Below are 288,358 nucleotides of genomic sequence, written 5' to 3' on the forward strand. Positions count from 1 at the left end.
AATAGAGAAAAAAATACCATTTTTCACTTCTGTAACATGTTAAATTTTCTTAGATATACTGAAAAAATTCTCATTTTAAAATTTCACCACTTTTGAGTTCCCCTTCAGTGGAGTTTCCAAAAACAAATCACCTTTGTTTCTTTACATTTACAGGAGATTACAAACACCCACTCTTTACGTCTGTAACATTTTACGTTTCCAAGATATTCTGTAGATATAGTCTTTCAACAAATTCACCCCAATTTGTTACTCCTGTTTAACCGCCATTAATTGGATTTTCCAAAATCTAAAAAATACGTGTTTCTTTATTTTGAAAGATCCCATATACAAATTTTCAGTTCTGTGATATCTTTCGTTTCTGAGATATATGTATTCTCATTAAAGGCATTTAACCCATTTTTCACTCTTTTACACCCCTCCTATTGGGATTTACAGGAAACAAAAATATACGTGTTCCATTATTTTTAGAGGAGATTCTAACTACCAATTTTTACATCTGTAAATTTTAAAGTTTTAAGATATAGACACACTCATTTTAAAAAATTCACCCCCCCCTGTTCACCCCCCAATATTTGGATTTTCCAAAAACGAAAATATACGCGTTTCTTTACTTTTAAAGTAGATCCCAAATACCAATTTTCAGGTCTGTAATATCTTCAGGTTCTGAAATATAAGTAGCATCATTAAAGGCATTCAACCCATTATTCACCCTTTTACACACTTCCTATTGGGATTTTCCGAAAACAAAAGAACACGTGTTTCTTTACTTTTAAAGATATTCTAAATACCAATTTTTACATCTGTAAATTTTAAAGTTTTAAGATGTAGACACACTCAGTTTAAAAAATTCACCCACCCTGTTCACCCCCCAATATTTGGATTTTCCATAAACGAAAAAATACGTGTTTCTTTACTTTTAAAGTAGATCCCAAATACGAATTTTCAGGTCTGTAATATCTTCAGGTTCTGAAATATAAGTATCCTCATTAAAGGCATTTAACCCATTTTTCACTCTTTTACACCCCTCCTATTGGGATTTACAGGAAACAAAAATATACGTGTTCCTTTATTTTTAGAGGAGATGCTAACTACCAAGTTTTACATCTGTAAATTTTAACGTTTTGAGATATAGATACACATTTTAAAAAATCACCCCTTTTCACCCCCCCCCCCATTAATTGAATTTTCCAAAAACAAAAAATACGTGTTTCATTATTTTTAAAGGAGATCGCAAACATCAATTTTCAGGTCTGTAATATCTTCAGGTTCTGAAATAAAAGTAGCCACATTAGAGGCATTCAACCTGTTTTTCACCCTTTTCCACCCTTCGTATTAGGATTTTCCGAAAACAAAAAAATATGTATTTATTTTGACATTCTAAATACCAATTTTTACATCTATAAGCTTTAAAAGTTTTGAGGTATAGATACATTCATATTAAAAAATAACCCCCCTTTTACCCCCCGCCATTAATTGGTTTTCTAAAATCAAAAAATACGTGTTTCTTTAGTTTTAAAGGAGATCCCAAACATTAATTTTCAGGTCTGTAATATCTTCAATTTCTAAGATATATGTATCTCTTTAAAGGCATTCAGCACCCTTTTCACCCCTTTTCACCCCTCCTATTGGTATTTTCAGAAAACAAAAAAATACGTGTTCCTTTATTTTTAATGAAGATTCTACATACCAATTTTTACATCTCTAAACGTTAAAACTTTTGAGATATAGATGCACTCATTTTTAAAATTCACCCCCCTTTTCACCCTCGCATTAATTGGATTTTCCAAAAAACAAAAAAATGTGTGTTTCTTTATTTTTGAAAGCGATCAAAAGTACCAATTTTGAGGTCTGTAATATCTTCAGTTTCTGAGATATAAGTACCGGTATCCTGATTAAAGGCATTCAACCCTTTTTTCACCCTTTTTCACCCCTCCTATTGGGATTGTCTGAAAACAAAAAAATACGTGTTTCCTTATTTTTAAAGAAGATTCTAAATACCAATTTTCACATCTGTAAACTTTTAAAGTTTTGAGATATAGACACACTTATTTTAAAATTTCACCCCCGTTTTCACCCCCTTAGGGACGGAATATCGAAAAATCCTCTCTTAGCGAGCACCTACATCGTAATATGAATATATCCCCAAAATTTCATTTCTTTTTGTCCAGTAGTTTTGGCTCGGCGATGATGAATCAGTCAGTCAGTCAGTCAGTCAGTCAGTCAGTCAGTCAGTCAGGACAAGCTATTTTATATATATAGATTACACTCACTGTAACAACTCTATAATCAAAGCTACACTTCTCCGTACGGTAGCGTGTTGCGTTAGTGTCGATAATATTTTATACAGAGCGATACGCTTATCTGCCAGCAAGTTATGCTCATGCTTAGCCATATTTGAGTAATGTTTAGGAAGACAAATAGCTGACTGGCGTTCGGCGCTCGCACTGACGAATTTCATTGGTTGCGACAAGCAAAGATACTTCTATCTCTATTTTCAAATCAATATTGAAACGTTAAACGATGTCCAGTTAAAAATCGGCTGAACACTGTTTATGCAATGGAAGATCGTGCTTGATTTAGACGTTGTTTAGGTAGACGTTGCCTAAGGTTTAAAACTGGTCATCGTTTCTGCAATCGGCCCAGTATATCTTGCATTAATAGCCTCTGCGTGTGATTGTTGCAGCTGTACCCAGAACTTAAACATTAACCATCCAAAATTGTGTGTCTATCTGAGTGTGCAAAATAACATCACTGGAATTTGATGTCAGCCTGTAGTGTGAATTTTAAAATACTGCATCTCGTTAAATTTAACAATATGAGAGTACCTGTGTTGGCATCGGAGATCCCCAGAATCATATTTCTGGTCCGACCTGAAAAATCTAGGTGATCACCCAAGTGCGTCCATGGAAGCTTTAGATAGTCGTTTAGGTGTGACTCAGAGAGTTGTAATAAGGATGTTAGGTCGTATAACTCTGTTAAGATCCAGAGTATGGTTCCAGTGTATGGGACCCACATTGCTTGATATGAGAAATGAAAAAGCTCCAAAGGAAAGCAGGAGAGTAGTGTTACGAAAATGTTGCAAACTTTGGGCTGGGAAGACTTGGGAGTAAGGAGACGAGCTGCTCAGCTAAGCGGTATGTTCCGAGCTGTTAGTGGAGAGATGAGGTCTAATAACATTAGTAGACGAATAGCTTGAGTGGAGACTTTAAAAGTAGGAAAGATCAAAATATGAACATAAATTTGGAATTCAAGAGGACAAATCGTGTCAGTATTGATTTATAGGAAGATGAAATAGCGATTGGAATAATTCAACAAGGAAAATGTTCGATAGATTTCCAGTTTCTTTGAAATCATTTAAGAAAAGACTAGGTAAGAAATTGATTGGGAATCTACCACCTGGGTGACAGGTCTAAATACATATCAATGATGACTGATTTGATTTGATTTGATTTGATTTGATTTGATTTGATTTGATTTGATTTGATTTGATTTGATTTGATTTGATTTGATTTGATTTGATTTGATTTGATTTGATTTGATTTGATTTGATTTGATTTGATTTGATTTGATTTGATTTGATTTGATTTGATTTGATTTGATTTGATTTGATTTGATTTCCGAGTTGTGGTCAATGTTGAGTTGAATATTTTCCTTCCCACTTTGCAAACTTACGACTGCCGGCAACAATGGTACAAACCCATCTCAAAAGTCCATTCTGAAAATCCTTATGATACGAAAATATGTAGACGTCTTTCATGATTAAATCCTTCCCTTTTGACTTAACACCAAATCCCTTCTGCCATTGGCATATATGTGGAAATTAAAAGCTAGATAAACAGTCACGAAAGTAGTCTATATATCTGCTGCACATCAAATGAGCGTATCCACAAGGTTTTCTAATCGATCTCATAGTGGCGACTCTTATGTAAACGAACAGGGATCAAAAGGGCCACCGGCGTGATAATCCCGAGTGGTGTCACCATTGGCCCACACCAAGACGGGCTTCGCATGATTCTTGAAGTACAAGTCACGTCCTTGTTGTTCGGATTCCATGTAGAAGTGGTGGTCTCGTGGGTAAGATCACGATACCAATATTCACAAAATACTACAGTATTAGTTCGGTTGTTTCCGAAAGACAACTCGTTTGAATGTGAAATAATCAGCCTATATACACTTTGGGAGTGGCGACCCCATCGTACTAATAGCCTATATTTGATTCATTCATCACATTCTTGACCCGGTCAGTGAGTTTCAATAACGTCCAAGCAAGCCTTCATGTGTGTAAACTAATCATTGATTTCTTCTAATTGTAACATTACGTCTACGGGCGTTTCTGTAAAATTGAGGATCCCTGTGGTCACACACAGTATGCATGCTGGTTTTTTTATCAAACAAAATGGTAAAGTATACATACACGATGTACATTTTAGGAAAGGTGCGGTGTTGATGCTAAAATCTAATGTTGGACCGCATACTGATCATGTAACACAGTATCGCTGGACGTAGTTGGGTTTCTTTTTCTGGTCAGCTCCTCATTTGGGTAGCACCTGGACTGTCCCCGTTGGCATTGAGACCGTTTGTTCTAAGTAAAATTCGTTAAGAAATGCTCGTTGTGAAAATCAAGTACCATAATTAAAATGTTTCCTGTATGAGCACTTCATCAAGTCCTACTTCAAAAACGCTTTATCAGCAGCTTTATTTGCTCCTTCGCGTCTGACAGAGAGTGTGGTACAAGCATTCTCCAATAAAGGTGGCTAGCGCGGCTACTAGTCCCAGAACTAGAAGTGTAAAGGCGCCCTGCACGTGGGACATAGACAGAAGAGTGGGTCCAGTATTCTCCGTCACGGCACTGATCTGCACCCCTAGCTGAAGTCTTTGAGACAAAAACTGACGTACCACTTCTCCCTCAAGGTGCAAAGGGATACCGGAATCGACGAGCCGACCCAGCATGTTGTTAAGGGATGGCATGAACGGTGAGCCCTTCCTTGCAATCATCGCCACGCTTCCCCAGTACAAGTCTTCACTCATCAACCTCAGCGTCGCCACAGCTTCCTCTCCTAGGTAAGACCCAAGAGCGAAGTTGCCTGGAAAAGTAGGAAATGGCCATAAGTTTTCAAATGAATTTAATCTGTGTGTGGAAAAATGAAATAAGTACATTTTTCTCTCTTCTCAGAAACAGTAAAAACTATATATCCCGGAAAATGCGGCTTTGTGTCTTTCTTGTACTTTCTCTCGAAACAGTCATCATCGCCACCATTAGTGTTAATAGAGGATGGTTGTCCAGTTGTGTTTCCTCTTAAAGCAGTAATCACGACCATTAGTGTTAATAGACGAGGGTTCTCCAATTGTTCCATTAAAACAAAAATTACCACTTCCTTGGTTTATCCAGGTCAAGATACCTTCTTTTGCCCAGATGGCCAACTGCTTTAAATGAAATATTGTGGTACAAGTTCATAGAAGTGCTCTTTGAAGATCTTGGACTTAATACCGTTCTCTACTCGCATGTCGTTATCAAGCAATAATCCAGGTCCTTTATTTCGTACATATAGTAAATACGTCGTTTCTTTAAGAGGATATTTACTAATCAATCACTAATTAAAACAGTAAATATTTCACAAATTTGTTCTCTTTAAAGGGAGATGTGAAACTTAAGAATTGATTTGAACAAATCTAAAAATTCAATGAATGCTATATCCTAACAACATTAATTGCTTCACACCAGACAATCGAAGGTACATATTTCCCTTTAGTGACAGAAACCGGTAAGAATCACTGTTCTCTGCCAACTTAGTCCCTTACTCTAACGACGGATTCAATAGCTGCAATAGCCAAAATAACTCTCCAAATTATTGATAGCAGTAGTGTCTTTGACTGACATCCAAAACCATTATTTTCATTTGGGTACATAATTTGAGACTAGCTGTAAAATACACAATACTGTTACATGTCAGCCCTGTGTAACCCCCTTTCGGTATTTCCTGGAATGTACTAGTGAGTCAGACAACAGGGAAGCTCCCAGCCATCCTGCAGGACGTGCCCGGTATTTCCGCGTGTTGTTTTCTTCGTCTAGTTTCCCCGTGCGATTCTGGGAAGTAAAACGGGAATATTCTATCTCTAGCTATATCGCGAATATTCCAGTACTCATCAACTGAGCTATAAAAAGGAGGCTAGCCGCGAATAGTCATTCGGAATTGGAGTCAGTATGTTGGGGTGGGTGTTGGAGTTCGGTGCCTGGACTGGGGCGATAGCGATGTTGGCTGCCGTCAGTGTCCCACCGGAGTTTGAACGAGGAGTTGTTGTTGCGTCAGAGTGTCGAGTGAGTAGCTGGACTGAGGGGGGCTGTATTAGTGTTGGCTGCCGTCAGCTTCCTTCTGGAGTCTGAGTATTGTCGCGTTCAGAACGGGATAATGTGCGCACTACCTTGGAGCAGCTGTTGTGAGTGTGATTAGAACAGTGTTAATGGTTATTGTTGTGAGGAGTATTGTCCTACTGGTCAGCACTGTTGAGCTGCTGCTGTTTAGTTGTCAGTGCCAAGTAGTTCACTGTGTTTGGTTTCGTGGATTGCTGGACTCTCTAGAGTCGAACCAGTCATCGTGTGGTGTGTGTCCAGTAGCCTGTGTTCAAACCTAGCTCTCTGCACACAGATGCTGTCTTATTTGTCTTATACAGTCCTCCGAACCAACCTCTTTTCTTATTTCCCTGACTACATTCCTGTCTGCTTCCCTATACGCTTCTATCCTCTCCCTATTAACCACTGACCTTTTTTGTCACTATATATGTCCAGTCCATCACTCTGTTCACCTCGCTGCATTTCCTCCGGGCTCGACGCTTCCAAAACAGCTTCTATGTCCGCACTGGTTCCTGGTCTTCCCTTTTCACCATATCCGTCTTCACCGGTATTGTTTCCCAAGGCTTGACTTTCTTTCACTTTCGCCCCCCTCACTTCTTCTTGTTTTATCCTTTCTTCTAATTCCCGTAAGTTTGTCAATGTCCGTATCTTATCCACCTGCGATTGGTCACTACCAATTGCTATCCCCTAATGTGCGCTTTTAATCCTTGTTGTCTGGCCCTCACTAAATGTTTCTTCCACAGCGTCTTGCTACTGCATTGAACTACAACACGCTGTGGTTCATGCAAGATGGATCAACGCCACATACTGCAAACATTGTGTTGGATTTTTTTTGCTATTTGCTTTACGTCGCACCGACACAGATAGGTCTTATGGCGACAATGGGATAGGAAAGACTTAAGAATGGGAAGGAAGTGGTTGTGGCCTTAATTAAGGTACAGTTCCAGCATGTACCCGTTGTGAAAATGGGAAACCACGGAAAACCATCTTCAGGGCTGCTGACAATGGGATTCAAATCCACTATCTCCCGGATGCAAGCTGCACGGCCCTAACCGCACGGCCAAATCACCCGGCACATTCTTTGCTATATGTTATGTTCTCTATTCTTAAAAATTAATAAAATGATGATAAGTCAATGATGATGGTGATGGTGGAGAGGAGATGTTAACACACAATCTGCAATGAAAACAGGGGATTCATGATACCATACTGACAAAATTCTCTGTGTAACTAAACGAAAGTGGGTAATAACGATGATTCTAAGAATTATTTTAACACAAAAAAGTAAGTTTTAATATACACCATTGGTTCTAGATTTAGGTAGGAAGCTAATAATCTACATGACTTAGTGCATCTTACACAAGTATGAATTTATATTAATACTTACGCACTACGGCATTCATTCTCACGTTTCTCCGTGCATTCGTATAACCTCAGCACTTGGGAATAAATCCCGGCAATATCTTTTGAAAGAGTTTAATGTCGTGCATTTCCTAACTCTAACGGGAAAGAATTCCATAGCCTGGCACCAAACACTTCGAATTAACTGCTATATACCGATGTTGGATTTATGGGTGTAGTAAGAGAGTTCGATCGAGTGTAATGCTGTTGAGTTAAGGAGAGGTAGCTAAGGTCTAAGGTAAGATACTGTGAGGGTCTTCATTTGAAAGTTGGAAAATGAGTGCAGCAATGTGTAAATAACTAATTTGCTTAATCTTTAACCAGCCAAGTGTCCCGTAATAGGGGAGCGACATACGTGGAATACGTTAATATAAGCATAAATGGATGCAAGAGTTCAATGCTTTCTGCAATGTCTTTGTTTGTTATTCGGTAGCGTCAACTAATACAGCATTACAATAGTTGGTATGGATATCACGAGCTTCTGTATTAATCTTATGTGCATAGTGTGTGGAAAACGCGAGTGGTGAATTCTGAGTGTGTGAAGTGAAGCATATACTTTTCTGCAAATATCAGTTATTTGTTCATTCTAGTCTCAGATTTCATTTATAATGGCCCCGAGAATTTCCACAGACTTTTGTAATGGTATTACCATGCCGTTGACTATGAGTGGACGGCAAGGTGTTTCTTTTAGTATATCTATAGTTCTTTACGTTCTATAATCCATAGTCTGTCTTACCTTGTTTAATTGCGATAACATTTTCACTGGCGTAGGTGTCGATTAGGTTTATATTGTTATTCATTTGTCGTATGGTGGTATCGATATCTTGTATTTTGAACTGGATTTAGATATTTTAGGTCATCTGCATAGGGATAATGGGCACAATTATGTAAACGGTTAGCAATACCACTAATGAAATGAATAAATAGCAGAGGTTGAAGTAAAGAACTCTGCTGGTCGCCTGTAATTTTACTCCTTCACTGAGAAAAGCCATTATGGTCTCAGTTTCAATGACGGAGAAAAAATGACATTCACCTCCCCGCGGTAGAGAGGGGGCAACGACTGTTTATGACAATTTTGTTATATGCAAGCGGCTAACGAATTAAGGGACCGATTATCTTCCGGTATAAGAAGTTCCCCTCTACCAAGTGCCAACAGTCTCCTTGAGGGTGGATGAGCGGGTATGGGTAAGGGCACTCTATTATCCTTGGGACAGGAAATGGTCCCAAAGGCCGGAAGAACCTACAAATGGTCAACGGCATTAGGGTGCGGAAGGCAACGGGAAACCACTGCATTAAAGATTATGAAGGATATCCCTTCAAGTTCACATGGCATGGCTCTGTTTAACGTGAAATTATTATCCGGAGTTTCTATTCTCCCTTTCGTATCTCCGGGAGGGATTCTTTCAACGTTGCTATGAAGGACATCCGAAGATGGCACAACTGCACTTCAGAAGATGTTTTCCATGCTGCAACATCACGTTTGGAGCTGGCTATGTGGACCGCCAACCTCCACTAGTAGAAGGCGCCTCAAGAAGAAGCTAACGTTTGTTTGTGAGATCTGCGGAGAACACGCGTACTACAGTGGAAATGAGACGAAGCCCTTGCAAAATAACTAATAAGATGTCAATATTAACAGTGCCAAATGCGCTGTTGAACTCTAGTGGAGTTACTAGTGTCATTTTGCTATCTTCTATGGCTTTTCTGATGTCGTCCGTCGCAGTGGTGTGTCCTTTCCGAAAACCTGATTGAAGGAGATCAAATAGCGAATACTTTTCCACATCTGTCGTATCGCTGATCTGGCACCACCCGCAATTCATAATTCGTGAGCGAGCGGTTAGAAAATCAATTCGAACCGCGACCTCACAATGCAGGAGTGAGGTAGACATAAGAAATTTCGAGTCAGAAAATGAAATAAAACTTAAAGGTGTCAAGATAAAATAATTATATGTGTAAGAAAATGAAATTGAAATATACATTGGGAATTATTAAGGAGATGCAGTTCTGAGCAGTAGAAGCCGTTCAGACAATGGTGAAATGTTTGAAAAAACATAAGATACTTGTAGTTATTTATCACAGTATGTACATGGTCAAAAGGATGTCAGGGCACGGATTAAAGCGCACGTAGCCCAAGGAAATTTCCGATGTTCATCCTTCTAGAACAATTGAGAAGCTTTAGAATTTCCTCAGGGAAGGGATACTGCTAGCCAATGAGAATACGACAAATCAGGAGTACGCAGGGTTCAAAGTTCGGCAGAGCATAGCAACAGCGAAAATCCGAAATTAAGTTAAGGGAGAACACAGTGAGGTGGTTAGTTTTCATAGCTCACAGTCAGAAGAAGTAGTTGGGAAGTTAGACTGGAAGTCTGGTGGGACAATAAACCGGTCAGGTCGCGTTCAGTATTCGAGCAGAGCTTGAGAACAGAGTACCTAATCGCAGAGCGATAGTAAGTATCTTAAATACTCGAGATACCGAAGTGACATTTGATAGCCCGCTAATAAATATCCACCAAATACAGTGGAATGACGCCCCTAATCAAGCAAAAGTGCGCCCGGTACAACAAGTATCGCAGCAAGCACAGCAACCTGAAAATAAGTCTCGTGAACAGAGGCTCATAGAGCAATTACGGGTAGACCACTTAACTCCCAGAGATAGAGAAAAGCTATATGCGATTTGTGCAGAATATAATGACATATTTCATCTCGAAGGATATAAATTAACGTACACGACTATCTTACAGCATAGGATAGATATAAAAGAGAATCAACCCCCTATAAATGTTAGGCCTCATAGAATTCCCGAAGCATTGAAAGACGAAGTACAGAGGCAAGTGGATAAAATGTTAGAAGATGGAATAATCACCCCTAGCACCAGTGCTTGGAATGCCCCTCTCTTAATTATTCCGAAGAAAATGGACGCCTCAGGGAAGCAGAATTATCGAATTTGCTTAGACTACAGGGGTCTCAATAATGTAACGATAGGTGCAGCCTGCCCTATCGCGTTAATAACTGAACTATTGGACGCACTATGGAAAGCACGCTATTTCTCCACCATGGATTTGGCGTCGGGATATCACCAAGTTCTAGTACGAACAGAAGACCGTGCGAGGACGGCATTCTCTGCTTTAGGGCGCCACTATCAGTACGTCAGGATGCCCATGGGACTCCGTAACGCCCCAAGCACCTTCGTCAGATTGATGAATACAGCCATGGCAGGCTTATTAGGGGTTAAAGTTTTGGTTTATTTGGACGATATTCTTGTGCACTCGAGTTCGATGGAAGAGCACCATCAAAAGCTCAGAGAGGTCCTCCAGAGACTCAGGGAACACAACCTAAAGCTACAGCCAGACGAGTGCGAATTTTTACGCACAGAAGTAGCTTTCTTAGGGCATATAGTGACCAAAGACGGGGTAAAACTAGACGAGCGAAAAGTGGAAGCGGTGAGGAACTTTCCTAGGCCCACCACCACTAAACAGCTCAAGGGATTTCTGGGATTAAGCGGCTATTACCGCAGATTCATACCAGAGTATAGTATTTTGTTTTGCTGGTTGCTTTACGTCGCACCGACACAGATAGGTCCTACGGCGACGATGCGACAGGAAAGGGCTAGGAGTGCGAAGAAAGCGGCCGTGGCCTTAATTATGGTACAGCCCCAGAATTTTCCTGGTGTGAAAATGGGAAACTACGGAAAAATCTTCAGGGCTGCCGACAGTGGGATTCGAACCTACTATCTCCCGAATACTGGTTACTGGTCGCAATTAAGTAACTGCAGCTTTCGAGCTCGGTAGAATATAGTAAAATCGCGAAACCGCTGTATGAGCTCTTGACGAGTAACGTCCTTTACGTGTGGACTGATAAACAAGAGACAGCCTTCTGCATTCTGAAACAGAAGCTAACAGAGCAGCCACCGTTACAGTACCCCGATTTCACGAAACCGTTCATCCTAACTACGGATGCAAGCGGAGAAGCACTCGGCGCCATGATTTCGCTGGAGAGTTAGTCAAAGACTTGTCAGTAGCATATGCAAGTCGAACCCTGAAAAAGGCGGAGAAAAATTACTCTGTATCGAGAAGGAGCTCCTAGCCATTGTATGGGGAGTTAAATATTTCAGGCTTTATTTGCTAGCTAGACATTTTACAGTGGTTACGGACCACAAACAGCTGAAGTGGGTGTTCAATGTACAGGACCCACCTTCACGATTGATCAGGTTCAGATTGAAATTAGCAGAATATGATTTTGCAATCTATATAAATTGGGAAAAACTAATAAAAACGCCGATGCGTTAAGAAGAATCCCAGCAGAGTCTGAAGGAATAGAAAAGACGGAACCTGAGACAGCGGTAAGAGTAGTAAGCGCTGAAGGCCAAGAAGCCGTATTAACAGGTGAACAGGAAGGAAATTCTAGTAGGTTTGACCTCAAGGACGCACAAGCAGAGAGGTTAGACAAGAATCAAACCCATGATCCCAACCCCGTAAATGCTGAGACAGAAGGAGCTGAGGACGGAAAGCAGGAAGGTTCACCTGAAGAAGAAGTTCAGAACCTCACTAAGGAAGAGAAGCTGAACATTCTACCGGAAGCGCATTGTTCACTTGTTGGTGGACATCAGGGCATGACTAGAACGTTAGCCCGAATCAAAGATTTTATTCAGTGGCCTGGAATGAAGAAGGGCATGGATAAATTCGTACGCTCTTGTCCTTCCTGTCAAAAGAACAAAATCGTAGGCCCTGCAGTTAAAGCGCCTATGACGGTGACTGGTACTCCAAGCACAGTTTTTGAAAAAGTAGCAATGGACGTGGTAGGCCCACTTCCAGTGACAGAGAATTCCAATCGTTTTATTCTCACCTGCCAAGATCAGTTAGCTAAATATTTAATAGCTATTCCAATTCCTAATCAAGAGGCTGAAACTATAGCCAGGCCATTAGCAATTAACATAGTCAGTATTTTTAGGATTCCTAACATTATATTAACCGACATGGGTAGTAATTTCATGAGCCAAACGTTCACAAAAATGTGCAGAATGTTAAAAATAAAGAAGGTGCACACAACTGCGTTTCACCCACAATCTCATGGTAGTGTAGAAAGAGCTCATCGTACCTTAGTGGATTCCCTGAGACATTATATTTGCTCAGAACAAAATTATTGGGATAAGTATCTCCACACTGCTACATTTGTGTACAATACTACTCCACACACCAGCACAGGTTTCACACACTATGAGTTAATTTTTGGTCGCAAGGCGAATATTCCAGGCATACTACAACGAAAACCAGAAGCTACTTATAATGAGTATCAGAACGTGATTGAAGAGCTAACGCACAGGTTACAGGAAAACCATGAAGTAGCTAGGAAAACCCTCATCAGTAGTAAACAGAGAGAGAAGGAAATTTATGATAAAAAATGACATGAGGTAACTTTTCAGATAGGAGATAAATTACTCCTTAGAGATGAAACTCTACGCCAAGGTCGTAGTTCAAAATTTTCCCAGCCTTATCGGGGCCCCTACGTAGTGGAAAAAGTAGATGGTGTAAACTGCTTGCTAAAAGTTAACAATAGGGGCAAATTCATAAAAGTCCACAAAAATCGACTGAAATTATTTATTATTTAGACCACATATTGAAGGATTTTTGGCCCTTATTTCGGCCACGGTAGACCACACCCCTTCTACCCCAATGGCTTTTTGGACCTATCGAAGCTTGCTGGTATAGTTACACTAAATACTCCGACAAACCTCGTACTAAATTTCCAGGGGAGTATAGAAATTTAACCTACATCTAAAAGGGCCTAGAATATCGGTGCGCAGGATGCAGAGTGCGTAACTGGTCAACATCTTTCATAAAAGAGTCATGAAAGGCGAGGACATGACTCATATGTACTCTCGCAACTTAGGGTATATTCTACTCTACAATATATTATAGGTTCCCGTCCTATGAATGGACAATTAAATTTCATACACACTAAACAAATTACTAAGTCAAAGAAAATATCAACGACCACTCTTTAATGAACACCCTATACAAGGATACGTAACAAATCTGTAACACATACTACGCAATACTTAACACATAATACTAGTGAAAGTACCACACTCGAAGGACGAGTGACCTTTACAGATAAGGACGCACTACAGTTGTGTTAGCAAATGAGTGGTATGAGATAAGACGGCACATGGTCGTCCCAGGATGTTCCCACATGAAGGAAACAAAGCGAAGTATACCCTACATGGCCAGAGCTCAAAGGAAAGGAAACCCTGTTATAATAACGCTCATCTGAGCGTAGACACCACAGAACATGATAGTACTACTCTTGAAATTGAAATCTATGTTCTCTTGCAAACATCGCAGGCAATTCCTAGGTCGAAAGTCACCCTTTATAGGGCTAACCCCCCCTAAGTCCTAATAATAATAATAATAATAATAATAATAATAATAATAATAATAATAATAATAATAATAATAATAGAGAGTAGGCTAACTGAAGAGGAAGCATGATGAATGACTTTGTCACTCAAGGCTAATAGATAGGGGTCCCTCGAAGCCCTCAGCATGAGTCGCTGTTAGTAAACCAGCACGCCTTACCACCGATAAGAGAGTGAGGCGAACAAACTTGACCGCAGCAAGTGAACATACGGAAGCGAAATTACATAATAACCCAACAGGGGTGAACAAGTCAGAGCACATGTATGAATTATGGTGGTGTCTGCACTTAGTAAAACCACGTGCAGAATATGAACGTCGACATGGGAATCATTTATTAGGGCAATACCACATACGTACCACATAATAGGGTGAACGTAACCCATCTTAGAAGTGAGTTACTATTATAGTGTTTGTAGTTCACTACAACAATTGTGATTGCAGAATCTCACATAATACAATAGGCTATATGTGTTCAGTTGAACAATGTGAAGACGAAATGTGGACTGTCAACCTCATAGTGGAGTTTATTCCCACCGTAGGCTAGACAATAAGACAGTGTTAGGTCAGCACTGTAAGACAATAAGAGATGTTGAATTTAACTCTTCTGTTCTTTTTCTAATTCAGATAGAACTGGCAAAAGACGCAAATTTGTACAATAATATCAAAAGGAGTAGTAGTATATAAAGAATAGGTATAAATGCATATCGAGTAACCAGTCTGAAGGTTGGTTGGATCCTCAACAGATCCACCCTGAACCAGTGTAGATGACCTAGGTGTCACTAAAGAGGCATACTAGAGAATAAAAGGTGAGATAGTTTCCCGTTGCCTTCCTCAATATTGAAAATGGGCAACGCGCGGAAAGTGAGGGATAACAGGCATGACAGGCAAGTGAAATGAAAGATAATTAATACACATAGATTAATCAACTTAGTAAGTACCGGAACCAAAGCACTGTCGGTATGTTAATTAAGTTATCAGAAAGAACAAATGTCAATGATTAAGATTGCGAAAGAGCAAATGACTGCCGTCCGTTCGACACCACAATCAATGAACAGTACACTGTATGATGTCACTAACAATGAGCTAAAACTTAGTCAAAATTTGGAGCAAATTAAAATTTTTATAAAATTGAAACCGAACAATTAGAACAAGCTTACAACCAACTTAGCATAGAAGTTAACATTAATCAACATTTAATATAAATTGAGGACTTATTAGTCCAAATACACGAACAATATAATGTAATAACCTCAGCCATTACATATGCTCAACTAGGAATTATTCATGTTCAAATATTAAGTCCCGCAGAAATAGTTAAAGCTTATAAAAAGCAATAGGACAACTGCCTCAGAAGATGACCCTACCATTTGAATTGGGCACAACTCATGAGTACCTAATTTATAAGATAGCCAAGTTACAGGCTGTCATTAACCAAGACGTCTTAGTGTATGTACTCACAACTCCTCTCAGTGACGGAAAGAATATTAAGGTGTACAAAATTCTTCCTTTCTCCACACCAATAACAAATGAAAATCATTAGTTTGTAATAATAAGACCGATGTCAGAGTTCATTATGATAAGTGAAGAACAGCAACTGTATGCTTACTTGTCCAAGGACCAAATGCTCAAATGTAAGGCAATCTCTGAGGATAAAAATGTATGTCCATTAGAATTTCCCTTGAAAATTACACATGGAGAAAAGGATTGCATTTTAACCTTATTAACTGGTTCTAGCTCCATACCATTAAACTGCCCTAAGGATATAGTGCAAGTGCAACAGTCATTTTGGAAGTCTATTAATATATATATATATATGCAGCTCAGAACCAACCAAGTTATCAGTCACCGAGCTCGATAGCTGCAGTCGCTTAAGTGCGGCCAGTATCCAGTATTCGGGAGATAGTAGGTTCGAACCCCACTGTCGGCAGCCCTGAAGATGGTTTTCCGTGGTTTCCCATTTTCACACCAGGCAAATGCTGGGCTGTACCTTAATTAAGGCCACGGTCGTTTCCTTCCTACTCCTAGCCTTTCCCTGTCCCATCGTCGCCATAAGACCTATCTGTGTCGGTGCGACGTAAAGCAACTAGCAAAAAAAAAGTATCAGTAGTTTGTCAGGAAACAAGTGTTATAACATTAAAAAAAGTAGGTATCCTTGCCTTTTATGAAACTTGCACTGCCTACGGGCCAAATATAAAATTAAAATCTTCAAATAAGGTGAATACTACTAATAAAAAGGACATAATTCCTGATAATTTCCTAACATACGATTGCTGTGAACATTTGAATGTAAACCTAAAATTACCAGATTTAGATTTAAAGGAAGCTCCCTTACGTAACATACTAGTACGTGAAAATGATCTCAAATATGCTAGTAGGAAGGATGAAGATGTAGAAAAACTTATTAATAAGAAAGAAAAGGAATTGCAATTTAATCAATTGTATTCACATTTCAATGTCTACAAGATTATACTGTGGACAGTTATAGCAGTAACAATATTAGTAGGAATTTTCACCTGTTGTAATTGTTGCCCCTTTTATTTAGGACCAACATATAAAAAATGTTGGAAAGATACCTCAGGGTGTTGCACCAAAATTTGCCTGACCCAAAAGATTATAAATGAAAATAAAGTTAAGGCTAAGAATTCATACGATGACTTAGTAGTGCACTTTGATAGAAGTAGACCTGTCACAGGTCGTGTCAGCATTCATGAAGTAGAAAGTGAGGATGACACTATTAGTCAGGTGCAAACACCCCTCGGTAAGAAGTCACGCACAAGAGTATACGAGTAAATTAAACATGATTATTAAGAAGGGAGTTTTGGAACCTCTCATGGAAACATGAAAGAGTATACTATAAGCCAGGGCCTCTCAGGGTGCATGCACTGTGCACGGTGCAAGAGACGACTTGGCTTGGTTGACCAGAGTGCAGACCCCCCACTCCTCGATTTGGAGCAATAGCGCTTACTCTCTCTTTCCTCACGCCTGTCTCGCTCGCTCCGCCTGTCTCCCTCTGCCCCACTTGTGCCGTAGCGCTCCAAATCCAAGCTGACTTGAGCCGAGCATAGTCGAGTTGAACCGAGCTTAGCCGAGTAGCCCATAGACGAAGCGTTGATCCGAGCCATGCCGAGCGGCAGCGATGCACAGTGCACGGAGCTCTTGCGCCTCTATCTGCACGCGTGAGATTTTGGGCGTTTGAGAGGCCCTGCTATAAGCAATGTCCACACAAACAGGGAGCGAGGAGAAGTGCCTGCGTCATGTGAACGCACAGACTTCTTTTCCGAAGGGGGAGGTGTCGTATCGCTGATCTGGCACCGCCCGCAATTCATAATTCGTGAGCGAGCAGTTCGAAAATCAATTCGAACCGCGACCTCACAATGCAGGAGTGAAGCAGACATAAGAAATTTCGAGTCAGAAAATGAAATACAACTTAAAGATGTCAAGATAAAATAATTATATGTGTAAGAAAATGAAATTGAAATATACATTGGGAATTATTAAGGATATGCAGTTCTGAGCAGTAGAAGCCGTTCAGGCAATGGTGAAATGTTTGAACAAACACAAGATACTTGTAGTTACTTATCACAGTATGTACATGGTCAAACGGATGACAGGGCACGGCTTAAAGCGCACGTAGCCAAGGAAATTTCCGATGTTCGTCCTTCTAGAACAATTGAGAAGCTTTAGAATTTCCTCAGGGAAGGGATACTGCTAGCCAATGAGAATACGACAAATCAGAAGTACGCAGGGTTCAAAGTTCGGCAGAGCATAACAACCGCGAAAATCCGAAATTAAGTTAAGGGAGAACACAGTGAGGTGGTTAGCTAGTTCATAGCTCACAGTCAGAAGAAGTAGTTGGGAAGTTAGGCTGGAAATCTGGTGGGACAATAAGCCGGTCAGGTCGCGTTCAGTATTCGAGTAGAGCTCGAGAACAGAATTACCAGCAATCGGTAATAAGTATTCTTAGGCATTGTGCCAGGAAGTTTTAGGTACTCAAATAATAGAGTGTTTAGGTAAAAGGGAACGCATTAGCGGACTTGTAAAACCACTAGTATAAACGGGAAGTCCATAAGAAATATTACGCGACCAGGGAAACGTACAAGTATCTAAACAAGCAGTTGGAGTTCATATTCTCGACTGCCGACAAGACTTAAATAAAAGGGAGAGCGGTGAAAGACTTCGACTGCTCAGTTATTACAAGTGAAGGTCTCTGGAGGAGCCCACTTAATAGTCGCTAAACTACACGGAGGAGACTCAAGGGAAGGCATCATTTAAAGGCTTATAGTATCCTACCACAGAGTTCAGCAGGGAATAGAACTGTACGAGATTAAACCGGATAGTTGGGATTTTTAAGTCCACTGTCATATCCTGGGAATATGGCAAATCTTGTACGAGTTGTCTATTGAACCCGACAGGGGCATGATCCAAGGACCTTTGGTTGATATCGATCTCCGTAATTACGCACGCAATGCTATTAAAGGGAAAGAATGCTGAAAATGATTAATATTCATATCATTAATAGAGGTCATACCGAAACTAATTAATATTCATACCATTGAGATAGGTAAATTGTGTCTTTTAAAATTATTCTACGAGATTTCTTTGTCTGCGACTTATTGCGCAGTATTATCCTTTGTGTAGCGGGGGCCCCGCAGATGAAGCCAAGCCAACTTAGACCCGGGAGGGGTTATGAATGGGGATTCCCTGTGACATCACTCGAGAGGAGACATCCCTCCTCAAGATTCACAGAATGAGGGGAAACTAACTTCTTCGAAACGAAATACAGGAGCCATCTTGGACTCGGACTGGCCAACTTAATTACCTACGATCTAGAAAATTAATGAAACTCGAATTAGGGGGTCATCTCCCGATTTAAAAGGGATAAATGTCACTGGGACATTTATTTAGAGTGTTTAATATCCTCTTCCGGGATAACTTTCAGAAGAAGAAAGAATACTGTGTGGTTTCTGCGTGGAAAAGTATTGGGCCATCTGTTTATTCTCACGACACCTCCTCGAGAAAGGGAGTTCACCACGCATGGTGGGGGAAGCAGAACAGATTTTAATTAATTTAAAGAGATTCACCGAAGGATAATTGAGTGGTTATGTCTAAATCGCACCAACTAGATACTGGTCACCGATTACCCGTACTATTTTACCTCGAGTACGCCGGGAATAGGCGCTACACAAATTAGTGGAAGGGGTATTGCTCCCTTGTAAAAACTACTGCAGTAAGGGACAAGCGTCAGTCGGGGTTAGTGGCTTATCGACGGCGAAGCTATGCTCGGTTAAGCCCCGTTAGTTCTTTGTTCAAGTGAAGTTAACTCCTATTTTAAGTGAAATAATACAGTTCGCATAAACAGTGTACAGCTTTGATCTCTGCGACGGCTGTGTTAACTTTTTAGAAAACCGTGATATGTAAAGTAATATTATTATCATTACGATAGTATAATAATTTGACGTAGCAGCAGACTGAATAGGAAAACCGAGAGATAGAATAGCTTACGAGATCGTGACCGGACGTTCACATTGAACGCTGTTAACCGAAGTGTGAATTAAACAGTGACGTTGTGTGTGTACAGGATTATCTGCCAAGGGCTCCACCAGCATCGAACAATGGATCTTCAACTCCAAGACGGAATGGAAAATGAAGTGATCACCGTGGTGCCCATGGAGGAGGAGTAAGCCCAGGATGGACCGCCCGAGTTGACGAAGGTGTCATCATCATGTGATAGAGATGAGTACAAAGTTCTAATATCTGGCATGCATAGAAGGGATGGGAATATTTATTGTAAACTGACGCTATAAGAGATTAAAGATGTAGTCCTGTTGAAATAGAGCGCCGGAATGGGCGCGTAGTTATTAATTCTTAGTTTAGGAAACCGACAACAGGTCTGAGCAATTGAGTGTAAATAATTTAGGGATATAATACTCTAGCTTTGCATGGGATAGAGATTCATTCGATTTTTCTTTCTTGGGAGATTCTGTTTGTTTATTTGCGTCAGAAGACCAGGAATAATTAGTTTATGGGAGTGCAGTGAGAGTAGTTGTTAGAGTATTCATTAATTTGATAAGTGTATGGTATGTAAAACGGTAAGTACTACAGTACGGAAGGCACGCAGCTACGAGACTCAGCGGCCGAACTGACAGCCACAACAAAAACTCCACCCTTTGAAATACTTAGATAGGGAGTGATAAGATTAAATTGATTATGTGATTAAATTTACCAGGAAGTGATCATAATACGTGTGTCAAATATCGATTCGTGTGAATATTAATTAATTAATGAATGTATTGCCGTGTGACGATAAAGTAGCCATCGATTAATTAGCAATCAGTAATCAGATGTTAATTGGCGCTCGAGTGCTTAATTGTGTTGTAATTGCTGCATAGATTCCGCACGATGACCATGTATAAGTAAGGTAGCGGGTAAGCTATGTAGGATGGCAATAATAATAATAATAATAATAATAATAATAATAATAATAATAATAATAATAATAATCGGGCAAAGATTACCATTATGATACGGGAGTCGCGTTGTAAAAATGACATGATACTGTTGGGTAGATATGTGTTTAATTCAAAGTGATTTGCGCGAGTCTTCTAAGACCGGAGCTTATTGGAGATGTACCTCCGAATGATATGTTACTGTTTCCTTTTGAAAGGAAATGTTACGCCTGTATGTGGGTGTGGACCCTTAGGGTGGTCAACCGCCGTCTGGCCTTGGCCCAGTGTGTTTCTTTTTTTGTTTGAATGTCCCGTAAGCGGAGGAAGGAGGGACATGGCTGTTAAAGGGAAGTTGGTTTCCTTCAACGGCAGAAATAATGTGATTTACCTAACACGGCAGAGCAGTGTAATAATTAACAAGCGACCCGGCCGATAATGGTAATGTTTGCCAATGAATCGTTGTTAATTGTACGGGTATAAGTAGATAGGGATTACAGGACCCTGCCTTCATCGCAAGAGGTTGTCAGTTCGATGCTCAACGTAGGCAATGGAGGCCTACAGCGTCAGAAGGAAGATCAAGTGCCTTTTATGTATTTTTCTTGCATATCATGTACCATTTATGTGTTTTTTTATGTCATGTGTGGTTGTACATAAGGTCAGTGGTGGTTCTGTCCATCAGCTTGGCGATGTCCAGGATAGCGAGGGTCGGTTTCGAACCCGGGTGTTGTATCATATGTGTGTATTTTATTTTTACGTCATTTCATTGGGAAATCTAGGTCTTTATTAGAATAGGGATTGCTAAGACGTGTTGTCGGACGCATGTTAGTTTTATGTGTTAGCGATAATATAGCCTCAGTGTTATGATAAAATTACCATTCGCTATATGTCACGATACATCGCTTCGCGATACACGTACTCGTTTCTATCACGTATAACGGACAGACGTCCACTAAACAAACTACAACAAACATTTGTAAATTTTAATGTAATTCATTAGTGTTATTTAGTGCGTCATTTCCCATCATCAGTAAGGTTCAATAAACCGGTTTGTGAGTTAAATATTTTAATTCGAATGTGTTCTCATTTTTAGTTATATGCCCCGCTTCTCCTCCCCTGTACGCCTCTAAGCTTACGTTAGTTCAGCGCCTATTTATTTCATACTTCTTGACCCGTGTGCGACCCTGTAGATTCCATGCCGGTGCCAGTTAGGTAGGGGGCGGGTGCACTATGTATTAGTTTTATTTGGATTTAGAGATTGCCAAAAGTATGAAACAGGACAAAAATCCGATACGGGTTTTGCAGGAGACCCTTTTGGAATGGGAATGATAATGACATCATTCAAATTAGCTGGAAAATAGCCAATGAAGAGACCGACGTTAAATATGTTTGTTATTACTGGAAAAATTATATCGATGATATTGGTGATGTACGAGTTTGGAATTTCATCGGCTCCCACAGCTGAAGACTTAATCGAGAGTATCTCCTTCCTTACTTCGTACTCTGTAACCGTTCGGAATTTAAATTTTGGGCGAACCGGTGGTTTTTGCCTTAGCAAACAATTGATGGTACTTTGCACTTATAGTTGTTCTGTTATCCATTTGGAAACAGAAATGGTTGGAATTGATGTATTACGTATTTTCATTATGTTCGTGACAAAGAAATTAACCCATGGCTCATTGAAGGTATTGGACGACTCTAGACGACTACTGCCCAGTATCAGACAGTGATCGCGAGGACTTCCTCAACAGTGTTCATTGGGTTTGTTGACCGGGTTTGCCTCCTGTCATATCACACAGCTCCTGAATTGACATCACGAGACTGAGTGAACCTCGTTCCAGCTCTCCAGTCCGTGGCCTTCGAGTACGGGCCAAATCACCACGGGGCTAGCTTACTCTTGCGACTGGCTACGAAGGTTGAAGAGGCTTAGAGGGTCAGTATAGAGTATTTCAATACGGGAGGATGCAAAACCTTTAAACGATATTATTTCGCCATGGCAAGTACCGTCAACTAGACTGTGCATATACTGAAAATTATGAAACAAACATAACTGAGTTTTAAAATGGAATCCTATTTTAAATTTATTTGCAGGAAATCATGTATTTTTTCGATAAATCACATTTTACGTAAGAGAGAGTCAGTGTAGAGGACTTCCCCAAACTGTTAATTGCGTGATCAAAACTCGGGGTGATCTAGTGTTATTGAAATTAATTTCTGTGAAGAGGAACTTGGTGTTAATTTCCCAATGATTTTGCCTGTTAATGACCTCAGTGAAAGTGAAGACCTTAGTGTACACCATTAGTATCACGAGGTAATTTTATTATGTTGCAATATCAACGACTGTCTGCTGCAGACAGGATAGTAACAGTTTATAAAACCCTCACAAGAACACGAAATTCGAATGTACACAGCATGCCAATAATCAAAGTGGGAGTTCCAATTTGAACATGAGCTAAAACTAATTGAAATTTATTCGTGTGATCAAGTGCACGGGTGTCATTAGTTTACTCGATACAAACATAAAACACCATTGGATCATTAGATTTCTCTTTCTCAGAAGAGATTATGTAATATGACCATGAATACGACTTTCATCATGAAGAAGTGAGGAACCAATTACTTGCTCTCAGTATTACCTCCATTCAGTCGTTCTACTCCTACGGCCAAATCACCCTGTGTTGCTCGAATTGCAAGATCATCATCTGACAGTACATGAAAGTTGTGAACGATACGCTGCAAGTAAGGCTCTGTAGCCTCCTTGATGGAGAATACCCAGGCCTCGTGATTGGCTGCCCAGGGCATGTCTCTTAAAGCCAGGTCCTCCACTGTGTCAATTGGAGGTTCAAATCTGCAACACCAAACATAAATGTGTAAATTAGAAATTAGATATTACTTAAAATACGAGGTTTGAAATACAAAACTTGAACTTTCGGGCTGAAAAGGGGAACATGTATCATTATCATCATCGTACAGCGAGATAATTTGAATTAAGAACCAGTCGAACTGTGTTTTTCCTGTCGGTCACAAGACACCCACCTGCCGAGGTCAATGCACAGGAGATCCGAACATGCCTGCCCTGGTCTTGGATGGAAGGCAAACTTATTACTGAGTGAGTCCCTGCCGAAAGACATGTTTTTGAGTTGTGTGTTGTTCTGTTTTGTGTAGGACTATTAAATCACGAAATATTTTATTGGTCAGTATATGCTTACTGATGCACAACGTGTATTTATTATGGCCCATGCATTTTAACTCAGTCAGGCCGCCAAGTCCAAATATATTTTCAAGAACGATTCTCAGGTGTAAAAGTTGCATATTGTACAACAGTGCTAGATATTTATAAAAACAATAAGGCTGAAAGTGACGAGTTCAGCCAAACAAACGTCTTACTTTCGAGAGGTGTGCCTTAGCTCTCCCTTCACAAGGGGAGGACGATGAATAGCGATTATGGTAGCTACAGTAAGGGGATCGTTAGGGGCATCTTGTCAAGGAACTGTTGGGTAAGCATAGGGGAGTCCCGCCCCGCGGTGTAGGGGGCAATGCGGCGGCCCCGGGTTCGATTCACGACCAGGTCAGGGGTTTTTAATTGTAAATGATGAATATCCCTGGTGTGGGGACTGGGTGTTTGTGTCGTCCTTAACGTTCCTTTCCTCACATTCAACACCTTACACTTCCGCCATTTACAAAATACACGCAGGTTCCCCACATATTGTGCAAGTAGGAGCAAAAGATCTTTCTAGATCGACGCCCCGAACAAATAGCATTTCTTAAAAAAAGCATAAGGGATGACTATGAGTAAGGCCCTTAGTTTCGCAACAACTACAACTCCGTTCCCAACACCAGAACGATCCATTTCAGACTACACCACTTCTTTCTTTCATCCAGGCAACGTTTCATCATCCTTAAACACCATTTTTTGAAAATATAACAGTTCCAATATTTTATTTTTACTTGGAATCAAACAATAAACTATACGAAATAAACAGGACTTCTTGTATTGTTGCCCTTTTGTTTCTTCATACAAGTAACAAAACGAATGACCCATGTGGTAATGTGTAATAACTTCCAGTACGAACTGAAACGTGACACGAGGACCCGTGACTACTAGGACTTGAGACGTCTTCTTTTCTTCTGGTAGGATCATGTCCGGGACAGTGACATCACGAGGCCAGGAGTATGGATGTCTGGCAATCCAGGAAAGTCCTCGTCACCATGAATCCCTCGAAGCTAGATCTTGGGCGACTGTAAATTCCTCTGGAGAGGCAATCAGCAGGATTGTCGATACCGGGGCAGTGTCTCCACTGACTGGACAGGGTATGCGCCTGAATCTCTGTCACGCGGTTGCAGACAAAAGTCTTCTAGTGGTTGGGATTGTTGCTGATCCGTCCTAATATGATGGTTGAGTCACTCCAAAAGGTGAAGTAAAGAAGACGGGATCCAAGGAAGTCAGCGAGCAATTCAAGTCTGGGAAGTGTTACTTTCTTCACGGGCGACAATCGGTTTTTACTGCAAACCAGCGTGACGGAAGAAGTGTTTTTCGTAGTTATCCGAACGTACTGTACAACAACATACGCCCTTTCGGAAGCATCACAGAGCACGTGCACGGATAAAGCATCCTTAAATTTAGATATACCAATCCATTTTGGAATGCGGATGGAAGACAAATACGGCTGATTAGATGTCCAGGCTTGCCATCTTTGGCTAAGAACAGTTGGGAGAATTTCATCCCATAGCAGTCCCTTGCAACAAGTGTCTTGAAAGAGGATCTTGCCGGTGATCAGGACGGGGGAAAACAGGGTTAGTCGGTCGTAAATTCTAGCAGTAACTTGCAGAAGGTGGCTTACTGGCTGGTAAAGTAGTTCAGCGGTCATATCGTCTGGAGTTGGGAAGATGCAGTCCGATTCTGCATTCCAGTTAACACCAAGGACTCGTGTTTCCGATTTCACCTCTCGAACTTCTGCTCTCAAGATGGCTCCGAATTCGTAAACCATTTCGAAATGGAAGTTTGATGTGTCGACGTAGGCCTGTGAGTTTATAATAGACGACGGCGGCCAAGTTATCATTATCGACGCTACCTGCAAAATTGTCCATAAAATTACAACCATGCAGGAATGCTGCTGCAGTGGGATATTTTTCCTGATATAGTGTAACCAGTTCTCGTAGAGTAGCGGAAAGAAGGAATGGGCTGCAGGTAAGTACAAACGGTAATCGTGTAAAGCGATAGGTTACGACGTCTCTGGTCATCTGGTACGTGCCATCAGTGGTAGTTTGGACCCGGTACCTCATAAATCTTATGAGATGCCTGTCATTTTCATCTACGGCTAGCTGTAGAAACGCTTGACTTCCATCGCAGACAATGGCACTTTAATGCATTCGAAAACGGAGCAACGTCACTAGAATTTCAGCAGCAGATTTGGTCCCAACTCTACGGCATCATTTAATGCTGATTGGCTTAGTTAATGAGAAGAGGCATAGAACACGATCCTCCATTTTATGCCCTCTCTCTTTTGCTTCTTCACAGCGTGATGTGGTAGATAGAAGACGTTTCCGGGAGTCTCATACGTTGGAGCTATTTCCACTTGTTCCTTCGTTATGTAGCCCATCATGTGCGTGTGGTACATAGTTCGGGAGTCCGCATCCCGATACATTCGTTTCACAAGACTCTGAAATCTTTTCTCAGCTGTTGACCGGTTATCAGACAAGACGATATCCTTTTTGCTGGGAAATGATACAACTCTTCTTCCGTCTTTGAACCAGTGGGTCTCATGAAATGTTTGAAGGATAGCGGCATCCGTATCGTCCGGTTTCCTGTCTCGTTTAACACGAATGCCAATTGTTTCTAAATCCCAGAATATTCGTATGGTTTCTCCAGATATCCCATTATTAATGCCTGAGACATAGTGTGTCGTAACCTGATTTACTGAAACTCCAAAATTCCATTAGTATGCAACCGAAGACTGTAGGTAGCAGCACGACGGAAGGCGTGATTATCATCGGTTATTCCAGTTTTACAATTTTCCAATAATTGTCCGCGCCGATTAGTATTTCAATAGGTGGTTCTTCGTTGTCAATTTGCGGATCTCTGAGTGACAGGTTCCGGAAATCATGAGGGACACTTGGATGAGAGGAGAGGTATTCTCACTTTCGAAGGCCATGAGTATTACGGTTGTGTTCGTTGCAAATCCAAACATGTCAAACTGAATAAGTCGGCGTGGCATGGTACTGCTCGATGTCGCTTCGAAGTTTGTCAATGCAAATTCTCGACTACAAGTCACGCGTACTTGAAGAGCATCCACCAAAGACTTGGCTAGAAAACTGGACTGGCTTCCGGCGTCTAGCAGACATCTTGTTAGTTTAGACATGCCCGTGGGTCCTTTTATCCAAATCGAGCAGTTTGAAGAAAGGAAAAATTTGATGTGGTAACTTTTATTTTACTGACAGACGTGGGTTGAGAGTTCGCGTTACAGATTGATATGTGATGAAGTTGCTTACGTTTTGCGCAAGTTGCTTACATTTTGCCATTTCTTGTAGCACTGGCGGACGCTGTGCCCTCTATTTAGGCAGATAAAATATATTTTGCAAAGTTTTAGCTTGTCTATTCTGTCCTGAAGGAGCTGTTTCTTTACATTCTTGCGTCCAGTGGCCTCTCCTTTCACAAAAGGGGGTTATTGTCGCCTTTCTTTTCGTCTTAGATTTTTCTGTTCCGTGGTAACTTGAAGAGTAGCCGCTGTTGGGGTGTAGGGTGATGGAGGTGGCGTGCTATTATCCTCGTATCTTCTAAGATTTTAGTGCTGCTTCTGACTTTTCATTGAGAAATTCCATTAGTGCCATCAAATGACCTTCTGGGATATTATCGCGTTTGGCATGGATCATCCAACGTCTACAAATCTCAGCACGCGACCATACAGTTTTACATCTTTCCCTAAGGCCTTCAAGGCCTGAACTCTTCGGTGGCACTCCACGTATGTCATATTTAGTTCCTCAGGGGTCTCCGAGGAAGCGAGCTTTAAATTCTCCAGGAAGTCCAGGGGGGCCTGAATTAATCTGTTCTTGTCTCCGTAGCGTGCTATCAGTATTTTCTCCGTCTGTTCTACTGCGATGCTATCTGCGAGTCGCTTTGGTTCCCCTTCGAGATACAATTGCAGGAACACGTGCTTGTTTATGTCGGATATAGATGGATTCTTGTCGACTGAGGACTGGAATTGCTCCCAGAACGTGTACCAAGTCTCTATGTCGCCGGAGAACGGTTCGAGCCTGATCGTTGGTAATTCTACTCCTTGAATATTCGTGGGATGAACGTCCGAACAGGGTGTAGAAGACACGCTAGTTTGTTCTTTCTTCTTTCTGTGGAGGCTATTAGCCTTCTGAATAGCGCATCTATATATTCTTCACAAGTACATGCGTCTGCTTCGTATTCTTCCTCTTGTGACAGGTCGTGTATAGAATCACTAGAGCAACTGTTGCAATATGTCTTGAAGACGATTATGCATGTGTTGGATCTTACTGATGTCTGTAGAGTCATTACTGCCTTTTAAGAATGTGGAGAAGGGCGTAGCAATATTAAACTAATTTTGTTCGCTTCCGTTTAAGCCCCTTAAGCACCTGTTCGTTGTCAGTCATTGTGAATGTGAAGTGCCGGTCGGGTAGAAGTGAGGTAATTTATTGCTCTCCGAGGTAGGTATGTGACTGAGGGATGGGGTGGGTCAGTTCTAAGGCGATGTAGTATGGCGAAATCGTAAAGATGGCGCAGTATGCACTCTTCTGACTCCAGTAGGTGCTGACAGATGGCAGCACTAGTCACGCACTTAATCTTGGAGACACATAGAAGGCGACAGATGGCGTTCCTATGGCTATTCAAAATGGCTAGCCGTGCTCACTGAGACAACCATGCGTGCATGCACCAGTAATTTCGACTCAATCCATGCAGTAGTTGCGAATTCCTTTGCTGGCATGCTCCGTTAAACAAACGATTCTTGATATATTTCACAGAATGAATAAATATTGTACTCGTCAAGTGCGTGTCAGATATTACTGGCTGGCGTCTCGTGTCGTGTCGTGAATTCCGTGAATTTAATATAATCTGTACTTCACTTCACTTTCCACTTCGTATCTTCGTCTAAAAATGTTCAAAGTACGTCGTCTCATGATACATTGATACGTAATTTGAACCATGAGCGAGTTTTCAGCACCAATATGTTGAGTTGTAACGTACAAACGGTAACTACGTCATTCTTACAACACTTTATTACTACAACCGTTGCCTACGTTATAATACAAGGCCTGGAAGTAGAGCCCGTAAAACGCTATCGAAGTGGTCACACTGAAGTTCAATGCGGGCCGCTAGGATCGCTTTCTTGCCCCCTGTGTACCAGGTTCGCGCCTTTAAACGTGTTTATTAATTGAGTTGGTTGTGAATGTATTATGTATTCGTCTGATGTTAAGCATTTGCAGTTCCAGTCATGGTTTATTCACGAGAAATTAAAGGTAGTAGAATTTCGTTTCACAAGTTTCCATTGAGTGTTCAATGTTCGAAACATTATACAGAGGAAGTATCCCGCATGAGATATGACTTCAAGCTGATGAAATTAGGCCTCTGTTCCCAAGTTTTGATCCGAGTTACGTCATAAGATTCGGGCGACCCCAACATTTTTCACTAGACTTTTTTGTAAACAATGCTACCGTGACCGGCGATCATTTGAGAGGCCTCTTCAAACTCAGAAATCTTAAATTAGGAAACCAACCAGAAAAATAATTTGCCCAACAAATTTGGAGAAAATGAATGTAGCAAGATCTAAAAATATTGTATTTTCCCCTGAAACAATCTCTGGTTTGAAAAGTATGGAGGTGGTTCGTCCCGAGAGCATTAAATACAGTTTAAAATAAACCATTTGTTTTATGGAGCATTTTATGAAATTGTTCGATGCGCATGACGTCTGCAACACCTCACATGGGACATATTCCAGGAATGAGAACAAACGAGCATCTTTTAGTACTGAAGATGAACGCCTCAGTTGGTTAATTAATGATTTCCTGTCATATATTAAGAAAATTCAAATGCATTCAGAGAAAGTAAAAAAGATTCGTGAGGGAAATGTATTATAGATCTTGACTACCCAATCCACTGTGGCCTGCGTAACATATCTCTTCTTAAGTATACATTTGCATTATGCATTGACGAGGAACTTAACAAGCAATGACATAGAGCTCTTCTTGGTCCTTCGCCATCCAACAGTTTTTCTACACCGTAACTCAGGAACGCAGGGCATTCCCTGTTAAAAAGGTGTTCTGACTAGGTGGACAGAAGAAATTCCTAGAGGTATTACCTCAGGGCGAGCTCATCGTCAGTCGTACTGCACTTCCTCAGACGACCGTAACATCACTCTTCGTTATGCATCGCTATTCACCTTATCGTCCAGCTACCTCAACGACCACGACAGCCACTACCACCACTGCCACTGCCTTCAGTCAAACAGCTGCAGCAGCTTACCACTCAGCCGTAATGTCCAGTTTTGCTGCTCCTGACTACCAGGCCAGATTTCTTCCCACGACAACAGCTTCGCTGGTGGACAACACTACAGTTCACTTCCAGTTTAAGAGGTTTTCTCCACAGTCTGCTCCGGAGGAAGAACAAGCCCCACGACGCCTTGCTCTGGACCCGAACCCTGCATCATCGACAGACAATACAAGTGCGCCTCCGCAGTCCATGGACGCCACCAATCAGCCCATTTCTGCCAATTCTCCACCCACCACCACTACCCCCTCTCCATTCGGACTTTCATCCGTATCCGGCACAAGACGTCCCATCATTTATTCCCGTTTGCTTCAACCTACTCCCTCAGGAACGCATTCATTTCTACTCTCCAATCCTGTCCCCGAGTTCCAGTCTCCCAACGCCATTTTCTCCGCCCTGCTCAAATTTAATATGCGCCGTGAAGATATAGCGGACATCCGACGAACAACAACTGGAGTCATCATTCAAGTTAATGGAGACATCGCGGCCACTCAACTCACTACTGCAATAGGAGCTCATCAACTTGGATCAACTACCCCTTTCCAACTCCTCTCTCCTCAACCGATCAAAACTCCCCCGTCCCCACCACGCTACCGCCTTCTCAGCTGTGTAATACGAGGTGTTGACCCCTCAATTACAGAAGAAACAATACTCTCCGAACTTCACGCGGAAGGCATCCCAGTCAAGAAGGTATTCAGAATCAAGAACTCCACGGGTCCCACCTATATGGTGAGAATTCTTCAGCCGTCGCCCGAAGATGTCGACCGCGTTTCGGCCAGCGGGGTCTCTATACATAGACACCACTATAAAGTGCAACCATCTCGTGCCCCACCACCACAAGCCATCCGGTGTGAGCGCTGTCTCATCTACAATATTCATACCACCATTCAGTGTACCGCCAAGACTCCTAACTGTGGACATTGCAATCAAGATCACTCTACACCCATGTACCCCAACACGCATCAACCCCCGCAATGCCATACCTGTGGAGGTAATCACGCAGTGTATTCTCGCCGCTGTCATCGCCGCCCTGCACCACCTAGAAATCAACCAGAACTCATAGCCCCTATCAGAACCATTGATCCACCTACGTCACCCAGCCGTTCCCTTTTTCAAATACCTACAGTAGAGGATCTAATTCGTTTTGTCACCATTTCGTTACTAAATATCCATCCCTACAACCGTCCCTTAGTCCTCACTCACTTATAAGCCGCAGCAAACCAAACATTCAATCTTCATTTTCTCACCACCCATTCCGGCCTAAATTCGCACTTCAACTTTACTCCCTTAGAAATCCTTGTCTGAATACATCCCCAACCCCCTCAGCTCAAGCACCCACATCATAGCATTGCATCCTCCCCACTATTTTTAATCACTGAATACACTTACATCCTGTTAAATGTCGTCTTGTGAGTGCATCACGAATTTAATGTTACTCTTCACATATTGGCCCCTCTATCTTCAGAAGAGATCATCATGGCGAAGGAATCAACGGAAAATTTCTAATCAGTGCTGTGTTAAACTTTAGAACTACATACATGACTGATATCACAGATATTTTCATGTATTTAAGAAATTGTGTTACGAGAAACTTCTATTACGCTCTCTCAAAAGACTCTTACAGACACTTGAAGTGCGCCTGGGCTATGAGTTGAGTGTATTGTTTCTACATTGGTTGTTCCCCCTCCTGTCCCTTCCCCTTCCCTTCTCAAACGTAGTCTTGGTGGCTGGTTGTATCCAGCGTTAGGTTCTCACTAATTATTTGTCGCTCTCTAGAGCAACTACTGGGAGGTTCCTTTCGAACCCAAGGCTTCTGGGCTGCGAACATCGGAGCGTAAGTCGTGAGTGAATGTTGCATGTGTGTATTGAGTGAGAGGTTAATGCTTGTGGCCGCGAATGGTTAAGTGGATTAGCGTTGTGCTTCTGTGTGTGCTGTGCTGTGTGGATGGGCCGGGTTCGTAGTCCAGGGGCCTATGACCAGTTGAAGGCCGTTTCTTTTCCTTTAATGTTAACGTTTAATATTACTTTCTAGTACTACTTGTTTCCATTATATTTTCTGGGGGTAATAGATCTTCTGTTCTCTGTTGTATGTAAGAGGCCAATAGAAGTTTATTGGTTTACTTTTGAAAGAGTGCTTCAGTTATAATGTTGTACATATGTTGTTGTCAGTGAATAAAAGACGGATGGATTTACAGATGGAGAGCTCCCTAACTTCGGTCCACCTAGCTTCCTCTCTGGGCACGTTCCTATTTTCCTAGGCCCTAATGCTAGCACCTTCTCACTGTAAAGATAAAACTCATTAATTGATGTTAATATCCCAAGTACTGTCAAACTGTGGACCGTATTTATATATCAACGTACATGCAAAAAACAAAAAAGTTAGGCATAGGAAAAATTCCTCTCCCATCTTCTTCTTCACATCCTTTTACCCACCTTCTTCTTCCCTCATATCTCCCCAACCCGCCCGCATCTCTTGGCCAGAGAGAGGGCGTAACCCTCTAGGTGGCCTGCCCCACCACTTCAGGGTGGGGAATGAAAATTTTCTCAGACAGACAGACAGACAGCTCTTCTTCAGCTACCTAAGACGCCAAGCGGAATAAAATGGCATTATGGTTCGTGTGGCAGAGGAACAAACAGACTGTAAAGGCTGTTTAGAACATATCCCTTCTCCAGCTACTCAAAGTCCGATATTGTGTCTTATTCGTTTTCAAGATCGAGGAGCCCTCAAATAATAATAATAATAATAATAATAATAATAATAATAATAATAATAATAATAATAATAATAATAATAATAATAATAATAATAATAATAAAACCTTGCGCTACAATAAAAAATACGGACTTTCTGACTACCGTTAACCGCTTTAGCCGCTAGAACCGACCTACCGTTACTAATGGAGTAGATCCGCGAAAAGTAAATCACCCTGTAGTAGTAGTAGTAGTAGTAGTAGTAGTAGTAGTAGTAGTAGTAGTAGTAGTAGTAGTAGTAGTAGCACGGCGCAGCTGGTTCCTAGTGTAAATCCTCTCACTGTATGTCAGTGGTAGTAACTGTTGATGTAATTAGAATATTGCCTTCACAACACAAAGAGGGGAATAGAAGTGGGGTTGCGCACTCTTCTCCAGAGGTTGCGTTCATACAACATAACTGTGCTAAGTTAACTCTCTCTCTACATATAATGTAATTCCTCAGCAGAGTTAACCCCCTGAGATATTAATTAAATTCGGAGTGAACTCAGAATCAACTCTTCTTACTCCGTGTTATTAGGTGTGTAGATTTAACTCGTCATGCACGCTGTGCCATGTTCAAATTACTTGTAACTAACAATATACCGGTGTTTCTAATCGTACACCCAGGTAGAGTTATCAAGTTGGTTCCCAACAGTAATGGGTCTTGGAGTTGACATTACTCGATTTTGTTTTCGTAAGTTTCTAGCCTTGAATTATAGTAATCTCGTGAACTGATAGTAATCATGGTATACAGGCCCAACTCGATAGGTAGTTCCGGCCTTCTACATTTGACAGTTTCACAGTTTCACAGTTTCACAGTTTTGGTGCTTCGATATGGAGGCATGAGTCTTGTTTGCATGGTGGTTTGGTAAGATAGGGTAAGAGGTAGGGATCACGTGCGGGTCTCCCCACCACGCTTGGCCGTCGGTGACGTCATCGGAACCCTCAGCGCCTTGTCTTCTGTATGAGGTAACACACAACTGTGAGCTGTTCTGTTTTATTCACAAGTTTAGAGGAAAAAGAACTTTATTGATATTTTAAGCTCACCTCAGAAAAGGCGTTTCACTTCACTATTACATTAGAGTAATAACAGGAGATCAAATACGGTGTAAATCAAACAGCGTTTCTGAAATATTTCGGTAAGAAATACTAAGACTGTGATTGCAGTGGAATGGGCATTCCATACGCTCATATTCCCAACGCCTCTGGTAACAATAACAAGGGGCTCTAATTGCTACAGACTCGAGCATTAAAGCTTGATGACTGCAATAAGTATGTCAATTGCTACAAGCAATATTAGGCAACTATGTACACTGTTAACAGCACAAACAGTAAATGTTCTCCTCCAAGCGCCAGGAACAGACAAATTCCACATTAACATTAAATAGGCTATATAAATTAATGAGCCTGTATATTAATATTATTAGCACTGGTTTCATATAGAGTATAATTAACTGCCTCAGGGGTGCTATACAGAAAGAATAGCTGAGAAAAATAGCTTTCAATAATGTCTTGATTACATTTTGCCACCACCGTTTATTTAGGTATGTATCGTTCCTTTTCGTGCCTCTTTAAAAAAAAGTACTATCAAACACTCTTATCTATAGCATCAGTGGAGTGTATTTGCTTCTCTTCTTATTGTATTAACAGAAACTCGGTCTCTTGAATGCTTTACTTTTGTTTAAAGCGTTCATTCGAATAAAAGAAAGGTTTCTCACGTATCAACTTGCATATTAACGAATTTCGGGGAATTTCTTCTTCAGGATATCCGTAAGGTTTGTGATGATGATGTTAGAACCATCGTTTAGTTCTTTGCCGTAGTAAAATTTGAACGTATTTTCCATCTGCACTACCATGGTGTACCATATCTCTGTAGGCTGCAAAAAACTGTCTCTAGATGTTTTTGAAATCCAATTTCCACCCTTGTTGTAGGTTGACCTGTTTTCTCTCCACAATCGCTTTCTCTGCTAAGGTTCTTCTTCCTCACCCTAAAATGTATATAGCCAGTGAAGTCTTCAAGCAGCTCATCACGATCCTTGGTTTCGTGATTGTCATCCGAGCTGTTCCACTAGCTCTTCGAGGGCTTCAACGAACTCGTCTTCATCCTCTGGTAAAGAATAGGATGTTGTGGGCTCAACGCTGGCCTTAGACTGGCACACGATATCCAAGTTTTGATCGACTTCAACAGTAGCATATGATAATAAATTTGCACGCAATGTTTCAGAATCTTCGGAAGAACAGTCGGAATTTCTTATCGCCCCGGAAGCATTGAGGCTGAGAAGCAATGATTTCACCCTTTGCGTCACAGCTGCCGGAAGAGGATGGTCTTAAAATCTTGCGAACCTCGAACGTAAAAAAATAGCTTATAATAATATCTTGATTAAATTTTGCCGCCACCGTTTATTTAGGTCAGTGGCTTTAGGAAATAAAATGTATGTTTCGTTCCTTTACGTACCTCTTATGATTTGTGCAGCCAGCAATGACGCAACAAACCATACTGAAAAATGTACACTATTACTGCTTTTCACGTTTTACACATAAAATAAATACACACGGTATCTGTACACCACAGATATGTTACGATCGTGTATTATTAGCTCCTAACTTCTGCGTGTTGTAACGGTTCAAATCCCGTTACAACTTTATATCTGTATTAATATTATTATTATTATTATATCTGTATTATTATTATTTCTGTACTCTGATTTCGGTATGTAGTAATTGATCATCGCTTGCTTGATTGTAGTTAATTTGTTATATATTATGTGTGTGTAGATTAATATTAAAGATATGTAAAGTTAGGCTTGCTACCTAATATCAGATGTAGATATTTATGTTCCAATACTGCTAGCGTAACTGTCGAGTCATCGCTCTGTCATTGTGTGCATTTAGTGATGAGCTCATATTCAGGGACACTCCTAGCCGCCTTAGGCTTTTTCACAACAACCTGCAATATCATTGTTATTTTGGATATTACGTGTGGGTGTCAGCTAATGCCTATGTAAGCTGACCTCATATTATAGCGTCAGCCATTTGAATGGAGCGGCCTCAGTCGGTCAGTCACTTGGAGAGTTCAGTTAGTTGGAAGCAGTTGAGTGGAAGGAGATGAACTGAGAGACTTGCCATGAACTCAGTTGGATACCGAACCTTGCCATACGGAGTTCTACTGAGATGGTGCTGGTCAGTCCGTGAGATGGAGAAGCAGCAGTCACATGGATACTCAGTCACCAAATGGATTAAATGTTCGGAGTGTTTTTCGTGTATCTGACCGGTCGAGTTTTTGTGTCAGCATGGTGACAGCCGAATATTGAGTCGTCGTTATGCAGACTAACAGTTATCAGTGACTTGTAAAGTTGATTGTGAAGTGTGAATCTAATTTCAATCCATGTTATATCTCGTCAGTAAAACAAATGGAAACACTACCAAATCAGGGTTGAGATACCTACAGGATAACAATTCCAGAGAATACGTTGTAATAACACTCAAAGTGTTGAAGGTACCGTTACATGAACCAGTGAGGGATACATTTCTTGTACAACTTTTAAATGTCCGGTCCAGAGGAATTCAAATTTAATGCCTAGTTTCCTTCGGTTATAATGTCATAATTTTATATTCTCTTCTGCTTTATTGCAGTAAGTCTTACTATTTTAAGACAAAATTGAATGAATATATTTTGTTCAATATGAAATTAATTTATCGTTTTATTTCAATGGTAGAATTAGATAACCTCAAATTTAATGGGGAAACTAAACGACAATCTTCTTTTCCTACAACCTGTATGTTACGCTGCCTAAGTATGCTTATTACCTCACCGTCCAGAGATATTCAATACTTTCATTCTATTATTACTGCATTGAGTTGTAGCTGGCGCCTATCAAATATTGTATGTGTAAGTAATCAAGTAAGAACTAAGTGTGAGTACATAGTCCGACGAATGAGTATTTAATTTCATGCATATTTTAATTATTTTTATTTTTATTCAATTTAATATGTATAAACCAGTGACTGGTAGTCCCAAAGAACTTCTGCGTGTACAGCGATTCTTATTTGAATTACCTCTACCTCATTCAGGGCAGCTTTAGCGCGAGAGTCCTGCGTGACGTCACAGCTCTGCTTAGCTACTGAGCATCTCTCCCGTGATCTCTACCTTATATTCTACGTGCTTTGGGTAAAACGCTGTTGTTAATTCAACGTTCTTAAAGGTGTTCGTTGGTATTTTGTAGGGATAATATTGCTAAAAAGCATCAGTAGAAGTGTGTCTCCTGCAGAAGTTTGTGTTTACTGCTGTAGTATTATAGTCTGAACAGCCTGACGTTAGTAATCAGAATGTTTGCTTATGGGTATGGTCGACGAAATAAGAACGCTGTAGTGGTTTCAATGGTTTATAAATGTCTTCTATGCAATGCTCCTGAACAGGTAAAAAGAGGTGAGCAATATTACCGGATAGAGTCTATTTATTTATTCCTTCAGATAGGATTTTCACCCGAATTGAAGAGGAAATAAAGAGAAACTATGCTTTAGTTGAGCTAAAAAGAATATCTGGAAATATTTTCTAATCGTGGTACTGTAGTCCATTTGGCCTTCAGAAATGTCCAGTGTATGGTTGGAAAAGCTGTAATTCAGATACTCTCTTTCTCCCTGGAAAGTGGCACTTCAAATTTCTCTCCTCTCAGGGGATTATTATAACACGGAGTAAAATCATTTCTCTAAATACCATTGCCAGAGGAGAACAGTACTTTCGCACAGACACTTGTGTTTCAAGACCAGTTAACAGAAAGGGGAAATCTGTCCGAACTATGAACCCCGTGATGCTTCCAGTATGTGCTGTCATAAACTCCCTGAAACTGAGGGACGTGGCTTTTAACGAGACGTTATGTGATGCTCAAGTGACGATAGAAAATGACACACAAGAAAATTATTGTGAAAATCATTGCAAGGAGATTGAGATATAAAAATTTAGATTAGTAACCTTTCTGTATTTCCATTCTACCGAGATTTTTATATTGCTGCATTAGCATTTATACCTATGATTTATGATAAATAAGTTTGATCAATAAATAGTAAAATAATATTGATGAGTTCCAAAACCTTTCTATTCTGCTGTTGTTATTTTCAAAATTGTCTTTACTATCACTGTGTTCCACATGTTTTAAATAAGTTTGAATTCATTGATGATGGGCCTTAGTATCCGAAAACTAGTTATGAAGTGAATACTTGTGTGCTGATACGACTGTTTGATTTTAATAATAATAATAATAATAATAATAATAATAATAATAATAATAATAATAATAATAATAATAATAATAATAATAATATCAGCACTGTTTTTAAGATAATGGCCTTGATATTTTATAATGATTATAATCCGAACGTATGGTTTAAAGGTAAGCATTAATTCAACATTTTATTGTAGATTTTAAACGTTTTTATCACTTCCTGAAAATGTAAAAGCAGAAAGAGGCAGGCTTTGAAACTATAAGACTCAAATATTAAACATCTTGTATTATTGTGAATGGTAATTTAATTTTGACAATCCACAATTATGTTAAGACATTTTTACCCTAAGGTAGAAAAACGTTTGGAATTACATACTGTATCCGTATTTACAAACTCGGCTGCTCTGTTGACAGAAAACACAATACTCACCTCGGGTCACCTGGGTGATAAAATGAGTAACGGGTATATCTTCTTTCCTCGTTGCCCCTGTTATTGGTAGGTCGGGTAAGATACACAAAACTACTTAGAAAATGAGAACCCCTAGTTGGCTTATTTGGAACGATGCTTCTTTTATTCCCTAAAATCACAAAAGTTAAATGGAAAAAATTAACGTGGGTGGTGACTGTGTATAGCAATTAATGGCAAGGGCCCCATAGTCTTTTTAGGTATTGATTGCCCATATCTCCATCAAAAATGATTGATTATGAGTCCTTTCTAAATCGACAATGCTCAACAACAATGGATTCTATTACAATTCCACATCTCAGATTTATTTAATAAATATCCTCATTTAAATTTAAAATTACAAGATTGTTAACCCTTCCAATAAGCATTAAGCCATCTCATCATCCATAAAAGTAATTTACTCCAAAGCAAAAATTCTAGGACATTGATGAATTCATGCTTCTCGTTGCGTCTGCGTGTAGTTTTTAATGGTATTTTTTACTTTCCTTTCGAAATTATTCGTCTTATATTAAAGATAACATTCTTTTAAATTCACTTAGTGAGGCATAATAAAGATAAATAGAATGGAGATTTCTATGAAAACATATTGTACCTTACCAAGGCATCAGTACATGAACCAGTTACCATTGTTCATAAATATGACGTTAGAATGGAGCACCATCGGTGAGCCTCGAACTCAGCCCGGTTGTCGAAGCCTCACCCTCCACAACTAGAATAATTCGCTAGCCGAGTCGGTATCGCATTTTCGGGTCTGTGGACTGTCCGATGGGGCGGTAAGTTCTTTAGTAATAGTCTCTATAGTAGGGGGGAAAGTTAATTATGAGAGGAATACCCTTTCATTACTAATGAGAAGAGAGACAATATCTTGTATAACACATTTTTACTTATACTAGTGAAACACACTTTATTTACATGGGTATGCCATACCACTCTATACATGTAATATTGGAGATTATCTTGACGTTAATATTCGGTAGTCCCTTTTCTACACTTCATCATACGTTCATTTATTCAACTTAAGAGGCGTTCCCTCTCGAACTATTACACTGTCTCAGACTTAGAGAGGCGTTTTCTCTCTAATTATTTCACTGTACACTTACACTGATCACTTTACACACAAATCTATTCAACATAGGCATACCCTGCTCTAATTCTGTTTGTTTGCCGAGAATTAATATATTCAAACTGTATCAGGTTGTGATATAGGCCTACGAACACATATGAACTGAAATATACGATGGTTGCTTGTGTGTACACTCCCAAGCCTTTGAAGGTCGTGTTACAACACTTCCCTATGTTAATCATTGCCGAATAGGCAATATAATAAACACGCTCATTTCATTAGGATTTTTATCAATACACATGACACGACAGTATTCACACAACGTTGCTACCTATGGACAAGCACTTAGCGACTTCAATACCAAAACATTATAAACATAGCATTATAACACTTCCTGCAAGAAAAGGGGCAAGAACAAATACATTTCACATACACACAATGAATCACAGGTGGCCTTAGTCACCTGCCGCTTGTGACAGTAAGCTTTACTGTCTCCTGCAATGAACTCAGGACCTTCTGAGACAGGGTATATCTGACCTGGAATTCCCTACACGCTGTGAGTAATTAAAGAAATAAATAGGAGGGGTCCTTCATTTAATGCTCATCTGGAATCACCGCGACGTTGATAATACTCAAATCGATGCACGCAATCGTTGCACCGAGAGGCACGAAATAGCTACTTGTATCTGTTTACTTTCAGTGTAGAAAACACTTTTCTTCGTCCCTACAGCCAGGCTAGTAAATCTATTCAGCTGATGGCCTTCCAAGACCCATTTCTAAAGGGCGGCCACTGGGCCGCTTTCATACAATGACTTCGCGGTAAACGACCTTGCTTTCTTTTTCTCGACCCACAATGACCTCACATTCAATATCGGCTATGTCCGGCCGTAATTAACATATTCACAACACGAGATCCACTTCGTGTACATTACTAAAGAGTTCCAAGGGAACTTCACATTTTTATCTCACAGTATATATCACGGCTATGGCCTACTCACTCGTTTCGTTTCTCCTCTCGATACCTCGAATACCGTGCTATTTATTGATGAACTCCTGCCACACGGGTCCAAATTAACTTGCGCATTCGCGAACTAATTTATTAACGATGTAATATGCCCACTGTCTCGATGCCTTGTTCCAGGTGCCTTAGTTACTAATTAGGAGGGATCTCTACCAGGTGAAGCGCACCAAATAAAATGAATTGCTGAAAAATCTTGATGACTCGTATAGGCTATGGAAAGATGATAACTGGAGTCATTTTTACAGAATATTTAAGCCTTCTCTACTTGACAGCGCTTCACACTTAATTAAGCCAAGGTCCTTATAATTACGTCATGCATTATCGAACCCCTATACAAGGATGGAAGTAAAATATGGTCGTCCCAAAACCATGATGAAAGTATTTTATAAAAGACCCAAATAAAAATGATATTATAATTATTATCCCTCTGAAATGGCGTACTTGCAGTCTACGTTACATCTAAGTGAAAAATCTACATATTTACAACGGGACACGACCTTCAAAGATATAAATACTTGGAAATGTACTCAGCCTTCTGGATACCACGTTCACAGCTTTGCAGGAGGGCACACCATGGGCTTAAGCTGCTTGCATCACGTCATCGGCGATGTGAAGACCTTTGATGACCTCCCGGCAAATCACGAACATGACGGCTTGATCTGGTATGACGTTCTCGACGTTCTCTGCTACACCAGGCGAAGACAGCTAGGCGTCTGGTTCTCTCTAATATGCAGGCAAAATTCTGGCATTCAGCTGGACGTCGGCGTTCACTCCGGCGTTCTCGTAGACATGTATGTGAGGGGAATTATCTGAAGTGAATGCGTTAGTTTATTACACACCACGATTTAAATATATGGTTGGATATACTCATTAGCACGAGCATTCCAACAGAAGCCCGACATTAATCCCTTCTCATTTATCTATTCTTCTTGTAGGCAGCTATTATAGGCCCAGAAATTTCACTAGTTTCCCCAGAAACGACAGTGGTTAAGCCACTAATGTATTAGCATTCTCGTATTCATGATACTAGTTCAGGCCTGCTCTAATGCACTTAGCCGTGAGTCGAGCTCTCAACTGCACTACGGATTACTTTAACGTGGCACTGTCCTCAATTAGGTCGACAGTGAGCCGTTCACTGACTTTCTTGGTAATTCACATTTATATCGAGCACGTTCGCTCCACATACTTCGCCAAGTACGTCCCTATATATGTTAACTGAGCCGTATTAGCTTAGACACATAGGAGGCGCGATGTACGACCTCTTCTACACATGGACATCGGTTGTTACGGTTTCGTACCGTTTCTATTTTCTTAATTAGCGGCACACTGTACGCGCTGACATCTCACTCAGATTGTGATTATTTCCACATACTCACAGACTTTAATGAATCACTGCATTACACTGCTCAAATTACAAGATTATTTCTTCACAAACGACTCACACACAAACCACGACGAAATACTACCGTACTGGCGTTACACTGAAAATGCACTGGGTGGTGACTGTTCTTCAGCTCGTTCCTATATAGGCGAGCTGTCGCGATGCTGAGAGAGGGGGGGAAAATGCAACCCTTTCTCACACGATCGTCCGTTAATACGCAACGTAGCGTGACGAACAGGGTATCAAAATGTAGCTCCTGTATTCCCATTCCCGCTGAGTGACTGTTTTTGAAATAGCTTCGTAGATTCTCAAGCAATCTCAAAAGCGTACTTTTGTCTCTGGCGGTGAATGATGACGAGCACAGGGGATTCCTTGTGTTCGCTGGTACGGTTAGGGTCCAACATCTGTTAGCCATTAAGACGCACCCTTGTTTACAGCGTAGTTACCGCTCTGTCAGTTAAGTAGAGCACATCTCGGTCTCATAATTATGCGTAAAATTCCCTGATTCACATGAATGTTTGCGCTTAATTATCCATTGGGTATTTTGCGATTTATAAAAATTAACAGAAATAAAACAGCTGAATGCGATAAGTTGGCAGTGGTGAATGAGCGAGGAAAACAGTGTACAATGTTAGTTTTCACGTTGGATATACTCTCTGGGCTCAGCTAGTGACCTAGATTCTCTGTCACGTGATAACGCGTCTCCTTTCATCTCGCTCGTGGTTGGAGTGAGAAAACTTCGAGTACAAGCGCTCTTGCACCGCCTTGCTGCTAATTACCAGCAACTAGAGCTCGGTCGCGCGACTCTGGATACTGCAAATCGAGTCCTGGTGTGGGTGGAAAAATTCTAACTTGGGCAGTTTTTATCGTAGAATGACGCGAAAAACGGCATATTTCATCTCCTGGATATCATGACATACCATAGGTGACGATGTGAACGGTCACATCCCTCCCCTGCTTAACATAGGAAAAATCACAGGTATGGATTTTTCTTACCAATCGCATGGTTCTCATATTTTTAAATGTGAGTGTATCGTAGGATAGCATTTTCTTGTCTTAGTACGTATCTGGACATAAGGATACGCAAGTATTCTTGGGTCATGATATCTCGTCTTTCCGTGCATGCTAGACAATCTTCATCTCCCGACTCGTCAGTACTGTTATCAATCGCATGGTGATCTTCTAGTTCCATGTAGTTTACTCCATCCATTTCTTCTTCAGGATCCTCTTCATCCGCGACGTCCATTCCGTCGTCGTCCTTGTCTTCTTCTGGAGGTTGTCCTTGATCTTCTAGGTCATCTGGATCGTTTGGTTTCTCCTCCGGTAATTGTCTTGGCACATGGTATAGTTTTAGTTTTGAGGCGTTATAGATAGCCTCAGTTGTCCCATCAATGGATTGTACCTTGTACGCGTTATTTTCTAAATTTTGAATTATTCGATAAGGCCCAATATACAGCTCTGCAAATTTGTGGTAAAATCTCCGTGGTGGATCCGAAGTTGCGGGACGTTTGACCAATACAAGTTCTCCCACACGTAGAGGTCTGTGGAATCGTTTGCGTCGCAATCGTCGTAACCGCTTCTCTGCCTGTTTCTTCAAAGATTCCAACGTATCTCTCAACCTCAACTCTACTGATGGTTTTGGATCTTCTGGACATGGCACGACATCTTTCCATGGTCTCTCGAGATGTTCGTTGAAGTGCACGACGCTAGGAATCTGCCCTGTCGATTCGTGTACGGTTGAGTTTATGCATTCCATTATGGTTGGAACAACATCTACCCACCGCCAATGCTGTCTCGGGCAATAGATTCTGCAAAATTTTCCGATCTCCCTCATAATCCTTTCAGACGGGTTCGATTCTGGATGGCGGATCGAACTCATGAGATGTTGAATTTCCATCTGTTCCATGTCTCTACGGAACGCGGCTGACGTGAACTGCGATCCGTGATCGGTTAAGAGTTTATCGGGCTTGCCCATCTTGGGAATGATCTTATTCCTTATCTGGTTGACAACGGTACGCGTATTCGCTTTCTGAACTGGACACAGCATAACATATTTGCTGAAGACGTCCATGCACATCAAAATGAATTGAAGTCCCCTGGTCGCCTTTGGAAGGGGACCATAGAAGTCCATGGAAAACAGTTCACGGGGCTTCTCAGGAATCAACGGCTTTGGTGGTTGTTTGAGTAAGTACGCATTGGGCTTAATACGTTGACAGATGTCACAAGTCAATAAAACTGTACGAGTCGGCCTCCTCATTCGTGGCCATGTAAAGGTCTCTCTAAGCGTTGCCATGACTTTGTCTACACCAGCGTGTCCTATGGAGTGATGCGTCAGCCATATTAAGTCAACCTGGAGAGCGAGTGGAACGACCAATCTAAGACGAGTATGTGCATCGTCCACATATTTGTACAAGATCCTATTTATGTAGTTATAGTTTTGCGCATGTCTCTCAGCGTCTTGATATTCTGGTGTTCCTGGTTGCAACTGTTTTCGCAGAAACTGAATCATTCGATGGGTCTCCGGCCAACTTCCTTGTTCTTCAGGAATTTGTCTGAGTCGATCCAACGTCTCTCGATCTTCCTCAACTAGCTGTAGATGATGTATGGCTTCGCCCTCGGGATCAGGGTTTCTGCTCAGGGCGTCCGCAATGATATTTTCTTTGCCCGCGCAATGTTCTATCTCCAGATCAAATTGTTGAACGAACAAGGTCCAACGATTTACCCTTTCAGAGGCCATGGTGGATTTGAGCAAAAATGTTAAAGCTCGATGATCCGTTCGTAACAAAATGGGAAAACCATAGATGTATTTGCGCCAGTGATTTAATGCAGTTACGATCGCAAGCATCTCCAATTCGGTAACGGTGTAATTTTGCTCATGTCCGCGTAGCATGCGGCTCATGAAGGCCAAGTAATTTATTCGTGGCTCAGTGTCCTTCTTCTCCTAATATAACACTGCGCCGACACCAATCATGGACGCATCCGTCTGTATTATAAACTTTTGGCTATAATCAGGATACCCCAATTTAACGCTGTTACTCATCAGATCCTTAGTCTTACGGAAAGCTTCCTCACAGGCTGTATCCCACTTCAATCGGTTGTTTTTCTTTAACAGCTCTTGTAACGGAGCAACCGTGGTGGTATATGACGGACAGTGATCCGCAAAGAATCCGCATAAGCCTAAGAACTGCCGAACGTGCTTCACTCTGGTTGGCTTCGGGAAGTTCTGAATTGCCTTGATTTTCACAGGATTTGGAGAGATACCCTCGGCATCAATGACATGCCCTAGAAAGAGGATACTACGCTGACAAAAATGGGATTTCTCCAGATTAATTTTGAAATTGTTTCGGCCTAAATCTTCCAAAACGAGGCGCAAATGTTCCATGTGTTCTTCCAAAGTTTGCGTAGCTATCAAGATGTCGTCTACATATTGGACTGTGATTTTCTTCACCTTATCACTTAAGTTGCGATCAATTGCTCGAATGAGGGCTGACCCAGCGTTTTTGAGTCCGAACGGGAGCCGGTTGTAAACGTATGTCTGTTGGTCACACAGAAAACCAGTCAAGACCTTTGACTCGGCTGACAACTCTACATGATGGTAGGATGCTCGCAAGTCTACACTCGATAAGATCTGTATATGTTGAAATTTCTTTAGGAGCTCTTTGATATTCGGCGCACTATCGTATTCCGGCACGAGTCTCTCGTTAATAGCTCGGGCGTCTAAGCAAACCCTCAGAGATCCGTTTGGCTTAGCCACAATGACCAATGGATTTAGAAACGGTGTTGGAGCCTTTGAAATGATGTCATTGTCTTCCATCTCCTTGATTATCTCACGCACCTTAGGGTAGTGCTTCTCTGGTACAGGGTACGGGTTTTTCTTAAATGGTTCCCAACTAGTTACAACAATGTTATATTTGAAATTTAGAATCTTCCCTGGTTGAGATCCAAAAACATCCCGATAAGTTTCCAAAATTTCCTTCAATTTACACTTGTTCTCGTCATCAATCTTCGCCTCGCTCAATTTGACCTGTACAATATCCTCAAACATCGGTTCTGCTTCTTCCACTTTCTCCAGATTAGCAACCATCTCGTCGAATTGTTTTCTAATTTCTTCAACTTTCTGTTCGTCCCAATTCAAGAATTCATGGTAGTCTTCCGCTGTATTTTGTAACACCTGGGTTGTCCATATCCGTTCTCCGTCCATGGTCTCTGGTTTATCATTCAGTTTCACGTTCTCTTGAATCATGTTTATGTAGAATTTAACGTGGTTTTGATCCATGGCGATGACTGCCTTGTATTCACGTAAAAAATCAGATCCCAGAATAACGTTGTATTCCATTCGGTCCATGACCAGAAATGGATGTGCGAGTGTGGCGTTGCCTATTTGTAAATCCAAATACACTTGGTGTGTCACACACTGCCGTGCGATCCGGAATGATGCCTCGCACCTTCACCTTGGAAACAGGTAAAGTTGGAATTTTGAATTTTGGCTGTATTTCACGTACAAACGTTCTTGAAACTACACTGACACTAGCTCCTGTGTCTATTAGACAGCGTACACGTAACTCTTGGATACGAATATAAATTACTGGAAGTTCTCGGATAATCTTTTTACAACATGGACTTGGATCCTCTAACAAATCATCGGGTTGAATTTCCCATGAGTCAATCGTGACAATGACTAAGTCTGAATCTTCTCGATGGTTGCTAATGTGTGGAGAAACTATCTCCTCGCTACCTAGTTCTGCTTTTTTTTATAGCACCGCCAACTGCGAAGTATTCTGACGCATGAGGGTTCAGCCGGTTTCCTCGGTCTTGTTCCCGTTGAGCTTGAAATTCGATACTCTCAGCTCCTGTAACTTCTTCAGATGATGCCATGTCTTGGATAGATCTTTGCCATTTGTCAGTTCTTGCGGGCTCGTTTCGGAAATGCTCGACGTACCTCTTCGATTCCGCTTGTCGATCCCGTATCTGGTTGTCCATATTCCTCGGTCTATCCCATGACCGTCTGCTCTCTCCTCTCCATCTACTGTATGGCCTTCTACAATGGTCGACCTGACTATACCTAAACCTATTTCTCTGTTCTGGTCGTCTTTGGTAGTCATAACTCCTGGAATTCCATTCTTCACGGCGTCTATCTCTCGGCTCACTCCATCTCGGAGAATTTCTATCACCATCCCTCGACGTTGAGTAAGTTTCCCTTCTCTCTTCGGTACTCGTGCCCTGATTTCGACGTTTCGGTGATCCTCCTTCTGATTTCATGTCTATCGTGTGCACCGTCTCATGGTGTCTCTGTCTCACATGTCCTCCACTTGTTGTCTGGTCCAGCTGGCGCAAAATGTGCTCAGCTTCTACTGCGGTCTTAACATTGGGAGAAATGAGAATCTTTTGGACTTCCGGCGGAAGTTGTTTCCCGATCGCAGAGAGCAGCTCTAACTCGGAAGGTGGGTTGTCTAACTCTTTCATGCGAAGAAGCTGATGGACGAAGTACTCGCAAAACCTCGTTTGTCCAGTTGCCGAGTATCGCCGCGAGTACAGCTCGAGGCGTAACCCTTGCTGTGTCTCGATGCCCCAGTATTTCTCTAAAAACCTACGCCGGAATTCTTCGTATCCGTCAAAGCAGTATTTAAATACCTTGAACCATATCAACGGCTGGTCCGCGAGGTATCTTTCAACTATCCGTTGGCACCTCTCTGTGGGGACATTGTGGTCGGAAAAATATTGGTCCATCTCATTTAAGAACCCTTTCGGTGTCATATGGGCATTGGACCCGAATTTCTTAGGTTCATCATGACTGAAACGCAAAAGGTTGTAAAAAGGGATCGAACCAAGATCCTGTGGCGTTGAACCGCGCCCCGACATAAAGCGAGTTTGGTTATTCTCATGGGTTGGAACTGATTTTCCCGTCAAGTCAATTCGTTGTGCGTTCCTGACGGTTCCTGGTCCTTCTTGTCAGACTTGTTCAAAATGGATTTCCACATGTCGTCTCCTCGAGATTCTTGCGTCTTAAGGTTCTCTACTTCTTCTTGGAGTTCCAAGATTAGCCTCTCGTGGACGCCTAATTTAATGGTAGCTTTATGAGCCTTCAGTTCAAATTTATCAATTTTGTCCTTCAACTCCTGGACCTTTCCCTGCGTTTTCCGTTGTTTTCCCTCGGCGGTAACGTTCAATTCATTCTTCGCCCGATCCATGTGCTGATCAATATATTCCTTGCATTTAGTCTCTGTGCCGTCCCGAACCGGCGTTATCTGTCCTTCCATTTCTTCAGTCCTTAAAGACAAGTCTTCAAATCTGGCTTGTAGGTCTATCATGGCTTTCGTGCTGGCGTCAATCTTGGTTTCCATTCCCTCCGTTTTGCTTTCTTGAGCCGTCATTCTTATTTCTATTTCGGCTGTGCGCTCATCCAGACGGCTACTGGTTTGCTCTAGCTTCAACGTAAGAGAATCTATGCGCGCCGTCACGTCATCATTGCGGGAGTTAACATGTTCTTTAAGCTCCGCAGCTTGGGCTTTACATGACGCCTCGTATCCGTCTAACCGTGCAGTGAGCTGACCTACTCGACTATTGTGCTGGTCTAAACGTTCTTCAATTTGTGTGGTTGCCTGTCGTAGTTTATTTAATAGTTCTGCCTGTCATTCACTATCGGCCTTTAACTGCTCCTTTAAAAGTCCTGCCTGTCTTTCACTATTGTCCGCATTTGCCTGTTCCAATTTCGCAAGACGCTCATCAAACTTCGCACTCTGTTCCCTGAAAAGCTCTGCCTGCTTCTCACTTTGTTCGGCCAGTAAGGCGGCCATCAACTGTTTAATACCTTCCACATCCATAATACTCCACTTCTTGAGAAATTTGTGCCCCCCTGAATTAAGCTGCTCGTGGTATTTCAGTTCATACGATTCAGTTTCCTAAAATTAGGAAGGTGTGCTATTTTTTAAAATGACCATGTCGTATTACGCCCAAAATTAGCTTCAAAACAGCTGCGTCACACCTCCTAACAATTACTTGTGTTTCCCTAGTATTTTCCTACGTAATTCATAAGCATTATCCCGACATATTGTTTTTTTAATATTAAATTTATGTAGCCATTTATTAAAATAAATATTACCTAAATCCGCGACCTAAATGGGCTCGGTACTTTACGTGTGCCAGAATTGTGATGCACTTAACAAATATTGGATATTTTCAGCCTCGAGATTTGGAAGGTGCTTTAGCAGACAATTCCACGTCTCGAACTGACAACATTGCACTGTTCATTTTGAGAAAATAAATTAAGAGTTACGAGGCTTCCACTCTTGTCCGCGATACATATTCTGTTTACATTGGATGAATCCCCTAAGCTACCAAGGCCTGCTTTAAATGCATTGCCTTCGGCATGAACCTGTGACCAGAAGAATTTGAAGAACTCAGTCCAGTCATTTTATCCTCAACAATGGGAAGGTCATTTTATTGCTCCCCTGAAGTTACAACTCCATAACTTTTTCCAGGTCCGCCATACTTCTGAGTGACCATCGTGTATATTTCCACTAACCTGGTACACGATCTATTCAATCTTCTCCCTACATCCGTTAAATGTAATTTATTCCAGTCACTCATTCAAATATCCTTGTGCGTGACGTAACTGTCTATGGTAGCGACTTAAGCGTTCCATCCGACACATTATTCATATTAACTATCACGTTCACACGCTCTGATTCTATTTTGTATTCCTCTCTCCTAACAAATTTTGTATACGGGTAAAATTTGATATTTCCATTCGTTCAGTTCTAACCGAATCAATTTGATAATCCTACTACCTTAGGTACTCCTTTTATAGTATTGGTATTCGAACTTGTGCCTTAATATTGGCTATATCAATATTTATGGTGCCGTAGGGCTTTACAAGACTTGCCCCAAAAACGGGACGCTAAATTATGCGTCGCGAGAACAATATGTAGCTCGCCCCAAACAAAAATAAGGCCACACGTTACGGGACGCCAAATATGTACCTTTCCAAGGCATCAGTACATGAACCAGTTACCATTGTTCATAAATATGACGTTAGAATGGAGCACCATCGGTGAGCCTCGAACTCAGCCCGGTTGTCGAAGCCTCACCCTCCACAACTAGAATAATTCGCTAGCCGAGTCGGTATCGCATTTTCGGGTCTGTGGACTGTCCGATGGGGCGGTAAGTTCTTTAGTAATAGTCTCTATAGTAGGGGGGAAAGTTAATTATGAGAGGAATACCCTTTCATTACTAATGAGAAGAGAGACAATATCTTGTATAACACATTTTTACTTATACTAGTGAAACACACTTTATTTACATGGGTATGCCATACCACTCTATACATGTAATATTGGAGATTATCTTGACGTTAATGTTGGGTAGTCCCTTTTCTACACTTCATCATACGTTCATTTATTCAACTTAAGAGGCGTTCCCTCTCGAACTATTACACTATCTCAGACTTAGAGAGGCGTTTTCTCTCTAATTATTTCACTTTACACTTACACTGATCACTTTACACATAAATCTATTCAACATAGGCATACCCTGCTGTAATTCTGTTTGTTTGCCGAGAATTAATATATTCAAACTGTATCAGGTTGTGATATAGGCCTACGAACACATATGAACTGAAATATACGATGGTTGCTTGTGTGTACACTCCCAAGCCTTTCAAAGTCGTGTTACAACACTTCCCTATGTTAATCATTGCCGAATAGGCAATATAATAAACACGCTCATTTCATTAGGATTTTTATCAATACACATGACACGACAGTATTCACACAACGTTGCTACCTATGGACAAGCACTTAGCGACTTCAATACCAAAACATTATAAACATAGCATTATAACACTTCCTGCAAGAAAAGGGGCAAGAACAAATACATTTCACATACACACAATGAATCACAGGTGGCCTTAGTCACCTGCCGCTTGTGACAGTAAGCTTTACTGTCTCCTGCAATGAACTCAGGACCTTCTGAGACAGGGTATATCTGACCTGGAATTCCCTACACGCTGTGAATAATTAAAGAAATAAATAGGAGGGGTCCTTCATTTAATGCTCATCTGGAATCACCGCGACGTTGATAATACTCAAATCGATGCACGTAATCGTTGCACCGTGAGACACGAAATAGCTACTTGTATCTGTTTACTTTCAGTGTAGAAAACACTTTTCTTCGTCCCTACAGCCAGGCTCGTAAATCTATTCAGGTGATGGCATTCCAAGACCCATTTCTAAAGGGCGGCCACTAGGCCGCCTTCATACAATGACTTCGCGGTAAACGACCTTGCTTTCTTTTTCTCGACCCACAATGACCTCACATTCAATATCGGCTATGTCCGGCCGTAATTAACATATTCACAACACGAGATCCACTTCGTGTACATTACTAAAGAGTTCCAAGGGAACTTCACATTTTTATCTCACAGTATATATCACGGCTATGGCCTACTCACTCGTTTCGTTTCTCCTCTCGATACCTCGAATACCGTGCTATTTATTGATGAACTCCTGCCACACGGGTCCAAATTAACTTGCGCATTCGCGAACTAATTTATTAACGATGTAATATACCCACTGTCTCGATGCCTTGTTCCAGGTGCCTTAGTTACTAATTAGGAGGAATCTCTACCAGGTGAAGCGCACCAAAAAAATGAATTACTGAAAAATCTTGATGACTCGTATATGCTATGGAAAGATGATAACTGGAGTCATTTTTGCAGAATATTTAAGCCTTCTCTACTTGACAGCGCTTCACACTTAATTAAGCCAAGGTCCTTATAATTACGTCATGCATTATCGAACCCCTATACAAGGATGGAAGTAAAATATGGTCGTCCCAAAACCATGATGAAAGTATTCTATAAAAGACCCAAATAAAAATGATATTATAATTATTATCCCTCTGAAATGGCGTACTTGCAGTCTACGTTACATCTAAGTGAAAATCTACATATTTACAATGGGACACGACCTTCAAAGATATAAATACTTGGAAATGTACTCAGCCTTCTGGATACCACGTTCACAGCTTTACAGGAGGGCACACCATGGGCTTAAGCTGCTTGCATCACGTCATCGGCGATGTGAAGACCTTTGATGACCTCCCGGCAAATCACGAACATGACGGCTTGATCTGGTATGACGTTCTCGACGTTCTCTGCTACACCAGGCGAAGACAGCTAGGCGTCTGGTTCTCTCTAATATGCAGGCAAAATTCTGGCATTCAGCTGGACGTCGGCGTTCACTCCGGCGTTCTCGTAGACATGTAAATGAGGGGAAATTTATCTGAAGTGAATGCGTTAGTTTATTACACACCACGATTTAAATATATGGTTGGATATACTCATTAGCACGAGCATTCCAACAGAAGCCCGACATTAATCCCTTCTCATTTATCTATTCTTCTTGTAGGCAGCTATTATAGGCCCAGAAATTTCACTAGTTTCCCCAGAAACGACAGTGGTTAGGCCACTAATGTATTAGCATTCTCGTATTCATGATACTAGTTCAGGCCTGCTCTAATGCACTTAGCCGTGAGTCGAGCTCTCAACTGCACTACGGATTACTTTAACATGGCACTGTCCTCAATTAGGTCGACAGTGAGCCGTTCACTGACTTTCTTGGTAATTCACATTTATATCGAGCACGTTCGCTCCACATACTTCGCCAAGTACGTCCCTATATATGTTAACTGAGCCGTATTAGCTTAGACACATAGGAGGCGCGATGTACGACCTCTTCTACACATGGACATCGGTTGTTACGGTTTCGTACCGTTTCTATTTTCTTAATTAGCGGCACACTGTACGCGCTGACATCTCACTCAGATTGTGATTATTTCCACATACTCACAGACTTTAATGAATCACTGCATTACACTGCTCAAATTACAAGATTATTTCTTCACAAACGACTCACACACAAACCACGACGAAATACTACCGTACTGGCGTTACACTGAAAATGCACTGGGTGATGACTGTTCTTCAGCTCGTTCCTATATAGGCGAGCTGTCGCGATGCTGAGAGAGGGGGGGAAAATGCAACCCTTTCTCACACGATCGTCCGTTAATACGCAACGTAGCGTGACGAACAGGGTATCAAAATGTAGCTCCTGTATTCCCATTCCCGCTGAGTGACTGTTTTTGAAATAGCTTCGTAGATTCTCAAGCAATCTCAAAAGCGTACTTTTGTCTCTGGCGGTGAATGATGACGAGCACAGGGGATTCCTTGTGTTCGCTGCTACGGTTAGGGTCCAACATCTGTTAGCCATTAAGACGCACCCTTGTTTACAGCGTAGTTACCGCTCTGTCAGTTAAGTAGAGCACTTCTCGGTCTCATAATTATGCGTAAAATTCCCTGATTCACATGAATGTTTGCGCTTAATAATCCATTGGGTATTTTGCGATTTATAAAAATTAACAGAAATAAAACAGCTGATTGCGATAAGTTGGCAGTGGTGAATGAGCGAGGAAAACAGTGTACAATGTTAGTTTTCACGTTGGATATACTCTCTGGGCTCAGCTAGTGACCTAGATTCTCTGTCACGTGATAACGCGTCTCCTTTCATCTCGCTCGTGGTTGGAGTGAGAAAACTTCGAGTACAAGCGCTCTTGCACCGCCTTGCTGCTAATTACCAGCAACTAGAGCTCGGTCGCGCGACTCTGGATACTGCAAATCGAGTCCTGGTGCGGGTGGAAAAATTCTAACTTGGGCAGTTTTTATCGTAGAATGACGCGGAAAACGGCATATTTCATCTCCTGGATATCATGACATACCATAGGTGACGTTGTGAACGGTCACAATATACAGAGCAAAACTTCTGTTAAACAACAAACAACAATATCAACCGTGGGTAAAGAACACTCATTAGCTCCAACACTGCTTTGACCCCCTAACTCTCGATGCATTGACACTCAGATCATATCCAACACACGCAATAGAGATAAAAACACAACAAATTTAGACCTTAAACCATGAAAAAGGTCTGCAGGTGGAAATATCTGAATATAGTGAGGCTCGGGATACAGAGAAAAATGTCTTTATTCATCGTATCTCTGGTGTCATTTGAAGATTATCATCCCTTCATGTGATAGTAATGATTTCAACTTGAAATAATAGAAATACCAGAATAAATTTAATTAACCTCAAACATACGTGCTTTAAGCTACTATATTACTATTGAATGATTTCCAAACTCTTGTACTCCCAGATATGTGAAAACCAGCAGTAATCCTACTTAGATTAAAGAATATTTCTCTACCTATACAATAAATGCTTCATGAAGATTTCGCTATCCTAACCAACTGCACGACCGTAAGTTGACTGAGGCAGGTTGAATGATCGGAGGTAAGCATTTTTGGTCGCACTTTCGAATACTATAGTCTCTATTCTATTGTTGCATATCGTAGGTCAATAGTTATGACTCATAACACTCGAATATTCGTATTCCATATAACTTCATATCCACTGATTCGTCATCTTAAATATATAAGCTTTCCAACTCGTAGCATATTCATAACTTATTTCGCAGACATTCTACCATTCCAAATCATAGCACTTTCTTATAATCATATCACACCTATCACAATTAATATTACCACATCCGCATGTTATCAAAACATATGCGCCTTACGTTCTGTTCAAACTCGTCCCATTCCTAACTCAAACTTACTATGGTTTTACTGTAAGATATTTGTATAGTAAAGGAGCATCCTTCGCGAATATTATCACTTTATCTTATTATAGAAATACCCCTCACAACATCGTCTATTCAAATGGGTCATGTACAGGTCTATTGAATCTGATCTATAAATGAAGTCCCAATTCAAATAATTTGGGCACATGGTCTTAAGACTCATATCTGGATTTGATTCCAAAAAAAACCTGTTTATTTGATTACTTTCTGAAGAAATATTTTTACCTTAGATAATAATTTTTAAAATTAACATACTACACGGAGTCCGACTCGTTGGCTGAACGGTCAGCGTACTGGCCTTCGGTTCAGAGGGTCCCGGGTTCGATCCCCAGCTGGGTCGGGGATTTTAACCTTAATTGGTTAATTCCAATGGCACGGGGGCTGGGTGTATGTGTTGTCTTCATCATCATTTCATCCTCATCATGACGCGCAGGTCGCCTACGGGAGTCAAATAGAAAGACCTGCACCTGGCGAGCCGAACCCGTCCTGGGATATCCCGGCACTAAAAGCCATACGACATTTCATTTACTACGCGGAAATACAATTCAAGAACTGTACTGACCGTATCTACCCACTGAAGTTCCAAAGACCTTATATGAACTCCTTCAGGGAACTCGTTACGAAACTCTGACCGTTTTAATATCTTAATGCATTCTGGAAAAGAGGAAGCATAAGATAAAACAAATAAGGAAAGGGTACTAAAAGATAGCCACTTATCCTTCGCTGTCATCCTCGTTCTCCAATCCTGGGATGGTATTTAACGACTGATCATTTTCACCTCCGGGTACCTCTTTACATTTACAATTTCACAGGGTTTCATGTTAACATCTTCCAGTCCGATATGTTGAACCTGGAACTCGAAAATGAGCATTAAAAGCACACTCTTCCTTAACAGCACACATGTTTTGCCAATGACACTCGCTTCTTAATAATCTATATTGCCGATGTTCTTGTTTGAGTCATTAGTCCATGAACTGGCTTGAAGCAGCTTTCCATGCCACCCTATCCTGTCCTAATCTTTTCATTTTATGTAACTACTGCGTCCTAAATCTACTCTAATCTGCTTGTCATACTCATATCTCGGTCTACTCGTAACGTTCCTACCTCCTACACTACCCTCAAAAACCAACTGAATTTTTTTTGGGTATCATAAGATATATCCTATCGTTCTATCTCTTCTTCTCGTCGAATTTAACCGAATCGATCTCCCACCAGTCCGATTCAGTTTCTCTTCATTCGTGATCAACCCATTTCACCTTCACCATTTTACTGCAACAGCACATTCAAAAACTTCTATTCTCTTTCTGTCTGAGCTAGTTTTCGTCTATGTTTCACTTCTATACAATGCCAAGCTCTAGACGAAAGTCTTCAAACACAGAAATATTCGAAGTGAGCAAATTTATTTTCTTAAGAAATGTCTCCCTTGCTTGTGCTAGTCTGCACTTTATGTCCTCCTTACTTCTACCATCGTTCGTTATTTTACTACCCAAGTAAAAATATTCACCTACTTCCTTTAACATTTCACTTCCTAATTTAATACATCCTGCATCATCTGACTTAGTTCGACTGTCTTCCATTAGTTTTGTTTCGGATTTACTTATTTTCATCTTGTACTCCTTCCCCAAGACTCTGTCCGTACCATTCATATTTTCTGCATAGTTATGTAGACCAAAGCTGTCGACGAAATGTCACTGTAATATTTGTCCCAAATTGATCATAATAATTGATTTTACACCCAAAAATTGAAAATTCCGCGGTAAATTAAGAAATTAAAGATACCGTCGTTACTAGAGAGATATCTAGAGAAATATGTATAAGTAGTTACGGGCCGTAGACAGGACTCCTTTATGTTGTATTCCGCTGCTCGTGCCGTCATTTGTTTCTTTCTTGAGGTCCAGGGCTTGCACCGACATGATCATCTACTTCTCAATATCTTTCACTCGAATAGTTACTTTCTTACTCACCTTATTTAATTCGTTCTGAATCTCTTTATCCCAGTAGTCTCCCAATGATATTCTATCTAGCCTCCATTTCACCGATGAATGGGAGTGCTTTGTCTGTGAATTGTCATCGTCTTTAGCCATTTCTGCTTGCTTCACACAGAATTCTAACTCCAATCTTATATGTGCATTCTTGTATACCATTTATTATATTGAGAATACAATATAAATTACCTCTAGTTCTTTTAGACTTCTCCATTACCCCATATTTATACCCCGTACAATGTTATGGATTTTACAAGCGAATTTAGGACATATTTATGCAGTTTATATTCCTTATTTGGCAACTTCCTCTCCAAACAATTTGTGCTAGGTAAGGCTGCTAGCCCTTCCATTTTGGCTCGTTTTATTTTTTTCTTTCCACTTACCATTAGACGCTAGTATAATTCCTAAATATTCTATTTTAATGACTCCCTCTAGTTATACACCTTCTATCCACCACATTTTATTTTTCTTTAGTTTATTTCCATTTTCATATGCCGTTACCATTACCCTAAAGTTAATTTCTAAGTTCCATTTTAACAATATTCAGCAGCTTTTGTTATGGTTATTTGCATACAAACTGATGTTGAAGACAGCAGAAATGTTGTCTGCGAAAAGTTGAAGACAGCAGAAATGTTTTCTGTGAAAACTAGGCCAGGATTTTCTTCATTGTTATGGTATGGGTTTGCCATGTTTTCATTTCCATTTTTCAAAATGTCGTTAATAAAAACGCATGAACAATATAGGTGATTTAATTGACACCCTAATCTAGCCATCTTTGCAGTGACCACCGCTCTGCTGACAGAATCTAAAGCTTTCTATAAATATATAGCTGTACTATATAGTTTACCACATATTCTATTTAAATACTTATCTATTATTGTTTTAATTACAAATATATTTTCTAAAATTCCCATTCCTATCCTAAATCCGGACGAGAACACCGAGATTACTGAGTAATCCCCCATGTATTTATGAGATTTTGTACTAATATCCCAGTATTGTATTAGAACTCTCTTCCTTCCGTTTGAATATGACAACATTTTGTGATTTTCCTACCATCAAGCATTGTGTTAAATATTTTAGTTTTTTACTATATTACCAGCATATAACTGTTTTACCTAGCTCATACCAAAATTCGTAACTTATTCCACTAATAAGATCATATTCTTCTCTCTTTCCTTTTATCATTGCCTCTAATATTTCATCCTTAGTTACTGGATCATTGAATAAGGCCAGTGTGTTCTCCATATTGAACCCATGACCTTTGTGCCCTAAGAATATTATGTATTAAATTGTCAATTGGATAAGAATTTCGATTCTTGATAGCATGGAATTGACACGTGGCGAGGGGGTGATTACCTTCGGTCCCACGTTCTGGGATACGTGACGTCATTCGCACGTGTCAACGGCGGAAGAATCTTAAGTCATTTTTGTGAACTATTGCAGAGCGCGTGTGTGTATTGCGTGCCCAAGCCAAGTCGAAAATATAGTGCCTATAAAATGAGGTCATTTATCCAGCTAAATGAACACGTATAAATTTTAAATGTCCATGAACACTACCGCCGGAAATGTAGCGAGTATGTAGTCACCTTCCAAACTCTTGTAATTACAGTTTAGTTAAGTCAGAAAAGTTATAGAAATTTTCTTGGCGGCAAGGGGAGATGCCCGGAGAGAGGGGGGTAGTTTCTATGTATAAGAATTGACGCCATGACGAAGCCCCTGCATTTTGTGTTACGAGGCTGACGACAGACGGTTGAGCTGCTCTGTGAAATCGAACGACAAAAGTAGACTTAAGTCCAACCAACATATTCAGCCGATGTGGCTGGGGTCTTGACTCCATGTGGAGATAGTTTTCTTGAGTGGAAATAATTGTACCAGATAGGACGGTCAAAGTACCGAATAAATTCTTATGTGATAAATAAAGTAATTCGTGTGCGGAAATAATTACAGTCTACGTGTGCGCTCAACAAAAACTAGTGAAGGGTATTTTCTTTTTTTAATGCTTTATTTCCAGGAAACCGGAAGAATATTAAAAAATGATCTGTACAGCCACAAATGTAAAAATGGCTAAATAAAAATGCCAAGGTCGCTGGTGAGCCCAATGATGACCGATGGCGTAACGTAAGGTGTGTGACTTACCATCTTACCACCTATTATATCTTGTTTCATGATCTCTAAATATGTGTATTTGGTGTCTTGACTCAATGTGGAGATAGTTTTAAATGTCCATGAACACGACATGAACATGTCCATGAACATGAACGTCAATACGACGCAATTGGTCACCCCCATGTGGTTTTTGTAAATGTTAGCATACGACGAAAAAAGGGTCATTTGTTTTATTTTCCACTTGAATAACATTTTGAAGTCTTGCGAGTGCCGTATGATGTTGTAAAAAGTTATTGAATAGGGTTTCGAAGTGATATCACGTCCAACGTAGGTCGTCATTTCCGCGTGTTTAGTGCCTATATTTTGTGATGTCAAATTAAGATGTTCATTCGACGTAAAAAAAAATTCTATCTGAAATTTTGACGTAAATAATATAAGAAATCCATGGTTACCCATTTTCAATCAAGTGGAAGCGCGCTGTCGGGTGAGAGTATAGTGTGATGAATTTGGTCACGGAATGAAACGTTTTTCTAGGCCCATTAAACTGTGTCTAACTGACAATATAAAAGGATTTAGTAGAAAATTTTCAGTCATTTGCGTGAAAATCCAGTTATTAAATACTTATGCGAAGTTATTTCATTATTAAAGCACTGTGCGGTATTAGACGTCGTGGATTCTAGTAAGGATTTTATTCCAGTTCTTTGTCGGTGATAGTCGTGAGTTGGGAAACAGAGGTTAGTTTTGTCGTGTGAGTCGAGATGAGATTTGTGAATCAGGTTGGAGACCTGTCAATGAACCCGGGACTTGTGGAAGCCCGAGGAAGATTTTATAATGTTGGAATGGAAAGCAGTAGACAAGGATCCGCGCCGGTATTAATTTGTGACGTGTATAATTATTGTGGGCATTTTGAAGTATAATTTATGTGCATGTTGTTGGTCAGAAATATCGTATTTGTTTAATTATGTCGGCGGAGTTTAAAAGGGAGCATTCTGAGAAGCCAGCCAGGTAGAACGGACCAGATGTTACATGTCACTGCCAAGCGGACTGGGGCGAAATGCCGTCAGCTGATAGGGGTTCACCGCGGGGATAACGGGAAATGCAAAGTGTGTTACGCGTGGAATTGAGATTGTATTTCTCGGCAGGGGATAACGTTAAATGTTGGATTTAGTTGTAATTTTCATCCGGTAATAACCTGAGTGTTATTAGATACTGTAAAATTTGTTTAATTGGGGACGTAATGTGCATTTGATACGACGGACTTAGAGTATAATGAACAAGATTAGCCAAATTCAGGGTTATCCAAAATATAGAGCGATGGTAGTGATGATTGTTTGCCTGTGAGGGGTGCACAAACTTTGTAAAATGTTATGACGAAAATGACATCGTAATTATATGGCGAGTTGCTTTTGGTTTGTACGTAGATTATTAGGGTTATCCAAGGGTTAATAATGGCTAGGGTTAGATTAGATTTAAAGTGTGAGGTCATGAAACAAGATATAACTGGACATGAATGATGTAATAGTTCTTTTCCAGCTATCGGAATCAACAGATAAACAACACAGGATAAAAATTTGACATCACAACTGCGTAGAAGTTGTAAAGAAACCATTAGTCCGCGGAGATAGAATTTATTGTTCTTTAAGATTTCATTAAATCATTTAAATTTATTTAATTATTAAATTCAGTGAAACCGCATTTTGAAATAACTTTAAATCAAGCGAATAACTTGGAGATGCATTCTGGAAATCTTAGTTTGTTTTCTGGGGAATGTGTAAATGTTAACGTAACGTTTAAGGGGACATATCCGAAGGTAATTGATTTTACTGCCACAAAGTATTGTGAGCATTGCTATTGTTGTATTATTTAACTTTGATTGATTGAGCAGTGAATGTGCTGGGGATAGTAAAGTGGAAACTTTGGTCATCAACCGATGTAACTTAATTGTGTTTAGCCTTCAGCTTAGAAACTTGGATGGTCAGGGGGTCATCAACCTCAGTGACTTAGATTAGGGCCATATGCCGCTGTAGCATCATTTTTCTTGCGGTCATCCTCCACAATGACTTTAAAGTAACTTAGAAGTTTAGATGTCGGTCCAGGACAGAGACACAGGTCACATAGATTAAATTAAGGGTCCATGCCGTATAACCACTGTGTGGCACACACTGATTGGACTGCCTTAATTATATCTAGAGTCCAGAGTTCGTGTTACGAGGGCTGGACCATAAAGAATCACTATGATGGTACATGTAGTATCACATGGAAGCCGAATTTAAGGATTTCCAGACTTTCCTTTCTTTAATAAATAATTGAAACAATTGTTTCTAGTAAGAATGCCCATCAGGCAGTTACGTCAAAGGCTCACACCAGTGTTCTGACCCTCTATGTAAAGTAATTGTGGTGTCCAGTGGACACAATTGAGTTAAATGATACCGTGGATATAGCAGAAATGCTACATGAAGAAATTGAATAAATAGGAACAGTTTTTTTAACAAACCTTTCATTTGAGTAGATAGATTATAATTACTGAACCCTAACTTTACCTCAGCAAGTGACGAAGAACCCGATACGACCCAAGAGACAGATCTCATGAACTTTGCTGATAGGTAAGAAATGTAGGTATCCTTCAATATGGACCCAAAGGGTGCAATATGTGTAAGTATACTGGTCTCGTTTAATTAGCCTTCCGTTTATCATGGCCCTCCAGCCCTTCTCCCGTTTTTCTACGGGGTTGTAGATGGTAAAATATATCTTTGTAGTGAGTTTTATGACCGGATGCCCTTCCTGACGTCAGCCTCACCAGACGATTTAATGAGATGAAATGAATGACGTAATAAGGAAGGGAGAGGGTGAAACCCTGTCCTGACACATAGCCTACTCCTATCGATGTGCCATAAGGGGTCTGTTCAAGGGTTAACATCTCCATCCGACCGACTTATCACCATTAACAGCGTCATATGCCCTCATCCAATATGAAATTTTCGGAGAAGTTTAGAATTGAATCCGTTCTTTTGGCACTCAGTCTAATGATTTGAAAACCCCTTATAGGCCTACCCTACCGGCCAACATTCTGATGAAGAAAATTGTTTCTGACAGCGGGACTCGAAGTGGCTAACCACGGTTCCAGACCACGATCCATTTTAACCTTACCAACTGTTTCTGTACATTACTGACCTGTTGTTCTTCCTCTGATTTTCACTTCTCTGCAACTTAATAACCGTAAAATGACGAGATGGTGTCAAGTCATTTACCTTTAGGTCTTAAATAAAATTCAGTGCCTCTCTGAAAGCTATAGCTATATCTATATTACTCCCTCCTGAATCGCTCTGAGAGCTAATTATGTCGTCCTCTATATCCTCGTTTTATTTTTACTTCTCATGCTATATTTTTCCCCAAGTGTTTTTCAAATTGAATGGTACCTTGCGTTTATAGTATTTTTTCCCTTGCTGTGCTGTCATACGTTCAGGAAACAGCTTCCTCATCCTTCCATAGGTCTTAACTGCTGGTGTCGCGAAGTCGACGCTGCACGCATTTCAACGCACCGATTTTCGTGTACCTCAGCTGTTTCTGATCGGTCATCTTAAGCTGGTGTGTCTGTCACAGAGCGTTCATCCATTTCTTAACTGCTTGGCGGACCAAGACCTGCTCCAAGAATATCCTACCACCGTATTACCGTTGATCTATCTCCTGGTATGTCCGACTTGTTGGCTGAGTGGTCAGGGTACTGGCCTTCGGTTCAGTTCGATTACCGGCCGGGTCGGGGATTTTAACCTTAATTGGTTAATTCCAATGGCTCGGGGGTTGGGTGTTTGTGCTGTCCCCAACATCCCTGCAACTCACACACCACACATAACGCTATCCTCCACGACAATAACACGCAGTTATCTACACATGGCAGATGCCGCCCACCCTCATCGGAGGGTCTGCCTGACAAGGGCTGCACTCGGCTAGAAATAGCCACTCGAAATTATTATTATTATTATTATTATTATTATTATTATTATTATTATTATCTCCTGGTATAAAGGCTTTGAGACCTAAATCACGTGATTTACCCAAGTCTCACGTCTTTCATCTCTTCTAAATCCAGTACTTTTCTGATCCATGTGTTAGTCCATTTAAAATTCCTCACATTTTCGAAATTCTGTGCACCTTTGGAATCGACACCATACATACTTATACAGACCTCCCTCCCGTATTCTTCCCCATTGTAAAAAAAACTCGTCAATGTCGACCTCACAACAATCCACTTTAACTTTATCCCTGATCAGCGAGATTACTTCGTCCATCATCTCATTGAAATTCTTCGTATTGGAGTCTTCCAGTCGATATATTACTACGTATAGTTCTCTTCATGTCCTCCTTAACTCTTTTGATTCAAGTCTCTTAACCTTTTCATCTAAGTCCACTACTCAATTCTTAATTTCCTCCAGATCAGAGTTATTTTGAGTCAAGCTCACCTTTATGTCACTTATGTCCGTTACCTTCTTACTCTGGTCTAATATTATTTTCCTAGTTATATCTATTTGGTACTCATCCTTTACCTTTTCCGCGTCCTCCTAAGATAGTCAACGCCACCAAGCACTAACATAATCATCATCACCACTGACGTCACCACTACTTGCGCTAAATTAAAGGATCTGTTGATATCTTGGTTATATTTCACTTTTAACCTGCTAAGCCACTTCCCTTTGGCACCCCCATATTGCTCAATAGATACTCCCATATTCTCACAGTTCACACGCACGCATTCTTAGCCCAAGAACACCACTTCACGTCCGTTCACCTCACCGGTTGGATTACAGCTGGAACACCAATATATGTCCCCTGAAAGTATTTGGCAATTTTTTCATTTGTCTGGAGTAAGTCGGAATCAAAAGATCGAAATTGGGCGAAACATCCTCTACGAGTACGAAGGTCAAATTAACTCACCGCAATGTTTTCTTATGCTTACTGTAATGGTTCATAGCGTGGATTACTCTAGTCACGTCCTAGTTCGTGAACCATGGGCAACGGCTGAGTGGCCCAGTAAGTGGTCCTGAGAGTCGGGTTACTCGTTGCTACGGAATGGGAGTGGGCATCTTGGACATATTCTAAGTCATAGCTATCCTTGTGCTCAGGCGGCTAGGACCATACAATCCACCGGTGGTCCCTAACACGTTAGAGGAGAAATCCTCACTTGAACTATGTGTAAGTAGGGTAACATCCTGCTTCATGAACTTACCGAGCTCAGAACATTTTAAGCAAGCCTCGAACCTATGGGACTAACGAAGTCTAACTCCCATTTGAGAGGCGAGAGACTCCTTGGAAGCAACTTGGCGAACGAAATGGAATTTGATGGGAAGCTATCAATATTAATGGGGCCTATGGAAGAAAGAAAGTGGAACTGACTGAGTCAGCAAAGAGGATTCATCTGGATGCGCTAGGAGTAAATGCTATTCAGTAAGGGGAGATAAGGAGGAAGAGATAAGAGATTATAAAGTGTACTTGGCGGGTGTTAAAAAAAAGGGAAGGACCGAGCGAGTTGGCCGTGCGGTTAGGGTCGCGCAGATGTGAGCTTGCATCCGGGAAATAGTGGGTTCGAAGCCTACTGTCGGCAGCGCTGAAGATGGTTTTCCATAGTTTCCCATTTTCACACCAGGCAAATGCTGGCGCTGTACCTTAGTTAAGGCCACGGCCGCTTCCTTCCCACTCCTAAGCCTTTCCTGTCCCATCGTCGCCATAAGATCTATCTGTGTCGGTGCGACGTAAAGCAAATAGCAAAAACAAAAGGAAGGGCAGAGTGTGGGGTAGGCCTGATCATCAGGAATAATATTGCACGCAACATAGTTTCTGTTAGGCACGTAAATGAGCGAATGATGTGGGTAGATTTGTCAGTTGGAGGAATTAGCATGAGAATTGTCTCAGTGTATTCATCATGTGAGGGTGCAGATAAGGATGAAGTTGGCAAGTTTCAAGAAGCATTGAGTGACATCGTAGTCAGTGTCAACAGCAAGGATAGCATAGTGCTAATGGGCGATGTCAATGTGAGAGTCGGAAATAGAACTGAAGGATACGAACGGGTGTGGTAAATGTGGGGAAGATATGGAAGCTAATAGGAATGGGAAGCGTTTGCTGGACTTCTGTGCTAGTATGGGTTTAGCTGTTACGAATACGTTCTTCAAGCATAAGGCTATTCACCGTTACACATGGTAGGGTAGGGGTACCAGATCCATAATAGACTATATCTTAACCGAATTCGAATTCAGGAAATCTGTTAGGAATGTACGGGTTTTCCGGGGAATTTTCAATGATACTGACCACTATCTCATCTGTAGTGAACTAACTACCTGTAGGACTAGGATATTGAAAGTGAAATCTGTCTGCATACGAATAAGGGTAGAAAATCCCCTGGACCAGGAAATTAGACGGAAGTACATGGATATGATTAGTGAGAAGTTCCGAACAGTGGACGGAAAGCAGGTTCAGGATATAGAAAGAGATTGGGTGACATACAGGGATGCTGTAGTAGAAACAGTAAGGGAATGCCTAGGAACAACTGTGTGTAAAGATGGGAAAAAGCGAACGTCCTGGTGGAATGATGAAGTGAGAGCCAAGGACTGTTGCAGATATGTAATTAATTGTATGTAGATGATAGAGAGCGAAGCAGATAGTTATTAAATCCGAGAAGAAGATTGGGAATATTTTGGTAATAACCTGGAAAGGGTAGGTCAAGAAGCAGGGAAACCTTTCTGGACAATAATAAAGAATCTTAGGAAGGGAGAGAAATAGGAAATGAAGAGTGTTTTGGGTCATTCAGGTGAACTCATAATAGACCCCCGGGAATCACTGGACAGGCGGAGGGAATATTTTGAAAACTTCCCAACATAAACGGAAATCTTCCTGGTGGTGTCGCGAACAACCGAGCTAATGGGGAGGAGGAAAGTGATGATGGTGAAGTAACGCTTGAGTAATTAGAAAAGGTGGTAAATAAACTCCATTGTCATAAATCAGCAGAAACAGATGAAATTAAACCTGAAATTGTGAAGAATAGTGGGAAGGCAGTGATGAAATGGCTTCATAGAGTAGTAAGATTGGCATGGAGTGTTGGTAAAGTACCTTCAGTTTGGACAAAAGCAGGGATTGCACTCATCTATATGCAAAGGGAACAGGAAGGATTGCAACAATTATCGAGGTATCTCATTGATTAGTATACCAGGCAAAGTATTCACTGGCATCTTGGAAGGGAGGGTGCGATCAGTTAGAAGAGGAAGTTGGATGAAAACCAGTGTGGTTTCAGACCACAGAGGGGCTGTCAAGATCAGATTTTCAGCATGCGCCAGGTAACTAAGAAATGCTACGAGAGGAATAGACAGTTATGTTTATGTTTCGTAGATGTAGAAAAATCATATGACAGGGTACAGAGGGTAAAGATGTTCGCCGTACTAGGCGACTGTGGGATTAAGGTTAGATATTTAAAACCAATCAAAGGCGTTTATGTTTACAATTGGGCTGCAGTGAGGATTGATGGTGAATGAGATCTTGGTTCAGGGTACTTACAGGAGTTGGACAAGTCTGTAATCTTTCACCTTTGTTGTTCGTAGTTTACGTAGATCATCTGTTGAAAGGTATAAAGTGGCAGGGAGGGATTCAGTTAGATGGATGTTTAGGAAGCAGTCTGACCTATGCGAACGACTTGGTATTAATGGCAGATTGTGCTCTTCCCTGTTCGCTTGCCGCTACTAAGGGAATCCTTGTTAGTATCTTTTCCTCCGCTTAATAATATGCTCAAATTCAGCGGGCAGTCTCGCCTACTCTACGGTTGTGTTTGGTTTCTGCGTATCGCACAAAATGTTCGTTCGCTGCGCACACAGCACACACTTTCGAGCTTGGTCGCGGGGCAAGGGCGGCGAACCGGCGCCAGCAGACACAACGACGCTGCGCGGACAACCCTCCCGTCTCACACACTCTCAGTGGTGTTGTCGACCGGTCCAGCTCCACCGAGGTGAAGCTCCTTTCAGGAGACGCGGCAGTGGCCGTCGCCGCACGAACCGCAAGTATGTATGTATGTGTGTATGTAAGCTATTTCTCCTAGCAATATTTTACAAGACAAAATCAAAGACGAATTCTGGCGTGAGGGAATACACTCTCAACTGCTCTGTTGATAATCATTTCAAAGTCAGACATTATTCAGACGGAATTGGTCTATCCGTTCCATAATTGGAACATTGTTGCACGACAGACCTAAGAATAAGCTGGTATTCATTCATTTTATTTGGATGAATAAGGTACACACAAACTAGAATTTTGCGTACATATTCACCGTGAATAGTAACAATTTGTGTAAATCTGTCTGGATTTTGTATGGAAAGTCCCACCGGGTTGCACATCGAGACAGTTTTCGTAGGTTAGATTTCGAAGCAAGTATTTCGATTGAAATCGTCTTCATCATTTCACCATGTCATGTCATGTCCTTCAAAACTGCTAAAATTATTCGCTACTTGTTTTTATGCGGAATTCATGTGGTATAGCACGAATATTTGATAGTAACTTCTGGTATGAAGGCTCTTTCCTCTGGCATCGCTGATTCATGCGCCTTTTCAGAAACTGGCGCAAAGGAAGGAATTGGAACACTTCTGATGGTGCACGATCTAACTCATGCTGGATTCTTTGCGATGGACCTGCAAGAAGCTCGCCCTCTGCAGCTCCCTTTATGCTAATACAGCACCATGGGGCTTCCACGTTTTCTTTCAATGGTGGATGTTCATGACCAGCAACGTTGAAAACCTGTACAACTTTCGCATCCAGCGCTGTTTCGTGCAATTCGGTTTTCTACAACATACTCAATACAATTTAAAATCTGTTAGAATTTCTTCAGTGCAAGTTGTGTAGATATCCTCTCCAGACCAAAATCAGTCCATTCCTTTCACTTTGTACGATGTCCGACTCGATGTAGTGCTGTGCCTGTGGTGGTGGTGGTGGTGGTGGTGATTATTGTTTTAAGAGGAAGTACAACTAGGCAACCATCCTCTATATAACACTAATCAGAGAGAAAAATGGAAGGGGTTCGACACTTCGAAAAATGAAGATATCGGCCAAAGGAAGACAAGGGCGACGAAGGGCGTGAAAATGAAAGACTTCCTAGCCCTCACAAACCTAATAGCGTCGGGGTCGGAAAAGAACAACAGTTGACCAAGGGAGGTCGGAAAGGATAGATGAAAGTGAGGAGCCTGGCATAAGTAAGTGGAAGCAATGCCAGGACTCAGCTAAGGGCCCCGTGGTCGCCAACACACGCTCCAAAGTTCAGAGCCCCTGGGGCTGTGCCTGTGGTAGAGGAAGGACGTGTTACTTGTCCGCTTGTGTCTCCACAGTATACACAGCATACGACAGTCATCAGTTAAGTGTAATACACTGTTGTATAGCGACAAGGTTTGAATTTAACTGTAGTGAAAGGAAGAAAATAACAGGAAACATACCAACGGAAAAACACCGTACGCTGTTTGTGGGATGGTCGGAGTCCCCGACCTTCGCCTATGGAAATTCATCGGTGGATTACTAACACACTCAGGTTAACCGTCGACCAAGTGGAAGCTATTCAACTGAACGCCCAGGAGCGAGCCATGTACATTAAGATAATCAGTGATTCCATTTATCAGAAATGCTTACAAATTTTTCAGGATCCTGTACAATTTTGCTATGAATCTGGGGAAAGGTGTTATGTCAAGATCACTCCAGCTGACTTGAATTTGACTACGGTTCGTGTTTTCAATGTTTCCTTGGAAGTTCCCTCTGAAATATTCCGATCAGTGTTCAGTAAATATGGAACCGTCAGTGAAGTGCGTACAGAACAGTGGTCGTCTTCTTATATGTTTCCTGTTTATAATGGCATTCGCGCAGTAACTATGGCTATTAAGAAACCGATTCCCTCAAAAGAACATTTCGGTGGCCACCCCGGGTATATCTCATATAACGGACAGGTACAAACATGTCTCATATGTAATGGAACGACCCATTTACGTAATAACTGTCCGAACCGAATGGTTTCACTCTCAGCCAGTAGTAAACCTTTCACGTCGTGAACTATATTCTGGGGCAGTCACTGGCGCTAACCCCGAACAGGACACACTCCGCCCGAGCATACAGCCTTCAGCTGACCTTGGGGATACACCACTAGCCTCAAGCGAACATATGGAAACGGAGCTCACAGCTGATGTGTCAGCTATACCAACACCGGACGAGGAACAAATTACGGATGCCCCTTCTTTACTTATCACATCTGACGAACACTTTCCAGAACTAGTAAATACACAACAACCCTCACGAACACAGAAGATAGAAATGAATGATGATAGTGAAGCGAACGAGGCTGAAGACTCGCGGCCTGTCATTGCCAATAAGAAAATGAAAATAAATAATTCATCTTCCGCTGCAGTACTTAATAAGGCCTCTGAATTAATACGTGAAACACCTGTAGGTACTAAAAAGCAACAAAATAGTTCAATATCCCACCGAGACCTGAGGACAGCAGCACGTGCCGATATCCAGCTCTCGAACAGTAGCACGAAGAAAGATCCGCTTCATTTCACCCCATGTTAGCTAGGTACTTCTTGACTCACAAGTTAGGACGGAATATAAACTCGGATCAGTGTATTGTGTAACATGGCGTTGCTCCTATTGGTGATGGTTCACTTACTGAGAGTAGCCAGTGTGAACATTAATGTTATACAATGCAACCTCAAGTTTGAATGTTTGGAACGATTTCTCCGTGTTACGGATGTTGACATCGCATTCCTACAAGAAGTTGCCCTTCCGGTGTTACCCTTTTCCTCATATTATAACCAGTATATAAATACAGGCAATGCTAATAGGGGAACCGGGTTCTTAACCCGACATGATCTGGACCTCGAAGGTGTGCAGTGTCACTATTCTGGAAGAATCATATCTGGACATATTAATGATACTACCCCAATAAATATTTATGTAGCCTTAGAGAACCACAACCGTGTTCAAGGCAAGACATTCTTTCGAAGAGACCTACTTCCACACCTGCATAGTATAAAAGAGAAAACAATCCTTGCCGGGGATTTCAATTGTGTTCAGCGTTTAGAGGACTCAACGGGGCACAATTACGTACCGAACCCTGCCTTACACGATCTCCTAACTTCCTTGAACCTGACTGATGTTGTGGATGAGCTGAATGTGCCCCTTTCTCACTATACCTATGTCCAGTACAACTCTTCCTCACGCATTGACCGCATGTATGTCTCACGAGCACTCATTCGACCTAGGAATTATGAGGTGATACCTGTTAGCTTCACTAACCATCACGCAGTCGTATGTCAAATACAGTACCCACATAAAGTATATTATATAGGTAGAGGATACTGGAAGATGAACTGCTCATTACTTAAGGATGACCAGTGTACGCAAACATTTCTGCGCCACTGGAATACATGGATGCTTCAGAAGTGTAAATACAGTGACTGTGCAGAATGGTGGGACCGGCTAGTCAAACCAGGGATAAGACGAATTTTCAAAAACAATGCGTATCACAAGGCCCAAGAGAGACGCGATACAACTGAATTCTATTATACCGTCCTCCGACAGCTACAGGAGAGGAATAATGCTGGTGAACAAAATTAAAGACAAACTGTTGAAAGTGCAGCAGCAGACCCTAACACGAATCAACGTGAGACTGAAGGATCACACGGCCTTACCCGATGAAGTTGCCAGTGTCTACCACATAGCACGTGCACAGCGAGAGCAGCAACGCCGGTACATTCATAAAATACACTCGCCTGATGGATGTGAGATTACGTCACCGGAAAATATACGGAGAGAAATTTCTTCATTCTACCGACAGTTATACGCCAGGGAATCTATTGATATAAACAAAGTCAATACATTGCTGCAATCCTCTAACGCCGAACTTACTCCTGACAGCTAAGAACTGCTTAGCATGGAAATTACTGATGCTGAAATTCAAGCTGTCATAACAAATCTTCCTTCTAATCGCTCTCTGGAATCGACAGGGTCTCCTATGAATTTTACAAACAATACTGGCATATTATTGGCAAGGAATTCTGTAATGTTATCCGCACTATCTTGAACCGTCGTGCCCTATGCAAATCTCAACATGAAGGTATTATAGTTCTCATCCCGAAAAATACATTTCCTCTTCAGGTGGAGGACTTCCGGCCGGTTACATTGTTATGCAGTGATTATAAAATATTAGCCAGAGTGTTATCCCGTCGTCTGAAGACTGTCCTGCCAGATGTAATTGGAAATGAACAGTGTTGCAGTGTTCACGGGCGTACCATTCTGAGAAATCTGCGAACTCTACGTGATATCCATTTGAAAATCCAATCCCAGCCAAGTGAACAACTAAGCTTATTGAACATAGATCTTGATAAAGCATTTGACGGTGTTAGCCATCAATATCTATGCATAGTTTTAAAGCATTTTCAATTCCCTGATATAGTGATTGATTACATTCGAATGATCAATTTCAATTCTTTATCCCGCGTACTTGTCAACGGATACTTTTCAACGTCGATACCGATAGAAAGACCAGTACGACAGAGGTGCCCACTATCCATGCTATTCTTTGTCATAGGACTGGAGCCATTCATTCGGACACTTCAACCACAGCTACAAGGATACAGAATAAATAACTATAAATTTTCATTGTGTGTTTACGCTGATGACATATCGATGTTAATCTGATGTGCCAATGACATTGATCATCTTGCTAAAGTTCTCAGCACCTACAGCGCCACTTCAGGAGCGAAATCCAATCCCAAATATACTACCTTACTTCACTTCAATGGAGGGTCAGGAATGATTCCAAGGAACTGGTTTCATATGGTTGATGAGGTGAAGATCCTTGGTATTAAATGGAAGAAATGTGTGCTCGATACTTTAGAAACCAACTGGGCTACAGTTATTGCCAACGTTAGGGCTGTGATGATGAAATTTCGTCAAAGGAATTTGATTTTAACTCAGCGGGTTGTGGTGAAAAACATTTATGTGCTCTCAAAGGTTTGGTATTTAGCTCAAGTGTTCCCGCTACCTACAAAATTTGAAGGCCAACTCTCAAAATATATTGGTTGGTTCATATGGCAAGGCCAGCTATTTCGAGTACAACGAGACCAATTGTATCTTCCATATAGGCTCGGTGGGTTAGGACTAATAGCACATGGAACGAAATGCCAAGCCCTACTTTTAAAAAAATGACATATCTGTATTGTTACAGTCGGACACCTTCTCGAACGCACTGCACAAGGATATCTGGAGATTAGCTGACGGTAACACCAGACCTCTGCCAAAAATATTCCGAGATCATCATCTGAAACTCCAACAAGTTGTAAATGATCTACCTCCAGGAACGAATGCTACCACCAAGACCATTTACAATATCATACGTCGGGCTGTGAACTTCACCCCACGGATTGAATCCACAGAACTATACACCCACTGGCCTACGTCTGGGCAAACTTCAGTCGTATGAAACTTTCGTCTCACGCACGTTCTCAAATCTTCCTATTTCTAAACAATCTGGTACCAACAGCACAACATCGACACAAAATACATCTGGAACACTCGCCATGGTGTACGGTGTGTGGTCAAACGGATACAGCGATACACCGACTAACAACATGCACAAATGCAGTGCACTCATGGAGATGGTGTAAACGGCTGGTGTGTCGCCTCATGAACATGGCCCTGGGAGACATCGACGACAGAAAGCTTATTCGCCTGTCCGTGACGGCCTTCCCCCAGATCAAACAGCAAGCGATTGTGCGGATAATAGGACAATACATTACTTACATGTTCGACAGTGTTGATGGTGTTATACTCCCGGCTCTCTTGTACCACATGAAGAAAGAGCGGTGGAAACTCAGTGAAAGTGGACAGCTGGAAGATAGGTATGGTCCCTATTTGAACTGTATTGAATTACAACAATGTTTTCTTGTGTGTCCTTTTTGTTATTGTGATCCTCCCAGTTATTAGGTTCAATTGTTTCCTTCGCAGGTATAAGAATACTTCATTTTTATTTTTATCTGACATTATGTGAGAGGATATGTGAAACTGCTTAGAACTGTCATATGTTTCGGTTCTTTTGTTCACATTTATTACGTGTGCGCAATGTAAATGTCGAAACATACAATAAATGACTCCAAAAATATCTCGGTATAAAGAAAAACTCGTTGGCTGAATTGCAGCGTACTGGCCTTCGGTTCAGAGGATTCCTGGCTCGATTCCCGGCCAGGTCATAGATTTTAATTTTCATTGGTTAATTCCAATGGCTTGGGTCCTGGGTGTTTGTGCTGTCCCCAACTTTCCTGCAACTCACACACCATACATAACACTACCCTCCACCACAAAAACACGCAGTTAATTACACATGACAGATGCCACCCACACCCATCAGAGGGCCTGCCTTACAAGGGCTGCACTCGGATAGAGAAAACCACACGAAATTATTATTATACTTTCTACGATTTCTTCTTCTCGTTCACATAATCTGAATTATGCATACTTAGTTAATAAATTTAGTTTTGGACCATACTGTATTATGTGATAGGGCCCGTATTTAACGCGGAATTAATATTATTTACCAACAACAAGGTATGAAAGCTGGAAAATCCCGCGAACGCTCAGGGTAGCAGTATAGTTGGCCATCCACGGCGCGCAAGGGTGTGGTTTTCGTATGAGAGACAAACGAGGATTGTGGCAGAGACAGAAGTTAGGGGAATTACATAACTCAATCCCGCCAGTAGAATAGCGGGTTATATTATGACTGTTTGGATGTGCAAATTACGCCAGCCAACTGTTGTTTGCGAGTGTAAAACAGAGAAGTGTTATGTAATTTTCCAAACGTATTTAGCTGAAAATATCTCATAATGCTGTTCTGACTAATTAATATTCACATTTTTATGGAGCGTGAGAACTGAAGCTTACTTGCCACAAAGGAGAAGGGAATGTTTGCTCGTGATCTCCCTCGTAGCGCGTTCCGCATGGATTTTTTAAAAGGGGTATGAGATGTGAAGAGGGACACTGTTGAACTCTGAACGTATTGCTATGCGTGTAGTCGGAACTTATGGGAGAAGTGCCTGTAGACAATAGAGGGAGAATTTATTAAGCTCGTCTTGCTTCAAACTAAGAATACAAGTGTATGTAGCCGAATAATGTGAAGTAGACTATTTTGATCGTAAAAATAAAAAAGCGAGTGAACGAAATCGATCAGGAAGCTGCAAGCAACAGTAACTTGTAAACAGGCCTCGGAGTGATTAAGTGTTTATATAGATGCACTGAGCTTCAACTAGCTTCACTGAAACATAACAGAATTTTCAACTCATGTGTTTCATTCAATATTCATTAAATTATCGAACTGCACTGATTCTAGTAATCGGTAACTCGACTTCAAGAGGAATAGATCGCCATATTCAAGTTGATCCTCCTACAGTAAATGATCCTCCCACGGAACGAGTCCAGCAAGCAGCAGGCAACAATAATGGACCCCGCCGAGAGTCCACCCGAGGACCTGTGACGATGGACCTCACTAGTATGGCAAAGGCCTGTTAAGCATGTCAGGTGGCCCGTAAGGATGAGCGATGGTTCCATCATGACAGATAAGTTTTGAACACTATGTCTAGCATGAATTAGGATAACCTAGGATTCACATTTTTGTAAATATTAGTTTAATCATGCCTTCAGGAAAATCATTCTATAAATGTAAATAGGTTTAGGGCCATGCATGCATTACTTCAGGGATATTAGCTTTGCACTACTGTAGGTAGGGTAACAAGTTTAGCGACTTGGATGTCTTGTTTGATAAAGTTATTCCTGTCTGTTTTATTTGAGTCTGTGGTGATTTTGTCATCCAGAAAGTAAGGTCAGTTGTGCCTGATATGGTATCGAACTGGAAGATCAGTACGGTGAGAGACAAACAACCTAAGAATAGGAGTGGATGTCGCTATAGATTAAGGCATGCAATTTCTCAGTTGTGCAGAGTAAACTGTGGACGTTCAGTCCCAACCGTTTAGAAAAGTTCTTCCGGAAAATCTCGGCAGTTAACGCACGGCAAAGCACAGGAATCGAACTTGGGTCTGCAAGATAAGAAATGTGATTTATTGAGTAATAATTCCGGATAGCCCGAAGCGAAGATGCTGCAGATAGGCAGTCTGGGGAGAAACTGAACCAGAACAAAGAGAGATTTTGTTAAGAGATATATGAGTGTCATGGCCACTCACACTATTGAGATGATTTCCCGAGCGCGGAGATAAGAATGTAGCCAGCTGAGGGGAGTGTTCCCATGTGACCGCTTGGGCGAAGACGCATATAAACCATGTGTTGCGTTACAGCTATGCGGCGACCTTCCGCGAGTAAATAAGAGTCTGCAACGAAAAGGAATGTTTTGTTTTCAATGTAGAAAGACGGACGACCTTGTTAACCGCCCATCTCGGCAGGAGGTAATGAACATCAGGTAAGCAGCCAACTGGAAAGACGAGCATGTATTTTATCTCGATAAGACAAACGTTTATTTATGTTTTTATTTCAGGTAATAGAGTGTGTCATATTTTGTTGCCCATGTGTCATACATTGTTATTGATCGTTTGTTGTCATTTGTATAAGGGGGGAGCTCGTAGGCTTGTTTTGGGATCTGAGAATTCAGTTCTGATTATTGATTATGGGAGCGGGCTCATATTTAACTTCAGTGAATATTTGGGGGGTACTATAGTGGTCCGAAGCCAGTGTATTTTTTTTGCTCCCTAACCATTTGGAGTCATATTAGCAGTATAATGTGCGAATCATACATTCCTAATCTCATGTAGTTGGACGTTTGAAATGAAGGTATCTACAGTGTTCAAACTTACTTGTTAAATAAAATCACGCCATGTTAATTACTCACGGTTCCAAGAACGTTAAAGACTTTCAGATGATTCGGGCAGAGACCCGCAACTCTCAAGACTATTTGGTTAAAAATTTGTGTTTCTTGTTTCTATGATGTATTTGATATATTGGGGTGCAATTTTGCCCTCATTTTATGTTTTCAAACATTAAACTTTTCCATCCCTTATCTCTGGATTTTGATTCACGTATAGTTGTTAGTACCCGTCCTATTTCAATTTTAGTTATTTTTAGACTCATTTTACGGACAGACCATCGCTCTACCGACTGACCAGCCAGACGAATTAAGACGTCAGGTAAGGTACAGTATCAGTTCTGATTTATGAGCAATTTGAAATTTAAAACTCTATACGAAACATTATCACGACAATGGGAATTTTCCTAGAGTGAGAGTAAGAATGGGATGTATTGCGTAAATTTTAAATGGGCTAATATCATTGTATGACATTTCCTGGAAAAATTACACTGGGTGAATATTCCCTTGTGTGAAAAATTCGTGGATTAAAATTCCTGACCCATACTTTTGTAGTTATTCTCCAAATAATCAAAATAAATAAAACTCGAGCTCCATTTATTCTCAAGATAAATTGTGGAAATCACTTTATGTTATTACAGGTAAAGTCATATTTCATTATTTATTGGCTATAATTTTGAGTTTTCATCGATAAATCGATGCATACTTCCTACTTAGGTAATAGCAATCTGCCCCTGATTCATGACAGTCGGTATAAAATATACACTTTAATATTTTGTTTGTAAAATATTTATTAAAACAAAAGAAAAAGTTTAAACTGAATTACACAGTCACAAATACTTTTTCCATCATGTCACATGTCTTTGTGTACGACGGCGGTGACTTCCACACAGCGCGTCCCAGGTTTCTCCATGGAGCGTAGCAGCCAGGGGTTGGCGAGGGCGAACCGACCAGACCGAAGTACCCCGCGGAGACCTTGGGACTGGCGCAGGGACACAGTGGGACCCGTGTATGACACTGCCGTACTGACAGCGCCTTGCTGCTCGGTGCGACGTAAGACACGTATTGTACAGTGGGATGTCACTTCCAACTCACTGAGCCATGCTACTAGGGAGGTACTGGGCTCGTGAGGGCTCGTCTTGTCAATCATAGTGGCTACCATCAGTATGAATGGGCCTGCGCTGAAACATACAGTACTATTGCTACAAACTCTGTCTCAATGCGGCATGGCTCGTGCAGGCCACATGATGTCACAAGTTCAGCCTTCGAATCTGAAGAAAATGGCGCGTGTGGTCGTGGAGATAACACGCCGTGTAGTTGTGTCGTAGCTTGTACACTGTTGCTTCACTACCTACTGCTAGCTATTTCTTTTTATTTGTATCATGTGAAATTTTTTATTATAAAAGAAGAAGAAATGACAGTGGATACTGTGGTGGAAGAATTCTCCTTTCAAAGGTAGGCCAAGGTACGTATTCGAATATATTAGCCCCTTCTCTCCCCACCGCCAGTCCTCATGGACTGTCATACTGTATGTGATATGTCCTAAATGCTGAGGTCAAAGCATCTTTTAATTTTCCCCTTAATTCAAAACAGAAAACTCATTACCATTTTCTTCAAGTCGTGTTCTATCCACTTCCACACGTCGTAATGTTGATTATGATCATCGTGCGACAGATGCTTGAGGTCACAAAACACATTTCAATTAATTTAAAATATCCTCGTTTGACCACTTCATTAAAAGCAGTGAATGCATTATCCACTTATAACTACTCCCTCACACCAACAACAGACAATAATTGCTTGATCTGAGCATGCAGACACTTGGAAATGGCGCGTATACTGCAACAAACAATAGCCTCGTCTAGCTGAAACCATAAACCGTGCTGATGCTTTGGGAGTCGTCTAAAAATTACTTCCAGAGCGGTCGAATGCTATCCGCAACGCGCCAGGACAACTAAACGGCTAGTTTTAATACGAGACTTTCCTAATGACCTCATGTCAGTTATGGCGTAACACGCTCCGAGCCACTTGCTATATTATATTGCCGCTTTTAGAGAGCTTGAAATTTAACATTAACACAACCTAACGATATGTGTATAGTGCTACTGATATTTGCTCATTATAGAGCCCAGGCTTTTTTGTAAAATGAGAAGTGCGAATTACGTAAATGTAGTATATATGTAATTCAATATGTAATTATCATGGAATATTCACAAAATATGTGATAGTGTCAGTGCACTAAATTTACAAGAGTGTCCGTATATTACTTTTATTATGACCTATGGTTATGATATGAGACAATAGAATTGTATTAAATACCTTCATATTTTATGATAAAGTCATCGTTGTTGCTTTAGATAATTTATATAGTCTAATATTGAAAGCATTAAAAATTAAATTAAAGGTACTATCAACATACTTCAAATATTTAAAAATAAAGTTATGCACTGTAAATCCTGGGGTATATACCCAATGCATTGTTGTAGCTAATTTCCTGTTGCCCTCAAGCCCTGAAAATGAAACAAATAAATATTACTAAATGATCTATGTATATAAAATAACATGTCCTGACTGGCTGACTAATTCATCATCGCTGAGCCAAAACTACTGGACATACAGAAATGAAATTTTGAGGATACATTTATATTACAATATATGTGCTCATTAAGGGAGGATTTTTGGATATTCCGTCGCTAAGGGGGTGACAATGGTGGTTAATTTCTAAAATGGGTGTATCTATATCTCAAAAACTCAACAGTTTAAAGATCTGAACATTGGTGTTTGGAAACTCCTTCAAAAATAAGGAAACGCTTATTTTTTCTGAGAAATTCTCTTAAGTGGGGTGAATAAAGGTGAAAAAAGATTGAATACCTTTTATGAATAAACTTTAAAAACTTAAGATGTTACAGTCATGAAGAATGGTATTTGTAATCTCCTTTAAAAGTAAAGGAACACGCATTTTCTCGTTTGTGGAAAATCTACGTAAGAGGGGAGAAACAGGAGTGACAAAAGGGGTGAATTTTTAAATTGAGTATATCTACAATTTATCTTAAATAAACGTAACATGTTACAGACGCGAACATTGGTATTTGGAATCTCCTGTAAAAATAAAGGAACACGCATCATTTATTTTCCGAAAATCCACTTAAGGGAAAGTGTTAAAGGGGGTGAATTTTTAAAATGAGCGTATCTACAGTATATCTCAAAAATTAAAATATTACAGACGAGTAGTATAATAGGACAGTTCGGCCGCCTCCTCCCGCGGGAAATTTGAATTCTGGCGGGAAATTTGAATTTTTGGCGGGAAATTTGAATTTTGGCGGAAGATTTGAATTTGTAAACAAAGCCACGTGCTTTTTGACAGCTGTCATCGACAACAACGCATCGCTAACCTCACTGCTGCCATCGTGACGGGCCTAAACCTCAGTGGTACCAACTTAACCTAACTAGCGCGAGGTAAACAAAGCCACGTGTTTTTTGACAGCCACGTGCTTTTTGACAGACAACAACGCATCGCTAACCTCAGTACTGCCATCTTGACGGGCCTAAACCTCAGTGGTACCAACTTAACCTAACTAGCGCGAGATAAACAAAGCCACGTGTTTTTTGACAGCCACGTGCTTTTTGACAGACAACAACGCATCGCTAACCTCAGTGCTGCCATCTTGACGGGCTTAAACCTCAGTGGTACCAACTTAACCTAACTAGCGCGAGATAAACAAAGCCACGTGCTTTTTGATAGCCACGAGCTTTTTTGACAGCTGTCATCCGCCATCTTTAAACTACAGAGCACCGTGCTGCCCTCTTTATCGCAGTAGCTGCAAATTCGTCACCTGTCATCGGCAGTGCTGCCATCTTGGCGGGCCTAAACCTTAGTGCTACCAAATTAACCTCACTAGCGCGAGATAAACAAATCCACGTGCTTTTTTGACAGCTGTCGAATTTGTAAAAAAATCCACGTGCTTTTTTGACAGCTGTCATCCGCCATCTTTAAACTACAGAGCACCGTGCTGCCCTCTTTATCGCAGTAGCTGTAAATTCGCCACCTGTCATCCGCAGTGCTGCCATCTTGGCGGACCTAAACCTTAGTGCTACCAACTTAACCTCACTAGCGCGAGATAAACAAATCCACGTGCCTTTTTGACAGCTGTCATCCGCCATCTTTAATCTATAGAACACAGTGCTGCCCTCTTTAGCTACTTACCTTTGAAATGTGGTGGCGGATAATTTGAAAAATGCTTTTTGACAGCAGCCATCTTTGAGCACCGTGCTGCCCTCTTTAGCTAGATACCTGTGGTGGCAGACAATTCTACGTGACAGCAGCCATCTTTGAGCACAGTGCTGCCCTCTTCGTGATGGCGGGAAATTCCACGTGCTCTTGTTTGGAAACAAACTCTCGTGCTTTTTTCTGACAGCTGTCATCCGCCATCTTGCGTCACAAACCTCAGTGCTGCACTCTTTAGCTAGATACCTTTGAAATGTGGTGGCGGCAATTTGAAAAATTCTATGTGCTCTTGTTTGGAAACAAAGCCACGTGCTTTTTGGACAGCTGTCATCCGCCATCTTTAATCAATAGAGCACTGTGCTGCTATCATGCGGGCAATTTCGTCAGCTGTCATCCGCCATCTTTAATCCACAGAGCACCGTGCTGCCCTCTTTATGACATGTAGCAGCGGGCAATTTGAAAAGTTCTGTTAGCTGTCATTCGCCATCTTTAATTAAGAGAGCACCGTGCTGCCATCTTTAGCTAGATACCTTTGAAATGTGGTGGCGGCAAATTGAAAAATTCCACGTGCTCTTGTTTAGTAAACAAACTCACGCGCTTTTTGTCAGCTGTCATCCGCCATCTTACATCGCAAACCTCAGTGCTACACTCTTTAGGTACATACCTTTGAAATATGGTGGCGGATAATTTAAAAAGAAAAATACTACGGCAGCCATCTCCCAACGCTAATTGCACAAGATGGTGGCTATACATGACTCCTTAAGGGTGCTTACGTAAGATGGCCGCTATACATAGGTTCTTATGAGACGCCCTTGGGATGGTTGCGCAAGATGGCGGTTGCTCTTATGAGGTAGCTTAAGGGTCCTTGCACAAGAAGACTACAGACGCCCTAAGGATGCTTGCGCAAGATGGCGGACGCAAGATGGCGGCTATACACGACTCCTTATGAGACACCTTAAGGGTGCTTGCGCAAGATGGCTGCTGCTCTTATGAAGAAAGCTAGCTTAGAGGCTAACGTGTCATGCTAGTTCGATTCATTAAATTTGGGGGCTTAAATGCAAAATGTTAAATATCTCGAAAACGGTGCATCGTAGAGCAAAACGGATAAAACTTTTTCTGCCCAATATCTTGGTTCGCAGTACGAGGAACAAGAAAAACATAGTCTAATGATGAGATCAACGGTTCGGTTCCTACTTAGGCCCTTTGGCATTCGCTCTGTTTTAGTTTGTATTGAAGCAAGTCTTCGTAACATGATCAGGTCTAGCTATGGTAGAGAGTATAACGTGCCGTGCAGGTTCGATTCATTAAATTTGGGGCTTAAATGCAAAATGTTAAATATCTCGAAAACGGTGCATCGTAGAGCAAAACGGATAAATTTTTTCCACCTGATACCTAGGTTTGCAGTATCAGAAACATGATAGCATAATAAAAACATAGTCTAATGATGAGATCGACGGTTCGATCCCTACTTAGGCCCTTTGGCATTGGCAGCTATCTAATTCTACAAGATGGCGGCTATACATAGCTTCTTATGAGGCAGCTTAAGAGCGCTTGCACAAGATGGCTGCTGCTCTTATGAGACGCCCTAAGGGTGCTTGCGCAAGGTAGCAGCGACAAGACGGCGACTATACACAGCTCCTTATGATACGGCCTAGAGGTGCTCACACAAGATGGTGGCTGCTCTGATGAAGAAAGCTAGCTTTGCATCGTGCAGGTATCTTTACAGCACTAAACCTCATACCTTTGAAATGTGGTGGCGGGTAATTTGAAAACTTCTACGTGCTTTTTCTTAACAGCAGCTATCTTTAAACAATAGCGGCTATACATAAGCTGTTAAGGCCTCCTCTTATGTCAAGGCATAGCTCTATCGAACAAGTTTAAACCTGCATCGGGATAGCTAGAGTAAGCACGTGCTGCAGTGATGACGTCATTATGCATGTTCAGACTTGCAAATCACTAAAGAAACATAACAAGACTAGAATCGAACACTGCACTCTATGCCGTTAACTTTATCATGTGATCGGAACATTGATTGAAGTGTTTAGAACACTAAATAAGTGATCAAGACTAAAATAGAACACTGTACTCGATACAACATGTGTTTAGAACATGTCAGGGGATACCTTTGTTCTAAGAAGATTAGATTACCGCACATTCCTTGTAGGGCTAATAGGCTAAAGGGCTAATGGGCAAAAGGGCTAATGGGCTAATGGGCAAAAAGGGCTAATGGGCTAATGGGCTAAAGGGCTAAAGGGCTAGGGTGCCTCTCCTCTCTTTATCCGGGCTTGAGACCGGCTCTACAACTAGAGGCGGAGTTAACACCCTAAGGAAGGGAGAATGTTGGGAAATAATCTATACGAATATAGCTACTCGATCGACTATATACTACAGATGGATGACTTAGGTGAGGGTAAGCGCTTACTTAATAATACCTACACGACGTAATTCATGCTCTATTTCAAAAATATCTTCTTTGTACTGTGTGTAACCAGCATCATGATAGGCTCTTAGCAGCTGTAAACGTTTTACCAGTACGTTGGGGTCTTTACAGTAGCTTATATCTACATAGGGTAACAGAGGCTCGTTGTGAACTTTGAGTCTATATGCAGACAGTTGATGTGTAGGGACTTGTTTTGATGTAATACGTGCTTCAGCAGTAGCGTTTCTAGGTACAAACTTAACTTGTTTCGATAGCGATGAAGCGTTGAAATTTCCTTCTTCTTTACCTTGCATCTCTTCTTGAGATGTTTGCACTGCGACAGAACGTGTAGTAGGCTTAGGAAATGAAGTAAAATCATCAAGCTGTAATGGCAATGAAACATTAAGATTTTCTTCTTCTTCTACCTTCCCTTTACTACTGTTTTGATCAACATCATTATCCTTATTATCATAATCATGATCTTGCCTCTCTTTATCTTGAAGTTTGTGCTTAGTAACAGAACTTGCAGCAGGCCTAGACAACAAGGGAGAATTAAAAATCTCTCGCAGAGGTGTACTTTTTAAACATAAATCAGTGTTCGCTGGAATATGGTTGAGCTCTTTGTATTTTGTTCCCGATGAAGCTACATTACACGCGGCTTCATGACGTTGAGCGTTGTATGCGTTTTTGAACTCTCTTCTACAATGTTTGCATTGAAAAATTATCCTACATGATATCTCATGACGTCTCCTGTGATAGCTTCGGGAAAATGCTTTTCCACACTCTTCGCAAATATACCTAGAAATAGGTTTTTCCATGACGGACTTTTATCTTCTGCTAACAGATTCTTCTTTGAATCTACTTGACATTTGTTACTCTCTACTTCGGTGATGCGAACAGCTTAGCGATTAACAGTAAACTAACACAAAAGCGTATAACCAAGGTAGCAACAGTAAGGTTTAAGCCCATCAAGATGGCAAGAGTGAGGTTAGCGACGTTCTGTTGTTGGATTTTAAATTCCGCGCTATAACATGCATAAGGTGGCAGCCTTGAGGTTTACCGCCGTAAAGATGGCAGCAGTGAGGTTAGCGACGCTCTATTGTCCTTCAATGTGAGGTTAGGGTCCGTCAAGAAGACAGCTGTCAAAAAAGCACGTGGCTTGGTTTACTAAACAAGAGCACGTGGCTGTGACGTCACGGTCACTTAGTATGCTGCTTCAGCGTGCAAAGTTCAATGTCTACACCTACGTAGTTAACACTCTGCTATGTTCACAAGATTTTTACACATAACTATTCTTCATGTTTTAAGTTCGTGCACATAGGTTATGTTAAGATAGCAGCACACGTACAAGCGATGGTCGCACGCTCGCGTAGAAGTTGTTTAGTACGATTATTGATGTATACATTATCAAAAGGTGATACGTACACGCTTTTAAACCTTGCTATTCTTACTGCTACTATGTTCGCAAGATTTTTAAACATCGCTATTCTTGGTGCTTTAAGTTCGTGCGCATAGGTCATGCTAAAGTAGCAGCGCAAACACATGTGAACGTTGTACATTCTAGCGGGATGTGTTAATATAGTTGATGCATGCAAAATCGATAGGTGTTGTGTACACGCTTTGAAACTTAACTATTCTTCGTGCTTCAAATCCATGCTCATAGGTTATGCTAAGATAGCAGCACACTCTAGCGGGAGAAGTTTAGTACTCTAGTTGATGCATGTATAATCGATAGGCAATGCGTACACGCTTTTAAATCATTGCTATTCTTACTGCTGCTGCTATGTTCACAAGATTTTTATACATCGCAATTCTTTATGCTTTAAGTTCATGCGTATAAGTTATACTAAGTTAGCAGCATACCTTTAAGGTTGTCGCACGCTCTAGTGGAAGAAGTTTAATACGAAAGTCGATGCATGTAAAATCGATAGGTGATGTGTACACGCTTTGAACTTGGGTATTCTTTGTGCTTTAAGTTCGTGCACATACGTTATGTTAGGATTGCAGCACACACAAGCGATGATTGCACGCTGTTGTAGAAGAAGTTTAGTACGATATTCGATGCATACATCATCGATAGGTGATGTGTACACGCTTTGAAACATAGCTCTTCCTTGTGCTTAAGTTCGTGCACATGGGTTAGGGATACACAAAAGCGATTGCTACATGCTCTAGCGGAAGAAGCCTAGTACGATAGTCGACGCATGCATCATCGATACGTGATGTGTACACGTTATTCTTTATGCTTTAAATTTACGCACATAGGTAGCAGCACACAATTGCGATCGTTGTACACTCTAGCGGGAGAATTTTATTACGATAGTCGATGTATGCAAAATCGATAGGTGATGTGTACGCGCTTTGGAATATAGCTATTCTTTGTGCTTTAGCTTTATACACATACGTTAGCAATACACATATGCGATCGTTGTACACTCTGGCGGTAAAAAATAGTCGATGCATGCAATATCAATAGGTGATGTGTACACGCTGTTAAACATCGTTATTTGTTGTGCTTTACGTTCGCCGGTATAGGTTATGCTACGATAGCAGTACAATCTAGCGGAAGAAGTTCAGGGTGATGTGTACACGCTTTGAAACATAGTTATTCTTTGCATTTTAAGTTCATGCACATAGGGTATGCTAAGATAGCAGCATAATCTAGCGGAAGAAGTTTTAGTACGAGAGTCGATGCATGCGAAATCGATAGGTGATTTGTACACGCTTTGAAACATGGCTATTCTTTGCACTTTAAATTTATGGGTACAGGTTATGCTAAGATAGCAGCACAATCTAGCGGAAGAAGTTTAGTACGAGGTTCGATGCATGCAAAATCAATAAGTAATGTGTACACGCTTAGAAACATGGCTATTCTTTGTACTTTAAGTTCATGCGTATAAGTTATGCTAAGATAGCAGCAGAATCTAGTGGATGAAGTTTAGTGCGATATTTGATGCATGTGAAATCGATAGGTAATGTGTACATGCTTTGAAACATGGCTATTCTTTGCACTGTAAGTTCATGTGTATAAAATTATGCAAAGATAGCAGCACAATCAAGCGGAAGAAGTTTAGTACGAAGGTCGATGCATGTAAAATCGATAGGTGATGTGTACACGCTTTGAAACATGGCTATTCATACTGCTGCCCTGTTCCCAAGATTTTTAAACATAGCTAATCCTAATGCTGCCCTTAACGACGTAGAGCTAAGGATTGATTACATGACAGTGACATCACTGCCACGTGCTCTTGTTTGAAACCAAGCCACGTGCTTTTTGACAGCTGTCTTCTTGACGGATCCTAACCTCACATTGAAGGACAATAGAGCGTCGCTAACCTCACTGCTGCCATCTTTACGGCGGTAAACCTCAAGGCTGCCACCTTATGCATGTTATAGCGCGGAATTTAAAATCCAACAACAGAACGTCGCTAACCTCACTCTTGCCATCTTGATGGGCTTAAACCTTACTGTTGCTACCTTGGTTATACGCTTTTGTGTTAGTTTACTGTTAATCGCTAAGCTGTTCGCATCATCGAAGTAGAGAGTAACAAATGTCAAGTAGATTCAAAGAAGAATCTGTTAGCAGAAGATAAAAGTCCGTCATGGAAAAACCTATTTCTAGGTATATTTGCGAAGAGTGTGGAAAAGCATTTTCCCGAAGCTATCACAGGAGACGTCATGAGATATCATGTAGGACAATTTTTCAATGCAAACATTGTAGAAGAGAGTTAAAGGACGCATACAACGCTCAACGTCATGAAGCCGCGTGTAATGTAGCTTCATCGGGAACAAAATACAAAGAGCTCAACCATATTCCAGCGAACACTGATTTATGTTTAAAAAGTACACCTCTGCGAGAGATTTTTAATTCTCCCTTGTTGTCTAGGCCTGCTGCAAGTTCTGTTACTAAGCACAAACTTCAAGATAAAGAGAGGCAAGATCATGATTATGATAATAAGGATAATGATGTTGATCAAAACAGTAGTAAAGGGAAGGTAGAAGAAGAAGAAAATCTTAATGTTTCATTGCCATTACAGCTTGATGATTTTACTTCATTTCCTAAGCCTACTACACGTTCTGTCGCAGTGCAAACATCTCAAGAAGAGATGCAAGGTAAAGAAGAAGGAAATTTCAACGCTTCATCGCTATCGAAACAAGTTAAGTTTGTACCTAGAAACGCTACTGCTGAAGCACGTATTACATCAAAACAAGTCCCTACACATCAACTGTCTGCATATAGACTCAAAGTTCACAACGAGCCTCTGTTACCCTATGTAGATATAAGCTACTGTAAAGACCCCAACGTACTGGTAAAACGTTTACAGCTGCTAAGAGCCTATCATGATGCTGGTTACACACAGTACAAAGAAGATATTTTTGAAATAGAGCATGAATTACGTCGTGTAGGTATTATTAAGTAAGCGCTTACCCTCACCTAAGTCATCCATCTGTAGTATATAGTCGATCGAGTAGCTATATTCGTATAGATTATTTCCCAACATTCTCCCTTCCTTAGGGTGTTAACTCCGCCTCTAGTTGTAGAGCCGGTCTCAAGCCCGGATAAAGAGAGGAGAGGCACCCTAGCCCTTTAGCCCTTTAGCCCATTAGCCCATTAGCCCTTTTTGCCCATTAGCCCATTAGCCCTTTTGCCCATTAGCCCTTTAGCCTATTAGCCCTACAAGGAATGTGCGGTAATCTAATCTTCTTAGAACAAAGGTATCCCCTGACATGTTCTAAACACATGTTGTATCGAGTACAGTGTTCTATTTTAGTCTTGATCACTTATTTAGTGTTCTAAACACTTCAATCAATGTTCCGATCACATGATAAAGTTAACGGCATAGAGTGCAGTGTTCGATTCTAGTCTTGTTATGTTTCTTTAGTGATTTGCAAGTCTGAACATGCATAATGACGTCATCACTGCAGCACGTGCTTACTCTAGCTATCCCGATGCAGGTTTAAACTTGTTCGATAGAGCTATGCCTTGACATAAGAGGAGGCCTTAACAGCTTATGTATAGCCGCTATTGTTTAAAGATAGCTGCTGTTAAGAAAAAGCACGTAGAAGTTTTCAAATTACCCGCCACCACATTTCAAAGGTATGAGGTTTAGTGCTGTAAAGATACCTGCACGATGCAAAGCTAGCTTTCTTCATCAGAGCAGCCACCATCTTGTGTGAGCACCTCTAGGCCGTATCATAAGGAGCTGTGTATAGTCGCCGTCTTGTCGCTGCTACCTTGCGCAAGCACCCTTAGGGCGTCTCATAAGAGCAGCAGCCATCTTGTGCAAGCGCTCTTAAGCTGCCTCATAAGAAGCTATGTATAGCCGCCATCTTGTAGAATTAGATAGCTGCCAATGCCAAAGGGCCTAAGTAGGGATCGAACCGTCGATCTCATCATTAGACTATGTTTTTATTATGCTATCATGTTTCTGATACTGCAAACCTAGGTATCAGGTGGAAAAAATTTATCCGTTTTGCTCTACGATGCACCGTTTTCGAGATATTTAACATTTTGCATTTAAGCCCCAAATTTAATGAATCGAACCTGCACGGCACGTTATACTCTCTACCATAGCTAGACCTGATCATGTTACGAAGACTTGCTTCAATACAAACTAAAACAGAGCGAATGCCAAAGGGCCTAAGTAGGAACCGAACCGTTGATCTCATCATTAGACTATGTTTTTCTTGTTCCTCGTACTGCGAACCAAGATATTGGGCAGAAAAAGTTTTATCCGTTTTGCTCTACGATGCACCGTTTTCGAGATATTTAACATTTTGCATTTAAGCCCCCAAATTTAATGAATCGAACTAGCATGACACGTTAGCCTCTAAGCTAGCTTTCTTCATAAGAGCAGCAGCCATCTTGCGCAAGCACCCTTAAGGTGTCTCATAAGGAGTCGTGTATAGCCGCCATCTTGCGTCCGCCATCTTGCGCAAGCATCCTTAGGGCGTCTGTAGTCTTCTTGTGCAAGGACCCTTAAGCTACCTCATAAGAGCAACCGCCATCTTGCGCAACCATCCCAAGGGCGTCTCATAAGAACCTATGTATAGCGGCCATCTTACGTAAGCACCCTTAAGGAGTCATGTATAGCCACCATCTTGTGCAATTAGCGTTGGGAGATGGCTGCCGTAGTATTTTTCTTTTTAAATTATCCGCCACCATATTTCAAAGGTATGTACCTAAAGAGTGTAGCACTGAGGTTTGCGATGTAAGATGGCGGATGACAGCTGACAAAAAGCGCGTGAGTTTGTTTACTAAACAAGAGCACGTGGAATTTTTCAATTTGCCGCCACCACATTTCAAAGGTATCTAGCTAAAGATGGCAGCACGGTGCTCTCTTGATTAAAGATGGCGAATGACAGCTAACAGAACTTTTCAAATTGCCCGCTGCTACATGTCATAAAGAGGGCAGCACGGTGCTCTGTGGATTAAAGATGGCGGATGACAGCTGACGAAATTGCCCGCATGATAGCAGCACAGTGCTCTATTGATTAAAGATGGCGGATGACAGCTGTCCAAAAAGCACGTGGCTTTGTTTCCAAACAAGAGCACATAGAATTTTTCAAATTGCCGCCACCACATTTCAAAGGTATCTAGCTAAAGAGTGCAGCACTGAGGTTTGTGACGCAAGATGACGGATGACAGCTGTCAGAAAAAAGCACGAGAGTTTGTTTCCAAACAAGAGCACGTGGAATTTCCTGCCACCACGAAGAGGGCAGCACTGTGCTCAAAGATGGCTGCTGTCACGTAGAATTGTCTGCCACCACAGGTATCTAGCTAAAAAGGGCAGCACGGTGCTCAAAGATGGCTGCTGTCAAAAAGCATTTTTCAAATTATCCGCCACCACATTTCAAAGGTAAGTAGCTAAAGAGGGCAGCACTGTGTTCTATAGATTAAAGATGGCGGATGACAGCTGTCAAAAAAGCACGTGGATTTGTTTATCTCGCGCTAGTGAGGTTAAGTTGGTAGCACTAAGGTTTAGGTCCGCCAAGATGGCAGCACTGCGGATGACAGGTGGCGAATTTACAGCTACTGCGATAAAGAGGGCAGCACGGTGCTCTGTAGTTTAAAGATGGCGGATGACAGCTGTCAAAAAAGCACGCGGATTTGTTTACAAATTCGACAGCTGTCAAAAATGCACGTGGATTTGTTTATCTCGCGCTAGTGAGGTTAAGTTGGTAGCACTAAGGTTTAGGCCCGCCAAGATGGCAGCACTGCCGATGACAGGTGACGAATTTGCAGCTACTGCGATAAAGAGGGCAGCACGGTGCTCTGTAGTTTAAAGATGGCGGATGACAGCTGTTAAAAAGCACGTGGCTGTCAAAAAGCACATGGCTTTGTTTATCTCGCGCTAGTTAGGTTGAGTTGGTACCACTGAGGTTTAAGCCCGTCAAGATGGCAGTACTGAGGTTAGCGCTGCGTTGTTGTCTGTCAAAAAGCACGTGGCTGTCAAAAAACACGTGGCTTTGTTTACCTCGCGCTAGTTAGGTTAAGTTGGTACCACTGAGGTTTAGGCCCGTCAAGATGGCAGCAGTGAGGTTAGCGATGCGTTGTTGTCGATGACAGCTGTCAAAAAGCACGTGGCTTTGTTTACAAATTCAAATCTCCCGCCAAAAATCAAATTTCCCGTCAAAAATTCAAATTTCCCGCCAGAATTCAAATTTCCCGCGGGAGGAGGCGGCCGAACTGTCCTATTATACTACTCAGACGAGAAAATTGGCATTTTTAATCTATTTTAGAAATAAAGTAACGCGTAATTTTTGTTTCCAGAAAAATAATTAAGGGGGTGAAATGTCTGAAATGTTTATTAATTATTTTTACTAGGATACTGGTATCTCCAAAACTGATTATATTACAGATGTGAAAATTAGTAATTGGAATATCCTTTAAAAATTAAGGAACACGTATTTTTTCGTTTTTGAAAAATTCATCTAAGGGGGTTTTATAAAGGACTGCAAAAGGGGTTGAATTCTTTTTGTGAGGATACTTATGTCTCAAGAACTGAAGATGTTACAGACATGAAATTTTTTTATATGGAATCGTTTTTAAAAGTAAATAAACGTATGTTTTTGTTTTCGTAAAATCCACTTAAGGGGGGCGGGTGGGTGAAAAGAAGTGAAGAAAGTGTTGAATTTTTTTTTACGAGGATACTTATATATCAAATACTGAAGATGTTACAGACGTGAAAACTGGTATTTAGAATATCCTGTAAAAGTTAAGGAACACGCATAATTTGTTTTCTGAAAATCCACTTAAGGGGAAGTGTTAAAGGGGATGATTTTTAAAATAAGCTTATCTGCAGTATATCTCAAAAGCTTAACATATTACATCCGTAAAAATCTGTATTTTTAACATTTTAAAAGATGTGATCTTACGCAAATTTTCGGTTGAAGTCGTTATGAAATTGTTCCATGCAAAAATATCTCCGATAATGACGTATGCACTAGAATTGATATGGGAACATCTCACTAAAGGGAATATTCGAGACATTAAAAGTGTAAAAGCAATCTACATGAAAAAGGTATTATGTTTGTCCAAATTCACTCCTTCGGTACTATGTTACGAGCTGACAAAATAACTCTTCTATACAGAAGAACTACGTCAGAAACTAATATTGCCGTCTACAGGTGCATTCAACCAGTTACAAACAGAGCTGCAAACCAAGAAGGGAGATACATGGGAAACATTTTACACCACAGAGGCTATGACCAGTACGGATTGGATGAAGGCAAACTATGAACTCAGGCACATAGTGACTAGATTAGCAACACACGGTTTACATAATCGTGTGTGTGCTAACAAAACTTTTCACACCCCGAGAGAGGAATGTACATGTGTACTGTGCGAGAATACTTGCGACTTATATCATGTGGTGACGTGTACTAAAAGACAGATGGGACTAACCAAATTCTGTTTGATGTAATTAGTCATGTAAACATATTTTAATGGCCATTGGCTGCAGTAAAATCTTTATAAAATCTTTATTATTATCATCTTTTAAAAATGAAGTAACTCGTACTTTTGGTTTCGAAGAAAGACCTACGGGGTGGATGTTGTAGCAAGGATTGAAAAAGGAGATGAATTATTTTTATGAGGATACTTATATCTCAAAAAACTGAAGATGTTACACACATAAATTTGTATTTGGAATCTCCTTTAAATATAAACATGTATTCTTTTGTTTTCGAAACATGCAATTAAGGGGAGGGGATAAATGAATTAAAAAATGAGTTGAATTCTTTGTTTGAGGAGACTTATATATGGAAAATAAAGGACGTTACGGGCGAGAAAATTGGTATTTGGAATCTCCTTAAAAGTAAAGACACTTGTATTTTGTGGTAGGGGAGGGAGGTAGGGAGAATCAACTTAAGGGGCAGTAAAAGGAGTTGAATTATTTTTATGAGGATACAAATAAGAATCCTGAAGATGTTTTGACTGGGGGATTAAAATACAAATTTAAGTGAAACCATTTGAATTATGAAGTTAAAATTTCAAATGATATCCTAGGTGTTAAACAACAGAAGGTTTGAAACAAATTTAACCGCTCAGAGAGTTAAATGGGGGTTAATATCCGTAAACAAATATATTCAATCCTTCCTCCGAAACGGTTTAACACATGAAGACAAAATTCCAAATAGTGGTTTATATTTTAAATCCTAGGGGTGAAATAGGAAATATTTTTTAACGTTCCACCCCCTAAAGTGTTGAATGAGGTTAGCTCCGTAAACGAAATTATTCATCCCTCCAAAACCGTTTGACGAACAAAATTTTAATTTTACAAAAAGGGTCTTCTTTCATGTGCTAGGTGTAAAATATCGTATGCTTCAAAATATTTCTCCCCTAAGTGTTTTAGATGGTGACTGAATCTCAAAAACACAATATCCATTCTTCCGTAACCATTTCAGGCACGAACTTATTATTTTTATGAAGGGTGGTCTTCTATGTCATAGATATTAATAAATATTTTAAAACATTCACCCCTCAAAAACTCAAAAAAGTATTCAATCCTCCATTACTGTTCGACGTATAAAACCAAAATTTCACAGGTGGGTCGCTTTTACATCCTAGAAGTTTAAAACATTCAAATTCTTCCGTATGGGGTTCAAATGAGTGTTATATCAGAAAATAAATAATCATTCCCCCAAAACCGTTTGACGTACGAACTGAGGGCGTATTTTACAGGCTCAGATGACAGTGCACTCTCAAAAATGTAAAACTTTGAATAATAAATTTCAGTTTAAAACCGTAGCACGGGTATCTTGCTAGTGTTAATAATATAACCTGTCTTTAATCCCCTATCAAGTAACAAATAGTATGGTAACATTTTCATCGTGACGCGTAGTTTGTCACGATGTACTGCTCCATATTTTCCATTGTAATGTTTTGGCGCTGATCCGATAAAATTCTCTTGTAGGTTAAGAAAGACCATTCATAATCGCAGGATGTCACCGGTACATATTTTTAAAGGTAAAACTACCTGGGGGTCTTCTTGATCACCACTGATGATCTTACAACCAGACAGAGAGCTTGAAAAACTTACATTTCGTTTCAAGACTGCATAGATTATTTTAGAAACTTTGACAAATGAAAGGCACCTAGCCATCTCAGATTCTAAGAAACGATTAGTGCTGTTGTATGCAGTTCAGGCACTCGGACCTACGGTATTTCACAGACAGAGGGTTAGCAATCCCGGTTTTAAATGAATTTTAGAGCCAATCTTTAGCAATTGAAATATATTCTATATGCAATGAAAATCACCAATTATTTTAATAGGCCTGTAGTCTGAAACTCTTTTTTTGCAAGTTGCTTTACGTCGCACCGACACAGATAGGTCTTATGGCGACGATGGGACAGGAAAGGGCTAGGAGTGGGAAGGAAGCGGCCGTGGCCTTAATTAAGGTACACCCCCAGCATTTGCCTGATGTGAAAATGGGAAACCACGGGAAACCATCATCAGGGTTGCCGACAGTGGGATTCGAACCCACTATCTCCCGGATGCAAGCTCACAGCCACACGCCTTTAACCGCATGGCCAACTCGCCCGGTAAGCGGAAGGTTCAAAGCGGAGGCTCCCGACTTCGTTGTCGTTTATACATGGATGAAAAGTATTGTACTTGTCGCAAAACCTTGAACCAACTGAAGAAATAAAATCTGAAAAGACATTATATCATTTATCATAGTACCGAGCTCGGTAGCTGCAGTCGCTTAAGTATAGTCAGTATCCACTATTCGGGAGATAGTAGGTTCGAACCCCACTTTCGGCAGCCCTGAAGATGGTTTTCGGTGCTTTCCCATTTTCACACCAGGCAAATGCTGGGGCTGTACCGTAATTACGGCCACGGCCGCTTCCTTCCCACTCCTAGCCCTTTCCTCTCCCATCGTCGCCATAAGACCTGTCTGTGTCGGTGCGACGTAAAGCAATTTGCAAAAAAAAAAAAAATTATCATAATAAGGATTACTGTCAATATAAATATGAAAATCGTCTAGCACTAATAAAGCGACTAAAATATATCCTCATAAAAGGAATTCAGCCCATTTGTCAGTCCGTTCCACCCCCACCCCTAAGGTGGATATTCAGAAAACAAGATATTCAACGGAGATAAAAAATACACATTTTCACGTCTGTAACAACTTTAGTTTTCGAGATATAAGTATCCTCATATAAAGAATTCAAATATTATTTCAATTTCCACCCCCGCCCCCTTAAGTGGATTTTCCGAAAACAAAAGAATACGCGTTTTTTTTTATTTTTAAAGAAGATTCCAAATACAAATGTTCATGTCTATAACATCTTCAGTTTTTGAGATATAAGTATCCTTACAAAGATAATTCAATCCCTTCTTCAGTCCTTTTTACATCCTCCTTAAGCAGATTTTCCGAAAACAAAAAAAAATACGTGTTTGTTTATTTTAAAGGATATTCCAAATACAAGCTTCCACATCTCTATCATCTTCAGTTTTTGAGATGTCAGTATCCTAATAAAAGGAATTCAACCCATTTTTCAGTCTTTTTTACCCCCTTACGTTTTTAAACAAAGAATATGTGTTCCTTTATTTTTAAAGGAGATTAAAAATACCAATTTCTACGTCTGTAACAGGTTTTTTTGAGATACACCGTACATATGCTCATTTTAAAAATTGACTACCCCCTCTTTTCAGTTCCTCTTAAATAGATTTTCCGAAAACAAATTATCCGTGTTTCTTTACTTTTGAAGTAGATTCGAAATACCAATTTTCACGTCTATAACGTGTTACGTTTTCTGAGATATACTGTAGATATACTCATTTTAAAAATTCACCCCTATCCTTGTCACTCCTGTTAACCCCTTTAAGTGAAATTACAAAAAATACCTATTTCTTTGTGTACCGGGTGGTACACCTCCGCTCCGCTAATTCAAACATTGCGCCAGTTGAAACTCCTCTACTGGAGGAAGCCTGAACTTTAACTACAGTGTTAATTCTCAAGTTTCTCAGAAGATGTCCCTACTTGTAAATTTTGAAGTGTTCTGAACTGTGTCGTTTTCGATGTATTTTTGTTTTTCCTGTAGTAAGAAGTGTGAACATTCTCTTCTAGATGGCACTACTGAAGGACTACAATTATGCACCCTAGTGAGAAGTGAAAGAACTGTGTTTTTGGAGATATTTAGTATTTATAAGTTTGTTCCTTATTAAATTTCTTTCAGCTTGTGTTTAAGTTGGCAATGTTAACCCTTTCTTTCTGCCAGTTTTGAAATTTCTGTAATTAATTTTCCACCAATCCTGGTTTTCTTCTTCAATCCCGACATGTAATCTTTTGGTCGTCCAATAAAAAGCTTGTGGGCGGGTGTTATCATTCATGAAAGGTCTTGAATGTTCCGCGAGGGTATATCAACTGCTGATTTTCGGGTCTCTGCGCCACTTCAGTAACATCTATCAGTGTGCAAATTATGTAGCAGGGGGCGGGTAGCGCCTCTTTCTTCGGGCAGCGGTTCATCAATAAGGTAATGGCCTTTTAATAACTTCTTTCTTGCTAGCTCAGCAGTTTAACCCTCGGGGCGGGTTCGAAACTTTTATCATGTAACTTTCCTTTAAAATGTAAAAGACTCTTGGTATAAATTCTATCTCTTTAAACTACAAAATGGGATAGAGAGTGCCTACCCTCTCGAGCTCCCTTTCATATTGTTCTTGAGGTGACTACGTTTTCTCAACCATTTTTCTTCGTTTCGAAATGTAATTTCCTATCGTGTCACCTCTTTAGTATAGGATTAGCCCTTGCATATGCGGCCTAGTGCCAAATAGGTTTTAAATGAAATGTATTAGGAATGCAGTTTCGCCTCCTCTCAACTTGGTATTTTTGGAGGACATGTAATTGTCCTGTTTCTTCACTGAATAGGCCTCAGTAGGTTGGGTATTTTTACCCCTGTGTTATTGTAATTGGAGGACAGCTTAAAGTTGGAGTTCGGTGTGGCCTTTGATAGGCTTGAATTTTGCGAGCGGGTTTGCTCTTTCTTAAAAGTTGATTTTGTGTGCCTCGAGGAGGCTTTATTAGGTAATTGGGAGCAAGTGCTCCTGGGCATGATTGGGGTTTTCTGCCCCTTTGTCGAATCTTGTATTTGGGTAAAGTTGGGCTTACTGCTCAAGAATTGTGTGTCTGGCTCTCGGAGCCCAAATCCTGTAACACTGTAATTGAACATTCTCGATTTGTTGTTAGGCTACTGAGTACCTGTTATATTTGTTATTTCTTGATCTTGAAAAGAAAAATATAACCTTGTTAAATTTTAAAATTAACTTTAATTTCGTAGATTGAGTCCTATTCATCCCAGCACCTTCTTTCACCTCTAATTACCACGGATAACTCCGTAACACTTTGTTTTTAAAGGAAATTCCAAATAGCAGTTTTCATGCCTGTAACATCTTCAGTTTTTGAGATATAACTATCCTCATGAAAGTTATTCAACCCATTTTTCACCTTTTCTGTTGATGATGACGATGCTTGTTGTTTTAAGGGGCGAAGGTCATCGGCCCCTCACCTTTTCTTATCTCCCTTGAGGGATATTTCGAAAAACGAAAAAATACGTATTTCTTTATTTTTAAAGAAGATCAAAATACCAAATTTTACGTCTGTAAACTCTTAAGTTTTTGAGATACAGATATATTCATTTAAACAATTCATCCCCCTTTTCACCCCCTTAACGGCGGGATATCGAAAAATTCTCCCTTAATGGGCACCCACACTATAATATAAATGTATTCCCAAAATTCCCTTTTTTTATGTCCGGTAGTTTTGGCTCGGCGATGATGAATTTGTCTGTCAGTCAGTCAGGACATGTTTAATATTAACTTGTACAGTATTGTATTAATCCAATACTATATCTGTAAGATATGCTTCAAAAATATATATTTTTTGGTAGTTGACTTTTCGACCAAGAAAATTTTGGTCTTTTCATTGATATATTGCGTTGTTTAAACTACAAATAGCCGGCCCAAGAGTCCATGTGTAACTATTTTTCCTGTTATCTGGCCTAATCCCATCCCACCTCCCGATGCCCCAATGCCCAGCTCCCACCGAAATGCAATACCTGCGGTGAACCCTACCCCACCTACTCCCTCAAATGTAAATCCCGTCCCAAGCCGGCAGAAAACCGCCCCGAACTAGTTGCTCATGTCCAAACCATAGACTCCCACACCCAACCCACTCAATCCATCTCCCTCCCCCATTCCTTGAAGACATAATCCGATTTGTTAAAATCTCCCTCCTGAACATCCACCCATATCATCGACCACTCGTCCTAGCCCAACTCCAGGCAGCGGCTAACCAGACACTCAACGCCCACTTCCAAACCTCCCACTCCGGCCAAAACACCCACTTCCACTTCACCCGCCTATAAACTTTAGTGTAACCATTGATCATAACACAACACGTCGTTCCCGGCCTCCTATCCCATCTCCATCTTCTTTCTCAATATACAATCCTTTCAATCCAAACGACTCCACCTCAAAGCTCTTATCATACAGCACTCCACCCACGCCATCCTCCTTAACGAAACAATTCTCCTTCCCCACCAGCCCGCACACCTCCCAGGGTTCACCATCCACTGCGCCGATCGCCCCGACAACATTGGCTACTGGAGCTCTGCTATAGCCATCTCTTCCTCTCTCTCCACCCGCTCCACACCCCACTCCCTCACCTTCCCAGAAGCCGTAGTCATCACAGTATATACTTCCACTCCCGGATCCTCCACCTAGCAACCATATACACCGGTCCAACATCCTTCTCCCTCTGCACTTCATCACCAAACTCAGTGACACCTTCCTCCCTTCATACTCATAGCCGACCTCATCCTCACCCACACATCCCGCCGAGCAATTAACGAACTCCAAAACCTTCTGAGCGATCGAACTGATCCCTGATACCCTTCCCCGACCCCAGCCGCCCCGACTCCAAAACCACACCAGATGCCCTAATAGCCGACAACTCCCTAACCCACATCATCACGGTACAACTACTCCCCAGCATTGGAAGCGACCACCTCCCAGTCCTACTCCAAATCCCGTCCACCAACCCACGCTCCTCTCCGCCTCGCCCTATGCGAATCCTTATCATCTCCAAAGCTGACTGGTCCTCCTACCAAACCACAAACTCTCCTCTGACCAAACGTCCGTAGACACCCTAAACACATTTATACAGCCTCAGAATCCAATAACCCCACCACGCTCCATTCCCCGTCCCAACCCCGCCTACCCTCCCGCTTCGTCCACCTCAAAAAGCTATCCCACTCCTACCACCGTGAATTTATGCCCTTCCGAGATCCCTACTTCGGGCGCCTGCACTGCGAGAAATTCTCCGAACCATCCAAAACTACCTAGCAGTCCACTTCCGTCGTTCCTGGTCTCAAACCTGCTCCAAACTCAGTGCTCTGCAAACCTATCCAGCCAAGTTCTGGGCCAAACTCAACACCCTCCTCGGCACAAAACCCTCTCCCCGTTACCCCATTATCCACAGGGACATAGCTCCAGCAAGTAGCCCTTACTTCCGCCACCGTTTTAACACCCGCGGAGATCCCTACTTTTATACATCCGACACACAACCGTACCTAAACCACGCCTCCTCCCCTCCACTCATCCCTTCAAACACCCGTATCCTCTAGAACCATCCCCTCGACGTGCCCATCACCCCAACCGAAATCCAGTCCTTACTCTCCAATAGAGCCCGTGGCCAAGACAAAACTCGCTACCTCCATATCCGTCATGCTCCTCTCCCCCTATTATCCCTAATATCCGTCATGCTCCTCCCACCCTATTATCCCTATTGGCAGACGTATACACCTTCATCCTCCGCACAGGACTCTATCCCTCCTCCTGGAAACACACCACAATGTTCTTATTTCCCAGATCAGGCAAGCCTCCTTCCGAACTAAGCTCCTATCACCCCACAATCCTCATTACAGTCCTTGCAAAAATCCTGGACAAAATTCTAGTCCACCGCATCCCCCCGCCCCCGCACCTACAATCCCATCATTTACAACCTCCATCCCAGTTCGGCTTACGCCCAAAGCTATCCACTGAAGATCAACTCCTCCAACTCATTCAAACAACCTCCAACAATTTCGATCACGCCGTCCCACCCTCCTAATCACCTTCGACTTCCAGCTCGCATTCGACTCCGTCTGGCATCCTACCCTAATATTAATTTTTTTCTAGTGGCTTTACGTCGCGCCGACACAGATAGGTATTATGGCGACGATGGGATTGCAAAGGCCTAGGAGTCGGAAGGAAGCGGCCGTGGCCTTAATTAAGGTACAGCCCCAGCATTTGTCTGGTGTGAAAATGAGAAATCACGGAAAACCATCTTTCCTTTCCTTGTGCGACCTGTGTCACCTAAAACTGAATCCAGACAAGACCCAGTCCTTCCCCTTCCGACGCAAACGTGGAAATATCATCATAAATCGCAATCTAGACCACCCCAACTCCAGATCCGCAACTCTTCTATCCGAGCACAACCCACCTAACCTTCCGTCCCCACTTCCAATACCTTAAAACCAAGCCTGCCGCCCGAGCCCGACTAGTACGTAGCCTAGCCAGGACCAGCTGCGGACTTAAACCCACATTCCTCCTTTACACTTATAAATCCTTCGTCCGGGCCCCTTTCACCTACGGCCTCACAACCTGGGCAGCCGTTGCCAACTCCAACCCGAACCTGTATCGCCTCTACTCTCCATCGAACCCTGCACAGTCCGCCACGCCCTACGACTCCCATTTCGCTACCCGACGACCGACCTACTCGACATCTTTCCCTCCCCTCCCCCCCCCCCCCAATAACTCGACTCCTACGTCCTCAACCAATTCCAACGCGCCTTCCACCGTGCCCTAGACCGCGATAACCCTACCCTTAACCCACTCCTCCGCGGACCCCCCCCCTCTCATTTCTCCCAAACGCCCTACCACCTTTTCCGGTCCCTCCCTCCATCCGAAGGTGGTGCCATCTAGGAAAATTATGAAAACTGTGACTCCAAACCCATCACTCCAACTTCCATAATTCCCTGAATATCTCCAACCCCCACCCAACACTCAATAAGACAACCGTGAAAAATCACGAAACCAATTGAGCCCTCGTCGACCTCCTCCCTACCTTCAAAACAACCAATAGTTATACAAAGAGCAAATGTATTAATATAATTTACTCTATTTCAGAAGCCAGTACTCTCCAGCCCAAGGTACTCAATGAGCTAACAAATCATAATTATATCAATCTGCCATAAGTACCGAATAATATAAATCTCTATACTATAAATATTGTAAATATGTTTTGGTAACATTTAGTCAATGTTGCAAATATTGTATCCTGAAGACTGTAAATATCTAACCGTGAAATTTTGTAAATATTGTAAAAATTGTAAAAATTTCACACCACTATAAATCATGTAGATAGCTATACATATTGTAAAAACTCCATTATTCATGAATATAGCTATACGTATTTTAAAAACTCCATTATATAGTACATATTGTGAAACTCCGTTATTCATGTATTCAATTCAATAAAAAAAGAGGGGAAACAGGGTAAATTATAAAATATAACTTGTAAAACAACATTGTAACAACTATGTACAAACTCAAATTTTGTTGTAGACATGTAATTGTAAAATCAAAATGTAACTCAGAAAATCATGATAAATTGTAAAACAAAACCACAAAAAATTACCACATTGTAAAAATGGAAATCAAAATGTAAACAAAGCAATGTCAAATCAAGTAAAATCGAATTGTACAATATCAAGCACTCTATAAAGCGTTTAGCCAAGAGGCCGAAACCCCCACCCAACTCCTTCACTGATTCAAACCTCCCCCCTACCACAACCTCCCAACTCCATCAAATCGCCAAAACCCGCCAAATCTCCTGGCTAGAGAAAAGGCGGTACCTTCTTGTTGGCCTGCCCCGCCCCTTCGGGAAGGGGAATGAAAACCCTTCCTATGTCCTAGGTCCTAGGCCCCAGCTTTGATTTCCGGCCAGGTGAAGGATTTCTACCTGGGACTAAGGACTGGTTCGAGGTCCATTCACCTTACGTGAGAACAATTGAGGAGCCATGTGACGGTGAGAGAGCGGTCCCAGTCTAAAAAGCCAAGAATTACGGCATAGAGTATTCGTAACGCCGACCACGCTTCATATCATAATCTGCACGTATTCAAGCTGAGCAGCGGTCACTCCCATCAGAGCTTAGGTACCATTGAGTTTTATTTTGTTTGCAATCTGCAAATCGTTTTTAAACTGGCAAGAAAAGCATTACGGAGTTTAAATTATCCTCTTTTGCTGATAAACATATAGGCCTATATATTGTTTTGTTTCTTTTTTTTACAATTGGCTTTACGTCGCACCGACACAAATGGGATGGCGAAGATGGGACGAGAAAGGGCTAGGAGTGGGAAGGAAGCGGCCGTGGCCTTAAATCAGGTGCAGCCCTAGCATTTGCCTGGTGTGAAAATGGAAAACCACAGAACACCATCTTCATGGCTGCCGACAGTGATACGTAGTATATGTTTTGGTTTCTGGCTGCGAGAGCCACTGGAAGTTACCCCTTTTAGTCGCCTCTTACGACAGGTAAAGAATATCGTGGAAATATTCTACAATCGTCTTTCTCCGTAGCGTAATGGTTAGCACAATAAGCTGCTGTCCTTGGAGGCTCGGGTTCGATTTCCGGTGCTGCCAGATATTTAAGAATGGCAGGAAGTCTAGTACGTGGTTAAAATGGTACATGGAGCTCACCTCCTTTGAGGGTGTTCGCAAAAACAGCTGCACCACATCGGTAAGAGGACACGTATTTACTTCTTTTACCTACCCCCCCATCCCCCTCCCCCATCCCAAAGGATGTACGAGGAGTAAGCTGTCTGAGTACTGGAAGCACAGGCCTTCTTCCTTGCAATTGATATTGCGAAGTTGTCAGAATGCTTCTCTTTTTCACTTTTCTCTCGATGGAATCGAGTCTTATCAGGACGTCGATACAGAATTCGAGGAAACTGAAGTAGACTACCAAATTTTACCCACCAGTTTCGTGCTTACTTAAATCGATAGGCGAGTGAAATAGAGGAATATCACTATTTTAATCGCAAGGAATAGGAACTGCACTTACAAGGACGTAGTGTCAGAACCCAGAAACAGGTAACAACTCGAATCTCATATCATTTCTCCACAATTTGGCACAGCGTAGTCAGTGTTCTAGTCGCGATATGCAATAAGAACTGATGAGCAATTAAGGATAACTACCGCTTTGATGAAACGGCGCTGTGGTTGATTCTGTGAATGTAATAGTACGGTATGGCACAAGACTGGAATGTCATCAGACCTTGTAATGGCCGTGTGAGTATCAGCTGAGCAAAGATTGAGTAAGACACAAAATCTCGCTCCAGAAACATTACCTGACGAATGGGTTTTGAAGCCATCGTTCCACTAGGATACATATGCTCACAAGGTACAAGGAGTCAGGTAGGTAAAAGGAACGTCACAATAGGACTCTCAAAGCATGGAGAAACATCGCCTGGACAGTTGTGATGAGGCACCAGATGGTACACGCCGATGGCAAGGCACGAGTGCATCGCCGAGCACGGGTCACGGGTCACCGTATACCGTGAGTACGTAGATACAAGCAAAATAACCGCCGCCAGGGTCAACTGCCATGGTGTATAACATATTGATGACAGGAGAGTGCTATCGACTAGCTCGGATTATAAGGGTGGAAAGGCGGGCCACAGTGCAGCAGATCACTTGCGAATTCAATGCTGTACAACAAAAAAATATAAATATCCCTACTATGTAGAAATATCTCGCGAATGGGTTTCGAAGTCACCATCTCATTATGGCATCTCTGCTTATCGCACAACACAAGGCACGTGGATAAAAGAAACACCGCCACTGGGCGGGTGGAACGAGGTACCAGTACACACCATTCCAAGCACATGATGTACTGGATCCCTCTTGCCATAAGAGAACAGTTCAGGCCCGTGCTGGTAGTAATTGTTCAAGAGCGATTATATGGGACTTCTGGGGCACCTGACAACGTCCCTCACCGGCGACAATACAGCATCACCTGCTGTTAGATTATGTCCACCCATTTTCTCACCTCCAACACCGTGCTGGGGACCTGCACATACAGCAAGACATCGCTATCGAATTGTAGCCAATTGGTTCGATGAATACTCTACGGAAACAAGGATGCTTGATAAGTATCCCAGGGTCCCTCGATCTCATTCCCATTGAGCATATCTGGAATGCTGTTGAGAGAGATGCTCGAGCCCTGAACCCTGCTCCGACCAGTGTGCATGCATTAGGGGTTAAAAGTTCCGGACAATAAAATTTTCCGGCATGCTATATTTTTAAATTACCTGCTTTACTGATAAACTAGCATGATACCAGAAAGCCTCTAATAAGATGGAAATAATAATCTTTCTAACAGTGAAAGAAGAGTTGAAATCGGTTGAGTGGTGTCCTAGACACAAACTTTCCCACTTTATAACATTTGCGTTGTTTACCTTTCCAACATCCAACATTTATTTTTCACTTTTGAACAGTCAGAATTAATCTCGATAATCCAAACGCCGGGCTGAGTGGCTCAGGCGGTTAAGAATCTGGCCTTCTGACCCCAACTTGGCAGGATCGGTGGTATATGAAGGTGCTCAAATACGTCAGCCTCGTGTCGGTAGATTTACTGGCACGTAAAAGAACTCCTGCGGGACTAAATTCCGGTACCTCGGCGTCTCCTAAAACTGTAAAAGAGTAGTTAGTGGGACGTAAAACAAATAACATTATTATTATTATTATTTTTATTATTATTATTTTTATTATTATTATTATTATTATTATTATTATTATTATTATTATTATTATCCGAACAATGGGTATACAAAGAATGTATACTGTATGTTAGAATTTGCTTGACGTCGCACCGAGACTGCGACGGTGTAACTTTTTGATGATAATAATAAATAAATTCATGAATAAAAATATATAAATAAAATTACTCAAAAACTTAATAAAATTAATAAGCATAATTAACCGAAATGTCCGTAGTATGGGCGCCAGAGTTCACCAGAATGGATCCCTCGAATTTAGATAAGAGCATGATAAACTTTATATCCCAGGGCGTGTACATAATGCTGCGTACTGGTACATCTGCTGCAGGCCTTACCTAACCTCCTGAAAACGACTAATTAGGTAGGAACTGCACCTAGGTTTATCAATAACACTGATTCTAAAATAGCTAACTATATTCTGAACAAATTCCGTGCATGAGCACCTCATCAACATACAACATTATACATATAATACACACATAAAATATTGCTGGAAGACTCCATATTTACAACAACAACAATAATGAAAACCGTGGGAAAACGAAAGTGAGAACTAAGTTACCATTTGTAAATAGTCCGATGAACAATGTACATGTATGAAGATAAATACCCTTCACTGTCTCTATGAATTCGACTTACCGATTCTCATAATCGGCAGTTATCACATCACACAGATACTGTACCTTGTACTACTGTGTTCACATATTTTAACACTTGTTGTAAAGATATATACACACGTCTGTCGATCCTCAACATAAATTTATGGAAAGTCTGAGATAGCTTTCACCAACGTATAATGCTAGGCCGCCACAAGTGCTACAATACTTAATGCGCAAGCACTCTCCACAATCAGCCACTTTCTACGAACATAACACGACTACACTCCACAAACGTTTGAAGTCCAGTCCATTGCAGCCATGTCAATCCAGTACCGTGTATCAGCACCACTTCCTTCCCGTACAGTGTGTCAGTTGTAGTTGTAGTTATCTTCCTTCTCGTTCCTTTACAATCACCTCTACAATCACCCTTACAATGTCTCATACAATCTCTCTTAATGTCACTTACAATGTCCTAATACAATCATCTGGTTGCCGCCGTATCATCAACCTTTATAGACATCAACATCCCCCTCCTCTCAGATGAGACGTCTGGATTGGTGCTTGCCAGCCAATCATGAGTGATCTCAAATCAAGACCAAGCCCTGAACTACTTCTTCCTCCCAAGATAATAACAAACTCTGGGGAGTTTTCATGAATCACCAAACTTTCCCTGGTACAACAACAAGCTCATCTCATCAGGCTGGGATATATACATGACAAATGGAATTCCCTGACACAAGTACATCACAACACACACTGGGGTAGCCAGATGACTCATTCAAATTACCAGAGTTATTACAGCCATGTTTTCCCACTGGTGCAAAACAAATTACTCATACCTACATATGTGGATATCTTCCAGCTTACCAATATAAATGGCAAAATATACAAATGAAATACTGATAATAATAATAATAATAATAATAATAATAATAATAATAATAATAATAATAAATCGAATACTGACAATAATATCTCTAACTTCTACATATAATTCGGGGGTGTGATATATGTACTATCACATAACGCCCCCTTGGTGAATCGATGATATCACATATTATGATTCACCATAAAACAGAACTTCATACATAACCTTATAATGGCATAACTGAACACATAATTTACTGTAATAATGATATATACATTGCGTCTACTGCATTGTATTTGCACACACGAAATACAATTTGTCCAAACAATAATAATAATAATAATATGGCTATATACACACAACTCTGATTGTTTCATATAGCATTGAACACAATCCCTTCTTGCTACTGTACACATACATTAATATTGATAATATATACATCCAAGGTGCAGATCCTATCTCTTATATCTGCGAAGGCTATAGATATTAAATGTCCCAAGAACCTTATTTTCAGCGGTTAGGAGCCTATAAGCACACTTGCCTATTCTACTGTCCACAGTATATGGACCCTGATACAATTGAAAAAACTTATGCATAGTTTTCTGATCGGCATTCGACAAATGAGGAACTCTGAGAAGCACCTCGTCTCCCACCTCAAACTCGTCCTGTACTTTCCCCTTTTGCTGGCGAATTCTCCTATTACCTGCCTTAATTAAATTATCCCTAGCCAGCTGGATACAGATATCCCTGGGTACCGCCTCTCCTGTAGCTAAACCTAATATTCTAGCGAGTTCGTTGGTAGGCTTCCTACCTAATTGAACCTCTATCGGAGAATGTCCAGTACTGTCGTGCTTAGTGACGTTAAACCACCGCTCAATATCGTCCAGGCGATTAAACCATGAGCTGTGTTTCTCGCTCACATACGACCTGAACATCCTGCCGAGTTCTCTCATGACTCTTTCAGACATATTCCCTTGCGGATATCGTATCGACGAATAAATATGCTGGATCCCAATTTCCGCCAATTTGGTTCTCCAGACTTTTGAGGAAAATTGTGATCCATGGTCTGATAGTATCCTGAGTGGCTTACCAAACTCAGGCACATACTTGTCAATGATCTGATTGACACACCCTCTCCCTGTGGCTTTCCTCAGGGGATACAACTTGACGTATTTGCTGAAGGCATCTAATACGACAAATATAAACTGGTATCCATACCGAGAAGACACTAACGGTCCATACAGATCCACGCATACAAGCTCTCCAGGCGCCTGCGTCAAAACTACCTGTCTAGGACCCTCTAAATGCCTGTTGGGGTGCTTGCAGCGCTGACACAAGTCACATGTCGCTAGAATTTTCCTAACGTCCCTTCCCATGTTCTTCCAAATGAAATTGTACTGAAGAGCACATAAAACCTTGTCCGGACCGAAATGGCCCAACTCCTTGTGATAAAACCAAACAATGTCTTCTGTCAAAGACTTGGGGACTATCACACACCACACATCGTTATAACACTTCTTAGCCAGTAAATCACCTTGTAGTCGGTACCACGTGTTACCTTTCTGAATCTGAGTATCAGGCTCACTAGCCTCCAATTCACCAATTATCTGAATGAGGTCAACCTCCTTCCTCTGTTCCAGATTAATCTTACGCAAACGTAACTTCTCCTCCTTACGATCATAAAATTTAGCAGTACATACTAAAATTCCTCCTGACTGTTCGGCGACAATGTCTTCACGAGATACCTGAGGGTTTCTACTCAAGAAATCTGCTAAGACATTGTCTGCCCCTTTGACATGAGATATGTCAAAGTCGTACTCTTGTAAGGCAAGAATCCAACGGGACATACGATTAGATGTTAACTTACACGTCTGCATAAAAATCAGAGCATTGTGATCAGTCATAATCTTAAATTTAGTTCCTAACACGTACGTTCTAAATTTACCCAAGGAGTACACAATGGCAAGCAACTCTAATTCGGTAACAGTATACCTCTTCTCAGCTAAACTAAGTCCCCTACTAGCTAGAGACACAATCCCAAGGTTACCCTCATCATCCTCTTGAAATAACACCCCCGCAATCCCCTTATCGCTAGCATCAGTCATAACTAAGTATGCACGGTCTGATCTAGGATATTTTAGCATGACAGCTTCTCGAAAACCTAACTTAAGTTGTGTGAAAGCTGTATCATGCTCCGGACCCCAGTTCCACCTAGCATTACTCTTAAGGAGTTCCCTAAATGGCTCTACAAGAAATGAATATCTAATTACAAACCTCCTAAAATAATTGCAAACTCCCAAAAAGGACCGAAGTTGTTTGACGTTACGTGGTGTCCTGGTGTTGAAAATGTGTTCTAATTTCATCTGTTCTGGAGTTACACCCTGCTGCGTGATAGTGTGACCTAGAAATGTTATGTGTTGTGCACAAAATGTAGATTTATTCAATTTCAAGGTGAAACCTCCATCCCTCAACTTACGAAAAACAATCTCTAAGTGTCTCATGTGTTCCTCGAATGTATGTGACGCAACGACCAGATCATCAACATAACTGGTGGTGAAATCCTCCGTTTCATGTCCCAACACAATGTCTAAAGCCCTGATAAGTGCGGCAGATGATGTTTTTGTGCCAAAAGGGACGCGTGTGAACTGAAATAACTTATTCTTATAAAGAAATGCGGTGAACTGCCGATCTTCCTTCCTTAAGGGAACTTGCCAGAAACTAGAGCTTAAATCAACCGCCGTGAGCCATTTCCTACCATCGAAACGTTGGATCAGGTCTTCGGTAGTCTCAGGTCGTTGTTGATCGGGTGCAATGCGTCTGTTCATCTGTCTGGCATCCAAGCACACACGAACACTCCCATCCTTCTTGGCTACAACCACTAAAGGGTTCACATATTGACTACTTGAAGGTTCAATGATCCCATCCTCCAACATTTTCGATATAACCTCATCTACAGCTCTGGCATGAACATGTGGAATAGGATACCGCGGTCCCACAAAACTCGAGCGATCAGTGATGTCAAACTTATGTTCATAAAGGTGAGTTTTTCCAGGCTTACCACTAAAAACGTCGCTATACTCTACTAACAAAGAAAATAAGCAATCCTTCTGCTCCTGTACTAAATTCGTTCTGTCCACAGCCTCGAGGAACTGGTCTTCCTGACCAGTCTCCACAGACATGTGACACAGATTTACCTGTGACTCTCTATCACAAACTTCATTTACTTCAACATCGTAAGCCACCTGGATACAACTCAACTCATGAACAAAAATTCCCTCATCGATCTTGTACTCCAATTTCATCAAATCACGAGAACTACCCCAAAAAAATCGAACCGTCGCACTATCATAATCCAACTTAACACCTTGACTACCCAACCAATCAGCCCCAAAAATCACCGGATATACTAAATTAGGCACTAATAAACATACCTGAAAAACAGTCTCATTGCCTATCTTAACTGGAATAGCCACTTGACTCTTAATTCTATGTGATTTGCTGCCTACCGCAGACAAGATGAAAGTGTTACTAACAGGAATTTCCTCTATGACATGTCCTTTCCTCTTAGCATCATCATAAAACTTAAGATTAATACAAGACTTCTCACTACCTGAATCTAATAAAGCCTTGACCTTATTCTCCCAAATCTCAACTTCAATCACAGGCGTAATCATAATAGCTTCAGATTCCTCCTGATCACAAAACACTTGGTCATTCAATAATTCCTCTTTCACGTCTAAATCATAACTTACCTGTTTCATCACGTGAATAGGAATTTCGGTATCGGACTGCCTATCTGACCCAACTAAGAAGTCCGATTCCGGTTTAAATTACTTGACGTGGACTGTTCACTATTATCATGTCTCTGCACTTGATCTGGAGGTCTTTGATCCGTACGCCCCCTACTTTCTGATTCCCCTTGATTAGGTCTTCTGCCATAATATTCCTGGTGATTACCTCCTTGGTTAGAGTGTCTGTTTCCCCTTCCGGAATTACCACCCTGATTCCCGTGCCTAGAATGACTGAAATTCTGATTATTCCTATCTCCCGCTACCTGATTACCTTGTCTCCCATTATCCCCGTAATTTCTACCTTCACTTTGCCTAGTCCTCCCCTGCCCTTCCAAAGCATCAAACCTCTCTAACAGCTGCTCTAGTTCATTGATCGTAACAATATTCTGCATACATGCAGCTAATCCGACCTTCTCAGGAAAATGCCTCAACATCTGGCGGACTGTATCTCTCTCCGATGCTAGACCTTCAATATTCTGGCTGATCAGAACATGCGCCAAGAAATATTCCGTCATAGATACACCTTCCTGAGGTTTATACTTGCCAAATAGCACGCGATCTCTTTCCCTTCCCTGAATAGCTTCACTCCAAAATTTAGAACTAAATTTCTCCCTAAATTCCTCTAAACTCGAAATACCCTGTCTATAAACTTGAAACCAGGATCTCGCTTCTCCAACAAATGCAATATGCAACATCTCATCAACCATACTCCACTCGATCAAACCATCGTCAAGATTCTTGGAAAACCGTTTCTCCACCGTTTTCAAGAATTCCATCGGATTAAACTGCCGACCATTAAACTTGGGTAATTCAGAGTCCTTCGTACAAGATACGTACCTATTACATATGCTGCTACCTAATTGGATTTGACTGATCTCCTGCCTTAATTTCACATGACATGATTTAATTCCTTCTTCCACTACCATTCTGGCATTTCCTTCTACTGACTTGAGGTCATCTTTTACCGACTTAAGGTCTTTCTCCAATTTCTCATTCTTCTCATCTATACGCTTCGCTAAAACGTTCTGATTGGATTTAATTCTATCTATTTCTTCTACTTTATCTTCCACTATTTTTATTCTCTTATCACATTCCTTGCTGTTTTCAACAAATTCTTTCCTAACTACATTAAATCGGCATTCAATTTTCTCAGTCAATTCCAAGCATTGAGCTTCTACCTTATTATTGACTTCCTGAATTTCCCTGCTTTGATGGTCAAATTTCTGGTTTAATTCATCTATTCTACCATTCACAGCACTGCTTAAACTATCAATTTTACTAGACAATTCAACACTCACTAAATTTAACTCCTTACTTTGATTCTCAATCTTACTGGACAATTCCGTACTAACTGAATTTAATTCACTATTAATACTGTATATTTCATTACTTAAAAAACTCAATTCACTCTTCAACTCTTTACTCTGACTATCAATCTTGCTAGACAATTCAACATTATTATTATCGATTTTACCGGACAATTCAACATTATTATTATCGATTTTACTGGTAACAGCATTTAATTCAACACTCACTGAATTTAACTCTTTACTCTGGCTATCAATCTTACTGGACAATTCATTAAATAGTGATTTAATCATACTAAAAGTTAAAGCCTCCCCTTGATCCCCTACATTCTGAATTTGAGACGGGTTACTCGGTTCCTCACCCATCGTTGCAAATTGATCTTTCCTACTATCAGCCATTTTGCTACTCTCACTTAAATTAGATAAACTCAATGTGGTGGAATTCTTTTGCCTTCTCTTCTCCTGATTCTTAGTACCAGCAACTTTCAAAACCTCTCTACTTCTCAACTTTATAATACTCGACTCGCTACAACATTTCTTCATACTCCAACATACATATCACGTACATATAAAACACTTCACTGACATAGTTTGCAGAATTCCAACCACACCTGACAAGTGCACCTACGCTTATAAGCCTAACAGATGTACCAATCATTCAGCCCCACGTTGGGCGCCAATTGTAACTTTTTGATGATAATAATAAATAAATTCATGAATAAAAATATATAAATAAAATTACTCAAAAACTTAATAAAATTAATAAGCATAATTAACCGAAATGTCCGTAGTATGGGCGCCAGAGTTCACCAGAATGGATCCCTCGAATTTAGATAAGAGCATGATAAACTTTATATCCCAGGGCGTGTACATAATGCTGCGTACTGGTACATCTGCTGCAGGCCTTACCTAACCTCCTGAAAACGACTAATTAGGTAGGAACTGCACCTAGGTTTATCAATAACACTGATTCTAAAATAGCTAACTATATTCTGAACAAATTCCGTGCATGAGCACCTCATCAACATACAACATTATACATATAATACACACATAAAATATTGCTGGAAGACTCCATATTTACAACAACAACAATAATGAAAACCGTGGGAAAACGAAAGTGAGAACTAAGTTACCATTTGTAAATAGTCCGATGAACAATGTACATGTATGAAGATAAATACCCTTCACTGTCTCTATGAATTCGACTTACCGATTCTCATAATCGGCAGTTATCACATCACACAGATACTGTACCTTGTACTACTGTGTTCACATATTTTAACACTTGTTGTAAAGATATATACACACGTCTGTCGATCCTCAACATAAATTTATGGAAAGTCTGAGATAGCTTTCACCAACGTATAATGCTAGGCCGCCACAAGTGCTACAATACTTAATGCGCAAGCACTCTCCACAATCAGCCACTTTCTACGAACATAACACGACTACACTCCACAAACGTTTGAAGTCCAGTCCATTGCAGCCATGTCAATCCAGTACCGTGTATCAGCACCACTTCCTTCCCGTACAGTGTGTCAGTTGTAGTTGTAGTTATCTTCCTTCTCGTTCCTTTACAATCACCTCTACAATCACCCTTACAATGTCTCATACAATCTCTCTTAATGTCACTTACAATGTCCTAATACAATCATCTGGTTGCCGCCGTATCATCAACCTTTATAGACATCAACATCCCCCTCCTCTCAGATGAGACGTCTGGATTGGTGCTTGCCAGCCAATCATGAGTGATCTCAAATCAAGACCAAGCCCTGAACTACTTCTTCCTCCCAAGATAATAACAAACTCTGGGGAGTTTTCATGAATCACCAAACTTTCCCTGGTACAACAACAAGCTCATCTCATCAGGCTGGGATATATACATGACAAATGGAATTCCCTGACACAAGTACATCACAACACACACTGGGGTAGCCAGATGACTCATTCAAATTACCAGAGTTATTACAGCCATGTTTTCCCACTGGTGCAAAACAAATTACTCATACCTACATATGTGGATATCTTCCAGCTTACCAATATAAATGGCAAAATATACAAATGAAATACTGATAATAATAATAATAATAATAATAATAATAATAATAATAATAAATCGAATACTGACAATAATATCTCTAACTTCTACATATAATTCGGGGGTGTGATATATGTACTATCACAACGGGATTGGAAAGGGCTAGGAGTGCGAAGGAATAATAGTGGTCAGAATTAAGGTATAGTCCCAGCATTTTCCTAGTGTGGAAACTACTGTAAACCTTCTTAGGGCTCTCGACAGCGGTGTTCGAACCCGCTAACATCCGAATGCAAGCTAACAACTACATTAAACAAACCACGCGGCTATTCGCTTATTATGACAAATCTTGTCGAGAAACTCAGTCACTGAGCATTTGATTTATCTTCCACTTTGTATGGGATTAACTGCTTTGAAGGTCAACTCTGCTTGGGCATATTCAGTGTTTTTGTAAGTTATTTTCACGAAGGGTAGTACGTAAAACATAGCAGAATGGATCAGCTTAAAATGTTGGGTATGTTATATGAGCTCGCACCACCTACAAATTTATATTCCTGGAATCCCTTGTTTAATTAAGCAAAAATGTTTCAAGGTGCATCATATAATTATTCATCGCAATACAACCAAAAGTCGGTACAGCCGAGTTGTAACCATGTTCAAATTGTACTGTTTTATTTTAACCTCACTGAACAGTTCTTAACAACATCATTGAATTACAAACACTAAGTTTAAAATTACAGTACCATAAATTATAAAATAATAATAAAATTGGCTTTACTTCGCAATAACCGCATTGCAGATTTTCGTAGACCCCAAGGTAATGGAAATATGTTTCGTAGGAATACTTTTACGTTGTGGCAAATAGCTCGACACCAAGCTCGCGTATCTGGGTAACTTCTACTACCACTACCAACCTGGGCTCAGAAAGTCAGCACTCTACCGTCTGAGTAACTCAAATAGGCTTTCTGACTACTACGAATTATTTTTATTATTATTATTATTATTTCTTGCGAACCGGCCAAATTTAGGACCACGCCTATACCACTTCACTTCCTTCTTATCATCCCTTCTTCCTTCCTCTTTCTCCACAGTGCCTTCATACTTTCAGAATGTTGCGCTCTTCTCTCTTCAGTCCATCTTCCCCCTATGCGCTTTCTTTTCTTTCACAAGAACTCTTATGTTGGGAAGTTTTTTCCTGAATTGTTCTCTATCACGACATTCTTCATTTGCAATTCCTAACCTCTTGAGTTCTTCCTTCATCTGCTTGGCACATCCCCCCTGGCTCTTCAAGTAGTATATTTCACTAAAAATTTGTTTATTTAACCTTGCTGGATGCATTCTGACCATGTGTCTGTTCCTTATTGTTGTTTCAAGGTCTTCTGTTCTTTTTGCATATCTCCTTATTTGATGGTAACCTGTAGTTTCCCTCTACCACCCTTGGGTCGTAAATCCTCCCTAATATTCTCCTTTCAATGTTTGGGAGTTTTTTTCAGGTTCGTTAGTGTTGATGTTTCCACCCCATACAGAATCACTGGTTTTACCACAGCGTCATAATGTCTTATTTTGGCATTAATGGAAATATTAATTTGTTGTAAATGGATTTGGTGGCAGTGCTTAGCCTTTCCAACTTAAATCTCCTATTTTCCATGGCCTTTTTTATGCATCCCGTTGCTACTGATAATCTCTCCGAGGTATTTAAACTGCTTTCTGACCTTCACTTCGCCATATTTCGTCTTCATTGTTCTCTTCACACAATTGCTGTCCGTGCCCATCATCTCTGCTTTTGTGAAGGAGATTTTTAAACCTATTTTCTCGGCTATCTCCTGTAGTTCATTTATCTGTGTTATTTCTTCCTGTTCTGTCTCATCGAAGAGTGCCAAATCATCAGCAAAGGCCAAATACTTGGGTTTGACATGTTTTAAGTTTACTACCTATTAAAACACCTGAGTCACTATGTTTCCACAGTATTTTCATGACCTTAACTAGAACAACGCTGAACAGTGTTGGTGATAAGCTGTCGCCCTGTCTCAGACCTGCTTCTATCTGGAAGGGTTTACTGATCTCTCCTCGAAATTTCACTTTGGATATGGTGTTTGTTGGTGTTAACCTAAGTAAGTTAAGTGTTTTTTGACCGATGCCATATTCTCTCAAAATGTCCATCAATGTGACTCTACCTATTGAATCGTATGCTTTTTGAAAGTCAACGAAAGAGATTAAGATGTTCTTTGGTCGCGCACTGTAATAGATGATTATCATTTTTAGAGTCAAGATTTGATCCTGACAAGAGCGCCCTCTCCCGAAGCCACCCTGATACTCTCCCAACTTATAGTCAATTTGCGGTGTCAGTCTGTTCAATAGGAGTTTAGAAAAAAATCTTATACGTGACAGATAAAAGTGATATTCCCCGGTAGTTGTTGACGTCTGTTTTCGGCCCCTTTTTTATGTAGCGGGTGTATTAATGCCAGTAGCCAGTCTTCTGGTATTTTTTCATCTCTCCAAATATTCCGGAACAGTTCTTCCACAGTTCTGCTATTACTCCATCTTCACCAGATGATTTGTTGTTCCTTAGGGAGTTTATTACTTCCCTTACCTCTTCCTCGTCTGGTGGTTCGGAATCTGGGTTCTGGATTGTGTCCTTCTCAATCTCCAATTTTTCCCGTGACGATTCACAGTTAAGGAGGTCTTCAAAGTACTTTGCAGGGATAGTTATCTTTATTGTTCAGGGCAAGAGTTCCGTCCGTTTTCTTGAAATGTAGGCTCGGTGCTATATATCCTTTGATTCTATTTTAAATGCCCTATGGAATAATCTGGTATTGTTTTCCTTGAAGTTCTCATCCATTTCTGTGATTTCTACCCTAAGGTGTTCTCTTCCCTTATTACATTCGAATCAATCATTTTCGAGATGTGGCTGTGAAGACTGGTCTACATATATCTTCTGAGGAAACAAAATTTTTACGAACTTCAAATCAGCTCCAAGATTCATGAAGACAGGAGAAGGAAATATTGGTAAACTGAAAACCTTCAAATAGTTTGGTGGGATGATCCAACACAATGCTGCAGAAAATAAAACAGTGAAGGCAGCTAAGTGTACACGAGGAAATCTGTAGCTATGAGAACAAAACTCGCATATTATAACGTGGTTATCAAGTCGGAAATTGTTGATGGACGACGCGGAATCGATGAGAAAGAGATAATACCAATTTTATGGACATATCCTCAGGATAAGTAGAAGAAAGGTTCACGAAATAAATCCTAATTATCTTTGAGAGAAGAAACGTTGTTCATATATGGTTCTTTTTTTTACAATTGGTTTTAGGTCGCACCGACATGGATAGGTCTTATAGCGATGAAGGGAGAGGAAAGATCTAGAAGTAGGAAGGAAGCGGCCGTAGCCTTAATTAAGGTACATCCCCAGCATTTGCCTGGTGTGAAAATGGGAAACCACGGAAACCATCTTGAGGCCTGCCGATAGTGGGGCTCGAACCCAGTATCTCCCAGATGCAAGCTCAGAGCCGCGCGCCCCTAACCGCACGGCCAACTCTCCTAGTCACGTATGGTTCACCGAAATCCTTACGGACATGGAGAAAATGGGCATTAGACAGGAATATGTTCACATTCAAAGCAATTCCAGAGAAATTATATCATATTTAAAGGAATTTTAAGAGGAAGGTGAAGGGGCAAATGTGGTGTTTTTCAAAATAAGGAAGAAATACATTAATAATAATAATAATAATAATAATAATAATAATAATAATAATAATAATAATAATAATAATAATAATAATAATAATAATAATAATAATAATAATATCATTAGATCCCACAAACTACTTTCACAGTTTTCGAAGACGCCGAGGTGCCGGAATTAAGTCTCGAAGGAGTTCCTTTACGTGGCAGTAAATCTACCGACACGAGGCTGGCGTACAGTATTTGAACACTTGCAAATACCACGAGGATCGAACGTGCCAATTTGGGGCAGAAGGCCAGCCCGTCAACCGTCTGAGCCACTCAGCCCGACAGGAGAAGAGAAAGAAATGAGCAACCGAGAGAAGGAATATTGGCGGAACATCAAAGTCAATGAAAGAAGCAGGTAAATGAGTAACCAATGCTCTGAAGTTGTTATTCCATGGTCCGCAATGACCAAAATCGAAATTAATAATAATAATAAAAGTGGTGCAGCTATTTTCAGGCACACCTCCAATAGCGGTGAGCTGCATGTACCATTTCAACCACATACCAGCCCTTAAATTTCTGACAGTACCGGGAATCGAATCCGGGCACCCGAGGACGGCAGCTAATAACACTAGCCGTTACGCTACAGAGGTGGGCATAACAAGAATAATTACTAAATTTGACATTTTTATACCGGAATTTGATTGTACTCGTACTAACTGTTACACATTTTGCATGACGTACTCACCTCATTTTCTCGATGACGTGGAAGAAGGCGAAGATTTTGGGCGAGTACGGTGGCATGTCGCCCAAGTTGATGGAGATGCTGATATTCCGGGCCGCATGTACCAGCACAAAGGGCACCTGGGCATGCTCCTTGTTGAAGTGTGGCAGCATAGTTAGACTGGAGAGCATTAGGCCGCACCGCGAGTCCGGGCACGTGATTGGAGGGCTACAAAACAACTTTGTAATGCAGCCATATTCAATTAGTGGTCCGCGGAACTTAAATTACTGACCCTAGCTTGGAAACTAATTACTGAGTATTTAAAATAGCATTAATAAATAAGAAGATGATGTAAATTGCATTCAAGAAACCTGTTAGGTATTTAAATTGACTCCTGTTTACTAGAGATGAAATGAAAACCACAGCCTGTTACTGGTCATTCGACCGGGTCAGGAATGGAATGAATGAAGTCCCCATTTAGCGGCGAGTATAGGAATTGTGCTGGCTGCCGAAGCCTGCCGCTCTTCTTTTACTAGAGATGAAACCTTTAGTGACACTTCGTTTTACGGGGTTGAGGGGCAAGTAGGGAACCCAACACTTCCAGTAGAATTGCCAGTTGAATGGAATTTAAATGTGAATTTCATCGATAGTGTAATTTTCCAAACATTTATTATCCAAAGGCCACAATTGCGTCACACACGCATCATGTCTTGTGACACTTTTCTTTATTATCCGTAATAATATCAATCATAATGAAATAGAGTGACCTACCTCTCTTTTACTAGGGGGGCGTGGAGTGGCAGGAAATGTTTTAATTCTCTTGAATGTGGAAACAAATTTCCCTCTATATGCGGCAGATCGTTCAATCGACTAACTGAAGGGGATGATAAACTGTTTATTTTCCTTTATCTATATCACAGTGCCGTTCTACGTCTGCTATTATTTTCCAGCCCTCATTGTGTATAGACCGTCATGTTATTTTCCAAGTAGGAGTTCTAATGTACCATCTTAATGTGATGTACTTGGATTTTCCTCAGCCATTGCGATAGATATCAAAAGTGCATTTTTCACCTATATTCCTTTGCTTTATTGTAAAAATAACAATAGTGTTCCAAGTCTTGTGATTACACCGCCAGATGTCTTAATGTGATGCAAAATTGATTCACTTTTGGTGTCATGGAAGATTACCGAGGTCTACCGATTCAGCACTGGGGAGCTGAAGTGTCACTAAAAGTTTTGCGGATAGTATGTTAATTACCCCCATTTGCCTAGAACGTTGAATCTTCAAACTCGCCGAAGAAATAATAGAATTTGTGAGCTACATTTTGGACACGTACGTTTTATCAGAAGTCACCAGCTTCCCTTTCGTGATGTAGCTAGGGTTACCTCACTGAGTACAGACCGTGATGTACTTTTCCAAGTAGGAGTTCTAAGGTATTCATGTGATGTACTTAGATTTTTCTCAGCCATTGCAATAGGTTTCAAAAGTTCATTTTTCACCTACATTTCTTTGCTTTATTGTTTCGATGTTTAATGTAACGTCTTACGATTTCTGCTAATGTCCGCATTTTTTTTTATCTTTGGGAAGTAACATCTTTTGATTTGTGTTTTCATCTCGTATCGTCAACAAGTTACAAAAATATCGATTATTGAATTGCAACGTCCGTTATTCGATTACAATCGCTTAAAACCGGAAATATCAATTTATATTGCTTACAATCGATGTTTAGATCCTTTGAGCTAGCTTAGAGATAGCTGCGGTAGTTCTCCTCTTCCCGTTTTCACATACCAGTTTAAGTTTGTGCGATACACGTGTAGACTCGAGCGGGCTAGTGTATTTATCCAGCTGCATCTTCATTAAGTTAAACATTCCTCACCTAATAAATCGCCTTATTAAGTACGTTTAACAACAGTTTCTTGATTTTTAAAGAGTGCGGCACACAAATCAATCACTACTGATCTGCATTTACGGCAGTTGCCCAGGTGGCAGATTCCCTATCTGTTGTTTTCCTAGCCTTTTCTTAAATGATTGCAAAGAAATTGGAAATTTATTGAACATCTCCCTTGGTACGTTATTCGCATCCTTAACTTCCCTTCCTATAAACGAATATTTACCCCAATTTGTACTCTTGAATTCCAACTATATCTTCATATTGTGATCTTTCCCACTTTTAAAGACACCATCCAAACGTATTCGTCTACTGATGTCCTCCCACGCCATCTCTCCACTGGCAGCTCAGAACATACCACTTAGTCGAGCAGCTCGTCTCCTTTCTCCCAAGTCTTCCCAGCCCAAACATTGCAACATTTGTGTAACGCTACTCTTTTGTCAGAAATCGCTCAGAACAAATCGAGCTGCTTTTCCTTGGATTTCTTCCAATTCCTGAATCAAGTAATCCTGGTAAAGGTCCCATACACTGGAACCATACTCTAGTTGGGGTCTCACCAGAGACAAATATGCTCTCTCCTTTACATCCTTACTACAACCCCTAAATACTCTCATAACCATGTGCAGAGATCTGTACCCTTTATTTACAATTCCATTTATGTGATTACCCCATTGAAGATCTTTCCTCATATTTATACGTAGGTATTTACAATGATCCCCAAAGGGAACTTTCACCCCCCTCAACGCAGTGATTAAAACTGAGAGGACTTTTCCTATACGGTATGTGAAACTCACAACCTGACTTTTATCCCCGTTTATCATCATACCATTGCCTACTGTCCATCTCACAACATTAGCGAGGTCATTTTGCAGTTGCTCACAATCTTGTAACTTATTTATTACTCTGTACAGAATAACATCATCTGCGAAAAGCCTTATCTCTGATTCCACTTCTTTGCACATATCATTGATATATATAAGAAAACATAAAGGTCCAATAATACTGCCTTAAGGAATTCCCCTCTTAATTTTTACAGGGACAGATAAAGCTTCACCTATTCTAATTCTCTGAGTTCTATTTTCTAGAAACAGAGCCACCCATTCAGTCACTCCTTCGTCTAGTCCAATTGCACTCATTTTTGCCAGTAGTCTCCCATGATCTACCCTATCAAATGCCTTAAACAGGTCAATCGCGATACAGTCCAATTGACCTCCTGAATCCAGGATACCTGCTATATCTCGCTGGAATCCTACAAGTTGGGCTTCAGTGGAATAACCCTTCCTAAACCCAAACTGCCTTCTATCAAACCAGTTATTAATTTTGCAAACGTGTCTAATATAATCAGAAAGAATGCTTTCCCAAAGCTTACATACAATGCATGTCAAACTGACTGGCCTGTAATTTTCAGCTTTATGTATATCACCCTTTCCTTTATATACAGGGCTTACTATAGCAACTCTCCATTCATTTGCTAAAGTTCCTTCATGCAAATAATAATCAAATAAGTACTTCAGATATGGTACTATATCCCAACCCATTGCCTTTAGTATATCCCCCGAAACCTTGTCAATTCCAGCTGCTTTTCTAGTTTTCAAAATTGTATCTTACTGTAAATGTCACTGCTGTCATAGGTAAATTTTAATACTTCTTTAGTATTAGTCACCTCCTCTATCTGACCATTATCCTTGTAACCAAAAACCTTTGCATACTGCTGGATGAATACTTCTGCCTTTTGATGATCCTCACATACACACTCCCCTTGTCCATTAATGATTCCTGGAATGTCCTTCCTGGAACCTGTTTCTGCCTTAAAGTACCTATACATACTCTTCCTTTTCACTAAAATTAGTATGGCCACCAATTATGCTTGCCATCATGTTATCCCTAGCTGACTTATTTTCTAGATTCAATTTCCTAGTAATTTCCTTCAATTTCTCCTTACTTCCATAGCCATTTGTAACTCTATTTCCTTCCAACCTGCACCTCCCTCTTAGTCTCTTTACTTCCCTGTTATAATATAGTGCATCTTTACCATTCCTTACCACCTTTAAAGGTACAAACTTATTTTCACATTCCTCAACAATTGCTTTAAACCCATCCCAGAGTCTGTTTACATTTTTATATTGTCGTTTTCCACCGATCATAGTTACTTATTAAAAACTCCCTTACGCCTGTTTTATCAGCCATATGGTACGGCCTAACAGTCCTAATTTTGATCTCTTCCTTTCTTTCATATTTATTTTTAATTACCACAAAAACAGCTTCCTGATCACTAATACCATCTATTACTTCGGTTTCCCTATAGAGCTCATCTGGTTTTACCAGCACCACATCCAGAACATTCTTCCCTCTAGTTGGTTCCATCACTTTCTGAATCAGGTGCCCTTCCCATATTAACTTATTTTCCATTTGTTGCTCATGCTTCCTGTCGTTCGCATTACCTTCCCAATTGACATTTGGTAAATTGAAATCACCCACTACAATCACGTTCCTTTCCTTATCGTTTCCCACATAGCTGATTATCTTATCAAATAATTCTGAATCAGCATCTGCGCTACCCTTTCCTGGTCTGTACACTCCAAAGACATCAAGTTGCGTATTATCTTTAGAGATGAGCCTTACCCCTAGAATTTCGTGTTTGTCATCTTTAAATTTATCGTAGCTTACAAATTCTTCTTTCACGAGAATGAATACTCCCCCTCCTACCATTTCTATTTTGTCTCTACGATACACCCCCCAGTTCCGTGAGAAAATGTCTGCATCCCTTATATCATTTCTCAGCCATGATTCAACTCCTATTACAATATCTGGTAAGTATATATCTATTAAATTAATTCTATTCCTTTCTTTACAATACTTCTACAGTTGAGCACTAACAGTTTTATGTCATCCCTACTTGATTTACAGTTCCCTGTTCCCTTAACACCGCTCCCTAGGCCACCCTGTTTCCCTGAATGTACCTCCCTATAACCTTTCTAAACAAATTTCCTATCTTATATGTACCACTGCGGTTTATGTGAAGGCCATCTGAGTGCAGATCCCTACCTCCTACCCACCCATTAGGATCTAGAAATTTCACTCCCATTTTCCCACATACCCACTCCATAGTCTCATTTAAATCCCCAATCACCTTCCTGTCAGTATCCTCCTGCACAGAATTCTACTGATAACAATCTCCACTTCCTTAAACTTCAGCATTTACCAGATCCCACACATCCCCAACTATGTTGGTACTTATACCTGCTCGTGGTACGTTGTTAGTAACAACGTGAAACACTACCACCTTCTCCTTTCCCTCCTCCTTCTCCTCTACTTTCCTCAACGTCTGCCTCAACCTAATTCCTGGATAACAATCTACCCTGGTACCCTTTCCTCCACACACTTTACCGACATGTCTAACGATAGAATCCCCCATGACCAGAGCCTCAACCCTACCCACCTCATTTGATACCCTCCCCTCCTGGTCAGTCCTATCTTTCCTGACAGCTGCAGAAGCTACTTCCTCCTCCCTTTTCTCCATCCCATGACCCTGTTCCACCTATCTTTTCCTATTCACTACGCCACATTTCCCTTTCCTACCTCTTCCCTTTCCCCTACCTCCACACTTCTCGGCAACAGTTCCCTGTTCCCCATCTTCCCTCGGTTGTTCTACCTGCAGTGACTCGTACCGATTTCTCACCGACACCTGTCCTGAATTCTGATCCTGAATGGAACCCTTAGCCTTCAATCTCCTTCCCCTTAAAACATTAGTCCACCTGTCTTCCACAATTCCCCCCATTCCTTCCCATCCCTCTATTACACCTACTGTATCCTGTACATTGTTTGGAGGCCTACTTTCCTTCCTGTCCTCTGAGAGAATCCTAATTACCTCTCTCAAGCTCTACAACTCCTTCCTCATACTCCTTAATGGCTGGCCACACCCACAGTTCCTACACTCGCACTGCTTAGCCATTTTTGCTAAATAGTGAAAAGAAAAGGAAAAATAAGATAACTTATTCTGTGCAAAATAAAAAGAAAAGGAAAGAAATATTGTCTAGGTTAGTTCACAAAAATCACACGACAGTAAGTTAATTAACATAGGCTACTACTCCATTACAATACTGCTTAATTGTACTATTTTTAATTCCTACAACACGCTAACAAGATGGAAATTGCTGTTAATTACTGGAAACAGAGAATAATACACAATAATTACACAATTCTTAACTGCAGTTAAGTCTACCCTAATTACAACAATAGAATTTTAGTAAGAGAGTTACTAAAGATACCACAGAAACGGTACTATACTACACAAATATTTCACAGTAATAGAATAAACACACTCATAAACACACTATTGTTTATGCAATAAAACATTGTTAGAGCTGAACAATGCGTTTTGATAATGCTTTGTTTCGTTTCTCTTTAAGATGATTTATCATCACGCCGAAGATGAAACGTCCATTTACTGTTAATCTCGGAGAAAAATATTGAAGCTTTCGTCCAGGAAGAGTACAATTAGTAAGCGGAATGTACAATTTGCTGCCCAGGGACCTATGTTTCAGTCGAAAATCATGGCACCAGCGACCTATTTCACATATAAATATAGCTATTTGACAACATAAAATTGAACTAATAATGTTTCATTTGGGATTCGGCAGTCCTAAGAGCGTGGTGATCAATCACGTTGAAGGTGTCCTAATTTTGGAGATTAAGAATATGGTAACCCTAGATGTAGGAGAATAATCATCACAAATTAGACACGCCACAAACAACTCCCAATCATTGCAGAGAAAACTTTCAAAATTTTCAAAGCCAACCATCCACATGTTTATCAGTTCTGTAACAAATACAGAGCGACGCATCGCTTGTTTTGCACAAAGAACTATTTTTACAAAATTGCATACTAGCACGTCGACAAGTACAGATTGCTCGAATTGAGTCTGTAAAGGTTGATTGATTTAAACTCCTTTATTTGAAGAACTTAAGGTTTATAAGAAAGTATATCTACCTGGATCTGACCTACGTTTTAACCACATTTCAACCATACCGGCAATTTGAGCGAATTACGTAAGTATTACTGGCAGTCCTAAATCTGCAAACGAAGAGGAAAGTTTGGTTGTAGATTTATAAACGAAGAGCACGTTTGCTATTTAGAGGAAATAGAAAGCAAGTCACGTACCGTACCAGTATTAGGGCAACGCCGATTCTAAAATAATGGGTGATGTGTCAGCGCTGAGTCAGCATTTCCCCACGAGGACATTCATCCCTAGTTGAGTAGGTAGGCTAGGAGGGCTTTGACCCGAGGTCATTGATCCCTAGTTGAGTAGTATGGCTATGGTAGTTCGCGAATTTTGGGTACGGGAGCAAGCCTAACCTCACAGATGTCATTTGGAGGGGCCTAAACTCACAGACGGCATTGGAGGAGTATTTTTATAACCGGATGCCCTTCCCGACGTCAGGGAAGATATCCGTTTCTATACGGTGTTGGGTTTGTGGTGAGGTGAAACTGATAAGAAGGATATTTTGTAACCGGTTTCCCTTCCTGACGTTAACCTCATCACAGAAGGGTAATAAGGTCAATATCGATATTATAACCGGATGCCCTTCCTGACGTCAGGGATGATATCCGTTTCTCTACGGTGTTGGGTTTGTGGTAAGATGAATCTGTTAAGATGGATATTCTATAACCGGATTCCCTTCCTGACGTCAACATCATCAGGGAAGATGAAATAAATGAGATGATATATGATAGTAGGTAAATCTTTGCAGGTTTATCTCACCTCATACATGACGTCCTGACGTCAGGGAAAATGAAGTGAATGACATGATATGTGGTAGTAAGATTGGAGAGGGGAAAACCCTCCTCTTGTCGAATAGCATTGAGAGGTCTGCTCAAGGCTTTACGTCTCCATCCGACAGACAAATAACCATCAACGGCGTTATATGCCCCTCACTGCGGAGAGGGTTGGAATTTAATCCAGGCTTTCCTAGCAAACACAATCTAAAAATTAGAAATTGTATACCACCACCTACCTTACCCTGTCAGGCTGAATAGATCGGACGGTTGAGACGCTGGCCTTCCTGTCGCAAACTGTGGTACAGGTTAAATCCTGTTTCAGCTGTGTGCGGGGTGGGAGGGGAGAGGACCAGAAATGCATAGTACATGGAGGGGAACGGACGGCATGCATCCTCTACCAAGAGCAGGATGGCTGCACGCCTGACAACTTTTAATTTGGGATTAGAACATACGTTGTCTGTTGTTAAATTACCTTGTTTATATCTTTCAAATAGACATGTATTTTGAAATGAACAGAAGAGATTTGAACAGTCAGCATACAATCGTTTGTGCTCTGAACGGAAAGGAACATCTACATGCTTATTTTTTGGTGAATGAACCAGCCACTCACCTATACTAAAAAAAAAAAAAAAACTTACGTGTTCAACTCCTTCAAAGGGGAGTCATTCACAAAAGATCGTATGTGAGGTTAGGTTAGCGTTTCTAGTAAACAAAAGCTAGTTATATAATGCCATATTAACAGTTCTATCGCCAACTACATGATACAAATCTCTACCAAGCGGGAAGAAGCAAAGATGTCGGCATAGAACATACATTGACTCGTGTTATCTTACCTTGATCATAAATTACAAATATACATGCATTTTGTAATGAACAGAAAAGATTTGAACAAACAGCAGTAATCTCTTGTGTTCTGAACAGAAAAAGAACATCTACATGTTTATTTTTTGGTGAATGAGCCTCGACCATTTTAACGCTTCTAAAAAAGAGACGGCAATTGGGGAGCATTGAAAGGGAGAGTAAACCTCACCTACATGAAACCTTACGTGTTGAACACCTTCAAGGGGAGATAAAAAGATCGTGTGTGAAATTAGATTAGCGTTGGACAGTTATCAATTTTTGCACTTTTTTAAAACGTAATTGAATGTGATTTAACTATAACGTATGAATAATGGATGAATACGGTAGAGGAATAAGAAGAATCCGTTTCTTGCTTTATATCGCACCGACACAGATAGGTCTTATGGCGTGAATGGGATAGGAGAGGCCTACGAGTGGAATGAAAGTGGCTGTAACCTTAATTAACGTACAGTCCCAGCATTTGCCTTATGTGAAAATGCGAATCTACGCAAAACCATCATAGGGTTGATGACAATGGGGAGGCTCGAAACCACCAACTCCCGGATGCAAGCTGACAGTTGCGTGCCCCTAAAAGCAGGGCCAACTTGCTCGCTAATTCGAAATAGCCAATATCACTCGATGTACAGTCTAATTAATATAACGACATAACGTCGACGGTGAAAAAGAGGTAAACAATATCGATGTATTACATTGCAATGAACACAATTCTGGAAGTTCAGAAAATTCGACTGCGTTCCAAAAGTTTCCCTTCTCACCGTGTGATAAAATATTAAGACACATTTCACTTCATTGTTATGCTTACTTGTAATTCATGTCTCAGAATAAAGTGTAAGGCAGATTTCTGCGTATGCGACAGCAGACTAACTGTAGAGGAATTCGTTGTGGTGTACGATTGGAATAAGACGGAGCTGAGGGTAAGAATGTAGCGATTGTGGTCATAATTATACGACACGAGCCTAACATTTGCCTAATTTCAAAACAAGGAAATAATGGGAAATCATTCAAGAGGCAACGAATGATGTGATTCAAACCTACTATCTCCAGGGGGCCACCATATCTCTGTCATGCTGCTAACCCATGCTTCTAAGTTGTGAATTCCTGGAGACCCTTTCAGTCACCTCTTATGACAGGCAGGGCGTACCGTGCCTGTTATTCTACCGCAACAGCTCCCGAAGGGCCATGGCCTACTGAGCGTTAACTGCTCATCCCCGAAAGTCTGCAGTTAACTAGGATTCAGCTAAGTGCTCCGTGGTCGCAACCCATCGCCCCCAAGTTGAGAACCCCCGCGAGCCCCTTTAAGACATCCCCTTCTGCAGGCAGGGGATACCGTAAGTGATATTCTACCGCTTCCTAGCCCCGAAGTGCTATAGCCTACCAAGCGACCCGCTGCTCAACCAGGAAGGTCTGCAGATAGCCAGGACTCAGCTAAGTGCTCCGTGGCAGCCAACCAGCGCTCCCAAGTTTAGAGGCCTTTTAGTCACCTCTTCCGGCTGACAGGGGATACCGTGAGTGATATTCTTCCGCTCCCTACAAATGCAACAGCCCCGAAGGGCTTTAACCTACCAAGCGACCCGATGTTCAGTCCCGAAGATCTACAGAAAACGAGGTGTCGTGCAGTCAGCACAACGGATCCTCTCGGTCGTTATTCTTCGCTTTCTAGTCTGGAGTCGCTATCTCACTATCAGAGGTTATGTAAACTTCGAACCAGCTCTCAGTTGCAGGTACAAATCCCTGACCTGGTCAGGAATCGAAGCCGGGGCCACACGGCCCACACTGCGCGGCCGGCCCAACATTTTAAATAGTATCTGTTATTTAAATATGTTTCTGTTCTATCAGTACTGTATGTGAGTTTGTAACAGTGAACAGCAGTGGTACTCTAAGACTTTGTGCGAGTACACCGTATCATTGAAATTTAACATCCGTTTCCGGTATTGCCGTCAGCGAGTATGTTCTGCTGCAGACACATTCATTTCTTATGACAGTCCGCATTCATTATTATAATAATGTTTAATATCTTTATTTTTCACATGTAAGTATAATCTAAGGTAAGCAATTAAATACTAACAAGTGATTGAATTGTATGCAGCATTAAACACGTTAATGTAAGCTGTTTTGTGTGATTTGTTTCTCTAGATACACCGTTTTTCGTCGCTTTATTCACAAGGCTAGAAGTTAGGGTTACATATTCACATGTGTGATCTATGCCTATATGGTCAGTAGTAAAATAAGTCGTAAGGTAGTTTTCCGTTGGGTATTTTGTACTGCACTCAGTGTTCATATATCAGATATGTGCGTGTGGGCTATACCTCTTATAATCATTACAGAAAAGACGTATTAATCCATTTATTTTGTTCTAAGTTTATATTACGTTAACTGAGGTAAGTGTAGCGTGTACAATTTCATTATTATGATCAACGTTTAGGTACTATTAAACGGGTTCAAGTATATTTAAGCAGTGTTATGTGTTACACATCAGTAAATACAGCGTTTAATGTCAATTTTTATCTATAGCCACAGTTACCGTTGCTTTCTTCACACGGCCAGAAGTTGCTATTACATATGTGTGTGTGGAATATACTTCTTAAATTCATCATAGGAAAAGAGTAATAAACCCTCCTTTTTGTATTAATATGTCTATATCATGGTAAGTAAGGTAATTATAACATGTATAACAGTATGATCGATATATTGTGACCGTTCACAACGTCACCTATGGTATGTCATGATATCCAGGAGATGAAATATGCCGTTTTCCGCGTCGTTCTATGATAAAAACTGCCCAAGTTAGAATTTTTCTGCCCGCACCAGGACTCGATTTGCAGTATCCAGAGTCGCGCGACCGAGCTCTAGTTGCTGGTAATTAGCAGCAAGGCGGTGCAAGAGCGCTTGTACTCGAAGTTTTCTCACTCCAACCACGAGCGAGATGAAAGGAGACGCGTTGTCACGTGACAGAGAATCTAGGTCACTAGCTGAGCCCAGAGAGTATATCCAACGTGAAAACTAACATTATACCCTGTTTTCCTCGCTTATTCACCACTGCCAACTTAACGCATTCAGCTGTTAATTTTTATAAATCGCAAAATACCCAATGGATAATTAAGCGCAAACACTCATTTGAATCAGGGAATTTTACGCATAATTATGAGACCGAGAAGTGCTCTACTTAACTGACAGAGCGGTAACTACGCTGTAAACAAGGGCGCGTCTTAATGACTAACAGATGTTGGACCCTAACCGTGACAGCGAACACAAGGAATCCCCTGTGCTCGTCATCATACACCGCCAGAGACAAAAGGACGCTTTTAAGATTGCTTGAGAATCTACGAAGTTATTTTAATAACATTCATTCAGTGGAAATGGGAATACCAGAGCTACAATTTGATATCCTGTTCGTCACGCTACGTTGCGTATTAACGGACCATCGTGTCAGAAAGGGTTGCATTTTTCCCCCTCTCTCAGCATCCCGACAGCTCGCCTATATAGGAACGCGCTGAAGAACAGTCACCATCCAGTGCATTTTCAGTGTAACGCCAGTACGGTAGTATTTCGTCGTGGTTTGCGTGTGAGTCGTTTGTGAAGAAATAATCTTGTAATTTGAGCAGTGTAATGCAGTGATTCATTGAAGTCTGTGAATATATGTGGAAATAATCACCCTCTGAGTGAGATGTTAGCGTGTACAGTGTGCCGCAAATTAATAAAATAGGAACGGTACGAAACCGCAATAACCAATGTCCGTGTGTAGAAAAGGTCGCACATCGAGCCTCCTATGTGTCAAAGTTAATACGGCTCAGTTAACATACACTGACTGACAGAGCAAATGCAACACCAAGAAGGAGTGGTCAGAACTTTATGCCAATTGCAGGGTAGACTGACGTCACTGAGGTATGCTCATGATGTGAAATGCGCTGCTGTGCTGCGCACGTAGCGAACGATAAATGGGACACGGCGTTGGCGAATGGCCCACTTCGTACCGTGATTTCTCAACCGACAGTCATTGTAGAACGTGTTGTCGTGTGCCACAGGACACGTGTATAGCTAAGAATGCCAGGCCGCCGTCAACGGAGGCATTTCCAGCAGACAGACGACTTTACGAGGGGTATGGTGATCGGGCTGAGAAGGGCAGGTTGGTCGCTTCGTCAAATCGCAGCCGATACCCATAGGGATGTGTCCACGGTGCAGCGCCTGTGGCGAAGATGGTTAGCGCAGGGACATGTGGCACGTGCGAGGGGTCCAGACGCAGCCCGAGTGACGTCAGCACGCGAGGATCGGCGCATCCGCCGCCAAGCGGTGGCAGCCCCGCACGCCACGTCAACCGCCATTCTTCAGCATGTGCAAGACACCCTGGCTGTTCGAATATCGACCAGAACAATTTCCCGTCGATTGGTTGAAGGAGGCCTGCACTCCCGGCGTCCGCTCAGAAGACTACCATTGACTCCACAGCATAGACGTGCACGCCTGGCATGGTGCCGGGCTAGAGCGACTTGGATGAGGGAATGGCGGAACGTCGTGTTCTCCGATGAGTCACGCTTCTGTTCTGTCAGTGATAGTCACCGCAGACGAGTGTGGCGTCGGCGTGGAGAAAGGTCAAATCCGGCAGTAACTGTGGAGCGCCCTACCGCTAGACAACGCGGCATCATGGTTTGGGGCGCTATTGCGTATGATTCCACGTCACCTCTAGTGCGTATTCAAGGCACGTTAAATGCCCACCGCTACGTGCAGCATGTGCTGCGGCCGGTGGCATTCCCGTACCTTCAGGGGCTGCCCAATGCTCTGTTTCTGCAGGATAATGCCCGCCCACATACTGCTCGCATCTCCCAACAGGCTCTACGAGGTGTACAGTTGCTTCCGTGGCCAGCGTACTCTCCGGATCTCTCACCAATCGAACAGGTGTGGGATCTCATTGGACGCCGTTTGCAAACTCTGCCCCAGCCTCGTACGGACGACCAACTGTGGCAAATGGTTGACAGAGAATGGAGAACCATCCCTCAGGACACCATCCGCACTCTTGTTGACTCTGTACCTCGACGTGTTTCTGCGTGCATCGCCGCTCGCGGTGGTCCTACATCCTACTGAGTCGATGCCGTGCGCATTGTGTAACCTGCATATCGGTTTGAAATAAACATCAATTATTCGTCCGTGCCGTCTCTGTTTTTTCCCCAACTTTCATCCCTTTCGAACCACTCCTTCTTGGTGTTGCATTTGCTCTGTCAGTCAGTGTATGTAGATTTTTCACTTAGATGTAACGTAGACTGCAAGCACGCCATTTCAGAGGGATAATAATTATAATTTCATTTTTATTTGGGTCTTTTATAGAATACTTTCATCATGGTTTTGGGACGACCATATTTTACTTCCATCCTTGTATAGGTGTTCGATAATGCATGACGTAATTATAAGGACCTTGGCTTAATTAAGTGTGAAGCGCTGTCAAGTAGAGAAGGCTTAAATATTCTGTAAAAATTACTCCAGTTATCATCTTTCCATAGCATATACGAGTCATCAAGATTTTTCAGTAATTCATTGTTTCTTTGGTGCGCTTCACCTGGTAGAGATCCCTCCTAATTAGTAACTAAGGCACCTGGAACAAGGCATCGAGACAGTGGGTATATTACATCGTTAATTAATTAGTTCGCGAATGCGCAAGTTAATTTTGACCCTGGTGGCAGGAAATCATCAATAAATCTGCATCGTAGTCAATGTACTGAGAGGAGAAATGAAATGGGTGAACAGGCTGTAGCCATAATATATAGTGTGAAATGAAAATGTGAAGTTCCCTTGGAACTCTTTAGTAATGTACACGAAGTGGATCTCGTGTTGTGAATATGTTAATTACGGCCGGACATAGCCGATATTGAATGTGAGGCCATTGTGGCTCGAGAAAAAGAAAACAAGGTTTTACCGCGAAGTCATTGTATGAAGGCGGCCCAGTGGCCGCCCTTTAGAAATGGGTCTTGGAAGGCCATCAGCTGAATAGATTTACGAGCCTGGCTGTAGGGACGAAGAAAATTGTTTTCTACACTGAAAGTAAACAGATACAAGTAGCTATTTCGTGCCTCTCGGTTCGACGATTACGTGCATTGATTTAAGCATTATCAACGTCGCGGTGATTCCAGATGAGCATTAAATGAAGGACCCCTCCAATTTATTTCTTTAATTATTCACAGCGTGTAGGGAATTCCAGGTCAGATATACCCTGTCTCAGAAGGTTCTGAGTTCATTGCAGGAGACAGTAAAGCTTACTGTCACAGGCGGCAGGTGACTAAGGCCACCTGTGATTCATTGTGTGTATGTGAAATGTATTTATTCTTGCCCTTTTTTCTTGCAGGAAGTGTTATAATGCTATGTTTATAATGTTTTGGTATTGAAGTCGCTAAGTGCTTGTCCATAGGTAGCAACGTTGTGTGAATACTGTCGTGTCATGTGTATTGACAAAAATCCTAATGAAATGAGCGTGTTTATTATATTGCCTATTCGGCAATGATTAACATAGGGAAGTGTTGTAACACGACTTTCAAAGGCTTGGGAATGTACACACAAGCAACCATCGTACATTTCAGTTCATATGTGTTCGTAGGAATATATCACAACCTGATATAGTTTGAATATATTAATTCTCGACAAACAAACAGAATTACAGCAGGGTATGCCTATGTTGAATAGATTTGTGTGTAAAGTGATTAGTGTAAGTGTAAAGTGAAATAATTAGAGAGAAAACTCCACTCTAAGTCTGAGATAGTGTAATAGTTCGAGAGGGAACGCCCCTTAAGTTGAATAAATGAACGTATGATGAAGTGTAGAAAAGGGGACTACCGAACATTAACGTCAAGATAATCTCCAATATTACATGTATAGAGTGGTATGGCATACCCATGTAAATAAAGTGTGTTTCACTAGTATAAGTAAAAATTTGTTATACAAGATATTGTCTCTCCTCTCATTAGTAATGAAATGGTATTCCTCTCATAATTAACTTTTCCCCCTACTATAGAGGCTATTACTAAAGAACTTACCGCCCCATCGGACAGTCCACAGACCCGAAAATGCGATATCGACTCGGCTAGCGAATTATTCTAGTAGAGGAGGGTGAGGCTTCGACAAACCGGGCTGAGTTCGAGGCTCACCGATGGTGCACCATTCTAACGTCATATTTATGAACAATGGTAACTGGTTCATGTACTGATGCCTTGGAAAGGTACAGTATATATTCCTTCTTATCTGTGTTCATAGTAAATTTATGCAATGTTATGCAGCGAATAATACCTATATAATGTCTATAGTGAGAACTATCGTCGCTTTCTTCACTGAGCCAGAAGATGCTATTTCATATCAGTGTTTTATAGCAAATGTGTCGTTTCCAATTGTTGTGCGATAACCTAGTAAAGTCCAGATTATTCTGGCATACTGAAATTCGTGTGTGGCTACAGCTACTGTAGCTTTCCTCACTAAGCTCAGCATTACAGTCAGCTGTCTTTCCTATCGATGCCTTGGTAGTAGCGATAGGATATCACTCACGGTATCCCCCACCTGCCGAAGGGGCTCTCAACTTGGGACCGCTGGTTGGCGTCCACGGAGCACTTAGCTGACTCATATCTAACTGCAGACCTTCGGGGGCTGTTGCGGTAGAATAACGCACACGGTACCCCCTACCTGTCGTAAGAGGTGACTAAAAGGGACCCCAGGGGTTCACAAATTAGAAGCGTGGGTTAGCAGCATGATGGTGAGATAGTGGCCGCCGGGAGATAGTAGATTCGAATCTCATGATTCGCTGCCTTATGAATGGTTTACCATTATTTCCTTATTTTGAAATCAGGCAAAAGTTAGGCTCGTGTCGTATAATTATGGCCACAATCGCTACATTCTTACCCTCAGCTCGGTCCTATTCCAATCATACACCACAACGAATTTCTCTACAGTTAGTCTGCTGTCGCATACGCAGAAATCTGCCTTACACTTTATTCTGAAACATGAATTGCAAGTAAGCATAAAAATGAAGTGAAATATGTTTAGTATTTTATCACACGGTGAGAAGGGAAACTTTTGGAACGCAGTCGAATTTTCTGAACTTCCAGAATTGTGTTCATTGCATTGTAATACATCGATATTGTTTATCTCTTCTTCTTCGTCGTCGTTATCTCGTTATATTCATTAGACTATTAGACTATTATACTATTCGAAAAGAGAAGGGTTTTACCCTCTCCATTCCTACTATCATATATCATGTAATTCATCGAGTGATATAGGCTATTTCGAATTAGCGAGCGAGTTGGCCGTGCGGTTAGGGGCAGACAGCTGTCAGATTGCATTCGGGAGATGACGGGTTCGAGCCTCCTCACTGTCGTCAGCCCTGATGATGGTTTTCCGTAGATTCGCATTTTCACACCAGGCAATGCTGGGACTGTACCTTAATTAAAGTCACAGCCACTTCCTTCCCACTCCTATGCCTTTCCTATCCCAATCACGTCATAAGACCTATCTGTGTCGGTGCTATATAAAGTAATAAAAACGGATTATTTTTACATCTCTACCATATTCAGCCATTCTTCATACGTTATAGTTAAAATGGACTCAATTACGTTTTAAATGTCCAATATTTGATAACTGTCCAACGCTAATCTAATCTCACACACGATCTTTATTGTCTCCCCTTGAAGGCTATTTTTTTGCTAGGGGCTTTACGTCGCACCGACACAGACAGGTCTTATGGCGACGATGGGATAGGAAAGGCCTAGAAGTTGGAAGGAATCGGCCTTGGGCTTAATTAAGGTACAGCCCCAGCATTTGCCTGGTGTGAAAATGGGAAACCACGGAAAACCATCTTCAGGGCTGCCGATAGTGGGATTCGAACCTACTATCTCTCGGATGCAAGCTCACAGCCGCGCGCCTCTACGCGCACGGCCAACTCGCCTGGTCCCCCTTGAAGGAGTTGAACACATAAGGTTTCATATAGGTGCGGTTTACTCTCCCTTTCAATGCCCCTCTTTTTAGAAGTGTTAAAATGGTCGTGGTTCATTCACCAAAAAATAAACATGTAGACTCTTTTCTATTCAGAACACAAGAGATTGTATGCTGTCTGTTCAAATATTTTCTGTTCATTACAAAATGCATGTATATTTGTAATTTATGAACAAGGTAAGATAACAAGAGTCAATGTATGTTCTATACGCAAATATAGGTTGTATGCATTGAAAATTGTCAGGCGTGCCGACATCTTTGCTTCTTCCCGCTTGGTAGAGTTTTGTATCATGTAGTTGACGATAGAACTGTTAATGTGTCATTATGTATCTAGCTTTTGTTTACTAGAAACGCTACCTAGCCTCCCACACGTTCTTTTGTGATCGACTCCCCTTTCAAGGAGTTGAACACGTAAGGTTTTTTATATAGATAAGTGGCGGGTACATTCACCAAAAATAAAAACATGTAGATGGTCTTTTCTGTTCAGAATACAAGAGATTGTATGCTGACTGTTCAAATCTTTCCTGATCATTACAAAAAACATGTATATTTGAAATTTATGAACATGGTAAATTAACAAACGACAATATTATGTTCTAATCACAAATTATATAGGTTGAATGCATTCAAAATTGTTAGGTATGCAGCCATCTTACTCTTGGTAGAGGATGCATGCGGTCCGTCCCCCTCCACGGACTATGCATTTCTGGTCGTCTCCTCTCCCTCCACCCACACAGCTGAGACAGGGTTGAACCCGCACAGTTTGTGACAGGAAGGCCTGGGTCTCAACCGTCCGATCTATTCAGCATGACAGGATAAGGTAGGTGGTGGTATACAATTTCTAATTATTAGATTGTGTGTGCTAGAATAGCCTTGATTAAATTCCAATCCTCACCGCAGTGAGGGGCATATAACGCTGTTGATGGTTATTTGTCTGTCGGATGGAGACGTAAAGCCTTGTACAGACCTCTCGATGCTATTCGAAAAGAGAAGGGTTTTACCCTCTCCATTCCTACTATCATATATCATGTCATTCATTTCATATTCCCTGACGTTAGGAAGAGCACACGTTTATTAAAAAATCGATCTTGACAGATCCAACCCTTGCCCCGTTTCTCTACTTTGTCGTGTAGGAGGTGAGATAAACCTGCAACGTTTGCCACACTATCATATATCATGTCATTCATTTCATCTTCCCTGATGAGGTTGACATCAGGAAGGGCATCCGGTTATAAAAAGTCCACCTTAACAGATTCACCTCATCACAAACCCAGCACCGTACAGAAACGGATATCTTCCATGACGTCAGGAAGGGCATCCGGTTATAAAAATTCGATCTTGACCTTATTATCTTCCCTAACGATGTTGTCGTCAGGAAGGGCATCCGGTTATTAAAAATGCCGCTCCAACGCCGTCTGTGAGGTTAGGCTTCGCTCTCGTACGCGGGCGGCCGATCGATTCGGCTCCTCTGAAGGGGTCCGTGATGTTAGCATTGCTCTCGTAGCGACCTTTCCGACTCGGCTCCTTCGAGAGTGGTCCGTCCCGTTCAGGTCCTCCGAGGAGACCTGTTCATTTCGGCTCCTCCGAGGGAACCCATTCGATTCGGCTACTCCAAAGAGGTCCATGGGATTAGCATTGCTCTAGTACTGACCTTTCTGCCTCGGGTCCTCCAAGGGGACTCGTTCAATTCAGCTTCTCCAAAGTTGCCCATGACGTCATGCGGTCAAGAAACGCACAGTGAGGTTAGCAGGGGGCAAAGAGTACCCCAGGCCACTGCAATGGAGCCTGTGAGGTTGGGCTTGCTCACATTTGGAAGCTCGGTATATACATATAACTACTCAACATAAAAATGGCGTCTGTGAGGTCAGGCCCCTCCAAAATGGCGTCTGTGAGGTTAGGTCCCTCCAAAACGGCGTCTGTGAGGTTAGGTCCCTCCAAAATGGCGCTTGTAAGGTTAGGCTTGCTCTCGTAGGCAAAATCCACGAACCACCATAGCCATACTACTCAACTAAAGGTCAATAACCTCGGGTCAAAACCCTCCTAGCCTACCTACTCAACTAGGGGACAATGATCTCGTGGGAAAATGCTGACTCAGCGCTGACTCAACACCCATTCTTTTAGAATCGGTTTTGCCCTACTGCTCGTACCTCATATAGACACTATTCAGCTCATCGCGTTCTTAAATATGAAAGTGAGATAATAACTCTGACAGCATTCTCCTAGGAAAAAGTCATGAGTTAGAGAACGTATTTGAGGGATTAATTGTGGGATTTTGAATCAGTGTGTAGTCTACGTTAGCGTGGGGCAAACCTTCCAAGGAATGAACGTTTACCTACTCCATTTTAAGATGATACGTGGTGTAAACTGTAACGAAGAGATTCAACTTTGGGAAAGTTTATTGGCTACAAAGGAGGTGATTTTAGTACAGATTTTCAATAACGCGAAAAATCTAGTTACCGGTTTGGGGATGAAATTGGAATCGATGGATGACCATAAACAGGGGTACATATCCGAAGAGGTGAAGATGTTTGCTTAGTTCACCCGGAAGGATGTGGATTCCCCGTCAAGAAGTCGAAAATTTTAAAAATTAGATTTTTATTCTGTGGAGATACGGCCTTGGACTCACAATAAAAATCAGTAGGTACCAGGTTGATTTCCGGGGGCAAAGGTGGCCGGGTGTGGAGCTAATCACTCTTACAAGGAAACTGTTTGGGTTGTATCAGATACATTAAGATAAAAATGGGTGATCAACTAAAATATCCCAAATTTAACGTTAATAATTGTTGCCGTAAAATCAACGGTAGGATTACAATTATTGAAAAATAGCTGGGTTGCTCGGAGTAGATGATCTGAACGATTTTACATATGCACTGTAGAAATATGCCGACATGTCTATTTTAAAGTTAAATAAAACAGTTTACTTCGAAAGTATAGGCCTAGTAAGATGTTGACAACACGAAAAGAATTTTACGGTCTGCAGACATATTTTACTATTACGTACAGCATATGAACGTATTGAAGATATGAGGATGCTCGTTGTCCGACTTCTTGATGGGATGGTGAGTTTGTGGTCCTAGGTTTGATTTACGGCCAGGTCGGGGATTTTAACTGCATTCGGATGATTACTCTGACTCGAGGAATGGATATTTGCGTCCGTCTCTATAAACTCTTCTTCCTATACACACAAACTACCACAAGCACACGCGACAAAAAATATATCCTTCCACGTATGGTTGGAGTCCCCAGTCATCCATGCCCAATGTTAGTAACATTTTTTGATACAATTTAGTTGGAAATAACCCCAAATAACCCAGAACAAATAGTGCTGCATAACGTTGGATCTTTGTCAGTACTCGAAACAAGCAATCCTGGTGTAGCTCCCGTACACGGAAATAAGACAGAATTGTTGCTTTTCCATTTACATCCATTACAAGATTTCGTATCGTGGACACATTATGAGACGCTCTGATTCATTGGAAAATATTGTACTTGGGAAGGTGGAGAGGCCTTGGAGACGAGGGCGGCCAGCATTGAGATGGACATAATCCATCACACCCAACATGAACATGTTACTAAAGGATCTGAAGTATATGGCTGAAGACTGATACATCTGGAAGCAGTCCATCCATGCAGTTGCCAGGAGTCGACGTAGACTAGATGGCACCTGATCATCATCATCATCAATATCATCATCAACCCCTAAATATCCTCATAACTACATGAAGAGATCTTTAGCCTTTAATTACAATATCGTTATTGTGATTACTTCCATGAATATCTTTCTTTATATTAAAACCTAAGTACCGGCACTCACAGGTATACCCTTGAGATACGTTGACCCTATCAACATAGTTATTAAAAAATTCGTGGAGAAATTTACCATATGACTTTTCATCCTGTTTACCATCATCTGCTGTCCATCCCAAAATTTTCGTTTTTTTTTTTTTTTTGTTTTTTTGTTTTTTTTTTTTTTTTGCAGTCGCTGACAATTCTCTAACTTATTTACTGCTCCTTACAGTATAACATCATCTGCAAAAAGCGTTATCTTTGAATCCAAATTCTTACCCTTATCATTTATATACCTTGGATAGATCCACTTGACCTCCTGAGTGTCAAATATTTGTTATATTTTGCTGGAATCCTAGTATATGAGCTTCACTGGAATAACCACTCCGGAATCCCAGCTGCCTTCTATCAAACCAGTTAGAAATTTCACAAAAGCGTCTAATATAATTAGAAAGATGTTTTCCCAGCGGTTACATGCAACTTACACATGTCAAGCTGGTTGGTCTGTAATTATTCGCTTTATGTTTACCGCCGCTCCCTACTTATACTGGTGCTACTATAGCAACTCTTCATTCATTTGGCTTATTTCCTTCATACAAACAATAATCAATAAATATTTCAGATACGGCAATGTATGCAAACCCATTGCCTTTAGTAAATCCCCAGAAACCTTACCAATCTCAGCTATCCTTTTGTAAATGTCTTTATTACCACAGGTAAATTTCAGTGCTTTGCCAGTCACCTCCTCTACCTGGACATCCATCTAGCTATACAGAGTGTCCGAGAAGTCCCTGTACCCCTAGTTTCCTACGTTTCATGTTATAGTGGGGTACTTACATATAAGAACTATGAATCCAGAGAATCTGTATGTGCACCACCATGCCTTACACAGAGTTCTATCCATCTCCAAGTCCTCACTGACATCTTGCGGAGCATCTCAGGAGTTATGGAACGAAAGGCTTCCTCCACACTTTGGCGCAATTCTTCATGAGTCGTGTACCGACGTTGAGCCACATGGGACTTGATTATTCCCCATAATGAGTTGTCTGGCGTGGTAAGGTCCTGGCTTCGTGGTGGCCATTTCAACGGGGCTGGAGATGTTGGTGAGCCACGGCCAATCCAGCGGCCTTGAAATTGTTCATCAAGGAACTCGCGCACCTGAATAGCAAAATGTGCTGGAGCCCCATCCTGCTGTAACCACACATGACCAATGATTCCCTTGTCTTGAACCTGAGGTATTAACCAAGATTGTAACATATGCAAATAATAATTACCATTCACATACCCATAAAAAAATACGGCCCGCACAAGTGACGTGATGATATCCAGGCCCATACCATAACATGAGTGGGGTTCCTTTCCAACTCTTGCACATAATGAGGATTTTCCTTAGACCAGAAAACCACATTCCTTCTATTGAACTGCGATATATCGTACATTCATCAGAAAATAACACTCTTGAGCGAGACACGGCAGTTGGGAATTGTTCCAACAAAGCACGGCAGGCTGCAATCCGTTGCTCCATGTCATTGTCAGATTCCGTAATTCATTCACATGCATCGGCATAAATCCTTTCATTTTCAAATCTCTTTTATCAATCAATCACTACTGATCTGCATTTAGTGCAGTCGCCCAGGCGGCAGATTCACTGACAGCTCGGAACATACCACTTAGTCGAGCAGCTCGTCTCCTGTCTCCTGTCTCCCAAGTCTTCCCAGCCCAAACTTCGCATCATTTTTGTAATGTTACTCTTTTGTCGGAAACCACCCAGAACAAATCGAGCTGCTTTTCTTTGGATGTTTTCCAGTTGTTGAATCAAGTAATCCTGGTGAGGGTCCCATACACTGGAACCATACTCTAGTTGGGGTCTTACCAGAGACTTATATGCCCTCTCCTTTACATCCTTACTACAACCCCTAAATACCCTCATAACCATGTGCAGAGATCTGTACCCTCTATTATCAATCATATTTATGTGATTACCCCCAATGAAGGTCTTTTCTTATATTAACACCTAGGTAATTACAATAAACCCCAAAATGAACTTTCACCCCATCAACGCAGTAATTAAAACTGAGAGGACTTTCCCTATTTGTGAAACTCACAACCTGACTTTCAACCCCGTTTATCATCATACCATTGTCCACTGTCCATCTCACAACACTATCGAGGTCACCCTGCAGCCGCTCACAATCTTGTAACTTATTTATTACTCTGTACAGAATAACATTGTCTGCAAACAGCCTTATCTCTGGTTCAACTTCTTTACACATATCATTGATATATATAAGAAGACGTAAAGGTCCAATAATACTGCCTTGAGGAATTCCCCTCTTAATTATTACAGGGTCAGATAAAGCTTCGCCTACTCTAATTCTCTGAGTTCTGTTTTCTAGAAATATAGCCACCCATTCAGTCACTCTTTTTTCTAGTCCAATAGCACTCATTTTTGCCAGTAGTCTTCCATGATTTACCCTAGCAAATGCCTTAGGTCAATCGCAATACAGTCCATTTGGCCTCCTGAATCCAGGTTATCTGTTATATCTTGCTGAAATCCTACAAGCTGAGCTTCAGTCGAATAACCTTTCCTAAACCCGAACTGCCTTCTATCAAACCAGTTATTAATTTCGCAAACATGTCTTATATGATCAGAAAGAATGCTTTCCCAAAGCTTACATGCAATGCATGTCAAACTGACTGGCCTGTAATTTTAATTTTAACTTTAATTTTAATGTGGTCATGCATTGTTGATCGCGGTACTTGAAGTTCAGCTGCTCTTTTGAGAATGGATTTCAATGGATTGAGCGACGGCGGCACGCGTTTCTTTCCGCGTCTTCTTACGTTCATTACGCGGCCTGTTTTTAACACTGCCTGAAGCAAACGCACGTTTCTCCCAATCAAGCAGAGTAGCTTTGCGAGGTGGGGGTTTGTCAAAGCGATCTCTAAATGAACTCATTATCACTGTCATTGTTTGCCCACACACACGCCACTGATCGCTCCTCAACAGTGTAGCTGTGTCCGCTCACGTCCGCCATGACTGAAATGAGACTGACAACAACGCTAGCAGCAGGGATACCAATACCAATAAATCAACTATTGAATTTCCCAATTATATAAACTCAATTTTCCATGCCATAATATATCAAAATAATAATATGAAACGTATGAAACTAGGGGTACGGGTCTTCTTGGACACTCCCTTTGTTCATTAACGATACCCGGAATGTCCTTCCTGGAAACTGCTTCTGCCTAAAATGCTTATACAGATCCTTCCATTTTTCACTAAAATTCATACGAATGCTAATTAGCTTTGCCATCATTTTATCCTTAGCTGCCGTTTTGTTAAATTCAATTTCATAGTAAGTTCATTCAATGTCTCTTTACTTCCACAAACATTCCTAATTATATTTCTTTCTAACCTGCACTCCATTCCTGATCTGTTTATATCCCTGTTATAATATAGTGGATATTTAATATTCCTTACCAACTTTAAAGGTACATACATGTTTTCACACTCCTCAATAATTGCTTTAAACCCATCCCCTAGACTGTTTACACTTTTATTCACTTTTCTCCACTGATCAAAATTACTTTAAAAATCCCTCAAGCCTCTTTCATCAATCACATTGTATTTTCTAATCGTCCTATTTTTACAACTTTTCTTCACGTAGTATTATTTTTTATAGACTAAAATAGCGTCGTGATCACTTATGCCAACCAAAACTTCAATTCTTCTATAGATCTTATCTGGTTATATCAGCACCACATCTAAAATATTTTCTCTCTAGTTGGTTTTATCACGTTTTAATTCAGCTGTCCTTCCCAGATTAACTTGTTTACCATTCGTTGGTCGTGCTTTATGTCATTCGCATTACCTTCCCAGTTAACATGTGCTAAATTGAGATCACCACTTACAATAACGTTCCTTTCTTTGTCGCTCTCCACTTTCCCAAAAATATTATAAAATAATTCCGCTTCAACGTCAGGTGTCTTTATATACACTCCAAAAACATCAAGTTGGCATATTATACTTGAACTTGAGCCTTACACCTGGAATTTCATGTTTTCATGCTTAAACGTTTCGGAGTTTGCAAATTATGCTTTCCCTCCCATACCTACACTCCGTTCCGTGAGAACATTTCGACGGCCATAATATCACATCTCAGCCATGATGAAACACCTAATGGAATATCTGGTAAATATCGCTGGCTTTCTTTTAAAACCTCGTATGTCCCAATGATCTTCCTACCCATTATATTCCTTAAGACTGGTCACGCCTCCCAGCCACATATCAATATGCAGTCCATCCGAACGACGTTCATTGTGTTAATTTTCCTATGATAATGTGTAAAGGAAAATGAACCTTAAATACATTATACTGTAGGAGTGCGTAAATTGGCCATGCAAACACCATCCCTACAATACTGTAAGGTCCATTTTCCTTTAGACACTCGCATAGGAAAATGAACACAATGAAAATTATTCTGATGGACTCCATACAAATATGTAGCTGGAAGGCGTTATCAGTCCTAAGGAATGTAATAGGTAGGAAGAGCATTGATACATACGAGGTTTTAAAAGAAAACCGACGACATGTATCTATTGTAGTTCTTAATTTCATTCCTTTCTTTATAGTACTTTTACAGTTTACCACCAACAACTTGATGTCATCTTACTTGACTTACAGCTCCCTATGCTTTCATTCATCACCACTTCATAGTAATCCCCGTATTCCTGAATTTACTTCTTCTGGATAACTTCCTTTCCTTTGCTTTTCATAGGATGATGGAACTTTTGAACTGTTTTTCGAGTCAGAGGAATAATTTAGATCATTATCAGGCACAACAGAAACACTCTTGTTTTTAGGAAGAGGATAATAACCAATAGGAGGAAATCCATTGTCTGGTTTGTCATTGGCAAAGCAATGGAGAAAAAATGTGCAAGGCTGATTACGTTAAGTGATGTAAGGCCATAGCTAGCGATAGTGGGAGGTTATTGATGAGGAGGGGCATAGTAAGGTATGAATGGTTCAAAATGCATCAAGAGGCCATAACTCTTAAAACGTAATATGGCCCTTCCATCAACAGACTTCTCAAGCTCTATTATCATATTCCCTTCACGGTACATCACCAGATGGTGAGGGTATATTTCACCAGCAGCAGGTGGGAAGGGACATGTAAGCCTCAACCACAGTTCAGCACATTTTTCCACACGGCATCATAGTAAGCACTTGAAACCGTTGCCAGTTGTTACAAATCAACGGTCCCAAGTAGTAACACTGTAACTCACGTTTTTGGGTTTTGAGTCAACCACTGAACTAACATTGAAATGATCTATCATTTAAACATTTAAACCTGTATGTTCGCAATTGAAACCATACGTTATTCCAAAAATATTAATGTTTTAACAGTAACTAGACCCCTGTACAGGTATTAACATTGTATTTTGAGTTACAATTATAGGCCCATTACTCGAAGGATTTCATTGTTGTGTAACATTGTCGAATTTTAAAATACAATTGGTAATTTTGTTTCACCGTGTTTCCTACATTACTCAAACATAAGAATCATGCTTCTTTCGTTTTGGCGCCAACTCACGACTGATGGTCTGCAAATTGATACTAAAGAAGCTTGCATTGCATCTTCCTCGTCATATTGTTTCTAAGTGTACTGTAAGTGAAATGATGAGTGGTTTTTAGTTTCCGCACAAGGAAAATGGTGCAAATGGCACTCAATATCGTCGAAAACAAGGAAACATTTTTCTTGTTGTATAATAATAAAACATTATTAACATTTACGTTCTTCAGTATTTAATTATAAGAAATAGTATTTGACATATTTACCTACAGAGTCATTGCTTGCGTACGTTTTTTTCTGCAGTCGTTACTCTACATGAATAATATTTTTTAAATTTTATTTTACAGATCAGACCAAAATATCTCCATCACAGAATAATTGGACATTCTTAATGAAGATATCAGAGTGGGACGTTCTATCCCTTCTACGAGTACAACCAATAATATTACCTCCATGACATATAATGAAGGTGTATTGATTACTTCTGTGCTGTAAAATGGACGTGAGTGATGTAGGAAACATTAATTTGTATATAATATACGTGTATTTATGAACTTATTATCTACTTTTATGAACCCGTTGTCAGATATTTAGAGTAAGGACTTGATTTTAGCCTCCTTCCCTCCAAAGGTTAATGTCATATCCAGAAAGTCATCCGAAGGTAAATTACAATGTACATACTCACTAATTACAGAATTAAGCTATGAAATTTATATTTCTTATTATGAATCACTGACATCACTAAAAATTTATTTCTGCGATTTTTATTATTCACAGGCGCAGGAGAAAATCCTAAACAATTACAAGATACCTTCCATACGAGACAGTGAGCCGAGCTACCAAAGTGCATTTTTAGATGTAAGTACGTCTTCGAATATTACGTTTGATAACAATGAAAAGAAAATAAGAAAGAATAGAAATGTCCAAAGAAAGATACCCCAGGAAGGAAACTTCCAAGGAATCTGAATGTAAGTCGCATTACTGGTAAAGCTGTACCAGCCAGAGAACTAGGACCAGGTTGTAGTGTGAGATGTCGTTGCAACTGTAAAGGTAAGATAAATATTGAAGAGAATTTGTAATTATTCGGTAAATTCCGGAGTATTGAAAGTCATACACGTAAATGGGATTTCATTGCTCGATGTGTTCCCGTTATCATCATTATTTGCTAAAGGCAACGCCTTGTCGCTGTAGCCATATTTGACGATCTTCTGTTAGTCTCTGCATGTTGCTGTATGAACCACATGCCGGTTCACCGATGGAGTTCCTGATGTATGACACACTTGGTTGTCCCCTGAGTCTCTTTCCCAGTACTTTACCTTCAATGATGGTTTGGAGAAAAGAGTCATATCTCTGTACGTATCCAGGGAACTTTGTTTTCCTCTTCTTGATCGTATTTAAAAACATCGATCCTTTTTTATGTTCTTTAAAAAAACGTTATTTGTTTTTTATCCATCCAACTTGTTTTTGGAATTCTCCCAAACCACATTTCTACAGCCTCAAGTTTTGTTTCTTTCTGTTTCCCTAATGTCCAGGTTTCACATCCATACAACAGCACACTCCAAACAAAGGTCTTGAGAAATGATTTTCTGGTATCCAAACTGAGATGGTTGTTTAACAATAAGTTTTTCTTATTTTGGAAGGTTTGTTTTGCTACCACTATTCTTTTCTTGATTTCTGAAAGGGATCTGTTGTCAGAGGTAATTACACTACCCAAATAGGAAAATTCTGTGACTTGTTCTATCGGTGTGTTATTTAATTTTTAAGTGTTGTCTACCTGTAGGCTTCTTTTCGTCTACTGTCATGAATTTTGTTTTCTTTATATTTAATTTTAGTTTAAGTTTTTATAAGGATTGGTTGAATGTTCTTGGCATCTTACTCATATCCTTTTCAGAATTCGCGCTAAGGTAGCAATATCATCTGCAAAACAGATACTGTGCACCTGAATACCATTAAAATTCACCGCTTTAGTGTGCTCTTTCATTTCTCTAACTGCATTTTCTATGAACAGGTTAAAGAGATATGGTGACAATGGGCAGCCTTGTCGTACTCCTCCTCTAATTTTTGCTTCTCTTGTAGTACCATTAAAAGTTTCTTCCGTGGTTTGAGCTTTATATAGATTCAAAGTAAGCCACCTGTATTTCCAGTCAAGTCCCATATTCCTCATTACTTGAAAAAGCAATTTCCACTCAACATTATTATTTTTTCCAAGTCAATAAATGCTACATAAATTTTCCTGTTGACTTCTATCCTTCTTTTCAAAATTTGACGTACTGCTAATATAGCCTCCATAGTTCCTTTCTGTGTTCTAAAGCCATATTGATTGTTGCCCAATTTTTGTTATATTTTCCTTCTAATTCTGCCATTAATGATGATAAGTAAAAACCTTTTTTAAGGAGTGTAATTCTAATTGTTCTACTTTTAGCATCATAGTTTTTCAAAAGTTCTGCTGGAATGGCACTCTCACCAGTGGCTTTGTTCTGTTTTAGTTTAGAGAGTGCTGCATCGAAATCTGCTGTAGTGACGGGCGGTCCATTGTCGACCTCATGAACTTATTCTACATCCTCCGAATATTCTTCAATTTTGACAATATCTTCTCGATCATATTAAGTCTTCAGGGCATTCTCTCCATCGGTCACTTATATTTTCCATTTGAAAGAACAATTTTCCATCTTTATTTTTAACCACATTTCTGTTAGTTCCTTTCTTGTAGCCCGGAGATTTGATCTTAAAGTAAGGGTTATCAGAATACCCCTTCTTCAAATCATTTTCAATTTCTGCACTTATTTCATCCAGTTGTCTGTAGGTAGTCGGCATTTCATTGTAATATAAAGTTTTTTAATTATTTGTATTACTCAAATTGTATTTTCCTCAATCTGTTCCTTTCTTCTGAGGTCACACATGGTTTTCTTGGTTCTAATTTTGCTCTGCCGAGGACTTCTGTGGCCGCTATCTCTAAGCCACTTTTAATATCATCCATCCCGAGTTACCTTTCTTCACTTTGATAGCATCCTTGAATGTTTGTAACACTCTAGAATCTTGAAGTTTATTTAGGCACCACGTCTCCTGTCTGAGTCTTTGGAACTTCTTGAATCTGACGTCACATTTAGCTACAACAAGAGCGTGATCACTGTCGATTTCAGCACCTGGATAACTATGACTGAATTTGACTTGATTTCTGTACCTCTGTTTAACCACTATATAGTTAATCCAGTGTCTACTTGTATCTCCACGGGCCTTCGAATATATCGTCTTCTTCTGGGAACCTCAAAACATGTGTTTGATATATAACCATCTCATACTGCTCATAAAATTCTAACAGTCTTCTGCCTCTTGAGTTTGTTTCTGCCAGACCAAATTTACCACTGTATTGAACGTTTTCATTTGAACCTATACAAGCATTAAAATGATCCCTCAAAATCACATTGGCGTTCTTGTCCACAATTTCAAATAGTTCTTCGATGTTTTCATACATCATCATCCTTACTGTTGGTAATGGGGAAATACACTTGTATGAAGACCGAGTCTACTGAACTGGCTTTTAGCTTCACCATTAGGATTATGCCATTAATATGATAAGTGTTGTAATCATTGTGGACCCATTTACCTCTCAATACGATTGCCACTTCACTACTTCCGCTTCTATTGTTGCCACTGTGAATTATTCTAAAGTCCTCAGATCTGAAGTCACCATTGCCGGCCCTTCTTGTCTCACATACACCTAGAACATCTAGTCTGTTCTTCACCATTGAATTTTTCAGTTAGCAATGCTTTTACATTCCATATGTCAATAAAAAAATTATTATTTTCCTTACGAAGATTTTTCGGGATGATGACTGGATTTTCATGATCAGTAAGTACAATCAACTCTATCATCAGAACTCAGAATGGCTACTTTACTGAAGCCTTGAACTTACCATTCCATCGTTGGTCGGCCACGGTTGCTACAGTAGAACAATATAGAACTCTTAAATCATGGGTCGTTGCGGGAATAAATTCGGTCACGATCTTAACCAAACGATGGGGTTCAGAAGAGAGCCTAACTACTTGAAATGAGGAGCAAATATGTGCTTACTAACTTTTATAAAAGTCGAAATGACACGACAACATTATTATTTTAATATAAATCCTTGAAATAAAAAATTATCAATCATTTATTATTGAATGTTTCAAACGCAGTCACATTGCATAGCGTTGAATTATTTCTCACAATATCGAAGAGTTGCTTCGGAGAAATTAGTACATTAGTGGACAGCGAAACTGAAAAACTGAAAAAGGAAAGACCTGAAAACCGGGCACCTATTACTCCAAACGAGAACTGAGAATTAATCCACACGATCCGTGGAAAATCTGACTTTCAACAAGTAGAACGCCTGATTTCCTCTGAATTAAGGTTATCCACCAGTCGAATACCCTTTACGGATACGGAACACCCGCCGAATGGACCCTTAATCGAACCAAATTGACTATCAGTTGCTTTGGATAGGTTGCGAAATATTATGGGAAAGCATGGTGTTCACTACGAGTTAACAGCATCATTCACAATTGAAATAAAATTCCACCATGTATTTGTCATTCATGACACCCTTAATTGATAAGGTAATCCCGATGCTAAAATGTGCATCACCCAAACAGCTGTTCGGAAGGAACCAACAACAACATGATCCGCGAGGATCTTACGTTACGTCGTTCTAAAGGAATAAAACTGCGAAATGCAGGAAACACTTATTCATCACGCATTTAGGAGAAATGCCAAACACTGAAGTTAATTAAAAAGTGGTAAATCACTTGAAAAGTATTATTATCAAACCGATTTTCAGGTTAGAAATGGTTATGTTACGCTTAATAAAATTACCAGTCCACATTGAAAAATACTACAGCTTTAAGGATTTCTTTCCTTTGAAAAACAATGACTACCATTACAGATCCATCTACTTATTGTCTGTCCCAACACACTACCTATAAAGTGATTACTTAATCGAATTCAACTACGAATAAAATGAAAGTACGACAAAGATTGAAAATAAAATAATATTGCTGGCTGACGAATCGAAACCGCATTCGCAACTCAAGTCTCACACTAATACACTGAGTGTCAATATGCACACTATCAAAACGAAACGGACGTCAGAACGACAAAACAATTAAGTCCGTAAAATAAAATAACATATCGAAGTCATTAAAACTCAACACGCATGGAGAATTACAGTCAAATATTTAATCTCCATCAGGTCGATATCTAATATTTGGGCAACCCTCATTCGCCGGTAGCGGCCCCTGATATCTTAGGGAACACCTTCCAGCTGTTGGAGCTACGCACTAGTTGGCCTCATTATTACCGATCTAACCCCCTTCATATTTCATATTTTACTGTAGATGCTACCTTCGCCCAGGTCACTTCGCAAAAACAAAAGAAACATCTAATCTGAGACTTGAGTATGTACAGCTGACATCCCAGACCTATCGTCGGGCTCACTTAAAATCTGTACATCCTAACACTAATCTCTATGTACACGATACCCCCAAATTCTATCGTCGGGCGTGAACTAGGACGTCTAATCATCAGTAACTCCAAGATAACATGTGACGTCCTAAATCTATGGTCGGGCGTAAAAATGGGTCGTACTACGCATCCCCTAGCATATCAGGTGAACTCGCAATTTCAAACCAACTCTGACATTTCAATACACATGGAACCACGTCTCTTACTATTAAACGAATGCAAGTCGAAAAATGCAGTAAGTCTCCATCTCGTTAAAATACGTGAACTCGAAAATAAATATACGTGACGAACAATTCTCCAACTCAAACACAATCTCAGCCTGTGCAATGAAGTTTTTAGGGAAGCAATGATAATTCCCAACACACGTCTACCATTTAGTGGATGTATTCAAAATAATAATCGTCACTACCGCATTAGAAACTCTCACATTCCTACCGTCAATTTCAAATATTTATATCAATGACATATCCAGTGAAACGAAATTCAATACAACACCAACCATGTATTCTAAATGCTCTTTTATCCTTGAGGTCACATTATCTTAATATTCATACGGGCTTTACGTAGCTAGTCACTTGACTTTTACTACCAAGATTTTTAAACTTTACTAGAGTCGTTCTCACTTGGGATCTTACTAGAAATCTACGGTGCCTCACACAGTAGTCGTCTCAAATTTCGGATTGGTAGCGGAATACTCTACAGCCTGTCACAATACAGCCTGTCTCCCAAATACTTCCTCGGCAAACATAGCCTGTCTCAAACTCGTTCTCCTCGCCTTATCCCAGCGGTATCACTTAAAATCCAGGCTTCCTTTCACCTTCAATATTCCTATCCCTCTCATCTCCACATATATAAATTCTTCGCTCTCAATCCATTTTTCTTATATTTCCAAGACCCTTTTCATTTTTCAATACTCTAGTGAAAACAACAACCATTATAAAGTACACCTCTTTACTTTACTATTACTACGACTTTCGGACCTCGAGAATCCAAGAACACACCGAGTTTTTCCGTATCATTGAAATACACCATGTCCCAAAATTTTTCTTCCCATGAATAAAGATAACTATCGAATTTTACTGGAATTTTCTAAATGCCTGCGATCCTTGTAAAATATACTGGTTAAATGCACTTTTAACATAGAAAATTTTCTTTATCCCGCGGTAGACATTATTATTATTATTATTATTATTATTATTATTATTATTATTATTATTATTATTATTGACAAACATTTCTGAATTCAACTGATATTTGAAATTAAGACATTCGCCACGACTATTTTACCATTATAGCTTTCCTAATTTTCCTCACTTTGGACAATATCTCATAGAACTTTAACACCAGATTTAAACGTCGCATTTTACAGTTTCTTGTCGTGAAATTTAAAAACTAAAATTTTCACACGCTGACCAAAATTATAACACTTTTCGCCTGATAATTACAAATATCAACCCGACAATCATCCTGAAAAATTTGTTGGGACAGAACAATAAAATCTAACTACAACATAATACAAACATAGACAGACCTGCAAAATGGCGTCATCTTCAGTATTCTGCTACATTGTCGCCAGATGACCTCGTGCCTTTAGCCGTACATTTATACAAATAACATCATCTTCTCCAACATATCAATCTTACAAACACTGCCTTTTTCACACGATATTAAATTACAACACAAATCACGCACTTTCCTCGTTATAATTTGTACCACGAACCTCCCTCGTTCTGCAGTCAACTGCGACTGTCTGCCTTCTTTCCAGAGTTGTCTCTCTCTGTCACCCACAACACAACAGGTGTTCAACAGATAACGAAATCAGAACTACTCTGAATAGCTTCCCAACTCTCTTACCACTTTCAAACGCACATGAGGTGATACAATAAAATTTGCTGTGTACTTTAACAGACGCCTATACTTTCACAGTTTGTCGGCAAAAGTTCAGAAATTTTCTGTCACCTTCCCTTTCTAACCGAATATGTGGACCTCAGCCACGAACATGTACTAAGTTGTTTGTACAATCCGGTACAATTTTCTGCTGACGACGGGCGTAAGCTACCGCCGCTTCAAACACCAGATCGACACTGAAAAATATGCCGTGGGGGGTTCCTTTTATAGTCTTATGAGGGACGCTACACACACTACTAAGCTTGATTGAGTAATCTGCTAATTTAGCGCCCAATAGACCGATTTTTATGAGACTTGTCCCAGAATTCCGGACAGACTTGTAATTACTTTAGATGTTAATCTCATACTTTTACCACACTCGCAACAGGTGAAATAAATTATTTCTGCCCGGGCGTTTCGCGGGTTTTCTTCATCCATTGACCTTGGCACGTGGAGTTAGTCCACTGATCTGACGCGGATTTGTACTTAGGCTTAACTGCATTTATGTTTTACCCTGGGGGTTCTGTCTTCATGTAGGGTTTCAGAATAATTTAGATTATTTATTTCTTTATTTACTGTATTGCCAAAATCTCTCGTTACGCAGAATTCCGTGAATTTAAAGAATTATCGGGCACTCGAAGTCCGCCGAGGTGTCACGGTATTTCACGAGCTTGTCGCAGGTGAGATCTTCCCCACGCGACATCGAGGCTCTAGGAGCGCGACATGGCTGCCCTCAAAAATAAAAGTAGCTTGTTGATTTGAAATAAATATTGAGAAAAATAAAAAAATATTTTTCTCATCGTAGAATTATGGGTTCAATACAGTACATGGTATATCCTTACGATCTTTAACGTAGTAGTTTCCCGTTGCTTTCTACATCCTCATACCGTTGAGCTATAGGTCATTCCGCCTTTAGGGACGGATTCCCGTCCCAAGGGCAAGAGATTGCCCTGAACCTTCACCTGCTCATCCATCCTACTAAGAGGCCATTGGCGTGGTGGAGGAGGACTCGTTATCCCTGGAATCACTCGGCTTTCCTTTTTAGTCGCCTTTTACGACAGACAGAGGTTACCGTTTGTGTATTCTAATCCACAATCCACACGGAAGAAGGGCCACTAAGGGCGTGAAAATGAAAGGCTCCCTAGGCCTCGAATGTTCTAATACCGTCGAGGTCGAAAAAGAACAAGAGTTGACCAAGGGAGGTCGGACAGGATAGATCAAAGTGAGAAGCCTGGCACAAGTAAGTGGAAGCAATGACAGGACTCAGCTAAGGACCCCATGATGGTCAACCCACACGCTCCCTAGTCGAGAGCCCCTTGGCCCCACTATGTAAGGAGAGAAATTAATCATTAATATAGAGAAACTATTTTTAGGTTTTATGAAGAAAGGGCAAATATATGGGATTCCAGGAACGTGCAACTGCCCGCCAATACAGAGACGTGTTTGTATCAGAATTCTATAAATGTCCATTATGCCTAAGAAGGAACTATGCGAGTTATGTAACCTTTACTGAAATGAAATGGCGTATGGCTTTTAGTGCCAGGAGTGTCCGAGTACAAGTTCGGCTTGCCAGGTGCAGGTCTTTTGAACTGACGTCCGTAGGCGACCTGCGCGTCGTGATGAGGATGAAATGATGATGAAGACCACACATACACCCTGCCCCCGTGCCAGCGGAATTAACCAATTATGGTTAAAATTCCAGACCCTGCTGGGAATCGAACCCGGGACCACTGTGACCAAAGTCCAAAGGTTAACCATTTAACAGTTGAGCCGGTCATCTTTACAGAAATGCATATCAAGAACAGAAGGACGACCTACAATAATGGTATATGGAACTCACCGCAGTCACAGAATTTTTTTTTATTTTTTTATTTTTTAAAATTTTTTGTTGCTAGTTGCTTTACGTTGCACCGACACAGATAGGTCTTATGGCGACGATGGGACAGGAAAGGGCTAGGAGTGGGAAGGAAGCGCCCGTGGCCTTAATTAAGGAACAGCCCCAGCATTTGCCTGGTGTGAAAATGGGAAACCACGGGAAACCATCATCAGGGCTGCCGACAGTGGGGTTCGAACCTACTATCTCCCGAATACTGGATACTGGCCGCACTTAAGCGACTGCAGCTATCGAGTTCGGTACAGAATTTCTTAGGGAAGTTAATGAATAAGGGAAAATGAGAGGGATTGATTATCCCAGCGTATGTGTAGCTTATTTTGATTTACAAAAAGTTCTGGTAACATCACAAAGTGAAGTAAGTTTCGTTTATTACAAACGAAAATATTCGACTTACAGCTTCACTGTGTATGAAAGCTGAAATTAGAAACCATAGGTTTTTTTTCCATATTTTGTCTTACAGGTGTACTAAGAAATTATTTTTTTCCAAATTCAGTTTCTGTCCTAGACTTAGACCCTTTGCTCATTAACATGGACTAATATAGACGAAAATCGAATTTGACGCACAAGAACGAGACAATGCTCGTTTTTCTTACGACGCGAGGAACAAATCTTGGTGAAGTTTAGATCATAAAATGCATACCGCGACTGGTGGGGAAGTTGTGCTAGTTCTCACACGCCTATTTTAAGCAGGTGCTTTTGCTAATGCATTCTTCCTAATAAATTTAGTTCCCAAAAATGTTGTCCCCAAAATGTGAATTCCCGAGTAAAACATTTGCAATCACGCTTGTTCCAAATTCAATAAATATGTTGCATTATGTGCAATAGATACACTTTAATTGTTTAATTTGGGAAACAATGTTTAAAAGTGGGACTCCACAATATTTTGGCAATGGCATCGGAATTTCCTCACTGTTTCACCACTTTGTAATTAGTTTAGTATTGTTTCAATATCTGCGTGTTCCTTGTGTAGCTCAGTTAAGAACTAATAAGGACTTGGATTATGGTGTCTCATACCTGTTTGGACGAGGCCTGCCTCTCGGAAAGGTTATTAGTCCTCGAACGTCGCTGAAGTACTGCATCATGATGGTTCTATCGTTCTCGTGGTTACCGAGGAGGAATTGCTTGCCGGCGTTCTCTGTTCGTCTTCTGTGAATGTAATTTCACTCTAATCAACCCATTGGAAGGAATTATTGAGGATCGTCATCAATTAAAGTTTTATAAAAGTGCTGGATAACTTCCGATTGGGGCACAAACGCCAGAGCTAATAAAAAATAATGGCACGTATACTGAAGACGGCACAAACACCCAGCTCTCGAGCCTTCCGAATCAGCCAATGAATGTTAAATTGCCCGAACCGGCCAGGAATCGAACTAAGGACCCGTTGGACCAAGAGCCAGCACGCTAACCATTTAGCTAACATGGCTGAAACAGATATACGTTTAAAGCATATCATGTATATGCTGAAGACTCCCTATCCATTGTCCGCCCTCCCCCGTCCCGAGAGTATTTAGTTGATTAAAATTAACAAAAACTGTTTCAAACATCCGTCTTTCATAAATGGGGAGCACCCCTTCAGAGACCCGCGTAGTCCATGCAGTACAGTATCTGACTGAGAGCTCTGTGTCATTATCTTTATCAGACATTTCAGCGCTAAATGGCCTCATCAGTGTCGGCAGTTAGTATTAGAGATGAGGAATCTGATTCATTTAGAAGAACCGATTCATTTGAAATGATTCACTAAAATGATTCGTTCATTTGATTCGTTCATTCGATTACCACGTGACGGAGAGCCGAACGCGAAACCATAGACTCAGATGAACCATTCCAGTTTAGGGGGTATAGTCGAAAAATGCTACACAACTGTCCGACTAATCCTTTCTAAACTTAAGTAGCTACCATTCGAAACTATACGATAATCGAATTTGAAATTAGTTCAGAGTAGTTAACGGGAACGGGAACCTTGAAATAAACTTAACCTAACATTTCGCAACGAGCTGGAATTGAGTGTATATTACAGACTTGAAACGACGTGATAATTTCTCATTTTAAAATTTTTTCCCTGTATGGTTAGTTTAGAAGTATATTTGGCTTGTGAATCGCACTTTTTGTTCAGGTTAAATAAAAAAAAATAACAGAGTCGTTCTTCACAAGTTGTCATTGATTCAAAAATGGTTGATACCTGATTTGACGATATGAACCAGAACGAACGAGGAACCAAGGAACGAGTTGCTGCTGCAATCTCTCGATTCACCTTTCGATTCACAAACGAGTCAATTCATTTCGTTCACTTAATCATGATTCAATCGTTCAGTGCAATGATTCGTTCATTATGAATCACTCGTTCAGAATCTCCCCATCTCTAGTTAGTATCGTAACTTCCCGTAACTGTACAGTTAAACAACGCATCTGCCACTCAACCGAAGAAATAAAACAAAGTATGTACAAGTATTTGGATTTTGTTTAGTAAGTCCATGAGAATTTTCAATTTCAAGTTAAATACACGTTTTATAATGTTGCGACGATCATCGGGTGACTGGCCGCTTTAAACGACCCAAGTTCATTGTAATTGTAATGGAAATGTCACATTAGGAATATTTACACATATAACATAGTGAAGTCATTCATCTACTCCTATATATCGAAGACCTCCAGTTAAAGTGCTTGAAAAGAAAGCTTTCTTGTCCTGACTTAGAATATCTTTAAGGTGAATTTATCTCTCAGCCCTTTTGGTGAGTTCTTACATATTCTATATTTTCAAACATGTCTTCGAGAACTGATCAGACAGTTGATGAAATCAATGCCAGCAGCTCACCTCCCCTTAACTTTATATATTTTGATAAGAATAGAAAGGGACAGCTGATATTTTCTTTAGAGAAGTCTTTCGTTCTCTGGAAAGCCTCGCTTGTCACATTCTTTCTACGGCAGCAATGCGGCAATTTTGTCCGTTGTAGTCTGGTATTTGCTACTTGCTACTTGCTTTACGTCGCACTGACACAGAAAGGTCTTACGGCGACGATGGTACAGGAAGGGGCCAGGAGTCGGAAAGAAGCGGCCGTGGCCTTAATTAATAATTTACCTGGTGTGAAAATGGGAAAGCACGGAAAACCATCTTCAGGGCTGCCGACAGTGGGGTTCGAACCCACAATCTCCCGAATACTGGACACTGGCCGCACTTAAGCGACTGCAGCTATCGAGCTCGGTGTCGTCTGGTATTAGCGGCCTCAATGACAATCTTGTGGATCCAGCATGGCTCTTAATCATCTTCAGCTCTTTCACATCTGGCAGCCATTGATATGAAATGTACAACTGTTGGACCTCACAGACTGAATAAAATGTTCAAAGTCGGCATGTGTTCCTATTGGTAGAGAAATTTGATATTCTGGTGTATGAACCACGAGAGCCAATTAATTTTGCCATCGGAATAGGACAGTCCTTTTTATAATGCTTACATTTGAGATCTGTTTTGAAGTGCTGAAGGTAATAGATAAGAGGGTTTTATGCAAATGCACTTCGCTGCTTTTCACTTCATGGAATCATAGTAAGACATCTAGCTTCAGCTGAGTTTGAAATTAATTTTCTGACAATTGCAAGTCTTGCTTTATGATCTTCAACAGCGGTCTCTGATCTACGGTACTGATCTATTCGTCTTTCCTGTTTCTGCTGAGAATTCAGCATTTCGTTTTGACAACGTATAGCTAATTCGTCATTCTGCTAACGCCTGCAAATATTCCTCAGCGGTTTGGTTTTCTCGTCTAAGGGAAAGGACCTTTCTGATAGTTCGTATTAGATCATCCAACGATGTTTCACTTAAACGGTACTGTCTATTCCTCTGAGAGCAGACCTATGCCTCACGATTAGCGTCCCACGCAGAACATAAAGCAGCGCTTTTCTTAAGTCTGTGTTCAGAGAGCTTGGCCTCACGCACTGAAGCTGTCTTGATATCCTAATAGATAAGAGAGAAGAGCGCTGGCTAGCTGTACGCGAAGTAGTGTGTTGGATTCCGCCTCAGTTTGATAGTACATGAAGAGGCACTCATGCTCCAATCTCGTGTCGGTAGATCTAGCTGTACATAAATGTACTTTGCGGTACAAGATTTCCGGCTACTTGGCTTCTTCGGAAGCCTTATAATAGTTAGTGCGATTTAAAACAACATTATTAAAAGCAGCCTGAGACGCCCTAGATTTACAATAGCGTTCTCTCTGCGAGCTGAACCTGGCCTGCTATCAGCATCGCATCTTTCTAAATCTGGCCGTATTAAAACCAGCCTCACTTTCAGAAGCATTGTCAGACGCCTTAGACATGGACTGGTGTTTATAAGCTTTGAACGGTAATTTTCCGAGTGTAGCTCGCTCTTAGTGGCCATAGTAAACGGCACCAACTCTCAAAAGTGTCGCATGCTACAGACTGAATCTAAAGAAAGGAGAGTCCAGATTTCTGGATTAGACAAATAACAGGAAAGTTGAACATATTTGAAAATATGATAATATCTGAGGACAGCCGGATAGGACAAATACGTAAATACCATGTGAACATATTGAAAAAAATAAATCCCTCACTAAACACTGATCATATGAACTACTGATGTTAGAAAGCGGTAACTTAAGAAACTTTTAGGCACAGGGCTTGTTAACCCATTCATATAAGAAGATGACCGATGGTGTTGTTATTTAAGCCTAAAGAGGCAAGGCAGAGGCAAGAAATTAAAGCAGAAAACGGCTCCTTGATTCAATGGTCAGCGTAGGGGCCTTCGTTTCAGAGAGGCCCGGGTTTGATTCCCGGTCGCAGCGATTTTACTAAATGTTTGTGCTGTACCCAACACTTCTGGAACTCATATACAGCACATAGCACTATCCTACACCACAATAATACGCAGTTCCTTATTCTTGGTGGATGCCATACATGCTCATCGGAGGGTTCGCCTTGTAAAGGCTACACAAAGCTAGCAATAGCCACTCGGAATTAAAGAGAAGAAATGCATCAGCAGTTATAGCAAGTGCCAGAAATAAACTTACGCTGTAAAATAATGGACTTCTAACAGTCAAAAAACAGACATAACAAGAGACACGGAAGCTAAAAACTACTGAAAGGTTTTGTGTTGTCTTAAAACGGATAATTATCTCAAAAATGGTGAAATAAACTAAACTACAGACAGCGGACCCCTAGTTACTTTCTTTATACAGATAACATGTCCTGACTAACAGATTCATCATCGCCAAGTCGAAATCACTGAAGCTATAAATATAAAATTTGGTCAGTAATTTCATTACAGAATGTCGAGGCTCACTAACAAGGGACTTCCCAAATTTCAACCCCATAAGGGTTAATGAAAGTGTTCAAATATTATATGAAGAATTATACACGCATCTATTGATTTAAATTTTGATGAAAGTAGTCCAAAATACACTGCCGGAAAAATTATTAGCAACTCGGTGAATTTTCTCCTCATATCGAACTATGTTTCAGTGTGACAGATCATTACAATGTAATACAATCTATATATTTTCTTATAGCATTTTTATTGCCTCTCTAATGCAAGGTAACAAATTAATTTATTGCCCTTCACATAGCAGTCTGTGTAGCATTTCTTACTTGAAGGGACAAAACCAGAATTTTATACTTCACTATTTACTTTCTTATCTCGGCTCTAGTACTTGGTGGGATAGCCTTTTGACCTCAAAAGTTCTTGACATCTTCTCGGCACGGAATCTACTAGATTTTGGAGAGTTTCAACGGGTATTCCATGATACCAGATATTAACAATAGTCTCAATCAATTGCAGTCTTGTTCGGGGCTTCCTTTCTCGTATTCTTCAGAATCGCCCACAAATTTTCTATTGGATTTAGGTCTGGCGAATTTCCAGGCCAAGACAGCGCTATGACATTTTCTTGTTCACCTGTCTTTGACCACTTTTGGACGATGGCAGGGTGCTGAATCATCCTAAACATGGATGGTTGTCTTGCAAATAAACCCCTTCCTGATGGTAACATTTTCTTCTCCAAAATTTTCTTGTACTTCTGCCCATTGATGGTGGATTCTGGGACATCAATACGCCCAACACCATTGTATGAGAAACACCCCCAGAGCATAATACTAGTTGGAAACTTCACAGTTTTCAGAGTACAGGCTGGATTCAGTGCTTCACTTGTTTTCCGAAACACTCGACAACCCCCATCGTTTCCACCAATATTGACTTTAGATTCATCAATGAAGAGAACCTTACGCCACTGCTCAACTGGCCAGTGCTGATGGTCTTTAGCCTACTGAACACGCTTCATACGTTGCTGTTTGGTGTGGTTTCTTTACGGGCTTATTGGACACCAAATCAAATTTTCGCAATCTTTTCCTTACAGTTCTAGAACAAACATTAACCCCAGACGTTTACCTCTATTTGTCTCTAAGTACTTCCGAGGTAGCAGATCTATTTTCCAGACATAAACGATGCAAAGCATTGTCAGACCTGGGTGCAGTTTTCAGTTTTCTACCACATTTTCCCACTCTACCACTCATAAGACCACCCGTTTATCGAAACTTGGCCAATTATTTCCCAATTGTACTTTTGTGCACTCCCACAATTTGAGCTACCTCAGAATTAGTTTTACCACATTCACTTAATGTCACAGTCCGACTCGTTGCCTGAATGGTCATCGTTCTGGCCTTCGGTTCAGAGGGTCCCGGGTTTTATTCCCGGGTCGGGGATTTTAACCTTAATTGGTTAATTCCAATGGCCCGGGGGCTAGGTGTTTGTGCTGTCCCCAACATCCCTGCAACTCACACACCATAACACTATCCTCCACCACAACAACAAGCAGTTACCTACACAGGCAGATGCCACCCACCCTCATCGGAGGGTCTGCCTTACAAGGGCTGCACTCGGCTAGAAATAGCCACACGAAATTATTATTAATGATGTCACAAGCCGTGCAGCCTTTCTTGGTGATATATCACATTTCCTACCCATTTTTATTACAATTTAGCACTCGAACTCTTTCAAGCAAAAAGAAACAAACTGGTAAACACGAAAACTTATATGAGGATTCAGAGGGATTATTAACAGACAAGAAGTACGAATGAACAACAGGAAGTAGTACCTAGCAGCTGTTTACACAACAGAGACATCTGTGGACGGTCAGTAACACTAGTAGAAGCATTTACTGCTATCTGGCAGTTCAATACACACTAGCATGTAAAGTGCAAAATGTTTGCTTTTTCCCTTCAATTAAGAAATACTGCACAGACTGCTATGTGAAGGGCAATAAATTAATTTGTTACCTTGCATCAGAGAGGCAATAAAACAAGCTTTCAGAATAATATATAGATTGTATTACATTGTAATGACCTGTCACACTGAAACATGAAATAGTTTGATATGAGGAGAAAATTCGCCGAGTTGCTATTAATTTTTCCGGCTGTGTATAAGTAAAAAAAAAAAAGCTTATTTTGTTTTCTTTTAAATTTGTCGAATTTTCTGGAAAGTTAGAATAAATACTCTGCAACACAAATAATGAAAGACATATTTCAGAATGGTACAAAAACAATACACCCCTACGAGGTTTTGACTGCGGGATGGGGTGAGGCCTCTTGAGAAAAATATTCATATATCTGAAACCGTTTGACATACGAGGTTGAAATTTCACATGATAGCTTCCCCTATATGTTTAGATTTTAAGTGAGAAGTGGGGTTTTGACTGGGGAAGGGGGGGGGGGGCGAGGCCTGATTACAAAAATATATATTTCTGTGAAACCATTTGATTAAGAAGTCAAAATTCCACATGATGGTTGCTCTTCTATGTCTTAGATTTTTAAATAAGAAGTGGTCTTAAAACAATACACCCCTAAGGGTTTTAACTGGGAGCGGGGATGTGTGAGACCTGATTACAACAGTATTCTTATAAATGCCCGTAGATTCGATTTTCTTGCTTGTCGTAAATGGAATTGTAGAACTCTTTGCTCAAAGATAGGCTTACGTACTAATTTATGAAAACGGTCATGTTAAAAACAGGAAGAAATGTAAAACCGAAACTTGTGTCAGATAGGCGGTCCTAGCGGGAGAACAGATAACTGCATACAGCGCCTCCGCTTCTTGTCCCTCATTTCTCGACCTTGTATAATAACGTAAGTGAGCAGTCCTCATATGGAGTGAGGATATATGACGCAGTTGATGGTGATTTTTCCGTCAGATAGAGACGTCAAGTCTTGATCAGACCCCTTGATGCTATTCAACAGGTGTAGGCTTCGTGCCGACGCCGGGATTCACCCTTTTCCTTTCTATCAGAATTTCATCTAACTAACTCCTCTGATGAGGTTGACGTCAGGGTGGGCATCCGATCGTAAAACTTTCATTACATATCTGACCCTGTAGAGAAACGGTACAAAGGTGGGCATACATGAATAGAACGCTCGAGAAACATGTCGACTAATACTCAAACTACGCTGCTTCAGTTTTGAACATCGTACCTGGGCGAGCCGAGATTTGCGGCACTTACCATCATTAAAAACAACAGAACTTCTTAGTGTTAAGAATAACAAGTGTATTTGTCTGCAGTTCTTCCCTGTATTGAACAATTGTGCAAAAATAAACAACCCCATATTTCTCACTGGATTGCAACAATAATGACATCATTTACCTGACATTTTAATGTTTCAGTTTCTGATTCATCCTTGCAGTTCTCTAAGATTAAAAGTAATATTACATATTTTTTGCTCTAGACTTTTGACGCAGCTTTAGACAAACTGAAGGATAACATACGCCAACGGATCAAAGAGAATTAACACGTGTGGTGGATAATCTCAAAAGCAGATGCTAGAAATCTGTAGAAAATGAAGACAGGCAGTCCAGGTATTCTCTAGTGTGATATAGGTGAGAACGTGCGTAACTTCCGTAGTGTATTCGAATTCATTAGGCTGTTACCTGTTCTTGTGAAACACGGATGGCTCAACGACCGATACAGTTTGCTTTTGCTTCAGTGTAGCGAGGGGAAGAACGTTCGTCAAGCAAGTGGATAAAAGTCATGGTATATATGAGCTGAAACTGCATTTATATATCCTAAAGTTCATGAAGTTACTGACATGAGGAAGCGCTGGTTTGATTTCAGGATCTGACAAAGATATAGTGACGCTGTTTCCTGAATTGCACTGGTATTTGTGTTTGATGCTGCAGACAGAGAATGGTTGTCACATAATATTTCAACTAGGACCAAGGTCTGACAAGTTTCATGGGAAGACAACTTAGTTTGTCAAATAGGCAGCATGAAACAACCTTCATGGCTGAAGGGAGAGGATTCAGTACGTAAGGAACGAATTTATGAATTCTTCGATCTTCTGAAAACCCTGTGCGAAAGACAAAACTTACATCTCCCCAGAGTATCCAACGCAGATGAAGGTGGGCTCCCTTAAGGATGGAAAAGAACACAAAAATGTTCCTCTAAAAAGTGCAAGTCGACCTTCAACTAGAAAGGAAAGTGAACCGAACAAGATTATGCTATGTCCGTGTCTCTGGTCAGCACATTCGGCCAATGATAATTTTTAAGTGACAATTAGCAGCAAAGTGACAATATCAAAAAACATTTTGTGGCATGGCTGCAACAATCCACTTCCACTACCATCCTACAAAAGAAAGGCAACTCTTGTTATTGCTTGATGCCCACCCAACTCATACTAAGTGAAAATACTGTATTATCTAAGAAATAGTGTTTATGGTCCAGTTTAGGAAGCCAGTTCCCTAATTTGTACCAATTGCAAACTTTCACAAAACTATCCTTGTAGATCTTCTGGTGGCTGCCTCAGAACTTAACATTATTGAATATTAATTTCCTTCCAACTTAACAAATATTACGTTCTTGCATTTGAAATAATTATGTAACAGATAATTGAAATGTTTAAAAATTAGTCACGAGAAATGGCACAATTGAAGCAGCCTTCCCAACAGTAATTTCTCTTTTTTTTTTTTTTTTTTTTTTTTTTTTTTACGATTTGCTGTACGTCGCTCCGACGCAGATAGATATTATGGCGATGATGAGAGAGGAAAAGCCTGGGAATGGAAATGACGCGGCCGTGGCCTTTATTAAGGTACAGCCCAAGAATTTGCCTCTTGTGAAAATTGGAAACCATGGAAAACCATTTTCAGGCCTGCTGACAGTGGGATTCGAACCCATTATCTCCCAGATGCAAGTAATCCTCATTCACAGAGACATTTTTATATGGCATGCTGAAAATATATGAACTAAGAAAAAGTACAATTTATTACTAGAACAAGCATTCTTAACGCTGTACGTTGTTGTATATATAACTTAAGATGATTTTATCCCCTTTCAACCATAAAATGCAATGTATCACTTTGTTTTGATTCAAGATAAACGTTGAGTTTTTATCAGCCTCTACTAGAAACTTTGATATAAATAGCCATGGGAAATTGACTCACCTGCCCTCGTATTTAGGTCTAGCAGGAAGCCTCTTTTCTCGCTCGATCTGCTTTCTATCCATTTGCTCCATCTGCTCACTGGATGACTTCATGATTACGTTACCTGATGAGGCAGTTAGAAGGTCTAATGTGTTCAGCCTCCGTTGAGGAGCTTCTTGTATTTTCTCACCATTTTTAAAGTGTAAACTATCTGTCACAGGTTTCGGGTACGGATCTTTTTGCATTATTTGTGCCATGTGGTACACAGGAATTGTCATATCTGTTTTCCTTGAAGCTTCCTTCATATTGTTATTAAGGTAACCACAATGCAATGGTGGTTTACTCATTCTCTGAGCCTCAGAACTTATTTCGGTTATTTTAGTTCCATATGGAGGCATGTTCGGTGTGTATACGTGTTTGTTCGAATGCAAGTGTTGCTTGCCGCTTCTTTGTTCCCGTTTCTTATCTCTGGAGCGTACTCTTGACAACCTTTCGAAATGACAAGTCACTGGGACGCTCTGGGAATTTTCAGGGTTATTAATAGAATTTTTTACTGGAAGATGGATTTCAAAAGGACTTTTTGTAACTGCTAGGTTTACAGAAAATGCTCCACTGCTATTTTGATCGTCTGTCTCGAAGTCAGATTGTTGAAATCTTGCAGAAGAAACGTTTGACGTGGACAATTCGCTTTCGAAATCTTCACTCTGAGGATTCATACTGGGATTTGCTTCCAAGTTTAAGTCACCTTCATCTGCCTTCCTCGTCTCCATAAAACCATTCTTCTCTCTTTGTGTTTCTTCTGCTAAATTATTGAAACACTGATCTCTAGAGAGATCATTACTTGTAGGCTTCAGTTTATTTTGCAAGGTACGCTCTTTTCCATTTACATGCACGGGGCTGTTACAAGTTTCTCCATTTTCAAAGCGAAACTCTCCATAATTCCTTTCGTTTACAGATTGTTGAATTATATCTACATTTTTAGTCTCTGTATAATTTTCTTGTTTGAACTGTAGTGAATGGTGTCTCCTATACAGAGCACATGACCCAGCTGACTGATCTCCAACATAACTTTTAGAGGAGTCAGATATTTCTGAAAGTATGTTATGAAACGTAGGTACTTGAGACTTTTGTATCGAGAGATCATCATTATGCGTACGTTCAAGACTCATATTTCCAATGCTTTTAGTGGATTCGTTGTTTCTTTCTGTAATAGTCTGGTTTTCGTTCGAACGCCTGTGTTCGGAAGCTAAGCATTCACCATTTTTCTTTGACTGAGTAGACTTTGCATCTTCTTCGCTTCTACGTATCATTAGAGGTGTAATATTTTCCTTTTTCTCTGTGTTATTGTCGTGTCTTTTAGGAGGTGTGTTTGTGTCAGGGGATGTCGTGTTGTCATTAATCATATCTGAAATAACACGATTCTGTTCACTTTGCAATGCCATCGCGGCTTGTAGTCCCATTGATGTACTATCCTCTGATGTTAATCCCTCTGAATATTCTCGCGGATCCATTAACAAAATTGCAGCTGGTATATAACGAACAGCACCCGATGCAGGGTCGGCATCCTCAGGAGAGCTCAAGAGAATTACGTTTCCAGGCATCGTCGTAGTCGTTTTCCCACTATTGCTCTCGCCATCTGCTGATATTATGCCTCCTCGTTCTTCAACAGTTATCTCATACATGCAACCCATTGGTTTAGTCGCCCCGAGCTCTGCATTATGTGAATTGGTCAATGACTCTAAATCCAGTGGTTGTTGGCAAATCATTAGTTTTGGCATTTCATCTGTATCTTTATTCTTGTCTCCTGGAGCGTTCGATGATTTCTGAGTGCTGTAATTAACTTTAGATTCAAGAACGTTTTTAATCAGTTTTGGATCAACTATGATAGGAGAACTAGGGCGCTCATGCTTCGTCTTATGTGCGTGGCTGGGGTTAGATTTGCCGTTTTCTCTTTGGTGGGATTCATTTTTCGCTGAAGTATCCTTCAAACATTTATTGATCGTTTGATCCTTGGTTTGTTCTTGATGCACAGGTGATCTTCTTTTCGGCCCATAGATCGAATTTTTCGGAGATTTTAGGCGATCAATTCTCCCAATACTCACTTTAGAAGGTACTATTCTCTTCAGTAAACTCTTAGATGTGTTATCCGGTGATCCAGTTGTCCGTAACGGTTGAGTCCACGGTACTTTTTGTTTTATTGATGCGCCGATTCGCCCAGCTGTCTCTGCAGGAATTTTACGAGAATCTCCCTTTTTAGAATTCATATTCATTTTCATATTAGGATAAGGAGTAGTACTTTGCTGAAGCTGAACCCCGCTTGCTATCTATTTATCACCAATAACAATCATATGAAATGATCACTATTGCTAACATTTAGACGAACTTCATAACATAAGCTTATTTCCTTACCGTTTACTTTCTTTGACTAAAGATGTGTAAAACTTCCAAGAGACTATTACCCTTACTTATGTCGCATTGTGTGTCAACGAATCTTTACGCCCTTCATTCAGAATGGTCTTCTCTATTATCACAAACGTATAGAAACGAATATGAACATCTTTGAGAAAATACCTTCCATGGTAGGGAATAACACTGCGTTAGAATTGTACGAATGATGTTTACGACATTATGATGATAACTGGGATAATTTTAAAGTTCAAGAAATCATTGTGTGAGGTCCAGCAATTATCACTTGTAAGATTTATCAGCGTATTTGGACACCTTCTTTGTTTTCGTTGCCAGCTGATCAGTACCAACATCAGAAAGATCATTGAGTATACGTTTCTGAACTGGATGTTCAAGATGAATAAAGTAAGAGAGTAAAATATCTTTAGAATTTTTCTTAGTACCGCTGTATTACCGTTACATCCACTTATGTCGATTATTTCTACAACATTTGTGGGTTTAAAGCCACTGTAATCTATTATAATTTGTATTTGTTTATTCTGTAAGTCTTCTAGCAAACTCAGAAATTATGTGGATAGAGGAATGAACATTATATTTTATATTCGCAGCAGCCATATTGGTAGTCTATCCATGTATCCGCTATGTTCGTAGCCAAAAATGTACAGGTGAGGACCGTCAGAGGGACAATTTCTCTGAGTTTACATAACAATGTCGCATAACACAAGTCTGACTTCTGGTTAAAAGAAAGAAACTATTTATAGTCAATTCAATTATATTTACATATAGCCAATAATAATTGCAATGAAAGGCGAATGGCATCATGGTGCGCAAAATGTTCCTTCCGAATGTAAAATCATTGGTAGTGTTGCTAAGGGTCGTTGGAAAGGCAATAAACACTGAACGCATCGGCCATGAAGTTGAAGAACCAAGCGTTCGGAGGCTCATGGACATCTACTTGAAGTCATCGAGATCAAGAAAGGCACTTCGGTGCCCAGCTTCATGTCGGAAATTAACGTATTTATGACCTACTGAAGAGTCTCAAGGTCTGGCTGACCACCTTAGCGACAATTATGGCTAATTATGCATCCCTATCATGCGTGGAACATAGCACGTCGTATCATGCTGTACCAGTCGGCACTTGCGCTTGTAAGTCGTATTTCGTGCAGTTATAGTTTGTAAAGTTGAGTTCAGGGAAGAGATATAATGGCACAGTAAAATCCTATTCGAATTATTTTTTTCAATTATGTTGTTGTTTGCGTCGTCAGTCCATAGACTGATTTGATGCAACCCTCCAAGCCACCCTATCCTGTGTTAACCTTTTCATTTCTACGTAACTATTGCATCCTACATTATACATCTCCTCTAACCTGCTTGTCATGTTCATACCTTCGTTTACCCCCACCGTTCTTATCGCCTACACTTCCTTCAAAAACCAACTGAACAAGTCCTGGGTGTCTTAAGATGTGTTCTATCATTCTATCTCTTTTTCTCGTCAAATTTAGCTCTCACAAATTCAATTCAATTATATCAAAACTATAATGTTTAAAATATTTGGTAATTTTAAAATTCTTATACCATGTAGTTTTCTGCCCTAACTACCTCAAGTCTACAGCAATGGTACAGTTATGTCGGGTGTAAGGTGAATGTAGTAGCATGGGTTCCGCTCATATCGCATGAAATGGGACGCTCGGTACATCCACCAATGTTCCTTTTGAACGAACGACACGGGAACCTGTAGTTAAATAATGTCCGCCATTTGTTCACCTTATGCACCCTGTGGGGGACCTGTACCTACAGCAAGACAGTTCACCGACGATTGCTCCGGAATTGTGGTTTGATTGGTTACGAACAGTCTTCGGATATGAGGCTTCTTGCCTGGCCCTCAAGGTCACCAGACCTCAATCCTATTGAGCAAATCTGGGATATTGTCGAGTGGGATGTGTATGCCTTAGGTCCTGCACCGAACAATCTCCGTGCATTCAGATATAGACGGAACGACGATAGGAAGTAGGGTTGTTGTCACTATGCTGAAACTACAGTTTGAGTTCTTAAAATGCCTACTACAAACCGTGGATTATATACATTTGAAGCAACTGAACGAGTTGGATGCTGAGTATAAGCAGCGTAGCTATAAATTTGTATTCGCCTCGTGTCGGTAGATTTACTGGCACGTAAAAGAACTCCTGCGGGACAAAATTCCGGCACCTCGGCGTCTCAGAAAACCGTAAAAGTAGTTAGTGAGGCGTAAAGCAATTAGCATTATTATTAATGTGTATTCGGGATATTATATGTTCGAATCCCACCATCGGCAACCCTGTCTTTTTTCCCATTTTCTCATCACCAGGCAAATGATAGGGCTGCACCTTATTTAATGACATGGCCACTTCCTTCCTTCCTTCCTTCCTTCCTTCCTTCCTTCCTATCGTCGTCGCAAGATTTTCTGGGTTAGTGTGACGTTAAATCACTAGGAAAGGGAGTCTGCACCTGAGGTTCAACAGAGATCCCAGTCTGTTACCTTGACGAGAAATTTCCAAACTCTGTTTATTTTTAAGTTCATATTTCTAAAACACATTATGCAATCAAACGCCACATCTTTTCACGGCCTTTGATTTGCAATAAGGAACACAAGAGTATACCAGTTTTAATTTTCACAACATGTAATTACGGCCATTAATTATATTCACCAGATTATTAATCACCCGCATTATCTATCACCTGAAAACTCGTAAAACACAAAAGGTACTGACTGACACGCTTGTGACAGATTTTACTGACTACTCCGACCACACAATTTTAGGTCTTAGAAGCGTGCCTAGCTGCAAAATGTTGCGTTACACGAATCCGAGCACGGCCTACTTGATACGTCGCTCTAGCTAGCTCCTTAAGGTGTGCAGCGTGGGATCCAGTCGGGCGTGGTTCAAGCGGGAACCAGCTTCACAACCAGCGAGGCCTTCTATTTCCCAGCAATAACGTAAGCTACGGATCGTCGCATACGTAATACCAACGACATGAAAGATATAGACTGCTAAACATACTCGTTACAGCGCCCCTGGTTGAAGCACAGCGAACTAACTTTTGCCTGCAACTGTCATGGCGGCTGCCACTTCTTGGTCTTGACAGTTAGCCCTTATCAGTTCAATGGATTGATGAGATTATACGTTATTGAAAAGTAAAGATTTATTTAAAAATAAACTCGACATTTTCAAACATGCTTAATGTTGCATTGATGTTATAATGAAATAAGCGCAGTGAATATGGTGAGCATTTGCTTGGTTAAAACAAGAATTACGTATGTAGAAGAATGGATAATTCGGCGTCATGCACTAACAATAAAGTCATTCACTACAGAAAGACATGTTATAAGTACAGCAGTTCAATGAGGAATTCACACGCGTAGAGAAAGATACCACTGCCTTTTTATGACACACCTTCAGTGTCATTCCGGTATAATTTTTGAATTTTGCCTCTTTGTCTGGTTAATTATGTTTTATTCTTTTTGCTACTTATGGCTACTTTCTAAGAACTGCTGTGTGACATGCAGCACATACGTCCGCTGGTTGCGGTGTAGAATATCTCTACGGCATCCTCTGCCTGTCGTAAGGGGCCACTAAATGGGGTAACCCCAGATTCTAAATTTGAGAACACCTGAGCCCTGGTTGAGTGTAGCATTCCTTCCACATACAGTATCCTACCAGCTTTACCACTATAATATTTCTACCGGACCTCTCTTGGTCAAACCTCTCCTGACTTCATTCTACTGAATTCATAGCCTACATTTATTTATTTATTTATTTATTTATTTATTTATTTATTTATTTATTTTATTTATTTATTTTTATTTAGTTTAACCTTGCACACCTTCTCAAAGACCGTACTCCATCACACAACAACTGCTGCAGATCCTTTCTATGGCAGATTCAGAGGAAATAAGCATATGTTTTGCCTGCAAGTGTCATGGCTGCCAGTGGTTCAAGTAGATTCAAAGATGGCCATCAGATTAGCAGTCTATATTTTTAATGTCGTTGCGTAATACTGTAATGGCTGGGAAATGGAAAGGGATCTGTAACCTTGATTCACGGCTGACTTGATGCACCGCTCTAGCTAGCTCCTTACCGGCCTTGACAAACGGGTCCACGCCCTGTAATCGGAGTAGTTTCATAGCTCGACACGTGACGCTGGCGACCTAAGTTTTTGCGATAGAAATACATACTTCTCTAAGGAAAAGATAATGACTTTGATTGCAAATTTATCATAGTTTAGAGGTATGGAGAATGTTACATAGGTTAACACTGTTAAAATGATTAATCCTGAAGGTTACATTCGTTGATATTTGCCAAAATAATGTCGTGAAATGAAATTACGGAGAGATAGAGTAGTCCAGCTAACGTTCTGATATTGACACTACTGCCAATTTATCTTAATTTAGGGAATAAAGGAGCATGTTACATTAACTTACACTGTTAAAATGATTAATCTTAAGAGTTACATTCGTTGATATTTGCTAAAATAACTTCGCGAAATGAAACTGCGGAGAGATAGAGTAGTCCAACTGACGTTCCTTAACTGTGAGGAATAATAGTAATCAATTTTATTATCAGAGCATTTAGATACATATCAGAACTTACCACAATACTTTTGTCTTCTGATGTTAATCTTGAGATTAAAAGTCATTGTTCAATTAGAGTATTAAAATTCTTCAAGTGCTACTGTCAGGGAGGGTGCTAGCTTGCATTTTTCTATATTCGGTGTGTGGATAATATAAATATTTTGACTCAAACATGTTTAAATTTTAATTTCAAAATATATAGTTTCAAATTACATTTCATTCATACCTTGCACTAGAATTTTAAATACCGGTTGAGTTAGCCGTGCGGTTAGGGGCGCGCAGCTGTGAGCTTGCATGCGGGAGATAGTGCGTTCGAACCCCAGTGTCGGCAGCCCTGAAGATGGCTTTCCGTGGTTTCCCATTTTAACACCTGGCTGTACCTCAATTAAGGCCACGACCGATTCCTTCCCACTCCTAGCCCTTTCCTATCCCACTGTCGCCATAAGACCTATCTGTGTCGGTGCTACGTAAAACAAATAGCAAAAAAAGGAGGAATTTTAAATAAAAATTCAGTGAGAGAAAAGTATTTTGAATAAATACATTGTAAACTGTTCATTGCACAGGTAACACTTCATACGTTGACCTTACCGCCATAACAGTAACGGTTCCTACTTGTCAGCGTTTAATTGTTAAAGTTCAGATTATCTTGAATAAAAATGTGTTGTATTGCTGTCATATGCCAAATATGACTCCGCCTAAAGGATTATTCAATGAAAGAAAATTTAGGGGTAAAAGATACCCGATTAGCGTGATTAGTTGCCACCCCAGAGGCCCAAGTTCGATTCCCGGCTCTGCCACGAAATTTGAAAAGTGGTACAAGGGCTGGAACGGGGTCCACTCAGCCTCGGGAGATCAACTGAGTAGAGGGGGGATCGATTCCCACCTCAGCCATCCTCAAAGTGGTTTTCCATAGTTCCCCGCTTCTCCTCCAGGCAAATGTGGGGATGGTACCCAACTTAAGGCCACGGCCACTTCCTTCCATCTTCCTTGTCTATCCCTTCCACCCTTCCCATCCCCAATACAAGCCCCTGTTCATCATAGCAGTTGCGGTCGCCTGGGCGAGCTACTGGTCATCCTTCCCAGTTGTATCACCGACCCGAAGTCTCACGCTCCAGAACACTGCCTTGTGGTAGAGGTGGGATCCTTTGCTGAGTCCAAGGGAAAAACCAATTAAGAAAGAAAGAAAGAAAGAAAGAAAGAAAGAAAGAAAGAAAGAAAGAAAGAAAGAAAGAAAGAAAAAAGAATATAAATACCCGAAATAAAAACGGAAAACTAAGATGAAAATGCTTTGAGCCACTCCGGAGTTTTGCCCTAGTCTACAGAGAATTCGTGAATTGGTAGTGTCCCTTTGCTCTTTTTTCCTGTTTTAAGCACAAAAAGGCACACAGAAATACATATTCAAATATTTCCAAACACAGTTAAAGAAAAGCAAATCACTACACCTTAAAAAACAAGAATTAGCCCATAAATTAAAATTCCTGTTTCGGACAAAGTTACGGCGAGAAATCACTTTGAGCCACTCATTACATTTGTTTTTGTTTGCAGAAAATTCCTGTTCGAAGTACAAAAAGGCGCATAATAATATCACATATTCCAAGTCTTGTAAACACAATTTTAAAAATCCAATCACCACACTACACAATAAAAAATTAAATTGATTAGCGCATAACTATCAGCTCTCAATATGAAGCCAACAAACACCTCATTGTGAACACATTGCCAAATATTTATGACAGCAAAACAATGTAAATAAAACTGGAAAATGCTGTAATTTGCGGTATACAGCTTCCTGTCAGTGACTTAGGAGGCCAGCGCTCCAGCGGCATTATGGTGAAACTTTCTAATTACAGCTTAATGCTGGGCTTCACAAGCGATTGTCAAGGCCGGTATAAGGAGCGCAGCGAGGGATCCAGTCAGCCGTACTTGGCCCTATGTAGTTCCCCAATTCGCCGCTAGGATCGCTCGTGTGCTTCCTATAGTGCACTAATCGGGAACCTTAGTAGATGCTGAACTGCGTGCCACCTACAGTCTCTCACCAAGATTGAGAGTCGGAGTGTGCAATCTGTACGAGGTTTGGTTTTAGGAACGCACACCATACATGAGCACACAGAACATATTATTATTTTTTTTTTTTTTGCTTTACGTCGCACCGACACAGATAGGTGGCGACGATGGGATGGCAAAGGCCTAGGAATGGGAAGAAAGCGGCCGTGGCCTTAATTAAGGTACAGCCCCAGCATTTGTCTGGTGTGAAAATGGGAAACCACGGAAAACAATCCTCAGGGCTGCCGACAGTGGGGTTAGAACCCCCTATCACCCGATTACTGAATACTGGCCGCACATAAGCGACTGCAGCTATCGAGCTCGATCAGAACACCAATTGGAGCTTGGAAACAAAGATGACCGCAGCGCTCCTAGTGGTCTGGCTGCTAAGTGATAGCACGCCCAAATGAATCCCTTGCTGCGCTAGCGAGAGCTGCGCATCAAGTTGGCCTTGTTATAGGTATGAGAATCTTAGCTTGCAAAGTACCTCCTAGTATGAAAACTTTTATTTTGTTATATAGGATATCCCGCCTCCCCACACGTAACTCAATATTTTAACATGTTGAATAACATGTAATACATACATACATACATACATACATACATACATACATACATACATACATACATACATTATCATTAGGCTATAGACTGTTATGCCTTTCAGCATTCAGTCTGCAAGCCTCTGTGAATTTACTAAACGTCGCCACAATCCTCGATTTGCAACTAGTGTTGTGACCTCATTTAGTTCTATACCTCTTTAAATCGTTAGAAACCGAATCTAACCATCGTCGTCTTGGTCTACCTGTACTTCTCTTACCCTCCATAACAGAGTCCATTATTCTCCTAGGGAACCTATCCTCCTCCATTCGCCTCACATGACCCCAACACAGAAGCCTGTTTATGCGTACAGCTTCATCCATCGAGTTCATTCCTAAATTAGCCTTTATCTCCTCATCCTGAGTACCCTCCTGCCACTGTTCCCACCTGTTTGTACCAGCAATCATTCTTGCTACGTTCATGTCTGTTACTTCTAACTCATGAAAAAGATATCCTGAGTCCTACCAACTTTCGCTCCCGTAAAGCAAAGTCGGTCTGAAAACAGACCGATGTAAAGATAGTTTCGTCTGGGAGCTGACTTCCTTCTTACAGAATACTGTTGATCGCGACTGCGAGCTCACTGCATTAGCTTTACGTCACATTGATTCAATCTCACTTACTATATTACTATCCTGGGAGAACACACAACCTAGATACTTGAAATTGCTGACCTGTTCTAGCTTTGTATCACCAATCTGACATTCAGTTCTGTTTAATTTCTTACCTGCTGACATCAATTTTGTTTTCGAGAGGCTAATTTTCATACCATACTCATTGCACCTCTTTTCAAGTTCAAAGATATTAGACTGCAGGCTTTCGGCACAATCTGCCATTAAGACCAAGTCCCCAGCATAGGCCAGCTTGCTTACTACATTTCCACCTAACTGAATCCCTCCCTGCCATTTTATATCTTTCAGCAGATGATCCATGTAAATTACGAACAGCAAAGGTGAAAGATTGCAGCCTTGTCTAACCCCTGTAAGTACCCTGAACCAAGAACTCATTCCACCATCAATTCTCACTGAAGCCCAATTGTCAACATAAATGCCTTTGATTGATTTTAATAATCTACATTTAATTCAATAGTCCCCCAGTATAGCGAACATATTTTCCCTCGGTACCCTGTATTATTCTTTCTCTAGATCTACGAAACATAAACACAACTGCCTATTTCTCTCGTAGCATTTTTCAATTACCTGGCGCATACTGAAAATCTGATCCTGACAGCCTCTCTGTGGTCTGAAACCACACTGGTTTTCATCCAACTTCCTCTCAACGACTGATCGCACCCTCGCTTCCAAGATGCCAGTATACTAATATAGTATACTTTGCCTGGTATACTAATCAATTAGATACCTCGATCGTTGTTGCAATCCTCCCTGTTCCCTTGCTTATAGATAGGTGCAATTACTGCTTTTGTCTAATCTGATGGTAACTTACCAACACTCCATGCTAATTTTACTAATCTGTCAAGCCATTTCATCTCTGTCTTCCCACTATACTTCACCAATTCAGGTCTAATTGCATCTGATCCTGCTGCTTTATGACAATGGAATGTATTTACCATCCTTTCCACTTCCTCAAGCGTAATTTCACCAACATCATTTTCCTCCTCCCCATGAGCTTGGCTGTTCGCAACACCACCAGCATGATTTCCTTTTACATTGAGAAGATGTTCAAAATATTCCCTCCACCTCTCCAGTGATTCCCTGGGATCTATTATGAGTTCACCTGAATTACTCAAAACACTGTGCATTTCCTTTTTCCCTCCCTTCCTAAGATTCTTTATTACTGTCCAGAAAGGTTTCCCTGCTGCTTGACCTAGCCTTTCCAGGTTATTACCAAAATCTTCCCACGATTTGTTTTTGGATTCAACAACTATTTGTTTCGCTCTGTTTCTTTCATCTACGTACAAATCCCTGTCTGCCTCGGCCCTTGTTTGGAGCCATTTCTGATAAGCCTTCTTTTTACGTTTACAAGCTGCTCTCACTTCAGCATTCCACCAAGATGTTCGCCTTTTCCATCTCTACACACAGTTGTTCCTAGGCATTCCCTTGCTGTTTCTACTACAGCATCCCTGTATGCCACCCATTCACTTTCTATATCCTGAACTGCTTACTGTCCACTGTTCGAAACTTCTCACTAATCATACCCATGTACTTCTGTCTAATTTCCTCGTCCTGGAAATTTTCTACCCTTATTCGTGTGCAGACAGATTTCATTTTCTCCACCCTAGGCCTAGAGATTTTTAGTTCACTACAGATCAGATAGTGGTCAGTATCATCAAAAAATCCCCGGAAAACTCGTACATTCCCAGCGGATTTCCTGAATTCGAAGGCGGTTAAGATAAAGTATATTATGGATCTGGTACCTCTAGCCTCCCATGTGTAGCGGTGAGTAGCCTTATGCTTGAAGAATGTATTCGTAACTGCTAAACCCATACTAGCACAGAAGTCTAGCAAACGCTTCACGTTCCCATTGGCTTCCATATCTTTCCCACATTTACCAATCACCCTTTCGTATCCTTCAGTTCTATTCCCAACTCTCGCAGTGAAATCGCCCATTAGCACTATTCTATCCTTGCTGTTGACCCTGACCACGATGTCATTCAATGCTTCATAAAACTTGTCAACTTCATCCTCATCTGTACCCTCACATGGTGAATACACGGACACAATTCTATTTCTAATTCCTCCAACTGACAAATCTACCCACATCATTCGCTCATTTACATTCGGTCTTGTCTTGGCCTGATCTGCCTTTAGTCTGTGTTGGTCTGCGTCGTGTGCGAGGCCTCGCTTCCGGGATGGCGCACCTTTGGGTAAGCACTCTCACTTTCCGTTCCGGTTAAAATTTCCGTAATGTTCAGTCGCAATGGCATTCCTGATAAAGAGCCCTACGCCAGACTCTGCCCTTCCCTTTCTAACACCCGTCAAGTACACTTTATAATCTCCTATCTCTTCCTCGTTATCTCCCCTTACCCGAATATCACTTACTCCTGGCACATCCAGATGCATCCTCTTTGCTGACTCAGCCAGTTCTACTTTCTTTTTTCCATAAGCCCCATTAATATTGATAGCTCCCCATCGAATTCCATTTCGTTCGCCAAGTTGTTTCCAAGGAGTCCCTCGCCTGTCAAATGGGAGTGGAACTCCATTACTCCCATAGGTCCGAGGCTTGCTTAAAATGTTCTGAGCTCGGTAAATTCATGAAGGTGGATGCTACCCTACTTACACATAGTCCAAGTGAGGATCTCTCCTCTAACGGGTTATGGACCACCGGTGAATTGTATAGCCCTAGCCGCCTGAGCACTAGGAGAGCCATGATTCCGAATCAGTTAATATGGGAAGGACAGCTGATTCAGAAAGTGATGGAACCAACCAGAGGGAAAAATATTTTGGATGTGGTGCTGATAAAACCAGATGAGCTCTATAGGGAAACTGAAGTAATAGATGGTATTAGTGATCATGAAGCTGTTTTTGTGGTAGTTAAAAATAAATGTGATAGAAAGGAAGGTCTTAAAAGTAGGACTGTTAGGCAGTACCATATGGCTGATAAAGCAGGCATGAGGCAGTTTCTAAAAAGTAACTATGATCGGTGGAAAACGGTAAATAAAAATGTAAACAGACTCTGGGATGGGTTTAAAGAAATTGTTCAGGAATGCGAAAACAGGTTTGTACCTTTAAGGGTGGTAAGGAATGGTAAAGACCCACCTTATTATAATAGAGAAATAAAGAGACTAAGAAGGAGGTGCAGACTGGAAAGAAATAGAGTTAGAAATGGCTGTGGAAGTAAGGAGAAATTGAAGGAACTTACTAGAAAATTGAATCTAGCAAAGAAGGCAGCTAAGGATAACATGATGGCAAGCATAATTGGCAGTCATACAAATTTTAGTGAAAAATGGAAGGGTATGTATAGGTATTTTAAGGCAGAAACAGGTTCCAAGAAGGACATTCCAGGAATAATTAATGAACAAGGGGAGTGTGAATGTGAGGATCTTCAAAAGGCAGAAGTATTCAGTCAGCAGTATGTAAATATTGTTGGTTACAAGGGTAATGTCGAGATAGAGGAAGAGACTAAGACCAAAGAAGTAATAAAATTTACGTATGATTACAATGACATTTACAATAAGATACAAAAGTTGAAAACTAGAAAAGCGGCTGGAATTGATCAGATTTCTGGGGATATACTAAAGACAATGGGTTGGGATATAGTACCATATCTGAAGTACTTATTTGATTATTGTTTGGCCGAAGGAGCTATACCAGATGAATGGAGAGTTGCTATAGTAGCCCCTGTGTATAAAGGAAAGGGTGATAGACATAAAGCTGAAAATTACAGGCCAGTAAGTTTGACATGCATTGTATGTAAGATTTGGGAAGGCATTCTTTCTGATTATATTAGACATGTTTGTGAAATTAATAACTGGTTCGATAGAAGGCAATTCGGTTTTAGGAAAGGTTATTCCACTGAAGCTCAACTTGTAGGATTCCAGCAAGATATAGCAGATATCTTGGATTCTGGAGGTCAAATGGACTGTATCGCGATTGACATGTCTAAAGCATTTGATAGGGTGGATCATGGGAGACTACTAGCAAAAATGAGTGCAATTGGACTAGACAAAAGAGTGACTGAATGGGTTGCTATATTTCTAGAAAATAGATCTCAGAGAGTTAGAGTAGGTGAAGCTTGGTTTGACCCTGTAATAGTTGAGAGGGGAGTTCCTCAGGGCAGTGTTATCGGACCTTTATGTTTTCTTATATATATAAATGATATGAGTAAAGGAGTGGAATCGGAGGTAAGGCTTTTTGCGGATGATGTTATTCTCTATAGAGTGATAAATAAGTTACAAGATTGTGAGCAACTGCAATGTGACCTCGAAAATATTGTGAGATGGACAGCAGGCAATGGTATGTTGATAAACGGGGCTAAAAGTCAGGTTGTGAGTTTCACAAATAGGAAAAGTCCTCTCAGTTTTAATTACTGCGTTGATGGGGTGAAAGTTCCTTTTGGGGATCATTGTAAGTATCTAGGTGTTAATATAAGGAAAGATCTTCACTGGGGTAATCAAATAAATGGGATTGTAAATAAAGGGTACCGATCTCTGCACATGGTTATGAGGGTGTTTAGGGGTTGTAGTAAGGATGTAAAGGAGAGTGCATATAAGTCTCTGGTAAGACCCCAACTAGAGTATGGTTCCAGTGTATGGGACCCTCACCAGGATTACCTGATTCAAGAACTGGAAAAAATCCAAAGAAAAGCAGCTCGATTTGTTCTGGGTGATTTCCGACAAAAGAGTAGCGTTACAAAAATGTTGCAATGTTTGGGTTGGAAAGAATTGAGAGAAAGAAGAAGAGCTGCTCGACTAAGTGGTATGTTCCGAGCTGTCAGCGGAGAGATGGCGTGGAATGACATTAGTAGACGAATAGGTTTGAATGGCGTCTATAAAAGTAGGAAAGATCACAATATGAAGATAAAGTTGGAATTCAAGGGGACAAACTGGGGCAAATATTCATTTATAGGAAGGGGAGTTAGGGATTGGAATAACTTACCAAGGGAGATGTTCAATAAATTTCCAAATTCTTTGAAATCATTTCGGAAAAGGCTAGGAAAGCAACAGATAGGGAATCTGCCACCTGGGCGACTGCCCTAAATGCAGATCAGTATTGATTGATTGATTGAATATGTCCGAGATGCCCGCTCCCATTCCATAGCAACTGGTATCCCGACTCTCAGGACCACTTACTAGGCCATTCAGCCGTTGCCCATGGTTCACGAACTAGGACGTGACTACAGTAACCCACACCATGAACCATTAATCTACATTTTTTCTCTCATAATGAATATGGCGTGACTGCGCAATATGTTTTACTACTGGTTATAAATTACTTTGTACTTTCTCACTTTCGTATACATAATGAAACGTAATTCAATAAATTATTCAATATTTGAAAATAGTGAGAAACGTGTGGGGACGCGGGGTATTCTAAATAACAAAAAGGAAGTTTTCTTACCAGGAGGTATTTTGCAAGCTTAGACTCTCATACCTATCACCGCGGCCAGCTCGCTAAATTCGCAAACCTAGGTTACAAGCTGAAAAATAAACTGTGTTATTGGGAACAGGACCACAGTGTCATATATTATGACATTGTGTGTACAGTTTAGAATGAGCACCTTTGAGTGCTTTGTATTTTGTGGGAGAAACACTAACATAACCTTATCAAACAATAAAAACAATATCATGATGTCATTTGAAGATTATTGAATTGCAAATTGATACCATCAGAGTTGGAAAAGAACAAGAGTTGATCAAGTGAGGTCGGAAAGGATAGACAGTGAGGAGCCTGGAAGTGGAAGCAATGCTAGGACTCAGCTAAGAGCCCCTGGTCACCAACCCACGCTCCCAAGTTTGGAACCCCTAGGGCCGCTCTTAGTCGCCTATTATGACAGACAGGAGATATCGTGGGTGTTATTCTACCCCCCCCCCCCCTACAGGAGGATCTGACCTTTGAATCCCTGGAAACTCTGTCTAATCATCATTGTCTTGTGCTCATCCTAGCTCTCTTACCCTCCATGATCAAGTCCATTATTCTACTAGGAAGCATCCTCATCCATTAGTTCCTCCTGTAGGTGGGGGCGATAGAACAACACCTACGATATTCCTTGTCTGTCATAAGAGGCAACTAAAAGGGGCTCTGGAATTGGGAGCGTGGGTTGGCGACCACGAGGCCCTTAGCTGAGTCCTAGCATTGATTCCACTTCCAGGCTCCTCACTGTCTATACTATCCGACCTCACTTGATCAACTCTTGTTCTTTTCCAACTCTGATGGTATTACATATGGAGGTCTAGGGAGTCTTTCATTTTCCTGCCCTTTGTGACCCTTTTCTTTGAGAGGTTCCTTCATTTTTTGAAGTGTCAGATCCCTTCAATTTTTTCTCTCTGATTAGTGTTGAAAGAGGATGGTTGCCTAGTCGTACTTCCTCTTCAAACAATAAGCACCACCACCACTCATCCATTAGTCTTCCCATCCTCTTTCTTTACCTTGAATCTACTGTCTGTCTAATCCCTGGAAATTTTCACTAATCCATATACTCCTTTCTAATTTCCTCGTCGTAGAGTTTTTCCTCCCTTAACCGTCTAAAATTGACTTCACTTTCATTATCCTAGGTAAAATTCTGCAAAGAAGGGCGGTTACCTAACCTTACTTACATAAAGTGCCACTGAATGAAAATGCTTCCCTCTAACTTGTTATGGAACCACCTGTGGATGTTATAGTCCAAGCTGCCTGAGCACAAGGAGGGCCACTACACAGAATATGTCCAAGATGCCCACTTCTCTTCCATAGCAACTGGTATCCCAACTCTCAGGACCACATGCTAGGCCACTCAACCATTGCCCATGGTTCACGAACTAGGATGCGACTACAGGAACCCACACCATGAACCCACCATGAACCCATACAGTATATAGGTACAGATAATATTTACAATCACACAAGTCTTAAAAGTCCTTAGCCTACATATGTCACTGTGTAACCTAATCAATGAAGGACAAGCAGTATACAATAGGCTATACACGCATAATGCTTATAACCGCGCAAGTCTTAAAACTAAATTACCTAGGCCAACATACGTCATAGCAAACCCAATCGACCAATGAAGAAAATATATTGGTGCCAGCAAAAAGGACAAGCAATCATACAGTCTATACAACTGCACAAGTCTTAAAACTACCTGGACCTGCATAGAGCTAACTTGATAATAAATTCTAGCAAAATGAAAATGGTTTACAAACACGATTGTTACTGGGATATAATTTCCTTTTTACCTTTTTGGCATGTCCAGCTGAATACTTTCTTTTGACCAAATGTTTACAATCTTTTAAATGAGGAATGGAATAGCTGTCTGCAAAATTACATTTTCAAGACTATGTTTCCAACAAAAGGAGTAGGCTAGCCCGGAGTATACACGTTTAAAGCTATCTTCTAATGCTTCTGTATGACAATATTTGTACAAAAATATATACAATTGGTCATGAATATGAAACAGAAAATCTTTCCATTCTTCACTGGCATACTGCAAGTTAGTTGATGAACTGTTCTCTTTGAAAGATGTAAACGAATGGCTTTCAGTCAAGTCAGGTGAATATAGATTTCCCTTGCACACATCACACTCATTACTTATGTCTACAACTTTCAAAATATATCCTGCTATATCACAGCTTGACTACTCATTGGCTGAATGGTCAGCATACTGGCCTTCGATTCAGAGGGTCCCGGGTTCGATTCCCGGCCGGGTCGGCGATTTTAACCTTCATTGGTTAATTCCAGTGGCTCGGAGGATGGGTGTTTGTGCTGTCCCCAACATCCCTACAACTCACACACCACACATAACACTATCCTCCACCACAATAACACGCAGTTACCTACACATAGTAGATGCCGCCCACCCTCATCGCAGGGTCTGCCTTACAAGGGCTGCACCCGGCTAGAAATAGCCACACGAAATTATTATTATTACAGCTTGACTGTCCTCCAAAAATTCAGAGTGGGATTCACTGACCTGACTTAGACAGTAATTTATACCTTCACGATCAACAGAGCCAATGCCACTTAGGTACTCCTGGATTGTCATCATCTGCACTTTTCAAAAACTGACATAAATTGCTGAGGGAAAAACAATTTTCACTCTCGCACTTACCCATAGTCTGGAAGGGTAAATCCATATTATTTCCAATACAGACTTTTAGAGGTGTTACAAACTGAAAACATGTAGGATTTGTGTTGGTGATGCCGTGCTGTCCTATGCAACATAATGCATTCTCTAACCTTTTATATTAAGATACCTGAATCCTACTTTCTTCTACATATTCCACAAAAAAATAACAGATCTTATAGTAATCTGCCACCCATCAATGAAACTGAATGTGCATGTCTTATCTCAACCAGTTTTAAGGTCTCTTATTTTTCAGGTAAGTACCTATCTCTTCAGAATAATGTTCCAAAACTCAGTGTTTGGAGAATTTCCTGAAAGGGCACATGAACCTTTTCTTGAGCCCTGAGCTCCATAGTGCTGAATCAAGAAAAATTTCGCGTACTATACATCTTACTTTCATGGGTATTCTCAACGACATTAAAAATATAGACTGCTAATTTGATGGCCATCTTTGAATCTACTTGAACCACGGGCAGCCATGACACTTGCAAGCAAAACATATGCTTATTTTATCTGAATCTGCCATAGAAAGGATCTGCAGCAATTGTTGTGTGATGGAGTACGGTCCTTGAAAATGTGTGAAAGGTTAAACTAAATAAATAAATAAATAAATAAATAAATAAATGTAGGCTATGAATTCAGTAGAATGAAGTCAGGCGAGGTTTGACCAAGAGAGGTCCGGTAGAAATATTATAGTGGTAAAGCTGGTAGGATACCGTATGTGGAAGGAATGCTACACTCAACCAGGGGTCAGGTGTTCTCAACTTTAGAATCTGGGGTTACCCCATTTAGTGGCCCCTTACGACAGTCAGAGGATGCCGTAGAGATATTGTATACCGCAACCAACAGACGTATGTGCTGCATGTCGCACAGCAGTTCTTATAAAGTAGTCATAAGTAGCAAAAAGCATAAAACATAATAAACCAGACAAAGAAGCAAGATTCAAAAATTATACCAGAATGACACTGAAGGTATGTCATGAAAAGGCAGTGGTATCTTTCTCTACGCGTGTGAATTCCTCATTGAACTGCTGTAGTGAATAAGTTTATTGTTAGTGCATGACGCCGAATTATCCATTCTTCTACATACGTAATTCTTGTTTTAACCGAGCAAATGCTCACCATATTCACTGCGCTTATTTCATTATAACATCAATGCAACATTAAGCATGTTTTCCGTTTTCCGTGGTTTCCCATTTTCACACCAGGCAAATGCCGGGGCTGTGCCTTATTTAAGGCCACGGCCGCTTCCTTCCACTTCCTAGGCCTTTCCTATCCTATCGTCGCCAAAAGACCTATCTGTGTCGGTGCGACGTAAAACAAATAGCAAATAAAGCATGATTGAAAATGTCGTGTTTATTTTTAAATAAATCTTTAATTTGAAATAACATATAATTCATTGAACTGATAAGGGCTAACTGTCAAGACCAAGAAGTGGCAGCCGCCATGACAGTTGCAGGCAAAAGTTAGTTCGCTGTGCTTCAACCAGGGGCGCTGTAACGAGAATGTTTAGCAGTCTATGGGTATTCTGGTTACAACAACGACATGAAAGATATAGACTGCTAAACATACTCGTTACAGCGCCCCTGGTTGAAGCACAGCGGACTAACTTTTGCCTGCAACTGTCGTGGCGGCTGCCACTTCTTGGCCTTGACAGTTAGCCCTTATCAGCTCAATGAATCGATGAGATTATACGTTATTGCAAATTAAAGATATATTTAAGAATAAACACGACATTTTCAAACATGCTTAATGTTGCATTGGTGTTATAATGAAATAAGCGCAGTGAATATGGTGAGCATTTGCTCGGTTAAAACAAGAATTACGTATGTAGAAGAATGGATAATCCGGCGTCATGCACTAACAATAAAGTCATTCGCTACAGAAAGACATGTTATAAGTACAGCAGTTCATTGAGGAATTCACACGCGTAGAGAAAGATACCACTGATTTTTCATGGCCTACCTTCAGTGTCATTCTGGTATAATTTTTGAATCTTGCTTCTTTGTCTGGTGTATTATGTTTTATGCTTTTTGCTACTTATGGCTACTTTCTAAGAACTGCTGTGTGACATGCAGCACATACGTCTGTTGGTTGCGGTGTAGAATATCTCTACGGCATTCTCTGTCTGTCGTAAGGGGCCACTAAATGGGGTAACCCCAGATTCTAAAGTTGAGAACACCTGACCCCTGGTTGAGTGTAGCATTCCTTCCACATACGGTATCCTACCAGCTTTACCACTATAATATTTCTACCGGACCTCTCTTGGTCAAACCTCGCCTGACTTCATTCTACTGAATTCATAGCCTACATTTATTTATTTATTTATTTATTTATTTATTTATTTATTTATTTATTTATTTATTTATTTATTTAGTTTAACCTTGTACACCTTCCCAAAGATCCTTTCTATGGCAGATTCAGAGGAAATAAGCATATGTTTTGCCTGCAAGTGTCATGGCTGCCAGTGGTTCAAGTAGATTCAAAGATGGCCATCAGATTAGCAGTCTATATTTTTAATGTCGTTGGGTTACAACTGTTCAAAGAATCCAGAAGGTTGTCACTTGTTTCTACAAATTCTGCTGTGTATATAGCTTCTAAGGGCAACACTTTCAGTATCTACCAACGAGCTAGAAAGAGGACTATAGAGTGGCTATTGAACCGCCATATTTGAATCTACTTGAAAGCCACGTCCGCCATATTGTAAGCGACCAAATCGAGTGGGCTTGTGATGAAGCAAGTACAGAGGCTGCGGGAATAAATACCGTTTCACAGTTTTCTTTATTAGGGAAGCACTCAAAGATGCGCAATGTCTGTTTAAAAGGACATTAAAAAATACAAGATACAGGCTACGTACTTACATATTGTATAAAGAAAGAAAATTAGCGCATTTCCACTAGTCCGAATTACAAAACAAATCACAAGACATTGCCAAAAATTTAGACCCACTTACAGGGAATGAAAATATAGAACAGAAAACCTTGAGCAAAGCAATACCGGTATAACAACATCGAGAAATAATTCATATAACTTTAATAATAATAATAATAATAATAATAATAATAATAATAATAATAATAATAATAAATCCTGATATCTTTCCATTTATCTGGAATTGACATTTTGTATGGATTTAGCCTAATTTTACGACCGGATGCCCTTCCTGACGACGCCAACCCTAGGTGGAGTGATGTATTTACTATTGCGTGCTTCTGTAGTGGTTTGTAGAATGTTCTGTTGTGTGTAGATGAAGAAGGTTATCCAGTCCCGGATCCAGAGGAATTAACTGTCGACTACCCGGTTAAAATGCTCAACCCGGTCGAATCTGGTGCCCTCTGAACCAAAGGCCAGCATGCTGATCATTCAGCCAAGAAGCCGGACACTAAACAACTTGGCAGGTTAGATCCTGGCTCAGTACGATAGTATTTAGGTGCTCAAATCCCTCAGAACTCCTGCGGGACAACATTCCGGCACCTCGGCTTATCCGAAAAAGCAGTTAGTAGGGCGTAAAACTAATAATAATTTACGAAAAATAAGTATTCTAGAGCCGTGGGGTACAAGGTTTGAAGTGAACAATGGTGTAATAAAGTATCCCTTAATAATAATAATAATAATAATAATAATAATAATAATAATAATAATAATAATAATAATAATAATAATAATAAAATAAGAACAAGAATTTGTAGGATAAACAATTTGAAATAATTGCTAAAAAAGAGAACAGTTCTTCTTGTGATAATGATCTTAAATCACATAAGTTGACTTTCCTGAATAATTCACTTCGATTATCTTTGGAAGAAGGTTATGGTAACGCCGATTTTTTATTTGCCTTATGTAGCACCCACTCAGACACGCCTTATGGCTACGATGGGATAGGATAAGGCTAGGACTGCGAAGGAAGTGTCAGTGGCATTAAGGCACAGCAGCCCCCGTATTTGCCTGATGTGAAAATGGGAACCACGGAAAACCAGCTATCAGTGCTGTCGGCAGTGGGATTAGAACTCACTATATCCCGAATGCAAGCTAAGAGCTATATACCGCGAACCACGTAGCCAACTCGCTCAGTAGTAGTGGTGATGTAGGACTGAAAGTCCTCATATTACTCCGTATCGTTGGCAAAGGGGATGAGGTGACTAGGAAATTCTAAATATTGTAGGTGTGGCGTTGGACAGCAGGCGTCTTGTAACATCGTTGTTCACTTTATATTTATTTTCAAAATGCTGGGGAAATGTGCTCTGTAGGATACAATGTAATAATAAATAGTGGTATTGGTTTTTCGTCCTACCGACTACTTAGTACGGTTTTCGGAGAAGCTGAAGTGCCGGAGATTTGCCCCGGTGGAGTTCCCTTACGGGCCGGTAAATCTACTGACACAAAGGTAACCTATCTGAGCACCTTCAAATACCAAATACAAGAAAATAAAAGTAGGCCTAATGTACACGTGCTGGATTGTGCTACACAGGCAACGTAATTCTGCTAATCGCCCAAAACTGTGTACTTTAGTAAAAAAAAGAATCTTATCTAAAATATGATATTTATTCTTCGTGTTTTCTCTACAATTTATGCAATTGCATGCCACACACGTAGAGAGCATATTTTCTTCGATCTAATCTATTAGAAGTAACGCACCGTATGCGGAGAAATTATATGAATGGCGCTTAAACTATGGAGTCGCTATTTCGCCTTGGCACCACCCAGAGCACTGTAGCAGCCATGTTAGCCACTCTATAGTCCTCTGTCTAGCTCGTTGGTATCTACATATGCTTCATGTACAGCTGCCACAGTATGGCTTAACTGCGCAACAGCAACTTTAACTTTCATTCTTACATAGCTATCATGGAAGTTGAAATGTTGTTTTCTCATTCTGGGCAAAGTTTTAAATCTTTTCCCTTGGTCTATATTGAATACGCTCTCAATGTATTTAAATTTTACCACCCTGTGATCATTAACCTGAATCTTATTTTCAATTAAAGCACTTCCTGTATTTTTCAGATGGGGAACGTCATATATGACAACAATTGGTACACTATTCACAAGAAAATAGAATGGACTGGGTCTATCTAAATTACCTTGGCAATGCTTTCTGATTTGTCGAGTCATGGTCACAAATTGTGCAAACCACTGTCAACCCTTACTTATAACAAATACAATCAGCTGTTGTACGGCTACATTACTTGCTGGTACTGAATTTGTGGTGAAATAATGGGCAATTGCAGTATTTATTTCCAAGTTCTGTCAACACCTCTTAACATGAAAATTAAGGCATGATTTGCTAGAGCACGAGAGGAAATCAAAACCTTGAGATTTGCCGATGATATTGTTATTTTATCTGAGTCAGCAGAAGATCTCGAGAAGATGCTGAATGGTATGGACGAAGTCTTGGGTAAGGAGTACAAGATGAAAATAAATAAGACCAAAACAAAAGTAATGGAGTGCAGTCAAACGAAGGCAGGTGATGCAGGAAATATTAGATTAGGAAATGAAGTCTTAAAGGAAGTGGATGAATATTTTTACTTGGGTAGTAAAATAACTAACGATGGCAGAAGTAAGGAGGACATAAAATGCTGACTAGCACAAGCAAGGAAGAGCTTTCTTAAAAAAAAGAAATTAGCTCACTTCAAACATTGATATCGGAATTAGAAAGATGTTTTTGAAGACTTTCGTGTAGAGCATGGCATTGTATGGAAGTGAAACTTGGACGATAACTAGCTCAGAAAGAAAGAGAATAGAAGCTTTTGAAATGTGGTGTTACAGAAGAATGCTGAAGGTGAGATGGATAGATCGAATCACGAATGAAGAGACAATGAATCGAATTGGTGAGAGGAGATCAATTTGGCTAAATTTGACGAGAAGAAGAGATAGAATGATAGGACACATCTTAAGACACCCAGGACTTGTTCAGTTGGTTTTTGAAGGAAGTGTAGGTGGTAATAACGGTAGGGGTAGACCAAGTTATGCATCTGACAAGCAGATTAGAGCAGATGTAGGATGCAATAGTTACGTAGAAATGAAAGGGTTACCACGGGATAGGGTGGCATGGAATGCTGCATCAAACAAGTTTATGGACTGATGACTCAAACACAAACACACACATATCCTCATAATATAATCCCTTTTATAGTGACATTTCATCAAATAGGAGGGCACAGTATTTGTCAATATCAAACATTTTAGAACCTGTACCTTCAGCACTTCAACTATAGTCGGATTAAGACCAGTGTCAAAAGGTATTTGAGATAGAAAAGACTTCAAAGGCCTGACAAAGCTAAGGTTATTGAGTATCCAAATATCGATATCCCCCTAACTGAGGCCCATGCTTACAAATTGAATGTGCCATAATCTTATCCTCAATGTTCCCCCACATACCGGACGGAGCTTTGTTAGCATTCTGTAACTGAGCACTGATTTACTGACAAAAAATGATAATTTCATCCATACCAATTTGTGTGTTTTCTCCAATCTCACTCTCTTCAACATCACTTAATACTGAAAGATCTAGATTACAAATCCTATTTGTGAAATTACTGAAATTTCATTTAGGCCTACATTTCTATTTTTTGCAATGCTATTACTTGACACAGGCTTGTCTAAATTACAAGGATTATAGGTGATAATTTCCAGATGTTTAATATGAAGATGAAGTTGGAATTCAAGAGGACAGATTGGGGCAAATATTAATTAATAGTATGGGGAGTAGGGGATTGGAATAAATTATCAAGGGAAAGATTCGATACATTTCCAAGTTCGTTTAATGTATTTAAGGAAAAGCTAGGTAAATAATTATAAATAACTGTAAATAAGAGGTAAACAATTGATAGGTAATCTGCGGCCTGGGCAACCACCCTAAATGCAGTTGATTGATTGATTGATTGATTGATTGATTGATTGATTGATTGATTGATTGATTGATTGATTGATTGATTGATTGATTGATTGATTGATTGATTGATTGATTGATTGATTGATTGATTGATTGATTGATTGATTGATTGATTGATTGATTGATTGATTGATTGATTGATTGATTGATTGATTGATTGATTGATTGATTGATTGATTGATTGAAGAACATCATAATTTAACCGGTACCCAGTGTGGTTAACGAAATCTTTCTCAAGAATACGACCTTCACAAACATAAAAACTGGAACCGTTTATAGCATCACTCACACGACACATGTTCTGCCACCGCTTCAGAGCATCCTTCTTTGTTTCCTTAGGAAATGTATAAAATTGCTTATTCTTGATGTTGAGGTTACCAGTCATGTCGACATAATAGCCACTTGTTACATGCTGGAAACTTGCAGGAGTAGGTACTTTAATTCAAGGTGTTGCCTCTCTGAAATAAAGAACATGAAATTTGAAAACGAAGTTTTAAACTGAAAACAATGAAATGGAAGGAATGTAAAAGTATAATTTAATACACTATTTACAAGTACATTTCCATAACTTACATTCGCTGTGCTTAGCATCATTCGGCAGAAAATAACATCTCACAGCGTTTATGTTCTGACTACATGTAGATTACAATGAAAGTACAAAACTACAGAACTCAAACATATAGGAAAATCTTGGACAATAATCGTATCCGAAAAAATTAACAGACTCCTTCTTCGTCGCAACTTCTTTTCACAACTATATACAGTAGAATTCCATTAGTCCGGCATCTGAAAGTCCGGAACGCCCGATGGTCCCGCAGCATTCCAGGATTTTTTAAATGTCATTATCTCTTAATAATGATCTCTCCTGAACATTTTGATGCATTGTTTGTCGAAACCAATGGAAGTGTATTTCTTATTATTTCAAAATTCATAGTGCAAATGTATCTCATACAGTCCAGTTGTTATGCATTGACATCTCTATCTCTGGAAATATTCAGTCTAGAAGGCTGTGTGCTACACTGAGTACTGGAAAGCCAACCATATGATAAAAGAACAGATTTCTAAAATTGAATGTATGGGCCACGTTCAAAACCGTATGGGAACACGCCTTCAAAAACTGAAGCGGGCAGATGGAACAGAGAATTTATAGATGGAAAGACGCTAAATGGTAAACGAAGACTTACAGATAAAAACATCGACGAACTCCGGCATTATTATGGAATGGGAATAAGAAACAACATGTTTGAAAAGAGGAGTGTGTTATTAAACTAATGATTCTGCTGATCAACATTTTACTGCAAAACGCCGTGTTACAGCTGTTTTCGCTGTACGCCTTAACCTATATCGTAATAAGAGGTACCGCCCGATAGTCCGGCATTTTCGGTAATCCGGCACCGAGCCGGTCGCGAACGTGCCGGACTATCGGACTTCTACTGTAGTATTAAACAGTATAGAACTCATTTGCCATTTTCCAATTTATGACTATGATTACGAGCATAGGCTACGAGGTCAAGCCAGCCAATCACGACGCGACTTGCAGCGCTTCCAAGTGGCATGGACCTGCAGTACGGCCTGTCGTAGTTTTGTTGTATCTCACCTTCACCCCCGTGCATGAACATCTGCACAAAAATTAACGTTGCTCAACTTACATAGTTTAGGAGAAATTTTACAAGCCTAACACATTATGCTTTTGCTTTTATTAGCAATAAAATTTGTGTATTTCTTATTCTTCTCAAATGTATATAATATGTTACATCTCCCAGACATAGGGAGGCAGGTCACTTGATGGAAGAGTTTCCGGGAAACTTCGATCCGTTTCGCAAACATTGTTCTTTGAGCCCAGTAGCTCAGTGTTTGCTGATACGAAGCCCAAGTGTCCAGTTTACTTGTTCTAAGTGTATTGTGAATAAAAATAATACATAACGTTTATAATTTATATTTTTTAATTCGTTAGAAATGCAAACGTCCGTGGAGTATGTATACTCGTAGGCTATATGTGTGTTTGAGAGAGAGAGAGAGAGAGAGAGAGAGAGAGAGCCGTAATTGTAAATCATTTGAGAGCCAGACCAGACTGTGATTAAACATAGAACAGGAAAAGCACTAACAAGTGGCAAGAAGACATGCGTGTTATCCAAATTTCATGAAGAAAATCCTTGAATTATTCTGGATGAAGTAACACGTGCAGTGGCCGATGTAACAGGCGAGCATTCTCCTTGCTAGGAAAGAATTTAAGGTTGACAGGAAAGTGGTTACTCCTAACAAAACACGTAAAACGACAAAGCTAAATGAAAAATACGTCAGCTTTATTAAAGACGTTATCAGTAAAAAAAAATCCACAAACTTTTTAAGAAATGGAATACCAACTCTTAATAATATATTAACTTCAGTTAATAGTGACGATACATTGCCTACATTTTCTCGTGCAACTCTTCACAGACTTTTCAGAATTATGAATTTCACTTCAGTGTCTCGAAATCGTCAGTGGGCGCTTATTGAAAAGAATGAAATAGTGTTGTGGAGAATAAAGTATTTACGTCAGGTTACGATATTTTGTGAAAAGGGTAGATATATTTATTTCCTTGATGACTCTAGGGTAAATGCAGGGCAGACTACTACGAAAATTTGGAAAGATGAAACTATAAAATCTAGTAAAGATGGATCTTTGGGGATTATCGCGTGGGCAAGGGCGAACGTCTTACTGTTCTCCACATAGGAAATGAGAATGGTTTGTTCAGGCGAAAGATACATGTTTTGCAACATGCAGTACTTCAGAATACACGTGCCGCGATTGCTTTCTTCCACTCTCAAACATGGTGAGACAGAGTGTAGGTAATAATTTCCTTTGGCTATTGTTAAGCCTGGTGTAGTCTTTGTAAGGCTGACCTCCGACTATTGGGGGCACCTTCTTGCCATATGTACAAGGTAGCTTGAAAAAATAAGACAACAAAGCTCTATGAAGAACCTTTATTTTACAGCCATATGCACAGTACTAGGGTACTGATAGACTTTACTATTAAACATACTCACCATTCTTGTCCAAGCACTTGTTCAACGGTACCCCAAGACTTTGATGCCGGCATGTAAGGAATCTGAGTCTGGCTGTATCGTCGCTGAATCGCTTACCCCCAAGATGCTTCTTCAACGGCCCGAGGAGTTTAAAGTCACTGGGTGCCTGGTACAGACTGTGGGAGGATGGTCATCGCTCAGCCCAGCTCGACTAGGTTTGCCTCGTTTTAGGTGAGATAGAGTGAATAGTGCTGTGTTATTATATATCCTTGTTTTGTGTTGGATCGTCGTGCGGCTCCGAGGTGTCGTCCTATTTGCGATTACTCTCATCAGTGAGAACATAATGGCTTACAAACATTCAGGTTGCTGTGAGGGAATTTCCTACTGAAGGACTGGTACAGGAAAGCAGACCTCAAGTAACTGACGAAAACTACTGTACGTGCTAGGATTCTCATGCTGAAACTTATTAAATTACTTATGTTTATCTGATGCGTTAATGTCGGGACAGACAAGCACAGACTAAATAGCACTAAAATGTACCTTTTATTTAACGTTACCAGATGGTTGTGGGTGTAAAGGCGGTTCAATGAGATTTTAAAAGCAGGATAAAAGGAGGGCGTATTAAAATCGTTGAATTTTACACTTTTCAAATTCAAAACAAAGATTTTTGCTGTAATACTCTGTGTCCTAGATCAGTGTTACACTTTTAGAGCAATTCTAGCTCATTTCCAACTTAAGAGGAAACTTAAACTCTCTTTTCCCCATTATACAATACGGGGCACTATTAAATTAATACTTAAATAATGCTCAGTGTTGGATTATTCAAACTGACACGTTATGTAAACAGCTACCTACTCAAAATACAATTAGCCTGTATGTATGTATGTACGTATGTATGTATGTATGTCTACGTCTCAGTCTCGTTTTTTGATACGCGATCGGGGATGACATGAGATGAATTTATACGGCATGTTTCTACGGACGGACGCCCTTCCTAATACCAATCTCAATTGAGGAGGTAATGATGAAATGTATTATAGTGAATGAAATTGGTTAAGGAAGTGGGAGGAAAGGGCTGTGGCCTATGAATAGGAACTGTCGTGGCATTTGCCTGGAAGTGAAAATATGAAACCACAGAAAACCATTCTCCGGACAGCCGACTCGTTTCCCGAATGTAGAGCTTGGCTCCATAGCCGTAGCATGTTAACACTCAGCCTACTTTTACCTATTTAAATAAAATGATGTCTGTAGGCTCAGATTATATGTACACAATTCCAAAAATTAATCTTAAGAAAAGTATTTAGATGAAAATGTTAAAAAATAATAATTCTATAATGGTAGGCACCTCTTCTGTTTTGAAGTGAGTCTGCTTTGTCGCCTCGCAGTAGCTTCAAGATAGGAGGTCAAGTGACCCACGTAGGCCTACTCTATGGACCAGCACGGGTAACCGCACTAGATCTTCAGTTGAAGACCTTGTTGCCCTTTTGGCATTAGTCAAGTTTCATAACGTAAGATATCGTCGTAGGAAACCTTCCAACATCTGAATCTTCTTCGTACCTTCCAATAATCCATGTTATTCTTCCATCCAACTCCCTATTCAGCTTTTTCCTGTCACTACTAAATTCAAGCCCATCCTTAGAATCACATACGGTAATTGGACTTCTCAGCTTCAAATTTTAAGTACTTGATGAGATCGTTTACTCTGGAGTGTGGCCTTCCACTCCAACTGTTCAGTTTATAATTCCAACCTTCGACTGAATTTTTCATCCTATGACGTCGCCGGTAGCAGTTCAATAATTCAGGGGGCATTTCAGGATTTTGTAGCCATTGGTCCATGAAGTACTTAAGAAATTCAACAAGCCTTTCTTCTTGTGCTTGCCTGTGGATACATAGCCAGCCTTCTTCAACATTTTTCGGGCCTGAGAAGAGCAAGGCCAGCGCATAGTCTAACGTCTTCAGTTCCCTTGTATAGTGTAGTCATACTGTCCGACTCGTTGGCTGAACGGTCAGCGTACTGGCCTTCGGTTCAGAGGGTCCCGGGTTCGATTCCCGGCCGGGTCGGGGATTTTAACCTTAATTGGTTAATTCCAATGGCACGGGGGCTGGGTGTATGTGTTGTCTTCATCATCATTTCATCCTCATCACGACGCGCAGGTCACCTACGGGTGTCAAATAGAAAGACCTGCAACTGGCGAGCCGAACCCTCCCTGGGATATCCCGGCACTAAAAGCCATACGACATCAAGATACTGAACCCTCCTCCAGAGACATTGCATAAATTAAAAAATAAAATAAAACCGCAGATATTAACTGAGGGAAATACCTCCTTTAAGGCTGAGATAGTCGACGTTTCAAAATCAGTAATGTACAGTCTCAGACTCCCAATCAGGTAATTCTTGTAGAAGCAATGTAGCATCCGTAAATACGTTTCTTTCTGTCAGGAAGAAGAGAAAAGACGACTGGTTCAATGTTTGTTCCATCTTCTGTGTTTCCAAGGTCGACATGCAAAGAATAAATTTGATTAAACTGACTGCTACAACCTTTTTAATGTCTCGTCCATGAAGAAAGAATCTTCTCTTCTCAAAATTTCCTTTCCTTTGCCCCCATCGCACATCAACAACCTATCTTTCCTAAAATCATCGGCCAGGAGAAAATTCTCCCCGTCAGACATAGGTCAAGTGGACCTGCACGGGTAACCGTGCTAGATCTTCAGTTGAAGACCTCGTTGCCCTTTTGGCCTTAGTCAAGTTTCTTCTTGTTCTTCCTCATGAAGAATAACCTCCTCGGAACTTCTTGGCTCTTTTTGTACTCTCTGAGCATGGCTTCTGTTTCGGTACAGTGCGCTCTTTAAATTGTAGAACAGCGGCGTACTTGTACCGAATTCGTAACCCCTGTTTAGTAAAGACTGAATGTATTCGTAAAATACCTGAGGAACTGCTGCACTGTTGTCCTCGCGGGATCATTTCTTCGTTCGAATATAGCTTTTTTATGTTCAAGTTCGCCTCGTCAGGAACGCAGTGATGATCGATCATTCTCACGACTGTATCGTTTTGAAACACTAGTCTTCCTTTACAATGGGATTTCTTATGTTTTAAAAATACTCATGTCACCAAAAATCCATGTCTTTTCCGTAAATTTCTGTAAGATTATCCATTGTATAAAGCACACGGCTTGACTTTATTCGTCTGCTGATAATTTTACAGTGATCGCAAATGGGATATGAACTGGTTTTCCTTCGATTTCATTTTTTCCTCTGGAATGGAAGTGATCGCAAAATAGGACAAATTTCGCTGTGATCGCAAACGGGGCACAACCGGCTCCGACCCCGACTCACAGCCTGTCCGTGGTGTCCTACCTGTTGGACAAATGTCCGACAAGCGAGTATTAACACAGGAACATAGTCCAGTACAAGAGTACAGAATAACTTGAGGTGCAAAGGCTAGTCTTCTGCCAGCTACTTCCTCACCTCCGTAAAGGAGAAGTTATGTGAAACCTTCCTAAACACACTAGGCAATCGCATATCCCTTTCGGCACTGGTTACACTGTCGCGGATTTTTTTTTTAATTTTTACTTTTGTATTCTCCTTACATTTTCCATCTTTTTCCGTTTTCTTTGCTTGTTTTTATTTTCTAAGGACGACACACACACCCAGTCCCCCAGGCAATGGAAATAACCAATTAAGGTTAAAATCCCCGACCCGGTCGGGAATCGACAAACGGTCGTACCAAGACAACCCGGGCGCTAGACCATTGCCGCTCAAATGTCACTGTCACTGCCGCCTGTAAGGTCTTCAAGATGGAAATTCGAAAAGCTACCAGTAGGTAATCAGCGAACAAAAAATTGGCGTGCGGTCAAGAGAGAATTGATCCCAGAAATGGTAGTTTTGCAAATGCCCATGAGGATGGCGAATCATGCAAAAGCTCTTCCCTACTGAGCTACTTCGCATACCCCCTTCAAATTACTATATTATTGTAGCCAATTTTTATAAGATTAAGGACGAGCCGCATAGAGAATGTGGTGCCGCACCACTGTTGTCAGGCAAGATAAAATATTACATATAATAACAATCATAATAATTATTATTACTATTATTACACACGTAATAGGCCGATATGAGACCACGTGAAGCATCTGCGAGAAGTAAACATAGGACAGTTATACCGCGCCTAGATATTGGCGATGCAAGCGGTAACAATGGTACTAATGCTGCGTGAACACCACTGAAGTTTTAATACAGAGGGTCTTCAATGAGCTGTTAGTTAACAGCGCTTATACATCCAGCATTAAATACTTGCAAGGCCATTTCCCAGCGCAGATTCCTTGTCCTTTCCGATAAGTACTGTGTCGTCGGCAAATACGAGGAACTGTAAGCGGTTTCTGTTACCTGATTACGGAAAACATTTAATCATTTTGGATGTAACTCCTCGATAGTGTGAAATTGGTGACATTTTGGAGTTTTTGTTTACTAATGAATAGTATCACATATGCTGTGATTACAAGTGGATATGAAATTACGATACCATTTTCAAGAAAACAGTGTAAATGAAAAATTCTATTTGTACGTGAAATATTAATATTGTGTTTACGTCTAGGAGAGAGGTTTTATTTAAACAATTCATCGCGGCTACAGTCAAGCTTAAGGGAAAACATACTGGCGTGGATTAATCATGTGGACTAACTTACTGATGGAATTATTTTAACTTGGAACCATCATGTTATTTGAATGTTTGATTGACCCTTTAAATCCCAACTATAGTTCTAAAATATCCTCAGTGATAAAATCTACCTTGTTTCAAGCAAATGTAAGAATCGAATAATGATAATAATGTTTTAAGCTTATAAACCCTAAATTTCCTCTTGTACCTTTATTATCGTAAAGAACCATGTGTGTGCAAGTATATATAAAATGATGTTTGCCTCTGTGTTCCAAACCTATCGTGTCATAATGAAACTAAGGTTATTAATAAGTCAATTAAAATATATTAATGTAGTGTAATTATGCTAAAAATAATCAATTTGATCATGCATTTTGGGTGTTATTTTTCTCGTGTTTTATATTTTATTTTAGTTACTATACGTTCCTTTCCTATTGTCTTGAGCTTTTCTTTCCTGAATTATGTTTTATGCTGGTGTTATTTCATGATCTTTTTGTTTTTCCTTATTTGGAAACTTTACATATCATATTTTCGTTTCTTTTCCTTTTAATTGAATTTTGTAGCACCAGGGATGTGAGCGGACTGGTCGATTATCTTTATTAGGCCTATATATAAAAATTCAGCCTGCGTATGTTTGTGACTGCAAAACTTTAAAAGTAGTCGGTCGATTGACAAATTGATGAAATTTACGCGGAACATAATCAGGAATATCAGTCAGGTGGTTCACAAATTGGTAGTACACATTGTTCGTTTAACCCAGCAAGGTCTAGGCAAGTAAAATTTCCACCAGTTACCCTGCCTAGTTTTAATGGTGAATAAGAGAAATGGGTATATTTTATGGTTATCTTTATTGGAGTCTTTCAGAGTGATGGTGCATGAAAACCAAGATGTACCAACTATACGGAAATGTCAGTACTTGGTATCTTCTAGTAAAGCAGCAGCCAGTCAATTAATTCAAAGTATTCCAATCACGGAAAGCAATTATCCTGTAGCATGGAAACTCTTAGTAGACAGATATGAGAATAAGCGCCTTATTGCATCTATCCATATTCAGGAATTAATGTCATTAAGGACTGTATAAAGGGAATGTGCATCAGAACTTGTGAGATTTTCTCATTCATTTACCAGTAATTTGAATGCATTAAAGGTATTAAACATTTCAACCCCATTGCATGAGGTTTTATTGATGCATGTGTGTCAACAACGTCTAGACTAAAGGAATGGGAGTTAAAACTCAGTAGCCAGGAGCTTCCAACATTAAATGAACTACTACGATTTGTAAAACACAGACATCAGGCATTGGAAAATATAATACCTGTCAGTCAAATAGGTGGCAAACAGTCATATCCTACAGAAAGCAAGGATAGTCAACATAAGGCCACTAGGACTAAAAATCACTCGTATGTCGTAACCCACAAGATCACCTGTGCATGCTGTAAGGAAAACAATTTATTATTTAAATGTCCACAGTTCGCAAGGCTAAGACTGAAAGCGAAAACTGTTGCTAACAACAATCAGCATGGTTACAACTGTTTACAGAGTTCACACCTAGCTATTAATTCTACATCAAGATCTTGTAAGAAATGTGAAGGGGAATCTCATTCGCTGCTACATAGGGAGACTTACTACAACACAATGTGCAGGAAAAAACAAGACGGGGCGGATCTGATGACGAAACTGACTCATCGTCATACCACACTATTAAGGGAAGATTTAGGTCACAAGTACTCTTGTCTACAGCCGTGGTTCGAGTTAAGGATGGATACTGCGGACTTTATACCTGTCGCGCTTTACTGGATAGTGGAAGTGAAGCTAACTTTGTCACTGAACAACTGACTCAGACACTCAAATTTATAAGAGACAGACAAGTCGTACCAACCCAAGGGATAAATAATGCTGCCACTCCAGCAAGCCACAGAGTCACTGTAAATATTCAAGTGTTTACCGGTAATTTTCAAGATGGGGCCGAAGCCTGGATGGTAGGTCCCTTTAAACAACAAGCATCATCATCATCATCATCATCATCATTATCATCATCATCATCATCATCATAATCAATTTTCAAGATACAATAAATTCAATGTTTAGTTCTCCCACATATCAAAGGCATAATGCCTCATTATTACATTGAACATAAAACTGGAACTTGCCGCATGATAACGATTTAGCAGATCTTACATTTTATCAGCCTGGGCACATAGACATGCTATTGGGAGCAGGGATTTTCTTCAACCTTTTGCGGAACGGGAGACTGAATCATCCAGGACACTACCAAACATTACAAGAAACGGAACTAGGGTGGATCTTGTCAGGATAGGTCCAACAAGCTACAAAGGGTGACACACTAGAAATAAATGCCTGCTTCATGAAATATGAAGATGGATTGGACAAGCAGTTACAAAAGTTTTGGGAATTAGAAGACTTGACTAGGCATGAAGAACTGGAATGTGAGAAACACTTCAAAGAACATATTACCAGAGATGATAAAGGAAGATGCGTTGTTCGCCTGTCAATAAAGAAGGATTGTGAGTCACTAGGGGGCTCGTATAGTCGAGCTACCACACGGTTACTACAATTGGAACGCCGTCTACACCGACAGCCTCAGCTTCGATCGGAATACAACAAGTTCATAGAAGAATATGAAGGCTTAGGGCATATTAAACGTGTCCATCATGAAGAGGGCGATCATAAAAGCACGTATTATCTCCCTCATCACCCAGTTATAAAGGAATAGAGCACATCCACAAGAACGCGCGTAGTTTTTGATGCTTCGGTAAAAACCATTAGCGGTTATTCACTCAATGATAGGTTGATGGTAGGCCCTACATAGCAGCAGGATCTATATTCAATTGTTTTAAGATTCACAACACACCCTATCGCATTCACTGCTGATGTAGCGAAAATGTATAGTCAAATTAAAGTTCAATCATGTGCCACACGGGACTTCAGCAGATACTCTGGCGTAAGTCACCTGACGAATCAGTGAAGATTTATGAGCTTCAGGCCGTCACTTAAAGAACAGCATCTGCACCCTCTCTAGCCACTAAATATCTTCAACAGCTCGCCGAAGACAAAGATTACGGATATCCAAATGCAGCAATAATCCTCCGAAGAGATTTTTTCGTCGACGATGTGCATTCTGAATGCGCTACAGTTGAAGGGGCGCTAAAGCTTCAATCCGAGTTGATCCAGTTACTAAACTGTGGTGTATTTCCATTACGCAGGTTATACGCGAATCGCAGTGATTTACTAGAAGCTGTTCCTGAATAACACTCCAAATTGATAACGATGGTGCAGTTAAAACCTTACGGCTTCTTTGGCATCCAACTACATATAGATTTCTTGTTACAACCAAGGTCATTGTAAACGAGTTATCAGTGGCGAAGGACAGCATATCTAAGTGCATTGCATCTTCCGTTGTTGCATCAATTTTTACCCACTGTGACTTATTAGCCCTGTTGTGATTGTATACAAGATATTTTTTCAGCAAATTTGCCTTCATAAGTTGCCATAGGATGAACCCCTTCCAGCAGACTTAACGAAGGAATGGCGAATCACATACAATCACTTACCTGCAGTGACCTCTCTAGAGACTGATAGATTGGTATTATGCCAAGATTGGCCATTATACATCCAAATCCATGGGTTTTGCGATGTTTCGGAGAAGGCATACGGTGCGTGTCTGTACATCAAATCAATAAAGAAACAGGGAGAAACTATGTTACGACTTTTATATTCAAAGTCAAGAGTAGCTCCAGTGAAAAACTGCAACCGAACGTCGTTTAGAATTGTGTGGAGCGGTCCTGCTCGCACAATTGGTCCATAAAACCTTGCCAATTTTAGGTCTGGATGTCAGAAATATCTATTTATGGACAGATTCATCAATAGTATTGTATTGGATAGTATCACCTGCCAGTAGATGAAGACATTTACTGCTAATAGGGTTGCAACAATTCAAGAGGCCACGCATATTGCCAAATGGAACCATGTTTCTTCCAGTCAGAATCCATCCGTCTCATATCAGGGGGAACCACTTCATTGGAACTAATAAATTCACGGCTTTGGTGGACTGGTCCAGAGTGGTTACTAAAGGACGCCGATTCGTGATCATGGACTACGCCAACATTAGAAGTGACCGAAGAACAGAGAAGGACCCAAGTGACCTTAGCAGTGCCGAACACCACAGTAGAGTTCATAAAACGGTATTCTACGCTGTCACGCTTAGTGAGAGTGACAGCATACTGCATCAGATTCATTCGCAAGCAAGGAACCCACATTTTAAAACAGTAGGGGCGTTGACAAGTAATGAACTACGTGCAGCATTAGACAGATGCATCAAGATTTCACAACATGTGGTCTACACTTAGGGAATACCCGAACTGAAGAGAATCAAACAAGTTCCAAAGCAAAACAAATGGTATGGGTTGGTGAAAGACTCGACAATTCAAACTTAACATTTGATGCCAAGCATCAGCTGATTTTTCTTCCAAAGCATCACCTAACAAAATTCATAGTATTGTCAGAACATCTGCGGTTATTGTATGCTGGACCACAAATTTTACTAGCAGCACTTCGAGAAAGTTATTGGGTTCCTACAGCGAAATCAGTGATCAAGTCTGTCTTGCATTAATGTCTTAGATGTTTTAGGCTGAAGGCTAGAGTTTCTCAGCAACTAATGGGAAAGTTACCATCACCTCGGGTCGAACCATTTCGACCGTTTCTCAAAACTGGTGTAGACTATGCAGGCCCACTCATAATCAAGTATGAGAATACGTGGAGCAAAACAACACTAAAATTCTATTTCTCCGTATTCATTTGCCTGTCAACAAAGGCTATCCATCTACAAGTAGTTAGCAATCTGTCATCAGAAGCTTTTATAACTGCCCTCAAGAGGTTTACAGCAAGAAGAGGGAAGAGTGTGCTCATATATACAATGACAAAATTAACAATAATTGCAGTTGAGAAGGTGCCTTCAGTCATTCACCAAAAGACGTAAGTCGCTCTAAAATTTACATAGATTAATTCAGGAATTTTATAACATGAGAAGCTTGATGGCTCACAGTCTTCGGCCAGCAGGTCTACAGAAGGTGTCACTGTACTAAGATTAGATTTCTTTCGTCCTTGTAAGTTTAAACCTTACTTTCTCTTTCTTCAGTCGAGAAGTGTGGGCCGTTATGCCTCCGTAAATAATTTCTATTTTCGAGGGTAGCATTGATATTAGTGGGGTAGGGGTACTTGTACAGCAGTGTACTACTACTTTATACTGTGATGATGACCGAAGCCGTCATGGTTGAAGATTCATACCCCACAAGGGGCCAACTGTATTCTGATGTAACACAAACTCTCGGGGGTTATAAACCCTGTGTATTGTAAATATTAGGGAAGCTAAGGCATCGGTTTGTCTGTGTAAATTCCAGAAGGGGTTACATCCTCCATTGCTAGCTTCTGTAGACCTGCGGGCCGAAGATTGTGACTGTGCTGTATTATAGGATTGTACATATTTTGAGCCATCGAGCTTCTCATGTTGTGAGATTCCTAAATTAATCTGTGTAAATTCTAGATTGACTCATCGCTTTTGGTGAATGACTGAAGGCACCTTCCCAACTGCGATTACTGTTAATTTTGTTCAAAATAATAGTGAAAGAAAATAAATAAACTGCAAATGTGGTTTTGTTAATTAAACTTAAATTCTGGTTAGTGCTTGTCCAGAAATTCACTCCTCACTATTCTTTACCCCGTCTGCTCCGCGGAAATAAGTAATAATAACAATAATAATAATAATAATAATAATAATAATAATAATAATAATAATAATAATAATAATAATAATAATAAATACTATATGGTTCTTACACAAAGGCATCTAATAATGCATCAAGGATTCTTCATAATTTGAAGGATGTTTCGGTGACCATAGCTCTAACTGAAAACTAATATGGTTTGTGAGGCTTTTCTCTTCCATCTTTTCCAATTAACGTTAGTCACCTGGGCCACTTTCTCACTTCTCATGGACCTTACCCCCTGGTCGATTCACTCATTTTTCCATTCTGTATTGTCCTCATTCGATTTACCCTGGAATGCCCTGACTAATTACTTTGTAAAATTACGTCTCCAGTAGGGAATCATAATTTGTTTCACGAAGTGAGAACATCAGTTAATTAAAATGTTGCAAAGTTTGGGGTGGGAAGACTTGGGAGAAAGTAGAGGAGCTGCTCGAGTAAGTGGTAAGTTCCGAGCTGTCAGTGGAGAGATGGCATGGGAGGACATCAGTAGACGAATAAGTTTGAGTGGTGTCTTTAAAAGTAAGAATGATCCCAATATGAAGATAAAGTTGGACTTCAAGAGGACAAATTGGGGCAAATATTTGTTTTTATGAAGGGGAGTTAGGGATTGGAATAATTTACCAAGGGAGATGTTCAATAAATTTCCAATTTCTTTGCAATCATTTAAGAAAAGGCTAGGAATACAACAGATAGGGAATCTGCCACCTGGGCGACAGCCCTAAATGCAGATCAGTAGTGATTGATTGATTGATTGAAAATTGATAGTGCTCAGGCTCCTCAATCTAAAAAAATCCATCGTTGGCCCAGTGTGGCAGCGTGCTTGTCAATTGGACTGCCACACTTTTCCAAGACACTGGCTAGCACACTGTTGAGACACTAGAGTAAACCTCCGGTTTAAGTGACAGTGGATATAGGGGAGATAAATGTCTACACAAAAGCTTGCCTAGGCTTGCACAAATACAAATTCTGGTTATTTTCATTATTTTCATTGTGACATGATTACTGATTACACCATAGCTTACCTTCTTATTGTCAATTTAATATCTTCCAATTGCTCTTCTTTGCAAGGTACTTTTTTACATTTTTTGCGAGTTGCTTTACGTCGTACCGACACAGTAAGGTCTTATGGCGACGATAGCATAAGAAAGGGCTAGGATTGGGAAGGAAGCAGCCGTGGCCTTGAAAAAATGAAATGGCGTATGGCTTTTAGTGCCGGGAGTGTCCGAGGACAAGTTCGGCTCGCCAGATGCAGGTCTTTTGATTTGACACCGTAGGTGACCTGCGCGTCGTGATGAGGATGAAATGATGATGAAGACGACACAGACACCCAGCTCCGGTGCCAGCGAAATTAACCAATTAAGGTTAAAATTCCCGACTCTGCCGGGAATCGAACCCGGGACCCCTGTGACCAAAGGCCAGCACGCTAACCATTTAGCCATGGAGCCGGACAGCCGTGGCCTTAATTAAGGTATAGTACACGAACCTTTCTTGATCCCAAGTTCCGATTCAGCACTAGGGAGCTCAGGTATCAAGAAAAGGATCGCGAGCCCCCGCATTTGCCTGATGTGAAAATGGGAAACCAGGAAAACCATCTTCACAGCTGCCAATAGTAGGGTTCGGATCCACTATCTCCCGAATACTGGATGTTGGCCGCACTTAAGCGACTGCAGCTATCGATCTCGGTAAGTTATTTTATATTGTATAGTTGCAACTATAGGTAACACATGACCTACGATTACCTTCCTCCAAATTAACGATCATTCATAATTTCCTTATCAAAACAGGCATTCATACAAATAAAAATCGCTGAAATGATGTACTAAATAACGTACTAAAAATTGCACACCATGAGAATTTCCGGAGCAGACTTACAATATAATCGTTGTAATGAAACGTTATGCATGTGCAATGTACTTTTAAACAATTTTGAACTCTGAAATGTAACCGATTTTTCACAGAGGATACATAATTTGAAAATTACTTAAGAACAGAGTTGTGAATACTTCACAAGGAACTGTTAATATTGCTATGGCAGATCTGGTAGTCATGTAACTTCCAATAATTTCTGTGGCAAATGTATCATACAGTTGTGAAGGAAAAATAATTCCATGGTTTTCTGTAGTAAGTTATTAAAGTATAACGAGAACTCCGGAATTTATCTAGGGAGAGCTGCCTCTGTGGATCAGCGGTAGAGTGTCGGCCTCCGGATCCCAAGATAGCGGGTTCAAACCCGGCAGAGGTAGTCGGATTTTTGAAGGGCGGAAAAAAATCCATTCGACACTCCATGTCGTACGATGTCGGCATGTAAAAGATCTCTGGTGACACATTTGGTGTTAACCCGACAAAAAATCTCAGCCATAGACGCCCACAAGAGAGTTTCGGTTTACTCGGTCTGCCATCTAGTGGTGGCCTAGAGTAAAACGGAACGTCGAAATTGACGAGCAGACAGCCAGATGGCGTCAAATTGAAATGTCTGCACACGGTAGCTGAGGCCATACGATTATCATTATTATCTAGGGAGTATGTTGAGCTCGAGTTGTATTTATTTTATCTTTGAGCGAATAACTACAAAATTAAATATGATAATACAAGTGCGTAAATATAAAGCTAATAAAATACAAAGGAATTCTCAACCTAAATAAAGAGCAAAACTCTCAGCACGGGAATATACTGTTTAACTTCTGCGTTTAAACTCTTTGAACCGCAGTCTCGCAATATATCGGCTGTCGTTTACGTCTTGTTCATTGTGTGGTTTTTGGACAAAGATGCTTTAGCGCGTTATTCTGATGAATTTATGTATTTAAAAAAACAAGTGCACGCAGGTGCGATAAAATGGATCTCAGAAAAGAAACAACAGTAAAATTTGCAACAATAGATAACTGTTGATTGTCGAATGTCCTTATATTTTTATACCATATTGATCATTGGATCCATGAGCAAAATAGTCCTCTTAAAACGACAATAATTATCAGCATCATACCAGTCGTAGAATGTTAATATGTCAATTTAGCATATATGGGTTTAGTATAGAAGTCTGGAGAAAATATGTGATACATTCACCTGGGTACTGTGAGTACAGAAGAAAGTCCACCACTGTAGCTGGAGGATAAGAGCAAGAAGACCACCAAGAGGCAGCACACAAAGTAGCGCAGGGGTAACCGATGATCTTCTGATGGTACCTGCATCACTAACATACCTAGAGCCAGTAGACAACACTCACTCCACGACGTGAAGCGACCGGGCTTTGAACCTGCTCAACAGAAAAAGAGAACAGATTTTTAAGAACATTATAGTTAATATTATTATACAGCAATCAGAATTGATGGTACTATGTTTTCTCCGTCCGAAGTAGTTATAGGTGTTAGGCAAGACCGTAATATTTGACCTTTGTTGTTCATGTAGTCGATCATATTCTGAAAGATATAAAATTCCAAGGAGGGATTCAGTTGTGTGGAAGTGTAGGAAGCAGCCGGGCGTACGCCGACGACTTGATGTTAATGGAAGACTGCATTGAAAACCTGCAATGTAAACTCTTGGAGCTTGAAAAGTGGCTCGGCGATTATATGAAAATTAGCTTTTCCAAGGCTAAAGCGATGCCAATAGGGAAGAAACCTAAGAGGATTAGATATCAGGTTGGGAGTACAAACCTGTCACTGGTGGATCGCTTCAAGTATTTAGGATGTGTATCCAGCCAGGATGATAGTGAAATTAAATCGAGAGGCAGCAAAGCTAATTCAGTGAGCTTACAGTTGCGATCATCGATAGGCATATTCTGTAAGAAAAAAGTGAGCACCTGCACGAAACCAACTCTGCTTTGCTCTACGGGAGTGTATGGTAAATGGACTCAGGATCTTATTCATGAGTTGGATATGAGATTCATGCGTAAGAGAATGACTGCTAGTACAAACGGGTAGGAACAATAGTAGGAGGGTACTCGGAATGAGGAGATAGGCCTAAAGGCTAAGTTAGAAATTAACTCAATGGATGGAGCTGTACATATAAACCGACTTCGGTGGTGGGGCCATATGAAGTGATGGAAGAGAATAGGCTATCTAGGAGAATAAGGGAATCGGCCGTGAAGAAGTAGAGAAGGCCAAGGTGACGGGGGATAGACTCACTTTTTAATGATTTTTGAACTAACCTAGGTCACAGTACTAGTTATATAAAGAGGAACATTTAGTAAATTTATTGAGGCTTGTAGACTGAACGCCAAAAGGCAGAACTCAGGACGGAAACCTCTGTCGCAGATGCGTCAGAGAGAAAGAAACACTGGCTCACGTCCTGGGTTCTTGCCCCTACGGCGAAGTACTGAGAAACTCACGTCACCACAAGATAAGATCACTGATTGCAGAAGAACTCCGTAGCAAAAACTTCCGTGTATATGAAGAAGTCCACGGTTTGTCTACGACAGGGAGCACAAGACGAATTGACATAATTGCCTTTAAAGATAACGACACGAAAGGCTTCATTATCGATCCGACTATCCGATTCGAGCACCATGTCGGCCAGTCTACTGAAGTTCATCTTGAAAAACAGAACATCTACGCGCCCACCATTCCGTTCTACAAAAATAAATACCAGCTGAATGAAGTAGAGATTATCGGCCTAATGATTGGTGCTCGTGGCACAATACCTGCCTTGTTCGTAGAATTCTGGAAAAAGTTCGACCTGCCCATCAACAGCATTGAAAGAATAGTTACCACCACCATACGTGGATCAGTACAAATCCTGAAATCTCACCTGTTCGGACCTCCATAATCTAAGAAATCCTTATTATCACTATATTTCTATATGATAAAAACTTTCTCTATCCTGATATGCTTTACTTTGTCCATTGTGGCAACCCGTAATTGCGGGAAGTCGTTGATTCGTTCAATAAATATATATATATGAAGATGTATGTATGTATGTATGTATGTATGTATGTATGTATGTATGTTAATATTTTTAATAAATGCGTTCCAGATGGGAGATATTCAAGTTGTAAAGCTTGCTTACAATAGCATAGCAATGAAATTAAATAAAAACGTACAATTTCGTAACAACAAGAACATAAATACAACAAAAGAACTGCCGTATTTTTAAAAACAAAGTTTTACAAGAAAGTGCCGTTACGTGATCAAACGACCTGACCGAGTACCTCCCAGACGCCCTGGAGGGCATGGCTGGCCTTTCCTTGTATTGTGCTTTCGTCTGGTTTCCTGGTGGACCTTCTGGAACGGAAAACGAGAACCCTCTCTCTCCTGCCGCACTACTTCATCACCCGAGATATAATTACGAGGCCGCCGCAAACGACCAGTTGTTGTGTCGAAGAGTCGAGTGAGTAGTGGACTTGGACGGCACTAGTACTGGCTGCCGTCAGTGTCCCACTAGAGTATGAGTATCATCGTACTACTGTACGGAGCACTGCGTCTATACTACGAGGACTGTAGACCGTCGTGGAGTTAGTGTTCGGAACAGCTGGGGTGATTAAAATTGAAGCAAGGTTAAATGTTGTAAGATATATTGTAATGCAGGTTAGCAATGTGGAGTTGTTTTTATTATTGTGTGACCACTGCTTACTTGTCAGTGTTAAGTAGTTCACTGTGTTACACAACTTTCTCTGGAGTCGAACCAAGGAACTGTCGTTGTGGTGGCCTGTAGCCCTGTGTTCGTACCTGTCCACCTGCAGCTGTTGTGTGAGGTAACTGACTGGACTTGCGAGCGAAAGTGAAAGTAAAGCGAGCTGTCAGTCAATAGTATCACCTGTTTCAGGTAATACCAGTGAATCGGACTACATATCTACTGTGAGGATGGACAGAGACTTTGATAGAGAGCAATTGGTGGGTTTAGTCATTCATGGCCAATTATTTTGTGTTTCTATATACACTGGCGAAAAATGAAATCCCAATACCAAGAAGACATTAGTTTAGAGGAATGCAATTTATGCTAAGCAATTGTCTAGGTGAAAATTCACAGCCTGTTTCCAGTCATTCGACAGGGTCAGAAATGGAATGAATGACGCTCCTGTCTAGCGTCGAGGATAGGAAATATGCCGGCTGCCGAAGCCTGTCATACTCCTCTGGGGTAATGATTAATGACTGACAGATTAAAGGAAATGATATTGGATAAATGTTGCTGGAATGAAAGATGACAGGAAAAATCGCAGTACCCGGAGAAAGACCTGTCCCGCCTCCACTTTCTCCACCACAAATCTCACACGGAGCGACCGAAATTTGAACCAAAATTGATTCGAACCTGCCAACCATAAGGCGATCGCGTGATTCTCCCTCCCGTTCGACAGTCTCAAGGTCCCATAACACTGAATTGAAATTGTTTAACTCAGTACATGTTACTTAGAACGAGGGTTTTGGTTTTCCTTTTTGCATATTTTTGAGCTGATATTGAAACTCGAGGTTGTCTTTAAGATAACGACCATGGTAATTACAATTTATATTTCTGTATTGTTATATGAAACATTATACTTACAGGAAGTTTACTTTTAACAAGGTTCTTACCTATTGTCCTTCCTAGGCCATAAAGAGTAGCCACAGAAATAAGGAGAGAAATTCCCACTGCCAACCACATGCTCTTTGTGAAGGGAAGCAAAGGTACCATCCAGCTTGGCAGTAGGTGGGGTTTAGGCGCAAGGCATGTCACCGCCGTCCTGTAGACAAAGACAATAGCCATGAGAAATGGAGAATGTTTATCAGCAAGTTACATTACATGCATACATCTTCATTATAGACTGATGCCTTTCAGCGTTCAGTCTGCAAGCCTCTTTGAATTTTCTAAACGCCTCCACAATCCTCTACTTGTAACTTGCTCTAGAGCCCCATTTAGTTCCATACCTCTTATCTTTAAATCATTAGAAACTGAGTATAACCATTATCGTCTTGGCCTCCCTCTGTTTCTCTTGCCCTCCATGACCGAGCCCACTAGGCAACCTATCCTTCTCCATTCGTCTCACATGACTTCACCACCAAAGCTGGTTAATGCGTACAGCCTCATCAGTCGAGGTCATTTATAACTTAGCCTTTATCTCCTCATTCCGAGTACCTTTCTGCCATTGTTCCCATCTGTTTGCAACAGCGATCATTCCCGTTATTTTCCTGTCTTTAACTTCTAACTTATGAATAAAATATCCTGAGTCCACCCAACTTTCCCTCCCGTAAAGCAAAGTTGGTCTGAAAACAGACCGGTGTAAATATAGTTTCGTATAGGAGCATTCTTCTTTCTTACAGAATACTGTTGATCGCAACTGCGACCTTTCTGCATTAACTTTCTCGCACCTTTATTCAATCTCACTTACTACACCACCATTCTGGGAGAACACACAACCTAAATACTTGAAATGACCTATCTGTTCCAGTTTTACATTACTTACCTGATATTCAATCTTCTAAGGTTTCCTTACCTACTGACATCATTTTAGTCTTGGCTGATTTTCATATCAAACTAATTGTAACTATTTTCAGATTCCAAGATATTAGATTGCTGACTTTCAGCAAAGTGTACCATTAACACAAAGTCATCGGCATAGGCCAAACTGCTTATCACATTTCCACCTAACCAAATTCCTCCCTGCCCTTTTATATCCTTCGGCAGAAGACCTACTGTACGTAAACTATGAACAACAAAGGTAGATGATTACAGCCTTTTCTAACACCTGTAAGTACCTTGAACCAAAAACTCATTCCACCATAAATTCTTACTGCAGCCCAGCTGTCATTATAAATGCCTTCGGTTGCTTTTTATACTCTGCCTTTATTCCCATAATCTTTCAGCACCGCTTACACCTTTTCCCTCGGTACTCTGTCATATGCCTTCTGTAGAATATTCGCGATGTGGCTAGAAACGGAACATTCTAGTTTCACCACCGAGAAAGCGCGTGGGTAAACCAGACGAAGAGTACATTACACGGGAAGGCCGTCCATGCCCTCAGACTGGGAACTCCCAGTTGATTCACTAGTCCCTTCCATGAAATACCGAAAAGGGCTACCACAGGGCTGGCACACAACAATATTAACAGATGAAAGACTACGGCTTAGAGTACTAAATTAATTAATTCATTTTCGCAGCCAACTCCACTTTTGTAACAATAGCTGTGGCCCAAGAATTTCACTTGGCACTTGATATAACACACTTCAATGTAATTCAAATACACATAAACTTTCCAGTTCCTATCTATATTTACATAAAATTTAACATTCGTGGAATAGAATTTAATTGCGTACACAACTAGTTTACCATTAAAGAGTTGAAAACTAAGCTCCTTGTTTTCGATTTCAATATACCTGCACACATTGTTGACAGCCACTGATTTTATCAACTGTAGCTGCCTTTTTTCAATATTTCTTCCTCAGCACCTTTTCTTTTCCCTTCAATCTCCAAGATTCTATCATCTGGATACTTTCGTTTAACTGACCTTTTGCCTTTAACTTTTCTTGGCAGATACGCTGGCAATCCACCTAAAATAGTTGGTAAATAATCAGGTTTGAATTTTGATCTGTCATACACGAATAACCTTTCCTCACCGTTGGGAACCTGATACGAAACTTCACGCTGTATACATTGCGACTCAAAATTCTTAATGCACTTGACACTCGGTGTTGTTCACCACCGAGAAATCGCGTGGGTAAACCAGATGGAGAGTACATGCCCTCAGACTGGGAACTTCCAGTTGATTCACTAGTCCCTTCCAGGAAATACCGAAATTTGCAATATCCTATAGCCACTGTTTATATAATACTTGCTCTTTTGGGAAAATTAAACATGATACGTACTCACTTATAACACATTTTACGCCATAATTATTCGTACAGGCCGGTACACAATATTTTACAGGCATGTTAGTTCCGAGAAAGAAAAAAAAATGTGTCGGCTAAAACCACGGCTGTCTCTAGTCATGGTCGGGTTGTGATAAATGTGGCAACGTCGCAGCTCATCCACTCAGCTGACCCGAGTGCCATGTTTAAAACACACTTTGATTTGTACCGGTATTTTCATTATATGATGTCTTCAGTGATGTGAAAAATTTATAATTTTGCCAGATAAATGTGCAGTGCCGAGGTGCGCAAGCAACTACGATATACCAGGGAAATTAGAGGATACGTAAGTTATTTTCGATTGTATAAAGATCTTGATCTTCGTAGTATGTGGATTCCTTCGATCCCACGCACAGTCAACGCGCAGATCAGAGGTGTGTTTTAAACATTTTCAAGATAGTGAGATGAGCTTTACTGAGAAATACATCGATAAGGACGAAACGACGCAGCCTATTTCCGCAACAGCGATCACCTCGTTTAGTGCGAGTTAGAATGAACTAGAATTAACTGATTTTAGCGTATAGTGCATGTTAACTGTGACTGTCTACCGAATGAAGATCTTACGAGATGAACCTCCTAATTTGATAGTCTGTAGAAATTCTTTAGTTCCAGAATGGAGTCAGCTTTCATCTCTCATAAAGTTTTGTGACCGTTATGTTTTACCGGATGATTGTAGCCCAGACTGATGTATCTTTATAACAGCTGAAGATGTAGGAAGGCGCTGAGAATTGCTTAACAAGGTAGATATTTTACGTAATCAGTTTGTTCAAGTTTATATTTAGGCCTAATTTGTATGCAGGATGCGAAATGCCATAATATGAAAAAGATTAAATAATATTTTGTACTTTCCGGGTCCTCGATATTTGAGAAAATTATCCACTTTTGTTGAAATATCTCGTTCAGAAAATGAGAATACACATATCTTTAAGCGTGTCGTAAAGCGAAAAATTATGAATCTTCGAGCTAACGAGATTCGTGTAAAAGGAGATGTAGACTATAAAAATGGACGATTGTTTGTGGTTGTCAAGAAGACCACAGCATTTTGGTTTCACCTGCCTTTGGTCATTTCAGAAAGGGAATAAGACTTATTCCGGTCAAGCGCATTTAACGGTCAGATTTAGCAACATTGTATAAAGATGTTTTACGAGAAATACATTCATGTGGACTGAAAACACTATGTGCCATAACTGGCAATAATAGGCTGAATCGTGTAATGTTTCATGAATTTATTAAAGACTAAGAAAACAGTGCGTCCTTTCAAATGGATAATGTCCCATAATCATTTTGTCCTCTGCACGTACTTAAAAAGATTCGCTTGGAAATAGTTCTTAGATAAGTGTAAAAACAAAAGGAAATGACAGTGTCATCGTCATAAGGTCTCTAGACAAAATAATACGGTAAGTTATGAATAAACAAATATTTAATGACATTGTACATATTTGCTTTCTTGATTCACATTTTAACTATTTAGCCTAAGACAATGCTGTCAGTGATGTAGGCCATCAATAATCGATCACTGTTTTGAAATACAAGTAATTGGGTCTAGTTATAGGTTGGCAGGACGGTAACCACCTCCTCTGCGACGTTGCTACACACTGTGGTGTGCGCCAAGCCAACACCTTCTAATACTAGTACTAGAAGGTGTACAGGCAACTACGATATGCCAGTAAAATTAGAAGGATGCATAAGTTATTTTCGATTGTATAAGGAAATTGAGCTTCGTAGTAAGTGGATTCCTTCGATTCCATGCACAATCAACAAACAGATCAGTGGGGTATGTAACATTTTCAAGATAGTGAGATGAGCTTTATTGAGAAATACATCGACAAGTACAAAAAGACGTATTTCCGTAACCGCGATCACCCCGTTTATTGCGAGTTCTAATACTAGTAGCCTCTTAGAAGGCGGTGGCCAGGCCCAGCGATCCGAGCCTGAGCCCGCTGACGTCACAACTTCCAATAATAATGTTATTGGCCTTTACGTCACACTTTTTCGGTTTTCCTGAGACGCCGAGATGCCAGAATCTAGTTCCGCAAGAGTTCTTTTACGTGCCAATAAATCTACCGACACGAGGCTGACGTATTTCAGCACCTTCAAATACCACCGGACTGAGCCAGGATCGAACCTGCCAAGTTGGGCAACATATTCCAGCAACTAGTATAGTGCGCCATGTGTGCTTCTATGCTGGCATCGAATATACTGTATTTTAGGAAGGTCATAACTTAATGTGCATCGTTTAACGACCTATTCCTTGTTCAATTCTACATAAGTTAAACCCAACATATCTTTGTTGTCAAATTCTAATAGTTTACACGATAGAGAAACCTAAAGTTGGGACCGATAGACAACGATTTCTGTGGTAGGAAATATTGTAACAGAGTAATAAGTGACTACTGGAATGTGTCCCCTGTCTCTTATAATGTACAAGGCATATGTACCACATTGTCCGATTCCTTGGCTGAATGGTCAGCGTTGATGCCTTCAGTACTGAAGATCCCGGGTTCGATTCCCGGACGGATCGGGAATTTTAATCGCTTCTGATTAATACTTCTGGCTCAGGGACTGCGTATTTGTGTTTGTCCGAACACGTTCCTCTTTATATTCAGGCAGCACACCAACCACCACCACCACGGAAACGCGCAATAGTGATTACATCCCTTCATATAGGGTTGGCGTCAGGAAGGGCATCCGACCGTAAATCAGGGCCAAATCCATGTGTAACACAGTTCGCACCCGTGACCCCATAGGTGTGGGGAGAACGGTAGAAGAAGATTATCTGCCACATTACTTGTTTATCGACTTTGGAATAGAATCCGTCAAGTAGGATGAGATTCCCTACTGGCTTACGGCTTTACTTACGTACAGCCTACTCTAAAATATTTCGCTACTCACATGAAATACTAATCTTAGTAGTTCGATATTTACATTCATGACACTGTTTAAAAGTCCATTTGATAGGAAACGAAATGCAACCCTCAAACAACAAGCATTTTAAAAAAGTGTAAGCAGTACGAATCTGTGACAAGAGAAAAACATTCAAGTGTCGTTAGCTAAAGGGGTGAGGACGGTGAGACAGAAAAACGAGGGCTTTTGCTTCCTGATCTCTCGTTTGCTTTTGAGATCTGTAGGCTGTCCGTAAACAATGTATGCTATATAAATACAGTGGGAGCAATTGAAGTCAGAATCAGCTGCGCCTTGTGTTTGCTAGATATAACCAAAACGACAGCCATTTACTGAGTTGAATGCATGAGAGATGCGACAACTCAGTCATGCCGTCAACCCCAAATACGATTTCAAGAAAGATTCCCTAGTGTACAAGTTGCAGGGCGTACGACAATCCAAGCTCTTAATAATACATTTCAGGCTGCATGAAACGTTCATCCTAAGAAACTAAGCAGACAGCGTACAGTTCTCAATGGAGAAAAATTAGATAACATCAGTTATCGTTTGTAAAAAATAATTTATTTCCGCTCTGCGCGAACGGCTGATAAGTAACAAGTAACGAACTTAAAATGCATTAATCCATCATACTGTCGTATGGTTGCATCACCACCGCCGAACTCTGCCGATTATTGCGCTCATTAATACAAAAACGACCCCACGGATGGTTCTTATTTTAAATGTTCTAACTCTACATAATGTAGAACAACCCTCTACCGGGGACAAAGTTGATACATAATCAGTCTGTTAAATTTAAAGACTAAATTACGATCAAAATATCACCCTCTTATACGAAAATGATGCGACATACCTGTAGTAGGGCGTGGTAAAGTCAAAAAATTGGAATTCATGATGCCATAGATACATGGACCCGAATGCAATATCGGCGCGATCTTCCGAGATGAATCCAGACAGTCCGTTACCAGAACCGTTCTCCCAGACGACACCCCAGAGCTCGTCGTCTGATACTAGGCGCCAGGTAAAGTTGTGAGCCCGCATATACTCTCGTATCACATTGAATTCAGTGCCTGCATAAACAGGAGGGTCTGCAGTCTCGTTCACTATTGTGTAGGGTGGGTAGTTGAAACTGGCAAGAATTAATTCCTTCCCCTGAAACATCGAGAGCAAGGAGATTTCGTTTAGGTACTAGAGTGAGGCGGACTCTTTCTCAGGTAACAAGCGGTTGAAAATTCACACTCGGCCATACTAAAAGTCGTTTTCCCTCACAAATTCTAGAGGAATGCCAATATTGTACACTTCCTGACACACACATACTAAGATCGGTTGAAAATTTCTGAGGTCTGGGTACAAGAGTGATCGGAAGGAAGGAAGATATTATTAGAGATATTTTTGTGGCTGATATACGGAGATTTATGTACACTTTACCAAGAAAAGTATTTTCCTTTTGATAGTATTTTAACGTGAACCCAACTCAAAACTGTTTTAGGGATGACGGGATGGGAAAGGGCTAAGGATGGGAATGGAATAATCGAGGTCTTAAGAGAATGTGCTAAATGATAACATTCCATGCAAATTTCCCTGAACATAACATAATAGACATCGCTGGATTATTGCTAAGTATAGGCAAAAGAAGCTTGTAGTTTTACCTGGCTACTGATATCGTGATTTTAGTTGCTTGGCCTCCGGGTTCACCTTGAAACCGAGCCACAGGGAGGTGGTTTTTCTTCAAAACTCCCAGTATTCGAATCATAACCGCCTTGGTGCGAAGGCGGTAACTATGCCACTCGGCTATCATACCTCCCTCCGTACAAGAGTCTGCTCAGTGTTGTGTCAGAGAGAGAGTAGGCTTACTTAAAATGTAGATCTTCTCAATCCTAGATACAGTTAGTTTCTGTTAATCTCTGGATATACAGGGTGGTCGGAAACAACGTAAACTGATAAATAATTGGGGAAAAAATGTGAAATATCTCGTCAGATCGCGTCGCGGGCGAATTCAAATGGGTTGTACGAGGTGGTGTTCTAAATCTGTACGTGGTTTATGACCAGCTTCAGAGCACCAATAGAAGAAATAAACTTCTCCAGGGGAGAGACTTGAAGAAGGATCTCCTTGCTGATAGGCTCAGCCCATAGCAAACACGCTACGGTGGCAATGGTTGAAACACATGGTGCGTTAGTGTTTGATGCTCATTTCTCGGCATGTCTCTAAAGCTCGACCAAGCCACGTGCAGATTTATCAATACCGCTTTGTAAAGCGATCTGATTGGCTAACTTCAGCAGCTGACAAAATGACAACAGCGCGAACTATCGACGTATTACTTATCAGTATGACCAACACTGTAACGTTCATATACTTGGTTCACGTTGTTTCTGACCACCCTCTATAGGACTCATCGTCTCTCTGCCTAGGTGTTTAACTAACTATAACTCGAAAACCTCTGGACGGATTGTTGTGGACATTTCTCTGTTAGTTAGAGGATCTCCAGAGAAAGGGTTTCACGTATTAAATACTGAACTCTATTGAATGGAAGACAAGCAGTAACAGCGTCTGCGAAACAACTCAAAGAAATAACGCCACGCGAATGATTTTTTCGGATTACGCTGCCTAATGCATTAAATATATCCACAAACTACTGTATTTGTATAAGGATTGTAACATAAATAGTCCAGCATGAAAGTCCATGGAACCACATACCTATCCTCAAAAGGTCACCGACAATAATAATTTTCTTAAAAATATTTGTTAGCATTAGAAGCCCTACACTAGGTAACGGGAGAGCATTCCTAAAGCTCGGCTTAATGCGGCCTAAATCATTACGGATATCATCAAACTATGTATGTATGTATGAACTGTATGTATGTATGAATGTATGTATGTATGTATGAATTTGAATTTTAAATGTTCTACGAAGAAGTCCGCGGGACTACATGCATATTAACAATCCGTAAACTAAATTTAATAGCTTAATTTTTTCCACATGTTCATCCTTGTGAAGCAAATTAGTTCACGAATCTCTGTTTTAAAGCAGTGGATGGGGGCAGATTCTAGGTAAGTGGAGACTATGACAAGATAACATTCATAAAGAACAACTAAATAATTTCAACTACTCTACTTTAGGAAATACAGTAACTCGTCACTGAGCACACATAAACAAACTCAAAGAAAAGCAGCTAGATATACTAGACTTTAGTCAGCACTGGAAGTGTTACCTGCTGAAAGATATGGTCTAACCTCTGGGAGTCCAGTTTTACCCGAGGATGAGTTAAATCCACTGTACTACAATAGCTACAACTGGTAAGTCTTTGCTTTCCACTAACTGTATTTTTACGAAACACGAAGTATGCAATCCAACACGGTTGACTATTAACCTCTGTCTTATCATTTCAAGGCTCAAAGAATGTCGTTAAACTAAGAACGGTTCTCTAATCAGCGTATACTGTAGTAGGCTACATACTGCTTCCACAGGAGTTTCCTTTCGGATGATGAGTGGTGTAATTGTTAACGAGCTTAACTTTAAGATGATGCAGAACGAAAGGAGTAAGCTAATCATTGCCTTCAGTTAATGGTGAGTTCACGAAGAAGATTTTATATTTATATTTTGCAAATCTAACTATGGACTGCCTGGCCGAGGCGCTAAAGGCGTGCTCGGTTCGCCCGGAAGGACGTGGATTCGAATCCCCGTCAGGAAGTCGTAAAATTTAAGAAACGAGATTTCCACTTCCGGAGGTGCATATGGCCCTGATGTTCACTCATCCTACACCAAAAATGAGTACCAGTTTAATTCCTGGGGGCAAAGGCGGCCGGGCATAGAGCTAACCACTCTACCCCATCACGTGCCGAGGTTAACAATGGTGGAAGCCTTTACCTTCCACTCCTCTAAGGGCCTTCATGGCCTGTAAGGAGGTGACTTTGCTTTGCTTTTGCAAATCTAACTAAATCTAAAGAATATCTTGTAACAAGAATGTAATAAGGGGACTTGAGAAAAGAAAACGGATTCGGCCTCATATTCAACCCAGATCTCATCTCTCACACCATTTGAGCAACTAAGGAAACGCCTTATTGTCCCTTTTGATTAATATAAAGTATTTCAAGATTTAATCCATGTCTACCATCTCAAACCCTGGTCAGAAATCACGATCCTGCATGTCTATTCTACATCTGGGTCATAGTTTCCGAGAAGTATGATCGCCGGTCGAATTCCGGCCGTTGCGCGAGGAAATTTGTAAGTTAAGTCATGTTCCTTCTGTATAGATTCCACATACAGTAAATGGTATCAGTAGTATGTTTACTTAACTCCTTTTTCGTTTTTCTTCGTATGGATGAGACAACACTTTTTGATACACTGTTCAAATAAATAGGGGAACATGATTTTGAACATATGCCATGCTCCACAAAACAACACCTTACACCCTGGTATATTATCAACTAAACCTTTGTACTTTACCGTTGAAGTATACAAAAGAACATGGATGGATTCGCGTTCATTTTCAGAACACAAACGGAAATGTCCAAATAGGGGCGAAAACAAATTTATAACAATCCTCCAGCGTGGATTTTTATCACAGTTGGATAACTTCAGTATGGTGTATTTCCTCCACGAGCATTTATCACAGCTTGGTACCTACGTGGCACTTCTTCAATGAGAGCCTGTTCGAGATGATGGGGAGTCTATGGTGGAACAGGACGCCCGTGAACACTTCTGTTCAGCCTATCCCACACATGCTTGATGGGATTAAGGTCGGGACTAACTGCTGGCCATTCCATCTTTTGAATGTCCAGTTCTCGACAGCTCTGGTGATGCGCGCTACATGAGCCCTGGCATTGTCGTGCGTGAGTACGAATTCAGGGCCAACACCGTATGCAGCAAAGAACACATGCTGTAACAGCATCTGCTCGATGTATCCCGCAGAGGTAAGATTAGCACGGACAACGACAAGATCTATACGGCCATCAATACTGATGCCACCTCACACCATCACAGAACCTTGTCCGAATCGGTCGCTTTCCTGGGCAACATTTGGCATGTACTGCTCATCTCGGCGTCTCCATATACGTTAGCGTCCACCACGCTGTGTCAGGGGAAATCTGGACTCGTCTGTGAACAACACAGGTCTCCATTGGCGAAGTTGCCAGTTGACGTGGGTACGGGCAAACAGAAGGCGAGCTGCGCGATGTTGCTGCGTTAAACGGGACACTCGAACAGGACGTCTGGGTCGTAAGGACACTTCTCTTAACCTGTTCCATACTGTCTGGTCATACATCGTGACTCCAGTGACTCTCCTGAGGTCTCTTTGCAGTTCTCTGGCAGTTGCTGAACGACGCCGCAAAGCACAGAATGTCAGATATCGGTCATCCTGTGGGGTTGTCATGCGTCCACGAGCTTGTCCAACCCTCCTTGTGAACTGGCCTGTCTCACTGTAGCGATTCCACAAGCGTTTAATAACTGACGAAGAGACACTGAGATCCACAGCAACACGACGAAAAGTCCATCCTTTCTGGATCAAAGTGACGGCCCTTGCGACGTGAACCCCATTAAGATGTCTCATGGGATGTGCTGGTTGACGTACAACGTGCTCAAATGACCGCAGTAGTCTGTGTACCTCACAACGACACACGGACGCACCGCTATTCACTTTGTTTTGAGGGGTCACCAGACAGTTTAATGCATGGCTACGCCTACAGATGGAGTATAACTTCGATTCGACATGCCCTGAGTACCTAAGGTCTCAAGGTATGCTGTAGGACCATTGAAATCCCATCTACTAAATTAACGTTCACATACCAGACGTTACAAACCATGTTTCCCTGATTTATTGAATTGTCTATTTAAAAATAATACTGTACATTGATAATCACCAGTGTTCTTAGGTACGGACTATATAAATAGTTAACCATTGAAAAAAAACTCATACCGAGCTTGGTAGCTGCAGTCGCTTAAGTGCGGCCAGTATCCAGTATTCGGGAGATAGTAGGTTCGAACCCCACTGTCGGCAGCCCTGAAAATGGTTTTCCGTGGTTTCCCATTTTCACACCAGGCAAATGCTGGGGCTGTACCTTAATTAAGGCCACGGCCGCTTCCTTCCCACTCCTAGCCCTTCCCTGTCCCATTGTCGCCATAAGACCTATCTGTGTCGGTGCGACGTAAAGCAACTAGCTAGAAAAAACTCATGTGTCTAAAATAAATGAAAGATAAACTTTGATACTAAAACGATGTCCGCAGAAGTGGAAGTAATAGGACGAAGGCCAGCATAGGGTACCTGACTCGCAAGGACGAATTATAATCATCTACTATATTAAAATACTGGCATTTGTACCCGTTCTTTGCATGTCTCCTCCATTAATTTGTGTGAATTAATATGGCTCTATTCATACGACATGTTAAACTGATATTTTCCTCGCAAAGCACGTTGCAGTAACGTGAAGTACGACAAAGCTGAGCAAAGTTCAGAGATTATGAGGATGAGGATGATTTCCGAATTTATTGTACGGTCCGAAGTTGTGCGAAATTCTCCCTGCTTCTCAAGTTGCATATTGTATCTCTGACCATTGGCGTGGCGCTCTGACGTTGATGATACCTCCCTTATTATCTCTCCTATCGAAAAGTGCAAAATGGTTCTTTAGTTCTTCCCATTAACCCATCTTGAAATGAAACACCAGATTACCACTGCCGATATGCGGAACAGCCCCTTCCTGCCGAAATATTTACTGGTCATTTTAAAACAATCCATTCGTCTTGGTCTACCTGTGCTGTCTCTCTGGAGTCTATTTTTCTCCTAGGCAACTTACATAACTTATCCTCCTCCATTCGCCTCACATGTCCCTACCACCGAAGCTGGTTTATTCGCACACCTTTACTTTATTGCTTGTTCATAATAATAATAATAATAATAATAATAATAATAATAATAATAATAATAATAATAATAATAATAATGGTCAGATAAGTGAAGACCTGAGAACCAGACTATCTTATGTCCAAATGGTAAGTTTAACAGTAGAACCAGAAAACGCAATTTTACTCGCAAATTTCCCTACAAGGTCGTCGAAAAAGACTGAAATAACATTTATCTTACATTTATATAATCATAAGCACTTGTACTTAATACTGTGATGACGGGTTTTTGTTCTCTCATTTTTTAAATACTTTTGTGGACTTAAGATATCTGTTTGTCAGGATGTGGAAAGGACTTAGGATAGGAAAAGGACATGTTAAACTATAAAATTACAGTGCTAACTCCTTTCAAATTGACTTTATTTAAACATATAAAAATCACAAGGGAGAAGACATTAATAAAATTCAGTACAGCATTGAGCGCTACTGCGCTTATGTTAAAGTTTATAGATCATGAGCCAAAACTGCTAACCAGGCAATTTTTATTCCGAGTCAGGGTAGTCTTCTGTGACGGATTCTTCAGTCTTGAGATTCCTGAAGTACAAGTTCAACCCACTTCAAGATGGTGCACAAATCACTTTTCTTTACTAATTGACTTTTTAACAGTTCTAATCACAGGAAGAGTTTGTGGGAAAGATGTCCTGGCACTTCTGGTATTCCTCCTCAAATCGACTTCTTTGAACGTTTCATCCTGGAACGAGGTTTTGTACTGATAGGTGTATGGTTCGTCTTTTCTCACCTGGATCCAAACCATTTCAGAAATATGTGCGTTTTCTCCCAGGGTGTTTTTCTTCCTCAGAACAATCATGTTGTCTTTGCTTGAAAAACCCAAGAAATCTTTGAAATCTGCCAAACACATTCTTTCAACTTTGATTTTTTCCCACTTTCTTCTACTAAGTTTATCCAATCATTACAAGTAAAGATGTTTTGTGTCTCGATCCTTTTCTTCTTCCTTTCAATAATGCTGTGTACAGTATCCACTTCCATGTGGGTGTGCCCACGCAACAAGTACTTGTGGTTAATAATTTGCAAATTTTTCCATTTTGAAATAAGCCAGAAGTACATGATAATCATTTGATGATTTCTATTCTGACCTGAGCAATTATCTGACCAGACAGTGAGGATGTGTGTTTTATCACTTAGATGATTATTTGCCCATTTCAAGAAACATGAAGCCATCTCATTTCCTCCACGGCCTCCACAGGTTTCATCATACATCGTTCAATAGGACTGTCTTAGTGTGGAATCATATAGAGTATAGTTTAGTGTCCGTAACTTCCTGAGGTAGTAGACTCTGAATTTGTTAGATATGGTGTCGGTAAACATTTTTGTAGGTCCACCATTACAACTTTCTCGTTTTCACCGCAAGTTTCCTTGTCATTTGCTTTCATCTTGTAGCGGCGGGTGGCTTCTTCCAAGTGCTCTTTCTACCTTTCCATAATTTTAGATATCTCATATTGTGTGGACGATTGTTGGTTTATCTGGATATTATATTCATCGCACTTGTCACACGTATCGTTCTCTGGCAACTTGAAAGCGATGTTATACTCTTCATTGAATATTTTTCGAAACAACCATTCTTTTGCTGCTAATTTTCCTTCCTTGGTACATTCTTGGCAATATAAAGAATACATTTTAGATAGATTCAGTTCACTTCCTATGTACTTCCTCTTCGTTCGTTCCCTGCTGTAATGACTCTTATAAACTGGATATCTGCCAATGTATCCTCTAATGTCATGACAAAGCTCTTCTGAGATTTTACTTGATGGCGTTTGTTTACCTCTTCCATCAACTTCAATCATACCACACCCACTGGTCTTTTTCAAGGCAGTTTTCACCATTTGAATACTTATCCCCAGTGTATTTAAAAACATTCCTTGACAAACGGGGATTTTATTGTTTGACACGTTTAAATTATAAATATATGTTGCTGTTCTTTGCCATTGTATCTCATAACATCGTGGCCTATGCCTTATAACTGGCTTTTCCCCCACAAGGGAAATAATGTACTGTCTTTTAAGGTCCCAACTCTTCTCTGCACTCCAAAATTCATTAAATATTTGCTGCCTTTCAACCTCAGTTACCTTTGTTGAACATTTCATTCTGCAGTTTCTAAATTCAGAACGAAGGACACGCTTATCAACTAACTTACCAGCTGACGAGACACATTCTTCTCCACTTAATAACTTTAATTTCCTCACATTCTTCTTCCACAAAAGAGTATTTCTTTTCCTTTTCCTACAACCATTCTTATTATTTTCAAAATATTCATCTTCAGAATCTGAGTACGGAACCAATCTAGCACCAGTTGTACAAGAGGGGAGCAAAAATGTTCCGCTCTCTGTTTGCTTGATGTCACAACAGACGAAAGGGCACTGGATGGGGTATCATTAGAGTCACTCTCCAACGAAAGCTCTTGTGGGGAGCGTGATCTCTTACCAGAACTACCCAAAAGCCCTTGAAAATCGGCACTGCATTCTATTTCAGTCTCTTCAGCAACAAGCGGCGGGTAAATAGGCATGGAGACTAGATCATTGTAACCTTCGTCAGTGTAATGCAAATTCACTTTAACACATTCTAATTGAGTGTACACCTTTTCTCCACTATCTTCTTCGTCCTCTTCTTCTACTTCTTCTTCACAAAATCGGGCATCGTAACAGTAGGGGCCTGCGGACAAAAAATATTTTTAAGATACTATCCAACAGATAAAAGCACACGCACGAATAACAGTTCTTGAACAAATTGCGTTGGCTCATAAAAACAAATAATGTATAAACTTTTATGATTACAAAGTGCGGTGAACTTAATACTTACTTCCACTCTTTTGTCTACTTGTAGATTCATAGAAGGAAATGCAGTTTCTGTTCCCTTAAGCTCATTTTCATTGTCATTAAACCCTATAAAAGAAATTGATTAACAAGCTAATTACTGTGAGGCTCATAAATAGGAAGACTCTTTTCTAAAACGTCAACAGATTACTTTTCAGTATCTGTAGAGCATAGAAATAGAAATATATTGTAGTAATCAATATTATTCTTACCTCCTGGACACTGGTTTAGCTGCAGTGCAAGATCAACCAACATCCGTCCACGGCTCATTGCTTCTTATTAACGAAACCGAGCAGAACATGCAAGACAATGGTAATATTCGCGCCTAAGTCAACAAAATCCTTGTCAATAATGTGACTTGAACTACAATGGTAACACAAAATCTCAATGCCAAACCATCTTAAATGGACTTAGGCTATCACCAGTTATGATTTGCTTAGAACCAAAGTATCGTAAGTGGACTTAGGATCAGTTGGCTCACAGGATTCTCAGGACTAAAGATTATATTGACACTGCTAATTCGTAAATTTGTTGTTTTAAAAGAATTAACATAGTCTGGCTCAATAAAGCGCTCTTTCATCATATACACTCCGGATTATCTCAAAAAGGCAAAAAATGGACTTAAGATAGTCTGGTTCTCACGTACAGAATTATACATTGCACTCACCTGCAGGTCAGATATCTTGTCAGGGTAGAGACAACTGTAATTCTCGAAACCTGTTTTAGGATTCCACTTGTCCAGTATTATTTGCGCCTGAGGCAATTTGCCAACAAACTGATGTGTTACTAACAAGACGTCATAATCAACGTTATCCAATACATCACATATATGTTGATCTTTTCCCCGATTAGAGCACGTTCCTTCTTCTAGTAGAGTTGGGTTCATAGTCCCTAATGAGTGCAGTTCTTGCTGTTTGTTGATAGGAGTCGTGTCATTATCTCGTTCAGAGCAGTGTTCGCCACGGAATGTCCTGTAGCTGTTGTCGACAAACGCTGATTCCGTAATTCCCAACAGTTCAACAGCTACGAGGTCCGGCATAAACCTCATCTCCTTCATGACGAAGAGATCGTGGAGAGGCATTGGTGCCGTTGTGGCCGGAAGGATCAGGTATCGGCGATTAGCTCTCATTGATCCCTTGCGAGCAGTCTGTGAAATTCTTCTTATCACAGAGGGCAAGTTCTTCACCTGAAACACCATAATTATCAGTGATCACAATTTTAATAATGCAATGCTGTATGATCGCCACAGCTATTCTATCCCCAGAAGACATCAGAGCGCATGGAAAGTCTTTGAAGTACGATTTTAAATATCCCCCAAATTTGCAGGTCCGCCCTCTGATCTATGCGGGTTTCTTCGGAACATGCATTGTCACCAAATACATTTCTTCCACAGTAATAATAATAATCGTATGGCCTCAGCTACCGTGTGCAGACATTTCAATTTTACTCCAGGAACAGGCTTAATTATTTCCTCGATAGCTGCAGTCGCTTAAGTGCGGCCAGTGTCCAGTATTCGGGAGATAGTGGGTTCGAACCCCACCGTCGGCAGCCCTGAAGATGGTTTTCCGTGGTTTCCCATTTTCACACCATGCAAATTCTGGGGCTGTACCTTAATTAAGGCCACGGCCGTTTCTTTCCCAATCCTAGCCCCTTCCTGTTCCACCGTCGCCATAAGACCTATCTGTGTTAGTGCGACGTAAAGCAACTTGATAAAAGAATTATTTCCTTTCATTACAATTTATAAAAGTTGTTTGGATGACTAGCCGTTATTTCTCCATGCATAACAACAACAACAACAACAACAACAACAACAACAACGGTAATACTGAAGGAAGCGCTAAAAATGAAATTACCGGGCGAGTTGGCCATGCGCGTAGAGGCGCGCGGCTGTGAGTTTGCATCCGGGAGATAGTAGGTTCGAATCCCACTATCGGCAGCTCTGAAGATGGTTTTCCGTGGTTTCCCATTTTCACACCAGGCAAATGCTGGGGCTGTACCTTAATTAAGGCCACGGCCGCTTCCTTCCAACTCCTAGGCCTTTCCTATCCCATCGTCGCCATAAGACCTATCTGTGTCGGTGCGACGTAAAGCCCCTAGCAAAAAAAAAGTAATGAAATTCAACACAGCATGTCATTGACCTATACCTGTAATAACTAAAGATGATTTCTGACAGCTAGGGCTGGAGGGAGGAGCATTGCACGTGTCATTTCACGATATTGCCACATTCCAGCATTCCTTTCTCTTACCCCACACTTGTTTCCTCGTTCATTCGAACCGCTGTGATCTGTTGTAGACTACCTGGCCAGACTGTGACTGACTTGGTCTCATGTTTCGTTACCTGATCTAATTCAGAAATGAGAGGTTTGGCAACTCCAAGCAAGGCGAACTGGCCGGAAGATGTATCTCCATGGCAACCGCAGTCGCCCACCCTCGTTTCCATGGCAACCATACCCCCCACTCCCTTTATTCCGCCCCGGCAGGCAGTAAACAGAACTCCCTCTAAGTACTGCCAGGCTTCAACTTTAGATATATTAGAGGTATAGCCAAGGAGAGGGCCGTGACATGGCGAAAGTAAGTCAACGAACTGCAGCCATTTGGACCCACGCTAATGACAGAGCAACTGTTTTCCAAAAACCTCGCAGTAAATGCTGGAGTAGATACAGAGGAGGACATCTTTTAAGATAAGTTCCAGATTTCAAGTTCCTGAGTATTTAAACAAAATGAACATAAATATATATTTCTAAATATTTGAGTATGATTTGATAGAATCTGATGATGTCATTTCAAGAACGAAACAAGTCATTCTATTTTAATTAAATTATTCCTCTTGCTGGTGTAATACTGTTACCATATGTTTTCTCTTTCAGGTGGTTTATAAATTTATTACTCAAAGTTTCGGCAGACTGAAGAATCTAACAGTTATAGATTAACTCAGTCGAAAGTGAAAAGAAATAACTTCAGATATTACAAAAGAAAAGTGGAGGGGGTGTTTAAGAAAACTACATTCTGCTTGCTATAGAGCAGGGGTTTCCAAATGGCGGCCCGCGGGCCGCACTGGCCCGCGAAGCTATTTCTTGCGGCCCGCGAGGGCTTTCAAAAATGTATTTCAAGAAATGTGAAGAAAATCTACGAAAAATATTTCATAGCTCGGTCAAAAATGATATTATTTTTTTATCCTGTATAGACCAAAGTCGGAACTAATTCATTCTTTAATATTATCTCCTGTTTTTTAGTATTCACTTGTGCTGAATAAATTCTTTAATTTAATAAAATTAAAATCTAAACTTCGCCGGAAAATGAGCCCCCATAAACACCATTTCTAGGTCTTAACCATTATAAACATGGCTATGGGATCAATACCAATTCTTGAAGTCCATGCCAACCTCACTGTGGCCTTTTGTATTCAGCGTAGTATGCAGTGAATACCAAGACATAATTTAAAAGCCATTGGTGTAAGAAGCGGTTTCATTTCCTTGTTCTTCTCTCATTGGCAGTACTGGCTGGTACACAGTGAAAATTTTCGGGGAATTATTCCTGGAAGTACATTGTTGGGATTTTAGGCTCTTACAAATGTATAGCATTGTGCCCTTCACACTACTTCCACTAAATTGTTATTTTTTTTTAAGTACATTATTAATTTTAGTTTGTCTTCCGTTTTAATTTTTTTAATTTGTGAAATTTTAATTCAAATTAATAGATATTGTTGGGTGCTCCTCTTTAAAATACAATCGTCCTGGATATAATAGCGGTTATTCTTAATTTCAGTCTTTTATGCAATTGTAAGATAGTGTTTTAGGCAATTACAATTATTAAACCTCCATTTCAATTGAACTATGCATATTATTTGGGGAATTTTACTGAAATTGGCCTATTATTTAAGTGCGGCCCGCGATCATTCCTAAGATTTCCAGTGTGGCCCTTGAGTTCTTACTAATTGGAAAACCCTGCTATAGAGAATACCTGAATTATGTATGCTAGACATCCTGCGTCCAACGTCTGTAGAAGAAGGCTGTAGAATACTTCCTCTGATTGCCAGCCAAGTCGCAGTCGAAACACTGGAACATAAGTTGGTAGCAACGGTCCCTCAAGAACAGAATCACTGAGAACAACCACACAGCCATTGTCTTCTGTCATATACTGATCTACCACGTGCCACACTAAGCTATTTAAACTACGTGGTACACAGCTGGAGACTAGAGGGAGGTACACGACCACTGCGAGCGCAACACGATGCATCCTGTAACAAGAAGAAATAGTCTGATACATTGGTGACCTAACTTTCTGAATTATCTGTGAATATAATATTTTCTAACTCATTTAACTATCTACCAGGTATGATTAAAAACCTATATGTAATTTAACCCGATATGTCCCGGCGTTGCCATGTCCCAGCGTTGCCATATGGCAACGCTGGGTTACATGTGTCTGTTTTATTTTTTGGCTATTCAACAATTCACTTTTCATGAAACCATTGTCAGAATTGTACATTATAGGGACCTGTATTGTTAATTCTGAATGGTTTTTTGTCAGTTACTCAAGTTGTTTGTGTGCAGTAACATTGCAAAGTGAGAGTGAGAAAAAGAAATGTCAAATCAAGAGGACCACAATTTCATGAACAGGTATATTTACATTCCTGCAAGGAATTCTTCCTTTCTGGTTATTGCTATTTTCTTTCGAAAGTTGTAGCATTACGTTAGTATAAATGAAAAATATGCTGGCTCCTATAAAGTGAAGATATATAAGGATTTATGATGCTGTTGCCATATGGCAACGCTGGGCCATAATGGGTATTTCAATTTTTTTTCCGTTCCTAGCATTGCCAAAGCAGTCTGTATACTACTGTTTGCGCACAATACCTGACTGCTTGTAAAGTATAGCACTTCCAATGCGGTTTTCTATATTTTCAGACCGATAACTCTAAAAGAAGCTCTTGACTACTTGGAAGAAATACTGTCCGATGATGAAGATACTCAAGCGTTTTTTATCGAGCCTCCTGATGTTGAAAGTAGTGCTTTGAGTGGTGAAGATGATCAGATGTAAGGCTAAAGAATGAAATTGTTTCAAAATCTATGCGCAGAAATCGCTTTCAACAGAAACTGCTGTTTCTCCGTTTTGAAGACAGCCGTAAATCAGGAAATGACAATGACAAAATGTGGAAACTTAGACCCATCACAGACAATTTGAAGTCCAATATGCTCAAACATTTTCACCCTGAACAGCACCTTGTCTACGATGAGAGCATGATAGCATACTTCGGTCGTCACGGTTGCATACAATTTATAAAAGATAAACCATTACGCTTCGGGTACAAAGTTTGGTCGTTACGTACTCCAGCAGGTTATCTGATAAATTTTGAAATTTATCAAGGTAGAAATCCCAAATCAAATCAAGTCTATGAGGAGAGATTTGGGAAGTCTACAGCTCCACTGTTGAGTATGATTGATGATGTTCACTTTGATGTACAGCAGCTACCATTCTCATTTTATTTTGAAAATTTATTTACCGGCCTTCCATTGCTAGCCTATTTGAAATCTCGAGGTTATTCGGGCACAGGTACTATTCGCCACAACAGAATTCACAAAAACTGTCCACTTGAGAACCAACAGACCCTAAAGAAGAAGCCTCGAGGATATTGCACTTCAGTGAAAATGGAAGTAACTGACATATGTGTGACTAAATGGGTCGATAATTCAGTTGTGAGTGCTGCATCTACCACATTCGGAATGAATCCCACATCTAGAGTGCAACGCTATTCCAAGGAACAAAGAAAGAAAATAGGTGTTAACAGGCCAAATGTAATTGGCAAATATAATAAGCACATGGGTGGTGCTGATCACATGGACCAGAATGTGTCTCTGTATCGCATTGGGAACCGAAGAAAGGAGTGGTGGAGTAGTATCTTCACTTGGTTGAGCGACGTATGTGTGCACAGCGCGTGGCTGTTCCATAGAGTAGCTCATCCGAGTATGCCACAACTAGAATTTAGGCATCAAATTGCAGTTTACTATTGCAACCACTTTGGTGAAGGCCCTAGAGGCCCAGGACCTACTCGCAAAGGGAAATCTGACGGAACTCCTCTAGAATACCTACGCCACGATGGACTAAACCATTGGCCGATTCCCATTGACAAGAAGAGAAGATGCGCCGCTGACAACTGCTCCACAATAGGTCGCAGTGCTTGCAAGAAACGTGATGTAGGGCTTTCCATCAAATGCTTCGTGAAATACCACATCAAGGAATGAAAGGAGTAGTAGAAACTACAGTATGGCCGCAGACAGAAAAAGAACAGAATTGTGACCTCAATAGCATGTTACCATTTCATCGATAGAACAAGTCAAACAGTGATCTATTCATTATTGGAAGGCCCAAAAGCCTTAACAAATTAACTGATAATGCCTTAAATTAAATCATTTACCCTTCAAGTTACTACAAAAATAAACACAACATTGTACAAAACATTTCTTCTTGTCTTTCTTTTTTTACTCAATATTTCCCAGTATGACCCAGCGTTGCCATATGGCAACACCCTCCTGCGAGAATATCTTATATCTGAAAATCATTTTATTGTTATTTTCATATCCATTTAGGACTACTGAGACCAATTATGACAGAGTTGCTCATTAATTAAGAAATTATAATTCTGGGACATACTGGGTTAATACACAGAATTCGATCTCCTAGTTGTTAAGTCTCTTGAAATAACAGTCAATGATATGGTTTATTTATTCATAAAATGTTAGTAGCTTAATCTCATAGGTTGTCCGTCCTACCAACTGCTCCTGCGGTTTATAAAGACGACAAGATGCCGGAATTTTGTCCCATATGAGCGTTTAACGACACGAGGCTGACTTATTTGAGCACCTTCAGATACCACCGAACTGAACCAAGATGAATCCACCAGCTTGGAATCATAAAACCAGTACTCTATGGTCTGAATCGCTCATAACGAGGTGTAAGTAGAGCATCTTAATATAAATTGGTGCGTAGAAAAAAGACAGGTAGTAAACTTCTAAAACTAAGTACATTTCGGCTGACATTCGTCCATTCAAAAGTTTTGAGGCTTCATACGCCACATAGCAGCACATTTGAAACACATAGATATGAGCTGTGCAAGGCATTTTTCTTGCCTTCATTTTATAGTTACAAATTACAGTTTTCTGTAAATCAGTAATAACGTGATAATAACAATTATTTTACAATAAATACATCGCACAAAATCCCGAGTTTACAAGTATGAAAGTTGTCACCAGTACTATCAAGACTGTACTGTATATGAATCGTGAATGGCGCAGGTTCTTCTATGTGTTGACACTTGTAAAAAGCATACATGATTACATCTGAAAGCGAGGATCGGAAAATTAGAAGTGAAAAGTGCTTGCATCTTGATTAAGTAATCCCCATGACATATACCGTACTCTGTTGCTGGGGTTAGAGACATGTCTGTCAACCTTCTAGTACGGCTGGACCGGGCGAGTTGGCCGTGCGCGTAGAGGCGCGCGGCTGTGAGCTTGCATCCGGGAGATAGTAGGTTCGAATCCCACTATCGGCAGCCCTGAAGATGGTTTTCCGTGGTTTCCCATTTTCACACCAGGCAAATGCTGGGGCTGTACCTTAATTAAGGCCACGGCCGCTTCCTTCCAACTCCTAGGCCTGTCCTATCCCATCGTCGCCATAAGACCTAGCTGTGTCGGTGCGACGTAAAGCCCCTAGCAAAAAAAAAAAAAAGTACGGCTGGAAGAAATATACAGCAAGAGATTGAACACAACTAGTATATTTTCAAGGCACTTGTTCGAATAAAAAGTTTATGTTATCTGCAATAAGAGGGGTTAACGGATCATCTCTATTGCTATAACCATTCCAAGGGTCAATAATGAGGAGAATCACTTTATTTGTAATCACTTGAAAAAGTTGTGGAAGTTCCTTTTCCATTATATTTAAACTAGAACTTGGTCTTGATGATTTCTGGTGGGTCTGGAAAGTTGTTAGGATATTTTCCTTCTGACTCTGCAACCAACATAGGGGGAATCAAACTTGCCGTCTGCGGAAATTATTAGTATAATCATATGAGAATGAGTGCTCGCTGCAACTGACGCTACAGCAGCGAAGAAGCGTTTTTTTGCCTCCTTTTGACTTAATTATATATGAAATATGAGAATCATTCAGTCAATCATCTATATACATAAAATAACTTGTCCTGACTGACTGACTGACTGACTGACTGACTGACTGATTCATCATCGCCGAGCCAAAACTACTGGACATAGAGAAATGACATTTTGGGGACACATTCATATTAACATGTAGGTGCTCGCTAAGGGAGGATTTTTGGACATTCCATCGCAAAGGGAGTGAAAAGGGAGATGAAATTTTAAAATGAGGATATCTCAAAAACAGAAGGTTTAGAGTCATAAAAATTGGTATTTGGAATCTCCTTTAAAAATAAAGAAACAAGTATTTTTTTGTTTTAGGAAAATCTCATGAAGGGGAGGGGGCTGAAAGGGGGGGAAAAGGAGTTGAACACCTTTTATGAGGAGACTTATACTTCAAAAATTGAAGATGTTACAGTCATGAAAATTTAAAATTGGAACCTCCTTGAAAAATAAAGAAACACGTATTTTCTTGTTTTTGGAAAATACAAATAATGGGGGGTGAAGGGGGGTGAATTTTTAAAGTGAGTGTATCTATATCTCAAAACTTTAAAAGTTTGCAGATGTAGAAATTGGTATTTAGAATCCCCTTTAAAAATAGAGAAATAAGCATTTTTTTGTTTCCGGAAAATCCCAATAGGGGGGTGAAAAGGAGTGAAAAATGGGTTGAATGCCTTTAATGAGGATACTTATATCTCAGATATTACAGATCTGAAAATAAGCATTTGGGATCTCCTTTAAAAATAAAAAATAAAAATAAAGAAACATGTACGTTTTGTTTTTGGAAAATCCAAATAGTGGAGGGTGGAAAGGGGTGGTGAATTTTTAAAATGAGTGCATCTTTAACTTTAAAAGTTTACAGATGTAAAAATTGGTACTTAGAATCTCCTTAGAAAATAAACACGTATTTTTTTGTTTTCGGAAAATCAAATAGGAGGGTTGAAAAGGGGTGAAAAGGGTTGAATGCCTTTGATAAGGATATATCTCAGAAACTGAAGATGTTACAGACCTGAAAATCGGTATTTGGGATCTCTTTTAAATAAAAACACTCGCAAAATACCATGTTCTTCCAGGAAGTCAGGTTTGGTCCCCATGTCTTCGAAAACTCTCAATCTTGATAAGTTTAATAACTGTCCCTTCGCAGTTTTCCAGTTCTGAACAACTCTGCTCTCCACTCTTCCTCCTTTTAGATTTACAGTTAAACCGTTTAATTCAACCAATCAATCTCATTATTTTGTCAAATCGAGAAAAGTACTTGTAGTACCGGTCTGACCTTAATAGATCTTCCGTGACGACGAGGCTTGTGGCAGTCTTTCTTCTTTCATGCATAATTTCATCTTCATTCTAGACGCTACAATCTGAAGGCCATTCTTCCGGTGGAAGGTACAACCAGGATGGTTCCTTCCACCATCTAGAGGTTGTAAGTTCTCTTGTCCCACATCCTCGAGAAGGCAGATCAGCAGGATTCACTGCACCAGACACATGCCTCCACGATTCCTTTAGAGTCAGTTGTCTTATTTCCCTAACCTTCTCAACGAAAACTGACCAAAGGATCTCATGCCATATCCATGTCAACACTGACATAGAATCTGCCCACAAGTCCATCTGTAAAGGAGCTACCCTTGGTTTTGCTTGAAAAAGCTGGATGTGAACTCTTTACTCCATCTGCATACGTAGAATTACCACTGCGGCATATGCGCATCTCGATTCGCATTGCAGAAGGCGTGGAGGATACGTTCTACATATACTTCAGGGAATCTTCCGAGGATCTCCACGTGGTGAAATTCTCGAAGTTCATGGAAACCATTTCCCAGATGTGTTTTCCAATTCCAAAGGTACTTCCGTGTCCCAAGAGACCTCATTTATTTTCTGCAGTAAAATCTTCGGCAACAGCATAATGGGTACCAAAAATCCAATTGGGTCATAAATCCGAAGGACAGTAGATAGCACCATTATTTTATTTATCTCCTCCGTTGAAATATTTTCTAGAGACTCACAGTTCAAACGAAGAACACCCTCCTTGCGATTCCACATTATTCCAAGGACCGGTGACAAATTAAACTCGCATTGAAGCAATGGATCTGTGTTCTCCCAATCTCTGAACTCAAACTTGTGTTGGGAAAGAACATCTTGAGCAGTTATGACAGAGAGTTTCAGCTCCTCCTTATTTGAGACACTTGTCACAAAATTATAAACATAAAAGCTGTCCTTTAGCAGTCTGATAATATCAACAGACACTTTATTTTCATCTTGAGCATCCAGCAAGGCTTAGTCTAGAAGGTGCTCAATCACAGCTGCCAGTAAAACAAAAGGCTCGATGTCACGCCAAAAACTACTCTCTTGTGCCTATATGTTTTACTTCTTCCTTGCAACACACGGATTTCAAAAAAATCTATATCTTCTGGTGCTACCGAAATTTGCAGAAACGCCTTACGAATATCAGCAATCACCCCAATTGACTTGATGCTGTATAGGCTTTTGTGCTTATGGCGTGTCAAGAAAATAAGGTAAATTCTTTACGTTTCGCAGAGAACTGTGCTCTGCGTCATCAGAAGAAAGTCTCGACAGTCCACGAGAAAGGCGTCTTAAACAATCTTTAAATTTAGACGTTATAATAGAAGTGGAAATGGTACGTTCATTCGCCAACAGATGGCATCCTAGACCTCTTAGACTCTGATGGTTCGGTCAGCTTCCGCTTAGAACACTAGAGCTGTGCCATGTCTGGGGAGCCATCTGGTGGTGAATGAACGTACCATTTCCACTTCTATTATAACGTCTAAATTTAAAGAGTCATTGTTTAAGAAGCCTTTCTCGTGGACAGTCGAGATTTCCTTCGGATGACACAAAGCACAGTTCTCTGCGAAACGTAAAGAATTTCACCTTATTTTCTTGACACGGCATAAGCCCAGAAGCCTATACAGGGCAATGAAAGCATCAATGGCAACTCCAATTGACTTCTTTCGGAACTGTAGTAGGAGAGGAGGAATTCGTTTGATGAGACTGGAACTCTCTTCTAGACAATCTTTGAGGGAAGGATTGTTACCTCTTCTTGCGGAAGCATCAAATACTGGTCTCACTGATTTTGTTGCAGAATTCTTGATGACAGATCGATGAGGGAGATAATACCCACAGATTCCAGTCTGGTCACCCGAATTTCTTCCATTATCCCTTCATCTACCCAGCCTTGAAAAACTTTATCATATTCTTCTAAGTGCCCGTTGCTTTCAACTCTACTCTTCGTAATTTCTAGCCGCTTTCCTGCTGTCTCGTATAATGGCTCCAAGGGTCACGGAAATCTAGTCTTGCTTCTTCTTCCAGTTGACGTTTCTTCTTCTCAGAGATAGGATCTTCTACCCCCAAAACGTCCAGTTCCTAGAGGTTACTCACTTTCTCTATATTCAGCAGAATAGGTGTCGCTTCCCTCCCACCACAACCTGAGCGCTGATCTCTGCCGAATACTGTCCACCCTAATGGAGTCAATTCTCCCACCATTCTACGCTCGTTCAGGAGAACTGACCCTAGAAATCTCCTGCAATAAAGATCTCTATTTCCTTATCTCTTCCTACATCTAAGTCTGACAGTCCAAGTTTCATCACTTGTTCTGCTGTAAGGCGAGGGACCTGACTATAACTAAGAGGCTGGCTAAGAGCAGCCGGTCTAAGCTGATTAGAATCATCAACATTCTGAAGAACATGTTCAAACACATGATGCTCAACAGGAGACCCAGTACTACCACCAAACGCACAGCATGGCTCAAAGTCACTTTTCTTTGTTTCCTTGAAACATGCCCAACCTTGAGGCATTTGAAGCATTCACCGTTCTAGGAGAGTCTAGCTTTCTTTTCTTCGAGAGTCATATTAGTTACCTGCTGGCATCGCGATGAAGCTTGAATCTCCAATTTACAGAAAGCACATGCATTTTACCTACACCATCAGGGGAAACTGAATCTTGAGCAGTTGGAATATCAGATTTTCTCAAAGGTTTTGATGTTTGGTTCTTACCCGCACTAAGGTTACTGCTCGTCCTAGTTAGCTGTAAGTAGCCTATTCTTCATTTTCTACTTCAGATTTCAGAAATTCTGTCTTTGAGCTTTCTTTGTGACCCAGTTTCTCAGCTCCTCTTCTCTACCACACACGGATTAATTCATCAGTCAAATAATACTCCACTAGAGGAAATAATAATGCAGCATAGTTGTCTAGTTAGACCCCTCGATTCTAACGACCTAACATTAATTTCAATTCGATCATACAACACAGACAAGGAAGGTTTTACTGTCACTGGCTTTATAATGCCTCTTACGTAAAGCTCTATTAATAAATCCTTTCGACAACAACGTGCTTTTAACAACTGGACAGCTTTACCATAATTTTCAGCAATAGGCGGAAAAATCATTCACAAGTTCAAAAGCTCTTGGCCAAGAGGCGATTTGGTCGTGCGGTTAGGAGAGCGCAGCTGTAAGCCTGCATCCTGGAGATAGTGGGTTCGAATTGCATTGTCGGCAGCCCTGAAGCCACGGTCGCTTCCTTCCTACTCCTAGGCCTTTCCTATCCCATCATCGCCACAAGACCTGTCTGTGTCGGTGCGACGTAAACAAATTGCAAAAAAAAAAAAAAAAAAAAAAAGACAGAGAACCCTTTCTGCATCATCCGGCTCACTACTTTCGTCTATTTGTTTGAACTGCACCCAAAATGATAGCCATCGCTTAACATCTCCCGAGAATTTGACAAGCGATAACTTCGGCAATTTACTAACCAGTCTACTACTCTGAGAAACACTCGATATTATAGAAGAAACATCACGCAGTATTTAACATTCATCGAACTTCTCGTACTTACATTTCACTGTTGCCCACTTATCACGATGTAAGTCGACTTTTTCATACTCCGAGGCTTCATCTTCAACGGTGTCTTCATTGATACGCCAAGCTTCGTGGATTCTCTCGTCAAGTGTAAACAGTCGATCGGCCTTATCTAGTGCGTTTTGACAGACTGGAAAGCTTTCACGTTACGTCATAGTCTTGCATTCTTATCAACACTTGCGAAATACATCCCGCACAGATAGCCCACTATCACGCACACCAATTATCCGGCTCCTCACAACCGGTGAACATTATCAATATCTTGCTTGTACCCGTCGGCGACATATGTTTCACAACCGAACACTTACCGTCACTTCACCTCACAGACTACTCGTCAGCTAAGCTATACAAGTTGCTGGTGGTAGTGGTGGTGATTATTGTTTCTTTTTTGCAAGTTGCTTCACGTCGCACCCTCACAGGTACGTCTTATGGCGACGATGGGATAGGAAAGGGCTAGGAATAGGAAGGAAGCGGCCATGGCCTTAATTAAGGTACAGCCCCAGCATTTGCCTGGTGTGAAAATGGGAAACCACGGAACATCACCTTCAGGGCTGCCAACAGTGGGGTTCGAACTCACTATCTCCCGAATACTGGATACTGGCCGCACTTAAGCGACTGCAGCTATCGAGCTCGGTGATTATTGTTTGAAGAGGAAGTACAACTAGGGATCCGACACTTCGATAAGCGAAGACATCGGCCATAGGAAGATAAGAGCCACGAAGGGCGTGAAAATGAAGGACTCCCTAGGCCTCCATACGTAATACCGTCGGGGTCGGAAAAGAACAAGAGCTGACCAAGGGAGGTCGGATAATTAAAGTGAGGTGCCTGGCACAAGTAAATGGAAACAATTCCAGGACTCAGCTAAATGCCCCGTGGTCGCCAACCCACGCTCGAAAGTTCAGAGCCCCTGGGGCCCCTCTTAGTCACCTCTTACGACAGGCAGGGGATACCATGTGTGTTATTCTACCGCCCCCACCCACAGGGGATTACAATTTGCTGGGCTTCGCAAAAGGTTTCGCCCGCTTCAGACTAAATTGGTAGGGCCGTATGAACAATCCGATTGGCCTAAAACCGGTATCGTTATGTAACTACGCAGCTCGCTATTCCATATCCCCAGTATCAACTTGAATGAACCATTCCTTTGCGGTGTTCCATTTTCCCTGGCTTTTATAATGTTAGTTACTTTATTTTTAGAAACCTACGTGATTCTTGTTCATAGCAAGAACTGTGACAAATGATAGTTGCATCATTTTCCAATATTGTCCATTGTCCGCACTTCAATATTGTTATAATTTTTGGTTGTTAAACCAGATGCAGCACAACTTCTCCTGGCTGTGGAGCAGCAAGTAGAGTAGGAGCATTTCTTCGGGGTCCTTAAGAGAGTGTCAGATTGTCAGTTAAAAGTACTGTAAGGGCGAGATAGCCGATTGATTTAGTCATTGGTTCCTTTTTTTTTTTTTTGCTTTACGTCGCACCGACAGATAGGTCTTACGGCGACGATGGGATGGCAAAGGCCTAGGAACTGGAAGGAAGCGACCGTGGCCTTAATTAAGGTACAGCCCCGACATTTGCCTGGTATGAAAATGGGAAACCACGGAAAACCATCTTGAGGGCTGGTGACAGTGGGGCTCGAACCCACTATCTCCCGATTACTGGATACTGGCCGCACTTAATCGACTGCAGCTATCGAGCTCGGTAGTCATTGGTTCCAATCCGGACAATGTATGTGGAGTTTTGAAATAAAACTTCATATCCGTGTGGCTTAGAATCCACGTAAAAGGCTGAAAGTTCCTTTTGGGGATCATTGTAAGTACCTAGGTGTTAATATAAGGGAAAGGTATTCATTGGGGTAATCACATAAATGGGATTGTAGATAAAGGGTACATATCTCTGCACGTGTTTATGAGGGTGTTTAGCGGTTGTGGTAAAGATGTAAAGGCGAGGGCATATAAGTCTCTGGTAAGACCCCAACTAGAGGATGGTTCCAGTGTATGGAACTCTCATCACCAGGATTACTTGATCCAAGAACTGAACAAAATCTAAAGAAAAGCAGCTCGAATTTTTCTGGGAGATTTCCGACAAAAGAGCAGCGTTACAAAAATATTGAAAAGTTTCGGCTGGGAAGACTTGGGAGAAAGGAGACGAGCTGCTCGACTGATTGATATCTTCCGAGCTGTCAGTGGAGATATGGCGAGGAATGACATTAGTAGACCAATAAGTTTGAGTGGTGTCTTTAAAAGTAGGAAAGAGGACAAACTGGGGCAAATATTAATTTATAGGAAGGGGACTTGGGAACTGGAATAACTTACCGAGGCAGATGTTTAGTAAGTTTCTAGTTTCTTTGCAATCATTTAAGAAAAGGCTAGGGAAACAACAGATAGGGAATCTGCCACCTGGGCGACTGCCCTAAATGCAGATCAGGATTGATTGATTGATTGATTGATTGATTGATTGATTGATTGATTGATTGATTGATTGATTGATTGATTGATTGATTGATTGATTGATTGATTGATTGATTGATTGATTGATTGATTGATTGATTGATTGATTGATTCAAGCCTCGTGGCTAAGATCATGATATTAATACTTATGTAATACTACAAGCATTCCTTCAACCAGTATGAGGCAAAATGCATAGGGAGGGATCTTTCAACAACCGAACTTCGTTTCTAACAGCGTTAACTACAGTACACTTGATACGCTACGAAATAAAAGGCAAATCCAACATGGGACGAACATTTTCATTTATCATTTCTTTTTTATTAGCCGTTGAAAACAGTAATTTTGACCATCTTTATTGAATTCATACTTCTTTTCATTTGATAATATGCATTAAAGGAAATCAATTATATTTTGAGCGATGTGGCTACGATTACGAAGGGCGAAGTCAACAACCCTCTCCGTTGTTTACGTAAGCATCTGTGCATTTTGGAGTCTTCCCTCTATTTTCCTTCGGCTGCTTAAGCCAATGATTGCCGAAGAATATAATTTGACATAAAAACCACCAGTTAAAATTAAACTTAAAAAAGGGAAGGCCAAAAATTATGACGCTGAACACTTCTACCTTGAAAATGGAAACAAGCCGTAAAAATTCCTTGACTCTCTAGCCATCATACCTCCTGAAAATCCAAAGGGCATACGCGAGTTTTTACGGCACTTTCTTTTACCATGGAGGAGTTCTTTTTTTCAACGTCATTGATGCTGAATCTCAGGTAACACATAAGACGAACAAAACAATGACAGCAGTGACAACGATGTAATTGACTGCGAATAAGTATCATAATGATTGTAATGTACTGTAATAGATGGAGAAAACCTGTGTTGTTGCTTCCTGATTTGTTTATGTGAGATTTTCAGTCCTAAAAATTATTACAACCGGAAAATGTAAAACCAAAAAAAAATTGAAAATGGTCCAGTCATACATTTTCTGAAAAATGTTTATCTGAAAGAAAAGCATAATTTGATGAGTGCGGGTGAATGAAGTAATTTAAGTTGTTTTCTTAAAACATGGCATTAATTTTCATCCCTGATGAACGCACAGTATTAAAATATATTTATCTGCTGCCAAGGTAAACCCATAGAGTTAGTAAATTATACACTAGAGGTAGCATTGGCGCTGCAGTCGCATGCGAAATTGAAAGAGCGCGCTGTTTGGCAAAAGCTAGATTGTTTGGCACTGTCACTACTGGAGTTTCCCGATAAATTGAAGTATATACTTCTCTGAAGGAAAATGCCAGTCTCCTGTGCAGCTTATGGCTGCATAGAGAGGTTCACAAAGGGCCATGCCATATCATTTCACAGGCATTGTCCTTGAAATTAATTTCCGTACGTATAAAATAATACTTCGCGAAACACTTATTGTCATGTGAATTGGCCTACTTGGGTTGACTTCGCGACTGATTCCGCCGTCGACGTGAATGAGATTCTTCGGATCTCACCTTGAAGACTGAAATTAATCTTTTACGAAATATAAGGGATGCCATTTTTCTTTCAGTGAATGGCCATGTCTTTGAAAGCGAATACCCAGAAAAATCATGTGCATGATACCGAGCGAGAGGCTGCAGGCTTTAGGTCAGGTAGCTGTCAGCTTGCATTCACTATCGGCAGCCCTGAAGATGGTTTCCAACTTTTACACGAGGCAAATGCTGGGTCTGTACCTTAATTAAGGCCGAAGTCGTTTCCTTCCCACTCCTAGCCCTTTCCTGTCCCACAGTCATCGTAAGACCTATGTGTATCGGTGCGACGTAAAGCGAATTGGTACAAAAAATAAAATGAGAAAATATATGCATGAAATGGAATTGCGGTCCGTTTGTCACTCTTTGTGTGTATTTATAGTAGGCCTATTAAAAGCTATTGAATACATTTTGTGCATATAGAGTTTGTTGTTTTCCCTTCGTGCAATACGTGTAGGAGTCCCCATTCATACCTTACCATATTTTACAATTTAGAGATTAGATGTGCAACACCGTGTTAACAACTGAGTCCTTTACTTTCGTCAACATTATTATTCCTTTAAATTTCATGTAGGATTATATACAAGCATAATGAATTATTGACCGAGCGAGTTGATCGTGCGGTTAGGGCCACGCAGCTGTGAGCTTGCTTTCGGGAAATAGTGGATTCAAACCATATTATTGGCAGCCCCAAAGATGGTTTTCCGTGGTTTCCCATTTTCACACCAGTCAAATGCTGGTGCTGTACCTTAATTAAGCCCAAGGGCGCTTCCTTCCCACTCCTAGTTCTTTCCTATCCCATCATCGCCATAAGGCTTATCTGTGTCGGTGCGATGTAAAGCAAATTGTAAAAAAATATTGTATTTTTTTCAATTCTTTTCAATCATATAATTTACCACTCTCCCTTTCCATTAACGGAAATCATTTTTCAAGTTAAAATCTTAAAGAAAATCACACATTTCAGGACTGAGCCAGACTCGAACCTGCCAACTTGGGCTCAGAAACCTAGGAGTCTAAACCGGTGAAGATAATATTTTGTCCACTTTACCCCAAAATCTCGCCAACGTTTTTAGGCCTAAAAATTCGCTCATCCGCTTCGTACGAGAGAGGACATTTTCGGACGCTGGGCAGAATTATACCAAATTTCTGGCCATTTACACAAAAAATAGTGAATTATACGAGCCCTCCTTCTAAACGCATGTTGTTAAAAGACTTAACACGAACTGTAAATTGATTTTGTGTTAATTAACTGCTCCTGAACACCGTCCTCTTTTATTACGCATTTAGTCTCGTATTCATACTTTTTGGGCTTTCTTTTTTTATGGAGAGAAGCATCGCAAAGTATACTGTAGTATCTGAGAATATTTACATGTAAGAATTTTAAACCTTATGTATATTCGCACATTTTTAAACGGCCCCGATTTCAATTGATGAGTACAGCGGAGCGAGCTTTTTGCCAAACAGCTGCGATTTCGACATGCTCCGCTCGCTACAGTGCTTCTCTCGTAGACGGTGGCGCCAATGCTACCTCTAGTGAATCATTTACTAACTCTATGGGTAAACCTAGGCGTCCCTTAAAAATGTTTTACGTTTGAAAAATAGACAGTACACTGTAATACAAAATTGTTTAAGCGCATATGCGATAGAGTCACCTTCATGGCCAACTGTATTACGTCACTTCTCTCACAAAGCATTTACATCTTGTTTAAGCGCATATGCGATAGAGTCACCTTCAAGCCAACTGTATTACGTCACTTCTTTCACAATGCATTTACATCTTGTTTAAGCGCATATGCGATAGAGTCACCTTCATGGCCAACTGTATTACGTCACTTCTTTCACATGCATTTACATCTTGTTTAAGCGCATATGCGATAGAGTCACCTTCATGGCCAACTGTATTACGTCACTTCTTTCACAATGCATTTACATCTTGTTTAAGCGCATATGCGATAGAGTCACCTTCATGGCCAACTGTATTACGCCACTTCTTTCACAATGCATTTACATCTTGTTTAAGCGCATATGCGATAGAGTCACCTTCAAGCCAACTGTATTACGTCACTTCTTTCACAATGCATTTACATCTTGTTTAAGCGCATATGCGGTAGAGTCACCTTTATGGCCAACTGTATTACGTCACTTCTTTCACATGCATTTACATCTCGAAGTTAGTGCTGTTTTCCTGTTCAAATCAAAGAAAAGATAACACACGATAATGATAAAACTTTCTTATTGCTGTAACATAAAGGAATATAACATTATGTTACCCAGGTTATTTTGAAGAGATCTACTTATCGAATAAGATATGAACAGTTCAGTCAAATGCGTCATAATATTTTCTGTTTCTCTGGACAATTCATGGCCTACTTTAAACCAAAGCCCTTCCTCCGTACTTTAACAGTTAAGCAATTGTTGTTGTTTGGGTCATCAGTCCATAGATTGGTTTGATGCAGCTCTCCATGCCACCCTATCCTGTTCTAACCTTTTCATTTCTACGTAACTACTACATACTACGTCTACTCTAATCTGTGTGTCGTTTTAGTACCTTCGTCTACCCCTGCAGTTTTTTTCACCTACAATCCTCTCAAAACTAACTGAACAAGACCTGGGTGTCTTTAGGTGCTTCATATCATTCTCTCTCTTCTTCTCGTCAAATTTAGTCAAATCGTTCTCGTCTCGCAATTCGATTCAGTCTCTCTTCATTCGTGATCTACCCATCTCACCTTCAGCAAAAATGAAATTAAATGAAATGGCGTATGGCTTTTAGTGCCGGGAGTGTCCGAGGACATGTTTGGCTCACCAGGTGCAGGTCTTTTGATTTGACTCCCGTAGGCAACCTGCGCGTCGTGATGAGGATGAAATGATGATGACGACGCATACACCCAGCCGCCGTGCCAGCGAAATTAACCAATGATGGTTAAAATCTACGACCCTGTCTAAAATCGAACCCGGGACCCCTGTGACCAAAGGACAGCATGCTAACCATTTAGCCATGGAGCCGGACTCACCTTCAGCAGTCTTCTGTAACACCACATTTCAAAAGCTTCTATGTTTTCTTCTTCCTGAACAAGTCATTGTCCATGTTACACTTCCATACAAGGCCTTCCTTGCTTGTGCCAGTCTACATTTTATTCCCCTCCCCCCTCCCCCGTACTTCTGCCATCATTAATGGTTCAACTACACAAGTAACAATATTCATTCTACTCCCTTTAAGACTTTATTTCCTCATTTAATATTTCCTGCATCACCAGATTTCATTCGACCGCACTTCATTACATTTGTTGACTTATTTTCATCTTGAACACCTTCACCAAGACTGTGTCCATAACATTCAGCAATTTCTTCAAATCTTCTGCAGACTTAGACAGAATAACAATATCATCAGCAAACCTCAGAGTTTCGATTTCATCTCTTTTAATTGTGATTCTTTTTCCAAATTCCTTTTTCAATTCCTTTATCGCCTGCTCTATGTAAACATTGAAAAGGACAAACTACAGCCTTGCCTCACTTGCACTGACTGCAGACTGATTTTTGTAGAGATAGCAGATAATGCTTCTTTCTTCGTTTCTGATCCCAGTCGCCTTCAGAATCTCAAATAGGTTGGTCCAATCAACATAATCGAACGCCTTTTCCATATCTACGAATTACATGTATGTAGGCTTGTCTTTCTTAATTTGATCCTCGAAGATCGCACCTAAAATCAGGATTGCTTCATGTGTTCCTACGTTTGTTTTGAAGCCAAACTGATCTTCTACCAATTCAACTTCAACTTGTTCTGTAATGAAAATCCACAACCTGTTTCCAGTCATTTTACCGGATCAGGAATGGAATGAATGAAGCCCCATCTAGCGGCGAGGATAGGAATTGTGCCGGCTGCCGAAGCCTGTCGCACTCCTTTGGGCAATGATTAAGGACTGGCAGATGAAATGAAATGATACTGGAGAGTGTTGCTGGAATGAAAGGTGACAGGAAAAACCGGAGTACCCGGAAGAAAACCTTTCCCGTCTCCGCTTTGTGGAGTGACCGGGATTTGAACCACGGAACCCAGCGATGAGAGCTCGGCATGCTGCCGCCTGAGCCACGGAGTCTTTTTTGTTTTGTGTAATACGTGTGAACATTCTGCAAACGTGAGAAGGTGCGGTAGTTTTCCAAATTGTTAACACCTGATTTCTTGGGAATAGGTATAATAACACTGTCTAAAATCGGATGGCAATTCTCCAGTATCTTACATCTCTACACACTAAATGGTATAACATCCCTAAGCTGGTTTCACCTAAGGCGGTCAATTTCTCAGAGTATGTCATGAATTCCATGTGCCATATACCGATTTAGGTCCCTCAAAGCTCTATTGATTTCTGACCACAAAATGTGGTCTCCCTTTTCATCAGCATCAACAATTTCTTCTTGTCCCAGAGCCGTATCATCTACTTCTTTTCCTTGATAGAATCTATATACAGAATATTAGGGGTATACGTGCAGATATTTCTTGTAGCAATAGAGAACGATGTGACTTTTAGTAATACGCGGAAGTTATTTTTCGAGAGCAAAGGGATACGATGTTTTAGAATTGGTAGTGTGCTTTGTTCTTTTGAATGAATAGCTTTCCGTTGATAACAGGCAAGTCACGTGCCATCCGTGCCAAACTGGATTCTGTTTATGTTTAAGAGCAAATGTACTACTGTAACAGCTGAACGGTACCTATGCAATGTCGCGAGATGTTACGTAATATACTTGCCAAACTGGTTTTATGTTTACGAGCAACTGAACGATAACAGCTGAAGGCTGCTACTAGTGTATACCATATTATGTTACATTCTTGCCAGACTGGTTTTGTTGTTGTTCGTATTTAGTTTCCGTCTTAGGGGCTTCAGACAACCCTAGTCATAGGTTTCGGACCCTGGAGATGTATCGAATTGTCAGCGTTGATACTGGTTAATTTGCTGTTACATCCTTTAGAGGATTGGGATATCTGTGGTCGTCAGCCCGGTGGTCTAGTGAGTATGGAAATGACTTGAAAACTTGTGTCGGTGCGAGACCTGTACGAGCGTATGTTATAATTTATCGCTGGGATAGGTGCGTCGAGACGTAAAATACGGTACGATCCCCGTTGTTCATGGCATAAAGGTAGAAAGAAAGCAGTTCCTTACGCCAACGAAAGCAAGCATGGGATAGGATGTGCAAATGAGTAGCATCGGAATTGAATTATCGAAGCACAACGAACGTTTTGCTTCAAACGAATAATGGACATGTTATACAAATAAATAAATTAAACGTACCGACATACCGACATTTCGTGCTTCTTTCCGGGCTGCGTGGCTCAGATGGTTGAGGTGCTGGCCTTTTCACTCCTACCTCGCAGGTTCGAACCTGGCCCAGTCCGGTGGTATTTGAAGTCGCTCAAATACGTCACACTCGTGCCGGTATATTTACGGGCACGTAAAAAGAACTCCCACGGGACTAAATTACAGCACCTCACCGTCTCCTAAAACCGTAAAACTATTTAGTAGGACCTAACGCAAATAACATTATTATTATTATTATTATTATTATTATTATTATTATTATTATTATTATTAATATTATTATTATTATTATTGACGACTCGCCAATTTTTTAAAATTGGCTTTACGTTGCACGGACACAGATAGGTCTTATGGTGACGATGGGACAGAAAAGGGGTAGAAGTAAGAAAGAAACGTTCGAGCTTAATTAAGGTTCAGGTCCAGCATTTTCCTGGTGTAAAAATGGGAAATCATGGAAAACCATCTTCAGGGCTGCCGACAGTGGAGTTCGAACCCAGTCTCTCCCCAATGCAAGCTCACAATTGTGCGCCCTTAACCGCACGACCAACTTACTCCAAGCTCTAATGCCGGGCTGAGTAGCTCGGACTATAGAGCGCTGGTCTTCTGATCCCAACCTGGCAGATTCGATGGAGGCTCAGTTCGGTGGTATTTGAAGGTGCTGATATACGCCACTTTCGTGTCTGTAGATTTACTTGCATTGAAAAGTCCTGCAGTACAACATTCCGGCACCTCGGCGTCTCCAAAAACCGTCAAAGTAGTTATTGGGACGTAATAAATTTACATTATAATTTCGTGCTTGCAAACAAAAAGCATATGTGTAATGGTAAAATTAACCATTATAATACTGCTGCCTATGCAGTGCTTAATAAAAACAGTAAACTCGTGTCCTCATCCCGAGGTGGTGCAGCTCTTTTCAGGCACACCCCCATAGGAGGTGAGCTGCATGTACCATTTCAACCACATACCAGCCCTCCTGCCATTCTTAAATTTCTGGCAGTACCGGGAATCGAACCCGGGCCCCGAGGACGGTAGCTAATAACACTAACCGTTACGCTACGGAGGCGGACAGTGCTTAATAAATTTATCAAAATAAAAGTGGCCAGTCTGAGTTGCTCAGACAGTTAAAGCACTGGTCTCTTGGTTCCAACATAGCAGGCTCGATCATGGTTCAGTCCGGTGTTATTCGAAGGTGCTCAAATACGTCAGCCTCGTGTCGGTAGATTTACTGGCACGTAAAAAGAACTCCTGCGGGCCTAAATTACAGCACGTCAGCGCCTCCAGGAACAGTGAGAGTAGTTAGTGGGACGTAAAGCAAATAACATTACCGGTATTATTATTATTATTATTATTATTATTATTATTATTATTATTATTATTATTATTATTATTAGCAGGTCATTAAGAGCTGAAAGGCAGGGAAGAAAATAATAAAATATGCTTGGTTTAGGAGGAAACAAGGTGAAATATACTTCACACATGCCAACATCGCCCGCAGTATTTAACTACTGAATACTATGCGTAAGACCAGAACCAGGTCTCTTGGCGATGAGTCACCTGTAATTTCGTTATGTGGTTAGCACGAGAGGACGAAGTGTGACAAACTGGATTTGTGTATAAACATCAAACATGCACACCAACAGACACACACACGCAATGAACCCAAATCACTTGCAGTGTAGGACTGAGGAACTGCCGAACTGCGTTCAAGGTCAATATCTAGCGGTTTAACAAGCACGTCTTCCGTGTGTTGTGTTCAGCTTTCGCCACGTACAAGGCAATCGCGCACTGAAACTCTCGATTTATAATTTTTGTTACTGGTACTTCAATTTTCCTGCTCGGATTTATGAGAATATCGAACTATCGAGACTCAAATACTACATCGATTGAGAACTGAACTCCCAACTCAATACGCTGCAGAAATGGTGTCACATCTGACATACCAAAGTGAAACTCGTAGCAATTGTTCAAGTGACCACCCTGGGCTTCTATGAAGGCTTCATTTCTCCGTACCGGGCGAGTTGGCGGTTAGGAGCGCACAGCTGTGAGCTCGCATCCGGGAGATAGGGGTCCGATCCCCAATGTCGGCAGCCCTGATGAGGCTTTTCCGTGGTTTCCGAATTGCACACCAGGCATTAATTAAGGCCACAGCCACTTCCTTCTCATTTCTAGGCCTTTCCTGTCCCATTGTCGCAAGAAGACCTCTCTGTGTCGGTGCGACGTAAAGCAACTAACAAAAAAAATCACTTCCCTGAATCCAGTTGTAACGCATCTAAAGTAGGTAATTTTTTTTGCTAGGGGCTTTACGTCGCACCGACACAGATAGGTCTTATGGCGACGATGGGATAGGAAAGGCCTAGGAGTTGGAAGGAAGCGGCCGTGGCCTTAATTAAGGTACAGCCCCAGCATTTGCCTGGAAAGTAGGTAATTTAGTTCGGTATCCTTTGTTTTTGTCTCTCCAAAAACCGTAAGAAGTAGTTAGTGGAACGTAAGAACCATTATTATTATTATTATTATTATTATTATTATTATTATTATTATTATTATTAATGCTAGTACCACAGATAGGTCTTATGGCGACGATGGGATAGGAAAGGCCTAGGAGTTGGAAGGAAGCGGCCGTGGGCTTAATTAAGGTACAGCACCAGCATTTGTCAGGTGTTTGAATGGGAAACCACGGAAAACCATCTTCAGGGCTGCCGACAGGGGAATTCTAACCCACTATCTCCCGAATGCAAGATCACAGCCGCGCGCCCCTAACCGCACGGTCAACTCGCCTGGTATTATTTTTATTATATTACCATTATTATTATGGAAGCTCTAATTAAATGGGTCAGTTAGTCATCGTTTTACCTATCGGCACTTCCTGACCAATACTATCCTTCGATTACAAATACCCTGCGCCACTCTTAATACTAATCTTATTTGCCTCACGACCGACTAACTACAAGCGGTTTTCGGAGACACTGAGGTGCCGGAATTTTCTTCCGCAAGAGTTCTTTTAACTGCCAGTAAATCTACCAAGATCCCCTGTGGACGGCGTATGTAGACGAAGAATACACCCAGGGTATTTCCTGCCTGTCGTAAGAGGCGAGTAAAAGGGGTAACCAAGTGGTGGACTGGAACCATGAGATTACTTGTGATTAGTACCATTGTGTGCATTCCACCGAGGCGGAGGAACTGGCGCGCGGCATCATGGACTAGCGTCCTCTAATGGTACGAGGTGCAACGAAATGAAACGGCAATTAAAACTTCAAAATGTATCCACTGACTAAAATCTAAAATGAATGATGATGACAAAATGACTATGAATCCAAAACTATCAGTGGATACGTCGGTAAGGATTATGTGTACTGTACTTCTCACAGAGTACCCTAGACCGGTTTTCGAGTACAGGAAGTGGTCTGGCATGTGTTTCTACCACTCCTACTTGCCCAGAGGCTAGGGGGAGGCACAGCAATATATGTTGGCCTTAGATAACAAACAGGTTCAACAACCTCTATACTCTGCTACTGTACTCTACTCACGAGGGCAGTATGACATAATCGGCGTTTCCTACTACGGCCGTTCAAAACACATTAGGCCCTGCAATATTCGGCTCATTCGTCTTTACCGGCTAGCTAAATATCTGCACGTATACCGCTATCACTCTGTATATAAAATAAGAGTTTTGTCTGTACATTGCTCAGAAATGGAAAAGGATGGTATTTATGTATCAGTCATGTCCATGGTAAGAAGGACCTTTTAATCTTCCGTAATTTCTGTCTGCCTGTCTGTCTGTCTGTAATATGTATGTATGTATGTATGTATGTATGTATGTATGTATGTATGTATGTATGTATGTATGTATGTATGTATGTATGTATGTATGTATGTACACGTATCACGAGAAAACGGCTGAAGAGAATTTAATGAAAATCGGTATGCAAAGTCGGGGAATAAGCCCTTACAATCTAGGCCATAAATAATTGTATTCACTCTGAGTGAAATGTTAGTTTAGAGGAAGGCCTAAAATTTTATTCTCAAATATTTATGTTATTAGTGGTCGTATTTGAATTAAAATCGGTATGCAAAGTCGGGGAATAAGTTGCTACAATCTACGATATACAGGGTGTTAGGTGTATACGTGCAGATATTTCTTGTAGCAATAGAGAACGATGTGACGAACCACTATATATCAAACTTTTAGTAATCAGCGGAAGTTATTTTCGAAAGCAAAGGGGTACGATGTTTTTTAGAATAGGTAGTATGCCTTGTTCTGTGAATGAATAGCTTTCCGTTGATAACAGGCAAGTCACGCGCCACCCGTGCCAAACCGGTTTCTGTTTATGTTTCAGAGCAAATGTACTACTGTAACGAGATGTTACGTAATATACTTGCCAAACTGGTTTTATGTTTACGAGCAACTGAACTACGATAACAGCTGAAGGCTGCTACCGGTGTACGTACCTACATTTCTGCTTCCTGCCGGGCTGTATGGCTCAGACGGTTGAGGTGGTGGCCTTTTTACTCCAACCTCGCAGGTTCGAACCTGGCCCAGTCCGGTGGTATTTGAATGTGCTCAAATACGTCACACTCATGCCGGTAGATTTAGTGACACGTAAATAGAACCCCTGTGAGACCTCATCGTCTCCGAAAACCGTAAACGTAACGCAAATACCATTATCATTATTATTATTATTATTATTATTATTATTATTATTATTATTATTATTATTATTATTATTGACTACTCGCCAATAATGTCTGCCCAGAAAATACTTCTCATCGTTTATAACTATGGATCTCGACAGTTGTATAATGTCCTAAATATGATGATTTTCAAAATTGGCTTTACGTCGCACCGACACAGATAGGTCTTATGGTGGCGATGGGACAGAAAAGGTGTGGAAGTGAGAAGGAAGCGTTCGTGGCCTTAAAAAAGGTTCAGCTCCAGCATTTTCCTGATGTGAAAATGGGAAACCACGGAGAACCATCTTCAGGGCTGTCGACAGTGAAGTTCGAACCCAGTATCTCCCCAATGAAAGTTCACAATTTCGCGCCCCTAACCGCACGACCAACGTATTCCAAGCTCTAATGCCGGGCTGAGTACCTCGGACGATAGTTCGCTGGTATTCTGATCCCATCTTGGCAGGTTCGATGGAGGCTCAATTCGGGGGTATTTGAAGGTGCTGAAATACGCCAGTTTCGTGTCTGTAGATTTACTTGCATTAAAAAAAGTCCTGCGGTACAACATTCCGGCGCCTCGGCGTCTCCAAAATCCGTCAAAGTAATTATTAGGACGTAAAAAATTACATTATTATTTCGTGCTTACAAACGAAAAGCATGTGTGTAATGGTAAAATAAAGTATAACGTACTGCTTCCTTTGCAGTGCTTAATAAATTTATCAAAATAAAAGTGGCCAGTCTGAGTTGCTCAGACGGTTAAAGCACTGATTTCTTGGTTCCAACTTAGCAGGCTCGATCTTGGGTCAATCCGGTGGTATTCGAAGGTGTCGGTAGATTTACTGGCACGTAAAAAGAACTCCTGTGGGACTAAATTACAGCGCCTCCAAAAACAGTACGAGTAGTTAGTGGGACGTAAAGCAAATAACATTACCGGTATTATTATTATTATTATTATTATTATTATTATTATTATTATTATTATTATTATTATTATTATTATTCAGTCTTATTATTATTGCTACTACTCATATTGAACTACTTCTTATTACTCTTTTCCTCGTCTGATTATTATTATTATTATTATTATTATTATTATTATTATTATTATTATTATTATTATTATTATTATTATTATTCACCTGTTCATATTTTCGTCTTATTCCTCTTTTTACTCTCCTTTTAAGTCGTATACTAGTTATTCACGTTTGATATTTTGTTATTAATATTATTGTTATTTTTATATTATTATTGTTATTTTTATTATTTAGATTTAGTTTATTTCGTTTATCTGTGTTTGTTTTCCCAGCCCGGATTGCGTTTCGTTTCTCATGTGTCACAATTACATCTTACGTTCTGTTACATGTTTAAGTTTGACCTTGTGATACATCACCTTTAATGTGCTCTGTAGCCTTTAAGAGTGTAGCATGGTTAATGACCTCAGTGCTTGTTTTGTTCACATAACTGGACTAAGAACTCGTCTCAATCGGCCCAGCAAGTTCAAGGCCAACCACTTCTCTCTGTTTGTTTGTTTATTTACCAATGTATGTATGTATGTATGTCAACATTGTACCATGAAAATTTACTCAATAAACGGGGTGTTTGGGGGGACCTCTGTCCTGGGTGGGGTGCTCTGCGGGCCTCCTCTGGGGTCCGTGTTGTTGCTGCGGTTATCTCTCTGCGCGGTCAGGTATTTACTAACAGGGCTGATGACCTCGATGTTAGGCCCCTTTAAACAACAAGCATATTTACTAACGTATTCAATTCAATTTATTGTATGTACAAGACATACGTCCAACTTGAATTATATCATCCTCACAACTCTACTTCCTTACTACATGGCCCATGAGCTACACGCATAGCTGAAGGCCCACCCACTCCTCCACGAGGTCTGGGAATGAAATAACTAATTTGATTGAATGTTTTCCTATTTCAGTAGTGATGAATATAACACAAGCATTTTATTGAATTTTTATACGTGTTAATGATGATGATGGTGATGATGATGATGATTGCTGTTTTAACGTCATCGCCCCTTAAAAGCGCGTGCCTTTTGTTTTAACTCGTAGTGAATAAGAAACAAAATATAAATTGCTCGAACAAACGTAAAAAACCAAAACCACATGCAGGGTAGAATTGAGAAACTGCCAAAATGCGTTCAAGGTCAATGTCTAGAGTTTTAACAAGCACGTCTTCCCTGTGTTGTGTTCAGCTTTCGGCACGTACAAGTCACTCGCGCACTGAAACTCTCGATTTGTAATTTTTGTTACCGGTACTTCAATTTCACTGCTCGGATTTATGAGAATATCGAACTATCGGGACTCAAAATACTATATCGATACTGTACTGCACTCCCAAGCCATTACGGTGCAGAAATGGCGTAACATCTGACATACCAAAGCGAAACTCGTAGCAATTGTTCACAGTGACCACCCTGGGCTTCTATGCGGGCTTCACTTCTCCGAATGCAGACGCATTCGAGACAAGGAACCTGTGTTGTTCAGAATATCCTCTGGTGCCGAAAAAATATGTTTACAGAGGTCATCCGAAGTGGTTACTTCAGTTCAGTATACTTTGTGTTTCATGTCCCGCCAGACATAACAATCCACTGGAATAAGGTCTGGAATAAGGGCTGGCCAATTGATAGTTCCACATCGTCCTGTCTACCGTTGAGGAAATGTCCGCACCATCGTGTAACATCCACGTGGTTCGGCGTAGTCGAAGCGACACATCCTCTGAAAGCTCCAGTAACGTACTGCCTCTACAGGAGCAAGATAAAATTAATAAAAAGATGTAACCGACCTCCAACTACACCCATCCAGATGTTAATTAGAACCGGTGCTGGAAATCGCCTTGTCCTATTGAATGGAGATGTTCCACAGCTCATGAGTGGGGTATAGTGGGTTCGAACCCCTCTGTTGGCAGCCCTAAAGATGGTTTTCCGTGGTTTGCCATGTTCACACCAGGCAAATGCTAGGGCTGTAACGTCATGAAGGCCACGGCCGCTTCCTTCCCTCTTCCTTGTATATCCCGTCCAATCTCCCCATTCCCCCACAAGGCCCCTGTTCAGCATAGAAGGTGAGACCACCTGGGCGAGGTACTGGTCATTCTCCCCAGTTGTATCCCCCGACCCAATGTCTCACGCTCCCGGTCACTGCCCTTGAGGCGGTAGAGTTGGGATCCCTCGCTGAGTCCGAGGGTAAACCTACCCTGGAGGGTAAACAGATTAGGAAAAAGAAGAATAAGCCTTCTATTAGAAATGCCCGGCGGCAATTCCACAGCAGACCGAGCTCGATAGCTGCAGTCGCTTAAGTGCGGCCAGTATCCAGTATCGGGAGATAGCAGATTCGAACCCCACTGTCGGCGGCCCTGAAGATGGTTTTCCGTGGTTTCCCATTTTCACACCAGTCAAATGCTGGGGCTGTACCTTAATTAAGGCCACGGCCGCTTCCTTCCCACTCCTAGCCCTTTCCTGTCCCATCGTCGCCATAAGACCTATCTGTGTCGGTGCGACTTAAAGCAACTAGCAAAAAAAAAATCCACAGTAGCTATTTTTCCTTCGAGCAATGTTCACGCATGGTTGCAACTACGGTTTTTGAAATCTGTCTCATTAATAACAATATGACTGAATACGTACAGCCTTTTCTTTCAGTGTCCACCGTCATTTCATTGACCTGAAAAGTTTATGAATAAGCATAGACAACTCGCATTGTCTATTGTCAGAAATTCATCGTAGCCTGTCGCAATAACAGCACCGAAATGTTGCGCTCATTTTTCATTTACTTATTAACTATTTCCTTTCATTTTGTCAGCTTGGATCACTGAGTATTGCCATTGACGTCTTATGAATCACACACACCTACACAATACTTGATTCGCATGTATGTTCTGGTACGTATCTTCGAGGTCACTGTAAGGATTCTGTGTACATTTCATACAGAGTACCCTAGACCGGTTTTCAAGTACAGCAAGTGGCTGGCACGTGAGTCATCCTCTCCTACTTGCCAAGCCTTTAGGGGAAGTGCACAATAACATGCGTTGGCCTGCGATAAGAAACAGGTTCAACAAGCCCTATATTCTGCTACCGTACTTCCACTACGCGTGGACAGAATGACGTAACCGGCATATCCTGCTACGGCCGTTCAAAACACATTAGGTCCTGAAATGTTTGGTTCAGTTATGGGCAAACTAATAGGACAAGGTAAAAAGTACATAGCATATATTGTGATATGTCTTTTTCTTTGCCGACTAGCTTAATATCTGCACGTATACACCTAACACCCTGTATATATAATTTTATTCACGCTGAGGAAAATGGCAGTTTAGCGGAAGGCCTAAAATTTAATTCTCAAATACTAGAGTAGGGGCAGAAGTCATGGCAACTTTTTTCTTGAAGAAACCAGTCCGGTTGGAAAATGTACCATATACAGACAAAAGGACAAGGTGTTAACTACATGTGTGGACAATGAAATGCACCAACATATCGTAACACAATAATTTATTACGGTATGGCCTTCCCGGTGCAACAGAATGACAACACAGTACACATACAGTTGACATGACAAACCTGGGCCTAAAGACCCTCAAAGTAGTCCCCTGTTGCTGATACTACACGCTACCAACGATGTGGGAGGCGCTGAATACCATTTGCCTCAGCATTTGCCGCACCACGTGTGAATCGGGTCACCAGTTGGCGCACAGCATTAACAATGTCCTCTCGTGTTGCTAACCGCCTACCACGTAGTGGTTCCTTAATTTTTCGAATGAGATCAAAGTCACAGGGCGAAATGTCGGGAGAGTACGGTGGGTGCTCCAATTCTTCCCATCCACAACGTCGCAGTAGCTGCCTACACACTCTCCTTTATGTGGTTTTGCATTGTCGTGCAGGATTATTGCACTGTCCACAAGATTCGGACGTTTCTCCCGAACGCCACGTCGTACCTGTCGCACCAGGTAGTTCCTATAGTACTGTGCGGTCACTGTTCTGCCATGTGGAACAAAGTGGCAAACAGTGACACCCCTGACGTCATACGCGACGATCACCATCAATTTGGCTGTGGAAGGATTCTGACGGACCTTCTGCCTCCTTGGTGATCCAGCATGTCGCCACTCCGCGGACTGACGTTTCAGTTCTGTTCATATGCCCAGGCCCAAAATTCACCGATGGCGATTATTCGTGACAAGAATTGATCTCCGTCCTCTTGCCAGCGTGCAAGGTGGTCGGAGCATATTGCATAGCGCACCCACCTTTGAACTTCCGTCAGTGCATGCGGTACCCACCGCGATGCGATTTTGCACAGATGCAGCTCATTACGCAATATCCTGTGAACGGTGTGTTTCTCGAAGCCACTTGCCCTCTCTAACTCCAGTAGCGTCCATCGTCTGTCTTCATCCAGGAGCTGCTCGATGACGGCGCGTGCCCGTCGGTCCGCACACTGACAAGTCATCCCAAACGTTGCTCATCACTGGTTGACACACGTCCTTGCTGAAAGTTTCCTACCCAGCGTGTTACTGTACGGTATGGTAGGGCATTATTCCCAAGGGCTTCCACTAATTCACTGTGACATTCCATCGCATTTCTTCCTCAGAAAACGGCTATTTTTATGTAAGCGCGTTGCTCAACACGGGTAACTTCCATCTCGCACGACACTCACAAACTGACTGATTTGACAGCCCTCGCTGCGCTACTACCAGCTATCACAGAGCCATCTGTTGTTCTGCATATACACTATGCCTGCAGAACTTCCACACGACACATATACGTTTGTGATTCGTTCACATATCTGCAAGAAAAAATAGTTGCCATGACTTTTGCCCCAATCCTCGTATTTATGTTATTAGTGGTCCTATCTTAATGAAAATCGGTATGCAAAGTCGGAGAATAAGTCGCTATAATCTAGGCTATAAGTAATTTTATTCACGCTGAGTGAAATGGTAGTTATGGGGAAGGCCAAAAATGTAATTATCAAATATTTGTTATTTGAGGTCGTACAGTATAGGCCTATAGTATATAGTATTAAATTTCCGATCATTTATGTCTTATACATTGTTACCGTACAGGATATGATCACAAAGATATTCATGAAATTGGATTTTTGTTTCTACTGTAAGTCCATATCAGCGCCGAGTCACAAGAAAACGGGTAAATAGAATTTAATGAAAATCGGTATGTAAAGTCGGAGAATAAGGGACTACAGTCTACGTTATAAATAATTTTACAAATCGCAGAGTCGAAAGAAAACTAAATGTGAAGACCTAAAATATAGAAAGCTCATAACATTGATCAACAATAACATTTCATTGATCATTGTTTGTTGTGATGTGCTTTGTGTCTTATGTTGCCACTCATATCTGGTATTTAGGATTACTGCTGCGTACCGAGTATTTTTTGTTTGCTTTACGTCGCACCGATACAGATAGGTCTTATGGCGACGATGGGATACGAAAGGGCTAGGAGTGTGAAGGAAGCGGCCTTGGCCTTAATTAAGGTACAGTCCCAGCACTTGCTGGTGTGAAAGTGGGAAACCACAGAATACAATCTTCAGCGCTGCCGACAGTGGGGTTCGAATCCACTATCTCCCGGATGCAAGCTCACAGCTGCGCACCCCTAACCACACGGCCAACTCGCCCGGTCGTACAGAGTGTATCAGCCTGCCTCAATATTGGCGGGAAGTAGCTGGGAGTTAGATAACTTTCTTCTTTTGCATGCCATTCCTCTGGTTCATACATTTTCTGATACCACTAGTACGTAACACACTGGTTCATCATAGCCTTCGAGCTATTCAATCCCTACTGTGAGGTACTGATTGGAATGAGCAGCGTGTATACTTAACGGAATAATGGCAGAGGAGTGTTCACGGCAGTCTGCGACCTGATCATTCCAGCTCTGGAACTTCGGCACCGTAGTACTGTTCGTTAAAAGTGATAAAATGTGCGGTTTTTCATTTGATCGAGTATTTTATATGATAGCATTGCTTTTAATCGCTACATTCCTACTGACTTTTTGTAATGACGTATGTTGATTTCAGTTAGGAAGACCACAAAGTCAGTCTTTCTGACAATCCCGTAGCGAAGTACGGGTATATCAGCCAGTTATTTAATATGTTCCTGGCATCTTTTTGCCTTGTCCTGTTTCCCTAGAAGTAATTTTCCATCTGAGCTTTTAATATTAATAGACCTAGTTTCTCTTTCTCCCCATTCTTCTCGATTTTCCACTACAGATATTTGTTCTCAGCTACATTGAACCATCTTGGCATCCTGGGAATCAGAGTAGCTAGCTATCCGAACTCCCAACAAGGTGAGAGAATTTAAGAAGACTTCTACCGTGTGACGGTCCTTTTTCCGGCCTTCACGGAGAGAGACCATCGTATTGTGTAGGCTGAGGGTAGGTCACGGACGATCTACGCACTCTTATCTACTTAAAAGGGAAGTCACCCCTAGTGTGTTCTTGTGGTTGCGTCTTCACCGTGTAGTCAAGGAACTTACGTTCCGTTTTGATTCGTTAGGGACTTCTTCGACCTAATATTATAGTCTCTCCTTTTATTTTGTAATTCATTTCGAAATTCCTTCGCTGAATAGCCTAAATAATTTTGTTTTACTTTAATTTTTCTCACTTAATTTGTTCAGAAAGTTGTACTTCCTCCTAAAACAAAAATCGCCACCACTACTATCCTACAATCATAAAATCATCAACATCTTTGTACTTCTCTTTCAGCCAGTCTTCCTTTGCTGACCTGCACCTTTTGTCTACTTCATCCTTTAATCGCCTGTATACGTTTTTTTTGCTCTCCTCCTTTTTGGCATTCTTATATTTTCGCCGTTTATCAGTCAAGTATAATATCTACCGAGTTATGCACTGATTCTTACTTAATCTTATCTTTCTTCCTAACTTTTCTTCGGCAGTCGAACTGATCTTTTTCTTCATGACAGTCCACTCTTCATCTATTGTGTTTTCTTCAGCCTTTTCACTAATTCCTTGTACAAGATTCTACAAAAGATAATGTAATAATTAACAGTATGGGGCTGCTTGGCCGTGGCGGTAAAGGCGTATTTGGTTCACCCGGAAGGGCGTGGGTTCGATTCTCCTTGAAACAATCCCTTACACTCTTTTCTTTCAACTTATATAGCTCCTATCTTCTTGGTTAAGTAATTATGATGCATAATTCCAAAGAATACATACTCACTGTAACAAAGTAAATGAAGAAATCCCAGCAAATCTAATATGTTATACATAACCTCATTTAAATATGCTTCTTTCCATAGAACTGATATTTTTGTTAGGGTAACAGATGAAATCGCATACCGTATGCAAGTTGTGTTGTGTGAACGTCTTGCACTCTTGTAATTTAAGCACTTGGCTTCCTTCCCATTCATGTAAAAAAGGTGTAATTTACGGACGAGTTGCATAAGTAAGTATTGTGTACATACTAGCGTTACCTGTAGTGTAGTATCAGCGAGATAAACCTGATGACGAAAGCATGTAGCTTACGACTGACCGTGCAGTGAGCACAGGACAAGTTCTGAATATTTGAGGAATATTTGCCGACATGCACTGTAAACCTAGTCAACTATTAAATGATGAGACGGGCAGGGTAAAGACAAGTTTCCACAAAGAACGACGTGGTCGCAGTATTGTTTGCACTGGTATATATACACGGGCGAGCCTAATGAAAAACTGGACATTAAATTTGTTTGTTCTTCGAAAGTGGTATATAACTTTATTTTTTTCATAGTCTCCGTTACGATCACCCAAGTCCTCCACCGCCTACTAAGTCCATGGATTACTCTAGAAATATCTCTGTTTATTGCGCAGTCATTCGTGCCCCACCTGCATAATTTAACTCATAAAACATTAATGTCTTGCTTGAGTACGTGGGTTCGAATCCCCGTCAGGAAAAATGATCGTGACGTCATACCACCCCCTATAGGCCACCTCTATAGACAGCACAAGTGGTACACCTGCGAACTTGTGACGTAAGCAAGGACCGCCAACCCTTCCTCGTGGAAGGAAGGGGACGTAACACCCGCGGTCCTTATGAGATTGGGTTCCAACTCTCGCATTGAAATAGCCCATTAGCGCCATCCTGCCCTTGCTGTTCACACTGACTACGATGTCCCTCAATGCTTCATAAAACTTGTCAACTTCATCCTCATCTGCACCCTCACATGGTGAATACACTGAGAAAATTCTCGTCCTAATTCCTCCAAATCTACCCACATCATTCGCTCATTTACGTGCCTAACAAAAACTATGTTGCGTGCAATAATATTCCTGATGAACAGCCCTGCCCCACATTCTGCCCTTCCCTTTCTAACACCCGTCAAGTACACTTTATAATCTCCCATCTCTTCCTCGTTGTATCTCCTGACGCGAATATCACTTACTCTTTCCACTTTCTTTCTTCCATAAGACTCATTAATATTGATAGCTCCCCATCGAATTCCATTTCGTTCGCCAAGTTGTTTCCAAGGAGTCTCTCGTCTGTAAATGGGAGTGGGATCCGTTACTCCCATAGGTCCGAGGCTTGCTTAAAATGTTCTGATTTCGGTAAATTCACGAAGCAGGCTGCTACTCTACTTACACATAGTCCAAGTGAGGATCTCTCCCCTAACGGGTTAAGGACCAACGGTGGATTGTATAGTCCTAGCCGCCTGAGCACAAGGAGGGCCAGGACTCAGAAAATGTCCGAGATGCCCACTCCCATTCCGTAGCAACTGGTATCCCGAATCTCAGCACCACTTACTAGGCCACTCAGCCGTTGCCCATGGTTCACGAACTAGGAGATTATTATTATTATTATTATTATTATTATTATTATTATTATTATTATTATTATTATTATTATTATTATTATTATTATTATCGTTTCAGCCAACGATGGACCACGTCATTTCAACTGTCTCCTTCTTTGGGCTTTGACATTATTTGTCCACTGCGTCGGCATTCGTTCTCGGTGTGTTGTTCCATTTTCTCACGTACCCATGCCTTTCCTATGTTTAGCCTCAGCTACTCCTATAAATCATGGCATGCTTGAAGATGCTTGTCGAGTGGAACGCGCTCCAGGATGTAATTGCGTGTGACGTCCAGTTTTTCGAGATCTCGTTTTACCTCAGCGAACTAGGTTCCTATGTTTTTCTTGTCCTGAAAGTAGTTAATGATCCGATTAGCCACCTTGGTGGGTTCATTCGCGTCACGTGTCCTTAAAAGGGTGATCCTTCTTTTGCGGGTTGTGTCGATTATCTGCTCCACATGGGTGTGTAGTTCGTGGTTCGACCGTATTCTGTAATCACCATTGTCTGACGGGGCCAAATATTTTTCACAATATCTTTCTTCTTTTCTTCCTTCCTTCCTTCCTTCCTTCCTTCCTTCCTTCCTTCCTTCCTTCGTTCCTTCTTTCCTTTATTTATTTCTTCCTTTCTTTCTTTCTTTCTTTCTTTCTTTCTTTCTCTCTTTGACCTCAAGGTTTTCAATCTGACATTCTTTTCTTCATAGTGAGACATTCCATAGTGCATAAACCCTCTGGTCGGATGATACTACAGTAGTGCCTCAGCTTCACATTGAAAGATATTGATATATATATATTTTTTTTTTTTTTTTGTAGACACACTTAGTTAGCTGATATGCCATTTCCATTTTTTCATGCGTAACGTAAGGGTTTCTTTCTTGGAGTAATTGGGTTCTATCCAAACTCTCAGGGAATTAAACTCTTCTGCTCTCTTGATTTCTATTATTATTATTATTATTATTATTATTATTATTATTATTATTATTATTATTATTACGTTGTCAAAACAAATGTTGACACTGGGACAGTTTGATATATGTTTCTAGCCCGTACCGGAAGATTTAGCTTTTTTTTCACTTTTATGGGTTTTCGAGACGCTGAAATGCAGGATATTCTTCCTGCAGGAGATCATTATGGACCAGTTAGTCTACCCATACGAGGCTGACATATCTGAGCATCTTCAAATATTACCGGACTTAGCCAGGATCGAACCCAACAGCTTATGTTTAGAGGGAAAGCGCTCTACCCTCTGTGACACTCGACACTATCTACGAGAAGACATAGTGGTCTGTTAAGATTATGATTCACAGAGCTGTGTAATTAATTGGGGAGGGAAAGGCTTTCGCCTATAATTGCCTGGAGTTGAAGATGAGGGCCACGGGGGCTGAGAATGGGGATTTTGACCCACTTCTCTCCTCAGTTACTACCACTCACTTAGTGTATCCGTTCCAATTTTTCAAACTCCGGCTATCAAACTCTTATCGATTCAAACTGTTGCCTGTGTACATCCTTGTTTGTGGATGACTCACAAGTAAACCGCAAAATGTTTGTCACACTCATGCCTAATGAACATTATGACAATTGAGTCAAGAGAATAGAATCAATTATACATATTTATAAAATTAAAATGCTGCTCAATGATCACGAATTTTCCATATGCAAAAGACCTGGAAAGCTTAAATTATGAACGTAGGTTCATCCCTCACCCTAGAGGTGCACTAAGAATGGATTCAGCTTCTGTCCTAGATTTTAGGTGAAATTAAATTTGTCTTGCGACGCGAAGAATAAATTTCCATAAGTCCCAAATGGGACACCAAAAACAACTTTTTAAGGCCAGAAAATTAACCGTTTTCGATTTATTGGCACGAGACTGCCACCGCTCTACAGTAAAAGTGCTGGTGATCTTAGAACGGAACGGAACAAACAGCATACCTCAGACTCCATCTAAACTTCTAAAAACTGGAATTGCGTAAACAGCGATTAATTTTATACAAAATAAAATGTGGGCAAAAAAGCGGTTGTTCTTCTTTCTCTCTCTCTTTCTTTCTTTCTTTCCCAATCCGTTTACCCTTCAGGGTTGGTTTTTTCCTCGGATTCAGCGAGGGATTCCACCTCTACCGCTTCAAGGGTAGTGTCCTGGAGCGTGAGACTTTGGGTCAGGGGGATAAAACTTGGGAGAAGGACCAGTATCTCGCCCACGGTGCTTCACCTGCAATACTGAACAGGGGGTGGAAAGAAGGGAAGGGATAGGCAAGGAGAAGGGAAGGAAGCGGCCGTGGCCTTAAGTTAGGTACCATCCCGACATTTGCCTGGAGGAGAAGTGGGGAACTATTAAAAACCACTTCGAGGATGGCTGAGGTGGGAATCGAACCCCCCCCGTCTACTCAGTTGATCTCCCGAGGCCGAGTGGACACCGTTCCAGCCCTCGTACCACTTCTCAAATTTCGTAGCAAAGCTGAAAATCGAACCTGGGTCTCCGCGGGTGGCAGCTAATCACACTAATCACTACACCACAGAGGCGGGCGATTAATTTTATCCAAAATAAAATATGGGCATAACTCGCAATTTTATTGAAAGAATTTGGTTCCAATGATTTTCGTAATATTTTACGAATGAATGAAGAATGTTTCAATGAAGTGTTCAGTTTGGTGAAACTTTTGACAGCAAGACATAATACGTAATTCCATCCAGTGTACCAGTTTCACTCCTGTTACTTTCTTTTTCGTCCAGAAACGTTAACTGGCCGAAGTACCGTAATTTTGGACAGTAAATTTCTTGCGCTGCTGCGCCTGTTTTTATTCAAACTTTCACCGGCAATCGCATTATATTTTTATATTTAAATTTAACAACACTGCAGTAGCGTTAAATCACGTAATGTTCAGTATAAGTAATTACAGTAAATAGTTCTTAAAGTACTTACCCGGCGAGTTTGGGTCGTGCAGCTGTGAGCTTGCATTCGGGAGATAGTTGGCAGCCCTGAAGGTGGTTTCCACTGATTTCCCATTTTTTACACCAAGCCAATGAACTTACTGAACCAGGGTAGAATGTTATCCAGGAATTAGGTTGAGGCAGATGTTGAGGAAAGTAGAAGAGAGGGAGGAGCACAAGGAGAAGGTGGTAGTGTTTCACGTTGGTACCAACAACGTAAGGCAAGCTGATATAAGTACCAACATAGTTGGAGATGTGTGGGATCTGGTAAATGCAGCACGGGTGAAGTTTAAGAAAGCGGAGATTGTTATTAGTGGAATACTGTGTAGGAGGGATACTGACTGGAGGGTGATTGGGGATTTAAATAAGACTATGGAGTGGGTATGTGGGAAACTGGGAGTGAAATTTCTAGATCCTAATGGGTGGGTAGGAGATAGGGATCTGCGCTGGGATGGCCTTCATTTAAACCGCACTGGTACGTATAAGTTAGGAAATTTGTTTGGAAGGGTAATAGGGAGGTACATTCAGGGAAACGGGATGGCCTAGGGAGCGGTGATAAGGGAACAGGGAACTGGAAATCAAGTAGGGATGACATAAAATTGTTAGTGTTGAACTGTAGAAGTATTGTAAAGAAAGGAATAGAATTAAGTAATTTAATAGATATATATTTACCAGATATTGTAATAGGAGTTGAATCATGGCTGAGAAATGATATAATGGATGCAGAAATTTTCTCACGGCACTGGAGTGTGTATCGTAGAGATAGGATAGGAAAGGTGGGAGGGGGAGTTTTCATTCTGGTGAAAGAAGAATTTGTAAGCTACGAAAAAGTTAAAGATGAGACACATGAAATTCTAGGTGTAAGGCTCATTTCTAAAGATAATAGGCAACTTGATATATTTGGAGTGTACAGATCGGGAAAGGGTAGCACTGATGCGGATTCGGAATTATTTGATAGGATAGTCAGCTATGTGGGAAACGACATGGAAAGAAATGTGATTGTAGCGGGAGAACAGAATTTGCCAGATGTCAATTGGGAAGGAAATGCGAACGACAGGAAGCATGACCAACAAATGGCAAATAAGTTAATATGGGAAGGACAGCTGATTCAGAAAGTGATGGAACCAACCAGAGGGAAAAATATTTTGGATGTGGTGCTGATAAAACCAGATGAGCTCTATAGGGAAACTGAAGTAATAGATGGTATTAGTGATCATGAAGCTGTTTTTGTGGTAGTTAAAAATAAATGTGATAGAAAGGAAGGTCTTAAAAGTAGGACTGTTAGGCAGTACCATATGGCTGATAAAGCAGGTATGAGGCAGTTTCTAAAAAGTAACTATGATCGGTGGAAAACGGTAAATAAAAATGTAAACAGACTCTGGGATGGGTTTAAAGAAATTGTTCAGGAATGCGAAAACAGGTTTGTACCTTTAAGGGTGGTAAGAAATAGTAAAGACCCACCTTATTATAATAGAGAAATAAAGAGACTAAGAAGGAGGTGCAGACTGGAAAGAAATAGAGTTAGAAATGGTTGTGGAAGTAAGGAGAAATTGAAGGAACTTACTAGAAAATTGAATCTAGCAAAGAAGGCAGCTAAGGATAACATGATGGCAAGCATAATTGGCAGTCATACAAATTTTAGTGAAAAATGGAAGGGTATGTATAGGTATTTTAAGGCAGAAACAGGTTCCAAGAAGGACATTCCAGGAATAATTAATGAACAAGGGGAGTGTGTATGTGAGGATCTTCAAAAGGCAGAAGTATTCAGTCAGCAGTATGTAAAGATTGTTGGTTACAAGGATAATGTCGAGATAGAGGAAGAGACTAAGGCCAAAGAAGTAATAAAATTTACATATGATAACAATGACATTTACAATAAGATACAAAAGTTGAAAACTAGAAAAGCGGCTGGAATTGATCAGATTTCTGGGGATATACTAAAGACAATAGGTTGGGATATAGTACCATATCTGAAGTACTTATTTGTTTATTGTTTGGCCGAAGGAGCTATACCAGATGAATGGAGAGTTGCTATAGTAGCCCCTGTGTATAAAGGAAAGGGTGATAGACATAAAGCTGAAAATTACAGGCCAGTAAGTTTGACATGCATTGTATGTAAGCTTTGGGAAGGCATTCTTTCTGATTATATTAGACATGTTTGTGAAATTAATAACTGGTTCGATAGAAGGCAATTCGGTTTTAGGAAAGGTTATTCCACTGAAGCTCAACTTGTAGGATTCCAGCAAGATATAGCAGATATCTTGGATTCTGGAGGTCAAATGGACTGTATCGCGATTGACATGTCTAAAGCATTTGATAGGGTGGATCATGGGAGACTACTGGCAAAAATGAGTGAAATTGGACTAGACAAAAGAGTGACTGAATGGGCTGCTATATTTCTAGAAAATAGATCTCAGAGAGTTAGAGTAGGTGAAGCTTTGTCTGACCCTGTAATAGTTGAGAGGGGAGTTCCTCAGGGCAGTGTTATCGGACCTTTATGTTTTCTTATATATATAAATGATATGAGTAAAGGAGTGGAATCGGAGGTAAGGCTTTTTGCGGATGATGTTATTCTCTATAGAGTGATAAATAAGTTACAAGATTGTGAGCAACTGCAACGTGACCTCGAAAATATTGTGAGATGGACAGCAGGCAATGGTATGTTGATAAACGGGGCTAAAAGTCAGGTTGTGATTTTCACAAATAGGAAAAGTCCTCTCAGTTTTAATTACTGCGTTGGTGGGGTGAAAGTTCCTTTTGGGGATCATTGTAAGTATCTAGGTGTTAATATAAGGAAAGATCTTCACTGGGGTAATCACATAAATGGGATTGTAAATAAAGGGTACCTATCTCTGCACATGGTTATGAGGGTGTTTAGGGGTTGTAGTAAGGATGTAAGGGAGAGTGCATATAAGTCTCTGGTAAGACCCCAACTAGAGTATGGTTCCAGTGTATGGGACCCTCACCAGGATTACCTGATTCAAGAACTGGAAAAGATCCAAAGAAAAGCAGCTCGATTTGTTCTGGGTGATTTCCGACAAAAGAGTAGCGTTACAAAAATGTTGCAATATTTGGGTTGGGAAGAATTGAGAGAAAGAAGAAGAGCTGCTCGACTAAGTGGTATGTTCCGAGCTGTCAGCGGAGAGAAGGCGTGGAATGACATTAGTAGACGAATAGGTTTGAATGGCGTCTATAAAAGTAGGAAAGATCACAATATGAAGATAAAGTTGGAATTCAAGAGGACAAACTGGGGCAAATATTCATTTATAGGAAGGGGAGTTAGGGATTGGAATAACTTACCAAGGGAGATGTTCAATAAATTTCCAATTTCTTTGAAATCATTTCGGAAAAGGCTAGGAAAGCAACAGATAGGGAATCTGCCACCTGGGCGACTGCCCTAAATGCAGATCAGTATTGATTGATTGATTGATTGATTGAAGGCTATGGCGGCTTCCTTCCCACGCCTAGCCCCTTCCTATCTTATCGTCGCCGTAAGACCTAGCTGTGTCTTTGCGACGCAAAGCAACTTGTTGAAGTACTTACATGCTTTACTTCTCTCTTGTATGCTGTTCGCTTATTTTCCAGTTTCTTTTTTACTGTATAACGTGTTTCATTTGCTTGTATCCTTTTAAAAATTTATATTAACGCACTGCTAGCCTCATTCCTACAGCCCTTATTTGCGTACTGTTTCCAGTCCACGTCCCACAAACACCTGCATCCTTTACAACAATCAATATAAATACTATAACTCTGTTTTCCTCGTTAGTTTGCGATGTCATTGTAACAGGTCAAGAAAACAGAACCAGCGGTACAGTATGTATTGAGCGTGCAAATGGTGTATTTTAGAGATGACCCTCCCTAAACAGGAAATAGAGAATGAACCGTCGCTTGGTAGCAGGAATTGGAGCATCAAATTGTTCGCCGGTTGGCCCAACTGCGTTACAGACTGTACGATAAGTTGAGTGATGTGGTGGGAGAATCAGAGGTTGTATTAAATACTTTATTATACTAATACAGGACAGCTTGTGGATTTTAGCGAGTTCGCTTGATACCAATATCCTCACATGAGTCTAATATATATTATGTACTTCTGTCTTCAAAAGTAAAACAGAAATTTCCAAGACTAGCAAAAGCGAGATACCAGTGTGAGGTGAGTTTCCATGTAGAGTTCGGGAAGATCGGCCATTCCGAATGATAAATGAAGAAGTAGTAGTAGTAGTAGAAGAAGAAGAAGAAGAAGAAATAACGGACTAAAACTTCTATTCCTTAATTACAGCTTCTCTATTCCGAAACCTTAAGAAAGCATGAATGTTGTTAAATTATCTAGACCGTCCGACGCTTTGGCTGAATGGTCGGCGCTTCGTGGTCCTTTGCTCTCTTTTGACGTCATTTTCATTCTTTGAAGTGTCGGACCTCTTACATTTATCTTCTGTGTTGCGTTGTGTTGTGATAGATTATCACCACTTGTAGGATTATCGGTGCACTAGGCGTGTTGTTTATAATTTATCAGTGTTGGTCCAGTTCTACTTCCTCTCAAAAAAAAATTATCACCGCCACCACCACCACGGAATGGTCACCGTACTGGTCTTCGGTTCAGAGGGCCGCGGATACGATTCCCGGCTGATTCAGGGATTTTATTCGCGTCTGTTAATTCCTGTAGCTCGGGGGCTAGGGGTTTGTGTTCGTCTTTATACACATCTTCAAATACACACGACCAACAACCACAGAAACCCGTAAGTAGTGAATACATCCTTCCACGTAGGGTTGATGTTAGGAAAAGCATCCGGCCGAAAAACTAGACTAAATCCATACAAACTGCTGATCCAAGGTAAAGAAATCCATAAAGAAGAGGAGAGATTAGTTGTTAAGTGTTCCTCCCGAAGGCTGGGTGGATTCTCAAACTAATTCTACTCTTATGTTTTAACACATAGCGAAAGGCACGGTTACTATAAAGCTCGCTTGGAGGTTTGTGAAGGAGGTATTCCATATTTTAAAATTTCATTCTTTATTATTATGATTGTTAAATTGTTTTACAAATGTTTCCAATAAGTGGAGACGCACTTCCCTCAACTTCAGTAAAGAAGAGTATTCAGTTCCCGGACTTACTCCACCGTATTGCTAGATGCTGTTTGCTCTTGAGATAGAGTTGTCTGTTACCGGTACAGTAAGGTATTTGGATGGATGGTCTCACCAGGCCGACCTGCCCGACCGCCGATATGATCGCACAACATTCCTACACATTGCACAATTTGTCGGGTTGGTCAGTCAGTTGCTCCGATAAGTTGGAGAGTGTGTAAGGGCCTATTCTGTAGTCGTCATATTGAAAGAGGCGTTCTGACAGTTCATAGAGGGAGATCCGTTTCTGCCTATCTGGGTGAGGAGAAGGGAGTAGGGGTATGGTTGCCATGGAAACGTGGATGGATCCACTGCGGTTGCCATGGAGATAAGCTTGCTGGCCGGCTCATATTGCTTGGAGTTGCCAAACTTCTCACTTATGAGTTACATACAACAGAACACAGCGGTCTGAACGAACGAACAAGTGAGCCAGAAGCGAAGGGAAGGAGGAAGGAATGTGGCAGCACCATGCAGTGGTACGTCCAATGCTCCTCCCTCCAGCCCGAACCGTCAAAACGTTTCTTTTAATATTACGTGTATAAAGGTAAATACTGAGTGGCTACTGAACAGGAAGCTCCGTTAATACATTGGTGACTCTGACTCACTCGCTGGTTCTCTCTACGATGTAGCCTACCTACAGCTCACATCATATAAATTTACTCGAAACTGACAACAGGTGAAAAACCTTGATCACAAACTTCGATAAATATTCTTCCGCAACATACAAATCACAAAGCCGAATATCGTGTTTGTGGAGAACGTGAAAACACACATATAGACAAAGTATAATTTCAATATAATGTTAAATTAAATCCATCTACTTACATTACCAGCAACGTCTTGCAGCTTCGTCTGCTACCCATCTTACACTTTGTCTTCGGTGCTTTGGTTTCAAGTATGGGAATATATGAAGCACTATCTACCGTTTCTTTCTCCTGACCCATCACTTCTTTTAAAATGTTCATCCATAACTTGAAAATATTAATTACTCATTGATAATGTAAAAATAGGATACGTAAACGAAAACTAAACAGAATAAAACAATACACACTATACACACAACGAAAAGCAATACAATACATGAACAACGAAACACTATGCAACCCAGAAAGACGTAAATGTGGCTAATAATTAGCAGTAGTTGAGTCATACCACGTGCTGACTGCTGTACACACTCCCGTCTCTCCTCTCTAAACTGTGGCGTGAATTGACAAACTTTGCCAGCTGTTCCGTTTAGTAAGCCGCATTTGTAATATCTAAGAGGATAAACTCAGAGATATCAGAATGATGTTACGTGTTCTTCAGAATCATATGCCACAACCAATTCTCGAGTCATAAGGAAAATAACACATTTTGATAAGACTCCATTATAATATTCACATACATTTCTATCTAAAAGAAGAAGCACCAATAAAAGTAAAAGCCCACAAGACATGTAGTATTTTCTTAACCCTAGATGCCCTATAGGGAGGCTTTTATTTGCATATCCTTCGTGGCCCTTCGCTTTCTTTTGTCGATACCTTCCTCCTTCGGAGTGTAGGACCTCTTTCTAGTTGCACTTCCTCTTAAAACAACAATCACCACCACTGCCACTACTAACATCTAATCTACCCGACCTCCCTTTGTCAACTTTTGCTCTTTTCGGACTTCGATAATATTAGGTTTGTGAGGCCTAGGGAGATTTTCAACTGAGACAGTGGCCACGCGGTTTGAGTCACGTAGCTGTCAGCATTCGAGAGATAGTGGGATGGAAACCCCTTGTCGGAATCACCCTGTGGCTGGGGTTAGTAGAATGCATCCACGGTATCCACTGCCTGTCGCGGGAGAGTGGGTTGGCGGTCATGGTTGTCCTAGCTGAGTCTTCTTTTCTATCCGACCTCATTTCGTTAAACCTTGTTCTCTTCCAACTCCCATGGTATTAGGTTTTCGAGTGATAGAGAGACTTTCATTTTCACGCTCTTGGTGGCCCATGTCTACTTTTTCTTTTGGCCGACACCTTCAATTTTCAAAGTGTCGGAACTCTTCTATGTTCTCTCCGATTAGTGTTAATAGATGTTGCTTTCCCAGTCGTACCTCCAGTTTGAACAATAAAAACCACTACCATCACCACCACCACTGAGTCACTGAAGGTGGAACGGCAGGAGAAGGAAAGGAAAAGGAATATGTTACAGAGGAGCAGAAATGTAAGAGAAAAGGGAAAGGTAGGAAAAGGGAACGCAGAGCAGAGGACAGGAAGAGGGAGGTGGAACAAGGTCATAAGAGAAAGAAAAGGGATGAGGAAATAGGTACTTTAGCCACCAGGGAAGATAAGGGAGACCAAAGTGAATGGAGTATAGGTTTGAGGCCATGGCCATGGTGATCTCCGCTGTTAGGCACGCGGGAAAAGTGTGTAGAGGAAATGGAACCAACGTGGGGTGTAACTCAGGAATTAGGTTGAGGCAGATGTTGAGGAAAGTAGAAGAGAAGGAAGAGGGTAAGTAGAAGGAGGTAATGTTTCACGTTGGTACCAATAACGCAAGGCAGGAAGAAATAGGTACCAACTCAGTTAGTGCTGTGTGGGATCATGATAGCGTGGGAGAAGTTTAAGGGAGTGGAGATTGTTATCAATGGGATACTATGTAAGAGATAATGACTGGAGAGTGATCGGGAATTTAAATGAGACTATGGAGTGAGTATGTGTAAAGCTGGGAATGAGGATCGTGGTGAAGAGACAGGTATGTGCTCAAAAAATGTCATCCACTTGAACTGCAATCGTACTCATATGTTAGGATGATTGTTTAGTAGCGTTATAGGGAGATACATTCAGGCGAACGTGGTGGTGGGATGAGCTAGGGATTGGAATGTAGAGTGCAGGCAGTTCAAGTCAAATAAGGATGCCATAAATTTGTTGGTGTTAAACTGTAAAAGCATTGTAAGGAAACGAATGGAATTAAGTAATTTATATATACACAAGAAACAGTTATACATCACTCGCCAAATAAAAGCTGTAAGACATTCTGTACAACGTTGAAGTGGTATTTAAAAAGTAATGCACCTTCCAGTCTATTGACAACCAAAACCAAACAAATCACTTCGACTGTAAGCCAACAAAAACAAAAAGCACTCTTCTCTTCTTGAGGTAAGCCCATTGTGAAGCAGCCTCATTCAGAACAGAATATCATGTCCCCTTGCATGAATGCAAGCCTGCGTCTTCAATGGTCGTCCTACGTAACTCCCGTAGATTTTGGGGTGGGGCAGGACGTATTCGTACAGCTCTTTCGAATCGATCTCAAGCATTTTCCATGGAATTCATATCGGGAGTACATGAAGGCCAATCTAGCCGGGCAATACCGCCACGATTGATAAAACCATTGGCGATACCTGCACGATAGACGTAGGAGTTGTTGTCCATAAACTTGAATTCTTCCCTGAAATGCTGATAAGAAGGTTCAACGATGGGTTGGAGAATGTTGTTCCTGTATTGGGGAGAGCTGAATGTGGACAACCATGACGTCCGATGTCCCCACATGATGCCACTCCAAAACATCTCTCTTGTTGACAGTCCTTTCTGTACTCGATTGAGGGGAAGTCTCTGGCGTGCAGCTTTAGTAGGTGCCTCCGCATACGTTGTCGACGGTCATCGGGTATCAGGCATATGCGCCAATTTTCCATAGTCCATTCTTAGTGATGTTTTGCCCATCTTTACCGTTCAGCATGGCATCTGGGTTTAACGGCCGGGCTTCTCCATGGCCGTCTACAATGCAGAGAGGCGTTGTGGTGACTGTTTCGCACAGTTTGGTTTAAACACGTGCCTCCAAGTGGTCCCCGTAAAGTCATTGTTAATTATGGCGGCAGTGTGGTCGGATTTCCTGCGGACTATAAGTTGCAGATACCGGTTATCTACCGCAGTTGTTACACTATAGCCACCACCACTATGGGGCAAGTCATGCACACCATCTGTATTTTAGAAACGATTTCAGGTCCATACCACATCACTCTGGCTCACTGCTATTCGCCTCGCAACGTCTCTTGGTGACAGTTCTTGTGGACATAAAGCAACAATCCGTGTGGAATCAAACGTTGATATCCGTCGTGTTGCCATCGCAGAACGTTCATACACTGATTACCAAACCCCTACGCTGTTGTCTGAACGAAGGTACGTATAAAACTGCCTCGCCGACAGTGAACGAAATGAGTATGTTTGCGATACAAGATGAAAATAAGTCCAAAACAAAAGTAATGGAGTGCAGTCGAACGAAGTTAGGTGATGCAGGAAATATTCGATTAGGAAATGAAGTCTTATAGGAAATACATGAATATTGTTACTTGGGTAGTAAAATAACTAACGAAGACAGAAGTAATGGGGACATAAAATGCAGATTAGCACAAGCAAGGAAGAGCTTTCTTAAGGAAATAAATTTGCTCGCTTCGAACATTGACACAGAAATATGTTTTTGAAGACTTTCGTCTGGAGCGTGGCATTGTATAGATGTGAAATATGGATGATAACTAGCTCATAAAGAAAGAGAGCAGTAGCTTTTTGAAATGTGCTGTTAGAGAAGAATGCTGAAGATGAGATGGGTAGATCGAATCACAAATGAAGAGATACTGAGTAGAATTGGTGAGGGGAGATCGATTTGGCTAAATTTCACGAGAAGAGGAGGTAGAATGATAGGGCTCATCTTAAGACACCCAGGACTTGTTCATTTGCTTTTTGAGGGAAGTGTAAGCGGTAAGAATGGTAGGGGTAGACCAAGGTATGAATATGACAAGCAGATTAGAGTAGATGTCTCAGTCCGGTGGTATTTGAAGGTGCTCAAATACGACAGCCCCGTGTCGGTAGATTTACTGGCACGTAAAAGAACTCCTGCGGGACTAAATTCCGGCACCTCGGCGTCTCCGAAGACCTTAAAAAGTAGTTAGTGGGACGTAAAACAAATAACATTAATTATTAATTAATTAGAGTAGATGTAGGATACAGTAGTTACATAGAAATGAAAAGTTTAGCACAGGATAGGGTGGCATAGAGAGCTGCATAAAACCAGTCTATGGACCGATCACTCAAACAACAACAACATTGTCAAAAAGCAGAGTCCTGGAGGGGCGTGCCATTCCAGCTGATGAGTCCAAATGGCACGTCTGGACGAAACTCTGCATAATGCACACGGCCTAACCACCCAAAAGCGGGTTCTATTGCTGTGATTTTAACAACAACATTATTATTATTATTATTATTATTATTATTATTATTATTATTATTATTATTATTATGCAAGGTTGTGTTTCATTCAGCTTACCGGAGGAAAATTCCCATACTTCGTCACTACTGAATTCCAAAGGCTATCGCGTCAAAACAATACTTATGTCATATATTGTTTTACATGTGCTGTAGACTACTGCAAATGTTTATGGAATATACTTCACATTGTTTTCAAAATACAATGAATAGTTCATCCTTAGAAGCAACAGTTGTTTGAGGAGTAAACAGGCACATGACAAGGGTGCAGCAATATTTGTTTACATTCAAACATCTCAGATATTCCTTCAGAGAGCACGCACTCGCTGCTCACGTTTACAGAACGGGTGGAATGCACTGACTGTACACACGACCTTCCTTTAAAGGAGTAAGGAAATAATAAATTGAATTTACGTGGAAGACGAGATAAACAAGGTTTTGAAAGGTGAAGCTCATAGCCGGGACTTTCCGACTATATGAGTGGATCGTGTATGTACAGGACCGAATACAAGTTTAAGACCTCTTTCCAGTACGATGAAATGTTACGAAGAACCAAAACGTGTGCCCAGGAAATGCACTGAATGTTATCTCTGACCACTTGAATGTAATTTTTATATACTGTATATCACCAGGTGTTGTAGAAGTCCAGCTCCTTATCTGAATGGTCAGAATACAGGTCTTCACTTCAGGGGAACCCCAAGTTCGATTCCCGGCTGGGCCAAGATTTTAAATTGCGTGTAGTTAATTTTTCAGGACTGATTGTAACACACCTTTCTTCATGTATACAACACCCTACACTACTAACCACCAAAGAAACGAGCTATGCTGAATACATCCTTTCACGCAAGGTTGGCGTCAGGAAGGGTATCCGTCTGTAAAACTGGGCTGTCCACAAAACATGTATTAAGACCAGGAAGGAGAAGAAAAAGGACTATGATGATCGCCAGGTATTGTATCGCCACCGCCACGTTTAGAAAAGTAAAGTATTTTGTTCTGAAAGCCGTTGCAAGCATTGTCACGATGATTTTCTTTTCAGATGTAGAATTATATCGTCCGCCTCTGTGGTGTAGTAGTTAGTGTGATTAACTGCACCCCCGGAGGTCCGGGTTCGATTCCCGGTTCTGCCACGAAATTTGAAAAGTGGTAGGAGGGCTGGAACGGGGTCCACTCAGCCTCGTGAGGTCAATTGAGTAGAGGTGGGTTCCATTCCTACCTCAGCCATCCTGGAAGTGGTTTTCCGTGGTTTCCCACTTCTCCTCCAGGCAAATGCCGGGATGGTACCTAACTTAAGGCCACGGCCGCTTCCTTCCCTCTTCCTTGTCTATTCCTTCCAATCTTCCCATCCATAGCAGGTGAGGCCGCCTGGACGAGTTACTGGTCATTCTCCCCAGTTGTATCCCCCGACCCAGAGTCTGAAGCTCCAGGACACTGCCCTTGAGGCGGTAGAGGTGGGATCCCTCGCTGTGTCCGTGGGTAAAGCCAACCCTGGAGGGTAAACCGATTAAGAAAGAAAGAATTATATCCTTTTTCTTAGATAAAATAAAATGCTATACCTATTTTTCTTTGTTCATCCACTTCAGCTAAAATGAACTAATTTTCCTCATTTATCTCACAATAACCATGAGATCACTGAGCGAGATGTCGTAGGTGACCCGCATTTCTGAGGTATTGGACTTAGCCTACAGTAGATATTCCTCGGTTGTCAAGAGTGCACAAATGGAAGTTATTAGTTCGTTTAATAGAAAAGAATGTGTCAAAGTCGAGTGTAAGATAATTGCCGGAACCAAGAGTGCAATAGTCTAACAGAGGAATAAAACAGCAACGAAGACTGGATAATAATATTTTGATCTTTACGTCCCATTTTACTGTAAACGTAATAATACTCATCTACTACCTTTAAGACTTTATTTCCTAATCTAATATTTCCTGCATCACCTAACTTCGTTCGACTAAACTCTTTATTTATTTATTTATTTTTATCTTGTACGTCCCATTAACTATTTTTACGGTTTTTAGAGATGCCGACGTGCCGAAGTTTTCCGGCAGGAGTTCTTTTACATGTCTGTGAATCTACCGACACGAGGCTGATGTATTTGAGCACTTACAAATACCACATGTGCCCAGCTGAAATGCGAAGAAATTATGTAACAAATGAGTGAAGATGCTCGCCTGATGGTCATGATCAAGTACTTTACGGTCTGACGGCGAGGTTAGTTGGTTCGACTTCCGTTGACTGAAAAAACTTTCACCATCAAAATGTTGACCGATAGCGTAGGAGAGGTGGAGGGACACAATTTCCAATGACAACATTGCGTGCCAAAAACCTGAATTCAGTCCTTGACCTCTCCGTAGTATTCAAATGGAGTGACGGCATCTGTCGTTGCAGACAGTGATTGGTCCGTCGGCTGGAAACGTTAAGACATTACATGAGTAGGCCATGTTTTCACAATATCTCTAACTCATTATTATAATCATCTCACATCCAGGCCCATAGGTTACTAAATTGTTGTGGGGAAAGATAATTGAGGCGACACTCCGGGTACCCAGGATGGTTCCTTGCTTTTAAATCACCAATTCTGCTGCACTACTCGCACGTGATGCCGTAAATTCATCTGTTTGCCTTATTTTAACAAGTCCGAGCCCAACAAATTTTATTTGTGAATTTTCGCTCGATCCCGTGAAGATATTTTCTTTCTTAACTGCGTTCCGTAAGTATCCTACATAGGCACACTGTTTCATGGAAGCCATGTATTGCCAACATACTCACAGCACTCTTTATATCATCGTTTGGTCCAGATCAGCTACGGTTGAGCATGGCATCCTTCGAGTAAAATTCCGGGTCGGTGTCGTCTCGTTTTTTATGTCTAATTTAAAGACGCTCTTGTTCCTGCTTTGCAGACGGAAAGTACATTCTGAATCGCAGATCTTCCAGTAAAAATCACTCAGAAGCTAGTGAAAAACCATGCGAACGCTACCACTTCAACGAATGCACTAAACGGAACATCTCCCTTATGGACTATTGTAAGACTTAAATAAATGTCAACTGTACGATGCTTACTCAGAATAGTTTATTGTAATTAAAGTATGACCATTTGGCTGCAATGAAGTTAGTAAAGGCACGTATCCTACACGTGGAGAGTTTCAGGCAAGGGATGATTCTGATAAATTTGAGAAGGTGCTTATCTTGCCACACGGTGTCATATGCAGCTGTCATATCTAAGAAGACACCCGTGCTAACCATTTTGCTCTCAAATCCATTTTCAATATGGGTAACTAGTGCTAAAACCTGTTCGTCCATGTCTAAAATCCAGCTTGCTCATTTAGTGTCGCACAGATCCTGTTATGTATCATCCTTTCCAGAAGCTTCATTGTAACACTGAGGAGTGTTATTAGCCGGTAACTCTCAACTTTTGTTGGGTTCTTGATATTTTTAATACAGCTATTATTTTTGATTCCTTGAGGAGCGAAGGTAGGTTTCCTGTCTGTAGTATGTTTATGAAGAAGTTAGTAAGCCATTTAGCAGCAGCTGGTCCTTCATTCTGGCAGTTATCAGGTGTTCATTAACCATTACTTTAATTACAATAAACTATTCTGAGTAAGCATCGCACAGTTGACATTTATTTAAGTTTTACAATAGTCCAAAAGGGAGATGTTCCGTTTAGTGCATTTGTTGAAGCGGTAGCGTTTGCGTGGTTTTTCACTAGCTTCTGAGTGATTTTTACTGGAAGATCTGCGATTCAGAATGCAGTTTCCTTCTGCAAAGCAGGAACAAGAGCGTCTTTAAATTAGACATAAAAAACGAGACGACACCGACCCGGAATTTTACTCGAAGGATGCCATGCTCAACCGTAGCTGATCTGGACCAAACGATAATATTAAGAGTGCTGTGAGTATGTTGGCAATACATGGCTTCCATGAAACAGTGTGCCTATGTAGGATACTTAGGGAACGCAGTTAAGAAAGAAAATATCTTCACGGGATCGAGCGAAAATTCACAAATAATATTTGCTGGACAGCAGAATTGGTGATTTAAAAGCATCGAACCATCCTGGGTACCCGGAGTGTCGCCTCAATTATCTTTCTTCGCAACAATTTAGCTCATCAATAAACAATGAGTACCTACGCCAATCAAAATTATTATTACTATTATTATTTTTTTATTATTATTGCTTCGTTTTAGAACGTATATCTATATACATCATATTTATTTATTTATTTATTTATTTATTTATTTATTTATTTATTTATTTATTTATTTATTTATTTATTTATTGACTTTAGCATTAGCGACGTTAGCGCTCGTGGCCCTCTCTTACACTTAGCCACATAATTTACAGGTAATACGTATATAAAAGAAATGTACTCTTTTATTATAAAATCAAAGATAAGCTAAAATTTACAGATTTGGACAACATATAATTTAGAAAGAAAGCAAAGTTAAACAAATAAAATAGAATAAAATAAATCCGGAGCATAACGGTAAAAAGAAAGAGACATTGTCATCATTAAAAGGTAAGATACAAAGTGAAAAATATAAGCAATGCATAAAGAGATCACAATACGTAATAAAGTAAATTGAAATATAAATATGGCCATAAAGAGTGATCTATGCACATGAGTAAAAAGCTAAATATTATGTACATTTACACTATTATAATAATAATAATGATAATAATAATAATAATAATAATAATAATAATAACGACAATCACACAACCTATTATACGTCACCATACACATAATCAGCGGTATGCAAAAGGTAATCTCTACATGCATTCATAAATTATGGTATTGTGTTGGAGTTCCTGAGAGCAGCTGGAAGTGAATTCCAAAGTCGTAACCCAGCCACAACGAAGAATCTATTATACATTGAAGTGTGGTTGACGGAAATAACGAGGAAAGTGCCAGATCTTATGTTACAATTATGGAATGAATATAATAAATGGAATCTTGAAGAAATACACTGACTGACAGAGCAAATGCAACACCAAGGAGGAGTGGTTCGTAAGGGATGAAAGTTGGGGAAAAAACAGAGTCGGCACGGAAGAATAATTGATGTTTATTTCAAACCGATATGCAGGTTACACAATGCGCACGGCATCGACTCAGTAGGATGTAGGACCACCGCGAGCGGCGATGCACGCAGAAACACGTCGAGGTACAGAGTCAATAAGAGTGCGGATGGTGTCCTGAGGGATGGTTCTCCATTCTCTGTCAACCATTTGCCACAGTTGGTCGTCCGTACGAGGCTGGGGCAGAGTTTGCAAACGGCGTCCAATGAGATCCCACACGTGTTCGATTGGTGAGAGATCCGGAGAGTACGCTGGCCACGGAAGCATCTGTACACCTCGTAGAGCCTGTTGGGAGATGCGAGCAGTGTGTGGGCGGGCATTATCCTGCTGAAACAGAGCATTGGGCAGCCCCTGAAGGTACGGGAGTGCCACCGGCCGCAGCACATGCTGCACGTAGCGGTGGGCATTTAACGTGTCTTGAATACGCACTAGAGGTGACGTGGAATCATACGCAATAGCGCCCCAAACCATGATGCCGCGTTGTCTAGCGGTAGGGCGCTCCACAGTTACTGCCGGATTTGACCTTTCTTCACGCCGACGCCACACTCGTCTGCGGTGACTATCACTGACAGAACAGAAGCGTGACTCATCGGAAAACACGACGTTCCGCCATTCCCTCATCCAAGTCGCTCTAGCCCGGCACCATGCCAGGCGTGCACGTCTATGCTGTGGAGTCAATGGTAGTCTTCTGAGCGGACGCCGGGAGTGCAGGCCTCCTTCAACCAATCGACGGGAAATTGTTCTGGTCGATATTGGAACAGCCAGGGTGTCTTGCACATGCTGAAGAATGGCGGTTGACGTGGCGTGCGGGGCTGCCACCGCTTGGCGGCGGATGCGCCGATCCTCGCGTGCTGACGTCACTCGGGCTGCGCCTGGCTCCCTCGCACGTGCCACATGTCCCTGCGCCAACCATCTTCGCCACAGGCGCTGCACCGTGGACACATCCCTATGGGTATCGGCTGCGATTTGACGAAGCGACCAACCTGCCCTTCTCAGCCCGATCACCATACCCCTCGTAAAGTCGTCTGTCTGCTGGAAATGCCTCCGTTGACGGCGGCCTGGCATTCTTAGCTATACACGTGTCCTGTGGCACACGACAACACGTTCTACAATGACTGTTGGCTGAGAAATCACGGTACGAAGTGGGCCATTCGCCAACGCCGTGTCCCATTTATTGTTCGCTACGTGCGCAGCACAGCGGCGCATTTCACATCATGAGCATACCTCAGTGACGTCAGTCTACCCTGCAATTGGCATAAAGTTCTGACCACTCCTTCTTGGTGTTGCATTTGCTCTGTCAGTCAGTGTATATTTGGATAGATTTTCCTTCTGAGTTCGACATACGAGTATCAACGTAAGTATGTGAAATTTCCCTCGCCTCTGGGGGTTCAGCCAGGAAAGAAAAGTGTAGCTGGGGATTACGTAAGCATCATAACTCAAGTTCAAAACAAATCGAAGACCAGAGTTCAATGCTCGTTGAAGTTTCATACGCATCAACGAGGACAATGTCGCAGTAGTCAAGTATTGATAGTATCAAAGTTTGGAGAAGTTTTATCTTTACGTCTTGTGGCAAAATGTCCTAATGTCGGTTTAGAGTGTGTCGCGTCGCGTACATCTTTCTACATATATTTCTTACGTGTGCAGACCAATCAAGAGTTGCAGTCAGGGTCATACGTAGGTTCTTCACTTCCTTACTGAGCGGGATTACGGTGGCATTTAATGTCACCGGAGGAATAGCATAATTTGTAGGGTACATGATGTTTAATAATTTCTGAGAACCGAAAATGATTGTTTGAGGTTTTTTTTGGGATTGAGGAGGAGAGAGTTTTCACTGGCGTACACATTGAGTTGTTGAAGGTCGGAGTTAATATCTCTTATTGCGTTCGATGTATTATTGATATTAACGTGGCAGTAAATTTGGAGGTCGTCGGCAAAGAGGTGATATCTATTATACTTTATTTTAGAAGAGTTGCCATTAATACAGAGACAAAGAAAAGGGGACCAAGAACGGAACCCTAGGGGGTTCCTGCCTTCCGGAGTCGCCATAGTGAAGCAGTATCTTGTACTATAACAGGTTGTATACGATATGTAAGATATGCGGTGAAAATTTTTAAATCAACGATGTGAGCTTCTTCAACAATGTCTGGATATTTATCGTGTCGAAAGCACTGCTGAAGTCAAGGAGTGTGAGTATTGTCAATTGTCTTTCGTCCATTGCTTGTCTGATGTCCTCAGTCACTTTGAGTAAGGCAGTTGCTGTACTATGGCCCTCCTCGAAGCCAGATTGAAGCGGGTCAAGAAGAGAGTGAGCGTGCAGACATTCCGATATTTGTGCATATACCAACCGTTCTAACGCTTTGGAGAGAGCGCGGAGAATCGAAATGGGAAGGTAATCGGACAGGAGTTTCGAACCTTGCTTTTTAGGAAGTGGAATTGCATTAGCGTATTTCCAAATTACCGGTAACGTTCCGTTTTTGAGACAGTAAAAAAATATAGGGTGATAATGGGTAGAATAGCGCCAATAATATTATGTATGAAGGTAATAGGAAGTTCATCGACACCACTTGATTTGGATTGAATAGAATACAACACTTTCTTAACTTCGTTAGTGCTGACGATACGAAAGGCAAGGCAAAGCAGGGACGATTTTGTGGGACAAGTGCTGGGACGTTATTTACGTGTGGTCTGTTAAGCGGATTTGACTGAGCGCTCTCTTCGGTGAAATACGCATTTAAATCGTCGAGTGGAATGTCATATACCTGAAGCTGTTCCTGTGTTTTTCCTATGCCCATGGTTCGAAGATGCCTCCAGGCACTAGCCGTATTTAGGTTACTTACTGATTCGCGAACGTATTTAAATTTAAGATTACGGATTATTTGTTTAGTTTTATTCCTAATTAATATAAACTTTTGATATTCACTTGGGTCATGAGTACGTTTGTAATGTCAGTAAAGTATATCATGTTTTTACACCATATTTTTAACTGCAGAGTTTAGCAGAGAATTAGATTTGCGGGATATTCTGATTTGTCTTTTGGGTGCATGTTTGTGGTAAAGATTGGGTCAACTGAGTAGGGCGGATATGATTGCCACCTCAGCCATCCTCGAAATGATTTTCCGTGGTTTCCCACTTCTCCTCCAGGCAAATGGCGGGATAGTACCTAACTTACGGCCACGGCCGTCTCCGTCCCTCTTCTTTGTCTTTCCCTTCCAGTCTTCCCATCCCCCCATAATGTCCCTGTTCAGCATAGCGGGTGCGGCCACCTGCACGAGGTACTGGTCCTGCTCCCCAGTTGTATCTTCGACCTAAAGACTCATGCCCTAGGACTGCCCTTGAGGTCGTAGAGGTGGGATCCCTCGCTGAGTCCAAGGAATCAACCAACCCTGAAAGCTAAAGGGATAATAAAATAAAACAAAAAGGATTTATCTTAGTACCGAGCGAGTTGACAGTGCGGTTAGGGTCGCGCAGCTGTGAGCTTGCAATCGAGAGATATTGGGTTCGAATCACACCGTTGGCATTCCTGAAGATTATTTTGCGTGGTTTCCCATTTTCACACCAGGCTGTACCCTTAATAAGGCCATGGCCGCTGCTCCCCACTTTTAGCCCTTTCCCATCCTTCCGCTGTCGAAAACCTTCGATGTGTAAGTGCAAAGTTAAACCAGACTTTGACCTTTCGAAATTTCTCCGGATTCCTGCTTTTTGTTCCGTACAGACCCCACCCACATGGAGAATTCTGCCGGTGCCCATGGAAACAACGAGTTAAGTGACGGTGTTCCGACCGTTATGGAGGAACATTACGTGGTGCATTGTGAGCCTTAAAGTGCCATTCAAATGTAATGCAATTAGCTTTGTAGCTTAGCAACGTCGCCTATAGCTAAGCACACCAGCAGTAACGAAGTTCGTATGAAGCTAACTTATCGCGTGAGAGAAGTTTGCCCACGAGGCGATAACGTACTGTAAGTTTATCGCAGTTGGGTAATAGTAAGGCCCAGTCTGTATGAGCTCATTAAGCGCCGCTGTGTGGCTAGTAAACAAACATTCCCTAGCTAGAAGGATGGAAAGTCTTGTATACAAGGAACTCGATATACAATGCAACAACATAAAAGTTTATTATTTGTAAATCTTTACACAGTATATACAAAAAATGGAACGAAAACTGACTTGATGCTTGAAGCGCTGCACACGTTAAATAATGACATAAACTGATGGTCTGAAAAATATGTACAATCAAATATATTAATATTCATATGTACAATGCTGTCTATCTTGATAAGATAGGACGCTTGAAGGAACGAATGTCCGTGATAGCTGATGACTATCTGTAGTTTGTAGAATTATACAGGGAACTTGGATTAAAGTTCGTGGTAGCAGATTGCTAGGCCGAAGTTGGAGAACTTGCAGGGAACTTGTGGTAAAGTTCATGAGTAGCAGAATGCTAGGACAGGATGCATGTCGGTGATACGGGAGGCAGGATACTTGAGGCGGACATGTCCTGAGGTGAGACCTCCCGACCAGAATTAGTCCACCTGTTCAGAACACCTTTTTAAGAGGGTACCTCCGTGTCTGACATACGGTGTAGTCTGATCGCTGGACACTGTGGGAGTGCCTGCAGTGGATGTTGTTTTTCGGGGGGGGGGGGCCCGAAGTCCGCTCCCCCCGCGTGACCATCGACTCAATCTACATGGCTTCCGACATGCTATTATTTCTAAGAAAGAGATAGCAGGGAGGAGTGGGAAGTGATAGAAGGATTATCTGCCGGTTTCCGAGTCAGACTCGCTACCACGGCAAGAGTTTGTGTTAGGTATATGGTGTTGAAGTATGGTATTGAAGGGTCAGGGAAAAACCACATAGGCAGAAAGAAGAAAGAGCCTACATGTAAAACCTGACATCTTGTGATAGCACATGCAAGGATGTGGGCTGGATAAAGTCCAGAGGTTGTGTTAGTTAGGAATAGGTGTCATGCAATCATAACCATTTACTTGCAATTTTCTGTTATTATGGGGATCAGTCCTTCTTGTCACTGCCGGGTCGGCTCGGGTCTGCTAGCGTCTGGGCTTTGGGCCACAGGTTTGTCCCATTGTCCAGCAGCCAGCAGTCCCTGGTGCCAAGTCTCCTTTTGGAGAGGGGGGAATTAGAGCCAAGCCTTGCATGCAAGGGGCTATCTTCTTCCTCCTGTCGATGTCCCTCTATGCGGTGTTGCTTGAACACACTTGTCACTGCAGATCTAAAACTAAGGTTATTAATAACATATGTATATGCAAGTTCTCATTGGAGTGCCGGCTGTTTGCCTGCTCTCGTGTCCAGCGTTCAACCTAGATAGGAGTGAGATAACTTATTAGACAGATAGATATTAGTGCTGTTTATAGGGCGCGGGCTGGTGTTCCGCTCCCATGTCTCTGTAGGGGGGCGGGGGTGGATTGATACGTCCTTGGCCGTCTGGCTGCGTTGCCGTCGCCCCTCGCCCACCCAACCCTGTGGCTGAACAGAATGTGCTTCGGTGTAGGATACTTTTTGTACAGATCGACGTCGTAGCGTCCGATCCCGCTTATTAACGGGTCGATCTTATTACTTCCATGACTTTCTGTACATGTTTAGTGTCTGTTTACGTATTTGGTGCCTTATTGAGCTGACTTTCGCAATACTGCGTAGTTGGCGTATTGGCGTGTCGAAAGGGAGTCTGGTCGCTGCTCGTAGGCATTTATTTTGTATTAATTCCAGCTTATCCAGGTTCGTCATTGCAGTGAACCCCCACGCTGGGGCTGCGTACATGATTATTGGTCGGATTAGGGCCTTATACATGTTTATGGCTACTTCCGTGTTAATACTGGACTTTTTGTTCAGTATAGGATATAGCTGGCTAAGTCGTATGTGTGCTTTTCTTTGGATATCATTGATGTGGTGTAGCATGGTGAGCTTTCTGTTTAGGACTACTCCTAGGTATTTGACTTTGTCATGCCACACTATATCTTCGTTGAAAAGCTTTAGCGCTTTTATGTTGACTGGTCTGCGTGTGAGTCTGTTCTTCTTAGTGAACAGCACTGCTTGGCACTTGTCAACATTGACCTTGATGCGCCATTTCGTTAGCCATGGCTCGAGAGTTCTTAGTGCTACTTGTAGCCTCTTTCGAGCGCACGCTAGCTGTGGATGTTGAACTGTGATAGCGGTGTCATCAGCGTAGAGGTGTGTGGTAGTGAGTTCTGTAGTAGGCATGTCGTTTGTATACAGGACGAAGAGGATTGGGCCGATAAGGGACCCTTGGGCTACACCCGCTCTAATCCTGCGTGTACTTGACAGCGTGTTGTGTACGTCTACTTTGAACTCTCGGCCCTCCAGATTAGATTTAATAAGTCTTGTATAACCTGGGTGGAATTCGTGGTCTGTTAGTTTCGCTAGTAGGCCTTCGTGCCAGACTTTGTCAAATGCTTTCTGGATATCAAGGAAAACCGTTCCTGTGTCTCTTCATTTGTTGAGACCTATGGTGGCTTGTTCTATGAATCGAGTGAGCAGTTGTGGGGCAGAATGTCCGTTCCTAAAGCCAAACTGCTCGTTGCGAATTATACCCTTTTCCTTGATACGCCCTATTAACCTTTTCAGTAGTATTTTCTCGAATACTTTACTGAGGGCGTCCAGAAGGCTGATGGGCCTGTAGTTGTTGGGGTCTGACTTGTCTTTGCCTGGTTTTCCAAATACGAGGATCCTAGCCCTCTTCCATTGTTCAGGGTAATATTGAAGTCTGAACATTGCATTGAAGATGCTGGTAAGTAGTGTTAGGGCTTTGTGAGTTAATTTCTTAATTATTATATTCTGTATCTCGTCTGAGCCAGGCGCCTTCTTGGAGTTAAGATGACCTATAATCCACTTAATTTCGTGTATATTTGTCCTCTTAACCTCCGGCTTAGGTGCGTTTTCAAGGAATTCTGCTACCTTCGCCTCAGTTTGCCTGATGAAGGCTGGGTCAGATGGTATTTCGTTTGGAGTGAAAGCCGCCTCTATGGAGTCTGCTATGATTTCGGCTTTATCACGGTTCTCGTATACTGGGCCGTTAGGTCCTTTGATGGTAGGGATGCTGTGTGTTTCTCGCGTGAAGTGTCTCGCTAAGTTCCACACTGGCCTGGTGTTGGTGTCGAAAAGTCTGAGGTGGTTGTTCCACTTTTGTGACCTGTATTCCAGTAGTTGAGTTTGTATTTCCGTGTTAAGTTCGTTTTTCATCTCGCGGTCTTCGTCTCTGTGATGTCGAGCCCAGTTGCGCCTGTGGCTGTTGCGCCTGCGTATTAACTCTTTTATGTGAGCTGGAATCTCGAAAAGAGGGGATTCTTTGTGTTTGCTTAGCGGTATGCTCGCAGTTGTGGCTGTTTGAATTGCTTCTACTAGGGTTTTGACTGCTTTGTCAATTTGGGCTGTGCTGTCTATTAGCATGCCTTCGCTTCCCTGTAGGAGTGTGTCTAGCTTGCGTTCGAATTTGCCCCAGTTGGCTGCTTTATAGTTGAGCCGGCGTCTGGGGGTTTTCTCATATTCCTCTGGGTTCACATCTAGTGTGAATATCACTGGTTGGTGCCTCGACCCCAGGTCGTTCACTACCTTTATGCTATGCCTTTGAGGAATATGTCGCAATAGGGCTATGTCAAGTATGTCGGATACGTGATCGTTCGGTGCTAGGAACGTGGGCTCGCTGGGGGCTGTTACCACATAGTCCTGGGATAGCATGTGGTCATACAGCCTTGCGCCTGCTGGGTTTGGTTTCAGGCATCCCCAGGTGGCGTGTTTCGAGTTTAAGTCCCCTCCTAGCACTGTGTTTCGATTTAGCCCTAGTACTGTTTTTATGTCCTGAGTGTTTAGGCTTGTCGGTCTGGAGTATGCAGCTATGACATTTATAAGTGTTCCTTGCACTGGTAGGGCTATTCCGCATGCCTCCAGCGTGACCAGCTCTGGTATGTCTACCTCCATGTGCTTGATGTCCTTCCTTACCAGGACTGCCACTCCTCCAACTTTGTTAGCCTTATCGCTTCTGTGCATTTTGTAGCCTCTTATAGTGAACTTCCTCCCCAGAGGGAGGAAGGTCTCTGTTAGGAGAGCTACGTGTATTGTGTTCGCGGCTAGGAAGGCTTCGAGTTCAAATTTCCTAGACCTGACGCCCTGGCAGTTCCATATTAGAACTCGAAGCTCCTGCGTGTTATTGTTATTATTATTATTATTATTATTATTATTATTATTATTATTATTATTATTATTATTATTATTATTATTATTATTATTATTATTATTATTATTATTATTATCTTCGTTGGGTTGTTCAGCCATCCGGGGTTAGGAGTTCGGAGATTGCATTAGCCAGGTCCCTTAGCCAGGGGTAGGGGAGCATGTTGGCCATCATAACCCCAGTGGTTATGGCTACCGAGAGGTTCAGGTTCGGAAAGAAGGTTTTCAGGATCTCTTCTATCCTTTCCCTGAACGCCTTTACTGCCATGTTCCCCGCTGGCTGTTGTGCCTGTAACTGTGTAGTTGGTGAGATTGGTGTGGTGAGAGGGGGGGGGGGGCGAGGGGGGTGGTGGTGCGGATGCCGGCTGACTATCGGCAGGTTCTCTGCGGGGGGTGGAGCTGGCCTGGGGTGGGCCTTCTAGCAGTTCGGGAAGTGCTGGCGTGGACTTAACCTGCCTTTGTTTGTTTACTTGGGACTGGGCCTTCTTGTTGTTGTTGTTTGAGGTCTTAGCTCGGACGGTGGTGGGGGCTGCTTGGGCTGAGGGCCCATGGTTGTGTTGACCTACCGTCCGTACGGGCTTGAAATTTAAAATGCCTCCGCCTGGTGGGCGCTGGTTGTCTGAAGGACCTTGCTTTTGGCCCTTTGTGCCTGACGGGCCTGCGAGACCTGAAGGGTCCTTTGTACCTGATGGGCCTGGGTTCTTTTTTGCGTGATGCGCCTGTGCCTGAGGGGCCTGCTTGGGCCTTAGGGTTGCCACGCTTATTACCCTTTGGCCCTTTGCCTTGATGAGCGGCTTCGTAGTCCTTGCGGCTAGGACAGTCTTTAAAATTGGCCGCGTGTTTTCCCCCGCAGTTAGCGCACTTAGAGTACGCGGGGTCGTTGCCGTGGGGGCAGTCGCGGGACAAGTGGGAGGCGGCGCATCTGCGGCATCTGGGATCCAGTCGGCACGCCGCCCCTGGATGGCCATGTCTCTGACACACTCCACATTGGGGGCCAGTGGCTGGGGGGCGGTATGGCTCGACCGACACCAGCATGTTCGCGAGCATCCGCATTTTCCGCAGATTGTCCGCGTCTGGTGTGTCCGCCACGGCAACTAGGAATAGGTTGCCCTTGGCTGGCCTGTTCCCTGCTCGCATCCGCACAACGGAGAATGCGGGGATATCCTGTGCTTTCAATGCAAGCTGGATTTCGTCTGCATTACTTCCGTTAACGGGGGTCCTCACTACGAACCGCTTCATAGTGCTATTGGGCAATATTCTTACAAAGGTAATATTTAGCCGTTTTAGCCCTTCGATAGCGGTTTCATAGCTCTCAAAGCTCGTCATGTGTAGCCGGATCGCTTCATGTGCGTCTACTCTCGGCCTAGAGAAATAATATTTTCTCTCTTCATGCGGCAGCTTTTTGAGGAGCTCCGTTTCGAGTGTCTTTGTGTTTGTAGTGTAGACCGTAAGGGGTGGGGGTTGACCCCTTACGGGTGATCTGTTTCTTCTGTTGTGGTGGTGGAGGTGGGCTCTGAAGAGTCTGCCTCTTGTGTGTGGAGTGCTGGGGTTGGGTTGAGCCGATAGATGTTTCGGTGCTACTATCGACTCGGGTACTTGGCTTATTTCTTCCGCCTGCCTGGGCCTTGCGGCTCAGGGGCTGAGTTACTTTCCCTTTCCCCATTCCCTTCCCCCTCTTCCTCCCTGAAGCCGTCACCCTGGTTTCCCGGCTGGGTGGCTGGGACCTCGGGTTCGGTCACCCCGTGCTGGCTGAGTCTCTCTCCCTCGGAGCTCTCAGATTCGGCCTCCCGGGATGCGCCTGAAAGGTCGATCACCAGTGGGGCCTCGTCCGTCTCCGAGTCCGAGTTTCCCGCTCGCCCGGGTGGGG

At 41.0% G+C, this 288,358-nt stretch overlaps 1 protein-coding gene across 1 annotated transcript; it reads right to left on the reverse strand.

The window, feature by feature from the left end:
- Window positions 1-4,695: 4,695 nt before the first annotated feature.
- LOC136858372 (probable glutamate receptor) lies at window positions 4,696-236,364 on the reverse strand. Its single transcript, XM_067137865.2, has 8 exons — window positions 236,234-236,364; window positions 227,212-227,488; window positions 223,919-224,437; window positions 214,384-214,682; window positions 208,323-208,471; window positions 204,886-205,075; window positions 23,243-23,454; window positions 4,696-5,084 (listed from the first exon to the last, which is right to left on the reverse strand). Coding segments are annotated over exons 1-8 (2,037 nt in total). The 5' UTR covers window positions 236,236-236,364.
- Between the last annotated feature and the right edge of the window lie 51,994 nt (window positions 236,365-288,358).

Source organism: Anabrus simplex, chromosome 1, assembly GCF_040414725.1.
Source record: "Anabrus simplex isolate iqAnaSimp1 chromosome 1, ASM4041472v1, whole genome shotgun sequence".
Taxonomy (NCBI): domain Eukaryota; kingdom Metazoa; phylum Arthropoda; class Insecta; order Orthoptera; family Tettigoniidae; genus Anabrus; species Anabrus simplex.

Excerpts from the sequence above, each read along its gene's own strand:
- LOC136858372 (XM_067137865.2), bottom strand. Across the intron at positions 214,683-223,918 it reads ACAAGATATCTGACCTGCAG|GGGAAGGAATTAATTCTTGC; the intron begins GTGAGTGCAATG and ends TCGATGTTTCAG. Across the intron at positions 23,455-204,885 it reads TCTGTACTCACAGTACCCAG|ATTTGAACCTCCAATTGACA; the intron begins GTGAATGTATCA and ends TTGGTGTTGCAG.